General features: G+C 43.2%; 3 protein-coding genes across 8 annotated transcripts; 2 read left to right on the top strand and 1 right to left on the bottom strand.

Annotated features, from left to right (window-relative positions):
• The first annotated feature begins 23,320 nt into the window (after positions 1-23,320).
• Positions 23,321-213,977, top strand: RHBDL3 (rhomboid like 3). The gene is made up of 10 exons (XM_060253195.1): positions 23,321-23,608; positions 27,856-28,002; positions 34,802-34,825; positions 113,632-113,790; positions 178,125-178,349; positions 179,560-179,708; positions 185,414-185,526; positions 199,317-199,417; positions 212,471-212,531; positions 213,315-213,977. The coding sequence occupies exons 1-10, from the start codon at positions 23,486-23,488 to the stop codon at positions 213,584-213,586; spliced, it is 1,374 nt and encodes a 457-aa protein (XP_060109178.1). The 5' UTR covers positions 23,321-23,485; the 3' UTR covers positions 213,587-213,977.
• An 8,976-nt stretch (positions 213,978-222,953) lies between these two features.
• On the bottom strand, positions 222,954-236,003 carry C13H17orf75 (chromosome 13 C17orf75 homolog). Its single transcript, XM_060252822.1, has 11 exons — positions 235,912-236,003; positions 234,785-235,099; positions 232,477-232,554; positions 231,130-231,255; positions 230,256-230,396; positions 227,590-227,647; positions 227,293-227,412; positions 226,132-226,196; positions 225,374-225,510; positions 224,624-224,727; positions 222,954-223,802 (listed from the first exon to the last, which is right to left on the bottom strand). The coding sequence occupies exons 2-11, from the start codon at positions 234,925-234,927 to the stop codon at positions 223,593-223,595; spliced, it is 1,182 nt and encodes a 393-aa protein (XP_060108805.1). The 5' UTR covers positions 234,928-235,099; positions 235,912-236,003; the 3' UTR covers positions 222,954-223,592.
• On the top strand, positions 236,000-252,900 carry ZNF207 (zinc finger protein 207). 6 transcript variants are annotated; one of them, XM_060252815.1, is made up of 12 exons: positions 236,007-236,202; positions 239,190-239,316; positions 240,303-240,441; positions 241,567-241,737; positions 242,449-242,524; positions 245,929-246,029; positions 248,846-249,006; positions 249,677-249,766; positions 250,831-251,073; positions 251,745-251,907; positions 252,064-252,247; positions 252,466-252,900. In XM_060252815.1, exons 1-11 carry the CDS (start codon positions 236,162-236,164, stop codon positions 252,222-252,224), a joined length of 1,473 nt encoding a protein of 490 aa, XP_060108798.1. In that variant the 5' UTR covers positions 236,007-236,161; the 3' UTR covers positions 252,225-252,247; positions 252,466-252,900. The 6 variants fall into 6 exon arrangements, with proteins under 6 accessions (XP_060108799.1, XP_060108798.1, XP_060108800.1 ...); XM_060252816.1 differs by having other exon boundaries at positions 236,000-236,202; positions 252,064-252,900; XM_060252817.1 differs by having other exon boundaries at positions 245,929-245,999; positions 252,064-252,900.
• Positions 252,901-266,622: the final 13,722 nt, after the last annotated feature.

Here is a 266,622-nt window from a genome sequence, read left to right as displayed (position 1 = left end):
CGGGCTGCTACCTCCCCCCTCCTTTAAACAGATTACATAATTTACCAGACTCTTAAATTTACTAATTATTTTCCCCAATAAATTGTTGCATGCATTTATTGTTAATCACATCATGCAACCAGCATTTGTTTAAACAAAATGCTCTGTTATAAAAAATATGACTGATTTTTTCATCTTTAAGTAACTCAGCATTTCTGAAAGGTCTCAAAACTTGTACTTTCATTTTAAGGACTTTGCAAAGGTTTGTTGTTTTTTAAACCTAGTAATGCATGACTGAGAGCTCTCTCCCCAAGGTCATTCTCCTCTTGGGGAAAATCTCTTCTTTTCCTAGCATTCCAAGCCAAATATGTGCTTGCTGGGTAATGTAGTTTTCCCTCCATTTCTCTCCTGCCCCTCTCCTTCAGTTAACATATCTATTGCAATTATGGATGATGCATGGAATAAGGTTGCAACGGCATAATTGGAATTTAATTATCATTCTCCGTATTTTGCTGATGATGAGCAAGAGGATTCCTCTCCCCCATGGTATTGTGTGCAGTGTGCACTTTTTAAAAAATCTTCAGAGACTGAGTTAACTCCTATAGAACGATGGGAATGCTTGTCTAGATCAGGGGTGTCAAACATCCAGTCCAGGGACCAAATCAGACCCTCGGAGGGCTCCTATCAGGCCCCCAAGCAACTGGCTCTTGTCTGCTTCCTTCTCCCTCTCTCTTGCTTCCTTCTGCATCACAGCTTACTTTACCAGGCTTGCTCAATCGCACAGGAGCTACAGAACAACACTTTTATTTTCTCCATTGGTTCAAGGCTCCTCCCCTTCCTAGTTCCCTGGGAAGTGAGGGAAAGAGCCAGGGCTTCCTTTGCCCAGTTCCCTGGATCCCATGGGAGAAATACAAAGAAAGCACCTTTAAGACCAACAAATGGTAATGTTTTAAACATGTTTTAAGGGTTTTTTTTTTAAACTTAAAAAAAACCTTTTAAAACTTTACTCATGTTTTTCTGTGTCCTTTAAAAGTTTATCTCTGCCACCTAATCCTGAATAGGTACACACATGGCCCGGCCCAGTCCAACAAGGTCTCATTTATGTAAGATCCAGCCCTCATAACAAATGAGTTCGACACCCCTGGTCTAGATCTCACCTAGAAATCTGGGTAAGGTTGCCAGGTTCAACTCCAGAAACATCTGGGGACTTTGAGGGTGGAGCCAGGATCAAGGGTGTGACAAGCAGGATTGAACTCTGAAGGGAGTTCTGGCCATCACATTTAAAGGGGCACACTCCTTTTAAATGCCTTTCCTTCATTGGAAACAATGGAGAATGGGGACACCTGTATTATGCCCTTTACTGATGTCCGTTCATTTTTTTATGCTTAAAACTGCTTCTGCCTCAGTCGGTTGTTTATCCTACTGAATCACACCATGAGAGAGAGAGGCTAGAATCTTTAACTTCTTACCTCATCCATTAGGTGCTCACCGAGAGCAACCTAATCCCTTGGAATCCCTTGCACACCGAGAGAAACACACTTGAAATATTGATGATGGGATTCCCACCAAGCCTTCCTGCCCCCAACTTCTCAGTTTCTCTCCCACTTCTTTAGTTTTACATATGAAAATATATTTTAAGTAAGATGATGTTGTATAAGCAAGATGATGAGTTTTTAAAAATTGAATCAGTTTTTATACATGGGACATTATGCTGTAGTTTGAATAACATGGAACTTTTCATCAGATGAGTTCTGTGTTGGTAAAAAAGAATACATGCTCTTGACCACAAAAAAGGTGAATTCTTCCAGAACTCTAATGTGCAATGTCACCATGGTGACAGAAAAGCACTCCACTCTTATTCAAATATCATTGTCCTCTTCTCCTTTCATCCTATAGTGCACTTTGCAGCCAATGACTGGAAACAGGTGTTCTGGGGATCAAACTGGAGCAATGCCAATCTTGATCAGCTGGTGAAAAAGAATAGAAGGGTTCCTTTTAACTACTCAAAAAGGCCATACTGAGGATCATGAGACCTACATGGACAAAAGCCACATGGCACTGGAGCTCAAGGAGGGAAACTGGGGGAGAATGAGGGGGAAAGATTGGCTACATACCGGTGCGAAGCACACAATTTAGCAGCAAGTAAAGGGGACAACCAGGGGCAGTTCTCACAGTGCATTGCCATATTGAGCCTGCCTGGGGTGCTATGTGCCCTAGGGCTGGCACTGCTTCCCATTAAGCCAACAGTCCCATTCCAAGCAGACTTGTTTTTCTACATCCACTGAAGTCAATGGGCTTAAAAACTTAGCTCTGCTTTGGACTGCAGTGTAAAGCACCCATAACCAAGGAGGGACCCTACTTAACTGAGATAGATTCTAAGGACATCAGGAACTTCATCAGACTCAGCTAATTTTCCTGCCTGATGGTTTATGGGTTGGATCCAGCCAATGTTTCAGTCTTGCTCAGTTCCCCTTTAGACTCTATCCCACAACTGTGGGAGTCAGGAAACGAGACGAGATGACCGTGGGTGAAAGCTGACCTCCTCCAGGGCAGGAGCGCTGCTTTATTTAAATCCATGTGTAAGCCAGTGATTGGACAGTTTGGTCACAGGACTGCACATGCTCTTTACGCCATGAGACACTAGGCACTTGCTGATTGGGCTACGTCGGGTGCAGGCAGCACAGGCTTCCACGTGGTTTGCCAGCGTGGCGTCTGGTACTTTTCCTACACCCTACATCTCCCCCTTTTTGTTTTTAAGCTTGTAGTAGGCGTAATACAGTGCTCGTCGCTGCCATGATTCTTTGGATTATGTACACAATTGTATCAAGTTAGGAAGACACTGAATACAACAGCAAATGCTAATCAATAAAATAACAATAGCAACACCGGCACAAATTAATTGTCGAAGCCAAGTAAGATTTGGAAGGAAAGAGGTGAGCCATGCAAACGGGTCCCAGTCTGGGTGGAGCGCGTTATTTGCAATCAAGGTGTGCAGATGCTCCAGTTCTTTCTCTATTGTTCGGTTGAGATCTAGAAAGCGCACCTCACAGGCCGCGGGCCCAACGATTTTACAAAAGCCTCCTTGGCGAGCCAGTAAATAGTCCAGAGCGAGTCGATGCTGTAGCTGGATCTGGTGTAGACTAAAGATTTCGCTCTGTGAATCGCGTATGACAGCGGTTGTTGCATTGATGGATTGCTCGAGACGACAGGTGAGTCCAATGATGGAGGCTCGATTTTCTTGAGCAATTATGTTAGAATAGCTTCCTAGGGTTAGAACACCCGTGAGACCGGAAATGACTGCTCGCCCCACTCCCCATTTCTCGGGACCCCCGCTCAATTGGGGGTCCACAAACACTGTGTCCGAGCAACCTGGTCCCAATGGGCTCCGTCGTTGCCGGTGGCGCGGGGGTGCAGGTGAGGGACGCAACACTGTGACAGGCAAAGTAAGAAATCCAACGGAAGCACACTCATAATCCCCTGGATGAAAATTGGTGGCAACCCCCCCACCCCAGAAAAACCACAAATTAGGGTCCTTAATTATCCAACCACTACAAATGGAACCGGGGGTAACTGTGGAAACATTAGGAACAGAAATATCAGCTCCGGTGTCCAGAAGGCCCTCAAAGGGTTTTCCGTTCTTGGTTCACCAGAGCGACCTGAAAAACAGAAGAAGAAGAGAAACCACCCTCGCGCCCCCTTAAGGGAAGCGCGTGAACGACGGGAGTCCCGGGCGGAAGTGAAAAAGGGAGTTGGCTCCATGCTTGTACTAGGAGCGGCACCCCCGGGGGAGGGGCTTCCTCACAAGAAGGAATGATAAACACTCCCTGTTCCCCCATCTCCTGCAGGGGTAAGAGCAAGGCTGCCGCTGCGGGGAAGTCTGGAGGCAAAGAGACAGCCAAGGTGGTTACTTCCCCTGGTAAAGGTTGGGCGGCAGCAGACACCGTCTCCAGGGTCCAAAGTAAAGGGTCTCCCTTTGGGCTCGGGCAAGGAGACTGCCCGCTTACGAGTTTTTTTGCTCTGAGGCGCTAGGGGGGGCAGAGCGGCACTGATTTGCCCAATGATAGCCCTTCCCGCACCTCGGACATTTTTTCGATGGCCTATTGTCCGAGGAGCCCCCTTGGGGGGTCCGGGCGCGGCATTGAGCCCGGAAGTGGCCTGGTTTCCCACATTTAAAACAGTTCCCCGCGGGCCGTTTGCCTCTGTCCCCATTTCCCCGAAGGGCTGCGGCCAGAAGCGCCATCTCGTGCTGCTTGGAGCCCACCTCAGCACAGGCTGTTAACATGTCGGCTAAGGTGTAGCCAGGGCGGCTGACGACAGAGCTCAGAACTCGCTTGCAGTCAGTGTTGGCATTCTCATAGCCTAACTTCACCAGCAACTCGCTTTGCGCCTCGATGTTATCCAGCTGCCGCTGGATGGCCTCTTGGAGGCGATCGATGAAGGCGCCATAAGGCTCCCCGTTACCCTGCCGGATGGCACTGAATGATTTTTGTGCCTTCTCTGTAACTGGGACCCGGCAGAAGGAGCGGAGGATGCAAGCTTTAACGCCTGCCAGATGGGCGTCAGTGAGCTGGGCTTGAGCAGCCAGGTCAGCAAACTGCCCCGCCCCATAAAGCTGGTCGGCGGTAATTTGAGCAGTACCCGCAGCAATGGCGGCGGCCCGATATTCGCTGTCCCACACGACATATTGGGAGGGGGACAGAATCATACGAGCAAGAGCCTTCCAATCATAGGGCAGCATAGAATAACCTTGTGCGATACCTTCTAAGGTCCCCTGCACAAAGGTAGACTTCAAGCCATAATCTTTAATGGATTTGTTCAATTCTCTCAGGACGGAATAGGGCAACCCTGTCCAAGTTACTTGAACCTGGTTAGGGTGCCGCGGATCCGGGGTCCGTGTTATGGGGAACAACCCCGGAGATTCCCCACCCCAATCCTCTGACAAGTCCAGTTCCCCTGCTTCTCGGGCTCGAGCCAAGGAGCGTTCTAAGGGACTGAGAAGGATGGCGGGAGAGGACTGGGGCGCCAGGAGGGCTGAGCCCAGCGGCTCACTGGGAGACACAACCGTCTGGGGAGCTCCCGCGGGAGCTGAGGCCTCTGACCAAGGGGCCAGGGCCGGGTAGAGATAAGGGGGGGGGGTTCACCCGACGTCTCAGGGGGCTTACAGAGGATGTTATCAGTCGGAGTGAACTGGCAAATGGCATGATGAATCCGCTGCCAGGTTATGAGCAGAGACATAGGAGCGCGGGGTTCCTGCCGCAACTCCGCTCCGATTTTCCCCCAGTCACTGGGCTTCATGGAACCACATTGTGGATACCATGGACACTGGCAGTCTATCTCCCGCAGGAGCTCAAGGATCTCTTTCCCTGACGGACATCTGTCGGGCTGCTGTGACTGACATAATTTCCGTAATTCATCCGCATGCGCTACCTGTTCTTTGGACAATGTTTCCCCCTTACTCACCTGAGAAGGTGCACCGTGAAGACCGAGAGGTCGGGCGAGTAGAGGCGGGGAGCTGATCACGTCGGGGTCACCAGCTGTGGGAGTCAGGAAACGAGACGAGATGACCGTGGGTGAAAGCTGACCTCCTCCAGGGCGGGAGCGCTGCTTTATTTAAATCCATGTGTAAGCCAGTGATTGGACAGTTTGGTCACAGGACTGCACATGCTCTTTACGCCATGAGACACTAGGCACTTGCTGATTGGGCTACGTCGGGTGCAGGCAGCACAGGCTTCCACGTGGTTTGCCAGCGTGGCGTCTGGTACTTTTCCTACACCCTACACACAACCATACAGGTCCCAGGATCTTTTTGGTGGTCAAAGTGGACCCCTCCCATCTTTTTTATGACCACTGGAAAAGCTGGCTGGATCCAACCCAATGAATTATATTTTTAATGGACAGCACTCTGCTGCCAGAATGAACAAAACCTGTGCTTCCACATGTTAACTGCTTCGCTGTTATAAGCTGTTTTAGGTTCCTTAGAGGGTGTAGGTTTAGTTGGGAAGGCCATAAGTAGTTTTAAGTAACATCCTTATGGGTTAACACACAGCTAGGCCTGACTAAGAAGATGGAAAGACAGAAGAGTTACCAACATTCCAGTCTTATCTATAACAGAAACTTAACTTCCCCAATGCCTTACTGAATTTCTATTGTGTTTCTAAGTAACAACAGAAGTAGGAGGTTCTTAGAGCCCAAACCAAATGTGACCAGTCAAGGTGCATGTGAAGTAGGATTTCTTTCTGCAACGTAAATCCTGGTCCAGGGCCAGCATTGGGTTTTTTGCCATGCCAGGCAAGGCCCTGCCCGCCCACCCTCCAGTGGGGGAGGGCCCCCAGCACGTGTCCAAATTGGCCTCTGTTTGCATGGAGTCGCTGCCCCCACTCGACTTTTTCGCGGAGCAGGAAGGCCAAGTGGGGCCAAATGGCCCTGTTTGCACAGCGGGCTCCTCTTGAGGAGGCCCCTGTGCAAATCTCCCCCCTTGGCCTTCCTGCGGTGAGGGAAAGCTGAGGCCAGATGGCCCTGTTTGCACAGTGAACTCCTTTTGAGGAGCCCGCCCCCCGCTCGACCTTCTCAGGGCTCAAGAAAGTCTTGGGCAGGGGAAAGAGGCGGTGCAGGGCCTCTGCCTCACTCTCAAGCTGCCTGCCCTGTAAGGGAAGGCAGCCTGGGGGCGAGGCCAAGTCACCTCTTTCCTCCGCCTGAGTCTCAGGCAGGCAAAAGAGGCCATGGGTCAGTTGGCATGTGGGGAGGGGGCATGTAGCTACACCCTGTAGGTCATGTGGTGCCCCAGACAGCTGCCTACATGGCCTGCTCCCATGCACCAGCCCTGTCCTGACCTATGAACTGATGTCAATCCAACAAAATGTATCAGTAGTGTGTAATTGGCTCTCACGATTAAATTATGCTGGATGTTCCAGCCAATTAGAATGTGTAAATGCCAACATGTGCCAATGTGTCATCAAGGCCATATGTAGTGCTGCCCACCCTGAAAGGGGGGTAGAGCAGCTTGTTATGCAGGCTTTGGCTTAGCTCTGCTCTCTGTTTATCACAATAAACTTTTTCTTCCTCCTCCATTGAACTTTGCTGAGTGTTTCCATTGGGCAGGGCACCTGGACCACAGATTTGTGGAACAGGGAAGAAAGCGAGATAAAAATATTTAAATAAATAAAAATGTAAATAGGTTAAAAGACTGAATTGTAAGAAGTGAGTGACCTTCAGCCAGTTTCACAGGCATGTTCCCGCTTTCTCTCAGGCTAACCTACTTCCCAAGATGGTTGTGAGAATAAGATGAAGGAGCTGAGAGTTACATGTGCTGCCCTGAACTCCTTGGAGACAGCATGGGATAAAAATCTCACCTTGGATTTTGCACAGGAGAGGCAGTTCCCTCAAATTCCTATCACATCTGGACACTCTACAGTTTGATGCCCTTTGAACTACTAGTTGGGTTGCCAACAACTAGAAGAAAAATGTCCTGTCCTTTTAACAGAGGCTTAATTAGTAAAAATGGCTACTTGAAGCTCTTCATGGAACTGAGATAAATGACATTGCTTGGCAAATAACATCCCTTCAAACACCTGTTAAATGGGCAGGAATTTTTTTTCTTCAGATTGGGGGCAATCCTCCTAGGCTACAGCCTTTGACCTGTGACCCGCCAGGCTCTCCTTTTGACCTGGAGCCACTGTGGATGATTCTTCAGAGACCATTTTTTATTCCACATTTGCCTCTTGATCCATTAGAATCTCAACATCACATACCCCCCCTCTGATCATATGGGGACTGCTTTACAAGGAAACCTGTCCTACAAGGGGTACAATATGGTAGCAATGGTCTTGGATTGGTTCTAAATGTGAGTGTAAACAGGAAGGGAAAATAGGAAGGTGAAATGCATTTTCCCCCTTAGCATCTGGTAAGGCCATTAATCTGAAAGAGCTCACAGACTGAAGGAAACTATCAAAGCAAGGCAAAGCAGGATGGCTTCTTTGCCTTTCAGAAGCAAGTTTTGATGGCAAAAATCCTCTGCAGGAGGGAACAAAACCTTATTTCAGAGTTATGGGAACAATGGAGGAAGTGGGAGGGAATCTGTAGAAATGGGTAGCTGTGGAAACCCCAGTGGCTGTTGATCTGCAGTTGGTTTATTTCATTTCAGAGCGAGCAAGAAGCTGTGAAGTTGCTCTTTCAAAACCTGGTTAACATTTGCACAGGGCACCAAATGCAAAAAGAATCCATTTGTTCCTTTCCAAGGAGAACAAAGGGACAATGAGGCTGAGCATTACTTGTGGGTAAGGGGAGGAGGGGAAGGCTAGTGTGTATGGAAGAAGACAAGTGATTCCCTTGACCTCAGCAGAGGCCACAGACAGGTCAGTGAGGGCCAAGAAGAGGCTCTGCCTGCTTGAGACCTATGCCTGTTGAGAGGAAGTTGAGGGGACTTGGCCTGAGGAGATATGCTGCCACCCAATTATTGCTTTATCACCTGCCCCAGCCGGAGGTCAGCCCAGGCATATTACCATTGCTTAACAGGGTTGTCAACTCTGGGTTGGCAAATTCCTGGAGATGTGGAGATGGTGCCTGAGACAGGTCTGGGGGGGTGTTATCAGTGAAGTATAATGCCATAGAGTCTAGCCTCCGAAGCAGCCATTTTCTCCAGGGGAACAGATTTCTGTCATCAGATGATCAGTTGCAATTTCTGGGAGATCTTCAGGCCCCACCTAGATGTTGGCAGCCATATTGCTGAAAGCTCCTTCAACCAGACCTCCTAGTGCAGGCTTGTGTTATGGGCCTGTAGAGTTGAGTTATGTAAGGTTGCCAGCTCCTGGTTGGGAATTGGGAAATTATTGAATTTGGGGAGTGGAACTTGGAGAGGGACCTCACTCAGTCCTGTGTAATGCTACAGAGTCCACCCTCCAAAGTAGCCATTTGCTCCAACAAAACTGGTCTCTGGAGATCAGCTGTAATTATGAGAGATATCCAGTCCCCACCAGAGATTGGCAAACCCTAGTTATGGGCCAGTAGGTGAAGCAATTTCAAGAAGAAGAAGAATCTCAGAGACTCAGAGCTGTCACAATCTTTTACCTTCCCCCGCCCCCATAGACACCCTGTGAGGTGGGTGGGACTGGGAGAGCTCTTATAGTGGCTGCCCTTTCAAGGACAACTCCTACCAGAGCTATGAGTGACCCAAGGCCATTACAGTAGCTGCAAGTGGAGAAGTGGGAATCAAACCTGGTTCTCCCAGATAAGAGTCCGCGCACTTAACCACTACACCAAACTGGCTCTCCCCAGGCTCCAGTCTGCTATGCAGCTGGCTAAAGGTACAGCAGCCTTGGTGTCCTTTGCACCTAAGCACCCTCCTTTCTTTTCTGCTTGACAGAGTAACAGCTGTCACTCAGGAAGATGGGCATGTTGCTAGATCTCCTAGTCCTTTCTGCAGGGTGATACAATAGAGATGAAAGAGCGATTAATTCCTTCATGCACTGAAGGAGCTCGTTTTCCTGACAATGCCAGTGCAAGGAAAAGGTGAAAAAAACTGGAGGACATAGCTCTGCCCCCAAGTCTTCAGGTGTTTCCCACCAGGATCTGACAACCCTACCCCCCATCCCCCACTGGTGGCTGGGGAGGACCTGCCAGCCCTTCCTATGGCAGTCATTGTGTGGCAGCAGCTGCTACTTCCCACTCTCAGAATTCTGAAAGGCTCAATGGGATCGGGACCTCTTGATGTAATGGATCAAAAAGGCCCATCACATGTAGACAAAATCCAGGGATATTATATGCATTATAGGGATATTATTTCACTTCTGGTGTGTGAAAAACCGGTACTGAGACATGATAAGATTGGGGAATGTGCAAGTCTCTGAACAATCTGTTGACTACTAGAGTTAGCCTTCTCATATATTGACTTCACTCTCTCCTTTTAGTTCAAACGTTATACCAGTACATAGGGTTGCCAATCCCCAGCTGGCCCTCCCCCTGCATCAGGGTTATTATAAAGCAGTTGGGGGAATGTCTGCTGAGCATCCCATTATACCCTATGGAGACCAATCCTCATAGGAATATAATGAAGAATTGATCCATCGGTATCTGAGACTCTGAGGGGGGCTGTTTTTTTAGATAGAGACACCAAATTTTCAGCATAGCATTTGGCGCCTCTCCTCAAAAACCCCTCCAAGTTTCAAAAAGATTGGACCAAGGGGTCCAATTCTATGAGCCCCCAAAGAAGGTGCCCCTAACATCCATTATTTCCAATGGAGGAAAGGCATTTATATGGCGTATGGCCCTTTTAAATGTGATGGCCAGAACTCCCTTCAGAGTTTAATCATGCTTATCACAGCCTTGTTCCTGGCTCCACTGCCAAAGTCTCCTAGCTCCACCCCCAAAATCTCCAGATATTTCCTGAGTCAAACTGGCAACCCTAGTGGTTCAGCATGACGTTTTCACCAATAAAATTTTCCTTCCATGGGAAGATTACCCACAAGGAGAGGTGATTGCCTCATCAGTCTGCTGCTATTGTAACTAGGTTGTTACTTGTTATGCAAACCCCCACCCCTTCTTTTATGGCGGCAGCAACTACCTGGCAGTGTGGCTGAATCCTTCTCCTACAGTGACTCTTTCCTACCACTAAGGGTGCTGTGGATGCAGCTTTAGCAGTCTTGAAACCACACTAATCTTGGACAGCCATTCAGACAGTTCAACAAGCTACAACTGCAATTCAATTGTACACAGAGCTTTTTGTTGGGTTTACATGGCATTAGTAAGGCAGGAACCCACCCAACACTATCCACAGACAAGGGAGGGGTTTCTCCACCCGCAGGGACTTCTCAGGCATACAGAAAATATTACTTTGTAAATTGGAAAGAAAAATTGTTTAAAGAGCATGTGGTATGAGTCACAGAATGCTGAGGACAGTTGCATATCAATTAAAGAGAGAGGGAGAAATGGGAATCTGAAAAGGGAGAAGCTCTTTCTACTTAAACCCCTAATAGCTTTTAGTATTCTGAAAGGAGGCATTAAGATCAGGGCATAAGAACATAAGAGCCCTGCATGATCAGACCAGTGGACCACCTAGTCCAGCATCCTGTCTCACGCTGTGGCCAAACAGTTCCTCTGGATGGCCAACAACAGGGCATAGAGGCAGAAGCCTTCCCCTGATGTTGCCTCCTGGCTCTGGGATTCAGAGGATTAGAGAATGTGGAGGTTCCCCGCAGTCACCATGGTTGGTAGCCACTGATAGACCTATCCTCCATTAATCTCTCTAATCCAGGGGTGGCCAATGGTAGCTATCCAGATGTTTTTTGCCTACAACTCCCATCAGCCCCAGCCATTGGCCATGCTGGCTGGGGTTGATGGGAGTTGTAGGCAAAAAACATCTGGAGAGCTACCATTGGTCACCCCGATCTAATCCCTATTTGTGGTTGGTGGACCTGCCCTCACAACTTCACTCCCCAGACTGGCAGGGAAAAGGGTTAGGTGAAGAAAGGTCTTTGGGCTGTCCCTGATGTGTTTGTTTGGGAAGGATGTGACATCACACATTGCGGGATGTCATTTCTGTCCCTGCTCCACTTCTAAAGCTCTCAGGAATGCTGCCCACTGGCCTAGCATCCCTTGGGTCTGGGTGCCATGAGGCTTATCACCCCAACTTTAACTTCCAACTCAAACACCCCAGTGTATGCCTCCAGGAATCTTTGAACTACCAAGGAGGCAGAGCCCCAGTGGGCTGTAGAATCCTGGAATTGAGGTGTGGGCGAGAGATTAAGAATCAGGAACGGTTGACTGCTTCCATCCCAGCCCAACTTTTCCTTTTGGAGCTACATGGAAAAGATTTATCCTGTACCACTCAGGTTGAGGGCCAGAGGAGGAGCTTATTGCTTCCCTCACCCTGAACCTCAGAATTCAAGGCAATAACACAACAATGTTAGATTTCTGAGGTTCAGGGCGAGGAGAGTAGGAAACATCTCTAGCCCCAAAGAAGAAGATGAGTTAGATTTATAACCCACTCTTATCTCGGAGTCTCAAAGTGCCTTACAATCCCCTTCCTCTCCCCACAACAGACATATACCCTGCGAGGCAGGGATGGGGTGGGGCTGAGAGAGCTCTTTTGAGAACTGGTCTTGAGAGAACAGCTCTGAGAAAACTATGCCGGGTGACCTATTGGATATCAGGAAAGAATTCTCCTCCAAGTTGGATTGATTTGTGAATTAGGCATGTTATGTCTGTAACATGTCAAAAAGCTTCTTTGATTGTGCTCTCTCTCTGGGTCTCTCTGCATTTTAACTCAATTGGGGTCACACTTGCTGTAATGCATCCAGCTTTCTCCTGGGTGATGTGAGGGAAAGATACAAGCCATGAAATTAAGAAGACAGAGAGAAGAGCAGCTTTGAAGAGAGGCAGAGAGTCTGTGCTCATAACCGCTACACCAAACTGGCTCAGTGTTCTATCATTACACCGTGGAAGGGGAACACCTTGATTGTTTATTTCCCCAGAGATTCCTCACGAGGCTCCCAAACTGTTTTAACAACTCCCTGTTTTAAGAACTGCCAGTCTTAGAAATCAGCATTTTCCATTTGGATTTGGTTCTCTGGGTGCCACTGTATTATTTACTTGACAGATGTTGGTAGTCTCCCTCCCCTTGTGCCTATTGTTGCATATTCATTAACTGACCTTTCTGCATTACTGGATTAGACTGAAATCTATACTTGTCCTGGAATAAGAATAAATGGTGCATACTTAAAAAGAATGTAAAGAGGAGAGCAGATTTTAGTTTATATTCTCCATGCATCCTCTACTTACTCATTTCTTAGTCCCACTAGTAATCTGCAATTCTACACTCTTAATTGTTTTACAATTACTGTTCTATAAAGCTGAGTTGTTGGGGTGTGCATGGGAAGAAAACAAAAGGCAGCTCAAGTTAATAGGTTTTAAAAGGTTATAATACACTTGTAATAAACCCCAAATTATCACCCTGTTGTTTTTCCCGAAGAGCTGATCAATGTTGAAGGTTTTCCTGGTTAAATAACCAGATTGTTGATTGCAAAGTTTCAACCAGTGATAACTGGTGAGAGGTTATTTTTTCAACCATATTTTTATCTCCAAAGAAGAGATGTGTGTGTGCACACATGCTAATTAACTATTGGATTATCAACCAACAATATGGAGCTTAGTCTATGCAACTGAGTAGAAATGGCAGCCACATGCAAATTCCCCATCAACCAAGAATATGGTGGGGCTTGGGCTACACAGAGTGTGAATGTTGGTTGCCACCTCTCCTTCTGACTGCTGTGCCCCGTCACCTCTTCTCTAAGCTGAAGAACTATGCATCCATTCAATTTTTGCCTAATACCAACTCTTGAAGACAGTCTGCCTCCCACTCCGTAACCATGGCCCATTGTTAGGTTTTCATTATTTTGGGGCTTCAAAAAGAAAAGGTGAATTACCCAATTGAAAGGATTTTTTCCCTTTTAAATACACAAGCACTGATTTGAGTAGTGTGTTTATTTTCTTCCTCCATGCATTTCTTCAGACTGTGCTGAAGGTGGAGAAATTGGATGAGATGATGCTAGTGACTATGCCAAGAAACATGGATTGCTTCCACTTGGAGGTTTTGCTGTAGTCTGCCAGTCAAACTGGAACAGGGTTTTCTGAAGCATCCACACATCCTTCCCTAATAATTTGCTTTCCCCCCTTCTTTGTTATGATTTTTCTAAACCTGGTCTAATACAATCTTTTTTGAAAGATCACAATCAAAGCACTTTTATGTGCTGGGTGAATGGAGAATATGCGTGTTTGAATGCCCTCCCCAGATCACTAGCATTTCCCTTCTTTTATATCCCTACAGCCACCATTTTCCCCGCACCCATGCCACCAGGGGACTTTTAAAATTTGGCAACTGTTAGATTGTCATAGTGCAATGACATCATAGCCACCTATTGCCACAATCTAGTTGTTCCTCCAAATTCCAAGCTTTTTTTTTTTAAAGGCTCTAGCCCTTATTGTTTTAGAAATTTAAGAGGTTTACCTTTCCCTTTATATATCTGCAACAAAGAGCTAGAGGGTTATTTAAAAAAAAAAATAAAAGCTGGGAATACAGATGAGCTATTATCATATCCTTGTGCTATAAATATTAGCAGCTACTGGTTTTTAAAAAAACCTGTCTGGTACTGGAGAATGGTAGCCATGGGGAGCCAAAACCAAGACAGTGGAGGGAAAAGTACAGTGTGGGCACTCTGTTGCCCCTGCGATTTGTGGAAGCAACACTGGTCTTGGAGAGGCAAGATGGAAGGCTTTTGCATCAATGACCTGATCCCCCTATAGGATATTAGGAAAGAAGTTGGATTGATTTGTGAATTAGGCATGTTATGCCTGTAACATGTCAAAAAGCTTCTTTGATTGTGCTTTCTCTCTCTCTGGGTTTCTCTGCATTTTAACTCAATTGGGGTCACACTTGCTGTAATGCATCCAGCTTTCTCCTGGGTGATGTGAGGGAAAGATACAAGCCATGAAATTAAGAAGACATAGAAAGAAGGGCAGCTTTGGAGAGAGGCAGAAAGATTTGGGTTCAAATCTCCACTCCATTGTGGAAGCTTATTGAGGAAGCTTCAGCCAATCACACACTCTCAACCTAATCTACCACCTCATAGGGTGGTTGTAAGAAGAAAATAGAGGAGCAGAGAGCAATGTAAGCTGCACAGGATCCCCACTGGGGAGAAAAACAGGGTACAAATATCTAAAATAAGTAAAATAATAAAAGGGGGGGTGTACGGCCTTTTGTAGTCTAGCAGGAACTCATTTGCATATTAGACCACACCCCCTGATGCCAACCCAGCCGGAACTGTGTTCCTGTGAATTCATGCTCAAAAAAAGCCCTGCATAGTTTCTGTGCCTTCATGCAGTGGGCTTCTATGCCACTTTTTTCAACTGTTTGCAACAGAAGGGCCTAACTATTATACAATAATGTTTAATGTAAAAACTGAAAGTAGTTGTTTCCCTTGGCGGGGGGGGGGATGTTGATTCAACCCTTGCTGCAGTCTGTCACTGCCTTCCCAATCCAATTCTGTGCCATCCTATGAGTTCGGGTGCATCATGAATATGAAAAGACGTGCATGTAAAAGTGGATTCAGAAACTGCTGCATGACCATTTGGATTAATGCCCTAAATGATCTCCAATGATGAAAAAGCCTGGGTGAGTGATTCTCCACTAGCATGACATGTGAGCAGAAGACCTTCCACATGACATTTTGAGATCTCATTAGGAAACTCAAATAGAAGGCCAAAGAGGAGTGCACAACAACCAAACATTTTCTTTAATTTACACAATAACTCATGAGTGGAAGATGACTTGAGAGCCAGTTTGGTGTAGCGGTTAAGTGTGCAGACTCTTATCTGGGAGAACCGGGTTTGATTCCCCACTCCTCCACTTGCACCTGCTGGAATGGCCTTGGGTCAGCCATAGCTCTGGCAGAGGTTGTCCTTGAAAGGGCAGCTGCTGTGAGAGCCCTCTCAGCCCCACCCACCTCACAGGGTGTCTGTTGTGGGGGAGGAAGGTAAAGGAGATTGTGAGCCGCTCTGAGACTCTTCGGAGTGGAGGGCGGGATATAAATCCAATATCTTCTTCTTCTTGCTACAAAGTAGAGGTTAGATCCGGCCATATTTTCTACTGGTGCAAGGAAGGGTGGGCTTTATTTAAGACATTTCAAACTCATCTTCCTCCAGCATGGAGCTCAAAAGTGGCTAACAGTGATGTGTGTATAAAGTGTGGTCAAGATGTAGCCAACTTATGGTGACCCCAGAGGGTTTTCAAGCCAAGCGACAAGCAGAGGTGGTTGGCCATTGCCTGCCGCTGCAAAGTCTTTGCTAACAATGAAACCTAAAAACAAATCAATAATCACAGCTTTTTAAAAAGTTCAACTGACATGACTTCTAATAAACAGAAAACAATGCCCCATAAAATTGTACAGACAAAGGCCTTTTATTTAAAACAAACTGTTTTGCTTTTCATAACTTTCTAAAACTTATCAGGGTCTTCCTGAAGGCACCGCATCTGAAAAAGCTCCATAACAAACTGTGGTGGATTTCAGTCACCAATCAGCACTGGTCTTTGGAAGCCCTCCCTTCATAGGTTTGTACTGAGAGAGCTGGCCCTTCAGTCATGCAGGGTTTTAAAGGTAAGAATTGAACTGAACTCAGAAATAGACAGGCAATCAGCGTAGAGTTCTTATAATGTGTTATTAATAGCTTGTTCCTGGCATACTAAACTTGCACCAGTATTTGAGTTTTCTAAGTTGTCAAGGATGGTCCAACACAGAGGCCATTACAATAGCCCAGCACGTTTATTATAGCATAGGTCAGTGTAGCTAGGTCTGCACTGACCTGGATAGTTTAAGCTAGCCTGATCTCAACAGATGTCAAAAGTTTAGCAGGGTTGGTATTTGGATGAGGGACCCCCAAGGAATACCAGGGTTGCAACACAGAGGCAGGCAATGGCAAACCACCTCTGAGTAGAAGACGGCAGATTTATACCCTGCCGTTCTCTCTGAGACTCAGAGTGGCTTACAATCTCCTTTATCTTCTCCCCCCACAACAGACACCCTGTGAGGTAGATGGGGCTGAGAGGGCTCTCACAGCAGCTGCCCTTTCAAGGACAACTCCTACCAGAGCTATGGCTGACTCAAGGCCAGGGCTTTTTTTGTAGAAAAAGTCCAGCAGGAACTCATTTGCATATTAGGCCACACACCCTGGTATCACCATTGTTTCACAAAGGGCTTTTTTGTAGAAAAAGCCTGGCAGGAGCTCATTTGCATATTAGGCCGCACTTCATGAGGCCAAGCCAGCTGGAACTGTGTTCCTGCTAAAAAAAAAGCGCCCTGCCCAAGGCCATTCCAGCAGCTGCAAGTGGAGGAATGGGGAATCAAACCCGATTCTCCCAGATAAGAGTCCGCGCACTTAGCCACACTCCTGCCTTGAAAACATTACAGGATCACCATAAGTTGGCTGAGACTTGATGACAAAAAATATTCTAGATCAGGAGTGGCCAAATGTGCTTAACATAAGAGCCACATGGAATAAATGTCAGATGTTTGAGAGCCACAAGACATGAATGTCAGATTGTTGAGAACACAAGAGAGGGAGGGAAGAAGGTGGAAAGAAAGGAAGTAGATGGGGGGAGGGGAAAGAGAAGAGGAAAGAAAGCAACTTTAACTTTGAACACATTCTCCAAGCCTCCAAGAGCCATGCAATATGTGTGAAACAGCCACATGTGGCTGGCTCCCAAGCCACAATTTGGCCAGCCCTGTTCTAGACTGAGTTGAAAGGCAGCTCTTTTGGTCACCATTTTCAAAAGACTCAGGAAACTATGCTAGGGATCACTGCAGACAAAAACATAACCAAATTGCCTTGAGGAGAATTACACAAGATTGCCCCCTCCCTCTTATGCCACTGGTAAAGCTGGTAGCATTCCACGTGTCACAAGCTTACAAGTAGCCCTTGGCCACACTGCATATAGTAAAGGCTCAGAATGCATTATCACATTTCTCCCCAATACAGAGCAGACTAGAGCACATTGCTTGGAAAATGCACTGTCACCTTGACATGAGTGCTCCCTATGGAGTGTGTGCTACAAATGGGAAAACAAAAGCATATTGATTTTTCAAAAGAAAAAAATCTGCATTTTATACAGCCACAGACATCATGTGCTATCTTGCAAATTGTTGGCTTAGAAGGTTTTTTAAAAGGATCAGACAAATTTATGGGAGGTTGGTCTATCTTTGGCTATTGGCCATGATAGCTACACATTCGAGGACAAAGGAAGGCTGCTACTTGCATGCCCTGTTTGTCAGCTCCTGGAAGAACCAGGCTGAGCACAACTGAGCTGCTTCTTTGTGATGCTTCATTGCTGCTACAAATGTCAACAGAACATCCACACACACACAAAATTTCCCTATATTTTTCTTACCTCTGGCTGCGATACATTCTCAACACCAGAAAATCTTTTTAAAAATCAGTTAACTGAGAGATCTCTATAACATTATTACAATCTAGTGCAATAATCTGCTAGTTCCCAGTTTTCTTTTTTTTGGGGGGGGGGAGTTCTCTAGCTCTTTTCCTTGTGGAGCTATAAGACGAAATGTGTAAAATACACCTTTTATCATATAACTCTACAGGGGAAAGTGTAAGAGACTTCCTTTACAAAAACTAGCAGCTTGCAGACTTTAGCACTATCTCTCTCTCTCTCTCTGCATATCTCGGCTTGGCTTCGCGAACAAAGATTTAAGAAAGCTGCAATAGTCCACGTCTGCTGCAGGCTCGCTGGTGGCTGACAAGACCAATGCGGGACAGGCAGGTCCGGCCACAGCGGCTGCAGGGAAAAGTCTGATTTAGGGTTGGTGTTGTAGCAGTGCGATTCTTCCTCAATCTCCTTTTGTCCTCAAGACCAGCTATGCGTGCGTTCTCAAAAGAAGAGACAGCCTGGTGGATGGTGTGCCTCCATGCTTTGCGATCTGAGGCTAGGTCAGACCACTGGTGATGGTTGATGCGACAGGTGCCAAGGGATTTATTCAAGGAGTCCTTGTACCTCTTCTTTGGTGCCCCTCTATTTCGATGGCCGGTGGAGAGTTCGCCATACAGGGCAATCTTGGGAAGGCGGTGGTTTTCCATCCTAGAAATATGCCCTGTCCAGCGCAGCTGCGTCTTCAACAGCAGTGCCTCGATGCTGGTAACCTCCGCCCGCTTGAGAACTTCAGTGTTGGTCACAAAGTCACTCCAGTGGATGTTGAGGATGGTGCGAAGGCAGCGCTGATGAAAGCGCTCAAGGAGTCGCAGGTGATGACGGTATAAAACCCACGATTCGGAGCCGTAGATGAGGGTTGTCATCACAACCGCTTTGTAAACATTGATCTTTGTGCCTTTTTTCAGATGCTTGTTGCTCCACACTCTTTTGTGCAGTCGGCCAAAGGCACGGTTTGCCTTTGCCAGCCTGTTGTCAATCTCCTTGTCGATCTTAGCATCTGAGGAGATGATGCACCCCAGGTAGCTGAACTGCTGGACTGTCTTCAGAACTGATTCACCCACAGTGATGCAGGGAGGGTGATAATCTTCCTGGGGTGCAGGCTGGTGGAGAACTTCTGTCTTCTTCAGACTAACTTCTAGGCCGAATAGCTTGGCAGCCTCTGCAAAACAGGACGTCATATGCTGCAGAGCTGATACCGAGTGGGAGACGAGTGCAGCATCATCAGCAAACAGTAGCTCTCGGATGAGTTTTTCCATTGTCTTGGAGTGGGCCTTTAGTCGCCTCAGGTTGAACAGGCTGCCATCGGTGCGATAGCGGATGTAGACACCATCGTCATCATCTAGATCTACTGCGGCTCTTTGAAGCATCATGCTAAAGAAGATCGTAAAGAGAGTTGGCGCGAGAACGCAGCCTTGCTTTACACCTGTGCCTATTGGGAAGGTCTCCGAGAGGTCGTTGCAGTGTCTGACTTGGCCTCGCTGGTCTTCGTGTAGCTGGATGATCATGCTGAGGAACCTTGGGGGACATCCTAAACGTTCCAAGATTTGCCACAGGCCTTTCCTGCTAACGGTATCGAAAGCTTTGGTAAGGTCGACAAAAGTCACATACAGAGCCTTGTTCTGTTCCCTGCATTTCTCTTGGAGCTGCCTGAGAACAAATACCATGTCGGTGGTGCTCCTGTTAGCTCTGAAGCCGCACTGGCTCTCTGGGAGGAGTTCTTCTGCAATGGCGGGCACCAGTCTGTTCAGGAGTATTCTGGCAAGGATTTTGCCTGCGATGGAGAGCAGGGTTATCCCCTGGTAGTTGGAGCAGTCTGACTTTTCTCCTTTGTTCTTGTATAGGGTGATGATGATTGCATCGCGAAAGTCCTGTGGTAATTTGCCTTGTTCCCAGCAGGTGACAAGTACTTTGTGAAGTGAGCTATGTAGTACTGTGCCCCCATGCTTCCAGATCTCTGGTGGAATTCCATCAACTCCTGCTGCCTTGCCACTTTTCAGTTGCTTGATGGCTTTAACAGTCTCTTCTAGGGTGGGGATCTCATCCAACTCTGTTTTCACTGGTTGAAGTGGGGTGAGGTGAATTGCTGAATCTTGAACTACGCGGTTGGCACTGAAGAGAACCTGAAAATACTCTGACCACCGGTTCAATATGGATGCCTTGTCTGTGAGGAGCACTTGGCCGTCTGCACTACGCAAGGGACTCTGAGTCTGATATGATTATATGATAGCACTATACTGTTATAAAAAATAGAGCTGTACAGTAATGAATCAATTACTGATTTAAAAGGGGAAAAACCCAACAAACCTCTGCAGCAGGGCTTGAAATGGCAAAGAAACAGGATGAATACGAGACAAAGCCACGTAAGATGTGCCACAAAATGGCTCTGCAGTAATGAAGCCATGGAAATGCAAAACATCCTTGCAGAAAAGCACTGGAAACATAATGTTGGATTAAATGGACCTTGGTCTGGTCTGGCAGGCCAATTCTTATTAACTATGGTCAGATAAAGAGGTTAGTTAAATGAGGGTCAGATCCAGCATGGCAAGATGGCTGGAGCATTGAAGTTCTGGGTTCTGGAAGACTCAGGTTTGAACCCTCACTGCACCATGGAAGGACACTGGGTGGTTTTGGCTGGTCACTCTCTCTCAGCCTAATGTACTTCATATAGTTGTTATGAAGATAAAAATGGAGGAGGGGAGAACCACATGGTAAGCTGCTTTGGAAGCAATGCTAACCAAGCCTACTCAGAAGCAAGACCCATTTTAATCAATGGAGCTTACTACCAGAAAGGAGTTTGTAGGTTTGCATCTTCAGATTCCCATTGAGAAAAGCAAGGGATAAATATATGAACAAACATAATTGAGAGTTGGCTCTAGGAGTTTTAAATGGAGGAAAAAGCCAAAACCCATTCTTGCACATAGTAAATTTTTATTACATTTTAGGATGTGCTAATTTACAAACCCGAAATGGAAGGATGTGCTAATTAAATGCCTTATAATGTGTAATTCGAGTGTCAAATGGGCCTGAACAACAGATATTAAAAAAAGAAAGGACATTACTATGTGGCAGGATTTTAAAACAACCCTGAAATGGATATTAAGTAGCAGACCAAAAGCTTGAAGGCTTAATTTAAAAAAAAATTGGAAGTTGCCATCTGTTTTCCTGTGCTCAGCAAACGGAATGGAAATTATTGCTGATATTTTCACTGCCACTACCACCTCAATTTACTTGATGCAGTGCTCTGAAGAATTTGAAAAAAATGGTTATCTAATTTTGAATAAAGTTTCAGCTGCATCTCTCTAAATTTATGTTGGAGAACAAAGTAGGAGTCAAGTGACACCTTTAAGACCAACAAAGTTTTATTCAGAATGTAAACTTATGTATGCATGCACACTTCTCCAGAGGAGGGAATACGTACTGTGGGCTGAAATACATGTAGCTGGTGGGTTAAGAATGTAAACTGATACAAAGTTAGGGTCATCTTTTTCAACCAGTATTTTGAGGTACAAGGTAAAGCAGGTGATGACTTGTTAAATTTATAAACTATGAAATTTTGCTGAGTCCTGCAGCTCAAGTTGCAGCTAAAAACCCCCCAGCAAGTCAGACCGATCCCCCCTCACAGTTGGCCATCCTAGTTGTATATTTTATAGATGAATGCAGAACGACCCACCGGGGCTGTAACTGCGGGAAGGGCTTAAGCGGTTGCAATTCCCTCCACTCGCCTGCAGTTTTTACCGGTTCCCAGTCCCTAAACTGCTCCAGGCCGAGTCCCCCTACCCCTTCTTGACAAGGAAACCCTCACCCCCGCAGCCAATGACTAATCCGCCTGGCAGACTTCACAGCCGGCGCATTGGCCACGTGCGTTCTGCGGCGCGTCGGCCTCGCTATGTAAACAAGAGGGCGGCCTTATGCTAAACCTGACTCCGCCCCTTCTGGAAAGTAAAGGGGACTCCCACGCCGGGTTCCGAAGAAGCACCGCCGAGGGAATCCGCCGCTGACGACTGATGAACTTCTTTGCTCGTGATCTCTTTTTCCACCGAGGGAAGGGGAGGCAGGAAGGGGCCAGTGAGCGATCGAAACTGGGCTCAGCCCCGTCCCGTTGGATCCTGCGGGCAGCAGCAGCAGCAGCAAATCTCCCTTCCCCGCCGCTGCTTTGCAGAGCTCTGCTCAGATGTGCGAAGGCTCTTGGTGAGTGTGCAGCAAACCTCGCTACCGCTGCCGGTCTCCGGCTTGCATTGGACTGGGCAGGCACCCACGTGCGAGGAGATTCGTAGCCGCCAAGAAGCACTGCTGGGGCCGGGGGGACGTTCTTCTTTTGCCTGAGCAATGGGAGGCTGGCTTTTTCGCCCATTGCCTTCGCCGGGGCTCGAGGCCATCGCTGTGGAGTTTGCAGCGACTTGCCTTCCAGGCTGTGGAGCCACATCATAGCGCGGAGGAAGAAAAGGGAGCTTTTCTCTTCATCGCAGCGTCGAGGGACTGGAGGTCTCGTCCCGAAGTGGTAGACGAGGGATTGGCGCACTGGAGGGTTGATTGCAGTTGGGGGCATTTGCTGCTCCCCCGCGCGGCTGTCTTGGCAAGGTCACCCGAGGAGGGACACTGCCGGGGCTTTTCTGCGTGCGTGCTGCCGCTGTTCTTTTGGGGCTCACCGCGGCGCGCGCCGTTCCCTTGCAACCGTAGAGGGATCGCGTTGGGCACGGTGAGCGCCGGGACTTCGGCGTGACGCGATGGCCTAGGGCAGGCAGCGAGCTGGGGGAACCGCGCCAAAGTTGCGCCTTTTGCAGCGGCGCCCGCCGACCCGGCCACTCGCGCGCGCGCTCTCTCTGCAGACTAGTCTGGATTGGCTGGGAAGGGGATCGAGCCTCCCGGTGGGTCTTCGGCAGGGTCCCCCTAGCCGGGGAGGCTTCCACCATCACCGCTCCTTGCCGTCGTTCTCGGCCCATGACAGCGCAGCCCTTGGAACCCGCAGGACTGGCAAGCCGGGGCGCCCTGCCGGCTCCATGAGGAAGCGCCCCTCCGACTCCCAGGCGCAGGAGGGAGAGACGCCAGCCGGGATGAGTGTCAGGGCTGCGAGGCGGCCGCCACAGAGCAGCTGTCCCCCAGCTTGGCGTGCCGCTGCTCGGAGCGGGACTAAGGCGGAGGCGGCGGCTGCATGAACCGAAGTGCTTCCAAGTCCCAGCGCAACGCGGAGGCCTGAGCGCGCGGCGGGACAGAGACTGAGCCGAGCAAGTTTTTGCCGGGTCCTTTGGCTCCAGGTGCGGGCGAGTGTGGCCTGGAGCGGAATCCCGTCGCCAGCAGCATGCCCGCGGGAGGACTGCCTCTTGCCCTCGGGGGCTGTTCCCCTTAAAGGGGGTGCCCTCCCTTCGCCCGCCCGCCTGCAGGGGTCATGACCGAAGCTGTGGGGGGTGGCTTTAAAAGTTTGCCAAACACCTTCGAGGTGGCGTTTTCCTTTGCCCGGGATCCTTAAGAGGAGGGATTGAAAGGGAAGGGGCGGCGAAGGTGGGGCAGTGGCGGCGGCTTCCAAGCATGGGAGACAGGTTGCCGGAGCAAACTCGTGTCAACCCTTCTCCTGCCGTGGCCGCCTCTTCCGAAGCAGAAGCGATCGAGGTGCTGGAAACAGAGGATGTCTTGCCCATGTCTACGGAGGATGTAAGCTTCCTTTGATGGTTTTTCCTTCTCCAACCCCCCCCCCCACCTCCTTCCCGGTTGATTTTAATCGGATCAAAGTTGTTTAAAAATAAACCTTAGTATTAAGGGGGGGAGTAGATTCTTTATAGGAAGAGGAAGTCCCAAGGAAAAGTATTCATACCTAGAAGTATCCTAGGGCGTCCTTCCACCTCCCGATCCTGATAGATCAAGATGGGTAGTCCTGTTGCTGTAGAAAAGAGCAAGAGTCCAGTAGCACCTTAAAGACTAGCAAAATTTGTGGTAGGGCATGAGCTTTCCTGAGTCACCGCTGACTTCTTCAGCTCCTGTGCCTGTTTACTTGGAAGTCAGCCTCTCTGAGTTCAGTGAATTTTCCGGTAGGTTGAAGACCCTGCAGGAAGTTTTAAAATGGGTTCACAAGGTGGCACAATTATGAAACTGCAATAAGGACTGCAATTTTATTGCTGGTTCAATCTCTCCCCCCCCACACATTTAACCACCAATAAAAATTATAATCTTGGATAATAAAGATGCTATTATGAATATGCTGCCTCATTCACCACTTCCCATTGTGATCACTCTTCCCTGGTTTGGACATATTTTATGTTCCCAAAGCCAAACTGAAGTCCTGTCCCCAACTGAGACTGCTCAGCAAGCTATTACAAAAAGACTTTAAGATCTATTTTTTTGCCGGGTTCTAGGGATTAGCCCATTCAGACAAGTGGTCAGTGCTAACTCAGGTACCACAAGTTAGCCCAACACTGACTGGGCTGCATTCACACATGCAGGAACTGTGGGATGTCATATGTGGTAAACCTGGAAATGGATGGGAAGGAATCCCAGCAGGGTGTACTGACCCCACTTATAGTTGCTTGGTCAGTCATGAAGCTCCCTGGGTGACCTTGGGCCAGTTGCTGTTTCGCAGTATAGCCAGCCTCAGGGTTATTATTGAGATTGTTGTTTAAAAAAAGATCATTCCCCTCCTCCTTGGGGCAAAGGATTTGATTGAAATGAGGAACAGCCCATGAGATCCACTAGCATAAAGAACAGGGTGGAATTTTAGTACCACTTAGGTGCTAGATAATTTAGTACTACAGGTCTGCTGACTGCCTCCTTCTGTTGAAAAAAATGACTTGCTGCCATTTACTGCAGTGATCCCTAGCTTACCATACGCAATTATGTCTAAACACTCACTTCTTTGGGAGGTGGTCTTTGGACACTAGAGAGGGATTTAGCAGCAGGACGCAACATGATCTGCAGTAATTTGGTTTTAAATTTGGACAGGCCCTCTGTGTTCTGCCCTCCTGGTATCTCTCAGACCGTTTGCATTCCCAGAATACTGTCCCAGCCAGCGCTGCAGGATTCTTTTGTATTCGTATGGCTGGCTTGCGTTCCCCACATGCTTAACCTTCGCTCTGGTAATTTTTAAATTGTTGCCAGCACTGTTGTGATCTCTGTGATAATAAAACAAAAGAAAGGGAATTTCAAAGGCATTACTGCTTTTTTCCCAGTATTGTCAGGCAGTTTTGAAAAAGAGCCCCAGGGGTGGTAATCCCATTGCCTGTTCTGGGATGTAACCAAATGTACTTTCCTTTTCAATAAGTGTGTACACACTGGCCGTTTTCGCACTTAGCGTTTGCTCCCCTTTTTCCGCGGCGCAATTATGTCCAGAGCATTTTTCTCGTTTTCCCACTAGTGACTCTTTGCGGCGTCGCCTTCCCTGAAGCCCCGGCTCAAATCGTTTTCCCACTGGCATCGGCTTGAGTCCGATGCCCTGTCAATCATTTTTTTTTTAAGCGCAAGTCTGGTCGCGTAATGACGTACTAACGTACTAACGTAACATCGAGCTGCTGCCTCCCCTTCATTTCTTGGACAAACCGCATCACGTGTGCTGCTGCTGCTTATGGATTGGCTGCAGCTGTAGAATCCTCCACAGCCCTTTATGTATTAACGGAAGCATTCACAGTGGAGAATCCTAGCACTAGATTCCCCCCCCCAAATTCTGAAGCACTAGATCCCCCCCCCCCCAAATTTCCTCCGCTCTCTTTCCCCTCCCCGGCTGGCGCTTGCAACGGGGACCTGACTGATTCCTGCTGCCAGAGCTCCCCCCCCCCGCTCCATTCTCTCCTTCCCCTTCTGTGGCGCGTGTGAGGAGCTCGGTCGCGTCTACTTTCTAACCGAGCGGAATGTAGCCAGGGAGAAGAATGCAGGACTCCAACTTCCCATTTTATACATGGCGATTTTGTGCAGGTCCAGAAATCCTGGTGGCACAGCTGAGGGAGGCATTCCCTTCTTAAAACACACACACATGGACGCTGTGGCCCGCACCGGCACTACATTCCCCCCCCCCCCAGCAATGGTCGTTTTCGCATTATCGAGATAACGCAACAGCGGAATAACGCAACTAAAGTCAATAATAAAAAAAAAATTCTAACGAAACCAATTGAAGTGCCAATTGAGGCTATTCCAGGAGGGTTTTTTTTTTTTCTATTTGTTAATTTCGAAATATCGCTATTACGCAAAACTGTGAAGTTTAAAAAAAAAAATGGCCGTGCCGGCACTTTGGGGAAGCGCCGCGAAATGCTGATGATTGGCCAAGCGGGTGGATGGGGTGGGAGGACGGAAAGGGAGAGGGTGACGCCCCCAAAGCAGTCGATCCGGCGTGGATGGATTTCGCACAGGAAACTCCGCTGAGTGGATCCGGAGTGGATCCGGAGGTTTTCGGAAACTCCGGCAACTTGCTGAAAAACATACTCCGGCGTAAAATCCCTGAAGCGCCGGAGCAAAGCGCAGCGCCGGAGCAACATGTGCGAAATCCAAGAGAAGATCCGGAGGTAAATGGGGCGCTACGCCGGAGCAAACGCTAGTGGGAAAACGGCCACTGCTTTAAAAGCGAGCCTGCAGCCTGCTAAGCAGCCTAACTTTTCTGGTAAGCTTTAATCTCCTAAAGATGCTTAAACAGTGAACTTATTAGTTAACCCAACATAGCATCTCTTTCTGGAGGGATACTTCAGCCCCATCCGTCTGCTGGGGGAAGATTTAGGGATGCTGTGTGTCCTTCTTAACCCATAGCTGCTGGCAAGATTAATAACTAAATGCCAACAAGTGCCTGGGACTGGAAGATGGTGTGCTTCTGCCAGCTAAGCACTTTTTCAGCAACCAGCCAGCTAGTACTCAGAGCAGTTCCTTGCCTATGCCTCCTGCTGGGCTTCTGATGTAGTCTGTCCTAAAATTTCACTGAGGCAAAAAGTCTCACCAGGCATCATAATTCGTAATGTTTCCGCACTTGCGGCAAAAAAAAATAGGATTCCTCAGTAATTTTGTAGAATTAGAGGGATTAGAAGGCACCTAATGAGCAAATAAATCTCATATTTTTTTCTCCCAACTATGTTGTTAAGCTCCCCCCAGAATCCTCATCTGGAGCCCCTCAGTGACAAGATCAGTAATGGTAGACAGACTTCTCTCTGAAAGAGCAGCTTGTCCATTGTTGCTGATACTCTCCTGCAATGTGCAGCCATTGTGGAGGGCAAGTTGTAAGATGCCACCTCAGTTTCTGTGGAGTGATGAGGACCAAGGGGCCTGGTGAATACCCCCACAAACTCAATCTACAGCCTAAAATACTACCAGAATCCTTTGCAACATATATAGAGGTTCCGCAGCAGAGGATCTTATCCCAGGTGACATGTGACCTCTTCACAGAACTACAGTTTCCGTGGTTCTTTTGTTAGAAGCCACAGCTGATTTTGTGATTTCCCTCAAACTCTGAGGGAAAGACATTTCCCCTTCCTTGCATCTTTGCACTTCTTATCCCCAAATCTTTTGTGGACCATACTGACATGATGCTGAATGCCAAGCCCAAGGTGTGCTTTGCCATCTTGGTGGTGGTAACTTAAGTGGAGCTCTTAACTGTCATTCTATTTGATGATATTTGCACTTCATGTCACCAGGTGAATAGTGGCTAGTTTTCATGGTGACGTCCTATGCAGCCTGTTTCCTATTTTAGTGCCAAAACTTTAGCCAGGGAGTTTTTTTCTGGGAGACTTTACACTTTCATCACCTTGGAAGAACAGGAATCTGGTCCTATGATCTGTATCTTGGCTTGGGTATATTGAGGTGTTTGCCTAGCTCTTTTAAAAAAAAATTGCTGATGTGTTCTGTTAGTGATATAGTGCCAAGGAATGGGTAGAAAATCCGCTTGTTGTTTCTTGCCTGCTTCCTATCCATGCATCCCGTTACTTCCTGCTTTATAGAACCATAGAGTTGGAAGGAACCAAAGTTCATCTACTCCAACCTGCTGCCCAATGGCAAGGCCGTCAACACACCAAGCCCCCACAGAACAACCTTTGCTGTCCAGAACACAGTGTGACACAAGCAGAGGGCAGAAGCACACCAGAAAGGTATGTGCAGAAGCAAGTAGCTGTAGGTGACTCAGGGAAGTGAGTCAAGCCGCATGTTGCAGTAGAAGGTAGCTAGCCCTCTTCTTCCTTTGGTATCTAGTCAATGTGACCTTTGGGGAAGTTCATCCCTGTTTCCGCATATTGCAGTACATATGATTAGTGAAGTGTGTGTGTTTACATGATGAGTGGGAAATGTGACTGTCTGGGTTACAGGAACATAAGCAAAGCCTCACTGGATTAGACCATTCAGTTTCCAGAAGTGACCAGCCAGGTGCCTCTGGGAAACCCACAAAGGCAACAGCTGTATTTCTCCACTGGTATTTTGAGGCATACCACTGCTGCTCAGTTGGGGTTATAAGAACATACAGAGTTCTCTTGTAGGGTGATGTGGGAAGCATTCTGCCCAAAATGAACGTGGGAAGAGCTCCTATACAGGAGCTTCCATGCACCCTCAGTGGTAATCTCAGTTGTGGATTGGTGTCAGCCTTGGGCTGTAGAAATACAAACACACAGTGGTGGGGTAGAAGTAAGATTGTGACTGGGGCCTGGGGCAGATCCACAAAAACTACAGTCAAGTGGCTGAACTGTTCACAAGCTGAGGAGTTCTGTGTCTGAAGTCAGGTCTGTAGACGTTTCAGACCCCAGACTCCCAGCCCCCATGTAGTTTGTCCCTGTTTGGGGAGCTGGGATGAGGAACTTGGCAGAAGGCAAAAAAGTGGATAGAAGAGCTGACAGACAGTGATGATGCTGGGGAAAAGAAATAAGATGCTATGGAAGTAAGGCCAGAGTCCAGCTATTGCCCATGCAGAGAACTAGGCCTGACCTCCCTATGCTTGACCAGGTGAGGAGGGACTTGTGAACTGCTTAGGGTGGGAGGGGCTCCATTCTGGGAAGGGACCTGGAAGGACAATGCTGGGCTGGCCCCTTCTTGAGGGATGCCACTGGAACAACCTGTAGGCTCCTGATCTGCACCCTTGCTGATTCTGCCAGCCTGGTTATTTGCTTGGATTGTAAGCTGTTTGTTTTGCCTTGTGTGCTGCACATTCACGTGGAGTCCAGGATCTTAGTTTACCAGGAATGTAGGGTTGGGGGAAGGGAGACTTACACAAAACCGCAAGGGAAAGTATCAGATTCCTCACAGCTCTGAGCCATCCTTAATATTTTAAAAGTAATTGTCTTGCTGGATTTCTTTCCCAGAGAGAAATAATAAACCTAGCATTATTACCTGGGAAAGCTGTGTTTAACAATACATGTAATTAGAGGAGAGAAGCCACATTTAATATTACACAAGAGACCGGAACCACTATTTCAGAAGCAAACAGGTTTTTAAACTTCCATAATTATAACTCCCTAAATGTCTAGCCCAATCTTGCTTTTTTTTTTTAAACTCCTTGTTGGTGTTGTAGGACTGGGTATGTCTCCCTTCTGCTGTAAAGCAATTAAAAGGAAGTGCTTGCCTTTTAAGCTGCTACAACCAGTGCAGAATTAGGGTACTGGCAGCCTGAGTCTACAAAGCTCTCAGAGTTGCCAGCAAACCAGAAAATAAATGGCCATGGCTGTTGTTGTGCTTCTGAACTGATTTGATGAAAGTAGCAGAGGAAAGTTTTCAGGGCATGAAGATAGCATTATTATTGCCTGATGTTTGCAGATAAGCCAGCAGTTAAAGGCACAGCTGCAGTGATGGGCTAACAGCTATTCAGCATAGCTCAGCATCTTCCTTCCCTTTCCACTAGCATTTAATGGGTACGATATCCAGTGACAGTTCAGTAGCTTGAAGGGGCCCTAAAGACCAATTCACATAATAACAATTTGTCATAGGGCTTAGTTTGTATCAGGCTTGAGAAAGAAGAAGAATAATGAAGAGAGGGTGTTTGAACACATGCAGAGCATTTTTTAAACTCCGTATTCAGTACACTTTAACTAATCCATATCTGGAATTATGGGGAAGGGTGTTGGGTTACAAGCTTGGAAATTAGGTAGCACTTCTGGAATATTTTAGTTAAGTTGGAATTTTGTTTGTGCTTGGCTGTTGCACTAGAGGAATCGCTTGAATTAGTAGTATTTGTTGTGCAAACACCAATACTCCAGCACAATGAATATTTGGTTCATAGGTAGCACTTCCACTTGCGCTGTTGGATGTACAACAACAAATTTAGCTCGAAATAGTAAAGAGTAAAGACTTTTAACTATTTTGCAGCAACAGACTGACATGGTTAACATCTAAATTTAGCTCAAGCTACAAAAATAATCAAGGGATTTTTTGTGGTTAATGGAAAAATAAACTTCCATGTGTCCAATGAGTTATGTGTTACTGGAACAGCTGCTTAAGATTCTGGCCATAATTTTTAGAGCAGCTTCTTTATAATCCTATTCTGAGGCTGAACTATGTGTTACGTTTCCCCAGGGATGTCTCCTGATTCTGAGGAAAAGTGTGTTTTGAAGTTCCATGGCAATGCTGAGCCCTGATTTGGATCACCCCTACACTGTTTTCCTGACTTGAAGCAACTCTGGAGGGATGCTGTTTGTCCCCTTGGGGGCTGCACTGCACATGTATCAATGAGATACGCATTGTATTTCTACAATAGTGCATTCAGGAGGAAGGAATAGTATGTGACAGGAGGAAGAGCTAGCTAATCCTGCTTTCTCCATGTACCATGGTTCCAGTCTAGACCAGGCTCAGAACATACATCTCCATCAAAACTGGGTATATTCCTGGAAAAAAAACGTGTGCAGTAAAGTTAGGCACTGAGTTAGCTTACTGGTCCCTCCACCACATTGTTATCCCCTCCAAGTGGCAGTGACTGTCCAAGATCTCAGCCAGAGAGAATTCTGCCCCCCCCCCCAGTCCTGCTTCTTGAGATCCTTTTAAATTGGAAGTGTTGGGAATTGAACATGGGGCATGCTGTGTACAAAACTGGAGCCTGTTCATACTTCCCTTGAGTAGCTTGCATCTGTTCTGATTCTCAGTAGACAACCAAAAGATAATATTTTGTATACACTGTGGCAGACATTTTAGATGACTAGCAAATTCTGATTTCATCAGTAACTCAGCATAAAATTAGGTGTTTCCGTCATGAGTCCAAGGAGATAAGGCGGGGCGGGGGGGGGATGTGTAAAATAAGAAATCTGGACTCATGAAGCCAGGATACTAATAGCAAAATCCAGGCATTTTTACTCCCTGCTCCACTGTGGTGACTTTTCAGAGAGCTTGCTTTCCATCTACAGTACTTTGGCATCTTTACTGTTGGTAAGTGGTATTGCAGCTGCCGGCTCAGTGAGGAACAGGTGATATAAAGGGCCTGCAAGGTTCTATCCAGTCCTGGGAAGCTTATGACTTTGGTCTGGCGCCTTCGTTTGAGCTGCTGTCAAGCTGCTTGTCTCTGCTTGCTTATGGACTGGCTTGACGGCTTGATTGCATGTCTGCTTTCTGGCTCAACTGCTTGCATAACTCTCGATAATTATTTTAAATGTGTTAATTGTGTTTCTGGAGGATAGTCCAAGTGTATGCCAGTGCTGTAGAGTGAGAAGGCACAGGCATTTTAAGGAAGACAAAGGCAGGCCTGCTTCGGTCCAGGCATATGATGTTTATGAGAGTGTTTCTGTGATTCCCCCCTTCCCTGGGTCTCTTTTCTGGATTCTAATATGAAGACTTAAAGCAGCATTGCTTCTCAAGCAGTGGCTTGTGGGATAGTAGAATCAACCATGGTAAGAAACAAAAATAATTTTTACTGCTGCAAAGGAAAAGCTTTTCCACCAGAAGTTTAGCAGATAGAGTAGTAGCATTAACTGAAATGCCACTAAACAAAGCTGAGATTGAACGTTATGTCTAAGGCACTAGACAGTTTTGTGGTGACAACTGGGAGTTTTTATATAAATGAATATTCACTCAAGCAAGAATTTGATTGCTTCTATAGGATTCCAGGGAGTTAATTGATAAGCCCTGTTAAAGTGTCTTCAGATAGTGTCTTCTGTGCATCTTGAAATTTGATGGCTTGAAGATGACAATAGATGCTCTTCTGTACCAGGAGGTTATCTTAAACAGACAAAGCACTGTTCTGTCAAAGATTTGATACAAGTCTTATTTTTATGCCTCTCCTCTTTTCAACCTGGGATTTTAAAATTATCTTTCATCTGAAATCTCCAGCATTCATGGGTTGGATCCAACCAGCTTTTCTGCTGATGAAGAAGGAAGGAGGAAAATGGCTATTATTGGGATCATTAGGTCTGCGTGTACAAAAGCCATTGGATTGGAGGCTATAGTAAGGAGGGGAATTGGACAAACATTGAGCGGAAAAGCTGCCTGGATCCAACCCCAAGTATATATGCATAAAAGTATGTTGGAGGACTGGGCAGATCAGGAGAAGATCTATTCCAGTGGTGAAATCCTTTTTATTAAAGGAATCATATGGGGGTTAGAGGTGGCTCAATTTTTTTTTTTCATTTTAAAATGGATATCTTACACCTTCTGTAAGTACAGGGCAGCTTACAAAATGATTTTAAAATAGATCAGCAAGACTAGTGTAAATCAACTGAACATAAACTGTGCAGATTATAAGGCCAGCAGCCATATTGGACCCAAGGAGTCTTCTAACAGAAAAGTTTTCTATATCCTCAAAAAGAGAGCAGTGAGGCAGATTTCCACTCCTGCCCTGCCAGACTGTTTCAGAGGAGGCGAGCAGCAGAGGAAAATTACCATGCCCTTGTGTCTGATGTACAGATCTAAGTGTGGGTACTGCTGTTTCTGATGAGCAAAGCAAAGATGGCACAGAGGTTTATACCAGGAGACATGATCTTTTAAGTATGTAGATATCAGGTCATAAAGGGTTTTAAAGGTAAGAACCAACACTCTGAATGTGTTATATACTCTCGGGCATACATTCCTATGTGTATAAGCACCATGTCTGCAAAGACCATCTATGTTTGTGTGGCTGATGAAAATATGTGAACAAGTTGTACAGTAAATTTATATATGTGGAGTGTGTGTGCTGAAGCTTGCCTGTGTGCCCCTCCCTGCATTATGACTAGTCCAAAGTATTTATGTATGGATATGTGAACGAGACAAAGTGTTTATGTATAGATTCCTGTCTACAGTTTATTATATATATAGAAACAATGCTTTTTGTCTGGGGGAACGCGGCAGAATGGAGTTCTGGAATCTCTTCATGGAAACAAAATTATTAAAAAATGTTTAAACGTTCATGAGGGGGACCCATGTGTTTTTCCTTCATTTTCCTCTTGAGAATTCTGCTGCCTCTTAAAAAAAAAAAAAGCCTTGCCTAGAAGCAATAGACAGACAGTGTGGCCTGGTGAACTTGAATGCTGGAGACCTGCTTCTTAAGTCAACAAATGCCCTGGATGATCCTGCACAAGCTGTGCTCTCTCATCCTCAGTTCCCTGTCTGTAAAGCTGTTGTGATGCTGGACCTCTCTCTTTTTCTGGATGATTCCCTCTCTGCTGGCCTCCTAATCGGCAGTGGAGGCGGGGAGCAGGAAACTCCCTGCCTTCACCAGGGGATCTGGAAAACCCAAGGTTGCCCCCATCACCTGCATCAGAATTCCAAAGATGCCTGCAGGCATCAGAAAGGTTGGGAACCCCTGTCATAATGCATGAGTGGCCAACCTGTTGCATGGAAACACAACTGGCACTGGCAGCAGGTTATATGGATAGGGATAGGAGTACTGTGGGCCTAGCTGTGGTCTAGAATAAGGCCTGTGCTTCTGCCTGCTCCCTAGTTCAGTAGGCCAATGCCAGATCATACCAAAACTTATACTGTAGGGTGTGTGTGTACATGCCACATAGGTTTTATGATGTACATTTCAGTAGGATTCTCATAATATGGATTTGACTTATTTTATCTTTGCCTAAAAGGTTGGTTAACACTACGGTTGCCAACCTACAGGTGGAGCCCAGAGGTCTTCCAGAATTATAATTGATCTCCAGACAACATAAGTCAGTTCCCCTGGAGAAAATGGAAGCTTTGGAGCAGGAAGTCTATAGCATTACACCCTGCTGAGCTCACTCCATGCCCACAATCTCCAGCAACTTCCCAACTCAGAGTTGACATCCCTAGTTAACATTGCCACAAAGGGATCCTCAAAGTACTCTGATCAGGCAAGATTGCCTGATTGAGCTCCCTGTAATATACCACTTCACACCCTATTTGGGGGACAGGTCTCCTGCCTACTAACGTGTTCCTGGTGATAGTTCCCAGGCTGGTGAGGGGAAAATAGGAAATGATGGGGGGTAATGTTGCACAGCATCACTTCCAGCAAAAAATTGGAAGTGATGTCATTGCATTGGGGTGATACTCTAGGATTTGCCCAGAACTCTGTGGTTTAGTCATAGCTGTTTGAGCTTTGCTTGGTGTAATGACATCACATCAGTTTTTAATGCCGAATTTTAGATCTCATGCTGCTGTGCTTGTCCCTGCTCTCTAATTCCTCCCACCTGAGCCTGTCCTATGGGAAGGGTGGGCTAAAAACTGAAATAAATAAAGTATTGTGCCAGCCAAATGAACACAAAAAATTCCTTTGAATGTAACTTTGAAGCTGTTGGGGAGAGGAGAGAATGTTGCTTCCATTTGACTTATACAGATGCATCGGTAGGCTTTGTACCTGTGACCTGTCTGCTAAGCTCAGAGCAAACAAATGTCAGTGTCAAGGTGAGACTGCAGTTTTCCCCTGTCCTGTGTACATTGTAGGTCATCTTAAAGTATATTTTCAGAATATTGGATGTCTTTGCTCTTACACTTATTTTTCCTTTTCCTTCTTTCCTTTATGCATTGCCTTTTACCTCCCAGCACTGGAAAACTCTGTTTGATCAGGTATGTGAACAATTCAGACTCTTTTTGTTGTTGTTCTAATCCCTGTTAATAATGGAGAATCAGCGAGTGTTACTCTTTGCAGACTCTCCATACGTCTTGTAACCTGTATGTGCTGTTAATGTGATATGATTTACATGCTGTCATGTTGGGCGGTACTCTGGTATACCACCACCATTTCATGTCTCTGATATTTTCATACTCCCTCAATTGAATTCCTTCCTCCACCACTTACAACCCTTTTCCTAGGGCCTTATGATAAGAAGGAGAGACCACAGTGTGTTTGGAGTTTCTTTTTAGTCATCTCACTCTTGGGTGGCCAATCCAGGTCTTTGGAAATAGGATTAAATTCTTTATCCTCTGCCCAGTTTCTCAAGTAGAATACATAATACTAAGTTTTAATTTTCAATTGATTACAGTTGTGATGGAAGAAAACAGTGATTAAGACATGTAAAGCTGTCCATCATATGAATTGTCTTAATATGTATAATGTAGGTGGATCCATTAACCTCAGTGCTGTATTAACTTGATCAAACATGCCTAAGACTGGAAAAACCCTAAATGCCACATGGCTCCATTTTCTATAGTGACAAGTAGAGTTTTTTTTTTTTAATAGCTTTCTGCAGGAGCACGGCTGCTGCCAAATTAATTTTCAGATGGAATTATCTGGTAGTGCCCATAGTATAACTGGTGTCTTTCTTAATTTGGAAGGCTTCCTTGTTCATATACAGAGGGCTGCTTTAATAACCATTTCATTGTGTTAATCTTGGTTATTTACTCAGGTGTCAATGTGACATGGGAGTTCCGGTGACTTTGCTGCTGAAAGAGGGCTTCTTAAATAAGAAGTGGTAATTTGGTGGGCTTCAAGGTGTAAAATGTCATCACATCTCTTATGAAGGGAATCAAGTGCTTCTATTTTTCTCTGTGCAGTGGTGATGGTACCAATATTTGATACCTGGCCACTCCTAAGAATGCAACCATAGCTATGTTAACATACTCCAGTTGAGGATCTGAAGCTTTCTTTTCAGACATGTGTCTCTTTTGAAGGACACTGGATGCATTCACACTATACTAAATAATGCGTTTTGCAACTGAATTTTTGCTGTTCTTACATAGTAAAAATCCAGTTGCAAAACGTATTATTTAGTATAGTATGAATGCACCCAGTGTGTCAGAAGAGCTTCAGATTTGGCTCTTAAAATTAATGGGCCATTGCCAGAATTATGTCAGACTTATTGCTTCATCCTGCCCCTTTTGGACAGAGCTCCACCCTCAGATAGTTCTCATGTTGTAATCTGAGAGATACTTGGGAATTTGCTTTTGTCTGTTAGTTTTGAAAACTAAGCAGTTCTGCTTCTACAACAATCAAATGAGAGAGGTGTTATCAGGCTAAGGATTTATTCTGTAACTTATATTTTGCTTTTTTGCATTTACAGCTTGAATGGTTGCTTGCAGCATACTTTTTAGTGCTTGGATTTATTCAGATTTGGGAACTCTTACCTATGTACTGTTTGTAGGCATTTTCAGCCTTGGGTCTTTAATGGTATATGTGGAGAGAGAGAAGTAATATCCAAAAGCTATGTAATTTCCATGTCCATAACTTATGAAAGTGTGCCTAGAAGAAATGCCAAGAAATATTAATAGTATTTTCCTAGTGCTTTATCCTTGTGGCTGATTTCTGATGCCCAACGCTTTCTTAATGTATTGTGCCTGTCTCTACATGAGCATAAGCATTTCTTTATGCAAGCAAATTGATATGGCCTCATCTGGCCCCAGTGAGAAGCAATGGCTGCAGCTTTATGAGGCAATGTAATAATTGTGCTCCTGCATGCGGTTAGGCCACAAAACTACCATCCAACTGGGCTGCCTGGTCTCTGAGATGAGAGGCTGGTCCCAAAGATGGCTCATTATCATTCCCTAAGTAATCTTGCTGCCACTGGTGATGAGTGTCTCTTTATAACCCAGTAAGCCGTGCTCTATATTTAGCCCATAAATCTGGGGTGAGTAACATTCCTCATTGTTCACAATCTGCATCTGGGATGGGATAGGAGCCTGCAGCTACATTACTATAATGAGAAGTTGCAGTCCAGTCGCTGTAAAATATTGGCATGAATTGCTGTAATTTTCAAAGTGAGTCTATGTCCCTGTGTGTGGTAATTTTTTGCTTGTGCTTATGCCATCTGTCCTTCTGAGTTTCTTTTTCAGAATTATATTTCAGGATCCCTTTCCATATTTTTTGAATGATACAAATATGCAAGATGTTCATTAACTAGGGTTGCCAATCTCCAGGTGGTGTCTGGAGATCTTCCACTGTAACAGTTAATCTCTGGATGTCATATCTCAGTCCCATTGAGAAAATGGCTTCTTTGGAGGGTGGATTCTGTGACACTTTACCCTGCTGAGGATCCTTCCCTCCCCAGGTTCCAGTCTCCCAAATCTCCCAAGTATTTTCCCACCCAGAGCTGGCAACCCTACATACACAATGAATGACAGGAAGGAGCATAATATGTTGCTACTACCAGAAAGACAGATGCAGAGCTACTTTGGGATCCTCCATATGGATCGGATCCTGCAGGTCTTGCATTGAGGGAAGGCTCTTGCCACCAGAGGAAAGTGTCTTCTCTTGCCAAATGGATCCAAAACTTTGTTGTCTATAGGACATAGCTCCTTGTTGGGGGGTCTGAATATGCCAGAGCTCACAAGACATTGCCAAAGCTTGTAAGCATGTACCTGGACCCACACCCACACATGTGCACTCCACTTTCCTTGCCCCCAGGGATAGCATTAGGGGACTTTTGGAGGCTGTAGCAGGAGACCTCCTGGAAATGTATTATGGGGTCCAATCCATAGGCCAAAAGGGAACTGAAATCTCAAAATAATTAACCCCTCCAGGAGGGGCCCTCCTGAGTTGAGCACTGGTGGTAGGAGTGTGTCTCTGTGATATTGTTATCAAAGGTAATAATGAAAATCAGTCTCCAGGTCTTTAGTGAATTGGTGAAGCATTTATAGTCAGCGAGCTAATAGATTTTCCTTCTTAAAATCTAGGAAATCTAAGAAAATTGCTATGACAAGAGATCTGTCTGGGGTGGGTTTTAGCACATCTTGCATCCTACCCTTCCCACAGAATACTTTGCTCATCCTGAGAAAAACATGCAGTTCTTTTTTATGCCTTTTTTTCTTTTCTTTATTCACCAGTAACCAATGGTTACAAAATATTCATACTGTAAACAAATAGTACACAAATAACATAAAGTACTTAAATACAGTATTCTTACATAAAACTGTTAAACCATAGAACAATAATTATATAAACCGTCAAAGAGTACCAGTTGTTCTTCAGTTTCCTCATATTTTTAATTTTTTGAGAAGCTGTTATTTTGATTAGTATCAAAAGATCCTTTGATTTAATTAACTATCCTGTTTTGTTGGAGAGAGTGTGCATTTTTGAGCCATGAACAAATACCTATTGAGATGTTTGTATATTTAGTACCAATTTTTTATCTTGTATAGGTACTTTTACCATATCAGTTAAAAGGGAAAAGAAATCAGGTTTCACATTTTATCCACACTATTGAAGAGGGCTAGGTTTGTAACTGACCCAAGGTCACCTAGTGAGCTACATGATTGAAAAGGGGGGGGGGGGTCCAAACCTAGATCCGAGCCGTCACACTTTATCCATGCACTGATGTTCTTCAACACATGGTTTCAGACCCACAGGCTGGTCATGGAACTGCTCTGTTGAGAAGTATTTACCTTTGACCAAGTTTCTGTCTTATTGCTTGCTTTGAAGGCAGGTAGGATGGCAGTAACATTAGAACTGTATGTCTGGTTGTTCTGGCTTGAGCAAGCAATCCTAAGGTCTCAGCAGCTGCCTGAGTTGGATCTGTTGCCTCCCATATCCCTCCTTGCATCAAATCAATATGCAAAGAAGTCTAGAAATATTTGTTCTGACACAAAGATTCCTTGTGGGTTCGGGAACTGGAGGGCCTACATCAAATTTACCTGCCTCTGAACTTCTTCCTTCTCTTTAGTGCAGCAGGTATACATGTGTGATATATACACAGAGTTGCCCCAGAGTCAGTACAGAGGTTCCATGTGCATCTCCAAATGAACATGGAGCTCCAGCTAGAGGAGTCATCCAGGACTGACACATTTTCAGTTAGAAATGCCAGTAGGGATACCAGGTGGGGGCTGGCAGCCGGCAGGGGGGCTTTCTGGTGGGGACCTTTGTGCTCAAATGCCAAAGCATCTCCTGACAAAGTGGTGATGTGCATGGGAAGTGATGTCAATGTGTCAGGATGCTGCTAACATCCCCCCTCTTTACCAGCCATTCCCCCCCCTGCCAGGCAGCCAAGTGGTGGTGGGCAAGTACCCAGAAGGGGTGGAAATCTGTCCATCCCAGCAGGGTAATGACAGCCCTGAATACCAGGGACTGAGCTTGTAAACTTATACTACCAAAGTATGTGCTGTATAGCTGAGCTACTGCTCTTCTGCACGGGCATTTATGCAACATTTTTTTAAACTTTGATTTGCAGTTGTGATCAGAGTTTCAAAGTGTATTTAGGCATCTGCTTATGGTACCTGTAAATATGGTTGCAAACAAAATTTTCACACTACATCTACCATCTCTCATGAGACCTGAGGTGCGTTTGAGCTATGCTCAGCACTTCACACATAGTTTTGTCATTTAGAAACACAGTTTGGAGTGATGCAACAGCATTCCTTCCCCCTCCACCTGCCCCAGTTATGTATCTTCCATTATTGGAGGTACTGCAGTCCTAAGCTCTGCTCACGACCTGAGTTCAATCCCCGGCTGAAGTTGGGTTTTCAGCCTTCCATCCTTCCAAGGTTGGTAAAATGAGTACCCAGCTTGCTGAGGGGAAAGCGTAGATGACTGGGGAAGGCAATGGCAAACCACCCCGTAAAAAGTCTGCCGTGAAAACGTGAAAGCAATGTCACCCCAGAGTTGGAAATGACTGGTGCTTGCACAGGGGACCTTTCCTTTCCTCCCGAAGGCACCACATCTGAAAAAGCTCTGTAACAAACTGTGGTGGATTTCAGTCACCAATCAGCACTGGCCTTTGGAATGAAAATGCTCCCTTCATAGGTTTGTACTGGGAAAGCTGGCCCTTCAGTCATGCAGGGTTTTAAAGGTAAGAATTGAACTGAACTCAGAAAAAGACAGGGGACCTTTCCTTTGCACAGGGGACCTTTCCTTTCCTTTCCTTCTTGTACAATTTTCAGAAAGATGACAGGGCTGAAGAAGCGTTTTGTCTTTATGAACTACAGACTTGGGCAACTGAGGAGGTGTGCGTGCAAGTCAGTTTTACATTCTGCTAATGCCCCGTGCCAACTTTCCTTGGACCGCTTTTTAGTTTGTTTGTTGTTTACTCAGAATAGGCTTGCAAGAGCTACTGGCCTGGCTCCCTGTGACCTGCACAAAGTACCTGCAGGTGTCCATATCAGGGCAGTATTTGTGAAAGGAAGAATTTCAGATTGTCAGAGTGCTACGCATACCATCTTACACAATTCTGCAGGGCCTGTAAGGCGGAGATGTTGCACCAAGTTTTTGGTTGAGGACAGCAATGTTTTCCATTCAGGCTGGCATCCTCTCCTCCTCTTCAGGTTGCTCTGTTGTTTGACCCCCCTCCCCACCCACACACAAGGCAGCTGCAGTCCAGAATAGGAAACTGAAGGAAATATTGCCATCTTGTTTATTGGGTTTTTTAGAATTCTGCTTTAGTATTGTTCTGCATTTTATTTTATGGTCATGATGTTTTCATGAAATAATGTACATCACCCAGAGCCTGTGGCAGTAGCAAGGATTAGGTTATTCTTAAATTTAATTAAATAAAAATACAATGAAATAAATATCTAACATAGGCAAGTGAAGGTGATTCACTTGTAGGCTCTTGATCTGTTTGCATGGCTAGCTGCACTTTGAAATTCCCACATACCTGCACACAGATTATTCAGTAATCTGTTGCTGTTACTTTTACTGTCTTGTGTGATTATGGTTATGGTACAGAATGCTGAGCAAGTCACAAAATATTCAGAACATCTGCTGTACAATCCTAAACAGTTACACCTTTCTAAGCCCATTGAAGTCAAGAAGGGTGTCGTTCTGTTTAGGATTGCACTACTAAAGTGTTAATATGGTAGAGGTTAAACATAACCAAAGAACAAATGCTGGTGTATGCATCTTTACACTTAAAGTAAAGTAATAGTGTACTCTCAAGGCCCTCATGCATTACTATAGGCACGTGTATCTAAGGCTTCCGTATAATAGCCTTTGAGACATATTAGGTCCCTTACATCTTTTGAGATCTAATCCAGACTTGGATGAACTCTAAGGGATCTATTTATTTATTTTATTTACTGTATCCACTTTTTTCAATGTGTCTCAAAATAGATTACACAATAGATGGGATCAGACAAGCCGGTTGCTGCCACAGCCTATCGACTTTAAAAAAGCTAATTCTGATAGAGGCATAGTACAGTGATCAGAGAGCACCCATCCAGCAGCCAAGACATTCACAGGCTGCATAAGTGCATGCATGGTGCACCCGGGTCAATCACACAACTGGAAATGTGCCACAAAGGCGTGGCACTGGGGGGTTCCTGGTGGCTGCTTAATGCACAAAGGAGTCATCCTATGATGAGGTAAAGATGAGTGGGCCCCAGGGAGCAGATGTGTGCATGTGATTGTGCACATTAAATCTGGGGGTGGGGGTGGCTATGGTGGGCCAAAAAGCCCATCTGGTTGCAACCAGTGTAAGTCAATAAGAGTCTATTCAAAGAGATATCTAATAGCCATAGCGTAGGCTGATACAATGTGCATGAGGAGCCATCTAATAAGCAATGTACTAGGAACAGGCTTATTGAACTCGGAATGAGCACAGCATATTAGGCACAATACAGATTGTGGGTATAATGAAGAAAAACAATATTGCTACAGTGCTGAATCTGGTAATGCAGTGAATTAATGAAGCCAGGCTTTTTTTTTTCCAGCCCCACACTTAGCCACAGATCATTTTAATCTGATGAGAATGATTTGGTTTGGATTATGCACAGTTTCCTGGTTCAGGTTTTGGAGGACAAAGATATGTTGGGTTGAATCTCACTGTAGCAGGATCGTCTAAACCTGGGGTGGCCAAACTATGGCTCAGGAGCCACAAGTGGCTCTTTCAGACATATTGTTTGGCTTTTGAAGCCCCAACCACCCCATCAGCCATCTTGGAAAGGTCTCTTTAAATCACTTCTCCAAGCCAAGCCAGCTGGTAGCTTGGAGGATGCATTTAAAGTTAAAGTTGCTTTCTTTCCACCTCTCCCTCCCCATCTGTTTTCCTTCCTTCCTTTAAACATCTGACGTTCATATCTTGCGGCTCTCAAACATCTGACATTTATTCAACGTGGCTCTTATGTTAAGCAAGTTTGGCCACACATGGTCTAAACTGGCTGTCACATGTCTGACTTAACAGCAGTTTGAGTCCAGTGGCACCTTTAACAAAGTTTAATTCTGGGTATAACTTTCATGTTTGTGCACACTGAGGAAGTGTGCCCCTGCACACGAAAGCTTATACCCAGAATTAAACTTTGTTGGTCTTATAGGTGCCACTGGAGTCAAACTTCGTTCTTTTCATTTGGATCAACACGGCTACCTGCCTGAATCTGACTTAACAGCAGTTTCACACTGCCTCTGTCTCTCTCTCACCTACACCATAGAAAAATAACTCTATTGCTGTGTGTTTGTTGGGACCAGGCATCCAGGCCTGAAGCTTTGTACTTCTAAGCCAGCACCCTGATTTATCTATCTGCATCTTTGCTGCATTTTTGCTACAGCTTATTTGGGAGTCATGGATTCTTTTGCACATCCCCCCTCCCACCCCTCCATGAGTGTGACAATAACAGACAAGTAGTGTTAACAGAGTCTCAGGAGAAGCCAGGCAAAACCCCAGCTGTGTGGGCAGCAGAGAGAGTGGATATATACGTATGCATGTCTGTGAGAAATCTCTGTAAGCACATTGCATTGACATCTTGGAAAGAAACTGCTTCCTGTCCTAGGAAGAAGTTTAATGGAGGGAGACCACCTCAGTCACGAGTACAGCTGTCAAGAGCAATGGTTAAAAGAGCCTCTTGGAGTTACTTCTATGACTGAACACTAAGTTTAGAGGCATCTTGTGGTTAATGGTCAAAAACTCATCGTATGTTTGAAGTATAGATGATAACAGCAGTTTTGCTGAAATTAGGTTGGTTTGGTGGTCAGACCTGAAAACCCTGCATGCTGTCTTGAATTCCATAAAGAAAATAAAATGGGATAGGAATGTAATATATCCTAAGAACTTTAATAAAACTTATGATTTTGGAGGAAAAAATGACACCTCTCCTTCCCCCTGAGCCTTTATTCTATTATGTATTTGTACTGATGATTTCAAACCCATATTCTGATATGAACCAGCATGGTGTAGTGGTCAAAGAGCTAGACTGGGATCCGGGAAATCCAGGTTCGAATCCCCACTCTGCCATTGAGCTCACTGGGTGACCTTGTGCCAGTCACACACTCTCAGCCTAGCCTATCTCAAAGGGATGTTGTGAGGATAAAGTGGAGGAGAGAACAATATAATCAGCTTTGGATCCCTGCTGAGAAGAAAGGTGGGATGCAGATAAATAAATAATATGAGACATGGTTTAAAAAACTTTTTTCTTTCACATTGCTGGGATTAGAGATTGTATTTTTTTCAATGCACCTGTGAGGTAAAATTTGTTTCCCTTTCCACCATTCTCTATTTCCTGTCAGTTGGGCTTGGGTTTGTGCCACTTATAGTATGGGTAGAAAGAAACACATTGATGGAGAAGAACAGGATTCGGTAGCTATGAAATCCCAGAACAGTAAATGGCAGAGGTGACTAGAAGAAGTCTGAATAGCTTAAAACTATTTCGCTTAATAAGTGAGTTGGCTTGATTTCAAGTTCTTGAATGCTAGGAAGTCTCTCTAGTTAATTCTAATCCTGTCTGTCTATGCTGAAGTGCAGTTTCACTGCCAAGAGACCTTCCAGGAAGGCTGGACGAAGCAATTGTGATTCTCTGGCGGCAAAGTTGTTTGCTTGTTTTAATTGTGGTCTAGTATCACCAGCTACTTTATTTAACATTCTGCTTTGTGGCCTTTGCCAAGCCCTTTTCAGTGACTGGCTGTGTAATACAACCACCAAAATACAATTTTTGCAACAATGCGTTCCTTTTTTAAAAGCTTGGTCTTGTCAATAGATTTTTGCATCACACACCCCCAAAGGAGACGCTGGGTCTCTTTATTATTTCTTCTCTTTCCCATTGAGAGAGTCACTCATTGAAGGAATTCTAAAAAGATTCTCTCCCCCCCCCCCCCCCATTCTTTTTACTGAAATGAGAAAAGGGTGCATAAAGTAGTGGGGCATAAGGGCTTGAAAGCTGGGAAGTTTGTTTGATGGTGTGTGGTTGTGTGTGTGCGGGAGGAGGGAGAGGGGCAGCTTGCATCTGTCCCAGATCTTAATCCCATTTACAGTTGTCAGTGTGGCCTGCCAGAGAGTCTGGAGGCAGAGGAAAGGGAGATGAAGCAGTCTTCAGACTGCAGGGGTGGGCGAGGGGGGTTAAAAACACCTGCCTCTGCTCTAGTACCTTTGGGAAAGTCAGAGCGACAGCTGGGCCAGAGATGGGGCAAGTATCATCTGCTGTTGTTTTGAGGCACTCCATCTGCGTAACACACGATTAAAGAGTAGAGGGCAGGCTTGTTGTATAAGCAAGGGAGGCCCAGAGATTGTTACATTTCTCAAGTGGAGTTTAGGGACACACGGAGGCCTTATCTGAGACCACAATGCTTCCCTTTCTGCTTCCTCCACAACTTGCCACCGGCCTCTGTCACACGGCTTTTACCCGCTGAACTTCTGCAGTGTAGGCGTTGTGCTGTAAAGAAAGCCTCTTTATGTGAAATGCCTCACATTTATATTTTTATGGAAGGAATGTCTTGAAATATGGGGATGGTGGGTATAGCTGAAAGGAGACCCTCAGTTTGGGCAGAGAGAGGCTGGTAGGTGTCACTGTTCCCTGTCAGTTTGATTAACCTCATTTCCATTTCAGTTTCCAACAGTGGAATTCTCTGCAGTCTAAACACTGACCCAGAGGCAAGTGGTCGGCATTATAAAGTGGTCTTATATCACCAGTACTATCCTAGCTTTCTGAAGAAAACAAGTTTGCAGTGTAGAAATTGTTGCTTTAAGCCAGGTGAGACTAAGTGCTTTGCTTTTTAGAGGCACATTCACATTTGATGCACTAAGCCAGAGGTGGCCAAACTATGGCTCGGGAGCCACATGTGGCTCTTTCACACATATTGTGTGGCTTCTGATGCCCCAACTGTCCTGTCTGCCAGCTTGAAAAATGCATTTTTCTCTTAAAGTCACTTTGTGAGAATGCATTTAAAGTTAAACTTTCTTTCCACCTCTCCCTCCCTCTCCTTCCTCCCTCCCTCTCCTTCTATCCTTCCTTCCTGCCTGCCTGCCTGCTTGTCTGTTGTCTGTCTGTCTGTCTCGCAGCTCTCAAAGATCTAAAATTTATGTGGCTCACGTATCAAGCAAATTTGGCCACCCCTGCCCTAAGCTGTCCTGAACTTGGTTCCCAGTGGTACATAGGAGAGATCTCCCTGCCCCCAAAGAGAAAAAGCCCTGTATTCCATGAGTGCTGCTTCTGCCTGCACTTTTGTGCACCTGACTATTTATGATTATAAACAACTGAGACTTATCTGAATAGCCTCAGATGACACCTAAAATATATAGGTAGTATGATGCTTAGATAGCAGGGTTTGTTTGTTTTTTTACTGCCCCTTATTCCCTGGTAGTACAACAGGCAATAATAACATATCACTATTTCTGTTTATTAGTTTTACTAATATAAAGGTGTGCATTATTGAACAGGGTCAAGAGTTCTTGGAATGTTTCCCAAGTGGGGGGAGGATCCATTTCCTGCCCTGTTCTCTGCCATGGCAAACTGACAAAGGTGTTTTATTTTTTGCTGAATGATGCTTATGGCCATTTCTCTAGCCTAGCCTCCCAAACAACTACTTGGGGGCAACAACAGCACAGAACCTGTGGCCTGGGAGGTGACTTCTAGGCCTGTCCCCCTGCTGGATGGGCCCAGGGGAGGATAGGAGCCCCTTGGTTGGGGCGGCAAAATACCTTGAAGTAACCCTACTGATGCTGCTGTTCTGCCATTGGAGGAGGAGTTTGTACTTAGTGCTATTATGTATGTAAGTGCTGTTCAGTTGCAGCTGATTTGTGATGACCCCAGCAAGAGGGTTTCAAGGCAAGTGAGAAGCAGAAGTGGTTTGCCATTGCCTTCCTCTGCTGAGTCTTCCTTAATGGTTTCCTAAGTACTGACTCTGCTTAGCTTTTGAGGTCTAATGACGATCGGGCTATATCAGGGGTGGTCGAACTGTGGCTTGGGAGCTATGTGGCTCTTTCACACATATTGTGTGGCTCTCAAAGCCCCCATTGCCCATTGGCTGACTTGGAAAAGGCATTTCTCTCTTTAGATTGCTTTGCCAAGCCAGTCGAAGTAGAAATCTGACTCTGTAAGCGCTAAACCCTTTTTCTGAAAGGGCTATTTCCAAATGGTCTTCATACACATCTCTTCTCAGTTAAGGCAGTTATCTGACTGAGTCTCTTCAGCATATAGCTCTCACATGACTTTTTCTGCTCAGCTGATGGCAAGTTATCAGATTGCTTAGAGCAGCCTGTCACTCAAGGCTCTCTGGCTCTGTAAAGAATTGATCCTTCACAGGTCTGTAGTTGCATGTACATTTTTAAGCCTCTTAAAAAGTGCAGTCTGTCACAGGTGGCATCCTAGCACACTTATATTTTACTCTTTTAGAGACATCTGCACTGAATTCCAATTTGTTTCCAGATAACATGCTGCTGATTTGACCTTTTAAAGCTCTAAAGCAGGGGTGGACAGACTTGCTTAATGTAAGAGCTCCTTAAAATAAATGTCAGATGTTTGAGAGCTGCAAGACATGAATGTCAGATGTTTGAGAGAAGGCGGGAGGAAGGAAGGAAATAGATGAGGGAGAGAGAAGGAAGAGAAGTTGGAAAGAAAGCAACTTTAATTTTAAATGCATTCTCCAAGCCACTGGTGGGCTTGGCTTGGAGAAGTGATTTAAAGAGACAAATGCCTTCTCCAAGCTGGCTCAAGAGCCACATGCTATGCATAAAAGAGCCACATGTGGCTCCCGAGCCACAGTTTGGCCACGCCTGCTCTAAAGCCTCAGGGAGTGCCTCCCTCCATAGGAATCTTCCTGATGATTTAGTGAGGTTCTACTTAATTTTCCCTCTCACATCTAGGCACAATTGACCTCTGTAAGAAGCAGGAGCTTTTCTGTTACAGCTCCAGAATTGTGGAACACCCTTCCCCCCTTACCTTTTTGAAGAAGGTTCAAGACCTTTCCTAGTTGATTTTGGCAAATAGACCAATTAAAATATTTTAAAATATTGTGTACTATCCTTCAGACTGTGCTATAACTATTTTAAGGGTTTAAGTTTTGTCCTGATTTTACTGCTTTGTGTCTTCTGTTATTGAAGTCCAGTATTAAGCATAATTTAAATGTCAGTGCACCTCTGGATGTATATCTGCATCTATTCTGTCTCTATGCAAGAGGGCTCCCTTCCTGGATTGGTACGGTGCTGTCTTTGTAACTGAAATAAGTCTCCTTTTGGTGCCCTATTCTGATTTATGTAAGGAACATGGGCTTATGTTCTTCCTCCCCATTTTGACTTGCTGAATTGACTTATGTCTGCTATGTCATAGTTCTTAAGACTAGAATTTTCACCCTCATTCCCCAAAGGGAGTTCATAAAAACCACCCTGCTGTGTGGGACACCTTTCAGTTGCCTCTCTTTGCTCAATTATTCAATACAAGTGGAGCTTGTCTGCAGGAAAAAAAAATACTAGAGAAGCAAGGTAGTCAGGCTTAAATTTTTCTGTCTGCTGAACCTCCAGGTTTGTAAAAGGTTCCAAGGACTTTTCTGCTCTCATCCAAAATGTATGTATTTGCTCTCCTTCCTGTCTCTGAAGTGCATGGGATAGATGCTATACAGATGGGACTGCAGAAAATACTGAATGTCAGTAGATACAGTGGAAATAAATTTGTACTTGGGTAATACTACTCATCTGTTGATGATTTCCTAATGTTCTATACATGAGGGGGTTGGCTTTTTATGGCACGTAAAATGCTATGGCGTTTTATTTTAATATGCCATGTGATTCCCCCATCGTCCTCCTGGTTCATGTGTTCTTACATTGCTCAGAACACCACATCTTTCACGTGCGATGCCATTACAGCAATATTAAATTTTAAAGCTCACACATAAGGCAGCGCGGGTGGTGGTGTGGGGAGGAATCCGAATGCATCTTGGTCCAGTATTGTTATGCAAGTCAGCTGTATGTTTAAAGTCTCATTCCTCTTGGCTCCTCTATTGTCTGGGAGAGGGTCTGGTCTCTATAGGAACAGTGCCAGCTGGCTAACTAGCCAAAACAGTGTCAGAGTCCATTCTTTTATGGCCGTTGCTTATGCCTGCAGGGGCAGTGTATTGCTGTTCCGGATGTTTTATACTCTATTCTCACTATAATAGCATTGTGCTCTGATAGCAATACTTCCAAAGGGCTGAGAAGGACTCTAAAATTACTGTATTTGGCTACACTGTATTTTTCTGCTGTGCAGCCTCAGGTAAGCATGTATTTTCAGTAACCTGGAGACAGATGATAGGTTTTTTCCCTCCTGAGATTTCAAAAGAAGCCTAGCAGCTCGAGGAGTGTATATACTCATCTCTCTTCTTTCACTGGGAAATAGAGTTTTGTATTGTTTCAGTGATAAGTTTGATCAGAGGCAGCAGTCAGATTGAAGAGATGTACATATGTATGGACACCCATGGGATGAGAAACTCCTTGGATTTCTTTAAACTCTCTTAAGAGTTGTTGTCTGTCCTAAGCCCTAATTTAGCAAAAACTTCAGATGTGTATATGGCAGTCTTTCCATTCACAAGACACTGAACAGACTTAATTCTTTTCCTTGAAAAATCGGGGCCCAATTTGGATTGAGACCACTATGTAAAAGGGGTGGGTGGAGGAGTTAAGGACTGGCCCCTGCTGTGTTTTGGTGCAGTAGTCTGTTTGCCCCATTGGATAAATGGTGCTGATTCAGGTCCGGAAGGGGTGCATATGTGTGTGAATCTTAACCTCCCCCTCCCCCTGGTTTGCTTTCTTAATTGGGCCTCAGGGTGCCTGATTTCCTCCCAAGAAAAATACTTTGCAATGGAACTCCTAGCATTTTGGGTAGCTGAGCCCTCGTTCTGTGAGAGTTCAGTACTGCAGTCCAAGCTCTGCCCACAACCTGAGTTTGATCTCTGTGGAAGTCAGGTTCAGGTAACTGGCTAAAGGTTGACTCATCCTTTCATCCATTCAAGGTCAGTAAAATGAGTACTCAGCTTGCTTATGTGAAGTGTACATGACTGAGGAAGGCAATGGCAAACCATCCCATAACAAAAAGTATGCCAAGAAAACATCATGATGTGATTTCATCCCATGGGTTAGTAATGACTCGGTGCTTACCCCTTACCTTTATCTACACCAAACCTATCTTGGGGTCAAATAAAATACATACCCTTTTCTGCCTCTTGTAGTTTACTGCAATGGTTGTATTTTTAAAAAAGACATTCCATAATTCTGTGTCCTTTTATGGTGAAAGTGATGTGCTTCTGTAATCCATCAGTACAGTGCCACAATTTATGCTAGTAAAAGCAGGGCTTTTGGGGGGGTGAGTGTGCACAGGAGCAGAACTCCACTCTGGCTGGCATACTGGGGAAGGTGAGGGGAGGCATCTTCCCCAATGGCTTCAGCCTTCCCCAGCATGCTCACTGCAGCAGGCGTGCTGGGGAAGGCGTGGGGGAGCTCCTGAGTAAAAGGAACCTGCTCCAAACCAGACCCAACACTGCAAGGGCTCCACTGGCATTGCTCTGTCTGGCCCAGGGCAGAGGTCAAGTATGTGTCTGGAGGGAATTCTTAACTTGTCATAGGCAAGAAGGCAAGGGCCCACTGATGAACCTCCTCTATGGTACTCTAGTAACCAGAGAGGAGGCAGAACAGAGGAAAGCAACAATTAGACTGTTTCTGTGCAGCAGAGAAGAAAGGGCTGTGCCAAGGCGACCATAGGCCTGTGTTTTTCAGCTGTACTAAACGGAAGTGCAGTTTGTACCAGTGGAATGAAACAGCTCTGTTCTGCAAGTATAGAATGCTTCTTTAATGGCCATGAGGCAAGTCTGTATGCTATCAAATCTTAGTGTGCTTCTAGAATAGGGCTCTGAGACAGTAGTCCCTTGTTTACTTTCTGTCCTTTGACATGAGCATTTCTTATCATAGGTGGATAAACGTATAGAGCAGAGGTCCATCAGTGGCTATTAGCCACAGTGTATTGTTGGGGCAGTGATGCTCTGTATTTTTGGTGCTTGAGGGGGGCACAGTGGGAGGGCTTCTGGTGTCCTGGCCCCACTGATGGACCTCCGGATGTCACCTGGTTTTTCTGACCACTGGACTGGATGGGCCATTGGCCTGATCCAACATGGCTTCTCCTATGTTCTTATGAGTTCTGTGCCTCTAACCCAAATTAACAACAGCTCTTTTCTGCTTGCAGTTGTTATGTCACATTACTTACCTAGTTCCATGTGAGTTTCATAGCGGAGCCAACAGCAGTTCCATGGGGGTGGTTTGAGGATGTGAAAAGGAGTTGGAGGGCCACAGGCACTTCTTGAATGCCCACTTCCCAGGTTCCACTTACACATTATGAAGTTTTAATCTACCTTCTGGCATTCATCCTCCGCTTTCCACTATCTAACAGCATGATGTTGTAGTTTACGAAGACAATGTTATGAAGACATCAACACAGAATTGTGAAAGAATCAAATGTGTTATATTTTCCACTGATGATGATGCAGGAGGAGGAGATTTATACCCCATTTGGGGTCTCTGAGTGGCTTACAATCTCTCTTCCCTTCCCCTTCTCTTAGAGGCATTCTTTTCTCTCACCTGAGTGTAGCTTCTTGGGAAAGATGATAGACTGGACCTCTCACAGTTTCTTGGAAACCATGTTGTTTGAAAGTGTTGTATTTGGGTGATAGAATATCAGAATCCTGGATGCCTGATTTGATGAAAATTCTGGTGAATTTTTGCTGCAAGGACGGGAATTTTTAAAAAATCTAAAGTTGAAAGATAGCTAAGGTATTGTCTCAACTACTATATGGACCAGTAATCTGGGCCCATAGGATATGGATCAACTGCTATTACAGTTTTTGCTACAGATCTCTAGGGTCCTGAAACCTGTGGCCAGTATTGCCCTTAGACTGAAATTTGCATTCCATTGAATCTAGTGCTTAAATACTGGCATTCAATCTGAAATGTTCTCTGAGGATAATAGCTTATGATATTGCATGGAACAAGATAATTTCTCCAGTTCATGGAATTAGGCTATAATAGAAAAATGGAATTTCATACAATACCTAGAGAAAGTAGTTTTTTCGGTAGGGTGGCCCCTAGGCTCTAACACTATCAAGCAGTTGGTTATGAAAATTAACATCAATAGTACCATCTGGGCTAGGCACATTTGCTCTTCTCTCCATATGGGAATCCCACCACTCTTTACAATCCCAAAATTCATGTTTAACCTTATAGTTCCAAGATGCAGGCAAGCAATTATGCTTGCAAGATGAAACGTGCTTCTCTCTACAATTTCTGAAGGCTGTATATTGTGGTTTGGGCATCACAACAAAAACTGTGAAACATGTTCTGTTTGAATGTCTGTGGTATAAGGATGCTAGAGAGAAATTGATCAAACCACTTATTTGCCAGTGAAATTAGCTTTCCCTCGATATTTTAAATACTATGGATTCTAGCCTGGCAAATATTCTTTTGTAAACTAAATTCCTTGTTAGAGCCATGAAAGTATGGGAAGTTTGTGGCAAGACATTTTCTCTACTATGGTATAGTCTGCTCTCTCTGGCTTGAATTCTTTCTTTGTTTCTCTTAGTCCTAGTTGGGATTGACTGATACTGCTCAAGACCTGTAGGTTAGAGGGCTAGAGAAAGAAAAAGCAAATTGGAAGATAGAAAGGCTGACTTTGATTTAAGTTTCCTAAAGAAGGTACATGCTTAGGTCAGGGAGCTGTTTTCCTTTCTTGGACTCCTGCTACAATCTCTCGTAGAGCTGGATGGCTTGGTGAATTGTCCTCATTTGAGGTATATGTGGGCTTTAGACCATTGCAACCTGTATTAATTGATATGGTTCTTGAATGCTGGGATTAGGGTCCAATTTCTTCAGAAGCCCAGTGAGAGATGCTGAACCATCCTTTTGGGTATCACAAAGTTTGAATAAGCCTCCAGTTGCAGTCATCTCTGACCTGGCCCATTGTCTGAATGTGGTAGTCAAGTGGCTAAGGGAGAACAAACTGAAGCTAAATCCAGATAAGATGGAGGTGATGCTGGCTGGAAGAACTAATACTTTAGATAGGATTGTTCTTTCTACCATGGAAACTTTAGCTGAAAGGGTCTGTTAAGAGTGTTTGAGTCTTGTTGGATCTTTGTCTCCTGTTAGAGAAACAAGGAAATATGATAGCAACAAAATGCTTTTGTCCAACTTTATTTAGTTGGCTCCTTCTTTGCAGGTGACTGATTGGTTTTGCTAATCTGTGCAGCAGTAACCTCAAAGCTAGATTATCATAATATGCTCTACTCAGGGGTGTCAAACTCATTTGGTATGTAATGAGGGCTGGAACTGACATAAATGAGACTTTGTCAGGCCGGGTCATGTCAGGCTGGACCATGTGTGTACATATTTAAGATTAGGTAGCAGAGATATAAACTTTATAAAGGACACAGACAAACACAAAGATTTTTTTAAAAAAAATTTAAAACGTGCTTAAAACATTAGCACTCTGTCTTAAAGGTGCTTTCTTTGTATTTCTCCCATGGAATCTAGGGAACTGGGCAAGGGAAGCTCTGGCTCTTTCCTTCCTTCCCCAGGGGACCAGGAGGGGGAGGAGCCTCAGCCAATAGAAGGAAGAGAGACTTGGCTCAGTAGTTCTGCTGTGCAATCGAAAGAACCTAGCAAAGCAAGCTATTCTTCTCCCCTTAATCCCCAAAGAAGGAGCCTCAGACAATGGAGAAAATAGAAGTTTTGCTCTGTAGCTCCTGTGTGATTGAGCAAGCCTTGCAAAGCAAGCTGTTATGCAGAAGGAAGCAGATAACAGACTGTTGCTTGGGGGCCTGATAGGAGCCCTCTGGGGGCATGAGTCATCCCCTGGACCGCTTGTTTGACACCCCTGCATGGTACTGTCCTTGAGGACTAATGAAGAAACTCTCGCTGGTGTAAAATGTGGCAGTCCATTTCTTATCTGGGGCTAGTCCTTAGGACATTATTTCTTCTACTTCAAGGTTCCTTTACTTGCTGACTATTATTTCTAGGTCCAAATCAAAGTGCTGTTATTTACTTTTTAAACCCTTTCGCAACCTCAGGCACACAAACTGGAAGGACAGCCTTTCCCTGCTTCTTTCCATGTGGCAGCTTCATTTTTCCCAACAAGATCAATTGCCTGCACTTTGTTTGTCTAAGGTGTGTTCTTCAATGGCCTGGGACTCAAGGCTTTTTTGGCAGGCAGCCTGTGCTTGTGCAATAGCCTCCTGGAAGAGGTGTGGTATGTGTGGGGGGTCCTTCTTCTCTGTAGAATGGAATTATTCCAGAGACCTTTTGGTACAATCTGATTCTGGGCAAGAAGTTTTAAATGTATTGTTTTTTATATTTCTTGTTGTTACCTGCCTTGGGTCCCCAGTTGTCAAGGCAGGGGCAGGTTTATTAATATTTAAAAAATAAATAGATCAAAGTCTAATAACTGAATCTTGGCAGTGAAGAGGGGAATTCACCACATTGTGTTTTTATAGCTCTCTTTCCTTTGGCCTGTTGTGCATTTCTGGCTCCAAATGTGAGAATTTTGCATTCAGGTCACATCCTGGTGCTATTCAGCTTTGCTTTTTTTTTTTTACTCATGATTAAAAACCTTCACTGATGTCTCATGGGCAAGTCCATTTCAGACTGCATCACTCCCCAAATGATGCATACCTTTTGAACAGGCACCCATGTGCGTTCCCTGATGGCTCCTGGATCTGAACTCTAGCCCAGTGGCATTGATTTATGGCATTATTTAGCATGACTGGTGGTGGAGGAAAGCTGCAGTTGCAAAGTGCTCCCTGACTACTGATTTATAGACCCAGTAAGTATTCCTGAAAGAATTCATTCGCCTTCACCTGGACTGCCACTTCTGCTATCCCAGCTTCCTTGTTATAACCAGGAGAAGTTATGGAGCTGAGCAAACCAATTTGGGGTCTGTTGCAACACAAACCTCCATAGAAGTAGGAAGGTGGGCTGGAGAGCCTGCTAGACATATGCAAGTACCTCTGAGTTTATGAACAGATAATCTTGATCGGCTGGGCACACATTATAGCCATCACATAAATGTGTTTGCTTGTTTGTTTACAATCTTCTGCTAAGGGCAAATGCTCAGTTGTGTAGTTAGATTATAATTTTGACACAGCATTGTCAGACTAGATCACTTTCAAAATGTCCAAACTGGCATTTAATATTTTTTTTGCATATTTTGGACAGACTTCTTGTATTGTTTGTTCTGTGCCTGAACAAAGGACATTTAAAGTGCAGTCCTAAGTAGAGTTACACCTTTCAAAGCACACGGAGTGCAATGGATTTAGAAAGATGTAGCTGTGGTTTCAGATTGCACTGTTAGTTCTTTTCCCCCCCCTGTGGAAGGAAGGATATTGTAATGCTTGAAGAGGATTAGTTTGGTGGAAGGAGCAAGAAGAAGGAATGAGACCTGTTGAGACAGAGGACATTACTAGGAATCATGTTAAAGGGCACAGATAGAGATTACCTGTACATTTTCTGGTGGATCTCTTCACGGAGGACTAAAAGCAGGTTTTTAAAATGATGATATTATCAGAATGGAATCCAAATGTTCCATTGAAGACCAGCTTTACTGTATAGTTTTACTGTACTTTGAACATATGAAATTGCAAGAGTAGAGTAAAACTTCAAAGAAGATTATTTGTTGGCTGAAATAGATTGTACAGCAATTTGGGGCAACGTGTGGGAGAATTAGAAGGTGCATACTCCTTATACGTTATTCTTTTCTACAAATGCTTGTTCCTGTATTCATGACCTTTGCGAACACGGATTTAAAAGTATGAAAAGGCTGAGTGTTCATCTGCCTTAAGAGAAATAAAAAGACTTTATTGGAGGACTTCATAGACTGCAGAGTAAATCCAATAACTAGTGCAAGGGATCGAAAGGACAGTAGCTAACCTAACTGAATACTGCAGAAAGGACAGCACTTACTAGAAAGGTATTTGTTATAAATGTACACCCCTCCTTGATGCTTTCAGTGGCTTTCCAGGCTGAAAATCACCTGTGTTTCTAGAGTTGCTAGGAAACCTCATAGTGCCAAGTGTGATAGTATGAGAATTTGCAAGATCGAGGGTGGTGTTTTCTGTTTGGAGGAAAAATTAAATTCCCCAATTAAAAATGATTTGGGGTTGTTCTGCCCTGTGTGTACTTGACCCCACTATGCAGATTATTTATCTGCATGCTCAGGGCCAAGTTCAGAATTGTGTGCATATGTTGTATGCCATCAAGTCACTTCTGATGGATGGTAACTCTATGAATTAATGTCCTCCTGTCATTACAGCCATTCTCAGGTCTTGCAAACTAAGGGCTGTGGCTTTCTTGATAGTCCATCTCATGTTGGGTCGTTTTGGATCTTCCTCTTTTCCTGCTGCCTTCAACCTTTCCTAGCATTATTGTCTTTTCCGGGGACTCCTGTCTTGACCAAAGTACAAGAGCCTCAGTTTAGTCATTTAAGCTTCTAGGGAGAATTCAGGCTTGATTTATTCTAGCACCACACATTTGTCTTTTTGGCAATCCATGGTATCCATATTAACTAATACTTGATTAATATAACAGGTGACTATAATGATGACTTCAGGAGACAAGCTCTCTGTTTCTCTACCATGAATATTGCCTGGATCAAGTGTTACAGCTCAAGATGCATCAGGATCTAAGTTTTTATTAAAGGCATTTTGTTGTGCACACTGTTGGTTCAGACATAATGCCTAATCATGATGTTGTACCAAATCAAAGACCCTGTGCATGTCCTGATTGCACTAAATAACAATCACTAATTGAGGGAAGGAGGGAATGTGTGTGATCACAGGGCTTGTTCTTAGAGCAGCACCAAACCATGTTTTTGGACAGCATCTGAACCAACTCTTATTGAATTTCTGTTGTGTTCAGTTATCAGTTATACAACAAATAGCAAGCTGCTGACGTGTGTGCAAGGTTTGTTCCTACCAAAAGTAGTGGGCAGGCTGCCCTCACTGTGGGTGTAGGTTCACGCACTGCTGCAAATGCATTCTGCATTGTATTGCATCAGGCAGTTCCCTAGCTTTGAAGATCTCAATACAAGAGACCACACACCATGTTCCCAAGCTGCCTGAGGTTTCTTTGACTGGCAGGAAAATGATCTGTGCTGGAAACAACAATAAATGGATGCACTGGAGCAGCGCTCAGCTTTTAATTTGGGTATGGTAATGCTACTTGCCAAGTATGCTTCTAAATAAATAGCAGCAGGGCAGAGACCCTAGTGCCTTAGATATGACTTACCTCTATAACATGTTTCTGTTTCCTAGCAGGATTAGCTGGATCTTTTTTTAAAAAATGCTTATCTTGGTGACATCTGATGGCTTATCTTGGTGACATCTGATGCAAGGGAATTGCTGTGTAGGGCAGTTCCTGTTAGAAAAATGTATCCTAAAGCGAAATATATGATCTTACACACCACAGTTCATTATACAATTTCCTGTCTTCCCTACTTTGTCAAAGTTCGAGAGCTTCAGTTTTCCAGCATTAAAAGCAAAGTACCAAAAATAGATCTCGCCAGAGGGGGTCAGAGTTGTGGGAAAGAACATGAAGTTAGGTAATTGACAGTGCAGTCCTAAGCACAGAAACACCCTTCTGAGCCCATCAATTTCACTGTACTGTGAAAGGGTATAACTCTGTTTAGAATTGCACCATAAACCTCTCAGATAAAGGGCATCAAGAGCTGTGTGTGTGCATTGTGTGTATGTATGTTTTGGCACATACTGTACCTTGCCTTGGTTGCCTTACCAACAGGAGATTGTGAGGCTATTCGTGAAAGCAGAAATCTGAGGAAACAATTCAGAGTGTGCATCCTTCTCAGTTTGGGTTTCCCTCTGTCAGCACTGCAATCCTAAGAACACTTTCCTGGGAGGAAGCCCCAGGAACTGATTGTAGTAGGATTCTGAGGTAACTTGCTTAGGATGACAGTGACTTTCTAAAAAATCCCATTGGAAATTTTGTCCCACATACAGCTATGGGAATCTAAAGTCCATTGGTTTCATTTATGGTTTGTTGTAATCAAGGCTTTGTTTGGAGAAAATGTCCAGCAGGTCACACCCCTGACATCACCATTCTTCCACACAGGATTTGGGTTTTTTTGTAGAAAAAGCCCAGCAGGAACTCATTTGCACATTAGGCTGAACATCCTGATGCCAAGCCAGTCAAAACTGTGTTCCTACTCAAAAAGAAAGAAAGGGTGTGTGTGTGGGGGGGGGGGGGGCGAAGCCCTGGTTGTGATATTTCAAAAGCAGACTGGCAAGTTAGGGGTTTCTCTCTTTGCCTACTTTTTCATGGAGGTTCTAAGTGGAGCCTTACTTTTTTTGTGTGAATATGATTCCTTCCCCCTCTTTTTTTTAAAAAAAAATGCTCTCAAAAGTGTCATCAGGTTTTAAAACAGACCTGTGTAAATTCAGGTCTAATCAAGAAAAATACAGAGAACATTCACTGGTTATAACAGGCTAACTAACTAGTGAATTGTCCCTGTATTTTTCTTGATAAGATTTGAATTTTATATAATTATATTTCACCTTGTACTGCCTGCATTTCATCACCCTGCTGTCTATTTTCTTCAAACTTCCTACATAAAATGACAGTATAGTGAGAATCCATTCATTGTGTTTGAAGAAGAGGCCTCTAGTCCACAAAACCTTATGCTTGAATAAAATGTTATTAGTCTATAAGGTGCCACAATGTTCCCTGCACCTCTTCCCGTGGAGTATTATTGCATTACAGTTTATATACTGTTGCATGCTGTGTATTAACCCTAACCATGCTATTGGGTTGCACTGTATTCAAGCACGAGTACTTGGCACACAGAGGCAATTTCCACTTAATTCCTTTCTGCTGGAGCACTTAGAAAGTACAACAAAGGTATACAATATGTTCTTGAGGCTGAAATCTGACAGTGTCAACAGCAGGAAAGAATCTGTTGAAAGAAGGCTGTGTCGGGGTAAGGTTGTAAGAAGTTGTTTGCAGCCATGTGTTGGTGTAAAAGTAAAATCCATGTGAAATACCTTTTATTAGGACCAAACCAATGACACGTAACAGTGTGCAAGCCTTCAAATTTATGAGAATTCTTCTTCAGGCTGGATGTTACAAAAAATATTTTAAAAGAGCTTTGGGTATCACCTTTGTGACTGCTCTTACTTGTGTGCCTTTAACAGCAGCTTGATCTGCAGATGCTGATTAGCAAATGTCAAATGTTTATCTTCATGTCATAAAAAGCTTCACCTGCAGGTCATGTTTTCTGTTAAAGACCACAAGAAAAGATCAGGTTTTTGGGGTGGGGTGTCAATTAACAATCCTAGATATAGGGGCATCGTAATGAAGGTAGGTCAATCTATTCTACTGTCCAGGGTACTGAAATATTTAGTGTTTACTCAGAGTATTACATGTAACAAACTTGGCTATGCATATGGTCCAGTGAATTAAGAGGTAAACATGGTCCCAAGAGACCAGATTTCAAATCCCATCTCAACCATATAGTCTTGGTCCTTTGTTGTGCTTCTTGCTTTCTTGTAAACCTTTTTCTCTAGCTTCCAAAGCCTGTGTATTAAATGCAGATGTAATTTCCTTTTTGGGGGTGGGGGGTGGGGGTGGGGGGAGAAGGTTAATATATTCATGTGTCATTCTTCTCCATTGATCCTTGCCACAGCTTGCAAGCTGGCTATGTAAATTGTTAGCCACTGGGAATGACTGATCCATTAATAAATGAGATTTGATCAGCCTATAAAGAGAAACCAGTGCTGAAGATGGTTTCAATGGATGTGTGATAATGGCTTGTTTGTAGATATCTTGCTTAGGAGTTCTGTGTTTCAGGACCTCATTACAGGGACAACAGAGAAAAGGTGACCAGATGGCTTTTGTGTGGCATTGACTGGTGTGTAATTTCATGTACTTCAATGATTTGAAACCAACAAAATGGAAACCACGTTAATTGCAGAGAGAAAATGGATGTTCCTTAATAGAGCTTCATCCTAATAAGGAATTTTGGGATTGACCATGGAGGTGAATAGTGCCTTAGCAGACTTTTAAATGTGAAATGAAAATGTTTTCTGCTATGAAGGATTCTATTAAGAAGTCAGTGTTTAAAAATGCAAAGTCTTAAATTTGTCCAATATAGTATAATAGAGGCATTGCTTTCCATGTTATACACATTGAAGCACAACAAAACACAGAAGAACTTATGAACCTGAAGTTGTTGTGATGTCTCTGTAACAACATTCAACTCTTTGAATAAATTATTTTCTGTTTCTAGCCAAATAAATATGCATGGGGTAACTTCCTAGTAAAAACCAGGGCCTTTTCTTTTTGTAGAAAAAGCCCAGCAGGAGCTCATTTGTATATAAGGCCACACACCCTGGCATCACTATTTTGAAAAGCTCAACAGGAACTTATACGCATATTAGGTCACATCCCTGATACCAAGCCGGCCGGAACTGTGTTCCTGGGCATTCCTGCTCAAAAAAAGCCCTGGTAAAACCAATTAGGGACAAATTTCAGTTTTCCAGAGCTATAGTTGATGCATGCCTTGTCAGTCAGAAGTTGGGGAGGGGGTAATTTTTAATTTGCACTCCATTCCCGCAAACACTGCCAGATTAAGCCCTGTGGAGGCCCTTAGGCAGTCGAAATCTTGGGGAGCCCCTGGCAATTATCTCAGTCTGAGCACCACTGCAGCCTGCAGGCACATTCTTAAAAGCCTCTTTGACAAAGCTGCGGGGGAGAGGCAGAGAGAGGCAAACTTGGCGATGATGCCAGCAGCAACTTCACCAGGCAAGCTGGGCAAAGAGCAGCTCAGTTGCTGGCTGTGCATGCAGGCTGGGAGGGCTGCAAGCAGGGGGGAAACCAGGGGAAAAGACAGCCCGGGGCCCCTAAAGGTGTGGGGGCCCATAGGCCAGTGCCTGCTTGGCCTCATTGTTAATCTGGCTCTGCCCCCAAAGTCTCCCCTTCTAGGAAGCTCTAAACTCTGGAAACTATGGTAAAACCAGAAGTGATTGCAGGCAACAGGACCTAAGGCAGGGGATATGGGTAGCCCATATTCATACAGACAGACATTTTATGTCACATCTGCTCTTGAGGTCCTTCTTGCCACTTTGCAGGATAAAACAGATGGTCCCTAAAGAATTCACCCTGGGGGATAATATAGCTGCCTTCTTGGGGAAGGGGTGTCTGTGTAATCTCCAATACTGTGGCAGTCTGTGTGGTTCTCTTGATGGCTCCCATACAAATTGTGCTGCCATTTTGTCCCTCCCAAACTGTCTGCTTCTCATCCACTGACAAACAGCATGCAGATCCTAGCTTTGTCCCCTTGGACTACCTTTTCTCCTCCTTCTGTTCTCATTAATTGTCAGCATCAGACATGGAAGTGGTGGTGCTTAATATGCTGCTGATGGGACCATTCATTCTCTGGCAGATGTAAACTGAAGTGGCTTGACAGAGGACATGATGCCTGTACCCTGGGGGGGTGGGGAGTCTCTCTTTCTCTCTCTCTGTGTAGTTTACTGATAGTGCTTAAAAGTGGTTGCTATTAACACCTTTTGTGAATTTTGCTGAGAATTGTTCACACTGGAGTGGCACACTGCAGCGACTGTCATGTGCATATATAAAAGACAAAAAATAATCCCAGCAAAGAAACAGTTATAGAGTGCACCTCTGCTCCAGCGCATTAGAGTTGTAACTCCACTGGTATAGCCACCCTGAGCCTGCTCCGGCGGGGAGGGTGGGATATAAATCAAATCAAATAAATAAATGGTGTTTATAATGCTGGACCACTAGCATTCCCTGGCCTGAATGTGGGAGGTAGTCTTACTCTGCATAAGCCTAGAAACTTCTGAATGCTCTTGGTGACTTACTAGCAAGTCTTATAGCTGCAATTTAGAGGAACTGAATGTTTTATTTGATTTTCTTTTTCATGACATTGTCCCAACTGATGTTTCTTTCCCATGGTAGCCTGAGAAATTGGGCAAGATTCTGTATAGTGATAGAGAACCAAAAATGCATATTACACAATTTAATTTTATTTTACAATATTTATACTCTAAAAGGGTGACCAAGACTGTGCGCGTAAGTAGTGCAACCAGTTTTTAAATCATGTTAATTGTTTTAATTATTTTATTAATACATTTATATATTGTGCTGCCAAATGGCCTGAGCATTCACTCACGATCCGCCCTGAGCCCATTAGTGGGGAGGGCAGAATATAAATTTGAAAAAGAAATAATAAAATTATGTTGAAAAGCAACTCCAAAATACACACAGATTATGAAAATTACTGAAAACAGAGCTAAAATACATATAAAGACATAAAAACAATGGTTAAAACATTGAAGGAGGGAACACTAAGGGAAAGCCAGATGAAACATCAAATAAAACAACTGACAATGTTGCTTTAGAGCAGGGGTGTCAAACATGCTGCTCTGGGGCTGAATCAGGCCCCCAGAGAGCTCTTATCAGGCTCCCAAGCAAGTGGCTGTCATCTGCTTCCTTCTCCCTCTCTCGTCCTTCTGCATCACAACTTGCTTTGCCAGTCTTGCTCAATCACAGGAGCAAGAACAAAACCTCTTATTTTCTCCATTGCCTGAGGCTCCTCCCTTGAGGAGGAAGGGAGGGAGGCAGAGCTTGCTTTGTCAGACTCTCTCAATTGCACAGCAGAGCCACTGAGCCAGGCCTCTCTTCCCTCTATTGGCTGAAGCTCCTCCCCCTCCTAGTCCCCTGGGGAAGGAAGAAAAGAGCTTCCTTTGCCCAGCTCCCTGGATCCCATGGGAAAAATACAAAGAAAGCACCCTTAAGACCAATGAGTGCTAATGTTTTAAGCATGTTTTATTTTATTTTTTGAAACAATATTTAATTGTGTTTGTGTCCTTTATAAAGTTTATATCTCTCTACCTAATCTTGAATAGGAACACACATGGCCCTGCCTGACAAGGTCTAATCTATGTCAGATCCGACCCTCGTAACAAATGAGTTTGACACTCCTCCCTTAGGATATCAGAAGCTGGAATGGTTCATGTTCAGATACATTTCAGTGGATTTCTTTACAGTGTTAAAATTTTGACACAAAAACACTTTAAACTTTTGAATCCTTGTTTAATATGCCTAGAGGAGGAGAAGGAGAGAGAAAGAACCATGCTCAATTTTAATTTCAGGCTTTGAGTTTTTGGGAAAGTATTGTACTTTGATTTCTGAACTAGTCTCACTACCTTTATTGACAAAGTTTGGGTTCAGTGGCACCTTTAAGACCAACAGCGTTTTATTCAAGGTATGAACTTTTGTGTGCACACACACTTCCTCAGATACATTGAAATGGAAGGTATCAGTTCACTGATACATGTAGAGGGTGAACATCAGCACACAACACAATGATGATGTTTTAACAGGTGCAAAAACTAAACAGGAATAATAAGTTTACATACTCACCATTTGTTTGGATTCAATTGGGGGTTGGGCTCAATAGATATGTTAAAATGGGAGACTGATTGCGTAAAAGTATCCTTCTTAATTGTGGGAATGCTAAGATCAATCAAGACCATGGCTCTACACTCCACTGTTCCCTCCCAAGCATGAAAGTAATTAACATCATATTTTTCTTTGAGGTGGAGTATTCATTGCATTATATTACAATCACTATTCTAATATACTATTATAAAAGAAATTCACTCAAATAAAGAGGATGTATAGTCTTTCTTGATATGAACACACATGGAAGGATTGAATGAGTTTAGCATCTGTAGTGAGATAAGAAACCAATATCCTTCTTAAGTCCTGGGAAGTCCCCCCCCCTCCCGAATTTTGCAATAAAACAGCTATTTTGAGGTCATCCTTTGAAGACCCTGGAAAGTTGAAGTGGACCTCTGTTCCATATGTTTATCCACTTGTGATAGGAAATACTCATGTCAAAAGACAAAGTAAACAAGGGACTACTGTCTCAGAGACGTATTCCAGGAGCACACTAAGATTTGATAGCATACCGATTTACCTCATGGCCATTAAAGCAGCATTCTATACTTGCAGAACAGAGCTGTTTCACTCCACTGGTACAAACTGCACTTCCGTTTAGTACAGCTGAAAAACACAGGCCTATGGTCGCCTTGGCACAGCCCTTTCTTCTCTGCTGCACAGAAACAGTCTAATTGTTGCTTTCCTCTGTTCTGCCTCCTCTCTGGTTACTAGAGTACCATAGAGGAGGTTCATCAATGGGCCCTTGCCTTCTTGCCTATGACAAATTAAGAATTCCCTCCAGGCACATACTTGACCTCTGCCCTGGGCCAGACAGAGCAATGCCAGTGGAGCCCTTGCAGTGTTGGGTCTGGTTTGGAGCAGGTTCCTTTTACTCAGGAGCTCCCCCACGCCTTCCCCAGCACGCCTGCTGCAGTGGGCACGCTGGGGAAGGCTGAAGCCATTGGGGAAGATGCCTCCCCTCACCTTCCCCAGTGTGCCAGCCAGATGCCTCCCCTCACCCAAACTCCACATTGGAACATCCTTGCAAGGCAGACACATAGTAAGCAGGCTGGCTCCTGGACTTTCCTCAACTGGCATCCTCCAGACTCTTCCACTGCCTTTGGTTGGCCAACATTAACCAGAAGCTGTCAGCCAGCATTCCCTGGCTTCAATCAATGAAAGTAAATTATTTCCCCTTCATCTCTCAACCATACATGCCAGCAATGGCACACCCCCATTCAGTTCATGACATTCATATCCTCATTCATACCATTCATACCCTAGGGGATGGGCACAAACCAGGGAAATATGGTTCAGTGTGTGGCTGAACTACAAACTGAACAACAAACTGAATAGGGAGCAGAAGGCAGGCTTTTAAATTACTTGGAGTCATTTTAAATCCCTGCTTTCTGGTCCCTGCAAAAAACAGCTGGGTGGTAGGGAACAGAAAGCAGAGGTTTGAAGGGACTCTTGAGTCCCTTTAGACCCCTGGTTTCTGGTCCCCAAGAAGACAGTGGAAAACAGCTAAGCAGTGGGGAGCAGATACCAGGGATTTAAACAGAGTCCAAGTCCTTTTATATCCCTGCTTTCTGCTCTAAACATGAACCCGCACAAACTCTGTGCACCCTCCCAAGAATGGTGACCCTATCCATATAAGGGGACTTCATATCATAACTTCCTCATACTGTCATGGAACCCTGGCAGGCAGCAGGAGCACAAAGCACAGCATCGTCGACTCTCTGCCCTGTGGCCATTAAATCGAAGAAAAGCTTGCTGCTTGCTTCGCTTCAACATTAAACTGGGATGGGGAGAGAAACTGAAGTCCACTGTCCTCCTCCTGAACCAGGAAAAGAGCAGGGAATCTCCAGTCCTGTGAATTTGGCTCCCTGATCGTTAAGCTGTTTTGTAGCATTGCTAGCAGGCTTGTGCTTTTTAATAGAGGCTTAATGTTTAGAAATGGGTGGTTGAAACTTTTCATATAATGCCAGTAAACAACATTACTTGGCAAATGACAGCCCACTAAGTCTCTGTTGAAGAGACACGACATTTTTCTCCAGGGCTTTTGGCAACCCTTCTTCTTTATGGCTCAGCACTGGTGCTGGGATTCTCCTCAGCAGAGGGACAGAAGAATCTCTCCCAGCCTCACTTGGCCTAAGGAAGTCCTGTCAACTGAAGCAGTGACTCCCAAGCTTTTTGGCACCAGGGACCAGTTTCGTGGAAGACAATTTTTCCACCGACCAGTGGAGGGAGGGGGTCCTGGGGTTTTTGCTGCCCCAGGCTGCCCCCCTGTCTCTGCCCCCCATGGTGGTCTTTAATGAGGGGTAGGCAAAGGTAGCTGCCGTGCTGCCCCTTCTATCTGTCTAGGACCCGGCCAGATGAAAGAGGTGGTGCTTCGGAGCGAGGTTGCGCTGCCTCTTTCCTCTGCCCAGGTCCCAGGCAGGCAGAAAGGGTGGCAGGACTGCTCTGCCTTGGAGCAAAGCTGTGCTGCTTCTTTCCTCCGCCCGGGTCCTGGGAAGGCAGAAGGGGTGGCGGGGGCGGGGCTATGCTGCCTCTCCTGCAAGGGGAGGCAGCCTCAGAGCAAGGCTGGGCTGCCTGTTTCGTCCACCCAGGTCCTGGGCAGGTGGGGCTGCTCTGTCTGCTCTACGGTCCAGTTGCTAACAGGCTACAGACTGGTCCTGGTCCATGGCCAAGGGGTTGGGGACCCCTGAACTAAAGAAGAAGAAGAATTGCAGATTTATATCCCACCCTTCTCCCTGAATCAGAGACTCAGAGCGGCCTACAATCTCCTATGTTTTCTCCCCTCACAACAGGCACTCTGTGAGGTGGGTGGGGCTGGAGAGGGCTCTCAGAGCAGCTGCCCTTTCAAGGACAACCTCTGCCAGAGCTATGGCTGACCCAAGGCCATTCCAGCAGGTGCAAGTGGAGGAGTGGGGAATCAAACCTGGTTCTCCCAGATAAGAGTCCGCACACTTAACCACTACACCAAACTGGCTCTCAGAGCTTCCTTCAGGTTCTGTCCTAGTGAGGGGTATTCTCCTCCACCTCTTCTGAGGCAGAAGTGATATGGAAGAGTTTCCTAAAGCAGGGGAAAGCAAACCTGTAGGGACATTGGCTTATATAGAGTTAGGGTTGTCAGGTCCCCTCACCCACTGGCGGGGGTTGGGGGAACAGTTTCAAATGGGAGAGTGGTAGAAGAGTGGCAAGTTTCTCTATAAGGGGGAATTACATGGCATAATAACAACTTTCTTACTTCCCCCCTCCCACTGCTTTCCTCTTTGACCTTTGAAATTATGTCCTAGCGGGTCACTAGGCCCAAGATATGAGTAGAGTGCTGCAGTGAGAGGGGGAATTGAGAAAAATCACACTAACCCACCTCATTGAGGGACAGTAAATAATGCAAACAGAAAGGGAGGCCAGCTTCCAAGCTGTCTCTTTTCATTTTGGTCTCTGTGTCCTTCTGGAAGGCCCTTGTCTTCACATACACTCCTACAAGAAATGCAAATTTGTGGGGTTTTGGCAGCTTCCTTTCCAGTCCTTTTAGACTCAGATCCTAGTATGTACTACGCCTACATGGAGTCAGATATGCTGCATTTTAATATCCATCTCCCACATACTTTTTCTTGAAAGGATGGCACACAGTCTGAATTACTTAGATGTTGGGTTGATACGCCAAAGGTCTTGGACAAAAAGACCACTGGGCAATGGTAGGTAAAGTTGCTTTCCAGTTTGCTGCTGTTCATACACTGCAAAGGTGGGTGGGAAAGGGTCCTATTTGCATGACAGGATTTAAGATGAGGTTCTTTTGCTGTGTTTTCAGATTTCCTCCTAGGGCTGCTTGCGCCAACATAGGGGTGGATGATGGCGGTGGGGGGAATAAATGACAGAGAAAGAGTTTCTCCAACAGATGTGGCTTCTCAGAAGGCTGCCTGTGCACCATCTATTAGGTGAAGAGTGTGCATGTCTCTTTCCTTTTCACAATTCTAGTTAATGATTATCCATATGAGAAGAAACAAAGTTAAGAAATACAGAGTAGTCACTTGGGAAGCCCCAATAAAATATGCTAATTCTTCTTATTGATGGCTACATCTCTTCTGCCATTCAAACCTCTAATATGCACTTTCAAGCTTTTGAGGCACAATACAATAGTATTTTCTTTTCCGCAGTTTAGTTCTTTTCCACTTGGGTAGTGAAGCTGAAATGTTATTGAAATAGAAGTGTATGAGGGAGCTGGGTGACTTAAGAAAACTCTGACCTGGATGACCAGTAATAACCTTGACTGTCCTTTCTTGGAAGATTAGGCAAGATTGAAAGGGCCCTTTGGGTTGCGTAAACACGAGTCTCTACTACAAGGCCTCTATGTATGGTATTTCTGACAGGTTGAGTTGTCAAGCATGTTCTTGAACCTTTGCTGAATTCTAAGTTTCATACTGTTTTCATACCTGAATGTGTAGAACCTGCCATCTCCTGTTGTGGAGTCAAAAGGTGTCTCTCTCTCTCTGTCTGTGAGCGGTGCCAGTCAGGGTCTTAGACAGATGGAAGTTCTGTGAATTTTCTCTGAGTCTGGGGAGCTCTGGTTGAAATTGGGGTAACTTTATAAAGGGAGGAAGGTTTCCCCAACCTGAAAAGGCTCTGCAGAAATGTTATTTGACCCACTGTGGGGGAAACATACAAGTATCAGTATAAGATTCTGTACTAATAGTGGTTCTCTAGGGCTTTTTCTAAAGGGAAATATATTTCTGGGGTTGAGGAAGGCTTAAATTCACCCTCCCTTCACAGCCCTGGTCTGAATTGGAACTCCAAACACTTGATCTTTAGAGAGAGGAGAAGCACTGAGAAGTCCATTCATAAAACTGCTGTTTGAGTTTTTAATTGAGTAACAAGTTGAGGGTTGCTATTTACATGACATCTAAGAGTTTTAGCACCCAAGGAACTTAATTGTACTGTGCAGCTGCCCATGGGAATCAGGCTAGCATTGGCTTCAGAAACTATATGCTTTGTAAGGTCATCCACCTCTCCCAAGCATGGATTATCTGGAAACATTGTAATGGGAAATAAATGGAAGATCAGTGAGTGTGTTTGGTGCTTTTCCAAAGAAACTTTTGGAACTGTCAGACATAAAATTTCTGGCAACAAGCAAGACTGCCATCTTGACTTCAATAAAGGAACTAATGTTTATAAGTTTTTTTTTTAATGTATATGATTAAGTGCCTGGAAGCCTGCTCTTTGAACATACAATTCTAACGTTTAATCATCTTGAAAGCTGCTTACTTCTGTACTTTTCTCTTGAATGCTTTTGGTTCACCCCACATTCCTAAGCCTTAAAATAGCACTGGACATACTACCACATGTTTGGTTCAGGTTTGGCTTCTTTCCTGCCCTTGGTGGTGTGCCCTCAGTGTTTAAAGGGATTTACATAATCTCAGTTATGCTAATTTTGGAGCTGTTCTTGCAACCCGCCAACTACTCGGAAGGGAGAAGAGAAAGAACTCCTGAATAAACATTCCAGCTTGTAACCCTGATGAAAAAAATGAAAGTTTTGCCAGACATGCTTATAATGGAGCTGAACAATTATGCACGCTTGAGTGGTGTGTCCCAGGTTTGCAGAGATGTTGCCCAAAGGTATTTGTGTATGGAGCCTAAATTCCTTTAGACCCTGATCATGTTAAGGTTAACATAACCTTGCGGCTGTGGCACATCTCTTAGTGTAGTGCATTTCTGTCTCATTCTTCCTCTAATGAGTGTGGGGCAGATTGTCCTATTTCATCCTCACAACATTCCTGTGAACTAGCTTATACTGAGATATGACAAGTGGCTGACATTCATACAATTAGCTCCATGGCAGTGTTTTGAGCTGAGGCCTCCTTGCTACAAGTCCAGTGCTCATCCATTGTTCCAGAGGTCTCCAAACTTGTAGATCTTGTGGACAGTTTTAGAGTTCTGAGAAAGGGTAGCAGTCAGGACAGGCTCACTGCTTTGGAGAAGAAGCAACTGGTCAACAGGCTATATATTGCTGGGCACCGTGTTGGGGGTCACTGCACTATATCGCGCTGGTTATGAGTAGATTGTGTTTGCCTCAGGGCACCTTTTTCTGTGTTTCACAGTTGTTTATCTCTGCTCTAGTCTTCCCTCCTCTCCTATGACTTGCACCAAGAATTCCCTCCTGCCCGCAGTCCCTATGCAGCTTCCTCTCTGCCTTTGTGTTCTTTGGCTGTACTGCTTCTATTCCCGTATATTAAGCACCTTTGGGACTCATCATTCAGAAAAATTCACATCCTAATTATTCCTTCCTGGAGCCTGAATTGTTTTTTCATGCTCTCCGCCTCCTTTTATTTTCTAGCTCAGTAAATGTTTGCCCACCAGTGCTCACAAAGCCAAATGTTGTGAAGAGCTCACTGAAGCTGCCTCAATGATCCCCTTGCTTCTTTGCATAAGAAGATTAGCTGAGCTGTGTGACATGGCAGTGGGCAAGGATGGGTGGACTTTTCCCATGAGTCTCCTTGATTCTGAAGCAGGGATGACCTTGCCTTCCTGAGGATCTTATGAAAGAGGGTCTTGACAGAAGGAAGAATCTACTTCTGCAGACAGGAAGGAGAGTGATATCTTGTTTCACTACACACTAGTGGCAAGGAAGAGCTGGTTAAAAATAGTTAATAGAAAGGCTTCTGAAAGCACATAATGCGCACTAGGATAGATCTTGGGCTGTAGCCAGTTGTCTTTGAAAAGCTGCATGCTGAAGAAACTCAACAAGGCATATTATTTGCAGTTACTGTGCCTCCTAATTAAAAAATGTCCTTTTTGTGAGTGTCTCCTAGTCATTCAGCTTTTAAGATCCTTTGGAATGATTGATGAAATGCTGAACAATGCTCATGTCTGTATGTATTTTAGTCACATTTCCAGCCCGTCAGGTGGAGAACTGCTAACAATACATTAAAACAGGGGTGGCCAACGGTAGCTCTCTGGATGTTTTTTGCCTACAACTCCCATCAGCCCCAGCCATTGGCCATGCTGACTGGGACTGATGGGAGTTGTAGGCAAAAAACATCCGGTGAGCTACCGTTGGCCACCCCTGAATTAAAGCAATTAAAACTCCCACAATATTCTTAAAAAATTATTTTGCAAAACATGAAAATCTCCAAGTAGCAAAAGACATTAAAATCAACAATTAATCAACAAATTAAAACAGCAGAACTGAAATCCAAGTTTTACACAGCAAGGTTTAATAGCAAGAACTATTAGATCATAGTGTTAGGATCATGGGGGATACAAACATATCTCTACTTAAAAGCTTGGAGGAAAAACAGGTTTTCACCCATAAAGACAACAGATTGCTTCAGGCAAGTGTGAAAGGAGGACATTCCAGTGTTGAAATGCTACAACTCCAAAGGCCATGCTCCAAGTTAGAACAAGGTGTGAGATGACGATATCAGTGAGCAGGCAAGGAACACATGTAAGAAAACAGCCCTTTAAAGCCCTAAATGCTTTGGGATCAGGATATTTAATCAATAGAATTGGAGCTAAACAAAGAAAAGGAAGCCATTTTTCTTATAAGTTCAATTTTCCAGTTTGAAATTGAAATTTGACTACATTATCAGTTATCTAAAATAAAGTAATCCCATATTTTAATATACCATGAATGCACTGTAGGGGGTTCCTTATCCTCCCATATTGAGGCAATAACTTGTTTAGCTACTGTGAGCATGATCCTGTGCCCATCTGCACAATTCTTTATCCTCTGCAAAGATTTTAAAATTCTCCCAGAAATTTAAAAGAATCTGCTCAGTTGTTTTCAGAATTAATAGCCAGTTATTTTATGAAATTTCTGCTAAAACCAATTACCAAAACGTTTGAATTTTTATACATAGCCACCAATTATGTTAAAAAGTTCCACGTTATCCACATTGTTTCCAACAAAGGAAGGAGGTATTTATTTTAGTATACGAAAGTTGAAGTCAGTGGTTTTAGAAGATCTGGAGGTTCCTCTCAGTCACCATGGCTAGTAGTGATTGATAGACTTATTCTCCATGAATCCATCTAATCTTCTTTTAAGGCTCTTTATTCCTGTAGACCTCACTACATCCTCTGGCAGCAAACTCCACATTTCAGTCACTCTCTGTGTAATGTAGCATTTTCTTTTGTCTGCTCTACTGAACCTACCACCCATCAGTTTCATTGGATGTCCTCAAATTCTAGTACTTTGAGAGAGGGAGGGGGAAAAAAATCGTTTTTTCAACTCCATCCATATCACACATAATTTTATAAACCTCTGTCATGTCCCCTCATAATTGTCGCTTTTCTAGACTGAAAAGTCTCAGATTCTTCAGCCTTCCTTCATATGGAGGGTGCTCCAACCTCCTAATCTTCTGGGTTGTCTTCCTCTGCACTTTTTGCAGCTCTGCAATGTCCTTTTTGAGATATGTGTCCAGAACTGTTCACAGTATTTCCAATGATGTGGCATCATAGATCTATATAGGGCCATTACAATATTAGTCTTTTTTATTCTCAGTCACTCTCCAAATCGTCACTAACATAGAGTTTGCCTTTTTCACCACTGCAGCTCACTGGGTTGACACTTCTGTTGAGCTATCCACTATGACTCCATGATCGTTTTCCCTGTCAGTCTCAATAAGTTCCGACCCCATTAGGCTATACCTGAAGTTGGGATTTTTTGTCACTCCCCATGTAAACTGAGAATACTGAAGATGGTGGCAGGGGGATCATCACTGCCTCCCCACCAAGCTGGGAATGCTGGAGTCAGTGGAGAAGGCATGGAAGTCACTGCTCCCCCCCCCATAAGCTGGGGACACTGGAGGTGGAGGTGGTGACAGCCAGGGAGAAAAAAGAGGAGAGATGAATGCCAGAGAAGTGGAGAGGGGGGACGAAGCAGAGGCGGCGTGGGGGGGAGGGGAAGGGATGGCCCCTCCCCACTAGTTCCTTGCAGGTCTCAGCTTGTATATTCTAATTGATTGTATTGCAAGCTGCTTTGGGACTATTTTATGGCGAAAGAGCAAATTATCTAAATAAATAATAATGACTGAGTAAACAAGGCCAGTGCTCGCCAAACTTCTTCTTGCCTCTTCTCTTGCTGTGATCTGAACCAGTGAACATCCCCATGCATGCATGCTCATTTTGGCCTTTAAATGGTAACTCCAGTGTACACAAAATAAGGCACACATTGTGTCCTCCCTTATCTCCCCCCCTCCGCTCATTTCAGGGCTGGTTCAAAGTATGTTGTCATCTCATGGAAGCTATGCCCATCACCTCCTGGGCCAGTGTGGCTGCTGTTCACTACAGGATCTTAGCATGGATTTGGCCAGCAGTGACACAAGCCCAGAAGGGGATGGTTGGGAGGAAGCTGATCCCGTGCTGTGCATCAGCACTCTCCTCATTGTGCCAAGGGCCAGCAGCCCTTGGGAGACCAGCAAGGGCAGGACTTAGCAGTGATTTTCCAATGCTGTGACATCACTTTTGGCTATGTAACTGGAAATGACATCATGTTGTTGCAGGCTGCTCTAAGATTCACCTAAAACTCTGTGGTAAAAACCAAAAACGATTCACAGCATGAAAAGTTTGTTGCTTCCCCTCCATTTTCCCTTGCTGCCCTACTGAGTGCTTGTGGGGGAGTGGATGGAGGGTGTCAGTGGTAGTTTCATCTGCCAGAACAAGCAAATGGCAACCATGATTGTTCCGGCCAGTCATTTCAGCATCTTGACTGGAGAACCAGCCCTGCCCTATCAGCATAATCCTTTCAGCATCTTCCTCATTTAGCCAAAGGACAGGTGCTAACAAAAATTCTATTCCAGTCTCATCTAAAAAAAGATAATTAAAAAAAATTCTTATGGCCTGATGAATCTCAGTGATTGCCTCAAAATTATCATAAGGGGTGCAGCTGGCACTTTCCTAACGGATCTGGCATTGGCTCTTGTTTTGTTTCTGTCTGTCTTGTTGTTTTGTTCTTCCTGTGTAACATGATATCATTATGCCCAGACCGGCAGATGGAGAGCAAGAATCTGTTACATTTGCAATTATGATTCCGACTGGGATTGTCTTGCCTCTGAAGCTCCACTTGCTGTGCCTCGTCAGGTTCTGCCTTCTGGAGTTCCTTCCTCGCCCCCACTGCCCTTTCTTAGCTTCCTCTTCCTGCTATCTTCTTTCCATTCAAATCATCATTGGTTGGCATAACTTTTCCAACTTCCTGTGGATACCTTTAGAAATTCTCTTTAAAAATCTCACTGGGGGCTCTCTGCTTCAATCTCATCTCCTTTCTTGGCATGTCTACAGTATGGATTGTCATCTTTTCTATTCCATCACTGCAGCCTTTTTGAAATAATTTGTTTTTTGGAGATAGAATTGATTTGCATGAACTTTTGGGAAAAATGCAGCCAAGGTCCAATCGAGAGACTCTCTCAAGTTGCCCTATGTGGAGTGGCAGCAAGCCTTGTTACTGTGCTTTGCGTAGGTGAACTAATAGTTTCAATGTAGTTGTGTGCACTAGCTCTGAATTTGTGTAAAAATTTATACAAGTCCTTGAGCAAGCAGACTTGGTTTCAGGCATTCCTCTCTTAAATGACAGGATGAGACATGCTTAAGCTCAAGGTTGCCTGTCTTGGGTCAGTGACCTTCTAGGTTTACACACTTCATTAGTAGCAACACCACTCCTTGGGATTATTATTACATTTCTTATGTCAAAATGAGAACCTAATTCAACCTGCTACTTCTGTGTCACTTGGCTATGTTTAAACAACCTGATCATGTGTGTTAACTAGTAATGTGGTTCGTTCCTATGCCAGTGTCCTGTTAGGAAGTAAACCTGTGTGCCAGCTCAGATCAGATTAGAATAACCCCAGCCTGCACTCAGACCTTGTTGGTAGTGGCCCCCATCTTATGGACCAGCCTGCTAATAGGTAGCGGGAGTTTGCCACTCTGCTGACCTTTAGGATGGCTTATATTGGCTCTTATATTTACCAAGGAGAGAAGAGATTGGATTTATACCTTGCCCTTCACTACCCAAAGGAGTCTCAGAGCAGTTTACAATCTCCATTCCCTTCCTCTCCCCATAACAGACACCCCACAAGGCAGGTGGGACTGAGAAAGTTCTGACAGAAATTGCTCTTGAAAGGAACAGTTCTGTGAGAACCTGTGGCTGTCTCAAGCCTAGTCACATTAGCAGCTGCAAGTGGAGGAGTGGGGAATCAAACCCAGTTCTCCCAGATAAGAGTTTGCACACTTAACCACTACACCAAACTGGCTCTTGTTGTTGTTTTATACAGGAGCAGAAAGGTATTCCCTCTTTCCCTAGGCTCCAAAAACTCTCCAGAATTGTTCTGTTTTGTAGCTTTTCTGGAAAGCCGAGAGCCCAGGAACCCCACTGACTTCTTCTGGGGCAACTACTGAAAAAGTTTGAACCCATACTGTTGCTGAATATGCATTAAACCAGGTTGTAAATGGGGGCACTGACTTCCATAGGAAGAATGAAGCTGCTACACAGGAACATGGTGAGAGTAGCAATCTTTTAAGTACGTGGGTTCCAGATCATCAAGTGTTATAAAGGTGAGCACCAACACCTTGAATTGGACCTGGAAATTATCCAAAAGCAAGTAAAGGGACTTCAGAAGAGGATTAAATGGTCTGATGCATTTTATACCAGCTGTAGTTTCAGCATCATCTTCAAGGGCAGCTCCTTGTTAGCATGTTACAGTAATCTAGCCTTGAGGTTACTGAAGTATAGATCAGTATGGCTAGAACAGGTACCTGCAAGTAGAAAGCCAACTTCCTAACCACATGTAGCAGGGGGGATGTTGTTTTGTAAGATTCCCAAGCTATTAACAGAGTCTTTCAGTGAAAACTGTACTACATCAGTGCTAAGAAGAACAATCCCATTTAAAGTAATCTTCCAGCCAAAATCACCTGTCTTATCTGAATTCAGCTTGAGTTTCTTCTCCCTCAGCCACTTGACTACCATATTAAAAAGGATCAAGTGGAGAACTGATGGCTTTCATAGACCCCAGAATGTTGTCAGCATCAGTTGAGGGAAGCAGACAGAACTGATCCATGCAACAGTGAATAAACAGTGGTGCAGATACCTCTACTATGTATGTATGGATTAACTCAGTGTCTAAATCAGAAGGGATTTTATCAGCAAGGAACCTTGCAAAATCATTACAGCTAAATGTCAAATCACTAGCATTTATTTAGAAACTCTTCTTGGAGTTGTCACCAGCCTAATTAATCAGATAATTGCACTGAATGCAACCCAGAATTTCTTTGCTGCCATTATTGCCACCTCATAGACTTTCCAAGAGGCTGTAAAGTGTGTTCTGTCAGATTCAACCTGAACTTCCACAACCGTCACTCTAGATGTCTGTCTTCCAGTCCTTTTTAAACACACCTTACTACCCTCTGAACAAAGGGGATGGAGTTTTATTTGAAGGCACGAGAAGACACCTGGGCGCAGCTCTATCTATCCTCTGACAGAGCCTGTCATTCCAAGCTCCTACTTTCCATAGAGTCGCCAATTGGGCACCCCAAAAGTGCTTTTTGGAATAGCATAGAAAGTGTTAGCCTCCAGGGCTGGACTAACCTATAAATCATAAATGGTTAAATAAACAAATCAGAGTGCTAATGGCTCTTGCCATATGATTGCTGTATTAAAAAGTTAGCAGGAGCTGCAATAAGTGTTCTCTTTGCAGTAACTCCCATGCTGTATGTGCCAGGCCTATTGCAAATTACTTTTTGATGCTGTTTATAATAACATAATGCAAGTTTGACTAAGTTTCTTGAACTGTGTGTGAAAATATAGAACTGAACTTTTTTTTTGTTCATTATCACAAGGCAACAGATACAAAGGAGTAACTTTCCTTTTGACTTATGATGCCTCTGAGTTTATAAGATATAGGAGGAGGGGAGTACAGAGGAAAAGGCAGAAGAAGAGAGATGATCTTTTGCTTTCTGATGCTGATGCCCATATTCTAGGTACTAACAGAAACACAAAATGAAAAAGAGCCCTGTGAGTCACCAAGGTACAATAAGCAAAAAATACATCTCACTGGGAACAAAATAGGTAATGATATGTAGTATACTTAAAGGCGCATGATAATCAGTCACAAAGTAACATATATAATATATCTTTAACAGAGCATTCTTTCTAAACCTGTACATAGAGGCAGTAAAGTCTTCCAAAAGGGGTTCTCAGATGTACTAAAATATGTAAAAACCCATCAATTTCAGTAGACCCCAACAGACTGAAAAGTGCTTGTATATTATTCTCCAAGGTCTCTGCTGCCAACAGCTGTTTCAACAAATGAAATGGAGTCTTTATCAAGGGCCAAGAGTAATTCTCTTAAAGAAATTACTCCTGGAACAGTTATGCCTATTTATTTTTTCTTCAGTCCCAAAAAACTTCTTGTTGCTAGCAAATAATGTATAGTTGCTTTTTCTTGAGGAAACTTCATTCTAATACTTTTTGCCAAGTGAAATTTTCTTATAGTGGTGACTTGACTAGCAAAAACCCAGTGTTAAAGGGGGTTAAACAAGGTTGCGTGCTGGCCCCGCATCTTTTAAATTTATTTTTAACTGACCTGGTACAATTTTTGAACCCTATTAATGGTCATCCGCCTAAACTAGCAGGCCGAGCGGTCCCCTTATTACTTCATGCCGATGATAGTACCATTCTCTCTTGCACAAGTGTGGGCCTGCAAAGGTATTTGAATGCCTTCTATGACTACTGTAATTGTAATTCACTCTCTATCAATTATGCCAAATCTAAAGTAGTTGTCTTTTCAGATTGCTGATGCCCACAGAGATGGTTTATTGGCAACTCAACAATTGAGCAAACAAAATTTTTTAAATACTTGAGGATCACTTTTAATCACAAGTTAAACTGGGTTTCACATCGTAACAGCACTGTCAACTAAATGTTCGGTTGCTCAAATTAAACAGTTTTTCTTTGCAAGGGGCAACCAATTAGCTCCGGCAAAAACACTAGCCCAAATTCTCTATGGTATCCCTGTGTTCAAAGCAAAAACGCTAGCCCAAATTCTCTATGGTATCCCTGTATGGATCTCAGCATTTACCAGGAAAGTGGAGGGCATTCAAGCCTCATTCTTTAGACAAATTCTTGGTATGCCAAAATGTGTGTCCTACTTTGCTCTTTGCTCTGAAGTGGGTCAGTCTTTGGTGAAGACAAAAGCCTGGATTGCAGTGTTTAAATTCTGACTCAAAATTCACTTTAGAACAGATCCTAACAGCCTTCTTGATTGTATGAAAAGAGACCCATATATTTCATCCTGGTCAGCAGTGCTTATGTCCAAACTTAACCAGTTGGGGATAGAAGTAGATGGGTTTTTTTACTTCTGATGAGTCATATATCTTCAGATGTATTAAACTGAGACTGTGGGAGTTGGAGGAAACGAAACTACGTCTAAGAGACCCTTATATTTGCTCCCTAGCTTCCTTAGGTCTTTATGCTTTCTGTGGCAAAATGCCCTATTATCTAACCATTCCAAGTCATCGCAGGGCATTTGTGTTGGCTAGACTAAATGCGTTTCCCTCCAAAGTTTTACAAGGGAGATATCATCGAGTCCCTTTAGGTGACAGACTCTGTTCCTGTGAAGTGAATATTCCCGACTCAATTCAGCATATATTGCTTGATTGTTCCTTTTATCATAATCTCCGTAAAGATTTATTTTGCAAGCTTTCTTTCTCCCCAGATTTGTCTATTCTGCCTCCCTGTTATTATTTATTGAACGATACTGAGGGGGAGGTTAGTGAGGCTGTGGCAAAATTTTTGACTGACATCCTTAAATTTAAAACTGACCATGTATGAATGCATCTGTAAGCTTGGTTTCATTTTGATTTTATCTCCAATGTTTAAATTTTTATATTCTGTGTATTTTTATTTGCAACTGTTATGCCATTAAAGGTTTGGTATGGGTATGGGACTGTATAGTTGCTGTTCTCCAGAATGTCTTGTTGGGTGGTATATGCATGAGATGTCACATTGCTAGAATGGCAAACCTATCTCACGAAGTCCAGCATTATTAGTGTCTGTTACCTTGTGGGGACTCCATAGCTTCTAGGCAGGCTGGATATTTTCCCTTTATCCATGTGCTTATTTCATATAATGCTTCCTCCCCCCCCCCCCGCCCTCCTCTCCAGTTGTTCTCTCGGTGAATGCAGGATCTGCTTCTGGAGTCTTGCTTTTTTAGAGTTCATGAGAACTTGGTGACTGAGAGCAGCAAAGGTGCCTAACATGGAGAGATTTGTGTGTGTGTGTGGGGGGGGGGGGGGGCTCTAAGATGGTAACAAAGTGTGTTGCAGGCAGCTTTTCTTGCTCCTGGATTAAAGTTCACACAGTATGTCTCTTGCCACCCTTTTGAGAACCATGTCAGATGTTGCGGGATGTGATTCTGTCCCCATATTTAGACTTTGTACCATTCTGCTTTCCGTCTGCTTCATTTAGCCTCTCTTCTTTAGCCTTTCCATTCAAGTAGCATCTTTTTACTCTCTCTCTCCCCCTCTGCCATTCAGCTTTTCCTTTGCTGTCTGCTGCTTGGTAAGACTTTGTTGCTGTCACTGCCATTCATCTCATCCTCTGCCCATTCATAGCTCTGCTTTCTTTTCACCATTCATCCCCAACATCTAGCCAACCAAAGGGCTTCTCCTCTTATTCTCTCTCTTTTTGTCTTTAGCAATCCCTTTAAGCGTTGGCAGCTGATAAGACATGGTATTTTGAGACAGGTTATTATGCTGTTCTCCCACCTCCCTTGAGAGTCCCAATTTAACCTTGCAATACAGGGCTAAACGTAGGCCCATGCAGTTTAAAGAATGGAAAGATTTTCAACCATTTTTCCTGACATGACAGTATAGAACTGTGGCGATTCCTCATGGACTTCGTTAGCAATTTGCAGTTTGCTAGCCTAATTCAAAATGTCTGTGTGTTTCTAAGAGAAAGGTGGGGGGAGAAAGAAAAAGGAAATGGGGCTATTTCTGTCTTCTCTGAGGATGCAATCTTTAATCCTGTCCTGTAGTGTAGGAACAATTTCTTTGAAAATTCATTTGTCAGCTGTGTAATCATCAGAAGAAAAGCAAAAATGTCAAAATAAGGTAACTCAAGTTAAAATCCGCATGGCTGTACATGATGGGAAAAGCCATGGTTTTTGTCTGTGAACCTTAAAGAGGGTTTTCAGATGTGGCTTGTAGTTATGGAATTCTTTTTATCTCGCTATGTCAGATCGGAAGAAGACAGTAATTGCTCAGCTTATACACATTGCCCTGGCAGAATGTAGCAAATTCCATGTTCCGTTTTGCTTTGGTCCTTTGATGTGAACTCTGTGCTTAGTGGATGCTTGGGGAGCAGGATGGAGGTTGCAGAGTGTTGGGCTTGGGGCCATGGGAGAAGGATTGGCTTCTAAGCCCTCACAGGAAAGTCTTGGCAAGTCATTTGGTTTCCTGCTTATGTGTTGCACAGAGCGGTTGGGAGGGTGTAATGGGATAACTACTTCTATGCTGCCTTGTTTTCCTTAGAAGAAGGGCAGGATGCAAATGACAAAATCTCCTCTAGGATAGGAAATGACCCATCCAGCCAGTGTGGTCAAATGGTTAGACTGTCACGCCAGGACCTGGAATATCCAGGCTCAGATCCCCACTCTGCCATAGAAGGTCACTGAGTGACCTGGGCCAGTCACACGCTCTCAGCCTAACCTAATTCTCAGGGCAGTTGTGAAGATAAAATGCAGGAGAAGAGAACAACTGGTCCCTTGGGGAGGGGTGTAAATGAAGTCCATGAATAAATTAAACAGAGCAGGCAGTGTACAGACTTCACATGAGATCTGAGCTGTTTTCAGTGATATCTTTTTAGGGGTGTTAGGCATACTGATTTGTCCTTGCCACTTGCAAAAATATAAGGGGAAGCATGAAATCCTTTGCTGATTCTGGAGGAAGCAAGCAGCACAAAAGAGTGAATGTTGCATGAAACCCATGTGTTAGTTGCTGCCTCTTTCTTTTGCATTTCCCTTCTAAGTTTACTAACTAATCGGGCGGGGGGGGAGGGGTTGAGATTTAATATTCAGAAGCTAGTGGTTGAAGCTTTTCATGGTGTGGCTAAGTATCATGACTTGATGACAGCTGTAGATCAAACTGATACGAAAGGGACAATGAGAGAGACCAGTTTGAAGGCAGACAACCCTGTTCTCTTCCTTTCTGCCCTCTCATTTTTGTGATTAATGCCACTCAGCAATACAAATTGTGGCAAGAGCAATTAGGCCCAAGGAAAACAGGATGATTCATAGTCCTTCCTCTTGTGGTCCACAGTCTGGCACTTCTGTGTTTTCAGATGCCTCTTCCCAAAGCACATCATCCTCAAAGCAAAGAGCCAGTTCTTGGTTTGTTCTGCCTCCTTGGTGCAGGAGATGATTCAGAAGAACCCAGGAGGCATTGACTCTTCATTTTGGTGCAGCTGCCTCCACCCCAGAACGATGCCTTAGAACTTGCCAACATTTTGTAAAACCTCATAATATTTTGCGATTGGCCCTTGCCTGCATGGCAGCCATGGCTCTTTTTTTTTGTAGCAGGAATGCACAGGAACACAATTCTGACTGGCTTGGCGTTAGGGGATGTGGCCTAATATGCAAATGAGTTCCTGTTGGGCTTGTTCTACCAAAAAAGCCCTGATTGCAGCCATTTTCTAGTGGTGCCCACTACCATTTCCCAACATTCCAGAAGTGCCCAACAAGATAGGAGGTGTAAATGATGTTTCATATATGGATTTTCTCAAGTTATGTTGATGTTAATCCTTCATTTGCAGCATGATCCTGATTTCACAGCTTGTCTATATGCAGCTTGTTCCTGCCACGTTCTTTAGGCATGCTTTCTACTTTAATAAAATTAATCCTTTTTTAAAAATACAAAAAACTCCACTTTGTTGGAATTGGGGGGGGGGGGGGGCTGTGTTGCTAATGCACACACATAAGCCAGTAGGCATCCTCCATAGCCAGCTTACCTTGTGTTCAGATTACTTTGGAAACTTGAACTGGTTTTTCAGAGGTGCTTCAGGGACAGGGAAAGGCAGCAGTGAAAGCTCTGTCAGCCGAGTTCTTAAAATACAGAATATATTAAAACCTGTTGTCACCCTGATTTTGCCACTCACCCTCTTTTCTTGTGAAGTCTCCCAAGAAATAGCTGGGAGGTGTAAGTGTACGCAGCTGTCACTGCAATTTCCACATTGTACGTTTGATCAAAGAACTTTTCCCTTGGACAGAGAAAGCCGCTGTCCACTGCAATCGATGTTGAGGATGAAGAGTTCAGTGGCATTAGAGGAAGGAAGGAGGGAGGAATAGGGAGAAGAGGAACTCAGAGGGCAGGTGCCTGCATAGCCAGTTGTCCTCCCAGAGCCATTTTCCATATCAATATAGTAAATGAACAAAAGCATAAAACGTGTCTAGCACAGGCAGGATTTAAGCTAAATCCAAGTTTTGCCTCTTAAAATTCAAGTTTATCAAACAAAAGCTTATTGTTGCAGTGTGTGTTTGTGTGTGGGAGCCTGTGAACTGATTTCTTGCAGCTGCCACTTTAGATGATCAGGAATATTTGAGTCTCACCAGCCTTTTGTATGGGATCTCTGTTGTTGTTGGTGGTGGTGAGATCCCATTCATGGTCCTGTTAAAATGGATTATGAAGGGGAATAAGGGCCCAAGTGAGGGTTTTTTTTAATTGTCCAGGAAGTGAGGCTGGGAATGTGGCTTCTTGCTGGGTATGGTTATGTCACCTATAAGATTTAAGTTCCACATACCCTGGAGCACTTTTAGAAAGAATGGAAGGGCTTTAGAGAGAGAGCCATGGCTTAGTGGTAGAGCATCTGCCTTGCACACAGGAAGTCCCAGGTCCAACACCTGCTGTCTTTGCCTGAGACTCTGGAAAGTCACTGCCAATCAGAGCAAACAATACACACCATGACAGACCAATGGTCTGCGTCAGTGTAATTATTCACTGTTATTTATTAGCTGAATTTCGATCCCACCCTTCCTGCAAGCGGGCTCGGAGCAGGTTACAACATGACAGATTAACAATAAATAAACTGTAAGAACAATAAAAGCATAATCCCTTAAAACCTTAAAAACAAGATGGCATACTGAATCAATTTACAAAGTTCCACCACAGCATAGCTGAAAAGAGGGCAGAGGTGAAAGTTTCTAGAGACGCCAGGGCCATCCAGCAATACGCAGTTCAGCAGATTAGAGCAGAAGGGGCCGGAAGAACCCAGGAGGCATCACCTCTGTATTTCTGGGCCCACCTATTGCTGTTCGACATCTGCTGCCTCACCCAAGAGCCTAGTGGAAAAGCTCTATTTTACAGGCCCAGAAGAACTGTAAAGGACCCAGTAGGGCCTCGTTCTCAATTGGGAGCTTATTTCATCAGGTTGGAGCCTGGGCCAAAAAAACCCTGGCTCTGGTTGAGGCTAGACGGACATCCTTTGGTCTCTTGACTACCAATAGGTGTTGATCTAGTGAACGCAAGGCCCGTGAGGACACATATGGAGAAGAGTAGTTCTTGCAGGTCTTACAGGTATGTTGGTCCCTGGTCACTAAGGGCCTTCATTTATGTGTCCTTCAGTGAGGATTCAACAATCACCCCAAAGTGGCAGGAGGAACAATCTGTGTCTACTAGTGCCTAATATACAACTCCTCCTGGTACCAGCATGGTGCACTGGTTAAGAGCTGCGGGACTCTAATCTGGAAAACTGGGTTTGAAAACCTTAGGCCAGTCAGAATTTAGCCCCATCTACCTCACAAGGTGCCTGTTGCAGGGAAAGGAAGGGAAAGGTGATTGTAAGCCGCTTTGAGAGTCCTTAAGGTAGAAAAAAGCAGGATGTAAAAAAACTACTTTTCCTCTTTTTCCTCTTGGGCCATACCAAGGTTGCTTATGTAGCTCAGCAGCTTCCTCTGCTAGGCAATGGCTAAACCTCTTATTGTTCCACCTATCATTGTGTGATGTCTGAGGAGATGCTGAGATGGCATCCCTGCTCCTCTAGGTCTGTCCTGTAGGGGATTCCTTTATCTACTGGACCAACATGTGCAGCTCCTGTTCAGACTAAGCTGTCCAGAGCTCCACACTCTTTTTCCTGCTGCTCACCTCTCACTCCTCCCCATGACAGATGAAACAGGGTTAGGGAAGAGAAATATATGTGACTTGGAGCAGGTCCCACTGATGATCATTCACAATTTTAGGTGAACTCACTTGACAGGTGGGGAGTGAGGTACCTGCACATTGGATGAGCATCTCATTTCTGGGAACATCCTTTCCCTTTTCAGGTTATTGTGAGAGACCTTAGTTCCATTTGTGCTCATGGAGAGGATGTAGTTTATCTTGCTTGGATTTTGTGCCATACCTTTTTCTAAGGGAGCTTCCCGGGGCTCTCAATTCCATTAAACTGAAAGCTTTCAAATGAGCACAGTTCGGGGAATTCCAGATTTTAACCTGAATATTTGACCCACTTGAAAGAAGCAGAGGTTAGATCTAGTTATGCTTTCACTGAGATTGGACAGGAACTCCCCGTGCAGAAAGGCAGTTGCGGAATTACAATTCCCAGTGCGACATGGAGATTACTGCAGCCAAGGAGAAGAGAAGGAGAAGAGAAGGAGAGCTTTTTGCTTAATTTCAGAATCAAATCAAACTAATTAGCTGGGGAGGCAGCTAATGTCTTTTTAGTACATTTTTATACCACTCTCCCTCCAGGGAGCTCTGGGCTGTCCGTGGTGTTCTCTCTTCCCCATTTTATTTTCACAACTGTTATGACCCCCCTCTGACTAGCCCAGTGACTCTGAGAACCACAGGGGAAGAGCCCAAGGACCAGAGGGACCAGGGAGGGTCCAGCATAGCAGAGGCACCTGCTGACACAGGTCCAGCAGCACCAAAGGCCACCCTGCCAGAGCCTGCAACAGATATTTTGCCACTGGCCTCTGAGATAGCCACCATGCCTCTAGGATTTGAACCCAGGCTTCTCACCCCTCAGGGGTCTCTCTCACTCCATAGGGAGAGCGGTAGCCAAGGGCCCAAGCCAGGGTAGCACAAAGGAGGCAAAGTAGTGGGCTGGCTGAGTGCAGTCCCACTGTGAATTTACATCAGTGCTCTGAGGGAGTCATAGTTCTTTTCCAGATCCTGGCCAAGGCATAGTACGGGACCTCTAGCACCTGCTAGCAGCACAGCAGGGCTCAGTTCCCTCCCAGTCTACTGAAGCTGACACCTGGAATGCCTCAATGCCAGATTAATCTGTCTGTTAGGAGCAAGCTTTTATGGTGGAAGCTCCCCAAGTCTGGCCAGCCCCAGCCACAGGAAGCAGAACAAGAACAACCCTGTAGGTTGGGCGGGGGGAGAATGTGTGATTGGAAGAGTAGGGGATTGGAACAGTAGAACCTGGGACCTCCCAGTTCCCACCCAGACACTCTAACCACTGCCCCACACTTGCTCTCAAAGACTGACAAATGGACAGGGGTAAGGTTTTCTTCTGAAGCCTCAATCACATTAGGGTATGAACTGGGCTCTTTGTTTTCTCATTGGAGAGGCAGTGTGGAGTAGTGATTAAAGTATCAAACTAGGATCTGGGAAATCCAGATTCGAGACCTAACCCTGCCCTGGAAGCATACTGGGTGCCCTTGTGACAGACACACACTCTCAGTCTAACCTACCTGATAGATGTGTTGTGAGGATGAAATGGAGGAGAGGAGAATGATATAATCATCTTAGGCCACCTGCACTCTCTCAGCCTAGCCCACCTCACAGGGTTGTTGTGAGGATAAAATGAAGGAATGGGGAACAATGTTAATGGCTTTGGGTCCCCATAAGGGAGAAAGGTGGGGTACAAATGAATTAAATAAGTTTAGTCATAAGACAATACTGGTTGTTACCTCAGTTTAAAATATAGCTCATATCTTATCCCAAATATAGTTTTGTTGTGCAAGCAGTCAGACAAATCTTGTTCATTCTGATTCCATCCCATTCTGAAGTTATGGGACTTATTCCCAAGTAGGGCTATCAACTTTTGGATCTGCCCTGTAGCTATATCTTTAACAGCAGCTGGATCTCCAGGAACTGGCAAAAAGATGGCATTTATCTCCAAAGGAGAGAAAAAGCTTCAGCCGCTGATTTCTGACTGATCAAAGCATAAGAGCAGATGAGACCTATTTTTTGGGGTCAGTTGACAACTCTGCTTCCAAATATATAGACTGCAACTTTCAAATTTAAACAATATATGTTTGACACCAGAAGCTATTGAAGATGATACAGTGCTGCTGAGAAATGTTTGATCTTTTTCTTAGGTAGTAGAGCATTGTGGCTAACAGTTTGAACTATGGCAAGTATTCTCATTCACATCTCAGCTCATTTACAAACTCATCAGGTAGCCTTCAGGCAGGTCATTTTTTTTAAAGCTGCATTACATGGAAGGTAATACTTGCCAGCCTTAAAGCACTCTTGTAAAAATGATTGCGATAATTAATGCAATGTGCTTTGAGCCCTTGAAATGGGGTATCCTAAAATCTTAATTTTTATTATACTGAAAGTCTGCTTGGAGAAGATGTTTATTGCCTAACTGAGCCTAGATTCTGGTTTGGCTGGTTTCCTTCCCCTACTGCAAGGCTCATATGTTGGAGGAGAAAGCATGAATTCTGCCTTGTCATGTATCGTGCACTAGCAAAGATGGAGAAACTCCAGTTCTAACTTGGGGGTCTGAAATCTGTTCCTGGTTTCATCCTGTTCCTTCCATTTTCCATTTAGTTTTAATGGACTTGCATAAATAATAGAAGAGGAAGTGGGAGAGCTGAGGAAGGCTGAAGACAACCCTTCTGACTTGCAAGCAGCCAGGCAGCAAGCGGCTTCTGCCAGCCTTACAATTGTATTAACAACCTCATTCTTAAGAGTTACTTTATTGCAACCATCCGCTGAGTGGAATTTGTTTTAATTTTAATGGCGTATACTCACTGTGTGAGCATGTTAATATTTACATCAGTGCAGTATCTGTTACGGCTGCGGTTGGCTTTTGGGGGACAGGATTAAGCCCTCTTGGGCTTGCTGCAGAGTGTTTTAGGGGGAGGTACAGGAAAGGGTCCGCCCCACAAGAAGTGGGCACTTCATAACTGTGTGTGTGTATTTGGAGGGGACACTCAATAATCAATGGGGTTATGTCCTCCTTTCCAACCGAGGATTTATTTATTTATTACAATGTTTGTACACTGCCTTTCCTCATGGTTCAAGGTGGCTTACAATTATAGATTAAAAAATATTTTCCAGTTCAAGCCAGAATAAAACAATGAACCTAAAATCTCTTCCTCCCTCCCCATCCTTAAAAGATGGCTGCCATGCTGACCTCCTCAAAAGCTCTGGCAAACGAGGCTTGCAGCACCTCCTGAGGACCTCTGGGGGGGGACCTTTTCAGGGAGCCCTTTCCACAGAGCAGGAGCCATGATGGAAAAGACCCAGGCTCTATTCAATGCTAGGCAGGCCACCCTAAGCATCGGGATAACCCACAGGTGGCTGCCTGATGAACATAGCTGGCACATAGGGAGACGGCTCTTTAAATAGTGGGTCCCAGGTCATGAATGATTTTAAAGGCCATAATCAGCAACTTGAATTGAACTCAGAAGCAGACTGACAGCCAAAAAAGCTGTTTGAAAATAGACCGTATGCCTTTAGAGCTCAGCAACTTGGAGAAGTTACAGGCCTTTCTGAAGAAGTGATGAGACTAAATAATGGGTGGAAATCCTCCTTCTGCAAATAATCTCACTGGGTTTGTGGTCAGCTGAACCTACCTCAATGGGTTGTTGTGGGGATAAAATGGAGTAAGAGTGAACTATGTATACCACTAAACAAACACTGAAATTCAATAGATTCACCTTGAGGAGTGGGAGAGGTATCTGTTGCTTTTTAAAGACCAGGATTTGTTTGATTTTTTTTTAAATGGAAATAGCCATAGGAAGTTGTTGGGCCCCTTCTTAAAAAGTGACCTTTGAATGAGGATGCTTCCTGCAGTTTTGACCAATATCACCTTTCCTCTCTTTTGGTCAAACTACTTTGAACACACAGTCCAGGGGTGGGGGAGGGGGGCTGATATCCATTTCAGTGTAGTTTCTGGTGTGCCATGGGAATGCAAATACATTAGTTTCTTCAGTGGGTCATCTGTGCCCTTCTGGAAGCCAAACAGGCCGTGTCACTGTGGATTTGCCTTTTTTAAAAAAGATCTTTTTGCAGCTTTTGCTACAGTTGGAGTATATTCTAGATTTAGTCAACTTTTTCTGTTAACCTCTAGAAGCCATAGATCATCCATTAAGATTTGATTAGGGGATACTAACTGCGTAGCAGTTTATCTTGCTAACCTTTAACTGGATCTTGTGTGTCTGGACTATAACCCTTCTCAAACTTACATATTTAAGGAAAGGGCAAAGTGAAACCCAAATCTCTGTTACCGCTTACAGGTCAATAGGATAGATTCAGATGGGTAGCAGCAGAACAAAGTTCAAGTCTAGTGGCACCTTTAAGACCAACAAAGTTTGATTCAAGGTTTAAGCCAGGGATGGCCAAACTGGAGAATGCATTTAAAGTTGTTTTCTTTCCACCACTCCCTCCCTCCCCATCTTCCTTCCTTCCTTCCTTCCTTCCTTCCTTCCTTCCTTCCTTCCTTCCTTCCTTCCTTCCTTCCTTCCTTCCTTCCTTCCTTCCTTCCTTCCTTCCTTCCTTCCTTCCTTCCTTCCTTCCTTCCCTCCCTCCCTCCCTTTCCTCCCCTCCTACATCTGATGTTTTCTTCTATGTGGCTCTTATGTTAAGCAGTTTTGGCCACACTTCATATAAGCTTTTATGTGCATTCACACTTCTTCAGATACATTGAAGAAGTTACCAATCCATACATCTACGTATTGGTAGAGGGTGAGCAGCAAATTACCATACAGCATAATAAAGGTGTTCAGTGTCTTTGACACTTTCTGTTCAGTACTGCTTAGAAGCGCTGGCAGGAGCTTCTGTGAGATTCTATGCCCTTCTGCAGCTCTGGAGCTGTCCAGCATGCTGGACTAGTGATTTACTGATGGCATTACCTCAGCGCTTGAGTGTTATCTGGCTTCTTGGGTGCAGGTTGATGCTTACAGCCCCCGGGTTCACTTCAGGGCAATGCAATCTAAAGCATGTGAAACGTACAACCAGATGGTACTTAATCACTGTGGGCCCTCTGCAGAGCACTTTACTGTAAGGGAGCTTTAGTACCTTTAACGCACACAAACACACACACACACACACACACACACAGAAAGAGGGAGGGAGGGAGAGAGAGAGAGAGAGAGAGAGAGAGAGAGAATGTGATTCAAACAAATCTATTAATTTCTTGTGCCTTCTCTTCTTCTTCTTGTGCCAGGCAAACTGCACGTCTTCTGTAGGTCACTGCCAAGGTCAAGTGAAGGAAACAGTGCCAAATTTCTGTCATGGTGGCTGCTGTCAATACTTGCCTTTGAAATGGGTTATTATATTTAAGTAATGGGTTGCATCCTACAGCTATAGTCTGCTAATGCAGAAGATTTCAGCAGGCACAAGACATGTAGCTTAAGCCAGTGGAATAGATTTCCTGGATCTGACAACATTCCGTTCAGTACAGCATTTTGTTTCCTGGAGGGGCTAGCAAAATGCCTCTGGAGGCTTGCAAGCAGGGCACCTCACTTTATTTATTTATTTATTTTTGATTTCTGTCCTGCCATCCCTGCAAGCAGACTCAGGGTGGGTAACAACAAAGTCAAAACATTAAAACAACTATACCATTTAAAATCAACTAAAAGATGGTGAGAGATAAATAACAATCAAGATGTAAACACTTAAGCTGGGCAGACAGAATTGAGTTGATTAGGATTACATACAGTGGTGGGATTCAAATAAATTAACAACAGGTTCCATGCCCTAATGACTATTTTAACTATATCAAAAGATATACCAAAAGGTAGTTTAATAATTCACGCATTAAATACTGCAATAAGAACAGTAAAAGAGGTAAAGACAACTAGATTATGTTTAAAGAAAGATTAATTGAAGATATTTCCATATTGGGAGTTCTGGCCCTCACATTTAAAGGGATGGCACACCTTTTCAATGCCTTCCTTTCATAGGAAATAATGAAGGATAAGGGTACTTTCTTTTGGGGCTCATAGAATTGGACCCCCTGGTCCAATCTTTTTGAAACTGGGAGGGTATTTTGGGGAGAGGCACTACCGTCCTCCACTGTGAAGACTGCCCATTTATACTCACTCTCTGTTTCCTATTACTCAGCGGGCGTTTTCGCACTCACCTTCAGCCGGCGCGACCCCCCTCTTCACCGCGCAGGATCTGCGCGGATTTCGCATGTAAAGCCGCGGAGCAGCCGGAAGAGCCGGAAACTCCTGGCGCTTTTGCGGCGCAAACCTAAACCGCCAAAAAGCAGTTTCCGTTTGCACAGCTTCTGGAAGAGAGTTTCTGGCTCTTTCGGCTGCTCCGCAGCTTTACGTGCGAAATCCGCGCAGATCCTGCGCGGTGAAGAGAGGGGTCGCGCCGGCTGAAGGTGAGTGCAAAAACATGCAGCCAGTTTTTGATCCACAAGAGGACCTGTCCTTTTACTCCATGACTCTCAAGCTTTCTAAGGAGCCTTTGATGAGGAACTTTATCAAAAGCTTTCTGGAAGTCAAGGTAAACAACATCTATTGGGTCCCCTTTGTCCACCCCCTCAAAGAACTGTAACAGGTTAGTGAGGCAAGATCTTCCCTTACAGAACCCATCCTGAGTCTTCCTCAATAACCCGTGTTCATCAATGTGCCTGCTCATTCTGTCCTTGATAATGGTTTCTAACAACTTTCCCGGTATTGAAGTCAGACTGACTGGCCTGTCATTTCCCGGAAATCCTCTGGAACCCTTTTTAAAGATGGGGGTGACATTTGCTACCTTCCAGTTTTCAGGAACGGAGGCAGATTTCAATGAAAGATTACATATTTTTGTCAGAAGATCAACAAGTTCAACTTTGAGTTCTTTCAGAACTCTCGGATGTATGCCATCCGGACCTGGTGACTTATTAGTTTTTAATTTGTCTATCAGTTGTAGGACCTCCTCTCTTGTCACCTCAATCTGACTCAGGTCTTTCAACACCCCTTCCAAAATTAGTGGTTCTGGAGCGGGCAAACACTTCTCGTCTTCCACAGTGAAGGCAAAAAATGCATTCAACTTCTCAGCCATTTCCCTACCCCTGATGTAGCCCATCTTTGTATTCAGGTACTCATGATGTTATACATGGTTTACTAGCCTTCCCCTTTAAATCCGCACAACCTTGTGCAGTAGGTGGGGCTGACAGACACAGCACCATCCTTAGGAGATCTAACTCAGACTCTCACACAGGTCTATGCAACCGGGCTGCATAGGGAAATGGCTTTAGGATTGCACTGATAGTGACTGATTGAAATCAGCCTGTGAGTTTTGCAGGAATCTGACCTTTAGTCTTCCCAGTCCAGAATTCTGATTGCAACAAATCTTGGCTTCTTCTTCTGGCCAATTAAATAAAACACGATTGCTCCTAACTTTGAACAATTTGAACAATTGCTTTGAACAATTTTGAGGAAGAGAAGAAGAAGAAGAAGAAAAAGAAGACCATAGATTTATACCCCACTCTTCTCTCTGAATCAGTCTCAGAATGGCTTACAATTTCCATTATCTTCTTCCCCCACAACTGACTCCCTGTGAGGTAGGTGGAGCTGAGAGAGCTCTTCCAGAAGCTGCTCTTTCAAAGACAACCTCTGCAAGAACTACAGCTGATCCAAGGCCATTCCAGCAGCTGCAAGTGGAGGAGTGGGGAATAAAACCCAGTTCTTCCAGACAAGAGTCCGCACACTTCACCACCACAACAAACTGGCTCTTGATAGAAAGGATAAACAGGATAGAAACCTGGTAAACTAGTCACTAACTGCTGTTAATACACCTATGTCCTTAGTAATGTTTGATTTTTTCCCTCTTCAGTGTTGGATCCAACCATTTTCTCGCCATAAATACCAACAACTGTCCATAACAATATAATTCCCAGGGTCCTGGGTGGGACGTGCCAAAAAAGTACCTTTTCAGGTTCAGATATATTAGACTGGGAATATATTGGTAATTCCAATATTCCTGAATTCCAGATACCTGTATGGTAATTGGATTTGGAGGGTCCCCCCCCCATTCCAGTTTTTTCAGGACCATTATTCTGTATGGGGAATGGCTGGGGAAATGGAACAGTTGTTTTGAAAGATTTCCAGGTGGCCGGGGGAGTTGTTTTTAGAAGAAGAAGAAGAAGATATTGGATTTATATCCCGCCCTCCACTCTGAAGAGTCTCAGAGGGGCTCACAATCTCCTTTCCCTTCCTCCCCCACAAAAAACACCCTGCGAGGTGGGTGGGACTGGAGAGGGCTCTCCCAGCAGCTGCCCTTTCAAGGACAACCTCTGCCAGAGCTATGGCTGACCGAAGACCATTTCAGCAGGTGCAAGTGGAGGAGTGAGGAATCAAACACGGTTCTCCCAGATAAGAGTCCGCACACTTAACCACTACACCAAACTGGCTTTTAGAGGCACAAGCACCACAATCGCAGGGAAGCTGCTGGTGCCTGTCCTTTCAATCAGTGGCTCCCAACCTTTTTGGCACCAGGGACCAGTTTTGTAGCAGACAATTTTTCCACGGACTGTGGGGGGTGGTGCAGGGGTTCTTGCTGCCCCAGGCCACCCTGCTCCCATGTCCCTGCCCCCATGGGGGTCTTTAAATACGGGGGAGACTGGGGCTGCTTCTGGCCACCTCCCCTGGAAGGGGAGGCAGCCTCAGAGCGAGGCCACACTGCCTCTTTCGTCCACCACCGTCTTTGGAGTGAGGCTGTGTGGGTGGGCAAAAGGGGTGGTGGAGCAAGCCTGCTCTCCTCTATGCCTGGGAAGCAGGGCTTGGAGGAGAGCACACGCCGCTGATCCATCCCACCGCTCTCAGCTTCCCAGATCTGTGACCCAGGAAGCCAAGAGTGCTGTCCCTGTGCAGCCTGGATGCTAACACACCACGGACCGGGACACGTCCATGGCCTGGGGGTTGGGGACCCCTGCTTTAAATAACCCCCAAGTTTCAAGTCGATTGGACCAAGGAGTGAGTCCAATTTTATGGGCCTCTGAACATTATTTCCAGTGGAAGGGGGGACAGAAAACCCTGCAAGCTGCTTCCAGGGCAAAACCCCCCCCCCCCCATGTCTGCAAGTAGGAATCACTGACAGACAGCGAGTTCAGCAGAACTTCTACAGAACTCAGTAATCCCAGAGGAACCACAAGCCAATGTGTCAAGCCAGAGAACCAAAATCAAACCAGAGAATCTTGCAGTGGAACCTGAAGCAGGGTGGGGGTGGGAGGTTCAAGCCCGTTACAACCAGTGTACAGACTGCTATGGAAGTGTCAAACTCATTTTGTTATGAGGGCCGAATCTGACATAAAGGAGACCTTGTCTGGCTGGGCCATGTCAGGTTGGGCCATGTGTGTTCCTATTTAAAGATTAGGTAGCAAAGATACAAACTTTATAAAGGACACAAACACAAATATATTTCCTAAAAAACTTAAAACATGCTAAAAGCATTAGCACGTTGGTCTTAAAGGTGCTTTCTTTGTATTTCTCCCACGGGATCCAGGGAACTGGGCAAAGGAAGCTCTGGCTCTTTCCTTCCTTCCCCAGGGGACTGGGGGGGGGAGCCTCAGCAAATAGAAGGAAGAGAGGCTTCACTCAGTATCTCTGCTGTGCGATTGAGGGAGCCTGGCAAAGCAAGCTATTCCTCCTCCTTCCTCCCCAAGGGAGGAGCCTCAGCCAATGGAGAAAATAGAAGTTTTGCTCTGCAGTTCCTGTGCAATTGAGGGAGCCTTGCAAAGCAAGCTGTTATACAGAAAGGAGAAAGAAGGAAGCAGATGACAGTCAGTTGCTCAGGGGCCTGATAGGAGCCCTCCGAGGGCCTGATTCGGCCCCCAGGTCAGATGTTTGACACCCCGGCTTTGCAGAACGAAGTGTCACTCTGGCAATGTGAGCTTAAAAGGCTGGCCTCCCTAAAAAAGCAGTGTGCCAACCAAAGCTGGTTATACAAGCTTGAGCAAACACGGGTGGAGGACTCACATGTCCAGGCAGAGGTGTTTTTTTACCATCACCTGAAAGCTACTACAGTTGGGGCACCCAAACGCATGCCACAGAACCCATCTGAACAGATCAACCGTTGGCTGGGGAAAAGCCCGGCTATCAAGCCTTGTTTTGCATACATGGCAACACGCTCCAATATTTATCACTCTGCAAAAAGAAAAATCTGTCACCTAATTTGACTGCCATTTGCAGAAAAACCAAACAAGCCCGACGCCCCCACAAGCGTTTGCAGCCCACAGACCTTCGCCTACTCATCCTTCCAGGAATGAAAGTGGGCGGGGCTTCCTGACTCCGCGAGCGCGCACGAGCGAGGGGAGCCCTTCTTTGCCGAGGGGCATGCCGGGTCTGGTAGTCTTTCGAGCCTCCTGCCTGCTGCGCTACCGAGTGCAAGGACTACGAGTCCCAGAAGGCGCCGTGGTGGTGAGCTTGAGCTGCTTTTTCCTCGGCGCCTGGTTTTTAATCACACGTGGGAGTGGTGAAGCTGGAAGGGGCTGGAGGGAGTGAGACGCAATTCCTGGCAGGGCGCGCGTCTAACTTGTTCGCTTGGGCTTTTTTGCAGTCTGGTGGGGAAAAGAAACTGGTGAGTTTTAGGCACTTAGAGGGGAAAGTCCCCGTTGATCCGAGGGTGCCCGACCAACAAATGGTTCTATAGAACCGATAGCGCATTAGGTAACGGTTCCATAGAACTGGTGCGAACCTGCTGAATCCCACCACTGATTACATAATATCAGTTCTCCATATGGGCCAATGGATAGGCAGTGTTGGCAGGGAGGCCAGATGGTTGATTGTCCACTGCCTCAACCAAAAGCCTCCATTTTGCAGGCCCTGCAGTACAACAGGTCCTGCAGGGCCTTGATCTCTGGTGGGAGCATGTTCCACCAGGTAGGGGCCTGGACAGAAAAGGGCCTGGTCCTGGTTGTGGCTATCCTATGGGCAACGGATAATCAGAAGATGTTGCTCAGCAGAGTGCAAGGCTTTCCCTCAGATATGCTGGTCCCAGGCCGCTCCAGGCTTTAAAGGTTAATAACATCATCTTGAAACAGATCCAGTATTTAACTGGTGGCCAGTGCAATTGGTGGAGCACTGGCTGGATATGCACCCTCATAGGCATTGGCATTAGCAGGTTTGCTGCTGCATTTTGGACCAGCTGGAGTTTCAGGGTCATGGTCAAGAGTTTATTATTCTCTAGACCCATTTTAGTCTATTTGATGAGTTTATTATGCTCTAGACTCACTTCAGTCTGGATTCAGGCCTGGCTTTGGGATGGAAATGATCTTGGTTGCCCTGCCTGATGATTTTTGCTAGGAGAATGAGGGAGGGGGAGTGCACCCCTGTTGATTCTCCTAGACCTCACAGCAGCTTTCAGTACCATCAGCCATGGCTGACTGGGCTGGGAATAGGGGGCACCATTGGTGGTTCTGCTCTTACTTCATCAACCAATTCCAGAAGGTGGTGCTGGGGGACTTTTGCCCTGCCCTGTGGCATTTATATTATGGGGTCCTGCAGGGTTTCATTATTTCCCATGCTGTTTAACATGAAACTGCTGAGAGACATCGTCCAGGGATTTGGAGTGAGGTGCCACCAATATGTAGATTAAACCCAGCTCTGTTTCTCCTTAACAACTAAGCCAGGTGGGTCTGTGGGAGTTCTGCCTTTAAATGGATAGATGAAGCCAGTAAACTGAAGCTCAATACAAGACAAGACTGAGATGCTACTGGTCAATGGAGAAGTTGCTTGGGATTGCAGAGCCAGCCAATCCTAGAGGGGGTTACACTCCTCCAAAGGAGCAGGTTTGTGGCTTGGGGATGCTACTGGATTCTGGCCTATGGTTGAAGCTCCAGGTCTCTTCTGTGGCATGTAGCACTTTTTATCAGCTACACCTATGGCTGTTCCTCAAAAAGCATGATCTAGCCATAGTGAGTCATGCTGTGATCACAACCAAGATTACTCTGTGTAGGGCCCCACTGTAGACCTCCTGATGGCACCTGGGTGTTTTGGCCATTGTGTGACACAAAGTGTTGGACTGGATAGGCCATTGGCCTGATCCAACCTGGCTTCTCTTATGTTCTTAGGGTTGCCTTTGAAAATGGTTCAGAAACCAACCCTTACCTGTAAGTATCCACCATCCCAACCTGTGTAGGGTTGGGTCTAGGTGCTTCCTGAGATAACATCCAATCCCAGTCTGCTGCTAAGTCTAGTCATATGTTGTTTCCCCATATATGTAAGTGTGAATAGAGAACTCAAAAATAATCCAGCCTTAATCCCTTAGCAATTCACATTTCATTAATGAAGTACAAATTAATCCTAGCTGTGAGCCACGTGAAATGCAATAGCGATCTAGATATCCCTAGGCTTAATGTTCACTTAATCTGTAGAGATAGAAGTAGGAGGGTTGTTTTTGTTACGTTATCCTTCTCTCTGTTCTTTAAGACAAAACAGAGTGCACATAGGGACTGCAAATACCTGAAAGAATACTTTCGGTACCTCTAAGAAAGGATGATTGGTCCCACCAACTTTCTTTTTGTGTCTGGAAGAATTTCCACTCACAGAGCACAAATTCTGCCGTACCCTGAAATTACCCCTGAAATACTGATTCTGGAGACAGGGACCCCAAAACTAGCATGGGGAGCATTTCAGAATGCAGCAGAAGGGGGGAGGCAAGAAAGTGAGAATCTATGGGTGGAAATCTTTCTGTTGTACTGGATCATCCAGGCTATGACATTGAAGTTTAAAGTCTAAAAGGCAAGTCCAGTTTTTGGCACAATCAGTTTTTATTTTGTGAGAGCTTCTAGCCTTTGCACTTGTACAAGGAGCCCTGAAAAGCTGGTTGGGAACTTTTCAAAACCTCAGGAAAACAAAAAAGTTAGAAGGACAAGGGGGTTGGGTTTTCTTACTCAGATTTCTCGGTCTCCATCCTATTTTTCAAGTCTATGATCTTTCTTCTTACTTCTTTATAAATTGTGTTCCTGCCAAGTGGGACAGTGAGTGGGGGATGGAACAGGGAAGAGACCAGTGTTCCCTCTAAACTGAGTTAGCGTGAGCTAGCTCACAGATTTTTAGCCTCCAGTTCATACATTTTTGTCTTAGCTCAGGAACAATGACTCCAAAATACACTAAGTTATGTAGTAGCTCACAACTTTAATGCCAGTAGCTCACAAAGTAGAATTTTTGCTCAGAAGACTGCAGCTTAAAGGGAGCATTGGAAGAGACCCTTGCAGAACAAGAATAAAGTTTGCAGAATGGATGTTTGCAAATGAAATTTGATTTGTGTCATTATGGCCCTCAAATTTGTTTTAGGCAGAATTCTGCATCATTCCCAGTCAATGATTAGGGATTTTTTGTGGCCTCTTGGTGGGTCAGATAGATAATCATGTAGGTCTGAAGCAATAGAACAAAGTTTGAATCCAGTGGCACCTTTAAGACCAACAAAGTTTAATTCTGAATATAAGCTGTTGTGTATCTGAAGAAGTGGACCTGCACACTAATACCCAGAAGTAAACGTTTTGCCACTGGATTCAAACTTTGTTCCCTTGGTATATCAGTTAACTGCCTAGGCAAGTATATAGATCATTGGTCTACCTGGCTCAGTGCTGTCTGCTTTGGCTCCAGGGTGGGCTCCCACCTCCTTCACCCTGAAATTTGGCAGGAAGTTGCTATGGATTCAGCTTGGCCCTTTCAACAAAAAAATGTTGTAGCTGGACTCAAAAGTAGAACTCTGCTGATGTTTTGAGAATATCTCTGAAGTGCTCACTTATGTATTCCAGGTTGTTGTTTTTTTAAGGTGAGGTATGGATACCATTTCACAATAAGGACTGAGATTTTTGCAAGGGTGGCCACTTTAAGAAACAACATATTGACTGGGCGAACTACCTGGGAAGTTCCTCTTTCCAATATCACCTCAGCCATGAACTCAGTAGGTGGCTTCAGCCTCAGCTGTCAGTGTTAATTTCAGCTCTAAATTCAGGGGGCCTATCCTGACAATGTGCAATCCATAAATGTCCAAACACTTGATACATGTCAAGTAGATTTTAAGTTCAAGAAAGACTGCATGGTAGGAAAAGGTGGGAGGGATAAAGCAGTGCTGTTTGATATGGCCAGAGTGCTTCAGAGATGTCTCATTAACAGAATTAAATTTGCCGTATGAAACCCCCTGTTGCTTTAACTCAGAACTGGGCCAACAACAGATAACATCCGGTTTAGAGCAGTACTGTGAAAGGGGGCTCTGTCCCCTCAGAAAGGTTTACTTGTGATAGCTGACTTGGGAGAGAATCTGCTCATCTCTTTTTGTCAGGTGGAGAGGTAATCTGTTTTTATTGTTGTGACTGATCCCAGAGCTCTCTATCCCTGTCATTCAAATGAGATCATTGCACTAGAAAAGGAGGCATGGCCTGGACAGTGCTGTATGGTTGGTGATTTCCCAAGATATCAGTCCATTGTTTATCAGCCATTTGTCTTTAACCCACCCTGTTTGTGAACTCATCCATGGCTAATGTGCCTTTAATTAAAGCAGCAAAATAATTTGAGATTCAAGACCCCTTCTCAACTGCTTTATCATGGGTTCTGTTAACTTCAGCAGAATAATTTTAAAACTTTTATAGGGAATGTGGGAGGCAGGGAGGGGGCAGTCTGGTCTGAGCTGAGTTGTGATTATAGCCATTAACATATTTACATTTTTGCTTAAGAGATTGGTGGGGGGATTAAGGGCAATTGTTATTGAAATGCAGAGGAAATCTTGCATGAAATTATCGTTGGTGCCCTATTGTTGGAGGGGATTCAGGCCATCCACACCCTCAAGCAGTTTGGTGGCATTTTGTTCACTGAAGTATGAAGGCTCTAGAATAATACAGCTGAACTTAAAGTAGGAAAACTCAGTAGGTTGACTTGATTTGTCTGAGGCTGTCCTCAAGATGAGGCTCAGAATTCAAGGGGCTTGGAGTTAGTCAGAACTAGCCCTGATAATGAGTCTGAAGATGCTGGCAGTGTCCCCATCCCAGTTCTTAACTCAGTCATGGATAAATACTCAAAGCTTCTGTTTAAGGTCAGTTTTTCTTGTTTGGTTGCTTTTTCTTTTTCCTGTGCAGCAAAGAAAGAGGCATTTAGACTGTTAATGCTGCATTCTTCTAAAATGTAAAGGGAAAACTTATTTTGAAAAGCCAAAACAGTCTTCTGAAATGTATATTTTGCAATCATTTACAAAAGGAGTTTGGGGCAGTGCCATCCTTTCCCCACCTTAATGTGGAGGATTAATCAGATTGATAAAGTGAAAACTGTGGCAGTTGACACGAACCCTAAACTTGTCTGGTGACAGTGCAGAGATTGGAAGTGGGATTGATGACTTAATTTGGATGCAGGTAATTAGATTTTACTTGGATCCAGCCCATTAAAAGAAGTCACTTTAAAATTAATGGAGTTAGTATTCTGTTTAGTTGGGTTGTGTTAACAGTTCAGAACACTGTTGCTGTGGTTTTTAAGTCATTAGTACATAACATTACTGGTTATTTATTTAGTTCATTTAGTTTGAGACTTAGAATACACAATTAAAAACAGGACAAGAAAAACAGTTCCATGTACGCTAGATAGTCCTCCACAGAGCATGCTTTCTGATGCACCAGTGCTTCCATTGGCACAAGATTGGTGGTTTTAACCAAGACTTTGCACAAATGGAAGTGCTAGTGCAAGAGGAAGCATGCTTAGTGGTGGAGACTGTCTGGCATGCACAGGACACATTCATAGCATTCATGCCTATATTACATATGAATGATTAACAATGCAGTCAAAATGCACTACAAAGCTAAATCCAGACAAAGGTGATTTTAGTGAATGACTTCCCCATTCTGCTACCCACTTTTATGTGAATTGACTTTCTGGTTCCAGACACTAGGTCAAAAACAGTGCTTGTACTGCTGTCTGTGAATAGGTAATAGAATTTTCTGGCTGAGATTTGGTTTATGAGTTGGGAATAGCCATGTGTGGCATGACCTATAAACTTTATAATGAGAGGGTCAGGTGACTGAACATGGTGCCTGATTAGCTGGATGGTGTTAACAGTTCAGAACATTGTTGCTCTGTGTCACATATTTTTGTTCCAGTGTATTTTATTCTGTTTATAAAGAAAAAAGTCAGGGGTGGGGGGAATACAAAAAAAAGATGGGAGCAGAAAAGAAGGATACATTTAGCCATCATGTCTTCTGCATCATAAATCTATAAAATGTTATTCCATTATTTACCTGGTCAAGAATAGAAACTGTAAATTAATTCTTAATAATCTACTAATTTACACTTATACTTTCAGGGATACAGGGATAGAGTATAATATGCAACTTTTAAAAGTACAGGAATTACATCAATACATTAAGTCAATCATAAAAAGGTTTCCAAATATGTTATACATCTTTTGTGGACTTGCCCTTCAAAAGAGATGAAAGTGTGTCCATCTCCGCTGTCTCCAGAATCTTATCAATTAAGTCCTGCTTCTTTGGTGGATTCTGATGTTTCCATTGTTGTATAACCAAAATTCTTGCTGCTGTTATGATATGTATAATCAAATATCTGGTCTCCTGTGTTATATATTTTATCCTGCCCATGAAGAGGCAGATGGAAACCAAAAGTCTCTTCTGCTGTTCCAGAGCAATAGATTAACCACTAAATCACAAGGTTGTGTGAAAAATGATGAATATCTCCCATGATCATTCAGTACAGAATCCTGATTAAAGAGATGTCAAAAGTTTAGTTCAGGGGTGTCAAACATGTGACCTGGGGGCCAAATCAGGCCCCTGGAGGGATCTTAGCAGGCTCGTGAGCAACTGGCTGTCATCTGCTTTCTTCTCCCTCTCTCTTGCTTCCTTCTGCATTATAGCTTGCTTTGCCAGGCTTGCTCAATTGCACAGTAGCTACAGAGCAAAATCACTATGTTCTCCATTGGCTGAGGCTCTTCCCTTGGGGAGGCAGAGCTTGCTATTCCAGGCTCTATCAATTGCACAGCAGAGCTACAGAGCCAAGCCTCTTCTTTCTATTGGCTGAGACTCCCTCTCTCTTGGTCCCCTAGGGAGGGAGGGAAAGAGCCAGAGCTTCTGTTATCTAGTTCCCTGGATCCCACGGTAAAAATACAAAGAAAGCACCTTTAAGATTGAGTGCTAATATTTTAAGCATGTTTTATTTTAATTGTGCTTGTCTGTGTCCTCTATAAAGTTTATATCTCTACTACCTAATCTTAAATAGGTACACACGGCTGACCCAGCAAGGCCCAAGCTGACAAGCAATGTTCTTTCTAAGCTGCAGAGTCTTGTGAGCAAACATTCTGCTTTGTGAGCTACTGTATTAAAGTTGTGAGCTACTGGCATTAAAGTTGTGAACTACTGCATAAATTATTGTGCTCTGGGGTCATCCTTCCTGAGCTAAGACAAAAATGTGTGAACTGGAGGCTAAAAATCTGTGAGCTAGCTCACGCTAACTCAGCTTAGAGGGAATGCTGCTGACAAGGTCTCATTTATGTCAGATCTGGCCCTCATAACAAATAAGTTCAACCCCTCTGGTTTAGTTATTCCAAGCCTTGGGGGAAACTTTACATCCCAACCAAGAATCACTCAGTGTTGTCATTTAAGAATTTTATTTAAATTTAGTCCAGTTATTCACAAATGAGAATCACAGTTATACAGAGAACAGCATTTGTAGATAAAATTATAAGTAAAAGGGCGTATGCATGGTCCCTTCTCCTATCTATTTTAAATTCAGAAAAGAAGAAGAAAAACAGCTAGTTTTTATACCCTGCTTTTCTGTACCCTAAGGAGTCTCAAAGCGGTTTACAACCTCTTTCCCTACCTCTCCCCACAATAGACACCCTGTGAGGTAGGTGGAGCTGAGATAGTTCTGAGAGGACTGTGACTGGCCCAAGATCACCCAGCAGGCTTCATTTAGAGAAGCAAGGAAACAAACCTGGTTCTCCAGAGTCCACCAGTTTTCCAGATTAGAGTCCGCACTTGTAATACGTGCTCCCCACCCTTGAGTTTTAGCTCCCTGCCAGCAACTGATGGAAACTAGTCTGGATGTGTCACTCTTAAAAGGACATGAATGTCTCTGCCTGCCTGCTGTGGAGGTTTCTTCATCTCTGAGGATATTATGAGATGCATTGAGGCCAAAAAGCCCAAGCACACTATGAAGCTGTGCATTGGACAGTGCTGGTATTACCAGCCTGGTAATACAGTTCACACTTACCCCAGTCCTGGTGCTCCTTTACTTTCAGATCAGTAAGGAGGCCAGAATGCGTGTAGCTCAGAACATGATTTAAAATGGCTGTGGGGTATAGACAGTAAACGCAAACACAGCTGCGCATTTGGAACTGAATATATCAGAGATACGAGAAAAATATTAAAGGACTGAGCTATCTCTTCCATTGCCAAAGCATCCTGAGTTTCCCTTGATAAAAGCTCTACTGGATGTTCTCCTGAAGAGATTTGTTGCTGAACTGTGTGGTTTTGACAGTTTCATTCTACCTCACTCTCGGTAGATGCAGAGTCTAAAGTTCAGCACAGAGTATAAATTAACATGGGCAGCTGCCCATGTTACGGTCTGGATTGCAGGTTAGACAGCCCTGTTGAATAAGGGATAAACTAATGCGGTAGTTTACAGCTCCTTGGCATTATGTTAGTTCATCCTGCATAGAGCTGTTTTGCATGCAGATAATCATAATGCAGTGATTGCAACATCAGGTGATAGCTTGCATGCATGAATAGGTCATCATAGGTAGGACAGTTATATTGCTCCAAATCCAATAATTTTTGCAGGAGTCTGTTCATGGATCTAGCTGCCAACCAGCAAATGCAGAGAAATCAAATGACGTATATTCATGTGTGACTCAGTCCTTGCTATACATTGATGCCTGATGTAATTTTGCTGTCCTTATAAATGTGAAGATGTGGTTTGTTTTTCCCTTCTCAGCACTATTAATTATCTAAACAGTGAAGAGACCTCTCTGGCAAATTCAGGTGGGCAGCCATGCTGGTCTGAAGCAACAGAACAAAGTTCAAGTCCAGTAGAACCTTTTAAGAGCAACAAAGTTTTTTTTTATGGGTGTTAGGTTTTGAGTACATGCACACTTCTTCTGATACATTGATACTTTCCCCCAGTGTATCTGAAGAAGTGTGCCTGTGCTAGAAAGCTTATGCCCAGAACAAAACTTTGTTGCTCTTAAAGGTGCCACTGGCCTCAAACTTTATTTCTCCCTGACAAGTAACTGTTATAAGCATATGAAAGATCATATGGAAACAGAGATGTGGTATTTTGTGGGGATTGGCCTCTTTATGATTAAATATTTAGCAATACCCAGCCGGATGCAAGCAGAATTTCCTTTATAGATAAAAAGTTGACAACATTATAGGAGTGTGTGTGTTGGGCATACATTTTCTTTTGCTAGAGGAAGGATTTTCTAAGTCAGGTTCAGTGATCTAGAGCTAATCATTACCCCAGAAGGTCAGACCACAACCAACAGGTTGCAATGAAATCAAAAGAATTTTCAGCTAAACATTAGGAAGAATTTCCGGACAGTTAGAGCAGTGCCTCAGTTGAACAGGCTTTCTCGGGAGGTGGTGGGCTTTCCTTCTTTGGAGGTTTTTAAGCAGAGGCTAGATGGCCATCTGACAGCAGTGCTGATTCTGTGAACTTAGGCAGATCATGAGAGGGAGGGCAGGAAGGGTTGCATCAGTGCTTCATTCTTGTGGCCTCCTCTTACACGCTGAGGAAAAGCAGTGGGAACTGGAAATGTTCAGCCTGCAGAAGAGGAGGTTGTGGGGAGGATATGATTGCTTTATGTATTTTAAAGGCTGTCATTTAGAGGAGGGTAGGGCACTATTTCATTTGGTGGTGGAGGACAGGACTTGTAACAAAGGGTTTAAATTAAGGGTGGGGGAGATAGCAACATGATATTAGGAAAAACCTTTTTAACCATAAGGGCATTTCAGTGGTGGAATCAGTTGCCCAGGGATGCAGTGGGTTCTCTCTCCTTAGAGCTGTTTATGCAGAGATTGGGTGACATGGTACCTGCCAACACCTTTCCTGGTGCCCACCAAGTGTTTTTAGAAAGTTGATGGGGCCAGGTGGAGCTTTTGCCTAGCAAGGCTTCTGACTGGCCAGTGGGGATTCAGTTGGCTATACTAAGGTTGCCGAGTCCCTCTGCCACTGTGGTGGGGGACTTGTTCCTCACATGCACAAAGCGATGATGTCACCTGGAAGTGACATCATTGCACCTGGGATGTTGCACTAGGGGTGCTTTATGACTCGTGTCTGGGGTGGAATTCTAGCAGGAGCTCCTTTGCATATGAGGCCACACACCCCTGATGTAGCCAATCCTCCAAGAGCTTACAAAAAAGAGCCTTGTAAGCTCTTGGAGGATTGGCTACATCGGGGGTATGTGGCCTCATATGCAAAGGAGCTCCTGCTAGAATTCCACCCCTGCTCGTGTCACACAGCAGGGCCTTCTACTGGCTGCCACCACTCTAGTAAGGGTCTGTATGGAGGGCCCAGAGCACCCAACCACCCTTGTCTTCCTTATTAATAAATACCTCTTAACTGTGACCAAGGAGGTGTGAGAACCCAGGCAGTATAACAAAAGAAGTTTATTATTAGTGCTCTAAAAACAGTAAGTGGGTGATATAGTGCTAAAGTGAATATGAAATTCCGTGTGGTGTTGTGGATAGAGCTAGGTTCTGGGAGACCAAGGTTCAAATCCCCAGTCATACATAGGCATCTTTGCCTACCTCACAGGATTGGTGTGAGGGTGAAATGGATCCGAGGAGAATGATGTAAGCTGCTTCAGGCCCCCATTAGGGAGAAAGGAAGGGTATAAATGAGGCAAATAAATAATGTAAATAAGTTGTTTGCTTCTGGACACATTGTACTGGCCATAGAAGTAGAATGTAGGACTTGATGAACTGTGGGTCTTACGGTTTTTGCACTAGTTTTATTTTTCTTCAGGCCAATTAAGTAACAACTAGGTGTAGGCAGGCGGGCTATTAAGAATTTCATATCAGCACTTTGATGCTCCTATGGGTATAAGCAATACAGTTCCAACAAGGCTGCACAGAATCCCACTCTCTGAAGCCAAATGCACATGCTCCCTTGGCTGAGCAATCTGCTTTGTGCCATCTGGGGTTATTGTCATACTGTACTCATTTCCAGCTACTCCATTTGAAGGAGTCCTGGTGCCAGATTTAGCTGCTGGCAAGCTATTCCTTTTGCCCCCTGGGATGTCTGCCAACCCCCTTTTCTTCTGTTATGTCTAATCAGTCCTAGCCTTTGTTTGCTGTCAGGAAACAGCGAGGTTTGCATTAAAGGGGGGGGGGGGGTTGTCTCTTTTTACCAAACTGCCGTATTCATGTACAAAATGTTTCCATGGAAAGATGCCCTCCTGGACTGAAAATTCTCCTATAAATCCTCACCTCTTTTCTTCTGCCTTTCAGTTGAACTGACAAACTTGATATCATTATTATTGGCAGCCAGAGGCCAGGAGGCCAAGTTTGGAAGATCAAAAGGCAAATTTCTCCACACTTGAGATCCAGCCAAGACTTGGCTACCTTAGACTTACTGGAAATCACACTTCGTTTTTATTAAGATTCAAGCTTATAAAAAAGCAAATTGGCTTCAATCTGATGCCAATTTTGGCTTTCACTTTTTGTCAGTGTGTATTCCTCCCCCCCCCCCTTCCACTAAACATTGCACTGCAGCAAATTTTATCTCTTTATTAATCACATCTTCCTGCAGGGTATAAAACCCAGAACCTTGAATTTGCTAGGAAATAATTTTCAGGGCCCGACACCCACTGAATTTTAATATTTTCTCTTGCAGGGTAGTTCGAAAGATCTCTCCTATTTCTAAGACAGAAGAAACAGTGGATATCTGCAGGCAGGATTGTTTGTTTATTCAGAACAACACAGGACAACAGTGGCACCTTAAGGACTCAGAAAATTTCTTTTGACATTGTTAGGTTTCAGGATTCACTGGGCTCCTGTTTTATTTTGCTGATACAGACTAAGATTGCAAGAAGTGTGGTACATGCCAAACTATGTGTTTTTTGTGTAAACCAATTTTATTATTTTGCAATATATTGAAAAAATATTCATCAAACATATACTTATTAACCAATACACTACCAATATATTCATCAAACATATACTTCATCAAACATATACCTCCACTTTTTGGGGGGGGGAAAGTGAGTCTTATGGTGCAAAAAATACTGTACTTATTAACCAATACACTACCGATATACTACAAAATTTCCTCCTCCCCCCACCTCCTCTGTTTCATGACCTCCGCCAGTGTTTAAAATAATTACAAAAAGAAAATAAAGGTAAATTTCACAATTATAGAATCTTCACTAAAAATTACAGTCACCTTAGCATGAAAGAAACCAAACCTATGCAATTATTATTATTATAATTAACCCTCTATTTGTCTCTTAATCTAGCCCTCTGCTAAATTACATATTAAATCAAAAACCAATGTTTACAGCCTTATCTTCACATTAAAAATTCAGTTAATGTTGTCAAAAATCACTAAGTGTCTCTTCACTTTCCATTGTTTTTCAACTTATTTTTGAAATTTCTCCCAGTCATCTTTAAATTTTTCTAAATTGCAGTCTTTTAAGATTCTTGTGAGTTTGTCCATTTCACTCCAGTGTAGTACTTTTAAGATCCAGTCCCATATCTCTGGTATTTTATCTTGCTTCCACATTTGCGCATATAATGTCCTCGCAGCTGAAAGCAAATACCACACCATAGTCCTATCTCGCTTTGGAAAACTTTCCATTTGTAATCCCACTAGAAAAACATCTGGTGCTCTCTTAATATTATAACCCAAGATTTTAGAAATTTCTTGCTGTATCAGTTGCCAAAATTGTTTTGCTTTTTCACAAGTCCACCACATTTGGTAGAAAGAACCTTCATGATTTTTGCACTTTGAACACCTGTCTGATATTTGATTGTTCATTTTTGCTAATTTCTTAGGTGTCATATACCACCTGTACAGCATTTTCACACAGTTCTCTTTTATATTATAGCACGTCGATATTTTCATAGAGTTCTTCCATAGGTGTTCCCATGTCTCCATTTGTATTTCTTTATTCATATTAATTGCCCATTTTATCATTTGAGATTTCACTACTTCATCTTCTGTAGACCATTTCAATAAAAGCTTATAAATCCTTGAAATCAATTTTTCGTCATCACCCAACAGCATTTTTTCTATTTGTTTGATCTTGTCTTATTCCTGTGTTTCTAATATCATGCTCCACCAAGCTTTTAATTTGTTGCAGTTGGTACCAATTAAATTTCCCCTGCAGTTCTTCCACTGGTTTTAGTTCCACCTTGCCTCCCTGTATTTTTAGCAGTTGTTTATATGATAACCATTTTTTAGCCACACACCCCTGATGTAGCCAATCCTCCAAGAGCTTACAAAAAAGAGCCCTGTAAGCTCTTGGAGGATTGGCTACATCAGGGATTGCTATATTAAGCCTTTATTCAACCAATTCTCTCCCTGTACTCTGGAAACCATGGCTCTTTTGTTCAGTGATAAGGATCCTAAGATCTCTCTAGCAACTGCAAAATTTGTTGCAGTCCTTTTAGCCCTTACATCAAAAAGAAAAAAAAAGTTTCTTCTGCTGCTCAAGATTTGTAAATCAATGAGCTTCTAAGGGCACAAAAGGAAAGGAATTGCACATTAGAAGAAAATATCAGGAATGGTGGACTTGATGTGCTAGACCTTTTGTGTGGTTCATTAGTGAGAACATTTACTCTCCAAACATTGTCCAAGGAACTCAGAATGGTGCATATGGGATCATCCCATTTTATTCTACCAAGAACATCCTGAGGGTAAGTCAGATGAGAGAATGACTCGCCCAGGGTGCCCCACTGGTCTTTACATCATAGTGGGGATTTCAGCACAGATCTCCCAGTGCACATCAAGCATTCTGTCCACTACACCACCAGTGTCATCTAATTTCCAGGAAGTTATGTCTGGAGCTCTGGGTGTTTTTTGAACAAAGCCCTGCTGGATCTACACAAGGATCCACCTATTTATCATTTTGTAGATTATTTTATTAGAGGTTGAGAGTGGCTAGTTCAGCTATTCTGTTTCCGGTATTTGGTTTGGCAAGGTGCTTTCAGAAAGCCAACTTTCTCTCCCATTGCTGGTCTAGCATTTGGTATTCAGAAGTTGATTGTCTCTGAATAAAGCTTTTTAGACTAGTGCTCTTCAACCCATGGAACAGATCCACCTTCTGGGTTATAGGTCTGTATAATGGCCTCTTTTTTTGGTGTCTTTTGGAAGACCTTGCTGCTAGTGCCTTTTTGTCACATGCCTTCCTGTCTTCTGCTTGTGGCTCAAGAGTGTTCAAAACACAAATAGGAGGGGGGAGGCTGAGAGTGGCTTGCCTAAAGCTGGACTAATGAGTTCATGATAGAGGCAAGAATTAACTTATGGGCTTCCCAGTGAATGTTCTTCACACTTCACCAATTTTAGGATAAGAATGTTTGTTTTTATTATTTGTTGAAACCATGCAAATGATCTGGAATCTCAGTTTTTATCATGCTGACTTTTACATCGGCAGAAAAGGTGAACCTGGCTGCATGCACATCTCCAAGAGCTGCCAACTTGCTTTGCTAAATGGTATATCACAGCTTGTAAATTTCTAGTGATCTGCCACTCTGAAAAACTGTAATCATTTGCTTGATAAATGCCAGTAGAAAGAAGATGTAGATATCCAATACTTCAGAAATCTACAGACTGTTGCAGGATGAGATTAAGAGAAGGAATAACAATTGAAGTAGAAAATAACCTCTCATTCTTATGCAGTGGCCCCTTGCTGAGCCAATGTAAACCTGTTCTGTACAGAATCCTTTAGAATACATAAAAGATCTTGCAGTGGTTTTTTTTAAAGCCAGACAGCTGTCTCTAAACCAGTTGGTGCCTGGAAAAGCTATTGCAGAACGGCAGCTCTCGAGTGACATTAAACAATACAATGAATTCTGAAGTTTGATGGAGATCAAATACAGTCTGCAAATATTCTGTTGAAGTCAGCAGGACAGGACGTGTTGCAGACCCAATGTCTTTCTCTTCTGCTGAGAAGCAACACTGTTCCAGGAATAACTAATATCGTTTAGTGTGATACTCTTTATTTTCTACCAGCTGTTGCGCAATCAAAACTATACTGGGCCATCTTGTTTTTTTCTGCCTAATGTGTTGTTTGTGTTCCTGAGCAGCTTAAACCAATCTCTTCAGTTGGGGGAGGGTGTGTCTGATCTGTGGAAATTGTTTAACCAATAGATTGATCAAGCAAAACTTTAGTGGATTAATCTGGATGGGCCAGTTTTAATCTGGGAGGGCAGGGAATTAAGGCACATTTTCGACATCCAGTCCAAAAAGGGGGTTTACTTGGTAACAATAGTATTGTTTGATGTTGGCGTCAAGGCTGTGGAACTTCCTGCCGAGGTAGGTCCTCTGTGTTGACCTTTTTGTGTAGAGCTAGAACTGAACTTTCTCAAATTGTCTCTGGGAGGTTGAAGAACTGCTGATGTTTGCTAAGTGTGCTCTGTTGGAGGTGTGCTTCTTTTTATCTGCTGGCTGTGTTTTGTACTTTTGTTACATGATGACTTCAGATATTTGTGGCAGTCTGCCCTATGGATCCATTGTGAGTGGGAGGGTGTGATAGAAGTGTAAATAAATAATGATGTTTTAAAAGCCACTTAGTTTTGTAAGAGTTTAATATACATAAAACTTAAAAAAAAATCTCTCTCGAATTTGTGCATACTCTTAAAACCAATAAACAATGGGGAATGAAGAAATCTAATCTTATGTGAGATGGGGAGGGGGGAATGGAGTTGTAGTAGGATGGAAAAGTGCAGGCAAGCTAGCCAGAGTTGATAGAAATGACAAGGAGAGTAGGAATAGATTGAAAGGCAGTTGCTCAGATTTTTGCTATCTGTGAGGTTTCCGAAACCTAGATCCAATTTTAGCATCTTTTTGTGATTTTAATCATTGTGGCTTTCCTCTGCAGTTCAGCAGGAGAATTTGTACTGAATAAACTTTTTTTTGTGAGGCAGCTGTTAAAATTACAGCTTCTCTTTCTTCCATAGGGTTGCTAAACCTTTGCCTGGAGCTTTCCTCCAGGAGTTTTGGGAGAAGAGCATATTGAGGGGGATCATTGTGCACAGAACAATATTGTCCCCCATTTTCTTCCATTGCCCCATTTAGTGAGTGTGAGGGATGAGGAACACATGCAGGACCTTGCTGGCTGTCAGTGGCAGCAGGCAAACCCTATCACGAATCATACATTTCTTGCAGTAACTGCAGCAAAATGTGGAATAAAGAGCCACCTATCCCATTTTCATCCTTCCCTTACATCATACAATTCAGGGGTGTTGAACTCATTTGTTATGATGGCCGGATCTGATATAAATGAGATCTTGTCAGACCAGGCTGTGTGTGTCATAAAATGTAATGTCAGGTGTGGAGATATAAACTTTATAAAGGTCACAGACAAACACAATTGAATATTTTTAAAAATGTAAAATAAAACATGCTTAAAAGATTAGCACTCTTGCAATATTTTATTTGACAGTCTCTGATAACTGATACCTCTTGCTTTGAAATATTGCATAAAAATCTGGAGACAGTGTCTGTGCTGTAGCAATATCAAGTATGCTGTTCAGGTATGCATGTGTAAATTGCAAACCTAATTTTGATTTATTAACATTCATTACAGAAATCTCATGGTCAATGCTTTGAGCCTAAGACCCAGAGGAAAACATGAAATGGCTGGGCATTGTGAGCGTTTGTACATAAGTTGCTTCATGTGCTGGTCAAGAACATGTGAAGGCACCATGACACAGGCTGAGGCCTATGTTTTTGTCTACAAAACTATAGTCTTCCCTATATTAACAACTATGAGGCAGTGTAAAAATATACAGCAATGTATAGTCTACAAAGGAAATGTGTTGAGTGAACTTGGTCTGGACACACACTCTGAGCCTAATCCACCTCACTGGCTTGTTGTTATTTCGCATCTAAATAGTTGACATTGCTTTCCTACTGAAAAAGATTGGATTAGATTACAAAGATTGGATTACAAAAGCATGAATACAGTTGCACCCAGGAGAACCCTGGCATAATAAGCCAATAACCTTTCCCAGTCAGATTGTGTACAGTAGGGGTGTCCAACCTTTTGGCTTCCCTGGGCCACATTGGAAAAAGAATTGTCTTGGGTTGCATAAATATACAAACACTAACAATAAAAAAGTCCATGCATAATTTTCATGATATCCACCACCACATATAAGCAGAAGGGGGAGAGAGCAGTAAAAAAACCCATTCCATCCCTCCCAGAAACAGGACCTTAATGTCCTTTCTGCTTCCAAGTCCTGCTGCAGATGGCCCAGAGCTGAAACAGAAACCAGGCCAGGCAGTACACTAAGCCAGGAGTAGGACTGGGAAAGGTCTAGCCTGGGGTAAGCAGCAGCCCAGCAGGCTACCTCAGTCACCCACCCCAACAATAAAAGAAAAAAAGCATAACATCAGAAAATGTGCCAATATGGTGCTTGCCAGAAGCAAACAAGAACCCGGCCAGACTTCAGCAAGCCCCACCACAAGCCCAGACAACTACAGTGACCTCTACAACAACTTCCACAAGACCCCCCCCCCCACCTCTCACTCTCTTACCTGGAATCCAGAGAAGCTTACTGCAAGCTGCACATAGAAGAAGAGGAGCACTGAAAATGTGGAATAGGCTCTGCTGGTCGGCGAATAAGAGAGGCTCAACCAGGCTGCAATGCTCTCAATACTGCTTGTAGAATGTTTGTATCTGGCGGGCCTCTACGTCAGTGTTGTGTAGAGCCTGCGTACTCTTAAAACTGCCCAATTGAGAACCTGATCCACCATGACAGCACTTTACACCAACAAATGGGGATAGATCCAGGAGGAAAATGAGGGGGGGGGTCACCCACTCTGCCTTTCTCATCATGAGTAGTTGTTATAAGGGAGCCCTACCCTGAATCTTCCCCTCCCAGCCAGCATAGCCCGCCTACTGCTCACACTCCATCCTCTCCACTGTTCTCAGGAAAATGCCAGGCTTTCTGATTCTTGTTTCCCTTAAGAATGATAATTGAGAAATGGAGAGCAGAGCCGGGAGGGAACTTAAGTTTCAAGCACAACAAGCAAGTAACCTTTAAATGTCCTTTGCTTTTCCAAGAAAATAGGGTTTGTTTGATTTCCTTTGCCTGATCCCAAATTCTGTAGCTACATGCTTCTCTCTGTACTATGTTGTTTCTTTCAGATAGGTGAGGGTGGGATCCTTACACAAAGTATCAGTGGGCACTTTGGTAAGCAGGAACAAAGGGAGGAGCAAACTGTGGATTTGACGGTCTGTGAAGGACTCAGGCTCTGCTCCTCCTTCTTCCTGATTTGTAATCCTCACTGCAGCCTGTCCCTGCCCAATTTAATCCAGCATTCAGTCTGTTTAGCACCAACAGGTGATGCAAATGAGGGTCCAGAGGAGGAACTGAGGCTGCAGTGGGGGTCTATAAAAACTGCTAGGAAGGCAGGCCCCTTGGTAGCTATGGGGTTGGGTGGAAGAGACTTTTGTTTTGCTCTGTTCCCAAACCATGCCTCTAAATCTCCAACAGAGGGGGAAGGGAAATCATTGCTCCCTCTCCATGCCCCCTCTCAGAAGCTTGGAGCAGAGGGGGGGGGGGGGAGCAGGCAGATTTTTTTTCTTTTTCACACCAGCCCCTGTTTCTCAACTGAAGCTTGCTTTTAAAGCTGTCATGAGCACCGAAGGCTCACTGTCAGGAGCACAAAAAAAGGAAGGGGGTGGTCCTTGATTTGTTTTTAAAGCAGGAGGCCTGTTTTTTCTACATTCTTTTTTTTAAACCTCTCTCTCCAGAGACCTCATGGGGGCGGGAAGCCATCTGTTTCTGTGTGTCTCTTTTCCAGTCCCAGCTACAGAGAAGGGCAAGGGGATTCCCGAACTCCCACAGTGAAAAGATGGAGGAGAAATGCAACAGAATCCACCCGAGGTAGTGGAGCATCTCCATTTTGGGGACAGCAAGCCCAGCTCCACTGCACATACACACCTCCAACCTTCACAGAGAGGGGCCAGCAGCCACTCAACAGGGAAAACTCCCACCCCACCCCACAAGCCCACCCAGGAGCGTGGGAGGCTGGCTTTGCTACTCCCCAGCTTTCCCAGAGAGGGGCCACCCCTGATACCTCCATAGCACAACCAAGGGCTCTTTGTCCTGGGTGGGAGATCCGTAGGGGCCAAAGCAGAAAGAAAGAAGAGCTGGCGAGTGCCCAGGAGCAAAGGAAGAACACTCTTACACACATGCTCTGAGTCAGCTCTGGCGCCCTCTCTGGTGGTAGGGGGAAAAAGCAAGCAGGAGGAAAAAGCAACCAGATGGAGCTTCAGTCCCAGGATCTGCTGCCACTGCAGCGCACAGTTCCAGCTGCTGTTTTAAGAAAGTTTATGAGTTTGTGTTGGGGCCGCATTCAAAGCCATCCATGCGGCCCTTGGGCTGCAGGTTGGACAAGCTTGGTGCTGGGACAAACATAAGCTCTGTGCACTCTGGGGGAGCAGTCAGACTGCTCAAGCACTTGAGTGAGGCTTCCTAGGTGTTCCCCAGCTGTTCAGAGAGCCAGGAAAGGCAGCAGGGAAGTGCTGTGGAGATTTGCTACCACTTTGGAAGTGATAGCTTTTTCAGATGCTTTAATGACACTGGAGGATGGGGTGACTAAGGGAGTGGGACAGTCTCCAGATGTTCATGTCTGAATGTTCTATTTTAATCCATCTGGGGGCTGTCCCTGTATTGCCTCAAACTGCCCATCTGGACTTATCCTCAGAGACAGTAAACCTCTGAATACCAGTGTCAAGAGGCAACATCAGGGAAGGTCATGAGCTCTGTGCGCTGTTGTTGGACCTCCAGAGGAAATGGCTGGCCACTGCTTGAGACAGGGTGCTGAATCAGATGGACCACTGACCTGATCCATCAGGTCTCTTCTTATATTCTTCTGAGAACATAAAGATACATAAAAGTATTTTTAAGTTCATTTATTGCAATCAGTTTAGTGGCTAAGAATAAAATTATGACTTTTCACCCCAGCATGGTGTAGTAGTTAAGAGCGATGTAACAGTTAGAAGGGATATGAGATATATGAAAGTTGTGTCTGTGGTGTTTGTTATGTAGTGTCATTTGCACATTAGACGTCAATCATCAAATGATGAACATATATCTGTGAACCACCTCTGAGATTTCAAAAGAATAATGCTACTGTGCATAATGTCTATCTCTCAGTCCTTTTGTCTCATGCTGACACACACATGCAGGGAAGTCACAGTATTGCCCTGCTCCCATGATTTCATAAAATGACATCACTTGGACCACAGTGCAGAATTTTTTTCCAGCCCTTGAAACTGGTTGGGTGAACAAGAGTTCCTAATGGTTTCGGTAACGTTTCTACTTTGGGCTCTTCTCTTTTCTCATTGCATGACAATCTACTGTCAGCTAGTTCAGTCTTTTTGCTTGGACAAATAATGCTGCTGCACTTCCATGGGTGGGAAATCATGGTGGGTCAGCAAGCATGTGCTGTGTTGATACACTGAAAATAATTCCCTTTTGCTTCCTTCCCCTTTCAGTTCGACCCTGAAAACACGGGCTACATCAGCACAGAGAAATTTCAAAATCTCCTCCAAAGCCATGGCTCTGAATTGGATCCACACAAGCTAGAAGTGCTCTTGGCCTTAGCAGACAATAATTCTGATGGGAAGATCTGTTACCAAGACTTTGTCAACTTGGTAAGTGGTTCAGATTCGACAGTCATCTTTCAGATTTTGTAGTTCCTCAGCCAAAAAACTACCACCAGAATCCCACCTCTGCTATTCTAATTTTCTCCTCATTCCCCAACTTCTACTGGATACCTCTCAGCACACAGATACGTGCTAGAGGGAGAAAGGTTTAGCCTGGAAAGCCGTTTGTCTCCAAAGTTAAACTCTGTTCCCTCCTCTCAGTTCAAATGGGCTATTGATACAGATTTTTCCCTTTAACCTAATGAAACAGCTATATTTGCTTCTCTGACCCCAGTGACTAGATCTTTCATGCCAGCCGTGTTGGTCGGAGGATGTAATGATCCTTCTGGATAATCCCATTGAACTGAATTTAAAATGTTTAAAATGTTCTGCCAAAAATGTTACATTTTCTGAGAAATGCTTTTCTTTATTTCATTCCCATAAATTCCCCTATTTTAAAAATGTTCTTTGCCTTCTAATCACATTCTTCTTGCCGAAGGTGGTAGCTAAAGACTTCTTTGGACTTTGAGGGAGGCTTGGTAGCAAAAAACCCCCACAACAATCTTGAGAGACTCTTAGCAGTCAAGGTTATTCCTCACATTACCTCTTTTGTATACTAAAGCACAGTTAAGTGTCTCAATTACTAGAAGTACACTTGCATAACTATTCTGGTATTATCTTATGTATCCTTAATCAGTCCATTAATGATGTTTATATCCTGCTCTTCTTTTAGAAAACTCAGAGCACCTGACTTCAAGCATCCTATCATTTCTACATGCTGCTTGTTTTAAATGCATGTGCCTCAGGCTTTGGCATTCATGGCCCACAACTGAATGTTTCCTTAACCTACTGTTCTCTTGCTATCTGTTGCTGTTCATATTTTTACAAAGAAGAGGGTCTGGGTGAGGGAGATAACCAGGCAGGGACAAAATATTGATATATAAATACGATCTATAAAGATATGATATATATTTTTAAAAAGGTAAAGGTAGTCCCCTGTGCAAGCACCAGTCGTTTCCGACTCTGGACTGACATCACAACACGACATTTTCGCGGCAGACTTTGTTACGGGGTGGTTTGCCATTGCCTTCCCCAGTCATCTACACTTTCCCCCAGCAAGCTGGGTACTCATTTTACCAACCTCAGAAGGATGGAAGGCTGAATCAACCTTGAGCCGGCTACCTGAACCCAGCTTCCGCCGGGATCAAACTCAGGTCACGAGCAGAGAGCTCGGACTGCAGTACTGCAGCTTTACCACTCTGTGCCACAGGGTTCCTAAATATGTATTTTCTGGAGTTGCCTGTGGGGCCTGCTGCTCCAGACTTCCCTGACACTCCCAAGGCCCCCACTCAGACCCAGCTAGCTCCCTTACCTGCTGAGCTGAGAGTCAGGCAAAGAGGAGAGCAGCAGTGCTGTGCTTAACAGTGGTGGGGAAGGAGCTGCTGGCACTTGGGCCCCACAGGCACAAGCCCACTGTGGGAGCCCGCCCACCCTGCCTCATTCCAGAGATACAAGGGCTAGACAGCAGGGGAAGGTTGGAGATAGCAATGAGAAACGGGTGGCCTGTTTTGTTAGGAAGCAGGAAGGCAACTGGGGACAACTCCCACTGAAGAGGGAGATCTCTGAGTTGGCAAGGTCAGGTTGAAGATGGGAATCTGGGGAGAAGCTTCAACTGACCAGCTGGGGGAGTTGCTGAGAATTTCTGAGTTTGTGTGACTGTGTGATTGCTGAAAAATCTGAGTTTGTGGTTGCTGGGGAACTGCTGTTTGTTTGGCTTGAGTGGGCTGAAGGTGATTGTTGCTGATTGATTAGGAGTGGCTACTGAGGCAGACTGAGGCCCCGCCCTCTTTGCATTATTAAGCTGCGCCTTGCCAGAGGCGCGAGCTGCAGGGCGAGAGCTAAAGGGCTCTTGGCCTGTTGCTCTTAGCCTGGGGGCTCTGTAAGGACAAGGAACCCAGATTCCTATTTTCCTTGTGTACCCAATAAGGCAAGTACACCCTCCAGAAGGAGAGCCACATAAACAAACAGGATTTAAAAGGGGACTGTATACCGTATTTTTAAAAAGCTACCATGATGGTAGAATGCCAGCAGGGGGGTGGGGGCTTTCCAGTGCTTTGCACTGAGTGGTACATGTATGACTATCTGCCCACAGGACAGAAGTCTTGGGTGTGTGCTTAATGCAAGGAGCTCCTGGTCCTCAGGGAACAAGTTAGTACCCTTGAAGCTGAGGTGACTGACCTGGAAAAGCAGGGACAGTCAGTTAGGCACTCGGAGAAGACTCTTGGGGACGTATTAGATGAGCCCCACTCTGAATGTGGCAGCCCCGTTGCTGCCAGGGAGCATGAGGGTCGAGAGGGAACAGGGCACCGTGCTGAGGATAAGGGGAATGCGCCCTCAGAAGGGACCTCTTCTTCAGTTGGTGAGCGGGAATCCTTTTGCGCCAAGGAACCATCCCTGGGCAGGGAGAGAGGGGGGATCTTGGTAGTTGGTGATTTGATCTTTAGTCAAGTAGACAGCTGGGTGGCAAAATAGTGTACTGACCGTATGGTGACTTGCCTGCCTGGTGTGAAGGTAGCAGACATTACACGTGTTGTAGATAGGCTGATAGACAGTGCTGGGGAGGAGCCAGTGGTCGTGGTGCATGTTAGCACCAATGATGTGGGGAAATGCAGTCGTGAGGTCCTGGAGGAAAAATTTAGGCTGCTAGGCGGGAGATTTAAGGCCAGGACCTCCAAGGTAGCCTTCTCAGAAGTGCTACCTGTTCCATGTGCAGGGCTGGAGAGGCAGGCACAAATTAGAAGTCTCAATGTGTGGATGAGACGAGGTGTAGGGAGGAAGGGTTTAAGTTTGTTAGGCACTGGGATGCTTTCTGGAACAAGCGGGAGCTGTACAAAAGAGACGGTCTCCACTTGTCCCCAGACTGAACCAAGCTGCTGGCGCTTAAAATCAAAAAGGTGACAGAGCAGTTTTTAAACTAAATCTTGGGGGAAAGCCGACAGGAGATGAAACGTCTCTGGTTTGGGAGGACTCATCTCAAAGAGATGAAGGGTTAGCTGTTACTTTTCTACCGGGAAATGGATCAGAGTTGTCCACTGAGATGGCGACAAACAGTATGGAGTGTCTGCAAAGTCTCGAGGCAGAAGAAGGAAGGTTGCAGGCGTAACTTGCCTGGGAAATTATAGATGTTTGTATACAAATGCTAGAAGTGTTCGAAATAAAATTGGTGAGTTGGAATGTTTAGTGTTGGGGAAAAACATAGACATTGTGGGAATTTCAGAAACTTGGTGGAATGAGGAGAATCAGTGGGACATGGTGATTCCTGGATATAAGTTATATTGGAAGGATAAGGAGGGAAGGGTTGGAAGTGGGGTGGCTCTGTATGTCAGAGAGGGTATACAGTCCAGTAAGACTGAGGTCAAAGAATTAGATTCCCTTCTAGAAATGCTTTGGGTCGAAATAGAGGGCCCAAAAGGAAATTTAACTATGGGAGTTTGTTATCGGCCACCAAATCAAAAGATAGAGGACGATTATAATATGATGAAAGGATTAAAGATAGCGGCTAAACATAAAAACTGTGTCATAATAGGTGATTTTAACTACCTGCAGATTGATTGGGTCAATATGTGTTCAGGTTGAGAGAAAGAGATTGAGTTTCCAGATGCTCTCAATGACTGTGCTATGGAGCAGATGGTCACAGAACCTACCAGGGGTGGGGCGATCCTGGATTTGGTCCTAAGTAATGCTCATGACTTGGTGAGAGATGTAAAAGTGATTGGACCGCTTGGGAGCAGTGACCATAACGTTATTGATTTCACTATTTGTATAAATAGGGAGTTGCCCCAAAGGACCAGCACAACCACGTTTAACTTTAAAAGGGGTAAATTCTCTGAGATGAGGAGGCATATGAAGAGGAAACTGAAAGGAAAGGTAAATACAGTCAAAACCCTTGGGGAAGCTTGGAGGCTATTTAAAACTACAATCCTAGAAGCTCAGATAAAATATATACCTCAAGTTAGGAAAGGCACAAACAGGTATAAGAAAAGGCCTGCATGGTTAACAAACAAAGTAATGGAAGCTGTAAAAGGTAAGAAGGACTCCTTTAAGCGGTGAAAGCTAGTCCAAGTGAGATTAATAAAAGGGAACACAGGCTGTGGCAAATCAAATGCAAGACTGTGATCAGGCAGGCAAAAAGGGACTATGAAGAGCATATTGCAAAAAACATAAAGACCAACAATAAAAATTTCTTCAAATATATTAGAAGCAGGAAACCAGCCAAGGAGGCAGTGGGGCCCTTGGATGACCAAGGGATAAAAGGATTACTGAAGGAGGATAGGGAAATGGCTGAGAAGCTGAATGCATTTTTTGCCTCAGTCTTCACTGTGGAAGATGAGAAATGTTTGCCCACTCCAGAACCACTAATTTTGGAAGGGGTGTTGAAAGACCTGTGTCAAATTGAAGTGACAAGAGAGGAGGTCCTACAACTGATAGACGAATTAAAAACTAATAAGTCACCAGGTCCGGATGGCATACATCCAAGAGTTCTGAAAGAACTCAAAGTTGAACTTGTGGATCTCCTGACAAAAATATGTAATCTTTCATTGAAATCTGCCTCCATTCCTGAGGACTGCAAGGTAGCAAATGTCACCCCCATCTTTAAAAAGGGTTCCAGAGGAGATCCGGGAAATTACAGGCCGGTCAGTCTGACTTCAATACCGGGAAAGTTGGTAGAAAGCATTATCAAGGACAGAATGAGTAGGCACATTGCTGAACACAAGTTTTTGAGGAAGACTTAGCATGGGTTCTGTAAGGGAAGATCTTGCCTCACTAACCTGTTACAGTTCTTTGAGGGGGTGAACAAACATGTGGACAAAGGGGACCCAATAGATGTTGTTTACCTTGACTTCCAGAAAGCTTTTGATAAAGTTCCTCATCAAAGGCTCCTTAGTAAGTTCAAGAGTCATGGAGTAAAAGGACAGGTCCTCTTGTGGATCAAAAACTGGCTAATTAATAGGAAGCAGAGAGAGAGTATAAATGGGCAGTCTTCACAGTGAAGGATGGTAAGCAGTGGGGTGCTGCAGGGCTCAGTACTGGGTCCATTGCTCTTTAACTTGTTCATTAATGATCTGGAGTTGGGAGTAAGCAGTGAAGTGGCCAAGTTTGCAGATGACACTAAATTGTTCAGGGTGGTGAGAACCAGAGAGGATTGTGAGGCATTCCAAAGGGATCTGTTGAGGCTGGGTGAGTGGACGTCAATGTGGCAGATGAGGTTCAATGTGGCCAAGTGCAAAGTAATGCACATGGGTGCCAAGAATCCCAGCTACGAATACAAGTTGATGGGTTGTGAATTGGCAGAGACTGACCAAGAGAGAGATCTTGGAGTCATGGTAGATAACTCACTGAAAATGTCAAGACAGTGTGCGATTGCAATAAAAAAGGCCAACGCCATGCTGGGAATTATTAGGAAGGGAACTGAAAACAAATCAGCCGGTATCATAATGCCCCTAAATCGATGGTGCGGTCTCATTTGGAATACTGTGTACAATTCTGGTCTCCGCACCTCAAAAAGGATATTATAGCACTGGGAAAAGTGCAGAAAAGGGCAACTAGAATGATTAAAGATTTGGAACACTTTCCCTATGAAGAAAGGTTAAAATGCTTGGGGCTCTTTAGCTTGGAGAAACATCGACTGCGGGGTGACATGATAGAGGTTTACAAGATTATGCATGGGATGGAGAAAGTAGAGAAAGAAGTCCTTTTCTCCATTTCTCACAATACAAGAATTTGTGGGCATTCAATGAAATTGCTGAGCAGTCAGGTTAAAATGGATAAAAGGAAGTACTTCTTCACCCAAAGGGTGATTAACATGTGGAATTCACTGCCACAGGAGGTGGTGTCAGCTACAAGCATAGCCAGCTTTAAGAGGGGATTGGATAAAAATATGGAGCAGAGGTCTATCAGTGGCTATTAGCCAAAGTATGTATGTGTAGATAGAGAGATAGACAGACAGACAGACAGATAGATAGATATGTGTGTTTGTGTATGTTTATATGTGTGTGTATACACACACATATATTGGCCACTGTGTGACACAGAGTGTTGGACTGGATGGGCCATTGGCCTGATCCAACATGACTTCTCTTATGTTCTTATGTTTTTATGACCCATATTGGGCTACAAGAGATACAAGTGGGAGAGGGGAACCAAACGGGGAGAACCAGGAAGAGGCACTGATGGCTCAGGTATGATGAGGGGGTGGAGCAAGTTTCCTTTAAATAAAGGTACTTACAGAAGGCCAAGGAAGAAGTGGGATGAAGGATTCTCTGCTCAGGGAACCTGCCAGCCAGGGTAAGGCAGTATTGGGAGTGCATTTATGCTCCCCCTTTTACTTATTCTGAGGGCCAGAAAAGCTCCAGATGGATGGATGACACCACTGTGGAGGGTAAGCAGGCAGAGCCCATCAGTTGTCTCGCATATATAAAAATGAATGATCTGACAATGGAGTCTAAGGGTGGGATCACACTGGGAATTTGGCGCAGTAATATCCCAGCTTTGAAAAAGCCAGTGCTCTTTGATGTATGCCGTCGCAATCACACAGCCCCCACCCTGCAGCCAGGAGAGGCATGGGCCCCACACGTGCAAGAGGAGCATTCACATTGCTCCTGCTTGTGTGGGGTGGATGCATCATGCTCCCCGGCTGTAGCCAGGAAATGCACTCTGCATGAGTTTTAGAGATTTGTTCCTGGGAAATTCCAGTCCCAGCCCGTCCTAAGATGAGGTAAGTATGGGGCAGGACTCGGGGGGCGGAGGCAGATGTATGCATGTGATCACGTACATTAAATCCAGAAGGGAGGCATGGCTAGGTTGGGCCAAATCTCTCATGTGATCTCACCCTCAGACTCAGTCATGTGTGTAAAAAAAAAGCAGAAAATATGGTTTTAAGGCAGCCTAGTTTCTTTGTCTGCTTTAACTATCTATGGATCCAAGGTCTCAGCAGGGCTAAATGACTCCTGGCTGAGATCCCAAGACTTTTCTTATGCACTACATATGCTCTGTTCTGAACTATGACCCTTCCCTGCAGTAGAAAGCATGGGCAACACCATATACCAAAATGCTATAATTTTGTCAAGCAGGCTAACCCCCTCCCCCCAAGAAAATTAGCCAACCACTAGGTCAAAACTAGACTTTGGATTTGTCTTAATAATTGGCAGAATTCTCAAATTAGACCTTTTGGCAGTGGAGTATTTGGGGCTGAAATTAGAATTTGTTGCTTTAAGACTCTTATGACATTATTTTTCTAAAGTTGATGTGAAAGTGATACTTCAGCATCTCTAAAATTGACCGAATTCCTATTGCAAAGGCAAGCGGAGTTTCACTTGTATTTCTGCCTCATTTACTGGATTTTGGTTGCCTCATTTGCTTGCAAACAGGCTCACACTTGGTACTCTATAAATAGTTTTATTCACTGCTGCTGTTGCAGCACACTGAAGAACTGCTGTTTTGACAATCTGGATCTCAACACTTCCAGCCCCTTGTAGTATACAGCACCCTAAGAACCAGCAGCAGTCAGCAAGTCACAGTGTCCCAAGAAGCATCTGCCCCCTTTATATCATTGTGTCTTGTCCTTTCACATTCTGTCTTTCCCAGGGTTTTTTTTCCTGGAAAAAGAGGTGCCAGAACTCTCAAGAGGGAAATGAAGGAGAAAACACACAGCTGCCCTTCTGAACTTTTAAACATTTTCTGAGAATTTTGTTTCCACAAAGAGTTCCAGCCATGTTCCTCCAGGGGGGAAAAAGCTCTGTTAATAACCTGATCTCAATATAAAAAATGTTGGTAGTTCTGAGTAAAACTGACCAGGTACCTAGGGCCTAAATGGCATGGGTCATTTAAGAACATAAGAGAAGCCATGTTGGATCAGGCCAATGGTCTATCCAGTCCAACACTCTGTGTCACACAGTGGCCAAATATAAAATCTCATTTAAAATGAATGAGATTTGGATACCCCTGGCCTGACTCGCTTTCAGATTTTAAAGTCTGTAGTGGCCTTATTTGACTCAGGACTGGGGGATGGCTCTTGTCTTCCCCCTGCATCATTTTCCTGAACCATAAAAGCCCCAATGGAGAGTAGGTTCCATAACTTTGGGACTGCATGTCCCTCTGCAGGCAATAAAAATGATGTTCCCCATGTCTTCTACAGCAGGGAAAGGTCTTAATTCAGAACAGAGCATATATGGTGCATAAAGAAGTTTTGGGTTTAATCCCATGCATCTCCAATTAAAAGGATCTGAACCAGGAGTCATTTGGCTTTGCTGAGATCAATGAATGATTAAAGCAGACAAAGAAACTAGGCTCCCTTAGAACCATATTTTGTACCTTTTTTTTACACACACATGACTGAGTCTTAGGGTGAAATCACATGAGAGATTTGGTCTGACCTGGCCACGCCTTCCCTCTGGATTTAATGTGTGCGATCACATGCACATATCTGCCCCATGAGTCCTGCCCATACTTACCTTGTCTTAGGGCAGGCTGGGACCAGAACTTCCAGTAGCAAATCTCTAAAACAAATGCAGGGCATGTTTTTCAGATATCTGAACAGCCGGGGTGCATGATGCATCCGCCCCACACATGCAGGAGCAGTGTGAATGCTCTTCTTGCATGTGTGCAGCCCATGCCTCCCAGATGCAGGGTGAGGGCTGTGTGATTTCCATGGCACACATCAAAGGACACTGGCTTTTTCAAAGCTGGTGTGTCCTTCCAAAGTGGCTGTTTGTTCCAGGTGAACTGATTTCTGTTGCCTGGAGATCAATTGTAGTTGTGGGAGATCTCCAGGCAAAACCTGGAGGTTGGCAACACTTCTGGCTTTATAGGTCTGATTCAGATGTCAACCAACCATCTTCATACAGCAATAATACAATCTCTGACTGTAGTCTGCTCTTTTTGAAAAACTTGACTTAGAAGAGTGTCATGATAAGAGGCAACATCTTGTGAACTTGCTGACTTGTGGTCGTTCCTGTTCTCAAAGGAGCACAATATAGGATGCAACCAAATAGGAATGTGAAAATATTTCCGTTCTGTCTGCGGCTGCAAGGAGCAGGGGAGCGGGTGGGGACTGCATCTACACAGGTCTCTTCCCAAGCCCCTCAATGCTCCTACTGACCCCATCCTTTGCTGCTCTCTCTGTTGTGACTGCCTAAAGCTACAGCTGCAGTCAGTTTTGGCCGTGGCCTGGACACACTTTTCTCTCATGTTCTCTTTCCCTCCTGAAGCACCCAGTAATGCTTCATGCAGGGCCAGTGCTAGGGTTTTTGGTGCCCTAGGCGTGCTGCCCACTAGCACTCCCCCCTGAAATGTAAAAAACAAAAAATTGTAGGAGAAATGAAGTCACCTGAAGCTATTTACATTTTTAATTTACAGTTTTTTATTTTAAATTTAATTTTTTTTTTAAAAAAATTGAGAGATTAAGCAATAAAAATTATGAAAATACTACTTGATCCTCTTAGCTGGACGTGCCAGGGACAAGACCTTCACATGACCATTTCTACTTGATCCTTTTAGTTGGAGGTGCCAGTGACAAGATCTTGTGCATGCGAGAAAGATGCTCCACCACTGAGCTATGGTTCCCACCCCATGACTCTGCTAAATTAGGGTAGGAAGGTTGAGTGGCAGCATACAACTTCAATAGGAGCTAGTTTTTATAAACTGTAATTGGCTCTTCAGCTTTTACAATTGGTTAATTTATCCCTGCCGGGCTCCAAGGAGAACAATGTGCAGGTGCTGTCCGTGTTTGTGTTTCCTGGGTCTGTAACAGACCCAGGGTATGCAAAACCAGCTGGGCAGCATCTGTGCTCCATGGAGCCTGCTTTCCATGGGGCGGGCAGGCTCCAAGGAGCATACATACTCCATGTGGGGAGAGGGTGCACCACCAGGTGGTGCCCTAGGCAGCCGCCTACTTGGCCTACTCCCATGCACCGGCCATGGTACATGGTGGCCATGGGAGAGAAGGCAAGTGAACACTCCACCCACAGTTGCCCTACAGTTTCCCCTGTGCCAGTACTGTAGACAGTTATTTTTCTTGGTGGGAGGGGGGCAGGCAGGGGGCAGCAGTTCAGCATGGTGGAGCTTACTTCTGAGAATACTAGAAAATACATTGTGTTAAAAATGCAGGCAGTGGTATTTTCTGTTATGGTGCCTCTGAGCATTACAATGAATGAGGAATGACCACAATGCTGTAAGAGGTCTCATCTGCAACACACAAATTTCTCTGCAGCACAACACTTTAGAAATGCTAACTACTGACCTCCCAAAATGGGCAATTCACACCTCCAGCTAGAACAGCTAGAAGCTGTCAGCTAGCAGGGAAATGAAAACAGCTTTTACCTACAAAAGAATTTTTTCTCTCTGCCTCTCCTACCAGAACAGACAATCCATCTTTGGGCTGGGCTGAAGAAACTGGGGAGAGGGCTTTTCCTGGTGAGAGCCCTCTCGTAGCTGTTGGCCTGCCTTGTACTTCAGAGAAAATTTGATTGATATTTTCTCCAGGGTAAATGGGGGGAAGGGAGTCAGACTAGGCATGCACAGATTGGGCGCGACATCATCTGGACGTTCCCCTTCACTGAACAGGCTTTCAGCCGTCCATGCAGAGAAGAATCCCCTTGTGGAAGCAGCCATAGTTGTGTGGGATCTGCCTTGTGGGACCAATCTCTTTTCCCATCTGTCAAACAGAAACATCTATGGGTTAGTTATATTTTTATCCTGTACTTCCTCCAAGGAGCTAAAAATACTTCTGTGTCCTCCTCCATTTTATTCTTGCAACACCCTTGTGAAGTCAGTTAGGCTGAGACACTGACTGCCGAACATCACTCAGTGAGCATTATGTCTGAAATACAGAGTTGGCACATAGTTCTAGATTAGCATTCTATCTCCTATACCGCATTAGCTCAAATAACATGAACAAGCATTTAAGATGGTGATATATTTCACTGTTAAGGTTAGAGACCATACGATATAATGAAGTTTGCCAATATGCATGGGTACCTCTGGAGTTTGTCAGTAGCTGATGCTTCCTAGAACACCCTGGCATCCTCGAAAAGGTGGAGCTGTTTTGGAACACTGCCTTGCTTTTCCTTGGTAGAACTACTTCATTCAGGATGTTCTGCAAGAGATAGGGGAAACTGGTTTCTATTATCTAGCTTGAAGTCCTTACCCTGAAAGAGGCTGCTTATACCTCTTTGGTATCAGTGGTACTTAAAGTTGCCCAAGTTTGCATTCTTGCGTGTGCTGAGATGAGAGTAATCTCCTTTGAACTAATCCAGATTTATATCCCAGTAAAAAAGGTAACGGTAGTTCCCTGTGCAAGCACCAGTCGTTTTTGACTCGGGTGACATTGCATCACAACGTTTTCACGACAGATTTGTGACGTTTTCACGGCAGACTTTTTAATGGGGTGGTTGCCATTGCCTTCCCCATATATCCCAGTACACAGGTCTTTTTTTTTTCTGGGGGAACACAGCAAAACAGAGTGTTGGAACCTCTTTGTGGAAACAAAATTCTTTTAAAAATGTTTAAAAGTTCAAGTGTGTTTCTCCATTTCCCTCTTGAGAGTTCTGGTACCTCTTTTTTCCAGAAAAAAACAGCCCTGCCAGTACGTATGCACAGAATAAGAGTTTACAGGGTTATAGGATAGTCTTTATGAAAGAAAGGATAAGACAAAACTGATCTCGCTTGCTCTGCCAATGTCTTGTTCCTCTTGGGTCCAGTTCTATATGGACTCAGCCTACTTTGGCTGAGCTAAGATCAAGTCTCATGGTTGGTAGTTTATAAACTTGGTGCCACATTTTCCCATTTAGCAATGTAGGAATGTTACTGTGCTGCTTCACAGTCAAAGCATTGTTAATGCCAATGAAAAGTATACCAAAGATCCTCAATTGAAAAAAGCCCTATTGTAGCAGCATCTTTTTTTAAAAAAAAACTTTTGCAGTGGCAAACTACTCCATACCCCCACCCCAATTTTAAACATCTGTTTTCTACATTCATACCATGTACTCTGTTTTCTACATTCATACCATGTACTCTTGAAAGATCATACACTGAACGAAGTTCTGTAAATAGTGTGGAGGTTTTCTTGTGGGTTGGTTGTCTATAGCTTCAGTCAAGCAAAAAGTTCAGCACAGCTGGGCCATTAACCTGGATTAGATTGCAAAATAGATCAAATGAGCACAAAACTCTTGCATGTTTTGTGAATTGTTTCTGTGCGCATACTGAAAAGCAGCAGCAGTGGAACTTGCACTTTTACTGTTTGGCATCGTGAATGATCACTAGCTTAAACTTCATGGATTGACATGTCAATAATGCTTTGGCAATAATAAGGGTTGAATGGCAGCCTTCCCAGCATTGCTGCAGAGCGATTTCCCCTGTTCTTCCTAACCTCTTTTCCTGTGCTACGCATCTTCCCTGGCTGCAAGAAATTGCTCACAGGCCAGCATTAATGCCCATCTTGGCAAACCTAAGTGGTTCAAGGTTGTCTTCTTTGGTACTAAATCAGTAAGCTGCATGTCCTCCAAACTGGGCTTCAGTGTCTAACAGGGCTTTTTTTTTTTTTAGCAGGAATGCAGTTCCGGCTGGCTTGGCATCAGAGGGTGTGGCCTGATATGCAAATGAGTTCTCCATAGCACCTGCTGCCTTGCCCCCTTCCACTGCCCTGCAGGCAAAGCCAGAGGGCGCACACGCTGGTGCAGCACAGCACAGAGAGGCTGCATGCCACCTGGCTGCCGTCACTCTGCTTCCACTGCTGGAAACGGAGCAACAGCAAGCAGGGGCCTGTGGCCTCTCTGTGCTTTGCCATGTGCACCCTCCCCACCCTCCGTCTTTGCCTGTGGGGGGCACCTATGGCACCAGATGCCCTAGGGCGCCCCTGAGTGGCAGTAATCACATACTGTGTAATCTACCTTGAGTCTCAGTGAGAAAGGAGGACTATAAATAATATAAATAAATAACATGTATTTTGGACAAGGCACTTGCTGGAAGAGTGGGCCATTACTGAAAAAAATCCATTTAATCTGCCTTTCCAGAAAAGGTGTAAAAAGAGGATGGGAAAACTGCACACAGACACCTGTCTCTCCTCCAATCCTGGCACATGAACTCCACTTGCAATTTAAGCAGCTTTTGCTTCCAAGTTTGGAGGGGAAAACACCTATTGAGCAATTTCTGGTCCAAATGATCCCTTTTGTGAATGAGAAAATTTCATTACGTATTTATTGAACCAATGCTGCAAGATACTATTGATTTCCTATCATGCAAGTCCCCCCTCATTTGCATTTCTTCTCATTTAATCAATCAGCACACAGATGCTTATTCTTTAAATTCCATAGAAAATGATGCCTCTAGCATCACTGAAAGCTCTTTATTGGAACTCATAACTTTCCACAGATATTTGTGGGTACATTTGAAACCTATAAAATTATTTTATCCCAGTATGTCAAAATGGTCTGTATGGACAAACTGAGCTGGAGGCACCCAAACAAATAACAACTTGACCCAAAGTGTATTTATTCACACATGTGTTCCACAGTGCCCATTTCAGTTTCATTTATGAGCCATCATCTAGTGCATAAGTGTGAGTGAACTGGACATTAAAAAAAACACATTCCCTCCAGCAGTGCTATCTTTGCCTGTGAAGTACAATGCAGTGTCCCCTAAAGAAACAGGCTGACTTCTGAATGACCAAATTTATACTCACACTTAACTTCCAGTCTTTAATACATGACTCACTTATAATTTTGTTGCTGTGTATGCCGACATTTCTCCTTACTTTCAAGAGTTAGAGTGATAAGATAATTCTGCAGAAGAGGGGAATTTGGTTACTACCAACTTGTTGACAGGCAGCCATGTGTCTGCCTCTTCTTCACTACCCTGAATAGTAAAGTTCCCTGTACATATGCTTTTCTCCTCTCTCTTACAAAATTGTCTTTTAAATGGTGGTGGTAGGCACTATTGGTGTGACTGACCTCAGCTCTGAATTGAACCAGTTTTTGGATCCAGACCCCCCAGTTGAAGACCAATAGTTCCCTAATCCCAGGTTCCTCAACATAGCACCCGTGGGCATCCTGGTACCTGCCAGTACTTCTTCTGGTGCCTGCTGACATTTTCAGAAAGTGGGTGGCACCATTGTAACGCAGGGCAAGCCTTCCTTCCTTCAAACTTAACTGGTTTTCCAAAGCTGCAATCAGAGCCTCTGAAGGATCAGGAGGACTATTAAGTCTCCAAGCTTTGCTTAATAATTCTGTGGTTCCAGTCCTCCTTCCAATTTTCCTTTTTATTCTTCATTCTTTTTCTTCCTTCTTCCCCAGAGGATTTCCTTTGTTCCATTTTTCCCCCTTCCATAATTCTATTACAAAGTGAAGAGAGAGGAAGTTATTACGCTCAGCTCCACCTCCCAAGGCAGCCATTTTGGGTTTTGCTCTGTCTTCTATGCTCATCACCCCTTCTCAAAATCCCAAAGGTGACCCCAGGTATTTAATGTAGGGTAGGGCCTTAGAGATGAAAAGCATGTCATCTTCTGCAACCATTCTGTGGCCCTTCCTGCCATCATCCCACTGTATATCCACATGGACAGAGCCTGCATGTCCTCTGTCTGTCCACATGGCAGTGCATTCCTCATGGAAGACAAAGAGCACCTGTAGTACATAACACCTCTGTGCAGCTTTACATTTGTCCTTGTGCGCTTCCCATTCTGCACTGAAATGAACACATGAAGCTGCCTTATTCTGAGTCTGGCAATTGTTCTGTCTTGTTCAGTGTAGTCTGCTCAGACTGGCAGCGACTCTTAAGGTTCTTGGGTCTAGGTCTTTCATATGACCCACTACCTAATTCTCTTAGTTGGAGATATTGGGGACTGAACTCTTGGACATTCTGCATTCCAGACAGATGTTCTGCCACTGAGCCAGGACCCTTCCCCAAGTGCTGAACAGAGAGCATGTGGAGACTTGCTCCCAGAATAAGCAAAGTCCATACACTTTTGTGATACATTTGCAATGCAATTTTAAGCAGAATGACATCCTTAGGAACCCATTAGAATCAGCGGGTTTTGCACTGTTGCTTACCACTGAGTACTACCCAGACATATTATAAGAACATGCACACATATTCAAATTACAGTACTTACGAAGATTGCTTCCCCTCAACCTCACACTGATATAATTCTTCTTTGACTTAATTAGTACGATGAATTGATTTCTTTCGAAGATTATGGTGATGAATCGGGCGGGTGAGACAAAATATGTCATTCACAGCACCTGTCTTGTGTGGGTGGCTTGCAAGTGTGATTCTGTACGTTCCTATCAATATTCATGAGAGAATAACAAGAACCAGCTGTGGACTGTTAAAACACTATTGATCAGCGTTGTTCATTGCATCTCAGAGTTAGCGTACATTATTGTGACTGCCCCAGGGTTTATTGCACAGCTAAGAAGAACTTTTTAAAGTGATCTGATTGATGTGCTTAAACTAGTGGCTGAGGAGATGCCGTGCCTTTCTAAGTTGCACATTGCCTAACTCAGGGCAAATGGAAGTCTGACGGGTGTTAGGATGACTGGTAAGGAGAATGTCATGGCCTTAATGTTAGCATAAAATATAGCTGGAGATTCATTAAATTGGCTGGAGGGCTTTTTTTGAGCAGGAATGCGCAGGAACACAGTTCCGGCTGTCTCACTGTTAGGGGTGTGTGGCCTAATATGCAAATAAGTTCCTGCTGGGCTTTTCCCACAAAAGCCCTGTGTGTTGTCATGGTGTGTGGCCTAGTATTCAAATGAGTTCCTGCTGAGCTTTTTCTACAAAAAAAGCCCTGGCTGGTATTTACATCTTTATCCCACGCTTCCTCCAAGGAGCTCAGAGCAGCAGACGTAGTAGTCCTGTCCTTCATTCTGTCCCCACAACAACCCTGTGAGGTAAGACTAACAAATGTTATTGTAGCATAAGCTTTCAAGAAACAATAAAATGTGCTAGTCTTAAAGGTGCTGCTGGGCTCTTTACTATTTTACAGCAACAGACTAATGATGGCCTCATGGTCATCCAGTGAGTTTTCTTTATAGTAAATTACATTGTAATTTAACTTTCTCCATTTGGGTGATCCTTCACTGATTTTTGTCCTGAATCTGATATAATAGTCTTGAAGGAATATAAGCAACTGGTTAGGAGTTTAGAAGGGAAAGCAGTGAGAGGGAAACTTGGAAAGGCAAGGAGGGGCTGTCCATGAAAAAAAACTGGTCAAAAATTAGGAACCGATCTCCCCTACAGGTTCCCATGTGGCCACTGTTGTCCTGACCCGCAAGATCAGAAAGCAGTCCCTGAAAAGAAAGGCAATTCTATGCCTTGTGAGGTTTTGCTATAGTACTTCCCTAAATGAGTTGTGTCTCCTGTGTTAACAGGGTTGCCAACCAGTTTAGAGGAACAATCTTGTCCTCTTAATATATGTGGAAATGAGTAGCTAAAGCTTTTCATGGCATAAAGGTAAATAACATCCTATCAAGTCTCTGTTCAGGAGACAGGACATTTTTTTCTTCAGGATAATCTTATGTGCTAAATAATCCCATAGTTCACCAGTTGTTTTTTTTTTGTTCCTAGAAGAGAAAAACAAGAGGGCTTCACCAAGACTGAAGAAGGCAAAGACAAATGCCAATAGTGCAGTGGGAAAGTGAAAACTTATTGACGGATTACGTAAAAGCTCTACATGTTTCTCCATAGCTTCAACAGGGGATCTCTAAAAGTGTTTATCTACAGCTCCTTTTCCAGCTGCTGAACTCACAGGGGAAAAATAGATGGGAAAAACACTGTAGAGAAATATATTTAGAGATCCCTGGATGAAGCTATTGCAAAACGCATAGTGACATTTTAGTATGCTGCAACTTAATTTTCAGTTTCCCACTACAGTAGCATTTGTTTTTGCCTTCTTTTGTCTTGGTCCTGTAAACACAAATGCCAGTGTCATGTACCCCTGTTCTAAATTAGATTAAGAAGCTAGCTCTGTTTTTGCTGTTATTTTCTTAGAGACTGTACCACACTTTTTTGGAGCCTGTACTCTTATACACAAGGTGTATTTGAGCTGCTAATAGTGAATAAAGGTTTAGTCTAAGACTGCATCAGTTTTCCTGCCCATGGTCAGACTGCTTTCTGTGTTACAGCTGTCTCTTGGTTTGGTGTTCCCTGGCCACCAGCTGGCCATTTGAGGAGAGTAATATGGATCGTGGGGACTATAACACTTCAGTCTTGTTCCATCTACACTGGCTCCCAGTTTGCTTCTGGGCCCAATTCAAGGTGCTGATATTGAACTTTAAAGCCCTATATGGCTTGGGGCTGCTATAACACAAGGGCCCCCTGCTTCCATATAAACCTGTCCAACCATTCCAGTAATCTTTGGAGGCCCTGCTTCGGGTGCCCTTGCTATCTAATGATAGATGGGTAGTAACCTGAGAAAGAGTCTTCTCAGCCATGGTGCCAAAACTTCAGAACTCTCTCCCCAGGGTGATTTTTGCTATCATTGTCATCCCGCAGCAGGTAAGCCTTTTTTGTTGGTGTTTGCTTTAGCATTCCTTCACTAACTCTTATTAGCCCTCTGCCTTGTTTGTTTGTGTTTATGTATCTATATTATGTTTTATTTCATTGGGGGGTTTTGTATATATGCATTTTAAATGCTTCTTTAATGTTTCAAGTGTTTCAATATTCATAACTTTGGGTGGACAGGCAGCACAGCACTGTTTTCAACAAAGAATGAAGGATGTGGTGGCAGCAGTACTCAGTACGTACCTCAGGAGTCTTAAGGAGGTGCACATAAGCACACATGGCGCTGCCGTATACTGAATCAGACTCTTGGTCCATCAAGGTCAGTATTGCCTACTCAGGCTGGCAGCAGCTCTCCAGAGTCTCAGGCAGAAGTCTTTCATGCAGGGCCAGCCCTAGACTGTCCGACACCCTTGGCACGGTTAACTTCTGGTGCACCCCCTGCACTGATGACATCACTGAGTCACATGGGGGTGCCCAATTCAGCAACCCCAGAAGGCTGGCGCCCTAGTTTACCTAGTGGCAGGGCTGGCCCTGCTTCCACATCACCTACTGCCGGACCCTTTTAACTGGGGATGTCAGGAACAGAACCAGGGACCTTCTGCAAGCAAAGCAGAGGCTCTTCCACTGAGCCACAGGGTCTGGAGCAGCAGTGAAGGAATCACACAGAGATTATAGGATCCCTTTGCAAATGCCATCCAGCCTCTGAACAAACTCTGTTTTCTTGGCTGCTGACTGGCTGTAGTGGGTGAACTCTGAGGGGAATTATGATATGTAGCACACTTGCTTTATCACCTAAGGCACTTTGCTGCACATCCTGTCTACAAAGCCTACATGAACCCTGCATTTCAGTGAAGAAAGTTCTGCATATGCATAGCTCCTTACAGAGGTTGGGAATTTTACCTGGATCACTTCTGGATAATTGTGATTGTTGCTGGTGGTGCTTTCAGCTTACTGGGTTCTCTCATCTTTTCATGGTGAAACTAGGCAGGCAAGCTTCCCCTATAAGGATCGCTAGGTCTGAATTGTGAGAATAAGCAGCCAAATCTTTAAGGAAAGCTTTTGAATGTTCTTTGCTTCCCTTTGATCCAACAGAAAGAATGCGCTGGCTTAAGAATGATAGTCTGCTTTGGAGTCTTGTTGGATGGTAATTTAATTAGACTCCTGTTGAGTAGTGTAGCAGCTGTGCACTATGGTGACTGCCTTAGGGAGTTAGTGTTGCTACTGAGCTTTCCATCACTAGCTTCATGTCATGTAGCGCCAGTTGAGTATATCTGGTATAGACTTATTATGGGGACACCTCACTAATGAACTTCACCTTTGAGCATGAGTTAAAGACCCGTGACTTCAAACTTAATGTCTTGAGTTTGACCCCTGCCATTTCCTACACTAGTATTAATACTGCTACCTGGCATCTTTCCAGTACTTTTGGGCATTTAAATCACTTCACAAATATTTTCTCAGTAGACTGTACAATGCTTTTGTAATGTAGATTAGCATTGTTTTGATTTTTTTAAGAGAACAAGGATGATTGAGAAGTAAACGTTCTGCATAAGACGATCTATTACATTCATAGGTCTGGCAAGATTTGAACTGGCTTAGAGTTTATATGCTTCAAAAGTGATACGACCCACAACTTTGACCTGCTGAGTGAGATAGGACCACTCCACAATGCTACTGTATTGTAGGAGCACAACACTACACTGGCAGGAGAAAAAATTATACCCATGTGCTTGTAGGAAACCATCACCTGCTCTGGACCATGGTTCAGTGGTTATAGACTATCTTTTTGGCATGCAGAAGGTCCCAGGTTCAATCTTTGGCAACTCTAGTTAAAAGGATCAGTTGTGGGTGATGTGAAAGACCTCAGCCTGGAGGGTTTCTGCCAGTCTGAGTAGGCACTGACAGTACTGATCTTGATGGACAAAGGATCTGATTCAATAGAAGGCAGCTTTATAACCTTTAAGCTAGTGAGACTCTGCCAATGGAAAGGGAGAAGTGGCTTTTATCTTGAATCCTCTGTAATCTTGAACAGGTGCCTTTCCTTATGACTTCAGGCATGCATACCCACCTGGAACCTCAACTGCGCTCCTACAACTAGGGCTGTAAGGACAAGGCATCTCCCATAGGTAATCAAGGGAGGGTGAACCCATCAAGGAAGGATGGGTGCTTCAGAACCTGTCACTTATGTCTCTTCTGTTTCTTCCCTGAAAATCTTCCTTTACAGAACACATTGTAGCACAGAAGGACCCCACCCCAACTGGCATAACCCTATGCAGATAGAGGGGCCTTATTGACCACAGTCCTCCAATAAGCTCCACTGTGCACTGGTGAAGGCTACAGAGAGCACAGCCATCACTGCTGAATTCTCAGGAATCCACTCCGTTGAATTCTTCTCTTCACAATCAAAGTCAGGATACAAGAAGTAGAAGAAGCAATATGTGAAGACAGTGACAAATTGTTGTTGCTGGTGGGAGACTCTGTGTTGTTTGCTTGCCTCCTACCCATGGGGTCATGAAAGATATCTGATGCCACAGAAGTAGCATGGCCATTTCCTAGGAACTAGATTGGATACTTGGATTCTTTTCTTTTTTTAGAAATGTTTCATTCACCCCTTCACCTCTTTGAGGCCAAATTGCTTTGTGTTTTTGAACACATTAAAGCCTCTTATAGTGTAGATTGTGTCTTAAGTACAAGGGAGCTCTAACCTCAGTTGGGGACCTCTGTCTTGACAAAAGTTGTCAATGATGGATGTGAATATGAAAAAAAATCTATTTAGCAACTTAGAAATGTATTTAATAACTTGACTTTTAAACAAAACAGCCTGTGATTTAGTGAAATGTAGTAGTTTCTGTTAATCATAATTAGACCAGCTTTTTTCTTTCCTGCAATGAAGATTAGGATCATTCTTAATTCCCTATACGAGCTGTAGCAATGTATGGAAGCCAGCACCTTTGGTAAACTGATACTGAAAGATATTAGCAGAAAGTGATGTGCGATCACACTAGAAAAGTATTTAGGTATCAAGATTTGGGGGTTTGTACTTTGCAGTCCAAGCACTGCTCACAACCTGAGTTTGATCCTGGCGGAAGCTGGGTTCAGGTAGCCAGCTCAAGGTTGACTCAGCCTTCCATCCTTCCGAGATCAGTAAAATGAGTATTTAGTTCGATGGGGGTAAAGTGTAGATGACTGGGGAAGGCAGTGGCAAACCACCCTGTAAAAAAAGCCTGCCAAGAAAACTTCATTATGTGATGTCACCTCATGGGTTGGTAACAGTGCTTGCACAGGGGACTACCTTTATCTTTACTCTTTGCTGTGACCTCCCCCCCCCATCCTCACAGTGTCTGTATAGGGACTTTGCCTACCTGTAGTATAGTACAATATTTTTCTTAGCGTGACTCTGTGCACGTCCAAATATTCAGCAATCCTCAGTAGATATGTTCTGTTCTTTCTTAATTTGTGGTGCCCATTTCCAACATGTGGTGTCTGTTTCCGACATTCCAACAACCTCACAGCTGCTTTACCATCCTCCTGAGATATTTCAACTTTATAAAAAGTTCTTTTGGACATCCACAACAAATAAGATGTGCAGCTGTTGGTGCACACAGTTAGCATCTGTGCACGTACTGAACATTTTAAAAAATTAACCAGCAGGCCCAAGAGCTTGCAATTTCAAAACAAGGATGCATAATACAGAAACATCAAGAGGACAGCAAGGAGCAAACCAAGTGCTGTGAGTGCCACTGAAAGCAAGAGATTTGATCCCCTCACAAAAACCCAGGCCAGGAATACAGAAAATCTGTAAATTTCCCTTTGAGTTCCCCAAGCTGGTCTCTTGCAACAAGCTGATGCTGAGGACGAGAGATAATTCATAGGAAAACTATTCCATAAGCATCATTATGAACACAGTTTCCAAGAAGAACTGAAGCCCACTTTCACTGTTTGCCAGAAGAAAGGGTTGAGAGTCAGATAAACTATGCCTTTTGAATTACTTCTCATATATATTCATGAGAATTGTACTCTGTGTGTATCAAGTCTGCTGCTGCAGCGTATGGAATTTTGTTTGTGAAAGAGGGTGCCAGCAAAGTTTCATGGTTCCCTTGAAGAAAACTAAAAAGCAAATGTGAGTGGGTTTAAAATGGGGGGTGGGAACACTTTGAGAAACCATGAAAGAAGCCCCTCCTGCAAAAATAGCAAATATGTAATTACTTCTGTTGTTTGACATGGTTCTCCTGCATCCCCCTCCCACCCCCAATTTCTCTATCATAAAAGAGACTAAACAGTCATTGCATGCAAACAACAACAGCTGCAGGCACTGATAAAGCACAGAGCTATTTAAGTAAACTTTTGCTACCTTTAGTGTTGAGATGAGCTGGAGACTAATTACAGCTGAGGCATTATTTACTGGGCTCCATGATGTAGGCATGACTTGCCTTTGGCAGCAGTGGCTCTCTCGGGTCACCTTTTTCACACAGTGCCATGCAAATCCAACAAAGCTGAGCAGCAGGGCTGTGGGGTCCCCCGTAGAGATGGAGTCTCCGCTTCCAGGTCAAGCGTTCTTTCTATTCTCTCTCTTTTGTAACAAGGACAGGCTGGTTACATGGGACGACATCTTGGGGGCTGTGGCCAGAACAGACTCAGCTCCTCTTCAGACTTGTCAACAGGAGGAAGAAAAGGGATGAGGCAGCTGCTGCCCACCTGCTTGCCACTGCTTTGACTTAGGTAAAAAGCAGGTGCGGGATAGGGGGAAGAGCACAGTGACCTTGTTATTAGGAGTGTGTTCTTGTGTTACCTTAATCCATCAATCTGCCTGTTGCCACTCCAGAGTTGTAACATGAGCATATTCTCATTTTAGGTTATTTTTTTTCTTCCTTACAATAATTGTATCACAAGCAAGGAGGCTTCATGTATCCTCGAGAGTTTTGCAAGGTGTCTCTTACCTGGCACAGAACCTGATAGGCGAATCCCTCATAAATATTATGAGGACAGCCAGTGTGGTTTAATGGTTGTTAGGAGGCCCAGGTTCAAATTACCTTTCAGCCATGAAGTTTAATGGGCTCTCGGGGGCTAATCAAACACTCTTAGCCTAACCTACTTCGCCTGGTTTTTACAAGGAGAAAATGGGGAAGCAGGGAATTATGTATACCACTCTGAGCGTCTAGGACTTTAGCTACAAGACTCCCATTAAATATCTGATGCAAAGACCTTGTGTTGTTCTCTCATGGACTTTGCATGAGACAAGCAATGGGAGTTTTATGCCTCCCACATACACAAACATACCAGCTCTTTTCTGCTTGAGACCCATGCAGGCATGGAGAAGCAACTTTTGCTTCTTCACTCTGCAGTTTTTGCATCTGGAGCCACCTCATGGAGCTGCTATTGATCCATGGCCGGCGTGTGGGAATAGGCCAAGTCGGCAGTTGCCTATGGTGCCACCTGGCCTAAGGTATACCATCAGGTGCCCCCTCTCCCTACATGCAGTGTGTGTGCTCCTTGGAGCCTGCCTTCCCCAGTGGAAAGCAGGCTGCATGGAGTGCAGATGCTGCTTGGCCGGTTTCGCATTCCCCGGGTCTATAACGCAAAAGTGGACGGTGCCTTGGAGCCTGGCAGGGATAAATTAAATAATTGTAAAAGCTGAAGAAGAACCAATTACAGTTTCTTAAAACTGTCTCCTGTTGAAGTTGTATGCTGTCACTCATCCTTCCTACTCTACTTTAACAAAGCCATGGGGTGGGAGGGAGCCATAGCTCAGTAGTAGAGCATCTTTCTTGCATGAACAAGGTCATGTCACTGGCACCTCCAACTAAAAGGATCAAGTAGAACTGGTCATGTGAAGGTCTTGTCCCTGACACCTCCAGCTAAGAGGATCAGATAGTATTCTCACAATTTTTTTTAAAAAAATTAAAATTTAAAATAAAAAACTGTAAATTAAAAATGTAAATAGTTTCAAGTTTCTTCATTTCTCCTACAAATCTCTGTTTTTTAAATTTCTGGAAGGCAGCTCACCTAGGGCACCAAAAACCCTAGCACCGTCCCTGTATTTATCCCATGATAAAAATCACTTATGCAGCTTTACATAAGTTGCATAAAAGCGCCAACAGCAGCTCCACCAAGCAGTTTGAAAATGCAAAAACAGCAGCTGCTTCTCCCAGCCTGCTGTGGTTGTAAGCAGAAGAGGACCAGTGTATTTGTGTATGTGGAGGGCACACAACTCCCATTGTAGGTCTAATACAAATTCCTCATATTGTTCCCCAACGAGCATGGGGACTTTGCAATGTGCAGAGGGAAAGGACCCTTTGAGAAAGGGTGTGTGTGTGGGTGGGGTGGGGGTCAAACTTGTAGATATTTGGTCCTTCTAAAATGTCCTTGTGTTTGTGGAAGCATACCTGAGTATCTGCAAAGTGCATTAGGGGTCAGATGATGGGTTGTTGCCACTTTCGGGGCCAAGGCTCTCTGAATCTCACATCTGTGTTATAGGCTGAATTTTGGTAGGTGAAGGTTTCCCCTTTCCTCCATATTTATGCTAGGAGGGTATGTCATTTGTTGGTTTTTGACTTTTATGTAGCTGTTAAAGGCAATTTTTTTTAAAAAAAAAACCCATTTTATTAAAGTTTAACAATATACATTACAAAATACGGAGAAACAGTTGGCAAGTTCTGACAAAGGACCAATCAACATAAAATAGAACTTCTGACATCTGAAATTCCTCAATTGTTATAACTTCACAGTATTAAAAAATTATAATCAATCAAACATTGTCGTAAAGTTTCCACGTAAACAAAATACTGAAAAGCAATAAATTACAATAGTGAGGATTTGAAGGGATTATTTCCTGGTCTGTCATATATTGCAATACCGGGAACCAATTCTGAACAAATTTGGATTGATAATCTTTTGACTGCAAGTGCATCAAGTTAAAAAATCAATTCTTGAAAGTGAAGTGGTAGCCTTGCAGAATCTTTGCTCTGGACAGCTACCAATCTTTTCCTCTCATGATGCTTTGTTATGTTAAGGTTGGTCCATAAATAACTCACCAGTATTCTGTTTTTATTCTATCTCCTGTCAACATGCTGCTTCTTGCCAATAGCATTTCAAATTCTACAAAGCATGGTAATTTCAGACTCAAAATAAAAGTCTCTAATTGAACAGCCCTTACAAAAAATGTGCCAGTCCTCACATTAGAGATGTGTGTGATGTTCTTCTGATTATACAATTTGGATTTCCTCTGAGCAAAACTTGGAGGGGGAACACCAGTTTTAAGCATCCCTATTTGCTTTGTTTTGCTGATAAATGTCACACAGAGAAACTTTACAGTATAGCAGGGGTGGCCAACAGTAGCTCTCCAGATGTTTTTTGCCTACAACTCCCATCAGCCCCAGCCAGCATGTCCAGTGGCTGGGGCAGATGGGAGTTGTAGGCAAAAAACATCTGGAGAGCTACCGTTGGCCACCCCTGCAGTATAGGATGCTTAGAGGCAGAGACTGGAGAATTTTCTGTCCATGGTAAAGGGAAGAGAATTGTGAAACTTCGGAAGTACTAGACAGTCTCCTAGAAGCAATCCATGGCTCAATTATTTCTCAAAACATCCTCTATTTCAAAACAAATATTTAGCTGCAATGCTTTAGTTGATGCAGTATTTCTGGAATATTAACATATTGACTAATTTAAAAGAGATTTCTTACCCTTTATTTGCTTGCTTTCATGCCTTGCCATGTGGTGAGGAAAAATCCTAGCTCAACCCAAGTAATTTCAAAAAGAACACAGATTTTAGCTGTGTTGCAGTAATCAAATAAACCCAAATCCAGTGATCCTCAATGTGGTGCTTCTGAAGAGCCCAGGATATATCACCTCTACCTCTGTCCATCAAAAACGTCTGCCTCCATCATAGAACATTTGACTTGAAACATTTTGCTATTGGCCTCTTCCTCCATGACAGCCATTTTGAGCATGGTTGCATCCTTCCCTGGCAGTCATTGGTGAGTCCAACTGTTTCTTCTCTGAATTTCAAACGTTCCCACAGGCTCAACAAGGTTGTATAGGAACCCCTGCCCTGGTTCTGGTAGACCTGCCATGGAGGGCAATGCCCCCTCCTAAATGTTCCGGGCCCCTCTCTGGCTCTTGCCCCTCCTCTCCTGGTCCACCTTCCTCTCCCCTCCCCCAGAAGCCTCATGGTTGGAGGAGCCTGCATGCCTTGTGATTGGCAGGGAAGGGGGAGGAAGCCTGGGGTACCCTTCCATCTGCAGTTATACAAGGCAGGTATAATAAAATTATCTACTCAGAAAGGCTATACTCATGCTCTTAAAACGAGGTTGAATCTGTAAAACACATGTTTTTCAGTTACCCATATTATAAGGAGCCTCGTTTTAAAATTATTACTCCATTAATTGATAGGACACTTGGTTATATTAATACAAACAAAGCAAGACTTCATTGGCTTTTATCAGATAAGAATTCAGAGATTACACATTTAGTTGCTGAGTTTTGTGCATTGGTTCTTAGACTGCAGGATTTGCATTTTAAAAGTTCTTAAATTTTGATCGCTAGTTTTGTATACTGTGTTTGCTTTTACTTTTCTAAGTTATGTTTACACTGTATTCTGGTCTTGAGACTATAATAAACTAAACCTCTTATAAATGGGGCAATGATGCCTGCCTCCCTCTCTCCCTCCTAACCTAATAGAGGGCAAGGAAAAGGCCATTGTGGGTGGAAGGGAGGTGCTGAGTGCGCATCACTTTGCTGGGCAGTGAGGCAGCTAGGCTGTAGTTGTGTGAGTCATCTGGCTGAGAGCTGTGAGAGGAGTGACCTCTCCCTCTGGCCGACTTGAAGTTCTTCCTTCTTGAGCTCCTTCTAGAGGCCAGCTAGCTTGACTTGGAGGGTGGCATTGTGTACCGTGAGTGCCTGCAGGCAGCAGTTCAAGTCATCCTTGCACTCTTGGTGGATGAGCACCAAACCAAAGCCCTGCAACTGAATAAATGCCCACCAGCTGGACCTACCAGCTGGGCCACTAGGGCAGCAAGTAGTTGCACATCTTGGGATGGAGAGGGAGAAGGAAAGCAGAGGGGAAGGAGCTTGCTTGTGGCCCCAGCGCCTCCCTGCACCTGCGCCAGAGTGGCATCATTGTGCCTGCACCATGGTGGCAGGGGAGGAGTTTGTGCAGGTGTCATGTGACCCAGTCACCTTAGTTTGCATTTTGTCCAGCCAACTGTTGAATCACTTCTGGGTGACATCAGAAGTGACATCACCATATTGGGGCATGTGCCCCCCCCCCGCCCGGAAAAAAATTCTGGCTGCTGCCTTCTCCTTGCTACTGTCCTGCCTTTTCCTAAGTGCCTTTTCTTGTCATTTGGCCTCTAAAATCACCACAGTTTTGAATTGTGGAAGCAAATGGAGCTGTAAATGTTGATGTTAATTTCATCCCTTCATCTGATGATTGACTGTAATATGATTATTACAGAGAGCGAGAGATATGCTCTCCATGGTAATTGAAGTTCTTTCCTCAGTGAGATGGATGGTTTTTTAATTGTTGGCTTCTTGTTGTGTTTGTTTGCACTGTGATGGAAGGATGGCCAATATCACATGTGCATTAAGTATAGGAAGATTGAAATGCAGTTTGTGAGTCAACCTTCCTGAATGACCATTAATTGATTCAGAAATCCAGAAGAAGCCCATTGAGGGCTGCATTTCTGTTTTCAACATATGTACACCAATAGTGGGAAGAGACCTGAAAAGCTCTTTAAGTGGCACACGTGAATTGAGGCTGAGAGATCTCAGGTGGGATGTGTGTGTGCCTGTCTTTCTGCTTTGTTCCTGGACTTTTAAAAAAGATGTTGATAGAAGGTACACAACATATCTTACACTTTTGGGAAAAGTTAAAAAAAATGTTCATAATCTACCAAGCATTAAAGTTAAATTCTTATGTTCTCTCACTACAGTAGGTTTCAGGTATGGGATTAACAATTAAAAAAAAGATGGTCCAACTGCAAGAATGCTGTCCCTTGTACACCTAAGGGGAAGATGTAAGACCTTTTCAACTGCTAAAGTTGCACATACCTGGAGCCTACCAACCAAATGTATCCAGAACATGTACTACCCACAATCCTGATATTTGTGGCCACCATGTTGTGGGAATGGAGCAATGTGTATTTACCATGTGCATGCAGCCTCAGTGCATTAAACACAAAACTCTGAAAAATCCAGTTTGTACATAACAAGCTGAAAGTGTGTTAAATACAGATACTGTCCCTGTTCACATGACATAGCAGGCACACATGTCAACAGGTCAGCAGGCATGTGGTTGTAACTTATGAAAAGGGCTGTAGAGATGGACAAAGGGTACTTTGGAATGGTGTGCATGCTGTAAGTTTTCAACAAGCACTTATCCCTGCAGTCCTACTCTGAGTATTTCTCCAGTTGCACGTCTTCATATTATAATAGTGCTATATCCATCCCCGTGGGATACCTTGCTGCTGAGGACTCTTCCAGGTAGCCAGTTTGGTGCACTGGTTAAGTGTACGGACTCTAATCTGGGAGGACTGGGTTTGATTCCCCACTTCTCCGCGTACAACTGCTGGGTGGGGTTTGATTATTGCTTATTGCATATGTCTAGGTTAGCCTTTATGTATTTTTGGTTATTTTACTGATTACTGATATATCTTTGTTACTAAACTGTATTGTACAGTCTCATCTTGTTATACTTGTTTTGAGAAAATGCAGTAAACCCAGTTGTGTGTGTTTTACAGAGCGGTTTTCTCAGAGCTCTCTCAATCACACCTACCACAGGATGTCTCTTGGGGGGAGAGAAAGGGAAGGAGATTATAAACTTCTCTGAGACTCTGAGTGAAGGGCAGGGTATAAATTAAGTTTCCTCCTCCTCTTTAGCTGAAGAACAACTGATGTGTGTTCCCAAATCTTAAAAAGGAATGGGATCATCTGCTCCAGTGTTGGACCCATTTTCTCTTTCAGCACAGCATAGCCAGGGATGACAGTGAAAGGAAGAAGTCTACATCCTTCTTTATAGCACAGAACTTGTGTGGGAAACAAAACTTGACCAGAGGGGACATGGGACTGGAGTGCACACTCTTTCTCTTTCAAACCTAGAAGCTGGTTGCCAGAGTTTCAGTCAGTCACCTGAAGAATTAAAGTTGCGATGGAGTAAAGAACTTAAGAGCCCTGCTGGATCAGACCAGTGGTCGATCTAGTCCAGCATCCTGCCTCACACAGTGGCCAACGAGTTCCTCCAAAGGGCCAGCAATAGGGCACAGAGGCTGAAACCTTCCATGATGTTGCCTCCTGGGACTGCTATACAGTAGTTCACTGCCTCTGAATGTGAAGGTTCTCTTTAGCCACCAGAACTAGTAGCCAGTTTGATGTAGTGGTTAAGTGCGCAGGCTCTTATCTGGGTGAACTGGGTTTGATTCCCCACTCCTCCACTTGCAGCTGCTGGAATGACCTTGGGTCAGTCATAGCTCTCACAGACCTTGAAAGGGCAGCTTCTGTGAGAACTCTCTCAGCCCCACCCACTTCACAGGGTGTCTGTAGTAGGAGAGGAAGATAAAGGAGACTGTGAGCCATTCTGAGATTCAGAGTAAAGGGCGGGGTATAAATCCAATATCTCCATCTTCTTCTTAGCCATTGATTGACCCATCCTCCATGAATCTGTGCAGTCCCCTTTTAAAGCTGTCTGTGCCTGTGGCTATCACTACAACCTCTGGCAGTGAATTCCACATTTCAATCACTTGTTGAGTAAATAAGCATTTTGTTTTATCAGCCCTAAATCTACTTTCTTATCATTGAATATGCTCAAATTCCAGTATTTGGGGAGAAGGAAAAAAGGTTCTCTCTATCCATGCTCTCTACCCCATGCATAATTTTATAAACCTCTGTCATGTACTCATCTCTTTTCCTGAACTGAAAAGTCCCAGTCACTTCAGCCTTTCGTGCTAGAAAAGAAAGATGTTCCAGCTCAATTATCTTAGTTGCCCTTTTCTTTTCTTCTTCCAACTCTGCAGTGTCCTTTTTGAGACATGGTGACCAGAACTTCACACAGTATTCCAAATGAGGCCGCACCATAGATCTATACAGAAGCATGAATAATATTAGCTATTTTGATTTCAATCCTGGCCCCCAACTTTTTGAGTGAGCAAGGGGTACAGGGTCATTCTCTTAGGTGAGGGGGAGAGATCTATAGATCGTGTTCAGAGGAGGTATTGTTCCTTCTCAAGTAGATTTTAGTCTTGGCTTTAGGGCACAGTGCTTAATTTCCAATTCCTCTGAGTAAATGTGTTTTAGTAAACTTGCTAGTCTTTTGTTTCTGCATGTTTTTTAGATCACATAGTGATTGTTCGATGGGCTAAGCCATTTTGTTGAAAACATGCACCACTAAAAACCCCCACAAAAGACCACTTAAAGGTGCCACGAAATCAGCCTGCCTGCCATCATGCAAGATATTCTCAATACAGCTGCCACCTCACAGCCCACAGTCGGCAAATGCAAAGGTCATGGCATTTTACTTTCTGCAAAGGCTTTTCCAATGCTGGACTTGTTTTATTTTAAAATGAGGGTGGAAGGAACACGGGGTTCAGGCTGTGACTGACTGTGGAGGCAGAGCTCTTGTAGCACCACAGCAAGAGCCTTTTCAAACAATCATTGTGGTGGATGTTTGCAGAGTGATGACCAACTGAGTATACTTTTGCAGAGTTTAACATGTGTTGGGCACAGCTCTGCAGCTGGCTTATGACATGCTCGGGCCAAAGCTCTGTCCGTTTTAAAGCACCACAAAGCTGCAAAAAACCAAAAGAGGGGGCTGATCTGCAGCATGGGTAAGTGTGGGTCACTTTATTAGGTAAGTGGTGAGGAAGCATTGATTCAGTGCACCCACAGGAGAACTATTCAGACTGTAGTGTGTCATTTGGGTCTCTTAAGAGGATCTTACATGAGTCAACAAATGTGTGTTGGGGGTTGGTGTACAAATTAATGGAGCAATACATGCACCATGCAGGTAGCTGTGCTAGGGTCAGGGTTGCCAGGTCTGTGTTGGAAAATATCTGGAGACTTTGAGGATGGATTCGAGAGCAGGTGGGGAGGGGCCTCAGCAGAGTGCAATGTCCTAGAGTCCACCCTTCCAAGCAGCCATTTTCTCAAGGGTAGCTGATATTTGCCAGCTGGAGATCAGTTGTAAAAGCAGGAGATCTCCAGGCCCCACCCTATCAACCCTAGCTAGGGTACATATTCATGGTGTTAGCTGGATCAAGGTGCTCTTGATGAGCCATCCCAAACCTTGCAGCCTTATTGTGCTATATTCTTTCAGCTAAATTGTCTGCCATTGGTAAGCTTCACTTGGCAAGAAAATGACCTTCTCAGTTTATCATAACCCTGTGCCCCAAGCCAGCCAAAGAGGCAAGAGTCCAACACAAGGAAAGTTGCAGGGTCAAGTTGCTACCATTTGACATACTGTGTTGGTGTTAAAAACTGCTGCAGTGGTGAAGGCCTGAGGGTTACCTGAGCTCCTTTGCTTAGTTGCTACATTAGAACAGCAGTGAGTTTTGTGGCATTTTATGGAATGTTACATTTCTTGTGACATCAGCTTTCATGAGCCTCAACCCACTTGCTCAGATACAAGTCATTGGCACAAGTGCAACTACTGGTTGGTTTCAGGTAGCCGCTCTAGCCCTGTTCACACATTACAGCGAAGGCATGTACATCCTGCATCTGTATGCAAAAAAGAGCCAATGCATGTTTGCTTTGCAAATGAAACTGAGGGCCAGTTCCTGGGAAAACATGGGGTTTGAATTGCACATTCAGCTGTACGTAAGTAGAATGTAACAAAAGGAGAATTACATAAGCTATCTATGAAGAAAAATCAAGTGTACAGTCTGCACAGTTCAAACATGTATTCACTGGTGTAACTGGTGAACAGGAAGGAGAAGGAGGAGGAGGAGGAGATGATGATGATATTGGATTTATATCCTGCCCTCCACTCTGAATCTCAGAATCGCAGAGCACCTGACAATCTCCTTTATCTTCCTCCCCCACAACAGACACCCTGTGAGGTGGGTGGGGCTGAGAGAACTCTCACAGAAGCTGCCCTTTCAAGGACAACTCTGTGAGAGCTATGACTGACCCCTTTCCAGCAGCTGAAAGTGGAGGAGTGGGGAAGTCAAAGCAGGGCTGGCCTTAGGGTGCCTCGCGCCTCAGGCAAAGTTGCCCCACCGAGCCCTGTTGGCCTTCTCCTCTGCCTGCTCGCCTATACCATGCCCCCTCCTGCCCCCTCCCTCCCTTCTTGTGTTATTTGCAGCCCCACAATGCTCCAGTCCCCGCCCCCCTGGTGTGCTCAGAGGAGCATGCCAGCCTCCCCATTGTCGGGCCGCTTTGACCCAGGCTTTTCTGTAAAACATTATCTTAAGAGAACACACAGCGCAATGAGCCTTCAAGCCTCATTGCACATGCTCTCTCTTAAGAGAACGCTTTATGGCGATGCCTGCATCGAAGCGGGTAAGGGGAGGCTGGTGTCATTCCTCTCAGTGCGCCGGTGGCGGAGAATTAGGCATTTGTCTGGGGTACTGGGAGGAGGGAGCGCAATTCGGTACCCCCCTCCTAGTGCCCTAGGTATTTGCCTAGGTTTCCTAGTGGGCGAGCTGGCCCTGAGTCAGTGAGGGCACTGGTAAAGGCACCATTTGCCTTGAACAAATTGCTTTTGCTTACAGTCTTCCTTATGATCTCATTGTTTACTCCTTGGGAAAACACGGCATTATATTAACAATGCAGTGCACCACTCATTCCTATAAAATTCCACCTCCCAAAGCAACAGAATTCAGCATTCCCCTCTCCATTCCATCTATAAAAGCAGAGGAGAGGGATAACACTTTTATTATCCACTGACTGAGTGCCTGTATTGTGACACCTGCTTATTATTATAGATACTCTGACTTGGCTTGAGATCATGGGAGAGGAGAAAAGCTGCAAAAAGGGTAAAAAGATCATGATAGATAAAAGAGGAGAAAACATTAGATTCTTTCTCTCTCTCTCTCGCACTTTTTGTCTATTAAATATCCCCAGGATGGTTTATTATCTTTCGTGGGAAAAGTTTTTAAGGAGTTACATACCATGTCCTGTATTCAGTTTTAATGGCCATGGGGAAAGGGAGGGAAGCATATAAATTTAGACCTTGATCTTTTTCCATCTCTTTATAGTACTTAGAAATATTTTGGTAATGCGTATATGGAAAGGATATAAATCATACCTCCAATATATTGCTGTAGAGCTTTTCAGGGCCGATGCTGTGCTTTTTCCTCGGGGTCTGTAGAGAAGAATCATTTAGATGCTGCAGTGCAGGAAAAGCATTTTGCCCGTGGCTCCTGGGAAGAAGACCCAGTGATAGTGAGTGCATAGTGTTAGGTATGAGTTGCCACATGAAGAGCTACAGCATACGACCACAGAAAAAGGTCATCTTAAGTGTGTCAGAATCCATTCAGTCTTTTATAAAAATATACTATCCTTGTAATGTTCCATTATAGTGAGTTCCCCTCTCCCCATTATGAGTCATTGCTGTTTTTAAAAATATTCCTGAAGTAAATAAGGAACCATTCCTTAAAATAAAGAACAGGTAGTTAACCAATGGCAAACCACCTCTGAATATTTCTTGCCTTGAAAACTCTATGGGGTTATCATGAGTTGGCTGCTACTTGACACAATGTGATACACACACTGGGGACTCTGGAATTCATAAAGGATCTGCAGGGTGCTGTTTTTCTGCATAGCCAGCTACCATAAAGTAGGACGGATTCCCCACTCACCCTGTTCCAGTCTTGTTGCTCCTTTTCCCCGTGGCGCTTCTGCTGGATTTTGCACAAGCTGCCCCGGGGCAGTGAGTTGCCCTGCCTCTTTTCAGGTTCCCTCTGTGGCAGGCAGAAACCGGTTTTCAGAGGTTCCTGCCTGCTGCAGAGGGAACTTGAAGAGAAGTGGAGCAACTCACAGTCCCAAGGCTGCTTGTGCAAAATCCAGCAGAAACGCTGCGGGAAAAGGAGCAATGAGTCCAGAACAAGGCAAGTGGGGAATTGGTCTGAGTGTCCTTGTGGAGCTTTTAAGGAAACACAGTTGTGGCCTTTGATTGGAAAATACTGTGATGGCTCTGGATTGGGTGGGTCTGGTGTCACTTCTGGGAGCAGCGCAACAGAGCAGTGCATTCTTGCTCTTCAGGCAATTGGCCTCAGGGACTCCAGGCTAAATGATGTGCCTTCCTGGTATGGATTCGAGTGCTTTCCACCACTAGCCTAGCCCTTCCCCTGAAAGCTTTTGTACACAGGCCATTCCCCAGGGGCTGGAGAAAGAGTACTGCTAACATATGCTAGCAAGCTAACATTTGCTATCCATAATCAACAATGATATCTCTGTCTCCACGTCATAGAAGAGGTAGCATATGGGGTAATGGTTTTGCACATGAGAAAGTCCATTTTTAAAATGTGTTTTGTGATGGCACATCTACTGCTGGACAGAGAGGCAAGCAAACAGGGCTAAATGGCTCCACTCCACTCACTTCTAACTCATGGGCAAATCGTGTGGTTGTTTCTCCTAAAAAGACACTCAAGAGTGGAAGAGATGGAAATTTGGAGGAGCCACAGCAGATAATTGGTAGCAGATAGTTAAAACATTGTTTGAATTGTAGCAGTTTAGTATCTGCAGATTCTTCCTAGATAGCCTTTAGGGGAGCATAGGGTGGGAGATATAGGGGACTGAGGCAAGAAAAAAGGAATGTGGGTGGGACATTTAAAAATGCACACCTTCCCTTCCACACAGCAGGCAAAGGTGCTTTGATTGTGTTCTTTCAAAAAAAAAATCACATCAAACTGGGCTGGGAAAAGATTGCAGGCAAGCAGGAGGAAACCTGGAAAGAGGACAATCAGAGGATTATGTTGTGATGGAATGGAATGTATCCAGTTCAAGAGTTTGGGAAACACCAATTTTGCAGCAACTGGCACACTTATTGGGGCAACTTCATCTGGCTGGTTTGCTCTTGGCTGTCTTTCTAGGAGAAACAACCTCATGATCTGCACATGAGTTAAAAGTGAGTGGAGTCTTACTTGAAATAGCTTTCAGTTGCACAGTTTCCATTCATTCCCTTCCATTCCTGCAACCTGTTCTGATCCCCCCTCTCAGGTTTAGCAGATTGGAGAGAGAAGGAACAAGCCTAGTTTCACTGGGGGGGGGCACTTTCATCCCATGTCTTTGTTGACTCCAGCTCCACCCACACTGATCCTTCATGCAGATTCTGCAGCCCCAGGAGTGATCTTTCTAGGGCTCAAAAAGGTCTGCAGGAGAGGAGAGAGAGGTGGGACAGCTCAGATATTCCATGAGTAGATGGCTGGATACATGTCATTAACCCTCAATGAATGCAGAGACATTTACCATAATGTATAGGAACTGGAAAGTACATTGGCCAAGCTTTACCTGCCTGCACTTTTGGTGGTGGGGGTAATGGGGGAAGCTCTTCGGAAGAAGAAGAAGACTGCAGATTTATACCCCGCCCTTCTCTCTGAATCAGAGTTTCAGAGTGGCTTACAATCTCCTTTATCTTCTTCCCCCACAACAGGCAACCTGTGAGGTAGGTGGGGCCGAGAGAGCTCTCACAGAAGCTGCCCTTTCATGCACAACTTTTGTGAGAGTTATGACTGACCCAAGGCCATTCTAGCAGCTGCAAGTGGAGGAGTAGGGAATCAAACCCGGTTCTTCCAGATAAGAGTCCGCACACTTAACCACTACACCAAACTTGGAAGGAGGGGAGGGCCCTCAGCTGGATATTAAAGCATAGAGTCTACCCTCCAAAGCAGCCATTTTCTCTGGGGGGGGGGGCAGATCTCTGGAGGTCAGTTGTAATTGTGGGAGATCTCCAGGTCCAACCTGGAGGTTGGCATCCCTAGCCCAGGCAGCAAACATTGGATGACTTGATACTAGGTGGTTTGCTGGACTCATCTAAGCATAGCTCCATGCGACTGTTCAACAGCAGCCACCCTATGAAAGTCAGTGCGGTGTAGTGGTTAGAGTTTCAGAGTGAATTCTGGGAGACTCTGGCTCAATCCCCATCTTGCTGTGGAAGCATGATTTTGGACAAGTCACATACTTTCAGCCTAACCTACTTCCCAGGACTGTTGTGCGGATAAAAAGGAAGGGAATAATGTGAGCTGCTTTGGTCCCCAATGTGGAGAAAGGTGGAGTATAAATGATGTAAATAAATACTAAATACAACCGAAGTTGGGAGGCAAATAAAATGTAGGTTGGTGAATGGCTAAGAAGGAGAAAATGAGGCTGGGAAAGGGGGGAGAGGTGGGCAGGACTCTAGGTTAGGAAATTCCTGGAGATTTGAGGGATAAAGTCTGGAGAGGGTGGGGTTTCAGAAGAGGAGGGACCTTAGAGGGGAATAATAGCATAGATTCCTCTAAAGCAGCCATTTTCTCCATAGAAACTAGGTTTGCCAACCTCCAGGTAGGACAAAAGTAATGATAAGACCATGCAATTTACAACAAACATACATGTCAATATATTATAATGTAGAACAATAAGAAAATATTAGTGTAGTTACAGTCCATGAATGATGGAAAAACCTTTTCAGTCCAAACAAGGAGTTCTACAGATGTTATTGCTGGAGGCTACTGTGTTCCAATAATAAATCACCCTGCCAACAAAAGTCCGTATGTCAAAGCGATGGTATTCCCAGTAGTAATTTATGGCTGTGAGAGTTGGACCATAAGGAAGGCCGAACGTAGAAGAATAGATGCTTTTGAGCTGTGGTGCTGGAGAAGGATCTTGAGAGTCCCTTGGACTGCAAGAAGACCGAATCAGTCAGTCCTAAGGGAAATCAACTCTGACTGTTCCCTGGAAGGTCAGATGCTGAAGCTGAAATACTTTGGCCACCAAATGAGAAGGGAGCACTCACTGGAGAAGACCCTGATGCTGGGAAAGACAGAAGGCAAAAGAAGAAGGGGACGGTAAAAGATGAGATGGCTGGACAGCGTTACTGATGTAACAAACACGAATTTGAGCAGACTTCGGAGGATGGTAGAAGACAGGATGGCCTGGCATGACTTTGTCCATGGGGTCGCAAAGAATCGGACTTGACTGTGCAACTGAACAACAACAAACTGTGTTCCATCAGAAGAAAACTTGTATGAGACACTAATGAGAAAGGACGGAGCTCTTGGAGAAGACACAAACTGCTTATATTTGAATACCAAGTTGGGCTCAGGGATCCTTTTCTTCTATTTAGAATTCCCATTGGCTAGTGGAAGAAAGAAGGAAAGAACTCTCTATTTCAGTCTTGGTATGGTCCTGTGACTATATCTGTAGAACACCTTGTTTGGACTGAAAAGGTTTTTCACCATTCATGGACTGTAACTACACTACTATTTTCTTACTGTTCTACATTATAATATACTTATATGTATGTTTGTTGTAAATTGCATGGTCTTATCATTGCTTTTGACTTGCTTAGAGACTGTGGTGCCTTGTGTTTTGTTAACCTCTAGGTGAGGGCTGGAGATTACCCAGAATTACAACTACTCTTCAAATGACAGAGATACTTCCCCTGGAGAAAGTGGCTTATTGAAGGGTAAATTCTATGGCACTATCTCCTGCTGAGGAGTTCTTCCCCCCAACAAACCTCAGTCTCCCTTTGCTCCACCCCCAAATCGTCAGGAATTTCCCTGTTGTGTTTCCAGGAGATTTCCATGCCCCACATGGAGGTAGGAAAGAAGGAAGTAGGAAAGGGGGAGAGGCTAATGGGGGTTTTCAGGAGAGGGAAAGAGGAAATAGTGGGAGAAGGGGAGGGGTATGAGATGCTTCCCACAAGTCCTTGTGGGTTCCCACTTGTAATACCTAGTTGTTAAAATATATAGGAAGATCCTCAGATTTCCTGAATTTTCTTCTGGGATGAAGTTCTGAATCTTTGCAACAAATACAGAAAACAGAGGAAGTTATAAAAGAGAAGAATCTTAGAGGAATGGAGGAATTTTTTGTGTGTGGTAAGGCTGTTTCTAGGTCTACAGGTTAGGCCTTTATTTGGCAAGGGGATGAACACTTTGGCAGAAATCCAAGAAAGTACTTACTTTTTAAGCATGTGAGTGCTTGAGTAGTCTCGTTAACTGGTGGTTCTGTGTACTAATTATAGTTGCTTGGTGCAGAGTTATAAATGAGATTGTGTCAGACTCTATAAGGTGATGATTCTGTGAGGGTAGCTGTGGTGAGCTGGATTGAATTGCAGTAAAGAGGGGGGGAGCATAGCTACTCAAGAGAGAACTGCTTGGCTAAGTTACCTGTGGTAGCTGGAGACTGGAACAGTGTTTTGTGTTCTAGTATTTACTTTCTGTAATTTGAGATAAGGGTGGCTATGTTGCTCCAAAATATGATACTGGCCCTTTCAGGGTAAGATAGGATGTCTAGTTCAGAACCACTGAAAACCTTTATTGCATGAGAAGGCCTCAGAGGGTTGGAAGCAAGGCCAGCCCTAGACTGACACCCTAGGCAAGGCTAACTTCTGGCACCCCCCCCCCCAACATCATTGAGTCACGTGTGGGTGCCCAGTTTGGCACACCAGAAGGGCAGCAACCTAGGCAATCATCTAGTTTGCCCAGTGGCAAGGCTGGCCTTGGTTGGAACACAGAACTTGTGGAAGAACGTTTTGCTCATAAGAAGAGTATTCAGCTCATGGAACAAACATTTCCATGAGCAAAACTCTTTTGAGTTGAAAGGCATACTTAGATGTAGTCTATAGAACTGGATCCTTTCAGTCAGTGCCATTAATGGTGGAGCCTTCCTCTGGCGGAGGTGACATGTTTTGCTGGAGAAAGGCTCCTTGTTCAAGAGGAAGCCTGTGCCATTAGCAGAATAGAAATGTAAGATCTTACCCATAGCTCTTATTTCACTAAAGCGTTCCTCCTGAGTTGCATTTCAGTGCTTTCTTCTAGGAGAGGATCCTTGCAGTGGAGTAAAGTCATTTACTTACATTGTGTTTCCTTCCCATTGGCCCTTTCTTAGGAAAGTCTTGTAGCATGTCATTTTCAAGGGACAGAAGGCAGCATGAGCCAGATTGTGGGGAATAAGACTGTCACTTGACACAGCAAGTCTCCCTAAAAATCTAATAACCAGGAGACGCGAGCTATCATCTGAGCGTGCTCCATTTGCTTATCAGCCCGTAGCCCATCTGAAATGGAGTCTATGTGCAGATGAAGAAGAGAGCAATGTGCTCCCAAGAGAAATAGTCTGGCAACTCATCATTATGCTTATTAAAGTGAAACTTGACAATGAAATTTTCACCCTTCATCATGATTGCTCAGCTGTTTCAAATCACTTTAAAAGCCAAAATTTGATAAGTGAGATGTCAGTTAAAAATGGCTATTTTAATTCTATGAGAACATTCCCTCCCCTCCTAAAAACGAAACCCAGACATGTTGGAGGGTGGACACATTCTCCACTCCTAGGGTTCTATTCCAAAATAAAATCTCCAGGGGTATTTGATACCTCTAGTGACATAAATTCTTAGCATTAGGAACAGAGGCCCATATTGTCCCCAGCAACTAGAAGTTTGTTTCTAAGGGTCAACAGGGGGAGCCTCCAATATACTCTGCCTTAAGAGAAACAGATTTTTTTAAAAAAGGCACCAGCTATTTGGGAGAGGTAGAGCTACTCTCACAATCAATACTCCCTCTTAGCTGTGGAGTCTTGTGAGCAAAAATTCTACTTTGTGAGCTACTGCATAAATTAGTTTGTTCTGGGGCCATTTTTCCTGAGCTAAGACAAAAATATGTGAGCGCACGCTAACTCAGCTTAAAGGGAACATTGCTCACAATGGCACCAGCCTGCAGCTTGTGTCTGCATTGGCATCACTGTGCCATGAATCAACATCCACATCTGCCCTTCTGCAACTCCTTATACATTAAGTCTCCTAACTGGGCAGTGGATTACAAGGGTTACATGTGGTTTTTTTCTCTATCAGGGATGCTGCAAACATTCATAATGGTTAGCCAGCTGAATGCACCATCTTCAACACTCAAAATCAAACCAGGAACCAGTCATGGATATGTTCAACTTACACTGAACATCTTGAGCATTTGCATCCAAAGACATTTGTGGTGGCCCTGGTGTTCAGAAGCAGGTTCTCAGGTGATCAGCTGTGAGTCAGTTTCTGTTCTTCCCCTCCAGGAAACTTTTCTGTGTCTGGAATGCAGCAGAGTTTTCTGGAGGAAACCCAACTTGAATCCCAGCCTTGTTCAGACATGTTGATAATTTGAAGGTGGTGGGAAAATTAGAAGTTGACTTCTAGCTTATCAGGGAGCTGGCTTCTGGTCGCTTCCCCCCACCTCCCAAAACATTTCAGTGTCTTCTGAGATTCAGGAAACTGTCAAAAACTAAGCCCAAACTTATTCCCACCCACCCACCCACCCACCTGAGCTTGGGTCCCAGTGAGGCTAGAGAAGTTGGAGATCAGAACCCCAGATGTTTTTTGGGGGGGATTTGTCAATTTTTGTGTAGTAGCAATGCATGGGTGCCTTTGGAAGTTGTAACCCCCCCCCCCCTTCTCTGGATTTTCTAAAATTCAATACAGAACCCTTTAGTAGCAGATGCTGTCTCTATTGCCATTGCCACATATATAAAAATGCAAATTGTAAGGAATATTTTTATACCCTCCAGAAACAACGTCTGTTAGTGTCAGTAGAAATCTGAGTTGCACATAATTTGTGAAAGGATGATAACTTGGTCTGCAGTTTCTGTAAAAAGAAAGCTTTGGGGATGTGCATAAAAATATACTCTGTATGGATGATATTTTTGTTACACTGCTATATTTATCTTGTTCCCTTCCCCCCCTTTTTTTTGCTTTATTAACATCCTGTGTGTTCTCATTTAACTATATCTGAAATCTAAGCATCAGGACTGTAGACTGAGAGTACAACTCAGCAAAGAGGATCTTTCTTCAAGTCTTCAAATGTCTTTTAATTTTATTTAATAGCAATGCCAAGGGGAGCACAATTTGAACTGGGGCATGGGAGGTTTGAACATTTTCCAAATTCTGTTAACAGATAGAAATCCCCCACCCCCACATAGAGAGAGGGAGAGAGAGAGTAGACCCAGGGTGTTTTCTCATGGTGAGATTGCTCTGTGTTGCTTTCATTACAATTGCAGGGGAATGCTCATTGGCAAAGGGCAATTTTCCTCCATATTTTTTTTTACTTTTCCACAGGTGCTCCAGAGCTGCTTTGCGCTGGCTTGCTGTGGCAACTTGCTGTTACTTTTCTGTTTATGTCTTGGTTTATGCACTAAAATGCAGCATCAGCATGCAAATTAATTCCACTCTAGTGATGTTGTGGCATCCTCCTTCCCATTGCTTTTCAAGCACTTGGGAAAATAACTCACAACTGCTCACTGCAGAGCTCTCAAAATTAAAACTGGGTATTCAAAAGAACTAAAATCTGAAATAGAAATCAGTGTGGTGTTACACAGTGATAGTGCTACAATGCAATAATACTTACCAGTTTGTTTTTTAAGGTTGTAAAGAGTCTTCTGGTAGCACAGAAAGGAAAAAATGCTGGGAAAATAGCACCCACCAGGGGGCTGATGGCTAGAAAATGGTCCTTTGCAGGAGCAAAATGCATATAATTCCACATGATGTGATAACTTAGTAGAGGAGTAAAGCAGGTAGAGGAAAGAGCATATAATGGATGTTCCCCCAAAGTGTTGACAGGAGTGGGGAAAATATCACTGTCAGGTGACAGCATGACATCACTTCCAGAGAAAACCTGGAAATGTCAGTTTCCAGAAACTATGGTAAAGCCTCTCAAGTTTTACCTGTGATTCTTGGAGCAGACTGGCATCACTTCTGGATTTTTCTTGCTTGACAGTGCCTCCCTGACACCTGCCAGTTGCCAGATGACACGTTCTTGCCCTTCTGTAGACCTCTTTGGCCGTCTGGTCTGTTCCTGAGTTCAGTGGCATCTCCAGACGTTGCAAGACACCCTTTTGGTCCTCTTAGCCAGTTTAATCATAAGTTTCTTAATTTTCTCTTGCTTCCTGATACCTACCAGAGGATATTTCAGCAACTGGCTGTGTCCAGTTCTTAACCATAAGTCTGCAGCTGGAAAACTATCCGCCCCACTGCTGTAGCCTCTTTTATTCATTTATTCTTGGGTTTGGGATGGGGACTCTAAATTCAAGAGTCCCTCTGTTACACCATATGGGGTGAATCTAAATCATCCCCATGCCGGCATAAACCTTTTAGGACAGGAGTGTCAAACATGTGGCCTGGGCGCAGAATCAGGCCCCTGGAGGGCTCCTATCTGGCTGTCGAGCAACTGGCACTTGGCTGCTTCCTTTTCCTCTCTCTTGCTTCTTTCTGCATCTCAGCTTGCCTTGCAAGACTTGCTCAATCGCACAGGAGCTACAGAGCAAAACCATTGGTTTTCTCTCCATTGGTTGAAGCTCCTCCACCTCCTGGTCCCCGAGGGAGGGAGGGAGGGAAAGAGTCAGAGCTTCCTTTGCCAGTTCCTTGGATCCCATGGGAGAAATACAAAGAAAGCACCTTTAAGACCAACAAGTGCTCATGTTTTAAGCATATTTTAAGTTGTTTTTTAAAAAAATCTTTAATCATGTTTGTCTGTGTCCTTTAAAAAGTTTATATCTCTGCTACCTAGTCTTAAATAGGTACACACATGGCCTGGCCCAATAGAGCCCAGGCCGACAAATGAGTTTGACACTCTTGTTTTAGGACCTGTATTGTCTTTTCCAAATCTTTACAAGCAAATCAAGATTGGCCTCCTACGTTCAGGATTAGAATGAATCATACTTTGGACTTTGAAGTTGCTTGGGTCTGGGCTTATGATACAACAGCTCTTCTGGAGAAATAGCTGAACCAAGGTCTTATTCAGGACTGGTATTAGACTGTCTGGCACCCTAGGCAAGGCTAATTTCTGGCACCCTTCCTGCTCTGATAACATCACCAAGTCACATGGGGGGCGCTTAATTTGGCACCCTCAGAAAGCCAGTGCCCTAGGCAATCACCTAGTTTGCCTAGTGGCAGGGCCAGCCCTGGTCTTATTACCACCTACCTTGTAATTTAATGGGGGGCGTGGACATACAAACATCTCCCCCAGTTTATCTAAGCCTCAGTTGCCTGTATGTCCTTCCTGTTCAGAGTGCATTTCATAGGACTGTTTCTGGCATTACTATTTCTTTTTTTGCATTAGCCATAACCATTTGAATAAAAAGTCATGTGGGAATAATTAATTTATCTCTCTAGCTGGGGCAGAGAAAAAGTCTTCAGGCACAGCAACTCAACAGAATGTTTATCTTTGACAGATTCATTCATTCATTTACTTCATTTATAACCTGTCTTCCTCCCCAGTGGGGACCCAAAATGGCTTATATCATCTCCTCCATTTTATCATCACAAGAATCTTGTGAGGATTGATTGGCCCAAGCAAGTTTCCCCATAGCAGAGCAACAATTTAAGTCAGGATCTCTCATATCCTAGTCCAACACTCCATAGTTGTCACATTATATTATAAGTCTTCAGACATTAAAGTGGTTCAGGAGAGTATATCACTGGCAAGCAAGGGGAGGCTGTCAAATGCATCTGTTTCTTCTTTTACATGCTGAATTATGCTTTTTTAAAAGGCAAGTAAGCCTTTAATGGACCCAAATGTAGTTTTTTCTCCTTGTCTTTTTAATGTGGTTCTTTCTCATTAGCAACTTGGTTATTAAGGAAAACCCAGATCAACTGCATGAGAAAAGGCAGACTGGCCCTCATTGTGTTTGGGGCCTGAATTAAAGACTGCGCCCACATAGCATTGGCTATTATGCTTGCATTGCTTAGTAGTAGTCATTAATATTAATCTGGCTTGTCTGCACAGGAAAATGTAATTAAGAATCTCTCTCTCTCTCTCTCTCTCTCTCTCTCTCTCTCTCTCTCTCTCTCTCTAAGCATACCTTTCAACTGTGTGTAGATGCATCCATTGTGCCAGCTCACATGAGATGCTCTGGTCTTTCAGCTAGCATTGAAATGCTTGGTAGATAAATACCAATATTGCATAACCCACCAACCCCATTGATTTCATTCATGGAATCATAGAATCATAGAGTTGGAAGGGACCTTCAGGGTCATCTAGTGCAACCCCCTGCACAATGCAAAAAACTCACAAATACCTCCCCGCTCCCCCTAAATTCACAGGATTTTCATTGCTGTCAGATGACCATTGTGATTGTATGGTTTCTAATCAGTAAATGCTGAATGTCAGAGAAGATAATATGATATCTGGAGCCTGCAAAGAAGACAAATCTTGCCTGTCTATTCATCTCCATTGCCTAGTTTGCACATTAAACAGCAGCAAATCTGGGTTTTCCATTGTTGGTTATTTTTGACCTAGAATTATAGCTTGTCCTACTTCACCTGCAGGGCTTTTTTTGTAGAAAAAGCCCAACGGGAACTCATTTGCATATTAGGCAAAACCTCTGATGTCTAGCCAGCTAGAACTGCGTTCCTGCTCAAAAAAAGCCTTGTTCATCTGTATGAACATGTTTTTTTTCATATACCTGCTTTGTCACATTTCTAGCAAGTAGGAAGGGAGGAAAAGTTGGCTAGTAGCAGCTGAATAAGGTTTGTCTGACTTTGTTTCTCTTTTGTTCAAATGTATCCAGAAGCACAGACTGAAGGGCTTGTCCCTCAGCTCTTCATTGAGGGTATTGCCTTAGAAAGGTTGCAAGCCAAGCATTGTCCTAGGATGGAGGCCGTTGATTCTGAATGGATATCTCTTATAGATGTAAAGATGATTCCTCCTGTATTCTTGTCCCATTAGGGTTGCCAGGTCTGTGTTGGAAAATACCTGGAGATTGGTTGTTGTAGATTTTCCAGGCTGTGTGGCCTTGGTTTGGCATTGTGAGACCTGACATTTTACTAGAAACTATAACTGGCATTCTCAGAGGTGTAACCCAGAAAACTGGAGTTCTCTCTGGGTCAAATTGAGAAGAAGTTGGCAGGCAGGTAATTTATATCTACTCAGGCAGGTGGGGTAGGGCTGAATCATTGAGCTTTTTCCCACACAGCTTACCGCAGAGTGAAGTCCCTCCTCACCGCGCAGCATCTGCTCGGATTTCCCACCAACTGCTCCGTGGAAGCAGGAAGTGCCGGGCCTTTTGCGTCGCAAATGTAAATTGCTAAAACCCAGTTTATGTTAGTGACGCAAAAGCGGCGGATCTTCTTGCTTCTGCAGAGCAGTTGGTGGGAAATCCAAGCAGAGGCTGCGCGGTGAGGAGGGACTTTGCTCCGCGGTAAGCTCAGAATCTTGTGGGAGCTTCCTGGGCTGTGACATGCTAATGAAGGAGTTTACCTGAGGGGGTTCTTTGGTATATAGATTGGCTATATAAATTATAATCTTATCTGTAGTGCTGTGTAAGCTATAGTAGATATAAATTACCTGCCTACCAACTTCTTCTCAATTTGATCCAGAGAGAACTCCAGTTTTCTGGGTTACACCTTTGAGGATGCCAGTCACAGTTGCTGGCGAAACGTCAGGTCTCACAATACCAAGACCACAGCCACACAGCCCGGAGAATCTACAACAACCAATGGACTCTGGCTGTGAAAGCCTTCGACAACATATAATGTCTGAAGACTTTGGGGGTGGATCTGGGAGACGGTGGGGCCTCAGTATGGTACAATGCCACAAAGGCCACCTTCAAAGCAGCTATTTTATCCAGGGGAGTTGATCTCTCCCAGCTGAAGATCAGTTGTAAAAGTGGGAGATCTCCAGGCCCCACCTGGAGGCTGGCAACCCTGTGTCCCATTGGGGTGGAAGAGAGCCAGGATAGGCTCTTGGTTTTGTCCAAGAAGCAAATGAGCATCAGGAAACCCATCAGCAGGCATCGCGTAGGGGAACCCTGATTCTCTTTTCTCTTCCCTTTTATCCTAGTAAAGTTCTATAGGGTTGAGAGACAGTGACTGGGCCAAGATTCCCCAGAATGCTTCTTGGCAGACACAGGACTTGAACTGCATCTCTTGTGTTCAAATCTAGCACTCTGGCTACTGTATGACATTGGCCTGCAAGTCTACTGGCAAAAAAGTGTTAAAGATAAATAATGGGAGAATTTCAAGACATATCTGAGTAGGAGAAGTATGAGCATGAACTGAATCAGCCTATCCGATCCCCTCCCACTCAAAAAATCTTATGCATGTGTGAGTATGTGCTCTTAATTATTTGATCCCATGATGGAACAGAACGTAAAACTGGAAGCTGAATGCCTTTTTTTTTTTTTGCATTTTTGGGATCTTGAAGAACCAAGAACTGAGCAAGGCAGGCAAGTGTATAGTCTCACTTTTATTTATTGCATTTATCCTGGAGCCATCTGCACAAAAAGCACACATATAAATCATAACAAATATACAAGACAGTTCAGAAACTAATACCTTCACATCACAAAATATTAGGGATGTCAGAATACAAATTACACTCCAGAATTTGAGATGTTCACATTCTTCAGCCAAAGATTACAACTGCAGAAATACTGCTGTGTTGCACATTTTTTACAGCCCCTCTAATTCTTCGCTTCCCCATCCCCCGTTCATAGCTTATGGCCAGGAAGTTACGGCTCTTCTGATAGTGATTGGTGAATACCCTCCCTAGATTACATTTCCCAAGGTTCTTTGGGGGAAGCCCTGGCACTTAAACCAATGTCATCTTTAATGCAGGACTGCCCTTAACACTTGCCTGAAAGGGAATAATAACCTGCATTCTTGTCTAACAAAAAGTATGGATCAGCAGGGCTTTTTTGGTAGTATAAGCCCAGTGGGAACTCATTTGCATATTAGACTACACCCCTGACATCACCAGAAGCAATGTCTCCCATTCAGTAGGTTACTTTTTGCATATTGACGCAGAACAGTACAGTGCCATCAGCTGCATTTCATGGATGTGTGACCTCACACAGCCCCATGACAGTCCCCTCACTCCGAACACGGATCTGTCATGTCTGCATATTGCTCCACAACCAATTCTTTCAATAGTAGGCAAACCAATCAGTCATTTATAAATAATGTGTTTTAAGAAAGTATTAACATTTGATGTTCATTTTAGTCCATGTTACAAAGTTAGCTAATGTTACTGAGTTTTCACGCATGATACTGGGAGATGCAGTCCCCACATAATATCATTACTTGACTCTTACTTTATTTATAGTCTGCCTTTCTCACTGGGACTTGATATGGACTATGTAATTCTGAATATGGCCCTATATGCAGACTGATAAATTCACAGAACGTGGCCTTGTAAAAAGATGAGAAATATTTCTGCAAACTTGGGAGGACACCCAGGGTTGCAGAAAAACCTTATACATTTAAAGCATTGGGGGAAGTGTTACAAAAAAAACAAAACAAAAGAAGTGTTGTCTGTAGCACAGGCAATGTAAAAACAAAATGATTCTTTGCTGCCATTGTAAAGAAGAAGAAGAATTGCAGATTTATATCCCGCCTTTCTCTCTGAATCAGAGACTCAGAGCGGCTTACAATCTCCTTTATCTTCTCCCCCCACAACAGACACCCTGTGAGCGCTTTCACAGCAGCTGCCCTTTCAAGGACAATCCCTGCGAGAGCTATGGCTGACCCAAGGCCATTCCAGCAGGTATAGGTGGAGGAGTGGGGAATCAAACCTGGTTCTCCCAGATAAGAGTCCACACACTTAACCACTACACCAAATTGGCTCTCTTCTCCTGGGAGGGGGTGCTTGTGGGCAACTTCACATCTTTCACTCTCTTTGCAAGCTCGTTGGAGGCTGGAGGTGGCAAAGAGGATGGAGCATGTGGTCTGGGAGCACATGGCTGCCTAGTGCCTTCACTCTGCCAGAGATCTTTTTTTGAGCCGGAGCCCTGGCCAAGCCAACCAGAACTGTGTTCCTGTGCATGTCTGCTTTTTAAAAAAGCCCTATGGATCCGTATAAGTTTCACAGAAGTTTCAGAGCAAAATCTCATCCCCCCAAAAATGCCATGCAATGGTGTTTGTTAAAACAAACCAAAATAATAAGTATGTAATAAAATGACTTCCGGGATTTGGAGAATGCTGAGCTGACCTGCCTCTCTAAGGGGGGCAGACTGGAGCTTCTGTTCGGGGTAGTAAAGGGCAAATTTTTGCCTTTTGCCTACTTTTCTCAGTGAGAGATTAGTCCAAGATATGCACAGGAAACTTTGAGGTGGCTAAACCTTGGCTAAAAGGGAGTCCCGGAGGGGGGGGGGGGCTCCTTTGAGACTTTGAGGGATCCCCGGAGAAGAGTTGCATATTCATCATCTGCAGAAGCTTATAGAGTCATTTATTTGACATAAGCTTGACAAGATCCTAATCTTCTTTGAGACTGCTAAACATCTGATGCTGTATGAGACCAGTGTTGATCTGGATAACCTTAGAAAAAGATACTGATTGTTATCTAACATTCCAGGACTATTTTAAAGCAAACAAAATAATATTAGAAGGTGGGAAAGAGAAAGTTTGAAAGCTTGGAAGAAGAGGAGAAGGGGTGAATTTTGGACTTTGTTAAATTAAAGAGTGTTAAAAATTGGAAAGGAATTTATTGTTTTAATTTAATATGATAAAAGAAATGGTGGGGAAAATCTTGAATAAAATTTTTGAAAAGACATTGATAGTGGGAGGATGCAGAGTAAGAATAATGAAAGAATTGCCAAGACAAGTGATAAATGACAGGAGAACATATAAGAAATTAACAGAAAAACTATGTGACAATGGAATGAGGTATAGATGGATAATACCTGAAGGTTTGAGCTTTGAGCTACAAGGAAGAAGGATTACAATTACAAATACACAGGAGCTGCGTAAATTTTATGAAGAGAATAAAGAATTTGCACCATGATGGATTATAAATTATTATCTTGGAATGTAAATGGACTAAATTGTCAGCATTGGGCACTTTAAGGAGAAAAGTGCTGATGCACTGTTATGTAACTCCTACTATACCTGCTAATGAAAAGGCATGTGAGAATCATGTGCAGCCAGTTAAGAATTGGGTAACATGATTGGCTAGCTGCACTATATCAACAGAGAGCCTAACTCTCATTCTCTGTGGGTTGATGAATACGGAGGACGTGCAGAGGTGTGGAGAGCTATTGTGATCAGAGGCTGTTACTCTGTCGGACTGACTGATGATGATGATGACTTGGTATGTGTAAGACTACTCTCTTGGACTGTGACTGTGTACTGCTAACTTGGATGGACTGAACTTGCTGTGTATTGACTATCTGCCTGCCTATTACTACTCTCTTTGCCTTACCCCAAATACAACTGATTCAACTGGCTTGTTGGAGTTTTTGTCTTCATAGAACTTTTACTGGTGGCTGCACTTATCAGGGCACTCATACCTGCAGAACTTCCACGCACACTGACATCGGTTATGGGCCCAGCGTGGTCTACGGGGGAGTAAGCTCTGTCTGCTGCAGCTTTTTCCAGCGTTCTACTCGTGAGTAAGACGAACAGTTTTTGGGCGTGGCACTTTGTATGTGTATATAAGGCAAACCATGGAGTCCAGCGTACATGTCTCTGGCTTCCTCATTACGAGGCTTAATGGAGACAACTACGTCACATGGTCAAAGTCACCATGCTGTTGAAGTACCAAGGGTTATGGGAGTATGTGGCAACTCCGCCAGACTTAACAGTGTTACATGCTGCTGATGATGCGGATGTAATAGCCAAGCATCGGAGTAATGATGATAAGGCATTCTCATTAATTGGCTTAACCTTGGAAGATTCACAGCTCATCCGTGTTAAAGGGTCTACTACTGCCAAGTCGTGTTGGGATGCACTGAAGGCTCTATATGTGAGAGAGAGCGTCGGGTCCCACATTTTCCTAATGAAGAAGCTCTTAAGTGCACGTTTGGAGACAGGTGGAGACATGATGACTCACCTGGAATACATGAAGCTCACTTTACTCCAACTGCAGGAAAAGGAGGTAACTTTTTCTTCCCTGCAGCAGGTGTACATAATCCTCTGTTCCCTGGACCAGAGCTATGATCAATTTGTGGCTAACCTTGATGTTGTTCCACAAGCTGAGCTCACCGTGTCCAGCATTTCCCACCGACTGCTGAATGAGGCGATGAGGAGGAGAGACGCAGCTCAATTCCATGCGGCTCCAGCCCATTCAACAAATGTTCCTGCCCGGGAGGTTCTTAAAGGGGCAGAATGCAAAGCAGCTGCAGCTGAAGCATATGCTGTACGTAAGTGCTACTTGTGTGGCAGTCACAAGCACCTACAATGCCAGTGCGGCTTGAACAAAAGGAAACATTCTCCTGCTGTTACTAAAGGAGGTGGGTGTAATATTATCATTAATGATTCCTCCTGCAGTAGCCAGCAATTTATGATTGACAGTGGTGCGACGGAGCACATTGCCAAGGATAGAAGGCTTTTTGAGACGTTCACTCCTACACAAGGTCAGTGTGTGAAGCTCGCAAACGGGCTGTCTGCCAATGTAGCAGGGAGTGGTCTTATCAACATCCCTAGCCTTGGGAGAAAGTTACACATGCTTAATGTTCCAAACCTGAACTATAATTTGCTTTCAGTATCAGCCTTGACTGAACAGCACTTTAAAGTTTGTTTTACAGCTACAGACTGCAACATATGTGCGGATGGTATATCTGCTAAAGCCAAGAGGAAAGGCGACCTATATTTCCTTGAGAAGGAGCGTTCAGTGCAGCATGTGAGTACAAATAAACCACCACATGATAATTGCATACATCTCTGGCATCGCAGACTGGGGCATATCAATTTCCAGGCGGTGAAGAAGACTCTTCAAGCGGCCGGAATTACCCCCAAACCATGCGGATGTTTCATAGAATGTGAAGTATGCAAGGCTGTCAAGTCCAAAGCAGCAGCAACTATGTCTCCTAGCAAGTTTCAGACTAATGAGATACTTGACTTAGTGTTCCTCGACCTGATTGGCCCATTCCCTACAAGGAGTTTGGGCGGGGCAAGGTTCTGTTTATGCATAGAAGACCATTTTTCCCGGTATGGTTTCTGCTTCCTTCTTAGGTCTAAGGCGGAAACATTCCAGGCATTCTACAACTGGCTTCGCTTTGTGCAACGGAAGACAGGCAAAGTTCCTAAGTCTATTCTCAGTGATAATGGGTCTGAATTCTGCAATGAGAGAATGATTTCTTTGTGCAGGAGATATGGCATTGAACGAAAATGTACCGCTCCTAATAGACCCCAGCACAATGCCTTCTGCGAAAGAAGGAACCAATCCCTGTACAATATGTGTATGGCTATGTTAAAAGACAGTGATTTACCCTTGAGCTACTGGGGGCAGAGCATGATGTGTGCTTCTCATGTACTAAATTTGTCTTGGTCATCTGCTATAGGAAGGATTCCTGCAGAAGCCTGGTATGGCAAGAAGCCCTCCATAGAGCATGTAAAAATCTTTGGGATCCCTGCATACGTCCACATCCCAAAGGAGCTCAGAAGGAAGGGAAAAGACAAAGCTGAAAAGTTGTTGTTTGTTGGTTATTCTAACAATCATCGAGCTTTCAGGTTCTGCCATGCTGGAGAGAAGAAGATAACGACCAGCGCGTCGGCAACTTTCCTTGAGAGATCTGTTGGCTGGCAGCGAACATCCTCGACTCTAATCCTGCCGACAGCAGAGAAACAAGAGACACCACCCATTCCTAGGAAGGGGAGGAGGAGCCCGTCGCCCAGCAACGGAGCAGTCAAGGAGGAGCCGTTAACCCCTGCATCTCCAGGAGCTGGTGTTTCACAGCAGCAGATGGCAGCACAACAGACAGTGTCTGATGAATCTGCAGAACCGGTGCTTCGGAGGTCGTCACGTGAGACGAGGCCACCGGATCGCTACAGTCCAAGACAGGCATGTACTGTGATTGCAGAGCCCTCTAACTTTGAGAGTATTCAGCATTTATCACAGGAGGAACAGGCTGGATGGCACGCTGCAATGAGCTCTGAGCTAGAGTCCCTGCGTAACCTGCACGTCTATGAAGAAACCACTCTACCGCCCGGTCAGAGACTCATAGGGTGTAAATGGGTGTATAAACTCAAGCCTGGCACAGATGGTACTACTCAGTACAAGGCCAGACTTGTAGCCCAGGGATTCTTGCAAGGGGGGCAAGATTACGATGAAACTTTTGCTCCAACCCTTAAAGCCACTTCACTTTACTGTGCTCTCACTATCGCAGCAAAACAGCACTGTATGATTAGGCATCTTGATGTTAAAACAGCCTACTTGCATGCCCCATTGAGACACTGTGTGTATATGAAGAAACCACCAGGTGCCTCTGGTGACAATGATAATGACAATGATAATGCTTGTTGGTTGCTTAAGAAATCCTTGTATGGGTTAAAGCAGGCTGGATTCGAATGGAATCAGCATTTGGTAGATAACCTTAAAATGTTAGGTTATAAGCAAGGAGTTGCAGATCCCTGTGTGTTCACTAAACAGAAGGGGGAGCAACAATGCACCATCCTAATCTTTGTGGATGATTTGGCCATAATATGTAAATCTGCCAAAGTAATGAATGATACTATTGATGCTCTAAGGTCCAAATTTACTGTGAGAGATCTAGGAGAAATCAAGCAATATGTTGGCCTAGAGATAGAAAAAGTAGATGGTGGATACAGAGTATCACAAAGGGCAAAAATATCCCATTTGCTAAAACAGTTTAAAATGGACCAGTGCAAAGGGGTGCAAAGTCCTATGTTCCCATGTAATGAGTCAGACAGCGAACAGAGTCCACTGTTCGATCAGGGGATATATCAATCCCTGATTGGCAGCTTGTCATATCTAGCTAATTGGTCCAGACCGGACATAGCCATGGCCACTAATGTATTGGCAAGAGCAATGAAAGAGCCAAGGAAAAACATTGGCTAGCAGCTAAGCATATCTTAAGATACTTAAAGCAGACCATAGATTTAAGTCTATTCATAACTCCTACTGGAGAACTTACCATGCTTGCTTATGCAGATGCTAGTTTCGCCAACGATCCTGATACTAGGCAATCTACTACAGGAATGGCTATTTTTCTGGGTGGCGCCCTGGTTGGGTGGCGGTCACTGAAGCAAAGACACGTGGCTCTGTCTACGTGCGAGGCAGAATACGCGGCCTTGAGCGCTATATGTACTGAACTCATATGGTTCAAGCAATTGTTGTTAGACTTTGGAATACGTCATGTCAATCCCATAATTGTGAGGGAAGACAATCAGGCTGCTATACAGTTAGCAACAACTCTTGGTGTCAAGAGCAGGTCCAAACATACTGATGTACGTTTCCATAACGTTAAGCAATGCTTGGAGGATAGACTAATCGTGCTTGAATACTGTGAAACCAATGACAATGTTGCAGACTTGTTTACAAAGGTTCAAACACATGTGAAGCATAAAGAAAGCTGTCTATCATTAGGTCTTAAAAAAATGTGAAAAGCAGTAATGTCATGCTGTAGAAATATTTTAACTATGAATGTTAAAGTTACATGCAATGTATAGCCCATGTCGTTACATAAGGGGGAGGATGTCAGCATTGGGCACTTTAAGGAGAAAAGTGCTGATGCACTGTTATGTAACTCCTACTATACCTGCTAATGAAAGGCATGTGAGAATCATGTGCAGCTAGTTAAGAATTGGGTAACATGATTGGCTAGCTGCACTATATCAACAGAGAGCCTAACTCTCATTCTCTGTGGGTTGATGAATACGGAGGACGTGCAGAGGTGTGGAGAGCTATTGTGATCAGAGGCTGTTACTCTGTCGGACTGACTGATGATGATGATGACTTGGTATGTGTAAGACTACTCTCTTGGACTGTGACTGTGTACTGCTAACTTGGATGGACTGAACTTGCTGTGTATTGACTATCTGCCTGCCTATTACTACTCTCTTTGCCTTACCCCAAATACAACTGATTCAACTGGCTTGTTGGAGTTTTTGTCTTCATAGAACTTTTACTGGTGGCTGCACTTATCAGGGCACTCATACCTGCAGAACTTCCACGCACACTGACACCACAAAAAAAGAAAGGCAATATTTCATTGGATTAAAAAACAAAACTGTAATATAATTTGCTTACAAGAAGTTCATATTAAACAAAAGGATTATAAATTTTTATGGAATAGACAATTGGGACTGGATTTTTTTTCATTGGCTGAACAGAAGAAAAGGGTGTGTGATTTTTTTATATTAAACAAGAATTGGACCCAAAAATAATATTTAAAGATAAAGATGGAAGATTTGTGGCAGTGGAAGTAATAATAAATGCAAAAAAACCCTTATTATTGGGACCGTATGCACCAAATGGTGCAAAAGATGTTTTTTTTTAAAGGCATTATAAAACAACTTGATGAAGTGACATACGATCAGGTCATAATTATGGGAGACTTTAATGGAACAATTCAGAATACATTGGACAGATCTGGGAAAAAAATAACAATAAAGAAGGAAAATTGCCAAAATCCTTCTTTGAACTGGTTAAACAAGAAAACTTGGAAGACATATGGAGAAAATTTAATCCTGAAGTATGAGATTATACATTTTTTTCAGCAAGACATAATACTTTTTCCAGAATTGACATGTTATGGGGTACAAAGGACTTAGGCTTTATAACTAAGAAAATAGAGATCTTAACAAAGATAGGTGCAGATCATAACCCAATATTATGGATTACAAAATTGTCTAAAGAAGTGAGAAGTGAGAAGATGGAGATTAAACTGCTGTGGAGTTGAATAACAAATACGATTGGTTTCAAATGCAACAAATAAAGAGTTTGGTGGAAAAGGATATTAAAACTGAAGGAATAAGACGAGAGCAAACAGAAATGGGAAAAGTTCTGCTTGGAGATAATGAAAACTTAATTTCAAAAACTTACAGTATTTTTCGGATCATAAGACACACTTCCCGCCCCCCCCCCCAAAAAAAGTGGGGAAAAGTGTGTGCGTCTTATGGAGCGAACAAGGAAAAAAAGAGTTCACCTTGGCAGGCAATGGCCGGGCCCCGCTGGTCTCGCTCTCGCCTCGCCGGCTCCCACTGCTGGTCGTGCCGCCGGCTGGTCCGCCGCCGCCCCCTCATCCTCCTCTACCATCGTGAAGGCGGCGAGGCAGGGAGGAGAAGCCAGGAGAAGCCTCTTCGGAGGCTCTTCCCCCTCGGCGGTGAGGGGGAAGAAAGGAGAAGCCAGGATATGGACGAAGCGCCGGCTCCGTGGCTTCAATGCACCGCCTCAGCGCCTTCGCCCGGCCCCCGCCTCTTCCGGGGGCAGAAAGTTGAGCTGGCGGAGGCAGAGGCAGCAAAACGAGCCTCTTCGGAGGCCATGCCGCAAAGGCTCTTCCCCCTTGGCAGCTTGATCCTCCTAAATGTTGATAGCTGAACAGTATCTGAAGAGTGAGGATTGGGATCAGATTGGTTATACCCCTGCTCCAAGTATTGACTTTTCCCATGTAGGACAATAGGTAGTGAAATGTTGAAGATGGCAATCAGCAGGTGGTAGATTCAAGTTCTGAATGCTCCTTCACATAAAAATACTCCATGCAAATAGAAAAATTTAGCACAGCAAGATGATACCTTCTATCCCCTTCTCTTTGCTTGTTGCGCTAGTTTTCTCTTTGCAGAGAACATAGAGGAGCATTCAAAAATGTCATCGTCTGCCAGTAGTCTTAACTGAGTGCAATCTAATCTCTCATCTCTGTATTTTACCAGCTATTTCTCTGGCATGTGTAAATTGGGTCTCATGGTTGTAAATTCTGGTTTGGGAAATTCCTGGAGATTTGGGGGTGGAGTTTAGGGGGAGCGGAGTTTGGGGAGGAGCTCAATAGGGATATGCTGCTATACATATTCCTTCAAAGCCGCCATTCCAGGAAAACTATATTTGTAGTCTGGGAGAACTCCAGGCCCTACCTGTAGGTTCAAACAATTAGGAGGTCCCCAGAAAAGGTTAGCAAACAATGAAAATTATATACCATGAAACAGTAACAAACAGTAAGTTATAAATATTTCATTATAATTTGTGTAAAGTGAATAGTGCAACAATTACAAATAGATACCATATTCCACAAAAATCCATAAACATCCATAATACTGATAGCAGATAAAGTTTCAATGTCTAATCCATATAGATTACTCCATCAGATCTCAGTTTCACAGACACAATTCACAATTCCAATGAAGTGATTTGAAGTGCCAAAATAATTCCTTAATAAATTACAATGCCTGAGCAGCTGAATGAGGCAATGTAACATGCCAGAATTACTTCCTGATTAGTGGAGGTGCATAGGGCAGCCACATTTGAAGAAAAGTGTTTGTTCAAATAGCTTTATAATCCATTCAAAAAGCTGATTGGACTCCTTGCTCCACTTCAGATGGAACCCAGCTGGCAATAGAATTGCACTGTTTCCGACACCCCTTTGTCAAGGCAAGGATCAGGCAGTCCTGCAGCTTCTTGTAACCAGGCCTCAGAGTCAGTGGGAGCTCACAGGAGCACAGCTCCTGAACCTTTCTGAGAGTTCCACCTCCTCCTTCTGAGAGTTCCACCTCTTTGTCCATTGAATAGTATGTGCAGCTGCATAACAATCCCTGGATGAGCTCCACCACCTATTTTCCTACAAAACAACCCCTGCTTGTAACCAACGTTTTAACAACACAACCTTCACAAGCACAGTCCATTGGAACTTACAAACCTTAGGAGGCTGCTGAATATCTCAGGCTCCCCCCCCATTCTCCTTTTCATGCTAAAAAAGTTTGCCTCCAAACATTTGATGAAGGCCTAAAACAGTATTTGTGTGCACTCTGTATGTGTAGGTCCCATCAGAATTTTCCACCTCAGCCACAGATGTGTCTTTGGCCTGTCCTGTGTATGTTTGCCACCTGTTCTATGCTTCAAGGAACTGTTGCTTTTTTATGTTATTAGAACTACTTTTGGAAAGGAACAGATGTGGTATAACTGCAAAACACAGCTCTTATTCCATTCAGAATCAGTATACTATAATAAAGTAGCATTAATATTCTGGTATACATACAATGGCATATTTTACAGTCCCATAGTTTAGTCCTTATCTGGGGCTAAACAGATAGCAAAGCAACCCTAACACACAGTGCAACTAAACTGAGGTGCTTCAACCTGCGTTACTCTTCTGTTCGTATTTTTCTGTCATAGTAAGAGAAGACGTAAGAGGATGGCTATAATTTCAGTCTCCCCCCCCCTCCCCCATAACTGGCAGGGGATTTGCTGAAATCAGACTCTATTTCATATATTTCAAAAGCCATCTTTGCAAGACAGGGATTATCTGCCCATTCTGAACCTGAAGGCTCCAGGTTGATCTAAGCGATACAGTTGTTGGCCTAAGTACCATATCCAGATGTTCAACTCTGATAACCACTTCCCGTAAGAACAAGTATCAACATATCTAAGTTCTCAATGTGGCCCCATCTGTGGGTACTTAAATGTACAGAGTATAACCATGAACAAAGAAATAATATGTTTCTACAAGCCTGAGAAAAGCCCCAGGTTTGCAGAAGAATCTACAATCTTAAAAAAATACCCCTTAAAAAAATACCCCTTAAAAAAATAATAGAAGCAGTAACACTGTAGTTATCATTGTGGGTGTTGCTAGCAACCATAGCAGTATTGCCAGCCTTCAAGCATTGGTTTCTGTCAGTAAAAGGGCAGAAAAGGGGGCAGGGCCTTTTCCAGGGCTGTTCGAAGGAAAATTCTTTGGGGCTTGGCCTGGCAGCAACCGCTGGGCAATTTGCTATCACACAATTTGCATGAATCACCCAGCCCAGCTGCTTGTTTCTATTCAACAGCAGTCATTCCCACGGACATACAATAGCCAATGTGGTATAACGATTAGGGCTACCAATTAGGATTTGAAAGAATCCAGTTTCAAATCCCTACTTTGCCATGTAAATTCATGAGGTAACTATTTTGGTTTCCAGAAAGTTGGTATGCTTTCCAGTACCCAAACCTCCTCTCTTGAAATACCAGTACTCATCTTGAGTTTTTAACTGATGCTTAAGGTCTCTACAGGCAGTTTCTAACCACACCAAACCAGGGATCCTTTCAATCTTCAGAGCTATCACCCTGTTTAGGAAAATTCCTTCTCTCTCTAGAAGATCTATCCTCTTTCCTTAGCCTGAATAGGAGTCTTCACGTGATTTCCTAAACGTCTTTGCCAACTTTCCTCCAGTTCTCCATCTATGTTAAAACTGCTCTCAGTGATGGCTGAAATCGGACTCAACTCAGTCAAGGTGAAAATCTGACTCCTCATCATGCAGTTCTCAAGTTTTTCTCTGTTCAATTGATGCTAACTAATCAGATTTGCTTGGAGCAGCTTGTCACTCAAAACTTTCTGTTTCCATTGAAGAATTGACCTTTCACAGTCCTTCAGCTATTTGTATAGCAGTTCTAAGCTTTTTAAAAGTACAGCCTATCAGGGTACAAATAAAGAAAATAAAAATATAGATGAAGGTGGGAAACACATAATAGGTAGGTTCATCAGTGAGAAGGATGCAGGGAAAGGTGAGGATCTGGGGGCTGCCAGTAGGAAACGGTTTAGGAAGGAATACAGGGGAAATTATGTCTCCCCCCACAAGTGATTGCAGGTTTCCCATCATGCAACTGGGTCTGGCCAAGCAACTGACATCCCACAATTCAGCCAGAGTTTTTCTGTGGAGAAGCTTCCATGGGGAGGGAAAGGGGGAAAGCTGAAGATGGGGGCAGATAAAGGTAGGTTGGCCAGAGGGTGGGAAAAAAAGAGGGAATCAGGAATGGTGGACTTTCAGGAAAAGGAAAGAAGAAATAGTGGGAGAACGAGGAAATGAGATGCCCTCCCACATCTCTCTTCTGTGAGCATCTGCTGGGTAATCAAGTATTTCTGGGTTTATTAGGCATACAGAGGTAGTCCACCCAGAGTGCTCACGGATTACTTGGCCCTTGTAAGGTGCAGCCCAGAACCCACCTCCTTTCACATTTATTTCCTAGGAGACCTAGGAGGTATGTCTTTGATCTTTTTGTTTGTTTGGTAGTCCAGTTTGAGTTAGTATCTGTGGAAACCCCCACAGAAAAATGGATGAGACTTTGCGATTTCTGAATAAGAGAGACATTGGGCTGCTGTTCCCCATATGGATTTATAAACTCTGTTGTAACTAAGAACAGGTATAATACAATTACTTTTAGGCTTAAATTAATTTTAGGAAAAAATGAATGAGAAGAGGTGATGTATCACTTTGGGCCTCCTTTGGGGAGAAAGGTACAATATAAATGAAGTAAATAATGTTTAATAAATATATTTTTCTGTTTTTTGTAAGAGAGTGCCTAGAATTTGTTGTTTCTCAATAAATGTTTTAATCCTTTTTTAGCACTTGGCTTGGATACAGTGGTAATTTCCACCTGTGCTGTGTGACTTCCTCACCTTCCCCTCCCTCTACAGTCCCCAATGCTCCCTAAAATGCTACTCTTGGATGAGAGGGGACCCCCAGAAACAGAATTAGATAGGATTGTCAACCTCCAGGTGGGTTCTGGATATCTCCCAGAATTTCTATTGATCTCCATTTGTAGATCAGTTCCTGTTGAGAAAATACCCACTTTGGAGGGTGGAGTCCATGGCATTGCACCCTGGTGAGGTCCTCATTCCCTCAAACCCCTCCCTCTCTAGAAAGTTTTGAGTGACAAGCTGCTCCAAGCAAATCTGATTGGTTAGCATCAATTGAGCAGAGAAAAACTTGAGAGCTGCATGATGAGAGGGAGGGAGCTTAAGGTCTGCAGTGGAAAGGGGCATCTGCAAAAACTGGTCCTTCTTATGTTCAAGGAAACATTCTTCTGGGTCTAAACCCTGATTTGCAAAGTGAAGGCTTTGACTCTACCATTGGGACAGACTGATCCACAGTGTTTCCAATCCAAGTCACAACCATACTTTAAGGGTGCCTTGTGTCTGGCCTATTATTCTAAAGTGAGGCCTTCTAAACAGGCTGGTGATTGCATTTTTCCAGGATCTGGGGAGTGGAGACCCCCTTCAACCCAAGACTTGCTTCTTGTTGGGTTTATCCAGTTTCAGGCAAATCTGAGGGAGGGAGGAAGAGAATGGTGACTTGCCTTAGATCAGGATCCAGTCTGTAATAGTGGATGCAAGGGACCATTCAGCAAGGCAGTTAGGTGTAGCAGTTAGGGAGTCCAACTAGGATCTGAGAAATCCAGGTTTCTTTCTATGAAAGTTTGCTGGGTGGCCATGGGCCGGTCATGCACTCTCTGCCTATCTTTCCTCACAGGGTTGTTGTGAGGTTAAAATAGAAGAGAGGAAAATAATTTAAGTCCCCTTAGGCCCCCACTCTTGAATAAAGTTAAATAAAATTACAAAGTCAACACAGGTTGTGCAATCTGTACAACTAGCTTTCTGCTTTCAACATATGAGCATTCCTGGAGAAGCAAGACTTGCATTTTCAGGTTTTTTAGTTTGCTGCCCCAAAACATAAGAATTGGCTTGAGGGTTCTGTCAAAAGCACTCTGCCTTAGAATTGCTAACAGTTAAAAAAAATGAGGGCTTTAGTATCTTTAGCAGCTGCATGATAATCGGAAATCCAGCAGGTAAAACTTCCCAGCATGCAGTGATGAGAAAAGTTTCACATGATGAATTTCTGCTTTTTATAGTTGTAAATAGAATGCAAAAGTCGTGCCTTGAAAATAATTGACAATGGAAGATGTACTGAAACTGCCAAAATGGTTAGGGCATAATAACTGTGTTAAACCAGTGCCTGGTCCAACATAACTGATCAGCTCATAAAGCAAATGCTGGTGAGACAGCACTTTCTCAATATTTGACTATAGCATCATCCACACAAAGGTTTAGTGCCTCTGGACTCAAGAGACTGCATTTTAGCTATGAACCATCTCCGTAGTCATCCATGAATCACAAGGGGGAAAAGCCTGCTGATGCATAAACAGCCCCCAAAGACCCATCAAAATATGTGAGGCAACTGAGAAGCTACTCTTTGGTGGTTACTCGATATGGTGACTGTTGTCTCAGAGTTGCTCACAGCAACAGTTAGTATGTTTTTGAGCAGCTTGGCTCTGCTTGGAGCAATTACTCAACAGCCTTTGTATATCTGAAAGCAGAAGGTTCAGGCTTTGAAATCCAGAGGATATGAGCCAAAAAAAATCCAAAAAAACCCTCCAGGGATGCTTAAAATGATGTGCTTTCTCTCATTCTCTCTCTCTCTCTCTCTCTCTCTCTCTCTCTCTCTCTCTCTCTCTCTCTCTCGTGCTGAGTAAGGCCCCTAGCAGCTTTCAACAAGCAGATGTCACTTAAAAGTTGAAGTGTTGAGTCAAAGGAGTGGGTTTTGGCAATTGTATATTATATGTGTGTGTACTTGGAGCATCTTATGTTGTGCATAATTACATAGGAATGTACAAATACTGAGGCATGTGGCAAATCAAGAGGGATGTGCTCATATGGGTGTCCAGATCTGCACCCCAGTTTGTCATTCATCACTGGAAAACTGCTGTAGGAATTGGATACTTTACTCTTGAGTCAGTTGCTAATGGGGACCAAGGAAACTGTGACTGAGGATAGATTCAGGTGGGTAGCTGTGCTGGTCTGAAGCAACAGGACAAAGATTGAGTTCCCCCAGTGGTTTTTTTTCTTTATTTCGAAGATGTTTTGTGGAGCTGCTAAACTGATAGAAGAGAAAAGGCTTAACCCTGTGTCCTTTGTTCAGTCTTACCCTCCCCCCTAAAATGGAGAGAAATGGGTCAAATGTTGTTTTCAGTCTTCTGTAACTTCATACTCACATCTAGTCCTCAACCTTAATGAGGTCAGTTGCCCAATGGTGTTTCGTGCTACCTCATCTCCCCCCACAGCCCCCCATAAGCTGCAGTGAATTTACTCAGGGATCATTTTTACCCCCACTTTCACTGAATGCTACAGTAGCATTAGCATGTAGGGCAGAGGTAATAAAATAAAATGTCTTCTATTTTTTCCTCTAATACCTTTCTTGCTGTTCTGTTCTTATTGCCAAAGGGAAATCCTTAATGAAGTATAGATTTTCCCCCCTCTGCACCTGGTATCATGGTCAGCAAAATCCCCAAAGCTTTTTTTTTATTTTTGTGATTTACCTTGGGGTCTATTTGACCCTCATTCCAGATTAGCAAAGTGAATTGTTTTTTGTTCTGCCTTGTAATATAGCCTTGAAGTCCTGGGGAAAAAGGAAGATCTAATCAGGGACCTCCTGTGTCTGTTCAGCATCAGTATTCTTGATACCAGGAGAAAGCTATGTGTCTGTACTGATACATAACGTCCAAAAATCTGCATAAAGGACAGGATTAATTGCTGTGGCAAGCACAGATCCTGAAGTCTGCTGTTGTTGTGTAATTAGTTCAGAACATCCACCTTGCCCTTGATCTACCACAACTTCTAATTTGGTCCAAATGGATTTCTTGCCCCTGCACCTGAGAGGTAACATGTGACACATGATTTGAGTTTAACAAGGCTACTGGTGAGTGGAAGGTCTGACGTGGGATTTAAAGTATCACTCCATTGGTAGGAATACACTCCCCTTGATGGAACAGGTTCATAGCTTGGGTTTGCTCTTAGACCCAGTCCTACTGTTAGATAAACAGGTGGCAGCTGTGGCCAGGAGTGCCTTTTGCCAGCTTTGACTGGTTAGCCAGCTGTGGCCTTTCCTGGGCAGAAAAGATGAGGCCAGTATGATGCATGTCCTGGTTCCATCTTGACTAGATTACTGCGGTGTGCTCCACATGGAGCTGCCCTTGAACTCTTTGGGACTCAGAGCCTTCACCAAGGCCTGCTGCAGTTCCCTTAAATAGACCTTATTACCCACATCAGACTTGTCTATACCATCATCTATGTAGAGTTCTGATCTGACTTCTTGAACTGGCTGAATTTCCTCATGTCCTCCTGACCATGGCCCCTCTGCTGCTTTCTGTTGAGCTTTGTTGAAGTTGAACGAGTACCTGGCATTGTGCCATACTCTGCTCAGGAGCATATGAGACTACCCAATTCTAACACTCGGGCACAGCTGGACCATGGCTGCAATAACCTTCTTTCATCTGAAGAGGCAGTGTGCTGCCAGTCTGCTGAGGGTAATTTTCATCCTGCTAGATTATCAGTGTCAGGCAACTGGTTATGCATAAGCTACTGGTAAACTGCTAGCAGAAAGTAATTCCATTTTATCCCTCAGAGTATAAAATCAACTATTAAACTATAGGTATCCCAGCGGCCATGGGTCCCCAAGGCCTTACTGAGGTCAGTCAGTGGCCAGTTAACTGTTAATGAGCTGCTGGGGCCCAGAAACAGTTGCCAGGCAACAGTAGATTTGCCAGCCTCCAGGTGGGGTTGACTGACCTCTCGGAATGAGAACTCATTTCCAGGCCGACAGAGATCAGTTTTCTCTGGAGGAAACAGCTGCTTTGGAGGGTGAAATTATACCCCATTGGAATTATCTGTGGATTTATACCCCATTGAGGTCCTGCCACTCCTCAAGATCTTCCTTCTCCCAGGCTCCACACCCCCCTCCCAAATCATCAGGTATTTGCCAACCCAGAGTTGGCAACCCTAGCAATCAGAAGGTGTCACTCTAGGCTGAATCTTCTAGCTGCTGCTGGTGTTCCCTCATTGCTGTTGCCACAATACATTTTCACAGCAGAATGGGTCCTGGGGAGGGTGCTTTAAGCAACAGCTGCCTAGCCTAGTTTTTAGATGTCCCATCTTCTGTGGTTCACCAAGTCCTTAATGGGATGGCAGCAAGTCAGCAGTTAAGAGCCGCTATGTCACTTCATTCTTGTCATGGGTTGTTGTGAATACATCATGGTTAAAAGCTGACACAAGTGCAATTGTCCACTTTTTACGGAACCAATTAGATATTAATAGCTCCTCAGATTCTTTCCCCTCCAAAATGAAACACACTTCTTTGCTGCTATTCAAGTTTATCACTTATTCAAGATCATTATTTTTCTATCTGTCAGATAACATTATAAGACTGTCTTTGCATCATAAGAAATGGTCTACCCAGCTATTTCTCAAATCAAGAATTTCTTTCCAGTAATTTTATATAGAACGTGTCCAAAAAAGTGATAAAAGCTGGCATCATCAGACTAGCATCTCTAACATTAATCTTGCATTACATTTTATATATATGTTTCATAACAGTTGAGTAGCAGAGAAACTGTACTTCAAAAAAATTCTTCAGATTTATGGAAACCAAAGAAGACTGAATATCAGACCAGTTATAAACTTTATCAGCTGTAGCACATCAGAGATCTCTCTTCCAGCTCACATAAAATCTAAAATCAACAATAAAGAATAAGCCAATCTGTCCTTTTATATTTCCAGCTCAGATTAATAGATCACATTTCGTTATTTTATGTGGAATTGCATTTTTATTAAGGGCATATGGGATTTTTCAAATCTGGAAATATTTAAAGATGGTGGTCTTATACCACACATTTTTTAGAAAACCACTTCATCGAAATATATGATTTGGCTGTCCTCTATACAATTTAAGACAGAACGCAAACCATAGTTATAAAAATGGGATGTTTGATTTGCATAAATTGTCGGTAGGGTAGGATCCGGATTTGGTGGGTTGGGACAGGAGGTAATGCCAGACATATGGTATGTAGAAAGGTAATTGAACAGATCAGCTGAAAAACTTTCTTGACCACCTTTTCATGCATTTCTTTTTGAGCTTAGCCAAGCTCCTTCAGTCTGAATAATAGGCCATTTCTTGGTTTCAGCATTTTAATTTTCCTTTGTTTTTATTTCCCCTTTTCCCTCAGATGAGTAACAAACGGTCCAATAGCTTCCGCCAAGCCATTCTGCAGGGGAACCGAAGGTTGTGCAGCAAGGCACTTCTGGAAGAGACAGGACTTAGCCTTTCCCAGCGGTTGATTCGGCATGTTGCATATGAAACGTTGCCACGTGAGATAGATCGGAAGTGGTACTATGACAGTTACACCTGCTGCCCTCCTCCTTGGTTCATGATCGCCATCACCATTGTAGAGGCAAGTATCTGCAAGCGTAAAGTGATTCAGATCAGAGGAGGTGTGTCTGTCTGCTGTCCATGGGGCCACATCCCCCCAGAGGTTCACCTTCAGATCTTGTTTATCAGCAGTCTGCATTCTTTGTTTGATTGCAGAGATGCTGCCATTGTTCTTCCTGCCCTACATGAATCTGTCCATTGAAGAGGTTCTGGAAGCTTCAGCTAGCACAGAATTCTGCTTTTAGGGGTGGGCTGCAGGTTAGAGGCTCCATATTAAATTAATATTTATACTGCTGGCTGCTGTGTGTTTCCCAACCCAACTGAAATTTCTGGCTATTAATCTTTATTGTCCTGAATGTATTGAGCACAGCATATGCACAAATAACTTGGCTTCTATGAACCAAACCAGTATTTATGATATGTTAGGGAAGACTTGCTCCTGGTACTTTCTCTTTGAATGAAGGCAAAGAGATGGGGGAAGAGGGAGAGGTGGAAACAAAGCAACTTTAACTTTAAATGCATTCTCCAAGCCAAGCCAGGCAGCAGCTTGGAGAAGTGATTTAATGAGAGAAACACCTCCAAGCCAACCAACAGAGTGGTGGGAGCTTCAAGAGCCACACAATATGTATGAAAGAGCCACATATAGCTCCTGAGCTGCAGTTTGGCCACTCCTGCTATAACCAGTGCAGGAGTCACATATATGCACACCTTGGGAGAATCAGTAACTAAATCCCATGAAAAGCAATGGAACAGAACTTAGAGCTCTTGTAATCCTTTTCAAAGTTACTCCAGATAAATCTTGTTGAAACCAGTGGGCATTTTTTTGTGTTCAGTCGCACAGTCAAGTCCAACTCTTTGTGACCCCATAGACCAAGTCATGTCAGGCCCTCCTGTTTTCCACCATCCTCTGAAGTCTGCTCAAATTTGTGTTAGTTACATCAGTAATGCTGTCCAGCCATCTCATCTTTTGCCGTCCCCTTCTTCTTTTACCTTCTGTCTTTCCCAGCATCAGGATCTTCTCCAATGAGTGCTCCCTTCTCTTTTGGTGGCCAAAGTATTTGAGCTTCAGCTTCAGCACCTGACCTTCCAGTGGGCATAGACAAAAGTAATTCCATATAGGATTACACTGTTAATCATGGGTAACAATTGAGGGTGCAAATTATGCAAATTGAGGGTGCAAATCACATGAACAAATTATGGACATTAACAATGGGTTCTCCCTGCTTTTCTAGGTTGCCTTCTTTATTTACAATGGAGTGGTACTAGATAGGTTTGTGCTGCAAGTCACCCACCCCTTATATTTGAAGAACTCATTGTTATATCATCCTCAGCTGCGTGCCCAAGCCTGGAGGTACCTCACCTACATATTCATGCATGCAGGGTGAGTGCTGAAGAAAGTACTGAATTTGGGGGGAGATTTTTTTGCATGACATTGGCTGGGGGAGAGGTGGGTTGTGTGGATCAGCTGATGCTTTATGAACCAAACTAGACATGACAGTAGAGATCTATGAACATATCCATGTTTTTGAAAAGCATTGTTAGCAGCTGCAGGAGGTCCTGGTTTGTCTTGAAGCAGTGCTTAACCTTCCGCCTTCCTCCAACCCACTGGCCTATATTCAGCCACTACACTAAGCAAAGTCTAGAGCCTTCCTCCAATTTAACTGGCTCTTCCAACAGTGGAAGAACCATTTAAAGGGGATGAAGGTTCTTTAAACTGGAAGAACTTCCTCCAGCATAAGGTAGGATAACCTCCATTGTTTTTGTAACTGTTACCTGTTTTTTGGCTACTGGGTGACACTGAATGTTGGACTGGATGGGCCATTGGCCTGATCCAACATGGCTTCTCTTATGTTCTTATGTTCTCTTTTGTTCTTATCATCCACTGTAAGTCTTTTAGCACTTGGAGAACAGTTCACCTTAGGAAAATGATGCAGAGAGGAAAGGTTAAGTTCTTCCCACCACATGCCATAGTCTTCCTCCAGATTCTTTCCCCCTACTTTAAAAAAACATGGGGGGATACATTCATACATCTCCTAGCCTCATATCTCATTGGGTCCTAAAATGCTTAGTAGGGTTTTTTTATTTGAAAAAAATACAGCTTAACCAGCTGTATCATACATTATGATATATAAGAAATGCTATTGCCTTCAGCAGTCTTTCTGGATGGGATGTCTCCAGAATGATTCTTAATGGAGCAAGTGACAGTTTTCCTTTAGAATAATAAACACCCTTGAAGTAATAATTCCATGGCAAAAGATCATGTTGGGGGGAGGGGAAGGAAGATGCAGACAAAAGTTCACATTGTATATGATAAAGGCAAAAGAAACTCAAGTCTCCCAAATCTTTAAAAATATCATTTCAGAACTATGGAATCTATTGGAATGAAAAGAGTTGGGATTTTTTCCTCCATGTATGGATGCCAAAATGCATACAAGAGACAAGTGCTTAAACTGTATTCAGTATGACTTCCTTACCCACAAAAAACTGGAACCTTTGCCTTGACAAGTATCCTGTTGCTATTAGGCTGTCGTGTTGTTTGAAAAATGTGCTGAACCTTCTAATTATCACATTTATTTCACATCCTTGGCTGGTTTCCAGGGGAGCTCTAGGGAAGACACAGTATCCAGTGCCTCACATCTGTAAATATTAGCCGATGTAGCTTTATTGCTTTCTGTAGTAGATTCTAAATCTTTTAGATGTACAAACCATCAAAGCCGCACACACGCATATTCCCTATGCAGGAAGCAATCCCTGCTGTATTTTTTAATGATGGAATACATAGCACAGTTAGATAACTAAACTAGCATTTATACCCAGCTTACCAACATTAGGTTGTTTTCATATCTGGAAAATAAGATAAATCTTAGGGGGAAAATAATGCCCCTCCCTTTAAGTGGTGAGACCATTATTTCTTTCACTCTCCTTCCCCTCCCCAAAGGGCAAGCTAATACAAAGGTGGTGAAGTCTATTGTTGTCACACTTCCTGCAGTGACTTTAAAATGTTAATTTGGAGCTCTTAATTTACTGTGCTCATCTGCTTCCCCCCCCCCTCCATGGGCAAATGTGACAGCCAGAAGGTATTGCAGGAGAAGCTGGTTGTTAAGGGTGGCTGGGCTGCCTGTGCTTCCCGAGAGCATCCCCAAAAATGTGCTCTTGTGTCCCAGGCCTGATGGAGAAAAGCTCTATAAGAACCCAGAGCTGTAAATTTTAACCTTCCACTTTAAAGCAGAGCTGATGTGAATTAACTGGGGGGCAGGGGGGGAGAGAGACACCCATTTGTATTGCGGCCATAACTAATGCCTTGCTTTGAATCAAGGGCCCATTTGTTTGGTTGCAGAGAAGGCTGAGGCCTTGATAAATCAATTATATTGTCATCTAAAGAATGACACATTCAAAGCATTAGAAAGCTAATTATGTTTTATGGGTGCTTATTGACTATGGGACTCTGTAACTCTTGGCCCCAGCTGAAGTTGGACTGAATGGAAATGTTTTTGAGTTGTTTTTAAAGAGCAGGCCTGCCTTCAACCCATCAAGGGAATGAAGCCTGTGAGGGTCTCGTAAATCACCACTTTACAAGAGACATTTAAAAGAAAGCCATATTCTTTGTTAGAAAATGTTGGGTGCCTTCCCATGACTCCTCCAGTGATTCCAGCCTGTATCTAGCTCTCTTTCCCTCTCTATAATAAAAAATAGACATTTTTGCCTTTTTTTCAAATTGCTATTAAAAACTTGACTCTGATTCTAGTACATGATTCTAGTAAACTTGAGTACATAGACCTTCATCTTTGTTAATGTGAAAAAGTCAGTGATTGTAAAAAAAACAAACAGACTATTGGCTCCAATGGGGTAGTCAACACTAATCATGTTGTAGTTAACTTCTAATAATGAAGGAGAGAGGGGCGGAATGTATAGAATCATAGAGTTGGAAGGGGCCATACAGGCCATTAGTTTAACCTCTTAATGCAGGATCAGCCTAAAGTTCCCCTGATGAGTGTTGTTGCTGCTTGAAGATTGCCAGTGAGAGGGAGGTCGCCCCCCACCCCGGCAGCCAATTCCACTCTTACTATAAATTTCCCCCCTAATACCCAACTGGGATCTTCTACCCATAATTTAAACCCATTATTGCAATGGGTTTGCTGCCAACAGGAACAGCTCCCTGCTCTCTTCTAAGTGACAACCTTTCAGATACTTAAAGAGGGCAATCGTGTCCTCCCTAAAACTCCTCTTCTACAGACTGAGCAGTTCCAGGTCCCTCAACCTTTTCTCATAGGTAAAGGTAGTCCCCAAAGCCCTTGATGATCTTCGTTGCTCTCCTCTGCACCCACTCCATTCTGTCCACATCCTTATTGAATTGAAGCCTCCAGAACTGCACACAGTGCTCCAGGTGTGGCCTGACCAATGTGATGTTCAGTGGGACTATATGACATCTGTGATCTGGATGTTATACCTCTGTTGATACACCTCAAGACTGCATTAGCCCCTTTTGTCTCTGTATCACACTGACTGCTCATGGCTTACAGTCCACCCATATCCCAAGATCTTGTTCAGACACACTGCTACCCAAAAGTGTGTCCCCCATCCAGTATGTATGCTTGCCATTTTTGTTATCCAGGTGTAGAACTCTGCACTTATCCTTAGTGCATTGGATCTTATTTACATCTGTCCACTTTCCCAGAGTGTTTAGATCTCATTGAATTCTATATCTTCTGGGGTATTCAGTACTCCTCCCAATTTGGTGTCATCTGCAAATTTAATGAGTAGTCCCTCCAACCCCTTGTCCAGATCATTTATAAAAATATTGCAAAGCACCAGGCCCATAACAAAGCTCTCCACTGGATACCTCCCTCCAGTCAGATGAAATACCATTGACAACTACTTTTTGAGTGTGCTTCTCCAACCAGTTCCCTAACCGCCTAACTATACTACAGTACAGTCCAAAGTCCTCCAGTTTACCTTTCAGAACATCATGAGGAACCCTGTCAAAAGCTTTACTCAGATTCTGATAAACATCATTGATGGTGTTCCTATGATCCAGTAAGCTAGTCATTTGATTAAAGAAGGAAATGAGGTTGGTCTAGCAGGATTTGTTGGGAACAAATCTATGCCATTTTCCCCAGGCTACCAGGTTGTCCTTCAGATGCTCACAGACTGACCCCTTTAAAATTTGCTCCAGTATCTTCCTGGGACAGAGGTCAGATTCACTGGATTGTAGTTTCCTGGGTCATCATTCCTCCCTTTTTTGAGAATAAGTATGAGAAAACTATAGCAGTGAATTCTATAACTTAACAATGGGTTGTAGTGTATGAAGTAATACTTCCCTTTGTTGATTCTTTGCCTCTTATCAGCCAGTTTTACAATATAACCATGAGTTCCTTCCAACTAGGGATGGGAACAGTCCAGGAAAAAAGTGAACCATGAAGGTTTGAAATCCATGGGTTTTATGGACCCCTTGACCACGGACCTCCATGTTTAATGGACTGTGTCATGATCCATATGGTCCATGATGCTGTGGGACTTAAAAAACCATTTAAAGACAAGGCATCTGCAAAGCCATGTGGTACAAAAGTGAAGGCCAAGCAGCAATTTCACCCACTTCTGGTTCCCTTCTGGGTGAATCAGAAGTGGATGAACTTAGTGCTCGGCCTTCATTTGCAGCTTTGCCAGCTTCACTGGCACGCTGTGTGCCTTTGCAAAAGCCATTTAAATTTTAAATGGCTTTTGCAAAGGCACACAGAGTGCCAGTGAAGGCTGAGAAGCGAGTTCATCTACTCCGTTTAAAAGTAGAAGAGTTGGATTTATACCCCGCCCTTCACTCAGAGTCTCAGAATGGCTTACCATCTCCTTCCCCTCTTCTCCCCACAGCAGAAACCCTGTGAGGTAGGTGGGGCTGAGAGAGTTCTGAGAGAATTGTGACTGACCCAAGGTAACCCAGCTGGCTGCATGTGGAGGAATATGGGCAGTTCTTCAGATTAGAGGAAGTGACTACCACTCTTAACCACTACACCAAACTGGCTCTCTTAAATGTGTTCCCTTTAAATGGCTTTTGCAAGTCCTCTCAACATGGACCATAAAAACCTACTTAGAGGGCTATGTTGGCAGGATGGCACAGATTGGGCTCACTGACCTCAAACTGGGTCCTGTTTAGTAAAAAATTAGGTCTGTGGTCCAGTCTGTGCCGACCCCTAGTTCTAACATTATGAGAGAAGGGAGGAAATCTCTGTCTGCTCATATATTCATAGGATTGGATCCAGCAAAAGGACCTTATGAGGACCACATAAGGTTTGCCAAATTTCCTGGTATTCTCACCTCCCCCACCCAGCAGCCATTTCAGACCTTAGGAATGCTTATTCCTTCCGTTGCAGGATCCACGTGCCAGATATTCCTTTTTTTTGTATTTTTGGCCTGGACTTAAATAGCCCATAAACTTTTAGCTTTTCTTTGTAGCTTAACTGTTCCAATAGTGTTGGATCATTTTATTTACTCTTTATCTGTTCTATCCTAGCTTTGTTGGCATCTGTCCTGAGATGAGGCAGCCAGAACTGTACACAGTAGTCCAAATATGGCAACATCACAGAATTATACAAAAGCATGATGACACTTTTTGTATAATTGTTTCTAAACCTTTCCCTAATTATGCCCAGTAGTGTGTTTACTTTTTCACTAGTGCTTCATACTGAGTTTATGTTTCCTGGGTTGTCAAAAATTCAAATCCTATCAGTATATATATTGTTAGGTGTACTCTCCACCCATACTATATTGCCCATTGATACTATATTAACCCAAAAAGGAGATATCAGAATAATTTGTCTGAGTGATGCAGTGTCATCTGCAAAATGCACTGCTTCCCTTTGGCTCCGGAACGATTATGAATAATTTGAACAACACTGATTAAAATATAGAATCAGCCAACTTTTCTTCAATTTAGCATTTTAAAATAACCAGCCTCTTGACAATTTTATTTTTAAAAAAATTTAAACTCAGACCCTCAAATCTGACTGGGGTTTATTCTAGCTCCACATACAGAAGGTTTGCACTTGGCAAGTTAAATTAATGATATTTTTAAAATGCAATTTCCCTTTACCCCAGGATTGAGCACCTTGGCCTCAACGTAGTTCTTCAGCTTTTGGTTGGAGTTCCCCTTGAAATGGTTCATGGGGCAGCAAGGATTGGGTTTGTCTACATTGCTGGAGTTGTAGCAGGTGAGTGTTATGTCTGAATAGATAAATTGATTAGGCAGGCATGGGCTAAACTTCATGACTGGCATGCCTTTGAAAGGCTATGATTTACCTTGCCAAGCAAAGCAGGAAGTCTCTGAGTTCCGATTGGAAAGACACTGCTCACTTATCCTTGCTATAAAGTTATCCTAGCCATAAAGTTAAATGTATGAATCCTTGCTCCTGTTACCTTTTCAAAAGGCATGTGAGGAATGCATTTGAAAAGGACATTTTGTGAAAGCAAGAACCCTTGCAAGTCTAGAATTTGTCAGGACTTGTCCAGATGGAACAATGGTTACAGGACACGCAGGCCACCCTTGATCACAGTTAATAGAGACCAGCAGGCACTGTGCAGTCACTTCTTCAGTTGCAAGCATTCTGGTTTGCTTTTAATGATGCTTTAAACTGTTTGCTTCCAGATGCTGCCAAATTTTGCAAACTAAGCAGATGTAATGCAGCAAGACAAATGTATTCAGAAGTTACAGCAATTCCCTCTTGAAGTCCCAGGCAATGAACCAACTAAATTAAAATTCTATTTGCACAGTTCTGTTACTGCTAGAGTATTTGGTCATCTATATGGCACCTAAAAAGTGTCCCTGCTTGTGACAGAAAAAAATGTAGAAAGAGGGCTTTTATTTTACTGTTCAGTTGAAGTATAGGGAATGTTCTGGAACAGGTTTTATTATAATAAATAAACATACCTGTAAAGGGCTCTGACAAGAGTGGACTGTCCAATAATATAGTTCTTTCATTGTTAGCTGCTATTTTCTTGGCAGTTTTTATTGTATTATAAAACATAAGTATAAACAAATCAAATATAACTAAATGATACAAAGGTATTAATTGTTATAGAAATAATGGGTGTGATGCTGGTGCAAAGGAGGATGTTTGAAATTTGCTGTGAGTAAGATGTTTCATTGGCATTATGCACTAAGTTTGCTTATACCAAAGTTGAATAGTAAAAGTAGATGTTACTACTACTTTAAAATAAGGCAGGCTTATGTTCTAAGCCTTCTATAGTTGTCCTAGGTATAAGGTTTATTGTCCAGTCCATCTTCCTGAGGTAAATTTCCTGGGGTATTTTTTGTACCTCAGGGAATTTATTACCCCCCCCCCCATTTTAATTTTAGCTTCACTTCTGTATACTGTAGTGACACTAGTTGTCAGCTGAAAGTTGCTAGTTAAAGGCCAACAAGGCAGCTGGCCAGTGACCAGTGAATCTATTGGATAATAGGTCCTCACAGATTGATTTTCATGTTTGTTCAGCATGTATTATTCATGTTTGGGGCTTCCGTGGTTGAGAGGTGAAGGAAGTAGACTTGAAGATAGAAGATAGATCAAGATCTAATTAAAATAAAAGTGGGAGCACAGAGGGCAGTTGGGAAAAAATTATAGGGTAGACGGGAGAGTGATTGGTGGCTGTGATTATTATTGTTTTCCATTTTTCCATACGCACGTTAATTTCTGCTATAGTGAACAAATAAAAGATGCAGGAGGAGTGTGCCTTATTGAGCAGCAATAAACGAAGTTGTTCTCTGCTGTGCGAAAGTACAAAGAAGCAAGAAGCTGTTAATGTAATAAATGGATTAGACAGCTAGAAAAGGGGATGGTAGAAACATCTTAGTGAAAGCCCTTTTCAGTATAGTCAGCGAAGTTTTTGCTTATCCTCTAGACTACAGCATCTTATCCTATGACTGACATAGCAAATGGGAATGTTGCATTTGATCCTGTATAGAGTCCACTTGCTTTCCCTTTACTATGGATTTGAATGTTAGGTTAAATCCAAGCTGAATTTTTTGCTCGTGGAGAACTTTCATGCCTCCCATTACAGTACATTTTCCCTGAAACACTGGTTCCAGGAGACAGGGGACCATCAAGAATGGTATAAAGAGGTCTGCAGCAGGAATGGGAAATTGGTGGAAATTATACCTCTCCTTCCATTGGTGGGAAATTTAGTTAGGATCCAACCTAGTATTTTCCTTTAATGCCAAGAAATTGAAAGGAATTAGGGTCCGTTCCTTATATCAGGAATTTCACAGACCATGGTTTCATCTAAGCTAAAGTGAGACCTTGATACACCCTTACAATATATCACCTTGATCCTCTCCTTTTCCAACTCCCAGTTGTCATTTTCCCCACAATCAGCCTCCTCGATCTAATCACCGTTCTCCTAATATGTTCAATTTTCCTAATATGTTCAAATAAACCACTATTCTCCATTTTCCTATCTTGAACAATTGCTAGCCCTCTTGTTATTATCTGATTTTCCATCTATTCTCTGCCTCCCAAACCTCCAGGAATGTGCTGTCCTTACTTTTTCTCAACTAGCTCCTCTCCCAATTTCCTATAATGCTGTTTCTGCATTTTCTAAAATATCCTTGACTAAAATAGCTAATGATTTCTGTCAAATTACCAACCACTGTCAAATCTAAATGTCTGTGTTGTCTGTTCACAGTCTCTAACTTTTCCATTGTCTTTGGTAGTACAGTTGACTACCTCCTGTCCTGTATATCTTAAGACTTTAAAATACTGTAATCAGTTGTCTCTTTCTACCTTCTAAATCACCCACTTGATATGTTCACCGATAAACTTCTCTGCTGTCTGTTGTAGTTCCTTAGATTTCACTTCTTGGTTGTCCATTCCCTTGGGTGAGCTCATTAAACCTATACTTGATGAAATCCAGCCATATTTTTCTGCCCCAAACCTTTTCCAATTCCTCTGGATTTCCAACTGCCAAGCAGATGTGTCTACATGATGCCATCTCAAACTCTGTGTCCAAGACTAAACTTAATATCTTTTCCCCCAAGGCTTCATCTTCATATCCATTTATTACTTAACTAGGAGTAAGGCCTGTTTTGAAGAAAAATGCAATGGGCTCTAGAAGGAAACTCTGGGCGAGTGCCCCCCCCACTGTCTTCCCACCCATCCAAGTGAAGGCATTCAGTCTGCCTCCCCCAAGGGAAGCTGATCTCGGTCATCTGAACTCCAGACAATAGATCTCTCTCCCCGTCCTGGAGAAAATAACTGACTTGGAGGGTGGACTGTATGGCATTATACTTGTCACAAGCTGGGTACAGGCTAGAGCAAAGTCCAAGTCCAGTCTGGGGTCAAGCCAGAGAGTTCAAACTGAAGCCGAGTCAGATAGCTGAGTCAGAGAGCAAGATCGTTGGGAGCTGGGAGTCAGAAAGCCAATAATACAAGCAAGGGTGCAAGAGCTGGGGTGGACGCTGGTCATGCCAGAAGTGTCTTGTTGCTTCCGCAGATAGCCCAGCCCCAAGCAGGGGCTAAATGGGCCTCTGGTGATGTCCCAATTAGCAGTAAAGAAACTTTGGTTAAAACTCAGGACTTAGCGACAACCTTCCTTGTAGGTGTGCATCCTTCAGCTATAGGCTCAATTGCTGGCTCAAGCGAGGGTCTCGCCTAGTCATCATCGTCACTCATGGCACTATTCCCTTGAGGCCTCTACCTTTCCTGACAAAAACAGCCTGAGTTGCCTAGCAACAGCCTCTGGCTAGCATGTTACAGGGGACAGCCATGGGCTGTAAGGAAACACTCCTAGCGGGGCCTGACCTCCCTAGCTATTTCTGTGGCCCTTGGAGGCTGTATATGCTGGGCGGCCTTTTGTGAGGCCACAGTAGCTCTGCAGCCCTTTGACAGAGAGGACACAGAGAAGAATTGGAGATGTGGCTGTCTCTGAGGTAAGACTGCTTTTGGCAGTTTGTTCAACATTCCTGGGCCTGCAGTATGTGGGGGCAGGGGAGTCAGCCAATGAGATGCCAGAAATGGTGACTGACGTGGGATGGGCCAATAAAAGGGTTGCCACTTTATGGAAAGTCAGGGAAATGGAAATTGGTCAGGGAAATTGGTCTGAAGTCAGGGAAAGTCAGGAAAAATGTGATTAAAATATATTCAAGCAGTGGATTTTTGAGCTGCTACTGCAAGAGCATGATCTGTGCTTGTGGCAACTGGAATAGAGAAGTAGCAATATGCAAACTTTAAACTTCTAACTGTTTTCATCCCTACCTGCTAGTACTGCTTTTAACTTACATATAAAAATAAGCATGTTTTTGGGTTATGCTTGTGTATGGAATGGACATTTTGTTTCCTGCCAAAACCCAGCACAGAGTTGCAAATGAGTTTTGCCGCTGTTGGATTTCACAGACAACTAGCACTTTGCACCACGCAAAGTAAATTTTGCAAATGTGATTGCTTTTTCCTGCTGGAGTTAATTTCTCACCCTCTTTCCTGACTTCTCCCATGCATAAGGCTTGCAAATGAGGGTTGTCTGCTTCTCTAGACTGCAGAAACTCCACCTCCTTCTTGCTGCTGATCTAATTACACTTTCTGGAAGCAGAAAGTGAAAGTGAAATTTTCCCAGTTTTGGGAAAGTTCCTACTTGTTAGCATTCAGAGTTTACTTGAATTGAAGTTTGTATCTTGGTGTAATAGCTGCCCTGAGCCTGCCTTGGCGCGGTATAAATAAAAATTTATTATTATTATTATTATTATTATTATTATTATTATTATTATTATTATTATTATTATTATTATTATTATTATTATTATTATTGGTGCAATTGCAAAACAGATGTTGCTGCAATTAATGTTGAAAGAAGCTGATATTAAATCTCTTACTTTGACAAATATTTTTGCAGTTGAGACTTGTGTAGTTGTAGAGTGGCGCATTTCATTAAGCCTTGCATTTATGCAACATGACCTATTAATTTTTGACTTGTGGTTATCTTTTAATGGTGGTCAGGGAAATTGACAAATGTTGGTCAGGGAAACTCAGGGAAATGAAAAATAAAATTTTAGTGGCAACCCTGAATAGTGTGTTTCTGCAGTAACTGCCAGAACTAAGGTTGGTTGCCTTTTCCTGACAGAATCAGCTTTCTATACAATACTGCAAAAGCCAATCCTTACTTCTCTGATACCAACCACAGTTGATGAAAGGCTGTCTTCTCTCTGAAACAGCTCTTCCCATATTCTTTGGTTGCCTCCTATACTTGGAACGTTCTCCCTGAATTCCTAAAGCATCTCACTTTTCTGTCTTCCTTCAAATCCATCCTCAAAACCCACCTTTTATGTGGAAACCTTTGCTGTGATTTAACCCCACAATCCCTCAGTGATCTCAGGCTTAGTACTCCCTGAAGTGTTAATCTGTGTCTGGGGCTATAACTTTTTGGTATGCAAGGGCAGGGTACCTGTGATCTTATCAGCTTTCACAGATTTGCCAGCTGTACCCAGATCTGGCTTAGCTCCAGAAGGGCTGCCTGCATCATGTATTTTCTAACCGGAAGAAATGACATAATGTTTCTCCATGCATTGCCCGACACTTATTCTGTTTGCATAGTGATTTTGTTTTATATGGAGGAGCAGTCAATCTTACAAGCCCTTCTGCAATCTGAAATGATACAACCCAGACACATCATTGAGACTTACTCTGTTGGTGAGCTGGAGGCCTGAAGTGATGCCTGCATTTGTTCATTCTTTGTCTCTCCCATTCATCCCTTCTTCTGTACTTGTTACTTCCTTTTCTTCCTCTGAGCCCCCCACTGTCAAAATTTAGATTATAAGCTCCCAATGGAGAAGGAATTTTTTTCTTACTCTTTAACACCTACAATTTCCCCTTTTCTGTTTGGCCCCTTATTTTGTCTAACACTCTGCCTGTCTGATTTTGTCACTTTCACCTTTCTGCTTCCTACATATTTTGCCACTGCTGATTTCCCCCTTGTTAACTGTGTCAGACTGTGGGATCAGAAAGCTAAAAATAAAAAGAAGGAAAGGAAACAGCCCTCTTGTTAGAAGGATGGAACAGGTTCTGAAAGTTGTTACCACGAACGATCAGAGGCAGAAAATACCTTTTTGCCAACAGCCAATTATTTCACAGCATGGGTGTGAAAATAATTTTTTTTTGTTCCGAATTGTTGGATTTCACCCACTCCTTGCTGCAATCAGCAGTAGTACCATGGATACATGATGTAAATATAATACCACTAGCAACCACAAAACAAGGGACTGATAGCATGTATCTAATAGTCAAGGTTCAGGTGTTATTTTGGGCTGCTGTACCTAGGAAGAAGATTGACCAGGATGGGTCAGGACTGGTGCTAGGGAGTCAGCCAGATAGGCCACTGCCTAGGGTGCTATCTGACTGCAGAGGTAGCAGGCGCCCCTTCCCCTCCCTGCATGTGTCACCTGAGGGATCTTCGAGCAGTGTCAGGCCCCTCCAGCTTTGCCGAGCCTTTCTGTTTGCCTGGCTGACCACCTAGAGACCAGAGGCGGTTAAGGGCACCCTCAGCTCAAGGACCTTGTGGAGTAGCCAGCCCAGCAGTGCCACTTGCCTGCTGCAGCAGTAGCTGGTCCTCCAGCTGCCAGAGTCCCCACCCTGGGAGCCGTCTGCAACCAAGAAGACAGAGGTCCTTTGCTTGGGTCGCCGCGGCCCGGGAGGGGGAATCCCCCTGCCAGCCTTTGACGGTGCGCCGCTGATAGCGGCGGACAGGGTCAGGAGCTTGGGGGTGCTGTTGGAGCCTTCCTTAAAGATGGAGGCTCAGATAGCAGCCGCTGCCAAGTCCGCGTTTTTTCATCTTAGGCGGGCAAGGCAGTTGGCCCCCTTCCTGGAGCGCGACGACCTAGCAACAGTGATCCATGCTACGGTCACCTCGAGGTTAGACTACTGCAATGCCCTCTACATGGGGCTGCCCCTGTCCCGAATTCGGAAATTGCAGCTGGTGCAGAACGCCGCGGCCCGGCTGTTATTGGGTCTCCCAAAGTGGGGACACATTCAGCCGGGTCTTCGGACCCTGCACTGGCTTCCAGTGATATACCGAGTCCGGTACAAGGTGCTGGTTATCACCTTTAAAGCCCTATATGGCTTGGGACCTGTCTACCTGAAGGACCGTCTTTCCCCGCATGTTCCCCAGAGAGTACTGAGGTCGGGAACACAAAATCTCCTTACTGTCCCTGGGCCGAAAGAAGCCCGCTTGAAATCCACCAGAGAAAGGGCTTTCTCTGTTATGGCCCCTACATGGTGGAATCAGCTGCCGGAGGAGGTGAGGGCCCTGCGGGACCTAGTTCAGTTCCGCAGGGCCTGTAAGGCGACCCTCTTCCGGCTAGCCTATACCTAGCTTGAGAACCTGCAATTTGCCAGATTTCCTTTATATATACTTGAATATTTATTAATTTTTAGAGTTTTATCTGTTTTATCTGTTTTAATTGTCTATTCCCTCACATGTTTAAATATTTATTGTTATGTGGGATCTATTGTTGGAAGCCGCCCTGAGCCATTCGTGGGAAGGGCGGGATATAAATTCTAAATAAATAAATAAATAAATAAATAAGATCCACACCAAAGCTCTGCCTTGTGCCCTGGACCAGGTGGTAGGGTTGCTGACAGACCTGGAGAGAAATGTCCTGCCCTTTTAATAAAGGCTTAAATAATAGAATAGAATCATAGAGTTGGAAGGGACCTCCAGGATCATCTAGTCCAACCCCCTGCACAATGCAGGAAACCCACAAATACCCACCCCAAATTCACAGGATCTTCACCACTGTCAGATGGCCATCTAGCCTCTGTTTAAAAACCTCCATGGGCAGCTGAAGATTTTTTTGATATGGAGGTAAACAACATCCACCTGGTATATAATATTCCATTAAACCATATTAAAGGGAGAGGACATTTTTCTGCCAGGCAGTTGGCAGCCCTTCTAGGTGGGCAATTGGTCTGGGAAGCAGGGAGGAATAAAGAGGGGGGGAGTACAGGAAGGGAGGAAGCAGAGGCAGAACAGAGGCCAGGCACAAAAAAGGAGGGATGGAACCAGATGGAGGCCAGTGGGGAAGTGAACACAATTTCCCCTCTGTGAATTCTCTCAGGTCTTTTTGTTTATAAAAACGGTATACATAATTATTAATTGACCTTGATGAGGGGCCAAATCTAATATTCCAGTCAGAGTATTTTTTTTTGTCCTTTACATCTCTTCACTATTATAGTTACAGGGTAGTGGAGATCTAGGTCTGGAAATAAGGGTACGCATCAAACATCTTAAGACCACGAACCCCATCATGTTTGCTGGTGCCCACTTGTTTCTTGGGGATAAAATGCAAAGGGGTTTTGTATGGCTCCATACCAGCACTAAGCTTATCCCAAACAGATGCACCACAGGGACCTTATTTATTTATTTAAGCATTTTGACTCTGCCTCCCCTTCCCCTGAAAAAAAAAAAGATTCAAGGCAGTGCACAAAAACACCACATAATAAAGCAATCAGCAATAGAGCAGTTTACAGAAAGCAGTGAAAGTCCACTAAAAAGGGAAATCGTCATCATGCCAAAGGGCACCAATACAACCTTGAATGCCATCATTGTTAACCCTCTTAAAGAAAACTACTTTTCACACTTTTTTCCTGGGGACATACTTTTTTCCTGGGGACATACTTTTTTCCTGGGGACATACCTTTACGGCACATGGTCTCTTATTGGAGATGAAGAAATTATTCTTTATGAAGATATTTCCAGGAGCAAAAACATATGTGATGAGGAACATAACTGTTACACAGGTTCTTGTCAGGAAAAACAGTCACTTAGGTATTTGGGTCAGAGATCATGAAGGGTTCTCACCTAGCACACCTCCCTTCCAAATGAGGCCTCCTCCCACTGCTTTTAAAATGGATCATTCCAAAACTTGATCTACTACCCTGGGTGAAGAACTTTCACTGTTTATTGCAGTTGTTCAGGCTGTGGATATCATTATTGTTGGGAGTTCTTCCCATTATTGTTGGATGCAATGCCAGCATCCAGTTTGTTTTGCTTTGCCTTGTCCTATAGAGGCCACCAAGACTATACTTTGTCACTGCTGTGAGGTAATGACACTTGAGACTTGGGGGAGGGGAGGAACAAGCTCCCTGCCCTGCTGCTGGTTACCATTTATGTATGGTTTCCAAACTTTTTTGGTGTTTTGACAGTGGGGAAGATCGCTGTTTCTCCCTTAAACAAAGGAAAAGGATGCTAAATGTATTTTATCAAGGACCAAGTGTAGAATCTGTGGTGGGAGGTAGGATTAGAGCACTTAGTCTGAAAGTAAGAAACTCAGGTTTAGCTCCCTGCTCAATTATAAGACTCACTGGACGGTGTTGGGCAAGTCAGACTCTCTTGTGCCAGCCTACATCACAGGGTTGTTGTGAGGCTAAAATGGTTTCTCTGAGTTCCCTGGAGAAAGGGTATAATACAAATGTAACCAAAATTATCAATCATACTCATGGATTTGTACCAGACTATTCTGTGGAGCAAAACAGAGTTGATTGATAACAATTATTCCACTTATCTGAGTGCTGATACCCCTTGAATGTTGTTCCATGTACCTTTTCCCTGGCTTATGTTTTGTTTTTAAATAAAAAGCAACAGCTGGAGGTTGCCAGGGTTGGTGTAGAACAAGTGATTTTTCTCCCTGCAAAGGAAAAGATACAGGCCACTGTATCTTTTTCTCCCTTTGTGTGTGGGGGGTGGAGAGAGCTGGAGAGGACAATTTTGAGAGGCAAAGTGATAATGGCTAGAATGTTAAGCTAATGCTGGAGAGACCTGCATCAGATCCCGTGACCAGGGGTTTTTTTGTAGCAGGAACTCCTTTGCATATTAGGCCACACACCCCTGATGTAACCAATCCTCCAAGAGCTTACAGAGCTCTTAGTACAGGGCCTACTGTAAGTTCCAGAAGGGTTGGCTACATCAGGGATGTGTGGCCTAATATGCAAAGGAGTTCCTGTTACAAAAAAGCCCTGCCCATGACCCTGTTGCCACCTCTCTCTGCCTAACCTACCACAGGGCTGTTGTAAGGAGGAAAAATGGAGGATGGGAGAGAACTCCTTGAAGGAAGGGTAGGATGAAAAATAGACTGAAAGCATTTTGTAAGTAAAAATGGTTTGTCTTTGTCTACCAACCATTTATTCCTACTTGAGCAAAGCATCTAGCCTTTGCTGAATCCACCCAGGGAAAACTATACTACCCTCCAAACTACATTATGCATCTCTGAAAGGCTACAACATCTGTCTCTTGTCAGATCACCTTTCTAACATTGGACCAGCTCATTTGTCTACATATTCTGCTTTTTGCTTCTTATCTGACCTGTCAGCTTCAAGTTTTTGGAAAGAAGCCCAATCCCCTTTTGTACAGGAGTACTACAAAGTTTCAAATGTTGATTGCTTCCAAAATATGCTGCTGCAATTCAAATAAAGACTGTGAAGAACCTAGATAAAGTTTGAGTGGCACCATTAAGACCAACAAAGATTCATTCAAGGAATAAGCTTTCATGTGCATGCACACTACTTCAGATACAATGAAATGAAAACTACCAGTCTATATATATCAGTAGAGGATGAGCAGTAAATCAATACAGCATAATGAAGATGTTTAACAGATTCAAGGACCAAACAAGAATAGCAAGCTTAGTTTATATGGTCACCATTTGTTTGGCTTTAATTTCGTGGAGGGGGGCACAGTGAAGGAAACATATGTCAGAACTGGAGGTTGATGGGCAGATGTATCCTTAATTGTGGAATGCTGAGAGTAATTAACTGAGACCCTGCCATTACATTCCATCTGTCTCCTCTCAAACATGAAGGCAACCTTACAGCATCTTTTTCTTTGAAGTGGGGCAATTGGCTGTGTAGAGTTATCACCCCTGTCCCCAGACCAGGGAAATACATTACAATCTACTACTCTAACCTATTACTCCAAATAAGAAATAAAATACAATACCTGGATAATGGTAGATCTCTGATGATGCTCATAGCTGGAATAGCTACTGAACCAGAAAAGTCCCCAATAAAGTTGTTGGTTTGTGTATGTACTATTCCTACTTTTTGCTCTCTTAGTGTGTGTACTATTTCTGCTTTTTGCTCTCATTCTCCAGTCCTTCTAGTCCCAGGTTATCTTCTTCACTGTACCAGCTTGTAAAAATGAGTGTTTGGAGCAGCTCCATAGCTAAGAGTCACAGGGGGGGGGCATGGGGGTGAGAGCAAGAAGCTGGAAAGAGTGGGGCCACCCCTCTCCCTCCCCCTCCAGTATGATTTAAAATGCATGTAAGTTCTGATTCCCCTTCTTCCTTTCCTGGAGTTCAGCCTGCAGTGATGAACTTCCAATTCTGAAGTTCAAAAGAAGGCTGATTTGTATCTCTGTGATCCCTCCCCATTTCCCTGCTTTCCTGTGCCCTTCCGCAACTGGGAGCCGCAGGGAACGCATGCAGTTTGTACATGCTGGCTGGGGGAGATATGTCCTGGCCTCCCTCCTCCCTCCCGACCCTGAAAGGACTCTAGATGCCTTTGCTGCGTGTTAATCTAGGGACCTCTCCTCCCACCCACCCAAGAACTTACCATTCAGGCCCATGGCGGTGGAAAACAAGGCGCAGCACATGGGAGCGCCCAGCTCTTCATGGCCAGACTAAGGGCTGCTGGGAGCAGGGGGTGGGGCTGGCTGCCCACCTACCCACCCAACTTTTGGAATCTGCCTGCCCACCCACTGAGCTCTACTCAAGAGTGCGTCAGGGAAGAGCTTGCTGGAGCCGCTACCTGCTTCATGTGCTGAGGTGATCAGGGGGAGGGGTCCTAAGGGGGAGGAGGGAGCCAAGGCTTGGGGAGGGGGTCCGTAAAATCCACAAGGACTGGGCCCCATGGAGTTCTATGGCCTGGTTTGGAGCCAGTGGATTATGTACGTGGATGAAAGGGGTAGTGATTTTTGTATCTTCCCTTCCCCCAACATGCATCTCCAACTCCTCTCTCAAGCTGTTTGTGAGGCTCCCTTTTCAGGAGTCATTTTAGATTGCAGAAGGAGAAGGAGGTGGCAAAAAAGTCATACTCCACTGATGGAAATCTGTGTCTGGGTTCAGGCAGGCATCTGGGGTGAAAGGCAACATGTAGTCCAAACACAGACTGGGATTAAAGCACAAATAGTCCAAGTGTCAAATCAAAAGGGCATATCCAAAGAGCACAAACCAGATTACAGTCCAGAAGGTCAAACACACTGAGGTCTAGAACAAGGCACAAACCAACAGCAGGCACACAAGCGTTATGGACAAGTTGCTTCCATGCTTGCTTGCCTTTTTCTGGCTGCTTCTGCCCCACTGATTCATTCAGAAACAAGTGCAACTCTTCACTGTACAGGGGCAGCCAGCCCTTATCTTGTGCTGACTCAAGCTCACAGGCAGGGGTTGACTGGTGCTGGCTGCTAGCCACATGCCACTGTGCCAGTCTTGCACTCCTCTCTTGGGCTTTCCTCCTCTAGTGTTCCAAGAGCTCTGGTGACCTCGGGGGTGAGGCTGGTGACTGCAGAGCTTCTGCTTCAGATCCTGGGCTGCAGGATTCAGGGCATGGTGAAGAAGAAGAAGATATTGGATTTATATCCTGCCCTCCACTCCGAAAAGTCTCAGAGCAGCTCACAATCTCCTTTACCTTCCTCCCCCACAACAGACACCCTGTGAGGTGGGTGGGGCTGTAGAGGGCTCTCACAGCAGCTGCCCTTTCAAGGCCAACCTCTGCCAGAGCTATGGCTGACCCAAGGCCATGCTAGCAGGTACAAGTGGAGGAGTGGGGAATCAAACCCGGTTCTCCCAGATAAGAGTCCACACACTTAACCACTACAAACTTGCTTCAGCCCAAAACTCTCCCTCTGCACCTAACAAAGTCTTTTCCTTGTCTGGTGAGTCTTCCTGAAGTATTGGAGGGCTGAGGCCAGCTTGAAAGCAGGCATTAATTCCTGCCATTTGGGCATAACTGGTTGATGAAGGTTGGAAGCCCTGAGGTATTCAACAAAATGATGTATGTTTTTAGGGGGAACAAACTCCTCCACCCCCATATCCTCCACAGACTGAAAGATGTACATTCACTCTGTCCTTGTGTTGCCATGGAGCCCTGGCACATAGGAACTATTTGCTTGCCTTTAGCTTTGGACTTAAATGGGAGGACAAGTGAGCCTCAGGGAAAGTTCACCTAATTACCCTCAGTCATATATTCTCTAAAACCAGGTTTTTTTAAAGCAAATATATACTTAAAAAATACAAATGTAAATCTTACATACTACCTTTCCAGCATTGATAGAAATTTCAGAATAAAATACACGGCTACAGTACAATCACAGTACCAGTGATTTAGCCCAAAATAGCTCTTCTCCCACAAAGATGGAACATGGTTTTCCTGTGCAGGCATGAACTCTAGTAGCGTCTTTCAATTGCGGGCTGCTTCAGAAAGGAGATGTGAAGAAAGTAAGCCAGAAGAGGGTTCAGTGAAGAGAAAAAGGATGAAAGTAATGATGTGATGATAGGGGAATAAGTGAGAGAAGGAAAGAAGGAAGAGACAACAGGACAATGCCTGGGATCCATCAACAAATTTCTGCCTGTACAAGGGCTCTTGTGCAAGGAGAAATGCAAGAAAAGGCCACAGTAAATCAGTCCTTGTGCTGAGTCACTGTATCCCCACTTGTGTTTTTGTTTACACTGTAATGTATAGGGAGGGAAGCTGTAGCTGTTGCACAAGCAGAATTGTGCCTTATATTTCTCAGTTGTTCTCACACTGGATCCAAATCAGTGTATTTGTTTTCAGCAAAAGTGCTACCATGGTTACAGATATGTAGATGTCCTGGAACAATCAAGTACCAGGAGAGCAATAAAGTGATGATCTGGAAGAGCTCCTCCTGTCCCAATATGGCTAGCCTGCAACAATTAATGTGTGAAAAATGAGGGAGAACATTTGTTCAGCAGGATTTTTGTAGTCAAAGTCTTTTTTCTTTCTTTAAGGTTCTCTGGCAGTGTCTGTTGCTGATATGACTGCCCCAGTTGTGGGCTCCTCCGGTGGGGTGTATGCCCTCATATCTGCCCACCTAGCCAACATTGTAATGGTAAGTGCTTCAATAAATAGTGATACAGTGGGGATATATGACTGGGAAGCAGAATAATTGGTTTTGTACCATTCATTGAACTTGGAGAGTTTTGTGTCCCAGCTGTATTTTGAATCCAATGTGAACAAATAACATCAGTATCTGTTTATATTGTGTTTATTAATTCCTTTTAATTGAGCTTTCTCTGATTATAGGTAGCTGTGTAAAGGCCCCACATATTTATATTTTAAATGACTGCATCTGTCGGATGAAGAGAGGACCAAGTCTTGTTTTGCCATGGACTTGTATGCAGTACTTTGAACATACATGTACACAACAGATGGGAAATGGTTTAACATAATTCCTTCACCTTAGGGAAGCCTGAAAATTGTAATAATATGCAGGTGATATGGATTCCCCCCCTTCAGAATTCTCAGTATCTGTCCAGTTCTGATATAATGAAACCAAGGGAGAGGGTTAGGTGGACTAGGTCTAGTGGGGACAGGCGGGATCTGTAATGTCAACAGGAGAAAGGCAGTTGAAACAGGATTGTAGGATTCAATCAGACATTATAAGTCTGGGATTAGGTAGGCAGCCATGTTGGTCTGAAGCAGCAGAACAAAGTCCAGTGGCCCCTTTCAGACCAACAAAGTTTTATTCAAGGTATAAGCTTCTGTGTGCACACACACTTCTTCAGTTACAATGAAACAAGTCATCTTCAGCCATTACATATAGGTAGAGAGCACTCAAAAGCTGATGCCTTGAAAAAATGTGGTCAGTCTTAAAGGTTCCACTGGACTAAAATAATAAGTCTGGGTCATTGATACACAAGGTTGGGATCATGAGTTCAGCACCCTGGACAGATCACAACCTTCCCTTTCCCTTTATCCTCCTTGCCCTGTTTGCCTTTCTCAGGTTGTTTTCCCTGCAAGATCTTCTGATCTGCTCTTATTGCTACTGCAAATTTGAAAATATTCACAGCAGCAGTTATGCTTCTGCACAGAAATTTACTCCATGTTTTCCGCTCCTACCTGCCATCTCCCACCCTGTCATCACTGGCAGGCTTTTAGCTTTTTAAAGTCATTATTATTATCAGCAGTCAGAATATCTCTATACAGTGGTAAGACTATAGCAGTATACCAGGAACCAATAATTTAAAAGGCACAAAACCTACCTGTAGTGGGGTAAATAGCCAGCAAGAGCAGAAATGATGCCATTTGTAGGCAGGGAGGTGCAGAAATCCACATCTTGCCTTCCATACTTTCCCTAACCCTCATTGGGTACTATCTTCCAATATGATCATACCAAAGCAGATTTGGGAAGAATCACAGGTAAGTTGGAGAAGACCTAAAAGATTGGCAGAAGCACAACATTGTGTGGAAACCAAATTTAAATCCACTGCAATTGGGGATGGGGGATTTGGAGGAAAAACTCCAGTTGGAAGCAACTTCAGAGTCCACACTCTGCAAAGTGATTTATCTTAAAGATTTCAGTGATTGTCTGAAGGCACATGATACAGCAGTCCTTCTGAAACAGAGCAGGTCTTGGGCTCAGTGCCTGGATAAGAAACCTCTTGGGAGGCCTGTATTTGCCTCTTTGAATTGCCTCATGGAAACAGGGCAGGCTAAAAGTGAAATAAGTTGTAATAACAGATCCTGGCTTGCCATCTAGCACTCTGCTGCCTTTCCAGCAGTTCATGCTGAGTGTGTTTTCTCTGCTGATGAGCAGAGCCTGAAGATGAAGTGGTGGAGAAGCTAGCTCTCATCTTGCACTCTTAACCACCAGCACACAAACACCACCCCCAGTTGGTTGAGAATTGGTGATGACTTGACTTTGATGTATGGATCAACCACTGTCGCATCTAGCTTAGATCTCAGATTGGCTTCCATCTTCTGCCCTTGGCCTTGTTCCCTCCTTCACTCTATACATTATTAGCTGGTAAAATCACATATATCATATACACATGTTCTGAGTTTACTCATTTTAGTGACATTCAGGAATCCCAGATGTTAATTTTTTTATTGGAGCAACCACCATTGATGAGCTCACATATCCAGCCTCTGACTAAATTGGGCAAGCTGCCTGACACTTGATGGTTTGCCCCTTCTTTTATAATAGCATCAAGTGGAAGTTTGCCCAACCATTTTAATTCAGGTTTATATGGTACACCAAATCACCTCCACAAAGCAGGTTCCACAGTTTCATACATCCTTGTTTAAACACATACAGAGTATCCTCAGTCCAACACAGAAGTACAAGTTCCTATCCTAGTTTAAAGAGAAAAAAAAATCCAGGTAAAGGCAAAGAACTTTCAAAAAGGTTGCTCAGGAACTTTTAGCCCATGTAAGAATAAATCAGAGGGAAACAGGTTAGCAGATAATTTATGTAGCTCCAGCATCCCTGTCAGACTAAAATTATTATAGGTGAATCACTATATCAGATTTTAACCCCTTTCTGCTTTTTCCCAAAGCAGCATTTGTCTGCCGGTCTGCCAATCTCTCTCTCATTTATATCTTGCCCTTTCTTAAAGGAGCACAGAGCAGCATATGTGGTTCTCCTTTCCTCTGCAAAAGATGCAATTGGTTCATGGTTTGAGTGGGACTTCAAACCCAGTCCTAGTCCAATATTCTAACCACCATACCACACTAGGAGTTCCCATGCAGACTCCCAGTAAGGACAAACCCAAACTTCCTTAGCCTGAGAATCTTCATGGGTTCCTGGATTTTGAGTCATTCTTATTTTATGGTGATTGGGGGGGGGGGATTCTTGCATAATACGAAAAATGATTTGCATTTGCTGTTGCATTCAGGACAGTGTTCACAGTCTTTCTTGCTAGGTTTTTTCTTTTCTTTTTGCCGGAGGAGGGATTTCCTTGGCTCCTTTTCATTTTTCCTCATGCCTTTAGGGTAACTGAAAGAAATAAAACTGTCCTCACTTGCAGAATGAAATGTTCCTGAATATAAATAATCTGAGACTGAGCAATATGGCATTTCACCCGAAGAGAAGTAATAGAAGGGAGCTGAACCAAAACGCATGAAAATGAGTGGAAGAGAAAACACAATATTTAGCAGCAACATCTAGAGCCTTCTCACAACATTACTTATCTCTGTGAAGAACTGGACAAAGGAAAATGAGTTTATTTGTCCTTGTATAGATTGCCTTTTTCCAGCTTCTAGGATGATTTATAGACAAAGTCCTGTATTCCATTTTAAGACACATATGGGAACATAAGTTAATGAAATTTAGCACGTTGCCTGAATCATTAGCCTGAGGGCACATCTGCATGGTGGCTTGAGAGTTGTCATGGTACCTAATGCACATCTGAGCTCTGTTGCCCATAGATGTTGGTGCCCTGCTCTTCTACCATAGTGCTAGACCACTGAGGGCAATTGTAGTCTGCTTTGACCCTGCATGTGAAGAAGTCCGTGCCATGCCACTACTTAAAGATGCACTTCTGGTTTAGCATTATAGAACTAATAGGAGAATGGGATGTTATCATGCTATGTCATGTGACATCCAGCAGTATTTTTATTAATATTTTATTATGTTTAAATTATGTGCAGATGTAGCAGAATAAGACTTCTCAGCTTTAGCACATCTCACTGTAAAATTTTACAGTTATTACAGTAATTTAAAAGCTAGCATCATCAGTAGCTCTGTGAAATTCAGATTCTTGATTTATGTTCCTTCCAAAGCAAATGTGAACAACTCATTTTGCCTTAAATTCTGACCTTTCTCAGTTTTCTATAAAACTGAGTTATTTTCTATAACTTCAATGTTCCAGATTCTGATTAACCTTTTAAATATATAACTGGCAATTTTGAGTCGTCTTCAGAGATGAGATAAATAGCTGTGCCAGATGGATAAAACCCTGCTACTCCACTTAAAAACATCACTATTTAAAAACAAGGTAGAAGGGCACCTTGAATTCCACTCCTAAATTTAAAAAGCAGGAAATATTGTTGACCAGCTCACACCATCTCTACCATCAAAGTGTTGCTTTTGTCCTTTAAAACCCTACATGGCTTGGCAGGACTGGGGTTTCTGAAGGGCTGTCTGCTCCCATATGTTTCTGCCCAAGAATTAAGATCAGAAGGAAAGTCCATCCTGACTGTCCCATTGACCAAAGAAGCTAGTCTGGTGGGTACATGAGAGAGGGCATTTTTGGTGGTAGTCCCACAATTATGGAATAACCTCCCCAAGCAGGTGTGCCTGCTGGCACCCTCACTTTCAATATTTAGAAGGCAACTAAAGAAGGTTTTTATTCAGGACAGCATTTAATTAATTTAGAGGGTTTTTTTCTATTTATTGATTTGTGTTATGTATTTCTACATTTTTATTCTGTTTATATTGTAAACCGCCTTGAGTTTCAGAAGGTAGAAAGGGAGCTAATATATATATTTTAAATAAATAAATACCGACTATGTTCACATTTCGAAACAGGCCTGCCACATGTAAATATAAGTCACCTTCCCATGGTATCCTCTCCAACAAATACTGCCTCCTTTTATCATAATCTTTCTTAATCTTCAAGGAGATGTAATAGTATCTGGAAATAACCATTTATTAAAGACTTCTTCATTGTCATTAAAGCAGAAAAGCCTAACCCATAGTTCCAAGTATACTTCTAAATAGTTTCCTTATAAGACATAGGTAACATCTTATCCCGTTCTTTTATATTCTTATTATATTCTTTTCTATAACTAATGTGTTTACAGTCCATGCTCGATAAAAGTGCAGAGCTTTTAGAGAATTGTTGCTCATCTCACTTTATCTAAAATCTTTTCTTTAAAGAGTTGTCCTCCCAAATTTGCTTCTACGCACCTATTTTTGAATCAGATACAAATATAATCTTGCAAAATCCAAATCTTATTTTACTATAATTTACATTGGAAGGAGCTTTTTCAGTAGACCAAATAAGTTGCCCACTGTGGCATGTAAATTCCAGCTCAATTCTCAGGACTCCTCCCAGGACATTTCAAAAATTTTCTGAAAATCAGCAGTAGCACTGAAATTCAAGTTCTTAATTTAACTTCATCATAAAGCAGTACTCTTCCGTTCAGAGTGCTGTGATGCAGGAAGAAGTACAAGGGCTTCAACTGTTCCATCCTCTTTGTCCTTTCTACTTTATTACTCTTTAAAGAACAAACTACAGAAGCCAAGAAAAAATTCAACAATGTGAAGCTATCCAATTAATTAAATTCTGCACATTAAAAACATGTCAACATATTCCTACATAGACAAGAACTGAAGGGCATCAGGAATGTGCTGAATCACTTATTAAATCTGTGTTGGCCTGAACTAGAACTGAACCAGAACAACTTTTCACAACTGAATGTGGAACTGAATTTTTAGGTTCCCGGGTTGTCAGCTGCTGTGGTTAAGGGTCAGCCCTCTTGCAAATCCAGCCTCCAGCAATGAATTCTAGGAATATCCCAAGCTACGTATCTCATTCAGAATCTATCTACAGTTGTAGTCTTCATGTGTATTTTAAGGCCTCTATTGGAAAGCCTGCAGAGATCAATGAAAGCAGAAAGGAACTGAATCACTTAAGCCTCTTCTCATTTGCTTATTTGTCTTATCCCCAGATTCCCTGGAGACTATGAATTCAGTGCATGTCTAATTACACTTCTGTGGTGTTTATTTTCCTCCATGTTTTTTTTGTGTGTGTGTGTGTGTGTGTGTGTGTGCAGCTCTTTCTTTAAATTAAAACTCTTCTCTCAGGGAACAGAGAAGGGAAGAAAGTTGAATGAAGTTATAAAAGTGTCAGGGGTTAGACAAAAACCCATGTGAATGAATGCATGCACACAGTGCATTTACACAATATGAAATTTGTAAACACACACAATACACATACTTGCACATACAATGCACATAAACATTAAATTTTTTCATCTAGATTTTTGTATGTAGATTAATTGATTTGTAATATTTTGCTCAGTTAGCTCTCAGCTGTCACCATATACAACATTTAGAACAAATAAATGAGGGTCTTGCTGCACATTACAAAGTCCTCACATCTTGTTTGGGTCCCCAACAGGACTTCAGATTAAATGTTCACTGCAAGTTGCATGCTTAGAACTCATTTTCTAGGCATGCAGGGTTCCAGTTTGGATCGGGACTTTGGTACCTTTTTCCTCCCCTGAAATGGTCCTAGGGAGCTGCTGTTTGCTCTGTTGGGGAATCTTTTGTGTTATCCCATGAATTCACGCACAGCCCCAATTGCAGATGCAGAGCTTGAGAAAATTAATAAAAGTTGTCTCATGTTCTATTGGTATCTCATACTTTATCCTTTTGCATTTGTATGTATATTTGTATCAAGACTGGCCTTTAAAAAAAAGTAGGCTTTACAGCTGTGACATGTTTGTAATGTTTTATGGAAAAGAGAGCCGAAACCTAAATAAACAGTTTCCAGTGGTTTATAAGTATTGGACAGTTGCAGCAAAACCAAAAAGAAGTATCATAGCTCCTTGAAGACTTAACATGTTTATCACTGCCTAAGCTTTTTTTTTTTACTCAAGTCCAGTTTATCAGATGCAGAGAATTCTCTTCACTGCATCTGATAAGGTGGGCTCAAGCCCATGAATGCTTCTGCTATAATAAATGTATTAGTCTTTGAGGTGGCACAGTATCCCCCCCCACACACACACACACTAAATGAAGATTGGAAACTTTAACAAAAGTATGCTTTTGAGGTCTAATCGATGTTGAAAAAATTCTTTGTTGGTTTCTCAGGATCCATTGAACTGTTGGGGAGGCAACAGGCTTATCTTAAGATCAGATCCTACTTCTTGGCATCACCTAATAACAAGGGCACACAGAGGACAAGCAGGGATTTCTGTTGGAGAGGGAAAAAGCAATGGATTTTTCAAGTCTCAGAGCATGTTCTTTAAACATATTGAGGTCACTAACCTGGAATGTAGCTGCTGCCTTTCTGTTATGCTATACTCAGTACCTATTGCTCCTTTAGCATTTCAATGTCTGTCCTACTGACTTGTATTTTAGATTTTTATGCATGTGAGTGTGAGTGTGTGTGTGTGTATTAAACCTATATGTAATGTAGAAGAATGTTTTTGGAATCCCATTATTACAAAGCAGAGCAGAGTCTCAACTGGCTTAGGATAGATGTGCCATTTTATCAAAGGCACTGGCTGCAGTGTTCTTTGAAGACTGCTTGATGCATCTTGTCTGTAGAAGCAGAGAAGGGGAAAGAATAGAGGTTGTATATATTTTCCACTGGGGAAAAGGTCTGAGAATAAATCATGATGGAAAGGAAAATATGTTTTTGTCATAGATATTTACAAGTTAAATGGTTGGCACTAATGGTTAAATCCTAGATTACTACTGCCATTTCAACTGAAATTAAAATGTGGTGAATTTGGGTGCTGCTTTTCATCATAATTAATAAGCCAAACTCTGTTAAGTACCAAAGCAGATTGCAAAGGCATGAAAACTGTAATGGCTGAAACTACAGAAATGTATGCTTGAGCTTCTTTTTTTTAGACATTTGGTTATTTCAAGCCATGTATTTTTATTATACAATTAATGGCAGTCGGTTTGGGAAGAGAGCAGTTGCCGTATAATTTCTTTCCTTCTGAAGTGTCAGATACTGATTCCGCTGTCACTATCAGCTGGTCTATCTGTGATTCTGAGACTCTGTGTCAGACATTGGAGAACATCAATGTGCTCTTGTACTGAATGCATTTAGTGACTTGTCTCTTGACATAACTAACCCCATTTTGAATTCCTAATACTAACTATGAAACAGAAGACCTTGCATTTCAAACGGTCTCAGAAATGTTACTAACTCATGCTGTGAACTCCTCTGCATAACACTAACAAAGCAATAGGCCTTTGAAGATAGCAAGTCCCAAGGACAGCCAGCAGGGCTCCTCAGTGAGAAAGCGAACTGCAAGCGATAAGGGGCGGGGAAAGTGTTACTTCTGACACTAGAGTGTGAGAATGTAGGATTGTTTATGAATGCTTTGATGTGAGGCCTTAAAACCCATGTATGTATCAATACCTGCTATCAGTTCCAATGACTGCCTGTCCAGAACTTTGAGATATCAAATAAACGCTACTACTTTGCAACAAATGATGGTGCATTTCCTTTGAAGCTCCAACGTCTGACAGTTTGGATCCCCTTGTGCAGAATTTAACAGCAAAAAACCAGCCACACGAACTCCCAATAAGGATTAGGGTTATGGTACTGGGATGAGGGGTGAGCACCAGTCAGAAACTTCCTATTATTATTATTATTATTATTATTATTATTATTATTATTATTATTATTATTATTATTATTATTATTATTATTATTATTATTATTATTATTATTATTATTATTATTATTCCACCCATTCCCCCATAGGGGCTCAGAGCAGAGTACATAATAATTTTATTTTTATTTTAGTATATTTCTATTCTGCCCATTCCCCCATAGGTGCTCAGAGTAGAGTACATTATAATTTTATTTTTATTTTAGTATATTTCTATTCCACCCATTCCCCGTAGAGCTCAGGGCAGAGTACAACATATGATAAAACAATAAAATACAATAAAAATATTTTATAAACAGACAACAACACTCAGAAAATAAACCATAATCACATATTGCCTAGCCTGGCCATCTCACATCATGATATCCCACAGAGATGGCAGATATTATTCTGTTTTATAGCACAGGTGACAGTGCTGGCAGGGGAGGCCAACCAGATCAAGAATAGCTGCCCGCAACCTCAACTAAAAGCCTGGTGGAACAACTGTTTACAGGCCCTATGGGAGGCTAATAAGCCAGGAAGGGCCCGGATCTCTGCAGGGAGCTGATTCCACCAGGTTGGGGCCAGGACTGAAAAAGCCTTGGCCCTAGTCGAGGCAAGGTGGGCATCTCTTGGGCCAGGGACGGCCAACAGATGTTGGGAGGCCGAACGTAACGACCTCCCAGGCGTATATGGAAGGAGACGGTCCCACAAGTATGTTGGACCCAGGAAATAATAAAAAATAAATAATAAAATCACAATAGCATCACGATAAAAACCAATTACAATATTCAGTACAGAAGGGGAGAAAAAAGAGAAATGATGCAAGGACCTGTGGTGTATTAATGTATATGTTACCGTTGAGCAATTAGTTCACCTCCACATGCACTAATATTTGTGTGATTTGATTTAGTCTCATGGGATGGAGTCTGTTTGTTAGTTAGAATTGTACAGTTTTCATGATCAAGACAATTTGGGGTAGGGGAACCATGGAACGATCATCAGAGCTGTCGCTAGCCAGGTACATGGTTTAAGTTTGTCTATATAATAACATGCCCAAGACAGGCTTAAGACTGTTCCTGTGGACAAGAAATGCATTCTATGAACCCTTGCTTATTAACTTAGTGTGCAAATATTGAATATGTGATTTAATTGTGTGCTGATAGGCATATAGATAAGAGAACAAAGAACTTTGTGTCTGAGGGGACACAATTTAGATTATCCGTGTGCTCAGTTCTCTCATCACAGCTGCTTGCCTGGCACCTGGCCTTTCTAGTTTCCAGCACCAAACCAAGACTTCTTTGTTCACTCAGGCTAAGTTTGTGAGTGTCCAGGAACTGCATATTGGTTCACTGAAGATGGCTGGATATTAGAGGCATATTTACTGAATTGTTCAAGTTTGGATGGATTTTATCCTTCCCAGTCTTTCTTCCTTGAGATCTGTGTTTTGTCCTCTAAACTTTACTTGCTGCAGAAGTTGCAACAAGCTTTTTGCTAGAAGGATATCGATGCTTATTTATTGATCCTCTGCAGCTTCTACACTTAATGACATAAAGTCTTTCCAGTTTCCTGCTTGGGAAACCAAAGTACACACTGCAGGCTCTCCCTTTTCTTTCAAGCAGGGAGAATGATTAGAAAGAAAACAACATCAGGTTACCCTGGGGTTCTTCCAGAATTACAACTGATCTCCAAGCCAAAGAGATCAGTTTCCCTGGAGAAAATTACTGCTTTATGCATAGAGATAGTTAACTAGCTCATGGAGGATACATTCTTTATGGTAACTAGGCATATGGAATGCCCATATATAGAATATCTGTAAGTACTGACAGCTGTAGACATTCTGGGCTGGAGAGCTGTCTTCATGGCCTGCTTGTATGTTTTTCTCACTGGTCGCTTTGAGAAACAGTGTCCTAGACTAGAAGGTGGCTTGATTGGATCCAGCCAAGCTGTTCTGATGTTCTTAGTGACCTCCACAGTAGCAGAATAACGAACAATCTTGATTTACTGGGCAGAGGCTTTTGCTCAGGTGAAGAGCATATCTTTCAATACCCAATTACTCTTGGCTCCATAGAAGTGGTTTAGTATAGCAGTGTTGCAGGAGGAAGCACTAAGGCGAAAGGAAGAAAGCTGAGACTGAAGAAGTATTGAATAGAGGAAAGGGCCAAATCACTGAGCTGGATTTGGGAGGGGGGGGGGAAAGACAGATGTGCTCTCTCTCTCCATGCATAGTGGAAACTGAGGTTGTGGCAGCTCTAACATTTGAAAGTTGTTAACTGCATGCTTTGACCAAATCATGTGGCAACTGCCCATGGTGGCACAAACACAGCCCTGTGATTGTTTATGTGATTCACTCCTTTCATACATCACAGGCATTGCACAGAACTCCATCATGAACTGATATTTGGGGTCACTCTAAACAGCATGCAGGAGCCTGTCTTGTGACCTTGTGGTAGCTATGTGGAGCTATGGGTTTGTTCAGAGCACTGATAGAGGGAGGAGTTAAGGACTCCTGACACTCCTTCAGTCAAATCCCCTACCCACTCCACAATTGTTTTTCAATATATAATCAGACAACTTCTGCCTTGTCTTCCTTGTCTAGCTTCGCCTTTGAACATAATACTTAGGGATATATAGGCAGCTTGTCTTTCATGTAAGACAGTGTACCTGATTCTTCACAAAGCCTGCAACTTTGCTCTGGGTAATTAGTAAGTCATGGACAGTTGAACATTTATATGCTGCTTTTCTCCCCAATGTGGATCCACAGTGGCTTGTATCATCATCGGGATATAAATCTCAGATAGATAGATAGATAGATAGATAGATAGATAGATAGATAGATAGATAGATAGATAGATAGATAGATAGATAGATAGATAGATAAATTCTCTTCCCCTTCATTTTATCCTCACAACAAGCCTGCTAGGTAGGTAGGGCTGACTGGCCCAAGATCACCCAGCAAGCTTCTATGGGAGAGTGGAGATTCAAACCTAAGTCTCCCAGATCCTTGTCCAGCACTGTACATCACACTGTTATAGTGGTGGTGGTAACCCAGTGGCTTTTTCCTTTTCCTTTTTTTGCTAGAAATGTTGCTGGAGAAGAGGTGTATATGCTTAATCAGGGGTGGCCAAACTGTGGCTCTTTCACACATCTTGTGTGGCTCTTGAAGGCCCCCCCCACTGCTTCGAGAAGGCATTTGTTCCTTACATCACTTCTCCAAACCAAGCCAACTAGTGGCTTGGAGAATTCATTTAAAGTTGCTGTCTTTCTACCTCTCTCTCCCTCCCCATTTTCTTTCTTTCTTTCTTTCTTTCTTTCTTTCTTTCTTTCTTTCTTTCTTTCTTTCTTTCTTTCTTTCTTTCTTTCTCTCTCTCTCTCTCTTTCTCTCTCTCTCTCTCTCCCTCCCTCCCTCCCTCCCTCCCTTCCTTCCTTCCTTCCTTCCTTCCTTCCTTCCTTCCTTCCTTCCTTCCTTCCTTCCTTCCTTCCCTCCCTCCCTCCCTCCCTCCCTCCCTCCCTCATCTTGCAGCTCTCAAACTTCTGATGTTTATTCTGTGGCTCTTACATTAAGCAAGTTTGGCCACCCCTGTGCTTAACTCTTACCTACTGTTTCCTTGCTCTGAATCCTCCCAAGGGGTCCCCCCCTACACACACATGCTGAGTTTCAAACATGTAGTCTTATTCTTGTGCCAGTTCTATGAAACAGAATAACATACATTCCATCTTCTTTTCACCAAGGACAATCCTGATGATGTGGTACCTGACCTTGGTAATCCATTTCCCCTGTTCTGTGCCTCTTCTGACTTTGGAGGAGGTTAAGCCAATGCTTGTTTGAAATGTGGTTAGTGCAAGTTGTTACAGTTGCTGTTTTGGGGGGTTTCAGCTCCTTCCCTTGAGTCTCTAGAAGCAGAATCTCTGAAGGCCAGGGAGGGGGAAAGAATAGTTGCCCCTTGTCTCTGTTATCTATGTATATATGTACCCAAGATCACTCAAGCACTCTGCTGCACAAAGCCCGCCTTTCATAGACTGCTGTGAAGTATTAATAACCTGCTGAAGGACAATTTCATTTTCTTAGTATGTCTTTAACCGAACAAGAGAAGCATTTAAGTCACTTCAAACAGACTATTGCAAAGTGAACACAGCACACAACTGGTGGACTGGTGGCTTCAGCAACTGGTAGTAGTGCAAGGAAGGACTTTTTGGTGTGTGCCTTTCTCTGTAAAATGTTGATGGGGAGTATGAGGATCCCAGCCCAACTTCCCCTCTTCTTCCAGTGCCTGCTTTTCACCCAGCCACTTAACTGTAGCAGCCATCAGTAAGACTGAAGCCAGGTATCAAAGGGAACAATCTTATTTTTTTTAACAAAATAGGAGTCAATTTCACCTTTAAGACCAACTTAGTTTTATTCAGAACGTAAGCTTTCATGTGCATGCACACTTAGTTATTGTGCAGTCTTATGTAGTGTAAGGGAGATTAAGCTGGGACTCCCATCCTCCTTCTGTTTGTATGTCTCTGTGTTTCACATCCCCATCTTCTGGCATGCAGTGCTGCTGAATAAAGAAGCAGAAGGAATTGATTGAGTCAAGAAAGCTAATCCTTAATTTTATTTCTCTCTGCCATTAAGCATGGTAAATCAAAAGAATGGCAAAGGCAACAAAAGGTGGAGCAAAGCTACTCAGTTTGCTGTGTTTGAGTGTGTGTGAGTGAGTGTCAGAGAGAGAGAGAGAGAGAGAGAGAGAGAAACTCCTTGATATTCAGACCTGTGTCCAGATTCTCAGCATGTGAAAAGTTTAATTAGGCTTTTTTTTCCTCTATTCCCCAGAACTGGTCTGGAATGAAGTGCCAATTCAAGCTGTTGCGCATGGCTCTTGCCTTGATCTGTAGTAAGTATCCTCATACATTTGGCACAGATGAAATCCCACTTTGTTTCCCTCTTTCTCATTAGTGCACCTGCTAACTCCAAGGTTATTTTTGGTCCCATCCTTTCTTTAAATAAGAGCCTTGATGGCTGGAGTTTGTAGTGGCAAAACTCTAGGAAAGCAGAGCCTGGGTTCCATCATTTGTATTCCCAGAGCTTTTTTTGAGCAGGAACGCAGTTCCGGCGTCTTGGCATCAGGGTGTGTGGCCTAATATGCAAATGAGTTTTCTGCAGAAATGTCCTATGCTAAACAATGGTGATGTCAGGGTGTGTGGCCTAATATGCAAATGAATTCCTGCTAGGCTTTTTCTACAAAAAAGGTCTTGTGTATTCCTGATCCAGTCTGAAGAGAAGCACACTTAACATACACATTATTTTATCAGGACAAAATTGACTCATTCAGGGTATAAGACTGCCTCTAAGAAATGGCATCTCCTGTGTACATTTTCCATTTTCCCCCTTCCCTAATGTAAAGTTCCAATTACTTTGCACTATTGTACATCACCTTGTACATTTACCTGCTCTGATCTGTATCAAAGAGTAACATGCAACATGATGGTGCCACAACTTGATGTTAGTTCAAATACATATTTTGAAAGAGGAGATCACAACATAAGGGTGCTATTTGGCAGCAGCCCTGTGAGGTACGCAACGCTAGTCTGGAACACTGATGTCTGAATAATCCCCCTATAATGCAGAGACTACTTGGAATGGGCTAATCTGATGTATTGTTTCCTCTCCTCTCCAGTGAGCTTCGAATTTGGAAGAGCTGTGTGGCTGAGGTTCTACCCATCCGCCTATCCTCCATGTCCACACCCAAGTTTTGTCGCCCACCTTGGTGGAGTAGCAGTCGGAATCACCTTAGGTGTGGTCATCTTAAGGAACTATGAGCAAAGACTCCAAGACCAGTCCTTATGGTGGATCTTTGTATCCATGTATATGGTATTTGTTCTCTTTGCCATCTTCTGGAACATTTTTGCCTATGGTCTGTTGGATCTGAAACTACCTCCACCTCCTTGAGAGTCTGAGTTATGGACCCTGTAAAGAATAAATGGAAAACTTCCTTCTGGCAGCTGCACTGAAAAGAACCCAACTTGAGGATTTATTTTTGTATGAATATCACTGAATATAAGCAAATCCATCTTCTGAAAGGCACATAAGGGGGAAGTATACTGCACATCTGGGATGTGACCATATTACTTAAAGTTTGCTTAGGTTACATCTGGTCAAGAGAATTTGCTTGGACAAAGTCTGGGCATGGAGATTTGCTGGTATCACCATAAGAGCCTAGCATTGTATTTCTTTGCTCATGCAACTGGCTTGGTGCTGGTCTTCTGTTTAGCCCTTTACTGATATAACTGGATACTTAACTATCACATACTGTTGAATGTTAATACACACAGTGAAATTCTGTTTGGATTGAATGCATTTCTCCAGGTTGAACTTTCTTTCACTTCACTTGTGATTGAAAGTTTACAAACCCCAGGGAGAAAACTCTCAATTTCTTTGGCTAATGAGGTAGTCAGCTCTGACAGGGCGGCTTCCCTTGCTTTCACCGACAGCCTGGACTGCTCTGTAGTACCACTGCTAGTGCCCAATGAATCCAGACAGTTCATCAAGGCTGGTCAGTTACAGGGAAGGCTGTTCCATAAAAGTTTCCCAAGACATCTGCAAATAAGAGTTCTTAGCCAGTGGCAGAAGGCAATTTTCAACTGAAATATAACCAAATCGCTTTTTTTGATGGTGCATTAACCAGGTTGCTAAATGCAGTTGCATATTTGATTTGGTTGATATACAATTTTGACTGGGTTTTTGTTCCTAGAGGCATTCCACTTTGGAAGTTTTGGGCAGACCGGTTGTTATTTTGCTGACAATCATGTTGTTTTATTCTCTTCCCACCGCCTTTTTGTTCTTGTGTATTCTCAAGCAGCATCTGCTGTATGACCAGAAAGAGATTGGCAGATCTCTTAATTTGAAGATGCTATTCCAGAAAGTCATACCCCTCTAGAACCTAAGAGATGCCTCTGAACTTCTATGCACACTATAGAGCATAGAGCATTGCTTTATGGTACGGTTTTTATTTTTGAGATTTTGATCTTACATACTTGAAAAAAGTGGGTCGACATTCATCTAACAAAAACTCTGTTCTATTCTTTTTTATTTTTTTTAAATTGAATTTGTTTTTTTTCCCTCTTTTTTGCTGATACACTGTGGAAGTAGTCAAGCTAGGAGTTGCTTTCAGTGGGATCAGGGATATATTTGGCAATGGTGCCTCAGTTACAGCCTGATTTTCAGGGCTAAGCTACACATGACACTGGTGATCCATGGTCAGATAACCAGAAGTTAATGGAGCTTCAAAAGGCTTCTTGTGGGAAGGCCTGGTATGGATGTGGTGTGGGGAAGCAAGGGTTAACTCTTCTGCCATTACCATTTCCCTCCTTTAGCAATTCCTGTCTCCCCAGCTTCTTAAAGCCCAAAGAGGGGGGGATACGTAGGATTCCAGCATGTAAACTTCAGTCTGGACTTGCCACTTGAATCAGCTGGTGGAAGCTCATATAATTTAATGCTTCCAATGCAAGGGATTCCCCACCAATAGAAAAGTAGCATTCCAGGGAGAAGATAACAGCTACTCAGCGCTGTTTTCTTTGATGCCAGATTTCTGATATGAAGGTAATTCTTTGTGGAGATGCAATCCAGGGACAGCTTTTATAAAAAGCAGCATTCAACTGTGTGAGACCCTCAGCAAGGAGGTTTCATCAGGTAAATGGATTATACCTGGTAGGTGGTGGTGGTGATTGTTAAGTAAGTTCACAATGTCATGCTGAAAACTGATGAAATCCACAAGTGCAACAAACTGATCATGCAAAGTATACCCAGAATGAAGGATTATTCCACAACCAAATGGTTGATGGTTGCAATTTACTCCTCTTGTCCTGCCTACAACACAGCGAGCACTCCCCAAAAAATGCATCACATCCGAACCCAAGGTTATCAGACCTGATAGACAGAAAAATTCTTCCTCCTCAAACTTGTTTCCCTCAAATATCTCTTGATAAGCAATCCATCTCTCTTTTCACTATTCCACTTTGTCTCACTCTGCCATTAACATTTAGAAAGCTGGCAAAAATTTCATCAGATGCAGGATACCCTCTGCAGCCGGGGGAGGGGGGGATGCAGCCAACTCCACATTGCAAATTGGCATGCAGGGCCAGTGCGTGGAAGTAGGCACCTAGGGCACCACCTGGCCTAGGGGGCGCCACTTGGTGCCCCCTCCCCAACGCATGACTCTGGCTCCTGACCACTGTCACCTTGTCCTTTTCCATCACCAAGCTGCCCTCAACAAAGACAAGCCACCCCCCTCTCCCCGATGTGTGACTTGGCCTCCCACCTCATCCTATTCTGCCACCCTCCTTCCTGGCATGGCCGGCAAGCACTAATTCTTACAATTTTTTTTATAACATCACATTTTTTTGAAAAATTAAAATTAAAATCAGTAAATTAAAAATGTGAAAAGTTTTAAGTTTCAATTTTCCTATATTTTTAATGAGTGCTAGTGGGTGATTTGCCTAGGGTGCCAGAAAGCCTAGTACCAGTCCTGTTGGCGTGCTTGTTGGAAAATGGGAAGCACAAAGATTACATTCATTTTTGTATTAGGATATGGCCGGTGTCCCACAGCAATCCTGCTTAACTTGTTGCTTTATTATGTTAGATGGAAAATACCAATTACACAGAGGTGAAATCTGACCATTCAGAGCAGGATGTCCTGTTGTAAGAAGGAAGCTAGAATTCTGAAATCCTGCCTGCCTGCGTTTTGACTGCTCCTCCAGAGCCTACAGACTACACGACTGCCAAAGACACATTTGAATCATCTCAACATCTTTTAGATTTTCAGATAGCTTGTACTTGGGGAAGTGTCAAAAATGTGAAGGCTCAATATTTCTCCTACTAGGGGGAGGCACCCCTTCACTTGCATGGGAGAAAGTAAAAGGTTGAGCCCATTACAGGAAAGGGCGGGCTATAAATCTACAAAAATAAATAAATAAATTGTACTCTGGCATCAAGGACATTTGCCTCCATGTCTGGGATGTGAGATATACTGAGCCTTCCTCTTCACTGTGTTCCAAATTACAGCCCATTTATTTTGCCCCATAGAACCAAGGGCCAAATTAGACAGGAAATGGAGAAAAGGGAGGGGAGATGGGAAGTCCATTTTAACAGCAAAAGGACCCTGTGGACAAGGAGTGCAGAATCCTGACTCAACATCCACCCACAGATTCTCTCCCCACAAAATATTTCTTCCAGGTGCCTTTTCTCCTCAACTAATACTGGGAATGACTTTGATGGAGTAAGGGATGCTTTTCAAAGAGACTGGCAAGAGGCGACCAGCAGGCATGAGGACTGTTGAATCCTCTACCCTGGGGAATCCCTGTTGCTGTTAAAACTGGATGCTCTTACCCCTTGTTTGGGGTGTATTATATTTTGGCTCTGCCACCATCATGTGTAGCTTGACATTTGACAAGGGTAACTGAAAACTAAAGCCAGCCTCTGGCATGTATCTGCATAGCCCTTTCTTTGGATCTGTGTATTGCTCTTGCCAAAGAATGGCAGTGACTGAATCCATAATCCAGCTGTTTTATGTGTAGCTAGGTTTTCACCACTGTAAATCATGATCACTAATAGGCTAGAGAGGGCATAAATATTGTGCTGTACCACAGGTGATAGTGAAATGCAGGATGTGGATAAGTATCAGCTATTGATAAAAGGGGGTATTAAGCCTCCAGTGCCAACCAAGCAGTTACCCCAGCAATCCCTTCTACTTGACAAGGAGATCACATCTGGCCAACTTCTCAATTGTTGGTGGCAGAACGCCTTGCTGACCTTGCTGATTATGGACTTACAGTCTGTGCTGTGATACACATTCTGTATGGAACTGGAAACTTTTTTTAACATATAGATCGGAATGGGAATGGAAAACATATAGTTCAGAATGGAAAAAAAAAAAAAAACGGTTCATATGGGGTTTTCAGGCAGCCAGCCATGTGAGTGTGTGGACATGGCCTCTTCCCCCCCCCCCCCAAAAAAGTATAGTATCTGTGACACTTTTGAGGTGTCAAAAAGTGTCCTCATTATCCCAGATGAGATAAGTATTATTGACAAGAAGCAGGCTTATATAATTCCTTCCCTATAAATTTTTTTTACAAAATTGCATTTCTAAAACTAAATGGCAGGGTGAAAGGGTGCCCTGATCATCTCCCTGATGGACCAGTTTTCTAGCTGTTAGGAATTTGTTAGTGGAAGAATATTCAGTCATCTGAACCCCCCCACCTGCAAACTGATGTTGGCATATTCTAGACAGGGTTCAGCTCCTTATCTGCTGTTTATGAAAACTGGGCCTTAATCCTGTAGCACCCAGAACTTCCTGTGTAATCTGGCTTTGAACTCTAATAAACATTTTCCATGACAACAATTAGTGGTGAAATCTGCTGCCCTACCATGTAATCTGCTCTGTACCACAGCAAAGGGCATGGATCAAGGGCAATACAGTAATCCATTCATTGTGCTTTCCTGCATCTGCACTCTTCAGTACATCAGTACAGTGTAGCCTTTTAACTCACATGCCTTCCTTTTTTTAAACACAAATTAATATTCTGCAAGAATATTGAATAACAGCTATGTAAGGCTTAAGTATTTCTCCTGTCAAATCACCCAAGACGTAGAGGTAGTTCTGAGTTAAGCGGCCTCTTAAATTCACCCAGTCGTTCTGGGATATTGCTGCTCCAATGAGTGATTAGAGGATAAATTTCTCTCTTACCTCCAGGTGTCCTTGCTAGCTTGCAACACTGCAGTGCCCCAAGATTCTTGTAGATTGATTGCAACTTGCAACGAGTCTTAAACTCTTCATGGAACAGTCATTGTGCCGAACTTAGCTAATGCTATACTAACCCCCATATGGAAATAATTATTAAGTCATTAAAATGCTCTCGGCTAGGGAGAAAGTGCTGGTATAAAGCCTAGCAAATTGTACACTTTTAAAGCCAGTCTTATCTTTGGATGAGATCTGAGGGATGGCACACTGCCAGAACATGCTATCATAATCTGCTCTTTTCTAATGAAGCTTTTATAGCCCCGAGTTTAGAGCAGGCAAATGTATAGATGATGAAAGAGACCAATGGCTGAGCTCCTACAGGGACATCTGCTGGCCAAGGGCAGAGGATATTTCAGAAAGCAATGCTTTCTGAAAGCTGTGCTCTGAAGTCTGAACTTAGATTTAAAAATAAATAAATAACTGCAGGCTTCTGCATTTGAATAATTTCCCCACATAGGCTGAAAGTGAGGTTATTGCTACAGGCATCTTAAGGTTAGGTTTTTCTTTCATTGATCTGGACAGGAAGACACCTCTGCACACGCTAAATGTGTGCTACAGTCACCTCACCCCTTTATGCCACTGCAGAGCCAGCTGGTGTATGCTGTATGCACAAAAACTTTGGCTATGTGAAGGATAGGCTGCTGTAGATCCCATGACAAAGACTCTCGCTGGGGTCACCTTCAAGCCAAACATGTGAAAAAAATTTCATTATTTGTTCACCGCAAGTACCTCCTGACTGGCCAAGGGACACTGGACGGTGGCTCAGTGGTAGAGCATCTGCTTGGAAAGCAGAAGGTCCCAGCTTCAATCCCTGGCATCTCCAAAAAAGGGTCCAGGCAAATAGGTGTGAAAAACCTCAGCTTGAGACCCTAGAGAGCCACTGTCAGTCTGAGAAGACAGTACTGACTTTGATGGACCAAAGGTCTGATTCAGTATAAGGCAGCTTCATATGTTCATATGGAATTTTGTCCTTTTAGGCCAAGTAATGTCCCTGCTTCTCTCCTGTAAGGCATAACATTCTCCCACCTTTTGATTTGTAAGGTCATAACACTCTCCACCAGTTTGGTGTAGTAAACAGCAGTGGAGAACAGGGTTGGATTCCCCACTTCTCCACATGAAGCTAGCTGGGTGACCTTGGGTCAGCCACAGCTCTCTTAAGAACTGTCTGAGCCCTACCTACCTCAAAGGGTGTCTGTTGTGAGGAAAGGAAGGGGATTATAAGCCGGTCTGAGACTTCATGAAGGGTGGGGTATAAATCCAACTCTTCTCCTCCTCTCTTCTTTCATGCTATTTTTACAGCAGTAGCCAATACTGCAGTTTCCCCACGCACACTGCAACATCACAATAATTGATAGTTAAAATGTTCCTATTCCAGACCAAGTTTTCCAAGAAGAGAGGCTGCCAGAAAGATGGACGTGGTGGGATGCTGTGCATGAACCAGGAATTTCTTGGCTGTTTTCCCTTGCATTGCCAAAGTGAGCCATATAGGAGTGGGGGAAACGTCATACGATTTTATGCTCAAGCTCATGTTATCTCTGGTTTCAACATGGATTTGAAAACATGACTTCCAAATCATCTTTTACAGTCACAGTGTTCGCTCCAAAAGCTGTTGACAGCACCTGAGAGCCTGCTATCTTTATCCTGAGCCTCTGTGATCTCACAATAGCATACATAGGGCAGCCTTTGGGCCCAGGAACATCTTTACCAACACAAAATGGAAAGAAACTGCAGCAGTGAGCTGCAGCACCCTCCCAACCCTTTCTCAAGCAAGGCCTACTGACACTTCCCCATAAGCTGTCAACCTCACCTCTGCCATCCAAAACCTTTCAAAGAATGTGTAGCTACCCAAATGTCAATCTCAGTCATGAGGTCATTGGTGAGCCAAATGCCCAAGTGAATTGATGGATAGTCCAGGATGTGGCTAGAGGGCAGATTACAGCAATTTTTGCTGAAGCTAATCAGCTCTGGGGTTGATCAGTGCCTGGATGGAAGAAAAGCAGGAGAGAATTTTAATAAATATCCAGAATTGGTTCTCTTTTTTTTATAATAATTTTACCTTCTACAAGCTGTAGGGTTGTAAGAAACATGGACATGCTGCCCACTGCATATACCTTTGCATCAGTACAGCACAGACAAATGGAATATGTTGGAAATATGAAGACAAAGACTCAGCAATTCAGTCATGTCACGAATGGAAGTGAAACAAAAGCAAAGTTGCTTGAAGGTGAATGCATTTTAATACCATCATTAATCACTGGTTTCTAATTGGAGAAAGCTCTTTGCTGAGGTTCTGTAGAATCCCCCTGCAAATCTATATTACATAATGCTTTATAAGACAAGACACACAGAATTTCACAGGCAGAACTTGTGGAACAAAACACACACATACAATTTTTCACACAATGTATAAAGTCACTGACTCCCCACAGAGTCTAGTCCACTTACAGCTAGAGCCAGATTTATGGAGCTTTTATTTCTCTTGCTTACGCAATTAGTACCTTGCTATGTTGCTACCCATTAAAGCACCAGATGACATAATGCTGCCTTAAAATACAAAAGCCGAACAGAACATGCTTTCCCATCAAGGGCTAGTAGAACAAAATGGTGCATTCAAAGTAGCACGCTGTATGGAGTTTCCAAGTATTTTTCTATCTTGAACATACTGTATAGTTTTGTTCTAACACTTGTGCACAGAGTCCATTAAAGATCAGCTGATCTTCTGTTAAAAAACATGGATATTAATGTAAACATGCAAAAAAAACCATTGTAAAGGTGATGCATTCATATTTTACAAATGCAATTATAATTAAATAAGTAACAACTATTTTTGGTGACACTATGTTTTGATTTGAACTGTGGATCAGACCACTACTTCAACCAAGACAGAGTAGAAGACGTGAGGTGTGCTCAGATACAGTAAACTGCATGCAGACCCCTTTGCTGTGTTAGGGCTTGCCTATGTGAAGGGTATATAGTGTATCCTCAGCTCAGAACTGCACCTACAAAATTCAGAGCCAGCTCAGACCTTCTGTATGCATCACATGTTTGGGGTCTCTTCCAGCCCCTCACAAACAATCAAGCACTGTCAAAACAGATGTTGCTGTTTGGTGAGGTTTTTTATGCATGTCAGCCTTCACAGGAGGGCAGCCCATTGCTGCAAGTAAGGATATGTGGATCAGGGCCTTTGGTACATAACATTTTGTAGGACTGAGCTCCCATGACCAGTGGGAAAAAGAAGCAACAATATTATAAATGTGAAACATTTAAACCAGAGGTATTGAACTCATTTGTTATGGGGGCCGGATCTGACAGAAACGAGACCCTGTTGGGCCAGGCCATGTGTGTCATAAAATGTAATGCCTGGTAGCTGAGATATAAACTTTATAAAGGACACAGACAAACACAAAGATTTTGTATCTCTCCTATTTGATTGAGGAAACCAGGCAAAGGAAGCTCTGGCTCTTTCCCTGCCTCCCCAGGGGATGAGGAGGAGGCAGAGCCACAACCAATAGAAGGAAAAGAGGCTTGGCTCAGTAACTGTAGGCCAAGCTCTCCCTCCTCCCTAAGAGAGGAGCCTCAGCCAATGGAGAAAACAGAGGCTTTGCTCTGTAGCTTCTGTGAAATTGAGCAAGCATGGCAAAGCAAGCTGTGACACAGGAGGAGGCAAAAGAGGGAGAAGAAAGTAGACTTGCTCGCAGGCCTCAGAGGAACACTCTGGCGGCCTGATTTGGCCCCTGGGCTGCACGTTTGACACCCCAATTTAAACTCTCACCACATATCAGGACACAGGATATATGACAAAGGAGACAGTTTCTAGATGTCATGGATCTAGTCAGGGGCCATACAGGTGAGGAAGCAGGCTTTCATTCCATGCAGAAGCCAATACTCATGGGTGGTATTCAGCAAGAGCCATTGCTTAGACTCCCTAATGACTGAAAAAAGCCACCTATGCTTTCTCTGATCAGCTGTTCAGAGGCAGAGTGGGCAGCAGAATTCAGCCCCAACCCCATCTTTCCTTGCCAAATACCTGCTGAGGGGGACATCAGCTTTTAAGAAAGGCATGAGAGAGATTTCCTCCCAGCAGCTGCCACATCAGAACCCTCTGGCTGCTCCTTTAAAAATATTAGATTTTCAGAAAGCTATTCAGGGAACTGGCAGAAGCCTTCTGTACTGAAATTGCAAGTATTTTTTCAGGTTTGTTTTTCCCCTCAAAGAGGCTCTCACGTTGCAGCCCAAACTGCTTTTTAAACTCATGGAAACACATTGGGAGTTTTGAAGGGGATAGAGGAAAACAGCAAACTGCAGAAGAAGTCAAGAGCATGTCCAGATGCTGTGAGCTGGACTATCTAGCCTGAAGCCACAGCTACAATAACACAAATTTATTCAGTAACTACAACACTCAAGCTGTTACTAATTCATGATGTGCAAGCAAGTACCAAACAAACAAAGAATAGGCTTACGTAGACAAAGCTTTCCAGCCACTTCCCTTAAAAATAGAATATAATGTGATCCTTTCAACAATTTTTTCATAAGCATTTATTTTATTAATCTGATCGAAATGTTGAATCATGATCCATTGTAGCAGCATTTACATATTTAGTACTTTCTGAATTTGTAACCATAAAATCATCACTGACATTAAAATGTATTGTTCTTGGTCCCGTTATGGAAAATGCAACTAACGCACAGCCTGTCCTGCATCTCCACAACAAAATGAACAGGAATCTTCACATAGCAAGATCTAAAAATTAATAGAAGAGCTTGTGCAAAATGAAATGTTTAAATATTGAAAAAAAGGCAGAATGGTTTGGATTTAAAGAAAAAAGGAAATATTAAGTTTTGCCTTGTTATCCAAATTTTTCACATACAAATGTATACAACACCGAATTGTTTCATGGTGAGAATGCTACTTCTGTACAGTCTTCAACTAAAAGACATTTTCAGTGTTATGAAAATAGGCTAATATAATATATGGATGCTGCACAAGAGCATACCGGGTATGCCCTCTAAAATGCATTTCTTTACCACATGGGTACAAATGTGGGAAACTGCAGCCACTGTGCACATGTGGCTAAAGGGAGAATTTTCCTTTGTGCACACGACACCCAGATGCACCTTAATTCTGTAGTACATACATAGTCCTAAATTAAAGGAGTGGAATTAGGCTATAGCTGACTCTCTCATAAACTCCTCAAGGACAGTTATTACATTTTTGGCTTCTTGCATCTCTGCGTGTTCCACTTTTACAATCTTCAGTAGTACATCTCCACTCCCACAGTTCTGCAGAAACAAGTAGCACTTGAACAAAGCATAATGGTTCATCTCTGCCTGCCGGATGAATCGCTTCAGATTGTTGATGTCCTGTATGGCCTGCAGAGACAAAGCAGCAAACAAGTCCTGAAGCCCCCAAAGTGGATGAAAAATGGTGCAAATGCATGTAGCCCCGAAAGAAAGTAGCAATACCACGAATCAGCTGTGCGGAAAAGGAGTAGGGTGGGTGCATAGGCTGAAGGTAGTTGTAAAGTGATTATTGGCATAATTGCTGGATGTTTTAGATGGTATATGTCTAAGTCTGGACTTCTGATCTGACTTCAAGCCCCTCACGAACAGCATGCCAATATATGCATTGGAGATCTCTGTAGGAAGAATTTCCTACCATTAACCAGAGATTACAAAACTAGGGGCACAATCCAGCCTAAAGTAAACACTTTAAATTCTCTTTGATTGCAGCAGGAGAAAAGAAAGCAGGTACTGCTACTGGAAAGGAGACTCAAACGTTCTGACATTTTGCTGCCTTATGCCCAATAACCTTTTGTTGCTTGGTTACAGCTCATATCTTGACATTCAAAAATGCTAGTTCCCCTCCGTATCTAATTATAAATTAAGGTTCTGATCTGGTGACCAGATACTTTCATCTACCACAAGATACCAATACAGATTCCATGGCCTTAAAACCAAAATAGGCATCCTAATTCACAATCCAGCCATGCTAGAGTGTAAGATTTGAATGGCATGCAATACAGATTAGAGATGCAAGGAAGGCCATGGCTAATGGGATGCAAATTGCACCCTAAACTGTTTGGAGCAACTGGACAGTGGATTAGGTTTGTACCAAGTGGCGCCCTAGCAAGTCTCTACTTTAATATGCATGAATGGTCTGATACTATATATATTTAAAAAATGGAAATTACCTTCAATTTAAAGTTCTCCAATATTTGCTGGAAGAGAAATGGATTTCCCCCTTCAGAACCGTTTAGAAACACTTGTGTCCATTCTTCACAAAACTTGTTACTGCCTGTCATATATTTAAGAAAAAAAGAGGGGAGATTTTCAGGTCAATACCCTTTCAGCATGAATTTGTTCCCTTTAAGTAACAAGACGAAAATGTTCCATAACATGTAGAAACTATAGAGAAAAACAACAGCAGGCTGAATCCCTCAATCCATCAATGGAAGGTGCTGATAGTGACAGATCTTTCCTGTGCTCTCCAGGACTTATTTATGACCCCAAGGAAGTTCATATCCAGGGTTTTTTGACGCTTGGGGAGTGGTACACAGACATTCAGCTTTTCCTGTTATAAAGAGGGAGGGAAAAGTGTGGAGGGGCATGCATGGGCCTCATGAGGCCTGCAAAGCGTTCATCCCTTTGGACACAGCAGTAGGTTTACAATTGCTCTCCAGACTACAGAAATCACTTCCCCTGGGGGAAATGGCAGCTTTAGAGGATGGATTCTATTGCATCACATCCATGCGGAGCTCCCTTACCCAGGCACCCTCCCCGCAAATGCCCAGGAATTTCCCCCCAAGCTACAGTTGGCAACCCTACATGGCAAGTGTCGTGTTAGCAATTAGCAAAGTTGGCAGTCAAAGGATTTTTCTCATAATTGGTTAACTACTCTGTAAAACTGAACAGTGCTGATTCATTGTCCCCTGACATCTCACCTGCATTCTGGAACTGAGGCTGTGGCCCACTACAGTCTATGACCATCGATTTGCACTGCTCCTCGTTCATCGCCATGCATAAGGATGTCATTGTGGCTTCCTGAACAAGACCTTGAAGGCTTGCAGCTCGAAGGAACCTTAAAATGAGCATGGGTGTTTTTACATGCATTTGCAGCTTATCACTTAATGGGCTGTCAAACATCATTGGAGATGAAGTTTCCTTTGGGGTTCCCCCTCTCATTTAAAAAAACAAAACAAGCTAGAAAGGGAGAAGGGTGAAAGAAGCCCCACAGGCTTCTCTTTCATTGTCCCCTCTCAGCATGACAAACCAGGGATAGACATAGAGGGCTCATCTCTTCTTAAGGAACAGAGCAGGGAAAAGCTTCTCTCAGATTCCAGGCTTAACCTTCTGCACTAACCCAGCAAGCACTGTCTGGTGGCAGGGCTGAAGGAAGCAGTTATGGATTCCTAGGAAGGTTTGTAGCTGTTCTGAAGCCCTGATATTTGAGCTACTGGTCAATCCAGACTTTTAAGCATAATTTTGGCTTCTTCCTTGCTCTTGTATATAAGTAAAGTGAGACAAGTGGACTGCCTGACATCTTGAGCCCTCAGAGAAGCCAAAGAAATTATGGGCCCTCATTCTCCCCTATTGGAGGTCTTGGATCTGACCATTTAAGTCAGGGGAAAGGCGACCCTTGTGATATGACCAACTAAGCCCCCTAGGGGAAACATTATCTTGAAGGGAAATTTGCCTTTACCTGTCAATGTCCTTCTTTGTCCTTTCATCTGACTCCTTGACTTCCACTGGCGTGTAACTCAGAGCCTTGAAATATGGAAGGAACAGTGTTGCTGCTATATTCATAGCTTTGGTTTCTAAATACAACCTAGCAAGTTTCACTCCTGCACCTCTGGATCACTGTCCTATTTTATCCAAATAAAAAGTTAGGCTGAGAGAGAGTGATTGGCCCAAGGTCACCCAGTAAGTTTCAGGCCTAGGAGAGATTTGATCCACTAGATCATGTTTTCTCTCACTTTCTCATGCTATCTGAGCCAAGTGGAATTTTAGCACTTTGCAAAAAGCGTTAAATAATGATGTCTTTGGATATTAATGCAGCCCCAAGGTCAACCAATAAGCTTCATGGAAGAGTAATTATTTGAACCCACCTCTGTCCAATCCTAGACCAAACTGTCCAATCCTAGGCCCAGTGATTCTCAGGTTTGTTTTTGCAGCATCCTAGAATGTTGTCAATTATCTCAAGGAGTGCTCACAAACTTTCAAAACAATTTTTTTATATATATGAAACAGCCTTTTTTGTTCTGGGCTTTATATAAAATCAGAAATAGAGTGGAATGGATTGAAAAGATCCTTTTCATTGTGCATGCAGCCATTAATCCTTAGGAGCTAAACTTCAGGGAGCGCAGCAGGCTGCAGTAGTTGGAAAATTAAGTTCCACAAACAGAACTTAATTGAATTAAGGATGGTTTTTATTTTGAAAAATAATTTTATTCCTCTGTATGCAACCTAGAGGGAAGGCAGGAGGCCTATAGCTTGATCTCATTAGATTTCAGAAGCTAAGCAGGTCCTGTACTTGGAAGGGGAGGAGAGACCACAAAGGAAGACACTGTAGAGGAAGGGAATGGCAAACCACCTCTGCTTCCCACTTGTCTCTTGCTGAGACCTGATGGCACATATGTATACTTCATAGGAGTTATTATATTAAGGGGTATCATGAAATTAAACATTTGAATGTTGCAACTCCAAAAAGATTGGAAATCACAACCACTACACCATAGCAGATCTTGGTGCTTTCACTATTTGATACACCTGCATGCAAACAGAACATCTACTACAAGCTATCAAAAACAGTAACCTGAATTGAAAAATAAAGGCAGAAGATGTGCATTTGTGCAATACTCACAGCATGCAATACAAAGGCAAGTTTCTCCTGAAAGAGCTGTACTACCCTCTGAATAGGACACACAGAGTCTTCAAACCAAATTCTAAGAAGGGGTTGAACACATGTCTCCAGATTATTAGGCTGCAACGAATTGAAAAGAATTAGGCTTTTATGTGCAGCTAAAAAACTTAATTCCCCTGAATCTCTTTTCTGGGATTCCAGATGGCACTCTAGCAATTCTCCAAATGTTACAAGGATCTTGCTAATTAGCCATCCCAAGCCAAACAGATGAGCAGGAAAGAACAGCAGAACTTTTACCTTTGCATCGAGGTTAATCTTCAAGTCTTGCATGTATCTGTCCAGCTCAAGTCTGAATGTAAGCTCTTAAGGAAAACACTGTCTACATCTGTTCAGGCATCTCTAAATGGTATTTGCAAAAGAGACAAGACAATTGCACATAATTCTAAAAAGTGAATCCAAAAAACACTTTCCTAGGAGTAAACCCCACTGAATAGATCTGGATAGGTTTTGCTCTTGTAGAGTCCTTCATCGAAACCCATACTGGAAAGATAATTTAACTGCATCTAACTCAAGGGGCCAACATCCTCATCAGTGAGATGTCCAAAATTTAATCTATGAATTTAGGATTGCTTTTATATAGTTCTAGGTTTTGTTTCACATATGCCTACTGATTTTCAAATGTATTTACAGAATCTTCTGGTCTAGAATCATTAAAAAAAATTAAACTGGTATTCTCAAAATTCCAAAAGAGACCATGGAATGCATAAAAAGGAATTATTAGGTACCTAGGAATAAGGCCCATCATAGAGAAAAATACAATGGGATCTAGAGAGGCTCAGGGTGAATGCCCCCCTTACTGTCTTCTCACCCACCCAAGTGAAGGCATTCAATTCTCCCCACCGCACACCTCAACCACCATCTGGAGAGCAGTTGTAGTTCTGAGTGATCTCCAGCCCTCACCTAGAGATCGCAACAGTGGTTCCCCAGAAGGAAATGGCATTGTACCTGTCTGAGGTCCCACCCCTCCTCAAACCCCACCCTCTAAAGGCCCCACTCCTTAAATCTCTAGGCATTTCCTAACCCGGAGTTGGCAACCCTATCTCCTTCCCTATATCTGCCCCTCTGACTTCAGCTTTCCACTGCCTTCCCCCTCCCTGCAGCCTTCAGCTTTCCACCTCCTTCCCCCTCCCAACAGTCTGTCTCTGATAATGTTGTTGGTTTTAAGCACAGGCATTCAATCTCTCTCTGTGTCTCACTTTCCTTCATTATCACTCACTCTGTATCTGCTCTGTTGCCACAGGATGTCATTTTTTTCCCCTTTCCAGAGGAGAATAGGGAGGAGGTCTCAGCCAATCAAAGGAAGCCTTTCTCTGGCTGTTTCACACCCCCCTCCCTCAGCCAATCGAGGGAAGGATTTCTTTCTCTCCTCTGTGAATCAGTGTGACAGGTGGCTCAGCCAATGGGAAGTAGGGAGAGCTAGTAACTGCCAAAACTAAGGTGGTTTCAACTTGGTTTTTCTACAAACTCCTTTTATATCTGGAAATCTTTCAACCTAGTAAGTTTTCTTGACATACTTTCAGATGGTAAGCTCCTGCGAAAAAGCCAGTTAGAAGACAAAATTCACCACCCCCTTAATTGGTTTGAATATCTACAGGTAAAACACCTTATCGATCAGGTATCAAAATCTCATAATTTGGCTAGGCCTCTTACTTTTTTTGAACAATTCCTATCTAATTCACCTGCTACATTCAAAGGCTTAGTCTCCTTCTTATACAAAGGCTTAATTCTTGTAGACTGCACATACCCTCCCTCTTTTCAGCACCCATGGCATTTAGACTGTAGAACATAATTTACCAATGATCAGTGGCATCATATCTGGTTTTCTCACTCATACACCTCTTCCTTCTTAAATATTCAAAAACTAAGTTATAAAAAGGTAGTACATAACACCCCAAAAATTTCACCATATATCATCAGAACATCCTCCCTTTTGTTGGAAAGGTTGTGGGAGGGAGGCAGACTTCTTACATTGCTGGTGGCACTGTATATTTGTTAAAGAATTCTGGATTTGTTGTATCACATATCAAAACTATCACTGTTTACACCATCCCATTTACTCCTGAAGTGATATTATTAGACCCATGGCCTGATTTAATAATTTCACAGCTTAGCAAATCTTTAATTTCAACTTTACTTATGGCTGCCAAAATGGTCATAACTAAGAATTGGAAGACCTCTGGTCCGTTTTATATTAAATTTTGGTACTCAACAATATGGGAATTTTATTCCATGTACAAAATCCTAAACTCTGTAACACCTTTAGATAGATCTAATACTCCTAACAACTTATTGCTCAAATGGCTACCTTTCCTTTTCTCAAACACCTGCTGCTAGATCCTATATACCATCTCAACTATACGATGTTATTAATTTTATGTAAGGTATGCTATTTTGATGATCATTTATACACTTTAATAACTTTTAAATTACTTTTAAACAATTTCACTTTGTAATCCAGAAAGTATTGGATCTCATTGTTATTATGTTTTTCATTTACATTGGTATCACTGCTGCTGACAAATGTTTGTGTTTGTTGTTGTTATAAAGTTATACTTCAGTAAAATTTAATTAAATTTTTTAAAAAAACTTAAGGTTGGTTGCCTTTTACTGACAGAATCAGCTTTGTTGGCTAGTAATAGCCACTTGGGCAGGAGAGAGGAGCAGACTCAACCAATGACATGTAAGTGCTTTGTTTGTTGATATACCACAGTCCCACCTAGTTGCAACCAATCAGGTAGCTCGGTGTTGCCAAGATGAGAAGGCTTTTATTATATTATAGAAGATACAAGTGTGCCCAATGTTCTCTGTGCTCAAGGATGTAACTACAATACTGGTAATAGAATAGTTTTCCAGTTATGATCTACTTTTACATTCAAAAGTAACAACAACAACAAAAAGGATATAGTTCAAGCCCCTTCTCTGAGCCTCCCAAAAAGCAGACAACGTAGTCTAAGGAACAGACACTTGATTCTGAGCTTGCCATTTCTCCATGTTTTTCGGGCTGAAGCAGGCAGTAATAACAACCAACTCGGCTTTCTGGTAAACTGGACAGAGAAATACAGAATTAATTACATGTCAAATCAATTTTACTCTGTGTATATCATGCAAGAATTTGTCTGCTCATTGATCATATTATAAACTGAGGACTTGATCTACTGTGATCCAAAGTTTTTGAAGCCAGAATCTACAGACACTTCACAGTTGTCAATGCATCACATTAAGGAAGCTATGCAGTACACTCTTTGTCAACTCAGTATTAAGGCCAAATCTCAGGGAACTGGAACAACATGTCAAAGAGGCTGGAAGTATGTTATGATCAACTTTAAACAATTATACTTTGCTCTTCCCCTTGATCGGGACCCACAGCCATTTTTGCAGTGCTCTCCCCTCTTCCCCTTCATCCTCACAGGAAAAACTTTGTGAAGAGAAGTTAGGCTGAGAGACCATGACAGGTCCCGGCTCCCCTGGTGAGCTTCCATGGCAGAAGACACTTTAACCACTATGCTGCTCCAATAAAAGCAACCTTTATGTCTTCCTCCCATATCAATGAACATAGCAAAGGATATGGTGGCACAGGTCTCTGCCTACAAGTAGCAGCCAATGAAAAAGAGAAAGGTGAGGGAAACACATCCCACGATAACAGTACTTCATACATTTTCCAGGGAGAAAAGATGCAAGGCTACTTCATTTGGAAATGTCCATCACACCTCATTCCAGCCAAAGTATAAAATTATTTGACACAACGGAAAGGAGACTTGTAAGTCTACATTTTCTTACCTTAGCTCTACAGATGCAATGTTGCCCATCCCTTCAAAAAAGGCTCCCTTAGCAAGATGCTTGGCAATAAAACTGCGCAATTCTGCCTCTGCTTCCACTGGTAAGTTAGTGTCCACCAAAGAGAGGCTGAATGAATGAAAAACAAACACCGCTCAGTGAGGCACCTGATTCCCCTGGGCATTACCACTGGGTTTGCTAAAGCACCCACTCACTACAACAGGCTGCACTCAGGTGGGTGTACACAGATCTCGGTGGATTGTAACAGATCACTGCTGGAGAAAGTACATGATGGGCTCTCTCAGAGGCCACTGACAAAAGAAAGATACCACTAGCTTAGCAAGCAAAAGCTTTCTGCTTGGTTCTGTGTCCAGCAGTATCGTTTCCACACTGACAATGCCCAGATGCACTGAGGAGGCTGTTCAGTTGCACATACTTCAGCACTCTGAGCCCAACTGACTGATTCTGAAAAGTTCTGTTCAGGAAATAGAAACTTTGCTTTGTTTTGGTATCATCGCCTGCACAAGACTCAAATGAAAAGTAATTTGTTCCTTGGGGGGGGAACCCTTTAAGGCCCTTTTTCTGTCTCACCTGTAATTATGACTCTGTCACTTTCACAATTCTTGTCTCTATCGGGTTGCTGCCCCAAAATAATTTTAAGATTATGCCCCCAAGAGCAATGTTTATACAAGCCAGCCATCCCACAAACTTCCCATTTCTTAAGTCCCGGATAGCACTGACCCAAACATGGAAGACCAAACAAAATCCAAGCCACAGACATGCTAGTGCTTTGTCAGCTTTTAGAATGTGTCAGCCACATATTAATAACATTATTTTTTGTAAACCAGCTACCAATATTCACTTCCAGACTGGGATATGACAAGATACACTCAAGAGGAGCATGCTTCTGTTAGCCATCAAATCAGAAATCATAACTAGATGAACACAATCACTCTCCAGACATCTGGAACCAGTCAGGCCTTCAAGAGAAAAGAATGCAATGTTTTTCCAGCCTGGCATGATCCTATAACAATACTCCCAAAATCTGGCTCCTAGAGGCCCTCAGAAACAAAGTGGATATCTGTGAAGTAGAAGTACATGGTGGGAAGGGAACAGGGAAAAATCAACTATCCTCCTCTGCCAACAGAAGTGGACCTTTGGATAAAACCCATTTTTTTTACTCCCTTCACACTATGGGCAACCCCCCCCCCCCATGTCAATGACACTCACACATTCTATTCAATTTTGAGATGGGTACATGTTTTGAGAATCCTACCGCATTGTAGCTGTAGAAAACAGAATACACATCAGGAGATTCAGAGTTAAGAGGATCTGGCCATTCTGGATTACCTGAAATCATCCGAAGAAGGTGTTCCAGCTGCTGTACTACATGGACTTCCATCATCACTGTCTACTCCCTGCTGTGATCTAGGGGGAAAAGCCATTGTGAGCATTCTAAAAACACAGAACCTTTTAACTGCCTTTGCCGGACTCATGAAACTGCCTTCTACAGAATCAGAGACTTACAGTGCAATCCTAAAGAGAGTTACACCAGTCTAAGCCTATTCATTTTAATGGTCTTAGACTGGAGTAAGTCTCTTTAGGATTGTACTGGTAGTCCATCAAGGCTAGTGTTATCAACTCTGGCTGGCAGCCGCTTTCTAGGGCCTCAGGTGAAGGTCTTTCATATCACCTATTACCTGATTCTTTTGTAACTGAAGATGCCAGGGATTGTGGGAGAAGAAAGAAATCTGAAACAGGTAGACCTTTCCCCCACTCTTTCAGTGCCTACTTAGGGATTTTGCAGCACATGACTACAGACTTGGGGGCTAGTAAAAGCTTTTTTTCTGGTGTATATGTCATAAAACAAATAATAAAATCAAAAATATGAACAGTTAAGCTACAGTTCGAAAACAATTGGTGATCAAATGAAGGAAGGCCAAAAGGGAAACAGAATAATCGCTATCAGTGCACACACTCAATTCATATCAATAATCCCATTTAAGTTTTGCTTATCCCATTTTCTGGATTATTCATAGTCCATTTTTTTTTGCCAAGGCTCAATATGGATTACAACATTTAAAAACAATGCAGTAGAAACCATATAAGACATCCAACAAATAAAGCAATAAAACTGGACTATAAAATTAGAAAACAGTACAATAAAAACTGGATTATAGAAAATTTTAAAACAATGCAATCATAGTAAGATAACAGACCCAATAATAAACAGTGTGAACTACAGTTCCATTTCTTTTATAAAAGCACCTTCCTGGACCTTTCTGTTTTACCCAGAGGGCTTCTATCAGGCCTCCAAGCAACTGGCTGTCATCTGCTTCCTTATCCCTATATCTCGCTACCTTCTTCATAACAGCTTGCTTTGCAAGGCTTGCTCAATTGCACAGGAACTACAGAGCAAAACCTCTATTTTCTCCATTGGCTGAGGCTCCTCCATTGGGGAGAAATAGCTTGCTTTGCCAGGCTCTCAATTACACAGCAGAGCTACTGAGCCAAGCCTCTCTTCCTTCTATGGGCTGAGGCTCTCCCCCCCCCCCCCCCGAAGGAAGGAAAGAACCAGAGCTTCCTTTGCCCAGTTCCCTGGATCCCATGGGAGAAATACAAAGAATGCATCTTTAAGACTAACGAGTGCTAATGTTTTAAGCATGTTTTAAGTTTTAAAAAATATATATTTGTGTGTTCTTTATAAAATTTATATCTCTGCTACCTAATCTTAAATAGGTACACAAATAGCCCGGCCTGACATGGCTCGGCCCAACCTGACATGGTCCAGCCCAACGAGGTCTCATTTATGATCTGGCCCTCATAACAAATGAGTTCAACACCCCTGGGGTAGACAGTTCTAAAACCATTAAACATAGAGAGTTCACATTTTTTCTGTCTCTTTCATAAAGTTCGAATTCAGTGTCATCAGTAAAATCTAACAGAAGACTCAGAACTAAGACAAGTACTTCTTTACAAAGGCATACTTTAAAAAAAATTAAGTGGCTTTATTGTTAGCTATTAATTGTCGCTTCATTTAATGTTTTAATTGTTCTATCACAGATATAATAAAAGCCTAATGAGTGGCTCAATCCTCAATTTTCATTGGAAGTTGAAAGAAAATCATACCGAGAATACTTTTTAACATTCACCCTACTTCCCCACTTTTATCTGTTCAACCCTCTGACCCCTCTCACCACCCATTACATCTAACTGCTAACTCAGTTGATTTATTAATCCTGTTTATGATAGGACTCATGCCTAACCTTTCTACCTTCCCTCCTCTCTTTCCCTCTTACACTGGGAATTTACCCTTGAAATATTCATGGCAGAATTCGCACCAAGCCTCCCTTTTAAGGTGCCATGGGGCTTTTGTTTTATATTGGCCTAAAGGACGGACATGATCCAGCAGAGCTTGCTTGATTTCTTAACAACGGTTCCAAATCATTTGAGAGTAATATAGGGCTACGAGGACATTGTAAGCAAGGCGGTTTTTAATTTTTGGAGCTAGGGCGGTGATTGGGGGGGAGGGAGAGAATGAGGCACACTACAAATCAGAGATTATGAAGGGAGCAAGTAAATTGGGGAAGGCGGTTGTAGGGAGGAGAGCAATTCCTAAAGAAAAGGATACCCAGAGGCAGGCCCCGGAAGCCCTCACCTGCAGTTTTGGTAGCCGTACAGACAGTAGTAGCTATTGTTGCTACGCTCCAGTTTCCGCTCGTCCGAAAGGCCACCCCCCTCCTCGCTGCTCTCCAGTTCTCTGTCATCGCCGTCGACGGACTCCTGGAAAGAAGGCAACATCTTGCCTCCATCGAGAGCTTTGCTTGCGTCCGAGAGCAAAGCAAACCCGCTCCCCCTTCTGCCGTACGGTTCAGCTACACAGCTCCGTCATGCCTCGCCGTGCCGGGATAGAAGGTTCCGGCCATGCTGCGTTCCATTAATATCGATGAGCGAGGGAAACAGCGCTGCCTGCCTGCGGGTGTAAGAAAGGATGGATTCCTTTTTTCTGCCTCCCGCAACATTAATAGATTTATGGCAGAATTCACACCAAGCCTCTCTGCCTCAGCTTTTCTCTTACCAGCTTTATTCCTGGCGAACACACAATTTGCTCAGGGTTCATTTATATATATAACGTTAAAATAATGCCTTTATTGTCGAAAAATAAACAAGGAGTCTCATGGCCATTTAAAAACAATTTTATTGTAGGATAAACTTTTATGTCAACTGGAAGTTTATGAAAATTTATGCCAGAATTAAACTAAGTTTTTAAGGTGTCGAAAGATTCTTATTTTTGCTAAGATGGCCACCACTCTGGGGGCTTCTAAGTAAACATGCTTAAGATCGGAATACGACGTTGCCATTCGGAGGATACCTGGTGGGGGGAAACGTCAAGTCCGTAGGGATTTCAAGGAAAGAGTCGTTCATATGTGGTTTGCCTCTGTGCAGCGACCCTGGACTTCCTTGGTGGTCTCCCATCCAAATATGAACTCTGCCTAGACTTCCAAGAGCAGGCTCGCCTGGGCCATCAGGTCAGCGCGAGAACTCTCTACTCTACTGAGTCTACTCCCTAACGAGTAAACAGGACGCATTTCTTACATAGATTAAGTCTCATTGAATTTCTGAGTTTAAACTGCGGTAAATGGGATTTTAAATCGCTCGCTATATTCCAGATGGGGTAGAGAAAAGCTAAACTTGTTACAATATTTTGAACCCAGGCTTTGTCCCATTTTATTCGAAATTATAAAGCTAACCGTCATAAGCCCATTCCCAGCACTTCCCACACACCTTACTGCGAATAACCAATCGTTAATCTGTCGCGCTGGATGCTGGGAAAAAACCGCGCGTTCCTATCCCGAGTGACGGAACAATACGTAGGTGACGTCTTCTTAAGGATCCGTGCGCGCAATGCATGCTGGATATCGGGGAGCTCGTCGGAGCGGCAGCCATTTTGTGTCTGTCTGAGGCAGAGAGCGCGGTTTGTGGTGGTCGCTGACGGTTCTTGTCCTTACTCTTTCGTTAGCGGAGCCACGCTGTGATGGGTCGGAAGAAGAAGAAGCAGCTGAAGCCTTGGTGCTGGTATCCTTTAGTCACTCCGTGGCTGGGACTGGGCTTCTTATCTGGAAGCGGAAAGGGTGGGCTTGGCGGCCTGGCTCGGTTTTCTTCTGTCTGGTGGAGGCGGCGCGCCCTGCGGCCTACTTGTTTTACCTGGTCGGAACGGTGGGGTCTCGTGGACTTCTTAGGCCTCTTGCGCGCCTGCCCCGGCTCCATAAGCCTCCCTGGGCTAGATAGTTCCTCATTATTCGTGTGTAGTCTTTCTCTTCTCTTCGTGCTATCTGCTCGCCGCCCTTTCGGCCCTAGCGCGCTTCTCTTGATCAGTAAGGGTTGTCAACGCTTATGCATACCACTGTGGATATGCAACATGTGTAGCCATTAGTAGCTGATAATGTTTGTCCCTATGTCGTGAACACTTAATTCCTACGCCTTTGCATGTTCAGAATGTCGGCTTTTCGCTTATTTGTGTGTTTGGGGTTGGGTTGTTTTATTGGTATTTATTTGGCCACCTGGGCCTCTAGTGCTTCTCACTTCTTACTGTTGTGGCAAGAAACTTGGTTCCTATAAATTTCAGGGGGTTAGCATTGTTACATTTACATACCGGATTGTGTTTCTGAGTGTTGGGTAGTTTGCTTCCCATTTTCTCCGCATTGTTGTTTCGTATGCTACCTATGGATATGAGTGCTGTTATCCACACGATGGCATCTTCCATTTATTATTACCTCTTCTTTGACTCTTCCTCGATTTATTCACATTTAGGAGTTGTGGAGTTCTTGCGTGTGTTCGCCTGGCCATGCACTAGAACTTCAGATAATTACCTAATGTTTACGCTTTCTTCCTGCTTACCCTTTGGTCTAAACATGGAACTGGATATAATACTGGGGGAAATCTAGCTCTGCATTAGTAATGGTGAAGTAGCTTATAGGAAGGGTATGTAAAACATTTCAAGTCTGTTTCCAAGCTCTCTCTTGCTGCAGTTATTATTGCTGTTGTTTTTTAACTCCAAAGCAGACATGCTAACAGACTAGATTTTCTGTCATATCTATTGGCTCACTGTGTGTAATCTGCTTTGTGTCCCTGTGAGAAAGGCAGGCTATGCATAACGTAATAAATATATATAAGCGCTGTTCTTTTTTGGATTAAAATTTACTTAATTTTTTAACACAATGAACAGTTTGCTTAATGTTTTTATAGGCTTGTGTTGTGGCTGCAATTTGAGCAGCCAAATTGCTATTAATATATGATTTAAGCTGTAATTATTAGAGAGCAGTTTGAATTGTTGAATGTCCCAAAATGGAACTAGTAAGAACCACAGAAGAGCCTGTGCCATGACAGATCAACTATGTTGCTGTGTACATTACATTAGGATGTCACATGGAATGAGTGGAGCTATGTCACTTCATTTAATGGACCTTGCAAGTCAAGGGCAAGAGGCTCAGACTCTAATGAAGTACAACACAAAGCATGGGCCCAGACCGACATTTTAAACTGGCATAGGGATGGGACGTGAGCAGACCAAAAAAGCACAACCAAATGCACACATCTGTGTCCTGCTCCCGCACTCACCCTATCCGTAGTCACAGTTCAAAAAGTTACCACCAGGCTGCCCCAAGCCGCTTCTGGCTTTTAAAAAAAAATTCATTGATTCTGGGTGCACATGTGCATGACCAATAAATGAACTTTTAAAAAGAAACCCAAACCAAGCTACAGGGATGGTGCAGGACAGTTGTCTGTCCGTGCTGAGGCGCATCCTGGGTAGGATACAAGTGTTTTGTGGGAGAGCATGTGGATGGGCTTCTGCTCCATTTTGAGCCAGTCCAATTTGGAATGCTTCCATGTGCCCCAAGCTGCTGGTCTGGAACCAGCCAAAGATTATCTTCTTTAAATTCTCCATAAATCAAGAGCTTGGGGGTTCTACTGGAGCCTTCATTATCAATGGAGGCCCAGATAGTGGCCACTGCCAAGTCGGCATTTTTTCATCTGAAGCGGGCATGGCAGTTGGCCCCCTTCCTAGAGCGCCGGGACCTAGCAACAGTGATTCATGCAATGGTCACCTCAAGATTGGATTACTGTAATGCCCTCTACATGGGGCTGCCTCTGTGCCGAACCCAGAAGCTGCAGCTGGTGCAGAACGCAGCGGCTAGGTTGTTAGGGCTCCCAAAGTGGGAGCACATAAGGCCGGGCCTGCGTGGACTGCACTGGCTGCCAGTTATATATTGAGTTCATTACAAAGTGCTGGTTATTACCTTTAAAGCCCTATATGGCCGAGGACCTGTCTACCTAAGGGACCGTTGATTTTAACTTTTAATTAGAATGTTTTTAAGATTAATGTTGTTTTTAATATTCATTGTATAACTTATTGTATGAAATGCTGTTAGCCGCCCTGAGTCTGCTTCGGTGGGGAGGGCGGGATATAAATAAAATATTATTATATTAATGATAATGTCAAGGATGTCACATATGTGACACTTTTAGATTTGACAGAGACTTCTTGCTCCAGAGCTCTGTATGACATGAAACATGTTCCATTGCCAGAAGGGATGGAGAGTGGTTTTCTTTGTCAGATAGAACTGTGGAAAGATTGGCATTGCTTCTTGGTTTGCAAAACTCAGTGCAGCACGAGATGCCAGCTGTTCTAAGTCCACTGGAACACAGGTCTTAAAGATGAGTAGATAGAAGGCACAATTACTGAACTGTCAAAATTTGTTGACTTCAGTTCACTGGCTGTGGTCATTTATATGGATGTATAGCTGGGCATCTAGTTTTTGCTGGAGGATTTAGCAACTCTTCTTCCCAGTAAGAGCTTGGGATACTGCAGACGATACTGTATATATGTCTGTATCAAAGAAATTAAATGTGTAGAATAGGATTACGAATAGTAATTATAGGTGATCAGCGAAGTCATTTCTGATTTGCTTTTTTATAGTGGCCATTGTAATATTGATCTGTGCATGCATTTAATCTTAGGAGATGTGTTTTGGCTTCATGTTTTTCTTAACAAACTTGAACAGGTATTGTAACAGGGATTTTGATGATGAGAAAATTCTCATTCAACACCAAAAGGCAAAGCACTTTAAATGTCATATATGTCATAAGAAACTCTATACTGGACCTGGTTTAGCGATACACTGTATGCAGGTAATGCCATTGCTTCATGTGCTATTTAGTTGTAATGTGACATAGCATTTGTTAATCCTTATCTTTTCATTGTTTGAGAGCATTAATAAAAGTACCCTAATTGACACATACGGCAGCTGGATTCCAGAAACACAATTGCTTTACTGAAGACTTAATAGGCTGGTTAGGAAATGAGCAGTTCTTGTTTACAGACAGTTTGCTGTTTTCTACAAATAAACATTTCCATTTTCATAAAGTTACCTATGTTTGTCCTACAAAGTGTCACACACTTGTAAATTTTTTTTTAATTTTCAGAAACTTTGGGGTGTAGAGTGATAAAAATGGAAACTTCCTTTGTGGAATTCTAGCCACAAAGGAATGGAGTAAATAGCATGTGTATGGCTTTCCTGTCTTTTGGAAATTGCAGACATAATTTATCCATGTACAGCCCCTTCTGTTCACAACAAGAGAAATGTTGCATGTTCAAAGGAAAAAGGTTCTCCACAAATCCTCTTACGCCTGAGTGTACCATGATGATCCTTGGTCCATCTAATCAGTACAGATATCTTCATCTCTGAGTGTTCCTAACACACCTTACACTTTTTATAGTGCACATCTAGTATGTAACTTTTTAAGGTGAACTGGTTTAGGATAGAATGGAATACTTCTCTGTGAAACACTGTATATGAGCAGTGAAGGCTGACCCACAGGCACAAGTCTGCTGTTTTAGTGAAAGGCATTTAAGTCCTCCTTGAGGACGAGAATCCCAAAGTCTGATGCCCATCTGAAAGAAGTAACAATCCGATGAGGGAAAAATGCAATGCTAAACAGAGCTGTGCACTAAGTGTTCAAGCTTGTGTCTCAGTAGCCAGTCCCTTTGGGCATTTTGCTAACATACATTCCTGCTGCAGCTGCTATGTTCTCGTCTCTGTTCAAGAATAGCAGATATTAATATTAGCTACTTTGTGTGGTCTGGGTTTTTTTTATTTGCTTGATTTTGCACTTAGGTTCATAAAGAAACTATTGATGCTGTTCCAAATGCTATACCTGGAAGAACTGACATTGAACTGGAAATTTATGGTATGGAAGGCATTCCAGAAAAAGACATGGATGAAAGGAGAAGGCTGTTGGAACAAAAAACGCAAGGTAAATTGGAGCACTTTGAAAGTATTTTGCCCCACTATTTTCTGCAGTACATTTTTTATTGTGAACAACATAAGTAATGTAAAGATTTAAAAATGGTAGTTCTCTTTAAATTGTTTGGGAATGTTGAAAACCTGTTGAATTATTGCAACATTAACACGACTCATCTTGTGAATAGTTAACTAATTTTGAGCTGTGACCTAATAATTGCATTAGCAGTTGAGTCTTAAATTTTCGTAATTGGAAATGTAGTTAAAATGAAATTACTGCCAGAACAAAGTATCATTGTATGGTGATGGCTGTATTATGACGTGTCATATTTTTGCTGGGCTATATTATAAGTGTTGGTTATCAAAGACCTCACTTTTGATGCAGTTTTTGCATATTATAGTGGAAGACTGATACATTCAGTAACCAGTGGACTTTGTTTTTTAGTAGGAGATTCTACAACTAAGACTGCAGTGAATACACCTCTAGCTTTTACTCAAAACTTGTGAATCTGATTTGGCTGTATGATGGCATCACTGAGGGCACACAAACAATTTAAATAAATGAATATTTTGGTGAGGATTTTCAGAAAAAAAGGATGCATTTTCCAGGATGACTGACAATACGAAAATTATTGAATGGGGATTAGCTTGTAGAAAATGTAAGGCAAACTTTGAAAGACAAAAGTTCTAGATATAATGACAAGCCATTGTTTGGAAATAAGTCCGGTGTGCCCCCATCCCTCATATGTGTCTTAAGAGACTTTCTGGTTCATGACTAACCACGATTTTTTGTGGCATCATAGATGAAACAATAAACCAAGGCTTGTTTCCTTGGCTGCATACCAGATTCTGAACAATGTCTTCGTCTCTAAACTAAACAGACGCCCTGAGCCACTTGTGGGAAGGGCGGGATATAAATTCTAAATAAATTAAATAAATAAATAAATAAAACTACACACAAGCTTAAGAATTTCATAAGCTTGTTTCCATAATGCTAAATTTCTGTTTGTTATTAGGTCTGAGTCCATCTTTCCTGTCACAAATTGTGCGTTGAATGAGTCCACAGTGGAATATTTTAATAGCAAATCTTGGCTGCCAAAATGGTTACAAATAATTGAATGTTAAAATTTTATTTTAGCAGAAAGCCAGAAAAAGAAACAACAGGATGATTCTGATGAATATGATGATGATGACTCTACAGCTTCAACTTCATTTCAAGCACAGCCAGTGCAACCCCAGCAGGGATATATACCACCGATGGCACAGCCAGGTTTACCTCCTGTGCCTGGTGCACCAGGAATACCTCCAGGTAGCAGGCTATAAAATATGGAAATAATTGATACTTCTAGAATTTTAGTAGTGGAAGGCAGTTCAGTGGGATATTATTTTAGAGTCAGAAGTAATTTATATAAACTCCCTCTAGAATTTCCAGTAACTACATACCAGGATATTGCTAGGATATTTTTAGGATTTTGAAAACCTGTGATATGGTTGATTTTACACATTAGTTCAAATATTTCATTCTGTATGGTGATTTTCCCTGGATGTAATCAAGTGTTCTGTCTTTCATCCTTATTTTGTATTGAGGGACCATTTTGTTGAGGCAACTCACAAAGACATTGTTAAACCAACCCTGCCTAGTTCTTCTATCTAATAGAAGACTTCATTGCCCTATCCCTTTTGATGTTTTCATAAAGAACAACCTGCTGTTTAAAAGTGAGTTGCACTTCCTTGCAGAACTGTGTTTGGGTATAAGAAAAATGTAGGGAAGGGAATATCGGGTGGGTTATCAATCGGTAAAACAAATTGAAAATGGCAGATAATACAGGTATTGTTGGGGGAGTGTTCTTTGCACTGTTGTAAGGTAAACCCCATCTTAAATTTTAATAAGGTATGGGGAAGGTTTTGTAAGTTTTCACAATATTTATTTAGAGAACTACTAGATGTTGCTATAACTTCTGTTCTGAGCAGAGAATGCTTATATACAGAGCTCACTTCTAACAAGTATTCCTGCTTTCAGGTATCCCACCATTAATGGCAGGTGTTCCACCAATGATGCCTGGAATGCCTCCTGTGATGCCTGGAATGCCTCCTGGGTAAGAACAAATAGTGAGTTGGTAATATGGTCTGCAGTCATTTGTTTTTTGTGTTCTGTCCCTAGTTTTTTAAAACCTACAAAATAATTTGAAACATTCGTTTTCATTAATTTCAGCCTGTTTCAAAAATTACTTACTTCTCATTTGATATTCCAGTTATTGTATTGAAGTACATTCTATAGACCTTTAAATGCTCTTGATGATTCTTTGTTTGTGTATGGGGTGTGTGTTTCTCTATCTGTTATAAACTGGGGACCTGTTGTTTCATAAACAGCATTGTGAGACAGCTAGTGTAGTGTAGTGGTTAGAATGTGAGTCTGCTATCTGGGAGACCCAGGTTCGAATCCCCACTCTGCCATGGAAGCACATGGGGTGGCCTCGGGCCGGTCATTCCCTCACTGTCAAATTTGCTTTATTTCACAGGGTTGTTGTGAGGATAAAACGAAGGTTAATGATGTAAGCTACTTTGAGCCTCCATTGAGGAGAAAGGTGGGGTGTTAATTAAATAAAATCTTTGCTGGTGCCCTGCTGCACTCCTAAGTTAAGTTTTCCATCACCCACTTCTGTGCATCTTTCAACCCCACCCACTTCACACCTCTCTTTGCATCTTTCATGGATATAAGGATAAGTGGGCCAGGCTATACACCCCAGCTTTACTTTCTGGGGTCAGTAGATAGGGAGCAGTAATAGGAAGCTCTCTATCCATGCTTTGAATTAAGACTTGAAGACTGTGGAAAAATGTAGGCAGAGCTGCCTTGTATGGTTAGTAGAAGGAGATATTCTTTAAATTTATATTCAACGGTGGCCAAGGGTACCTTTCATCACCTTTGGTTGGTTGGGGAGGTCTTGCCACTCTGGTGAATGCTGTGGTAACATCTATATTAGGCTACTACATTTACTCTATATGGAGTGCTTTTGAAGACTGTCTGGAAGCTATATTTGGCACAGAATGGTTTGGCCAGCGTGTTGACTGGAATAGTTCATACAGGCCATATTATTCCAGTCTTAGTTGATCTATGCTGCCAACCAGTCTGTTTTGGGGGCCAGCATACCTTAAGGTATTGTCTTCTCCCATATGAACCTACCTATCCAGTTTTGGTCATTTTTGGAGGCCCTGCTTTGGGTGCCCCTGCCATCTTAGGCTAAATTGGTGATGACCAAAGAAAGGCCTACTTGGTGACAGTGCCAAAACTTTGCAATTCCATCCCTGGCTGCCTCCCTCTATTGTATCCTGTCAGCAGGTGAAGAGGTTTTTTTATTTGTTTTGTGTGCCCCCAATAACTGTTATTGGCCTGCACCCTGGTTTTTGGTGTTATTTATGTTTATACGTTTTTACTGAATTATTATATATACTGGGAATAAGGCCTGTTGTGCGGAAAAATACAACGGGCTCGCTCTAGAAAGAGGGTCTGGTGCCCACCAGCCTTGCTGACTTCCCACCCACTCAAGTGAAGGCATTCACTCTCCCCCCCCCCCTCCTCCAGGGGAGCTGATCTCTGCCATCTGGAGAGCATTTGTAATTCTGAGTGATCGCCAGCATTCACCTGGAGATTTTTTTTATTTTTTATTTATTTATTTGGGATTTATATCCCGCCCTTCCCACAAGTGGCTCAGGGCGGCTTCCAGTGATAGATCCAACAAAATTACAGTATTTAAACATATAAAGGGATCAGCATTTAAAACAGATAAAAACAGATAAAACCATGGTTATCAATAAATATTAATAATATTAATAAATATATCAACTGTATATAAAAGAAAGAAATCCGGCAAGTTACATTAAAATTCTCAAGCTAGGTATAGGCTAGCCGGAAGAGGGTCGTCTTACAGGCCCTGCGGAACTGTACAAGGTCCCGCAGGGCCCTCACCTCTTCCGGCAGCTGATTCCACCATGTAGGGGCCATAACAGAGAAAGCCCTTTCTCTGGTGGATTTCAAACGGGCTTCCTTCGGCCCAGGGATAGTAAGGAGATTTTGTGTTCCCGACCTCAGTACTCTCTGGGGAACGTGCGGGGAAAGTCGGTCCTTCAGGTAGACAGGTCCCAAGCCATATAGGGCTTTAAAGGTGATAACCAGCACCTTGTACCGGACTCGGTATATTACTGGAAGCCAGTGCAGGGTCCGAAGACCCGGCTGAATGTGTTCCCACTTTGGGAGACCCAATAACAGCCGGGCCGCGGCATTCTGCACCAGCTGCAATTTCCGAGTTCGGGACAGGGGCAGCCCCATGTAGAGGGCATTACAGTAGTCTAACCTCGAGGTGACCGTGGCGTGGATCACTGTTGCTAGGTCGTCGCGCTCCAGGAAGGGGGCCAACTGCCTTGCCCGCCTAAGGTGAAAAAACGCGGACTTGGCAGCGGCTGCTATCTGAGCCTCTATCTTTAAGGAAGGCTCCAACAGCACCCCCAAGCTCCTGACCCTGTCCGCCGCTACAACAATGGTTCCCCTGGAGGAAATGGCTGGTTTGAATGGTGGCATCTATAGCATTGTACCTGTCTGAAGCCCCACCCCTCCTCAAACCCACCCTCTTCAGGCACTATCCCTCAAATCTCCAGGAATTTCCCAGTCTGGAGTTGGCAACTGCTAAGTCACACTGGCTGTTATACTGGGGCTGCTGCTGAACAGGAACAAGCAGCCAGGCCTGGTTAAGTCATGCCAGTCAGGTGGCATCAAGTCACCCAGAGGGTACTGCAAGGCCTAGGGTAGCCAAACTCATGATGGAGCCTGAAGATCTCCTGGTATCACAACTGAACTCCAGACAACAGATCTTAACCTGGAGAAAACAACTGCTTTGGAGGGTGGACTCTATAGCATTCTGTTCAGCTGAGGCCTTTCACTTCACTGACAGAAGCAACCTTGGTTGCCTAAAAACAGCCTCTGGTAGCAGCTTTCCCAGTGGGCCAATCCTCATCTGTCCTGGGGTGAGGCTGTGGGGAGGAGGGAGGGAGGGAGTGACAGGAAAGTGGTGGCCATTATGGCATCTGAGGAAATGCTCCTGGTAGGGCTAGGCCTTGTCACCTAGTTGTGTTACCATTTTTATTCTGTCTCTTCACTGTTTCCTTGTTGCTGCTGTCTACTTTCTGTTCTGAATTCCACGGAGAGAGGAGTGGGCCCTGCCAATGGCATGCTACCTCTCTTTAGTGGCGGTCGATGGGCCAGTCACTGATGGAGTGCACACCACGAGGAATGGGAACACTGGAATTAGCCAATTTCATTAGGGAATTATTATCTATGATACTTTAATTTTAAATGTTTTTAATGTTGAAATTTTGTAATGCTTGATAATTGCTGCCTTGAACAGACCTCTATTTGGGTGGAAGGGCAGCATAGAAATGTTTTTGGCATCATATGCCATCAAATGTTTGTGGCAGGTTTCATTTTCATGCTGCTATTTATCTTTAATAGGATGATGCCTATGGGTGGAATGATGCCTCCAGGACCAGGAATCCCACCTCTTATGCCTGGTATGCCACCAGGTAGGTCAGGGGTGACGAATCCATACTGTGGTGAGATTACTTTTTTTTTAATAATCTGGGATTGCTAGAGTTGTTGGTTGCTTTGTAGAAATGTCAAAGCTGTTTAACTATCTCTAAGTGCAGTGTTCATTTTGACTGACAATTTAAAGCAGTTTGCACAAAACTTTGTACACCATTTCAATTAAAATCATAATGTTTTAATAATTTTAGAGAGAAATTGTTATAAGCACCTAGACTGTTGTGGTATGAAATATGTATTATTCCCAGCATCTAGGACAGGGGTGGGGAACCTTTTTCTGCCAAGGGCCATATGGATATTTATAACATCATTTGCAGGCCATAAAAATTATCAATTAAAAAACAGTACTCTGCTGAGGGAGAATGATTTAGACCAGCAAAATTAATGCAAATAATTGTTTTTCTACTTGAAGTCATGTGGGGAGAGCCTAATCTGGCACACGCACACGCACACACCTGGTCTGCCACCCTAGGCAAATGCATAGGTCCAGGGCTTTTTTGTAGAAAAAGCCCAGCAGGAACTCAGTAGCATATTAGACCACATCCCCTAATATTAGTGTATTAGGTCACACACTCATTAGCATAGTAGGCCATATTGGGATAATCAAGTGCAAACTGAACTGTGACAGTAACTTTTCCAGGCCCTGCAGCAATTCTGGCCAGCCAGCCAGGCCCCAGGGAGGCTGCTGCACAGTGCAGCTGGGCCCCATGATCCTTGCTGGCCAGCCAGGCCCCAGGAAGGCTACCACATGGCTTGGTTTGGTCCAGCAATCCCTGAGGGCTACACCAAATGACCCACCCCTGATCTAGGATAACTGCATGGGGGGAGTACCTTTGGTTTCTCATAAACTTTATCTAGAGTAGGTGTACTTAATGAGAAAAATTATTTAACATCACCTGAAGACCCTTTGCTTACTTGGATTGTTATCGTCGGCACTTTAATTTGGTATCAAGCTGGCAAACAAATGCCAGTTTTCCTGTTCTTATAATGTGGGAAAAAGTGATTTCTTGCTTTTTTAGAATAAAGAATTACAAGAAGCAGAAAATCTCTTCAAGCCATTTTTGTAACCACTTCAAATAATTTGAAGTTGTTTGTCTAGAGACCCTGAGTATGTAGTAAATGCGTGTGATTGATATAAACGGAAGTGAATAAATACCCCCAAAATACTTTATTGGTCCAATCTTTTTAAAACTTCGGAGGGGTTTTGAGAGGCATCAGCAGCTATGCTGCAAATTTGGTTCCTGTACATCAAAAAAACAGCCCCCCTAAGAGCCCCAAATACCCCCAGATTGATTCTCCATTATACCCTATGGAGATAGTCCTCTTAGGATATAATGGAGCTGAATATTTGCTGGAATTCCAACACCATACCAATATTTGGATTTGGGAATATCAGGAAGTACCGTATTTTTCAGACCATAAGACGCACCCCCCCCCCAAAAAAAGTGGGGGGAAGTGTGTGCGTCTTAAGGAGCGAAGGGACGGTAGGACGTACCTTCCTCCGGGGGGGGGGCGCGATCTGCTGCCTCTGCCTCCGATCCCAGCGCTTTCCCCGCGCCTGCCTGCCTGGCTCCAGCTCTGCTTCCAGCAAGCGCTGGGATCGCTCCACGCTGCCCCCACCGCAAACCCAGCGCTTCGTGAGCGCCGGCTGCGAAGGGGGCAGCTTGCTTCCTCCGGGCCTGTCTGGCTCCAGCTCTGATACTTAAAGCAAGCACCAGGATCGTTCCCTCCGCCTTCCGATCCCGGCGCTTGCTTTAAGCATCAGAGCTGGAGCCAGGCAGACAGGCACGGAGGAAGCACCCGCACCCAGGGAGCGATCCTGGCGCTTGCTGTAAGCGTCAGAGCTGGAGCCAGGCAGACAGGCACGGAGGAAGCACGCTGCCCCCTCTGCAGCCGGCGCTCGCGAAGCACTGGGTTTGCGGTGGGGGCAGCATGGAGCGATCCCAGCGCTTGCTGGAAGCAGAGCTGGAGCCAGGCAGGCAGGCGCAGGGGAAGCGCCGGGATTGGAGGTGGAGGCAGCGGATCGCCCCCCAGGAGGAAGGTGCGTCCTATGGTCTGGAGCGCCTTATGGACCGAAAAATGGTACTGATATTTTATGAATCCAATAGATTCAAATAAAAAAATGACTTTCCCCCGTGCATAACCCTAGTTTACTGTTTGCGTAGCTTTGTAAGCTCATATATTTATATATAGAAAGGGGATGAACCACGTATTTATGCTAAGAAAAGAAAAACACCACCCTATAGGCCCAGATCTTTTTGTGCATAATTTGAGTCAAGTTCCATTCCCAGTTTTAGCTCCACTGGTTAATTTGCCAGAATTTGACAGGGCCCAATACTTTATTGAAGTCTGCCCAATCATGTTTTCCTATATAGCTGTGCAGCATAGAGCAACACATCGGAGACTTTTGAATATGTGTAATGTAGAATTCACTGAATTCTTCTCATATTAGAGAGTAACAGGATCAGAACTTCAAAACCATCACCGGATTCAGTTTAAAGCAGAAATTGGTAGACCACACTTGGCAGTCTGAGTAGGATCTGGTTTCTTAGCTTACATCAGAGCTGGGTCATATAGTGCATGGTTGTGCCATTCTGACTGTTTGAGTTGCTTAGGATTAGTGGAATTTTCTTCATATCTCAACAGTAACACAGAATTAGTGTTAGACATGCATATAACGCATTGTGGTGACTTTTGCCTTATTTGCTTGTTCTGTATTAACACAATATGGTTTCACGTGGAAAAGACTATAGAGGCATGCAGATTAATACTGTCTGATAGTCTTTAAAATGTTGAGAAAACTACCATCAGAATAATTATATTACAGGTATGCCACCACCTGTTGGACCTCGCCCAGGTTTACCTCCCATGACACAAGCACAGCCGGTGACTGCTCAAGGTGTTCTTAACAGGCCTCCGGCTCCTGTTGTTGCAGCTCCAGCTCCTCAGCCTCCGGTTACAAAACCACTATTCCCTAGTGCAGGACAAGTAAGTTGTTATTTTTCTCCTGATAGTCTAAAATCCTTCAGCATTTGGGTTTTTCTTTTTTTCTTTTTAGCATGTCAGTTGTAATAGTTACTTCCAGTGTAGGAGCACTAGTATTCTGGTAGTAAGATTGTTAGACCAAATTACTTGCAGTGGATATTTTAATGAAAGCACTGTCTTACCATCTTTAAAACATCTGTTCTTTTTAGAGAGGACTGAAAGTAAAAGAGTGTGCAGGACAGCATGTATGCTTTGTAGAGAATTTCTCATACTCCTCAACTATTGATCATTAGTATATTCCATTCTTCTGCTTTCATATGAGATTAACATAACTGATAGTTTACTTGATGATCTTGCTGGATCAAAATAAAAGAATTGCAGACTACCATGGAATGAAATGCATGGATGATACATTTTGGATTTAAAGTCGTACCTTGCTTACTGCCGGAGTGGAATGGTCTGTAAGGCGAGGTATATGGACCTGTACTGTTTGATTTTATTTGTTGTAAATGAATGTCTGATTCTTGTAAATGTGCTGCAGAATCCTTAATGTGTTGCTAGATGTTGAATTTCCGCTGGGAAGATACAAAAATCAGTCTGACATCCTTCCACTTGGTTATTTTTCACACGTTATTTAGAGTCTGTTTACTGTTTCCTTTCTTTTATGCTACAGATGGGGACACCTGTCACAAGCTCAAGTACAACTTCATCCAATTCAGAACTGTCAGCACCTTCTAAAGCTCTGTTTCCTAGCACAGCACAAGTACGCAGGAAGTTGGAGTTTTTAAAAAATTGCTTTGCCAATTAACCCTTTAGACCCTTATGTAACTTTAAAATTCTGCCTAAACATCTTCAGATAATTATAGATTCCTGATCATGTTTAGCTGTTCACCCCATTTTAAATTGTTACAAACTTTTGCAAGCTGTGTGCAGTATTTTTATACAAAAAGGAAATGAGAAATTCTACATTGTGGTCTTAAAGGGTTAAAAAGCATGAAGCAGTTCAGTGCGTCTTAGCGGGCAGTGGTTTACCTGATGCATGGTTTATCTTTTCTAGCTTACGTTGTTCTAATGCATCATGAGAAATGTAGGGGAAAACTCAAAATTGCAATATGTGCTAAATCCCACCCTATCTAACTTTGGCTGGGAATCCAGTAACTAGTTCAAACATGTGCTGTTTGCTTATCAAAGCATTCTCTCATAACTGAAACATAAGAGCTATTTCAGAAGTAAACTTTCTAGGTTTTAATAGAGCTTCATCTTAGTGGCATAAATTTAGCTTTTGAAGGCTATTAGAAAGGAAAATAGTTCAGAGTTATAAAAGGATATTTAAGAGAGCCTCAGTATATTAGTACTGTTTTATGTAGAGAATGCTTTTAGACTGATTTGACTTACTATTAGAAAGTTTCACACAACAGCATTCTTACAGACAACCTTAAACATTCTAATTTGCTTTGAGTGCTAACTTTCTGAAAATGGTTCTAAACTAATTGTTGTTGAACTAGGCTAATTACCAGAAATAACATTCCTCGGGGAAAGTCTGAGGTATATTCTTATAGAGTGTATTGTATGAAATCGTGCGTGTTTTTGTTTTCAAAGGCCAGCAGCTAGTTACAGTTTTATTTTGCTTATATTGTGGTTTTTGATCAGTATCATTAACTTCATAGTTTCTATGTATGGGGTTTTATGTTTATTTTTTTCTGTTTGCTTTGTTATGTGAAAAGGCTGAACTTTTACTTTTGGGCTAATTTTACTGTGTGAATAGAGTAATTGCTATTCTACAATTTAAATACTACTGTGCTTAAATTTTACTTTTACGCTTTACAGGCTCAAGCGGCTGTTCCAGGGCCAGTTGGTACAGACTTCAAACCTTTGAATAACACACCTGCGACTACCACAGAACTCCCCAAACCTACATTCCCTGCTTACACACAGTCTACAGCTTCAACCACTAGTACAACAAATAGCACTGCAGCTAAACCAGCTACATCTATAACAAGTAAGCCTGCTACCCTTACGACAACCAGTGCAACCAGTAAGTTGATCCATCCAGATGAGGATATCTCTCTGGTAAGTTACAAGTACTCCCCTTGTGTCATTTATTGTCTCTAATGGTTGTAAAGCAAATCTGAGCTCCTTTTCCTAGCCCCTTTCTTTCAAATGTATTGTTTGACATGAATAGTAGTAGCTTCAGAATTGCTTCTCTTCATTTTACTTTATTCAATGTCGTTCTGAAAGTTTGCTGGAGGGAACATTAAAGACTTCTTTCAAACTATCTTTCTTGTATTAGTTGATGCTCTATTTAAAACCAATACATGTAAGTGAGTAAATGTTAATTATTATTAAATTTCCAAGCGTAGAAATGCTAGTATAATGATTTGTTCTAAGTATAGTTATGTCCAGTTATATGGAATTTTTCACTGTGTTAGGATTAACTCTAATAGAATAACTGTGTTAGGATTAACTGTAGAGTTACTCCTGTTTTAAGGCCATTAAATGGGCTTGCTGGAGTTAACTGCATTGAATTGTTCATAGTTCATCTGACAAGGGGAGGTTTGGCTCTTAGAAGTTTATACCTCGAAAATCTCTAAGGTGCTACTAGACTTGAATCTAATAGTTTATTTAAGGTTCATGTGTTATAATAAACCATTACTCTGTCAGTGTTGTCCAAGATGTATTTGTCTCAAACTTACTCTTCACATGATCTCATATTGTTGAACTTCATGTGTTTCCCTTCAAAGGAAGAAAGAAGGGCACAGTTGCCTAAATATCAACGTAATCTCCCTAGACCAGGGCAGGCTTCCATGGGCAATCCACCAGTTGGTCCAATTGGAGGTATGATGCCACCACAGCCAGGAATTCCCCCCCAGCAACAAGGAATGAGACCTCCAATCCCACCTCATGGTAAGCTTGACCTTATTGTAAGTATATAAGGTTTAATTATAATCTAACAAGCAGGAAGGTTATTTGAAATCTGAAGTTAATAACTTAATGAGTTTTACTAACGGAAATAAAGCGTAAAGTTTTTCATAACCTTTCCCCAAATGGTTTGCTTTACAGGTCAGTATGGTGGTCATCACCAGGGCATGCCAGGGTATCTTCCTAGTGCAATGCCTCCATATGGTCAAGGACCTCCAATGGTGCCTCCTTACCAAGGTGGACCTCCTCGACCGCCAATGGGAATGAGACCTCCTGTAATGTCGCAAGGTGGCCGCTACTGATTCAACTGCAAACGCTCTAATAGGTTTGGAGATTAAACCTTTTCTCATCTTGTGCTGTTAATATAGCCAAGCTTCCATCAATTAAAACTTCGTTGTGACTTTAAAAAAAATATCTTTCCACATACAAGGAACTGTTGGACATTCTTATTTTACATGGGAAAATTATTTAGAATAATAAAGAAGGAACTTTCCCTGATGTTGCAATTTATACTGTATGGCTTCTTTTTCATGTTTCATCTAGGTTTTTAGAAGTGAAGTATAGTAAATATGGTTCGTTAAATTGTGAAGGCGCTGGAATTACATGAACATACCATCTTAAAGGCAAGTTCTGTAACCTTATGTTGCTGTTTGTAAAATCATGCCTTCACAGCACTTCAGGTGCTGTTGGACTTCATGTCCCCAACAATAGTTTGGTGAGGGCTTTAACTGTTACCAGCTGCTTGCACACATAAGCCTGAACATGTAACAATATTTAATGTATTTAGAACTCCTCCTGTTGCAGAGTTTGAAATTGACCCACTAAACTCATGTGACTTTCTGTACTGTTAAACTTCATTGTAATAAAATGAAAGAAAAAAATTGTCTTTTTATTCATGACCAGCTGTGGACAACTTCCTGAAGGTTTGTACTGATGCATGCATGGTAGCGTGTGGTGTAATAAACACATATTTCCTTATGTTGCATTGATATATTCTGAATTATTTTAACTTCAAAGTCATTCGTTTTATGCTGTAGCTGATTCCTGAACAAGTAGGCATAGACCTGTACATTTATTAACCAGTTGCTACAAAATTTGGAATAATGGGGGCACTACTTTTTCTAAATGCATGGATTCTTTAGCTGCTTCCTTTAGATGTTTTACCTCTCCTGATTATAACGTTGGTACTTTGTTCCTTAGATTGTGTCTGATTTGGTGTTGGGATCTCAGTTAATTTTCCCCAAATGTAGGTGTAAAACAGTGCAGCATTTCCTTCCACAGTAAGGATGAATAGCAGACAGAGCTCCACCCTAAAACTTCAGTTGTAAAGGGGGATCAGAGAAACCATGTTACTCAAGTAGAATTTTGCTCACAGTTCTCTGAATGAATTTCCTAGTCTGAGTCATTGGATATTAGCATGTTGTAAAGATCCTACAGCAGTTCTGTTGAGATTTTAGGTGAAATTGGTTCCATGTATGCAGCTTAGTACGAGAGTGAGGGCAAAATCCTTGTCTCCAGTTGATTAGTTTAAATATAACGCTAAACCATGGTTTGGTGCCATATGAACAAGCCTAGAAGAGCCTTTGGCACCCTTGTGGGAGCCTTCAGCCCGTTTCACAATCCTGTGGTCATTATTAGTTTCAAGGGTTTTCCATTGCATCCTGATCCTGTGTTTTGTGCCTTGGATTTTGCAGTCCTGTTTTGGCACAAACAACAGTTCACCAGTTTGGACATAATGTGTAAACCCAGCATGTGAGGAAGGGAGAGACACAAGTAAGGCATAGAGAGACAAGTGTAAGGCATAACAGATTTGTGAGTCCTTGCCCAAGCATCTTGGGTCTCCGTAGTGTATATAAATATTAGTTTAAACAGCATCTAAAGAGAGAGGTACAACTAAAACATACTTGGTTAGTGCTCTTCAATCACTTGCTGCTCACAAAAACTGTTTGGTCTTTATTGTGTACATTTGCCCCTCTTAAAAGCAATCATTAGCATCACAGACTGAAGTGTAAATGGTTTCTAGGTTCTATGGTCTATAGGTTCAAATAGAATTTAGTTTTCTTTATATAATACTCTGAATGCTTCAGGCTTCAGGCTTATAATGTTGATATTCTCATATGTTATACTTGAAAACTAAATATGAAAATCACAGGAATATCCTGCCTTCTGATAGAATCCTGGGCCTTGCAATCTGCATACTATATATTGTTTCAGTTCTTCTAATATTTCTAAAAGAGTTGCAATTAAGTTTTTAGCAGGGTCATCTGCAGTATAGTTAGGTATCCTTCTGTAGGCTGGCTATTTCCCAAACATACATGCAGTCATATTCATTTGGAAATTAGCCCATTATTTTATTGGAAAATTGCTCTCTTTTGACCTATTGTGTCAGATGTGTAGTTATTTATACCTGTGACCAAAAAAATTATATCCTACTGAGGAAGAAAACAGCACATCTAGAACTTGTTTTAATAGTGTTATGGTAGTTCCCATTATTGATGAAGCCAATCATTTTTCTGTCTAAAATGACTTATGAATGCTCGCAAGACATTTGAGCTGTGTGTGTTGTTGTTGGATGCATGCAGCTTCTTTGGACTGTGTCCATTGTCTTTAGAAAATAATGTATTTTTTCACGTTGGTTAATCACCAGCTCCTTTTTTTGCACCTATACATCCAGGTGTCTCTGGTAATCTGGTTCATAAGTGAGCCAAAGTTTCTGTTAAAATTAGTTTAGTGGGAAGCTTCTGAATAGAAGATACAAATTAAACAATGGCAATTTGCTTATACTAGAGGCATTATAAAATTTTGATCAGGGGACCTGAATATTCTAACAATCATAAGTTTTAAATGCAAAAAATATGCCTTTATCTAGTACAGTTGTCTTAATAATTGTACTGGTCTAGCTACTATCTATGGGTCTGAAGTTCCTGAATAGCAACTTAATTTTTTTTACATTTTTCACTTCTAAAGTTAGTTTGGAACATTCCATCACTTATGGGGGGAAACACCCACTGTGAACTGAGTGTTGCATAGCAATGATCAAGCTGTAAGGTGAGCAATCGAGTTGGAAATTCTTTTTCATATCTCTGCTCTGATTTAAAAATGTAATTCCTGACTTGGTGGAGCTAAAACTGAAACCATACTTTGCTTGATCATTGAAATTTTTAGTTCTGATTGCATGTATTTTTAACTTAATTGGGTCATGTTTTTTCTAAAATTTAAATTTTTCTTCTTCCTATAGCCCTGCCATAGGACAGGCTGAGGCAGAGTCAGTGTTGCCCTGTTCAGTCTGAGGCAAGTGGGATTTATTTTATTTGTTCCTAGGGGCTTTCACAGCTTTACAGCTGTTGGATATTTATGTCCCCAAACTTGCAGCAAGTTTGGTGAAGGCTCCTACCTTTAATTTAATTTAGGATTTTTATAATCTTTCAATGGGCTCTATATTAATATTGATGCTGTTTCTGGCTCTGGTATTTTCAGTTTGCTGTTAGCTGTCAAATCTATAAACAAGTTAAATGTTCCCTATTTAAACATTAGCCCCCTCTATTACTTCTCCTTTGAAATTTAATGTTATGATTATCTTTGAAATGGTGACATAACAGAATTATCTATCTTGAGTGTTAAGAAAATGCTATTGTGGTTGTTTTTCTCATTGATAATATACACAGTTTATAGCTGGAGTCAGTGACATCCACTTAACCAAATTACCTGAAATAGTTAGAATCACTTTAATTTACAGCACTTTGTTGAATCATAGAAGTAAATATTAATGTAGAGCCTGCAGAGTGAAGAAAAATGTAGATATGAATTGGTAAAATGGGAAGGTGGGATAAATGTTTAGTTGGAACCATGACACGTTCATCAGCCTGTCTTCTGTAAAGGTACATGATGATGTTTGTACACTGAAATATAAGGAAACAACATCAATGAATATTTGAGAATATTTATTATTGGTGTGGTTGATCAGACAACTTGTGCTTTGTTCATGTAGAAGGCACTGAGAATGCATTTGTAAATGCAAACACTGAGGGATGTTAAAATTTCCACACAAAATTGAGAACTTTACTTAGTGCATAATAGCAGCAGCTGCCAAAGCATAGATGTTATGTAAGTCTACAATATCTGTACAGGTATACAGCTTTGGGGGACGGGGCAATAACTTCAGTTGTGTTCACAGTACTCTTTGAACTGCTTCTTCAACTCCATTGAGTTTTTAGAAGTTTGAGAATTTTATACAGCAGATTAAGGGAGAAAACAAGAAAAGAACCATATGCCCATTGACCATTTCCCAGTCCTCTAACTTGGTCCTCAAACTGCTTTTCCCACCTCAGTACTGGTTACTTTTCTGATGCACCTAAGTGGATGGTATCCTCAGCTGGAAGGACTTACTCCAGCCTAGAGAACCTTCTTGCAGCCTGAGTGGCTCTTTCGCTGAAGGATTTCTGGAGGAAGGCTTCAGACCTGGTTTAGTGGAGTGGTAGGGGTGTGGACCCTACTCTAGCAGTAACATGCTTTCCATCACTGTTCTCTCCCATACATACAGAGCTGTCTCCAGGCTTCTTACATTCTCCAAAAATAGCCTATTATAATCCTGTTAAATATTTTAAATGTCTGTTATGACTACTTTGCTTTCCAACACTTAATGTATTCAGTTTCCTCCATTGTGTTCTTGGCATAGTTTATGACATTTAATGGTGAAGATGGACTCCACACTGCAAGATGAAACATAACTAATCTCTATTCTACATTTTCTCTTTAAAGACTTCCTTAGTTCAATGAAGTTTTGACCCTTAGGTCTATAGTCAGTATTGTTTCCTGCTTTTGTTTTAAAGAATTATGATATTACAGGCTATTCCGTGGTTTCTGATGAGTGAGATAAAAGTTGGTATTTACAGTGCCAGAATTATAGTTTGCCATATAATAAAATAAATACAGACGTAAGTACCAATGCATGATATTAGACAAGCTTGTCAGTTGATAACTCAGGAAAAGAGGTAAAATGCCTTTAGTATTGAGTATCCTCCTTTTAATCCACCAAAATGATGTGACAGTTCTTGCACTCCAACCCTTTTTTTTTCTAGCCTCTGCTTTTAAGCAGTTGTATTTCATGGTTGTAATGAACAGAGATAAACTTCATGTTGTACACATCTGTGCCTATCTCACTCTCTATAGTTACAATGCAACTCAAAAGTATTTCTGTAAAGGAAATTCAGATATCTGTAGGTGCTGTCCTTTAATATGTTGTAAGGCTTATACTTCCTATGCATGTTATCCGTTTGTAATATTGCTTATGAGAGAGCAATCCACTAGGGCCGCAATTGACACAAGTATCAGTTTTTAAAAATGAATCCCACGATGCCAGTATTCTGTGGAAAATAGTAATATAAATATGTTTCTTTGGTATAACTGCTGAGTAGATTGCAGCAGTAGCAGGTGGTTTTGGGTCTCATTCTTGTCCCTGAAATGAAGTGCTGCATGGGTGACTGAGTCTTAACTCTTATAATTTAAGATTCAATGAATTTAATAATTGGGTGTGCATTCACCTGAACTTTGAACTGTCTTAGTAATTACCCCAACAATGTTAATTGCAACCTTAACACATATCTAAAAAGCAGTTCATGGATCTGAAAGAGTAGCAGTTTAAAGAGAAACTGTCATGGATGTGCCACCTCCATGTGTTTTCTTTTAATACCATTTTTACTGAATTATCAAACTGCTCAGTAAAGGAATTTAATCAATAATTGAAATTTCGGTGAGGGTAGTTGCAGCAAAGTTATTTGCCACAGGTGCTGTCTGCCTGTGTCTTCAAACTGCAGCTTTAACCTTTAAATACTTGTAATCTTCACTGAGCTAGCAGACTACTTCCTGTTTATTTCTTGAAAATTCCCACTATCGGGTGTTTAATTTGTGTGAAGTTTATTCCTGGTGTGGAATGTAAGGAGGATACTTCTAAGAAAATTTTTAAAATGCAGTTCACTAAGTCAACAGCTTGACTAATATCAAAGGGCTTTAGTTCTGGACACTAGCTGGGTTAACCCATTTTCAGTTTTAATGGACACAAGATACCTCACTTTGAAATTGGCATGGACTTATGTTTTGACAGATGTGTTATATTAAATGAATTTGCAGAGCCTCTTTCTAAACATAAAGCAATGTTTTGTGTGATGTTAAAGAACTCTGTCACTTACTGCGCATCGTGATGCATCTTTATGGAGTTATTTACAGAACTTGACCTATCACATTTTATCAAGTGGTTTCATATATTTTCGATAACATGATGCTACAGAATTGTGTCAGCTATGTACAGTGTACAAGCTAATGGAGCTAAAGGAAGGTTTTAATTGGGAAAGGAGAAAATGAGCCTTACATTAAACTCCTGGCATGAAATTTGTGCCCCACTTTTAAGTTTTTGAACGAGTATTGTTTGGATATTTGAAACTCAAGACTAATTCTTGTGTTTGCTTTTCTATTTACATATGTTCATCCTTTGTGCTTTGTTTTGGACAAGATTGTTTAGGAGACTAACTGTAAAAAAATGGAAAACCAATCCTCAGTATATATTCAGTAACTGACTAATAAGAACTGTGCTCTGAGCAGGTTGGAATGTCTCATTACATTGTTACCATATATCTGTTCATGTGCATTATGTACTGTATTGGCTCAGAAGGAAGACGACCCCAAATGTAAGATGACCCTGCCTCCCAAAAATTATACCAATTTTTTTTATTGTTAGATGTAACTATAATTTGTGTACCAATCTAAGATAGCCACCTCTATTTTTTAACAGCATATGGGGGGGTGCTAATCTTGCATTTGAGTAAATACAGTAACAGGTATTTGCAATGACCATTTTGACTAGTTGGAGATTGGAAGATTTAAGCTGGCACACAGTGATACTGTTGAATCAGAAATATGTTGAAGATAATCTGTGGCTACTAGCCAAAATGTAACTCTCGTCAAGTCAGACTAAATAGTTACTGGCATGCCTTCCTTCACATCTTATACCACTGGCATGTGCCTAGTAAATATTGCTTTCAAAACTGTTTCTGAATGCATTCTACAATTTTAGAGTAAAGCGCAAAGTATAGCTTTGTATGCTTTGTTGAATCTCAGCAGTTCAACCAATGCTATCTATATTAGTCCTCAGTACTAATTCAGACAGCATCTGAGGAGATACATTTGCATAGCCAGGCTTAAACCTTGAAGTAATGTGAGACTACAATTCTGTATTTTTACCCCTTTTCAGACTGATAACAAGTATATTTCAGTTGAGGTTTTTTTTTCTTCAGAATGCATACTTGACCTTTTTTTCCAGTGAAGTAAACAAATTGGGGTTTTTTTTAATTTGAAACTAAATCATCAATTAAGCTCCTTTTGGTTTAATATAATTTGTGTTTTTGTTGACTAGCAGCAGAATATCAGCATTTGCTACTTACTGGTAGAGAAGAAAAATCCCACAGCACTGCCAGTACAGGTTAGTTTAATCTGTAAGTACCTGATGTTTGTTTTGAAATCCCGTACTACAAATACCTTGTTAGTACATAAGATGGAGCCTTGTAATCTGAAGAGGGTCACATCTTATACCTAAAGGTAATTGGCCTGAACACTAAACTGGTACAGACGGAATGGTTACTGAAATAGACAGTTGTGGTTAGCATATGACTTCATTTCAGTCAAATCTGTAGTTACACGCTTAACTTTACATGGGAGATCATTTGACTAAGTTCACTTTAGAAAATATAGGGGTAAATGGTTATACCATTAACACAGGAGAAGTAATGCAGTATTTTGATCTTTCTCCTTAGCAGTCTTTTTTACAAACATCCACCAGCACAACAGTTTTGTCAACGGATGAACAACTCTTTAGCATGGAGGGCATCATTGACATGAAATGATGTGTCCTCTGAAACTCTTGGCTCTTAAATTCTGCACTTCAGAACACAGAGTTGTTCTCTTAGGAAGTCTCTTCTTGCTTTGATTATTTCTTAAGTAGATGATGCCTTTATGCTGTATTTCTGTTTTGCCTGAACTGGTGGTTTGTGCAAAAATCTAGTTGCATCACGTTAGAATTGCATGTTTCTATATCGCTTAATTTTCTGCTGCAGTGCCTAGCCATCATATGTAACATTTCTTAAATGCTATTAAAACCTTCTTTAAAAGTAGCAAGCTAATGCTGTTGGCAGACTTCAAGCTTTTTAAGTAAAGGACACTGTATACGACCTTTAGCCCAGGATTAGAAAAATGAATTTTCCCATCAGCTGGAAGTCATCCTGTTGACTGTAGGTAAATTATTGCTTTCTTGATTGCTATCTATATGGTGCCGTAATACAGCAAGGCTATGTGTAGCGAAGTTCTCAATGGCTGTCCTACAGATGTGGAATTTCTGTCCTTAGAACCATGACAAAATTCTCTTTTGAGCAGTATGCATTTTTGTTAGCATTAACCTAACAGGATTCTCATGATATAATTTTAGTAGGATTTAATGTTCTTATACAAATAGCATTTTTACGTATAGCCCAAGACCGTTGCAATCAGAGGACATAAAATTGTAAGTCATAAGTAACAATGCTATGATAGCATTCTCAAAACACCCATTACTTATTGTGTCAATGGGATATTTGTGTAATATTAACTGCCCAGCTTTGGGTTAATTATAGTTTTAAATAACAATGTGGTCACTGAGTTGGAAGGCTAAACTTGTAGGTGCTTATAAATCTTTAGCTGGAAAAGCCATATAAGGCTAATGAAGATGCACCTGAAAATTGCACTAAATCATAGCTGAGCTCATATAAGTCTAGTTGCAGGTACTCCGTGCTATAATATTTCACACACCAACAGACGCGCTCCCTCCCCAATTATAGTCTTACTGTTATTGGTGCTAAACAGTTGAACACTTTGGTTTGGTTAAGCTGAGTATTGTGTTAAAATTTCATCTTGCCCATGATTAACTTACTATCTGAAAAAGTAGCTATATACATTAAACAGCAGCCATACTGTTTTATCCTGCCTTATTTGGAGTGACAGAATATTGCTGAGGAGCCATGGTGACTAATTCTGAGTTGTGTTACTGCTCTTGTTTGTTCCCCCGAGTTTACAGTTTCGTAAAGGGCCGCATGTGGTGGCACAGATGCCATTGGGATCTCAAGCTACATGGGCACCTAATTATATGGTTAATCCCATGTGTGAGCAGCACTCACATGGCTTGTGAAAATTTCAACCATCAAAACATCCAACTTCTGAGTGTTGCTGCTTCAGTGAATTATGTAGCACAAATGTTTTGGGATCTCAACAGCAACTGTGCTTCCAGGATTGTCTTCATCAGCCTCTGGGAGAATATTGTTTGTGTTAAAAGTAATGCTATTTCAGCACAGTTATGCATTCCTTTATTGCGGGCTGGATTGATCTAACTTGATTTTACGCAGAAAACTGGGAGGACAATCTTAAATCATTTGGACCAGCTGATGGATTGAATCTGTTTCTATGATATGGAGAGGCTGGTTTTTATTCTACTTATCACTGTGCAGCTATTTGGCATGCACTATGACCAAACGGAGCATTTTGTCAATCCTAAATACGGTGGTCTTACTCTGATACATATGAATGCAGCCTTTGTGTAGCCTTCCAGACACCAGCAACGCCAGAAAGCGAGGGAACTCATTTCAGGCCTGGCAAATTGGTAAGTATCTAGTACCTTGAATGCTTCTTACTAGTGGAAGAGTGTGTCTATACTTTGATTTGTGTAGTATTTTGCTTCTGATAATTAGTCAAGTTTGCTTGCCTATTCGATGATGGTTATTTTCTTATGATCAGGTATTCTAAAATGTACATTTACATCAAGTTGTGTACCTTCCATTTATCTATTAAACTATGAAACTTAATGAATTACTGTGTCTCTGTATGCTTCATTCTGCTTGGTCCTGAAACTGTCTTTCTGGGTTTTTTTTTCATGTTTAGCTGTAAAATGCAGCATTTACAGAATTGCTCCTAAGTGCAGGTTTGGAATTTAGAAACCTACTAAAGAGTAAGCCTCATTTAATTTGGGGCTGACATTTGAGTAAAGGTGCATAACATTGGGCTATACCATTGTGAAAGAGGACAGTCTCCAGAAAGAGCTGAAATAACATGTACTTGAAGGGTTGAATTGAAAAGTCTATACTTGCACCATTGTACCTAAGTAGACATTGATTCTCTCACACCCACCATGGAGGAAATTTCAGTCACTGCATAGAGATTGGTAGTGTTGGCATCAATCATGCAAACTGCTTTAACAGCAATTTTCCCAGGTATGTGTTGTGAACTGTGTTTTGCCATACAATCATCCTTTGCAAAAAGTGTGCTGGTATGAACAAATCTTGAGGTCACAATTTGGAGCTAAGACTGGGATCCTCCTGTATTGTAGCCCTTTGGGCTTTGTCTTGTGTCCTTCCATGTGCAAAATCATCTTTTCTCTTACAGATTGTAAGGGAGTAAATATGGTGGTTGTCCCAATAGTTTTCTCAGGAGGGAGTGTCCATCAAGGTAAATGAGAGGTAAATAGAAACAATTACATTTAAAAAGGTGGAGAATAGAGATGCAATTTTAATTGCTGCAGGAACCAGTTTTAAACTAAGTGTTTAATACAAGAATAAGATTGCTATTGATATGCAGAGTGCCCAACCCTTACTACAGAGCAGCCATTGCCAGGCCCAGGATAGTGATTATTAAGGGACAAAGGATTCCAAATTAGAAACTATGACTCTGGTGTCTAGTTAGAAATTAACCACTGGCCTTTGAGAATACAGCTAGGAATAATATGTGGAATTCACTGCCACAGGAGGTGGTGGCGGCCACAAGTATAGCCACCTTCAAGAGGGGTTTAGATAAAAATATGGAGCACAGGTCCATCAGTGGCTATTAGCCACAGTGTGTGTGTATATATAAATTTTTTTGCCACTGTGTGACACAGAGTGTTGGACTCGATGGGCCGTTGGCCTGATCCAACATGGCTTCTCTTACGTTCTCTTAATATCAAAACTCCATATAGTATGAGAGTTTCCGTCAAGTTCTGTGCCTGAAAAGTCTTTGGAAATAAGGAATTAATAGTATTTTAGAGGCCGGATCTGCCCCTCAGCTTTCAGAATTTGAATACATTGAAACTTTTTGCCAGCAGATGGGAAAAATGGATGGTGCACCTGCGGTTCTTAATACTTGTAAACTGAAGCAAAATCTTTAGCCCCATAAAGCTACACCTTTAACTCATGCATTCGTGGTTACAATGAATGCCTAAATCTGTATGGTTAGAAGAAATATGGAAAAAATGTGGTTTTGCCCAATAATGAATTTTGAAATTAACTGAGAACACCCTGCAACAAGTGACATGGATGCTCAGTGCCTTTTTAAAATGTTTAATGAAAACATTCTTCAATTTATGGTGTATATAGTCATTACAATAAAAAAAATTAACTGCTTGGTGTGTGTTTTGAATGTGGCATGTGGTGAAAGCACTTGAGAGAAACAACCTCAAAACTGTCTTCAGTAGAGTAAAGGGACTGTTTCCTCACACGTGAATAACTTTGGTTGTAGAAACTTGTTTGCAAGCCCCCCCACCCCCTTCCTTGGTTTCAGCTTCTGCAGCCTTGGAATATATATTGTTAGCCATCCTGAATACTTTTAAGTTGAAAAGCTAGATGTATATACTTTAATAAAATATTCCATCTCTTCTGGTTGATGATGTAAGCAGCGGAACAGTAAAGTTGTGGTTTAAAGAAATGAGGAATCAGTTCTGCAAGGAAACAGTCCAAGGAAGCAGTGGTGAAACTGGCAACTGAACAGAAGGGCAGAGGAGGTCTGGGCTGTGGGACTTAGAGCAAAAGGTGCCAGCAATAACTATCATGTTGGAGATGTTGGCTGATGTTAGAATCCTTGGCTTGTAAAAGTTGTTTCATCCAGTTTGAAAATGGGAAAGGTAATGTTCTTCTAATGTGGCTTTCTTGACAGAAGGCCTTACAGTTTTGAGATGAACTGGAAAGCCTCATGCTGAAAGAGCAAATGTTATGTACAGTTTTGCTCTGCTGAATATGAGTATCATTGCTGGTTATAACACCACACAGCACAGGGGAGGGACGGTGGCTCAGTGGTAGAGCATCTGCTTGGAAAGCAGAAGGTCCCAGGTTCAATCCTGGCATCTCCAAAAAAGGGTCCAGGCAAATAGGTGTGGAAAACCTCAGCTTGAGACCCTGGAGAGCTGCTGCCAGTCTGAGAAGACAATACTGACTTTGATGGACTCAGGGGGGTCTGATTCAGTAGAAGGCAGCTTCATATGTTCATATATGTTCACAGGCCTCGTATCGTTTATGCTCAGTTCTTAAATGTTAAACTGCAGAAGATTTTTCTGGCGTGTGACTCTCCAGGGCAGGCCTGGAGCTGAATTTGCTTACTTATGTTATTAGTTACTGTACACATGCTTTCAATGAGAGCCAGGCAAGGTGACAAACCCAGTATTGATTTGTTTTAGAAGTACAAAGTAGGTTGCAGAGCAACATAGAATTTGTCTGGCCTGTGTTTCCTTGATGAATAAAATTCTTATTAGATATTTCTGTCTAGCACAGTGGCATTATTTCACGGAGAGTAAAGTATAGTGACAAAACTTGGGGCTATTCAACATATCATAGCAACGGGTGGTTGGGATCCCAACATGGTGTAGTGGTTCAGAGTGGCAGATTCTAATCTGGAGAACTGGGTTTGATTCCCCACTCCTCCACATTAAGCCTGCTGGGTGACCTTGGGCCAGTCATAGTTCTCTCAGCCTTACCTACCTATTAAGGTTTCTCTTGTGGGCAGGGGAAGGGAATGCAGTTGTAAGCAGCTTTAAGACTCCTTAGAGAAAAGTGGGGCCTAAAAACCTCTTCTTTGTAAGCACTACTCCTGAAGCATTTTGGTGTATGGAGTGAGTTATTGGAATATATCCAAAAGCTCTGGTACTCTTCGCATATGTGCTCTGAAATGTGAAAATGGAGTCAGTGAACCCACAAGGATTCGCTGAAGAAGTAGAGTGAGTTAGTACATATAAAGATGAGGTGTTGTAGGCTGTGTTTTCTGTATGTAGTATACTTGGAAGAATAGCAGCAGGTATGGTGTATTTAGTCCAGTCACTATGAGACCTCTATTAGGCTGCAGTGTAGGTGTTTATGCTGGCATGCATAATACAGCTGAGAAGATCCATGGTCTTGCCACATATTTAATACTGGCAAATGCAGCCTACTAAGTGTGTGTAGTATTGAAGCAGATGTGGAAAATGCCAGAAATTGTTCTAATCACTTAATAGACCACTGTTTCTCAAAGCTGAAAGGACTGGCTGAGGAGGGGTGGTAACTACAAGGGAGGCTGAAGCTTGCCCATGACCCCATGCTAGCATGTGTAGTCACTGAACTGGCAGTTGCTTTCTTTCCTCCTCATCAAGAACTGTAAAAACAGGAAATGGCCCCATTCATCTTATTTCTGTAATTTGGCTGGCTGCTTCTGAAGAAAAACACTTGTTCAGCCTTCCATTTCACAATCGTTACCTTGTAGATGCTGTGTGTTACTCAAGCTCACGTGGACAGTTTGCATTCCAGCTGGAGATCTGGCACTGGCTAGGGAAGTGATCAGATGAGATCCCCACAATGATTCTGTTTGCCACAGTAGCAGATAAGTGCCAGGTCATAGTGGGCAAGTGATAGGTTGCTGTCCAGTTTCTGGCAGGCTGCCAACTACTATCTGATGGCATTCATGAAAAGAATGCTAGAAAAGGTAGACCTTGATCCGGCCAACATCCGGTCATGTCTTATGGTCTTCTAATATTGAGTGTTTCATTAGTGAAACTTCTATTTAGCCAAGACTGAATTTCAGGATCACTTAACAGAGCTTGAGTATGCACTGTAAGTTTTAAAAGATAGTAGGGATTCAAGTAAAAGATATGACAAGCAAGACCCACTGGACAAGCTGTGGTAGAGCATCTGCTTGGCTTGAATAATGTTCCAGTTTCTGTCTCTGGTATCTCCAGCTTAAAAGAAGCAGCAGAACAAACTTGGGAATTCATGATGGCACCTTTAAGATCAGCAAAGTTTTATTCAGGGTATAAGATTTCATGTGCAAGCATACTTCTTCAGATACAGTGGAACAGAATTTCCTCAATCATTACATATAGGGAGGGGGGGGTTAGTTGCCAGGAAGGTCTCGTTGGAATCAATATGCATAAGTAGCCAGGCAATTATAGCTGAGATTAGATTAAGATGTTTGGTAAAATTGGTGAATTACAGTAAATTAGCATACAAATTCAAGGGTTAACAGATTTGAGAACAAAGTGAAAGGTAATGTTGAGAACTTGAAAAGCTACTACCAAGCAGAAGTGGCAAATACTGATTGTGATGGACCAAGTTCAATATAAGGCAGCTTCATGTATTCATGTGACAGTATGCAAACCCGTCTTGATCAGCCACTCATCAGAGGATGACTAGAAGCACATCAGATAATTCTCTGTTGTATGAAGAAGCAGGAACATTACTATATTATATACAAGAGCCATACATAGTAGTTGAGGCACAGCTTCCTCAGTAACTACTACAGATATACCTAATGCAGTTCAGCTTTTAGTCAAGTGACTTTCCTTAAGCAATGGGACAACTTACTCAGTGCCTTATGTATTCTAAGCGATCCAGACAGCAGAGTGGACATTATCTGATACTA

The sequence above is a fragment of the Heteronotia binoei genome, chromosome 13 (assembly GCF_032191835.1).
Source record: "Heteronotia binoei isolate CCM8104 ecotype False Entrance Well chromosome 13, APGP_CSIRO_Hbin_v1, whole genome shotgun sequence".
NCBI classification, from domain to species: domain Eukaryota; kingdom Metazoa; phylum Chordata; class Lepidosauria; order Squamata; family Gekkonidae; genus Heteronotia; species Heteronotia binoei.
The sequence above is the reverse complement of the archived record's forward strand: the minus strand, read 5'-3'. Positions and strand labels throughout refer to the sequence as shown.

What these genes read in the sequence shown, in the direction of transcription:
- RHBDL3 (XM_060253195.1), top strand. Translation starts at nt 23,486, where the DNA reads ATGGGAGACAGGTTGCCGGAGCAAACTCGTGTCAACCCTTCTCCTGCC. An exon ending in GGCAGAAGCACACCAGAAAG is followed by an intron (nt 28,003 to 34,801) that starts GTATGTGCAGAA and finishes TTTACCTCCCAG; the next exon opens with CACTGGAAAACTCTGTTTGA. An exon ending in GGAAAACTCTGTTTGATCAG is followed by an intron (nt 34,826 to 113,631) that starts GTATGTGAACAA and finishes TTCCCCTTTCAG; the next exon opens with TTCGACCCTGAAAACACGGG.
- C13H17orf75 (XM_060252822.1), bottom strand. Translation starts at nt 234,927, where the DNA reads ATGTTGCCTTCTTTCCAGGAGTCCGTCGACGGCGATGACAGAGAACTG. An exon ending in AGATTAACCTCGATGCAAAG is followed by an intron (nt 227,413 to 227,589) that starts GTAAAAGTTCTG and finishes AATTCGTTGCAG; the next exon opens with CCTAATAATCTGGAGACATG. An exon ending in ACAAAGAAGGACATTGACAG is followed by an intron (nt 225,511 to 226,131) that starts GTAAAGGCAAAT and finishes GCTCATTTTAAG; the next exon opens with GTTCCTTCGAGCTGCAAGCC.
- ZNF207 (XM_060252816.1), top strand. Translation starts at nt 236,162, where the DNA reads ATGGGTCGGAAGAAGAAGAAGCAGCTGAAGCCTTGGTGCTG. An exon ending in TGCACCAGGAATACCTCCAG is followed by an intron (nt 241,738 to 242,448) that starts GTAGCAGGCTAT and finishes TCCTGCTTTCAG; the next exon opens with GTATCCCACCATTAATGGCA. An exon ending in ATGCCTGGAATGCCTCCTGG is followed by an intron (nt 242,525 to 245,928) that starts GTAAGAACAAAT and finishes TATCTTTAATAG; the next exon opens with GATGATGCCTATGGGTGGAA.